General features: G+C 44.9%; 3 protein-coding genes and 1 long non-coding RNA gene across 11 annotated transcripts; 2 read left to right on the forward strand and 2 right to left on the reverse strand.

The window, feature by feature from the left end:
* Nucleotides 1–1,852: 1,852 nt before the first annotated feature.
* GPC3 (glypican 3) lies at nucleotides 1,853–143,132 on the reverse strand. Its single transcript, XM_062006714.1, has 8 exons — nucleotides 142,970–143,132; nucleotides 133,956–134,117; nucleotides 77,428–78,122; nucleotides 59,687–59,820; nucleotides 57,374–57,499; nucleotides 45,994–46,114; nucleotides 27,741–27,894; nucleotides 1,853–2,786 (listed from the first exon to the last, which is right to left on the reverse strand). The coding sequence occupies exons 1-8, from the start codon at nucleotides 143,130–143,132 to the stop codon at nucleotides 2,611–2,613; spliced, it is 1,731 nt and encodes a 576-aa protein (XP_061862698.1). The 3' UTR covers nucleotides 1,853–2,610.
* Nucleotides 143,133–200,528: 57,396 nt separating this feature from the next.
* Nucleotides 200,529–227,064, forward strand: PHF6 (PHD finger protein 6). Of its 7 annotated transcripts, none has more exons than XR_009819681.1 (12): nucleotides 200,529–200,697; nucleotides 205,641–205,820; nucleotides 206,021–206,122; nucleotides 209,526–209,659; nucleotides 209,969–210,012; nucleotides 219,298–219,464; nucleotides 219,643–219,786; nucleotides 220,990–221,094; nucleotides 221,889–222,022; nucleotides 222,666–222,795; nucleotides 225,671–225,770; nucleotides 226,317–227,064. XR_009819681.1 is itself a non-coding variant. In XM_062006885.1 (12 exons), exons 3-11 carry the CDS (start codon nucleotides 205,683–205,685, stop codon nucleotides 222,793–222,795), a joined length of 1,098 nt encoding a protein of 365 aa, XP_061862869.1. In that variant the 5' UTR covers nucleotides 200,529–200,697; nucleotides 202,975–203,113; nucleotides 205,641–205,682; the 3' UTR covers nucleotides 223,089–225,647. The 7 variants fall into 7 exon arrangements, 6 of the variants coding, with proteins under 6 accessions (XP_061862869.1, XP_061862868.1, XP_061862870.1 ...); XM_062006885.1 differs by lacking the exons at nucleotides 225,671–225,770; nucleotides 226,317–227,064 and adding exons at nucleotides 202,975–203,113; nucleotides 223,089–225,647; XM_062006884.1 differs by lacking the exon at nucleotides 225,671–225,770.
* A 10,819-nt stretch (nucleotides 227,065–237,883) lies between these two features.
* On the forward strand, nucleotides 237,884–256,561 carry HPRT1 (hypoxanthine phosphoribosyltransferase 1). Its single transcript, XM_062006863.1, has 9 exons — nucleotides 237,884–237,973; nucleotides 239,851–239,957; nucleotides 241,394–241,577; nucleotides 246,802–246,867; nucleotides 247,643–247,660; nucleotides 249,801–249,883; nucleotides 252,758–252,804; nucleotides 254,651–254,727; nucleotides 255,371–256,561. The coding sequence occupies exons 1-9, from the start codon at nucleotides 237,947–237,949 to the stop codon at nucleotides 255,416–255,418; spliced, it is 657 nt and encodes a 218-aa protein (XP_061862847.1). The 5' UTR covers nucleotides 237,884–237,946; the 3' UTR covers nucleotides 255,419–256,561.
* A 7,524-nt stretch (nucleotides 256,562–264,085) lies between these two features.
* LOC133626598 (uncharacterized) lies at nucleotides 264,086–270,724 on the reverse strand. 2 transcript variants are annotated; one of them, XR_009819659.1, is made up of 4 exons: nucleotides 270,639–270,724; nucleotides 268,861–269,036; nucleotides 266,534–266,602; nucleotides 264,086–264,927 (listed from the first exon to the last, which is right to left on the reverse strand). It is a non-coding gene; the product is annotated as an uncharacterized LOC133626598 (long non-coding RNA). The 2 variants fall into 2 exon arrangements; XR_009819658.1 differs by having other exon boundaries at nucleotides 264,086–266,602.
* Between the last annotated feature and the right edge of the window lie 17,634 nt (nucleotides 270,725–288,358).

The raw sequence follows: 288,358 nt of genomic DNA on the forward strand, positions 1-288,358 counted from the left end.
ACACGCAGTGGACGATCATCCCTTATTTCTCTCTATGACATGGGAATGAAACACTGCCTGGAACTGGTGGCCAGCTTTACTCCACTGTGGTGGCCAGGGCATCCCTTGCAAAACCCCCATTAACACACGTGCACAAACCTGCCACAGGGTAAAATTCAACAGCTCTCTTTTAAGTTATAATGCCTTATTTTACAAACGTGGCACGTAGCAGGCTCAAAGGCTGGTTTCTGTGATCTCTTATCACAACATAGTCTCCAACAAGCATAGATTTGCTAAGCAGCATGTCTGAGCAATGGGAAATCAGGCTCAGTGGGCTACAGAGGGGTCTTCTGCAGAGAAGCATCAGCAGGTGATGCAGAGTGGGAAGACCTCTCAGGCTTTGTGTGATACACAGCAAGAGACAGCCCACACCACCTCCCCGAGAGGAAGGAAACACGCTGGGCTTGCATTGCAGCACAGCCAGTGCCACCATCTCATCCTACTGCTTAGCTAAGGGAGGAGCAGCACACAAAATATTGCTGCCACAATATTAGAGGCAAGAACATCCCTGTGCTGGTCCCTGTGACCCCAGTGAGGCAGAGGCAGCGCAGCACCTCTGAAAAACCCAGCAGCCCATTCCCACTCCCAGTGCTCAGGGGGGATGAAAGGAAAAGGATCAGAAGGGAAGAAGCGATGTGAATTCAAGTGGTGGTAGTAAAACATTCCCTTGGGTGGAGCAGAGGCTCACGGGCACAGCTGGCTGCAGAGAGCAGGGGTGGTGGGGAGCGCTGGGCCAACACAGGAGCAGAGCAGCAGCAGCAGGAAGAAAAGCCTCTGTCAGTAATGCTGATGATGCATCCCCTCATCCACCTGTGCACCAGGACCCCTTTGACCCAAGTGGCAATCCTGAGAGAGAAATTGCAATTGGGTTTAGGAACATTTAAAATACAAATATGCATCTACAAACAAATGTCACATTATCACAGATATGAAACAACAGCACTTGCAGGAATACCATATGGCACCAGCACTGCCCCAATCCCCAGCACTCACCTCAACCAAGATGGGACATGAGGGGTCTGAAACTCAGAGGACAGCTCTCCTGTTGTTAACCAGTGGGTCATGCCAGGGTTCAGCCCAGATCCACTCCCTGGGGAGCAGTGAAGTGGGAGTTAATGTCCCCACGCAGAGGATCGGTGTGAGCAGCAGCTCTCCCTCCGCCACCAACCGCTTGGCCCAAGGCGTCACATCAGGGTCTGCCTCATCAGCCCCACCACTTCAGTGTGAGAACAGACAAGGTTTCTGCTCTCCAAACCACCTGACTGCATGGTTCAGATTTATCTAGTTTCTCCCCAAAAGAAAGTTGTTTATAAAAAGGGTCTGAGGCATACAAATATTTGAAGCACGCAAGTGCGTGTGACCATACACACACCATGGCTGAAGATACTGTGGGTATTATCACTCTAGTAAAGGCAGCATCTTAAACAGAAACACATAACCATTCTGGCCCACAACCAAACTAAACCAAACACTCCCTGGCTTCAGTCCACCTGTTTAATTGGCCCAGCCCAAGCCTTTCTGTGGTGCCTCGAAGCTGGGCACTGTTGGCCTTTCCAGGCTGCCCACTCCAGGAACAAGGCGGAGCATTGCCTCACACATATGGGAGGCCACTTCCAGCACACTGCTTATAGAGCAACCAACCTTTATTTTAGACATAGCTTAAGTAAAGTAACATGCAAAGAAACATGTGAGTAAGAGTCTCATCTGCCTCGGGCTCCTGCAAATCCCTTTCTTTTCCTCCCTCATAGCACAGTGTGTTGGACGCTGGCTTTTCATCCTCGTAAAGCGCAGCGTGCACATCCACGCTGTCTGTCCTTGGGCTGGAGCTGTGTTTGCAGATTTCCCGTGGGAAAGGAGGTGCTTTGCTTCTGAAGAATAAAACCAGGGCGTTGCATTGGGCCATGGGGATGATGGTCGGGACTGGCCACAGGCATGGGCTTCACAGGACCTGCTGGGAGGCGAACAGCAAAATCACCTGCAACTTGCCACAAAGCAAGCACATCTCCACAGCAATCTCGGTGCATAACGATTCCCCTTCAGCAGCAATGCCTGTCTGACCTCTCTCCCCGGTCTTCACACACCCTTCTGTATTATGTACCTGCTCAGATTCCTAGGGGAGAATTTAGAGCAACAAAACTTGATTGAGCTACAGACAAAATCTGTATCAAGTCGACTAGGATCAGGGGGCTGATATTTGCTGAGAGCATGTCATAAATTGTAGATGTTCTGCACTCCATGGTCATTTGAACAACCCAAGATGAAATATGGCCTTCAACTTAACAGCAAGGGAGACCTCAGTCTTCAAAAACTGCAAGGAACGCAATTTAACATGAACCTTCTTATATTAAACAGGACCACCTGTAAAAGTCACTGATAGATATTTACTAGTTTACCATGAACAAATGCTTTTTAGGGGGCGTTTTGGGGGCTGAAGATACCATATTCTTTTATAAAACCGACTCATTTGCCCTGTCTTTGGAAATGTGCATATATTTCAGAAGAGGCTTTGAATGTCTTCCTCAGTAAAAAAAAACAGGTCTGGAGAGCGCCAGAGTGATGCTGCAGCAGCATTCACGGCCCATGGCCCAGCAGCAGTGGCAGAACCAGGATGATGGCTGCAGCAGGGCCGAGACGAGGGGCTGCGCTCCCGGGGTCGCTGCTGGGGACCGCGGCTCCGTCTTTGCTTTGCTGGTTCAGAAGCTGTTTGTTTGCAGAGGTGTCATCCATGTCCAGGTCGTAGGCCAGCTCTAAAAGCAGAAGGAGAGAGGTTTGTACCAGGGAGTGTTGGCATCCTGCCACGTGGCACATGCACTCCCACCAGCACTGTGGGCACAGGGCAGCTCCTGCTGGTGGCTGGGGACACCTGGGTCCGAGTGCGGTCAAAGGCGGGGGTGGATGGGCCAGAAGAGCTTAGCAAACATCTCCTCAGTCCTGCACCCAGCCTCAGAGTACCTCTCAGGACCATACACCAAACCTTGTGCTTGGAAACACCAAAACATCACAACTATATGGCGCTCCAGTAAGAAAATAAAAGAGATACGAGCATCTGGCTTACTGGAGAGCTACTCCCAGAGAAAATCAGCTGAGCTTCAGAGTGGGTGTTTAGCAATGCAAATGGTGTCTGCTCCCCAGACACAGGGGATGCGTGCAGCAGTGAGGAAATCCAGGCGAGCACAAATAGTTCCCCGAACCCAGAGCCAGCACAAGGCCTGCTCACCAAATATCTCCTGGCCTGAGGACCTGAGGAGTTCTGCATTTCTGCTTATGTAAGTGTGTGCAAAATATGCTTCTTACAGCGCTTACAACACATCCATGCCATCTCCTGTCCACCTCATCAAAGCGCTGGGCAGCGAGGAATGTGAATGGATCACCCGCCCCGGGCATGCTGGTGTTGCAACATGGGGACTGTGAGATGAAGCACATGGGAGCTTCAACCCAAGAAAATGCCCAAGATTAAAGTTTTGATAGTCCTGGCAGAACAATAACAGGGAAAAAAACTTGTGTCAACCCACTGCAAAGGACCTGCTGAGCAGTAAGCCACAGTCGTCCCTGTTTCCCTGGGACAGGGAAGAATAAAAAAGTCCAAATAGACAATGTGGAAAGGCAAGAAACCAGCAAAACAAAAACTCAAAAAGCAGAAGGTGTTTTAGGATGCCATTAGTCAGATCCACCTGGGGCATTTGTACCTGCTAAGCAGAAGCACCCATGCTTGACTCAAGGCAATGGGTCCCTCGCTCTCCATCTCATGCTGCTGCTCTTTCTGGGCTCCAGGCTTGGACGGGAATCAGTGAAGCCTGTTCATCTCATCCACAGAGCCTGGCCTTTGGAAGTGGAGGAAGCTGGTGGTTTCCATCAGAGGAGCTCCTGGCTCAAGCCTAGCTCAAGCTCTTGTGGATCACCAGCATACTGACGGGTTTGGATCATCCCACCCCACCCCCGAGAAAGAATCCAAGAGCCTGAATAAACACTCTAGCTAAAAAACACCACATCAATCCAATGAACACCACTGCCAAGGCAAACAGGCAGTATTTCTTAATCAAAAATACCCAACATTGCAAAACAAAAGCATGAGGATGTTAACGTGACACGTGAGTCAGCCCAGGCCATCAAAGAGGGTCAGAAATGGTTGAAAGGGAGCAGGTCTCCCTGCACACAAAGGGCCTGGTGCAAGAAAACCCTCCTGGTAAGCTCTAACATCTCCAGGAGATTCCCACAGATAGTGCGATACCTCTCCTCCACAGCTTTCCTGCTTTTCCTCCTAACAGCACAGATGAGATGCTGTCCTCTGGAGCTGCACACCCATAGGCAGAGGAGGAAAAGGTGCTGCCCTGACTAGGGTGCACCAGGAGGCATCTCTGCCCATTCTGTGCTGCTTTCCAAGCACAGAAGACCTTCTGGCAGAAGGGATTCCTGGGATTCAGGATAGTTTGGGAGCAGCCTGGCTGCACTATCCTACTTTTTTAAGTTCCTTTCTGCAGAACAAGTGAAGAGATTTGGGGTTAATAAAATATTTTACAGTTGGCTGTTTCATGCAGGACTCCTCAGCTAGTCTGATCAGAGCAGTGACAACTTGCCCTGGTGTGTTTGGGAAGCTGTTTCCACACACTCCATTTGAGGCAGAATATTCCCTTATTGCACATCCTAGCAAAACTACAAAAATATCCACAGGAATAGAGTAAGTACTCTTGCCTTCAGTTCAGAAGAGAAATTTGAAACAAAAGAGTGTTTCAGCACGGTCTTTCAGAGCACAAAGAGGTTTGATGTTCTCACTTCAAGTCTCACTCTGCGATGCTGTAATTTATGAGAAGTGAGTTCCCACACGGTTCAAATGCAGCAGATGAATGCAGTTGGAAATGTTCAGCCAAAGCACACCAAAATCATCATCATCACCATCTCAAACATACTCTTTTACACAGGAAACTTTCAAATTCTGGGATTTCACCTGAAGCTGAGTAGGGGTAACTTTAAAATCATGGCATTTCACCCAAATGGGAACGGCAGTTCTCTCATTCGTTCTCCTTGACCAAATTAGAGAGAAGGGAACAGAACAGAAACCTTGTCATCAGATATTTGAGAGCTATTTTCTGAGCCTTGTTTAACTGCTTCAGAAGTTTAGTGCTTGAGTGTGCTGTTTGTTTTCACTGTTCCTTCCATTGTTTCCTTCTCTGGGCTTACCTGTGACCAGTTGTATTTCTAGGTTTGATAGGTTTAGTCATACATCTATTATTTTGCATTAATAAAGGATCTGTAACTCTTGCAAATCCCTTTCACTTAACTTCTAATGACCTTTAGTGCACCAGAGGAAAGGAAAATAAAATGTATTAGCTTCTAACAGACCTGAGGCAGCTGACAACCAGATCCAGGCAACAACAATATAAAAAACCATGGTAATAACAACAATCATATTTCAAATCCAGGAATGCAAATTAGCAAATGTTCCTAACTGGGTACATCTTGCAAGGGCTCCATTATGATTTCCAGCCTCCATGAGGATCCCTGGTTAGTCCAAACCACTGCCACATTCCCTCCACCTTCTGCCCCCGCAGGCTGCAGAAGGAGCCCTGACACCAAGGACGGAGGTGCAGGATGGCTGCTGGGGTAACAAACGTCCCACATAATGTCATTTTGGTCACTTCCACCCCAAATCCTGCCTTTACAGAGCAAAATAACCCAAGAGAAGCTGCTCTTCTGCCTCCTTACTCTCCAATCATCTTCGGCATTAAACACCTTCACTGCACCAGCTCCAATCACCCCCTTAATTTCCAGTAGTTTCTCCTACAAAGTGGCCCTTTGGCCTGCAAAGGTGCTTGTTGGGTTTTTTTTTGGTGAGGGAGGGGAAGAGACTAGAAAAATCTGGTTTTGTTTATAATCAATTGGAGTCCAGAGGGTATTACCAACAATCTGCACTAATTAGGCATTCAATCTTCACTCATTTTGGCCCCTCTTGTCCTCTGGGCTGCGGATTAGATAATCCTCTTAAAATAATAGTCAATCATTAGCTCTGCTGGGTTTTTTTCCCCCCGCGTGCGAGCCGAGTGTGCCGCGCTGTTTGTCCCGGAGCCCTTACGCAGCTGCTGAAAGGTCTCCAGCCGAACACAAGCCGGTCCCTCCGGAAGCATCTTTTGTAACAAAAGCCCCTCTAACACAAAGCTGCTGCGCTTTGCTCCCAGGACGGCCAAAGCTTCAATGGTCTCGCAGCGTGGGTGACAAAACCTGCCGCCGGCTCCGCGACACGCACTTCCCACATTTTCCCGTGGATTAGGGCTGCAATGAGGTGTACTGACTCTGCACAAGCTTATTGGGCGGGAATCATTCAAAAGCTCTCCTTGCTGAACCACACTAGCTTTGGAGACGGCTACGAAAGACGGCTGAAGTGGGAGGAGATTGGGTTTCAGTTGGTGTCTGGCGCAGAGGTGCCAGAGGATGAGTCCTGGCACGCAGGCAGTGTTACGGCAGGCACTCTGAGCCAGATCCATCCCTGCCCACAGAAACATCCCTGTTCACCCCTAAAAGGACAACAGGGTCTTAAGCAAAGAACTGCTAGCAAACGCCATGCTGGCAGTGCCTGGCTCTCCAGGGTGGCTCTGCTGGCTGCTGCCCAGGGACAGGGAATGTCATCCCTCAGGCAGGCCTCTGGGCTTCTCACCTGCCCAGCCTGCCCTGGCAGATGGCTCCAGCGATGGACCTCATACAGAAACGGAGCGGGAATGGCTGGTCACGCTTGAAGACTGCTTTGCTGCGTCACTCAATAGCTCTGCCAGCATATCATGCAGCAGCAGTGGGTGCAAAGGGGATCTTCCCTGGAGAAACCTTCGTGCCCAACACCATGTGGTTCACTAAATGAAGCTGCTCTTTGCAGGGATGGGGTGATGTCCCTTGTTTGCAGATAATGGAACTCTGTACTGTGAAGGGATTAGGGAATGGATTGCAACCATGTTTTTCCAGTAAGCACAAAACACACTGAGCAGAATAGGAGAGACAAGCAGGGCAGCCTGGCAAGCTCCTGCAGCTCCCGTGGTCAGCTGTGAACAATCTGCCTGTGTACGTCCTTCAGAACTGGTCTAGGAAAGCATATGCTACCATTGCCAATGAGAATTACAGTCTCCTGGGTGCACTGCTCTATTGATGTTTTAAGCAGCAGGCCTCATCAGCGTGGGGAACAAGTTGCCAATAGATGCAGTAGACTCTGTCTGTCGCCAAAGCAAGATTAGATTCCTTTAAGAGAGTCAAGCCCAAGCTGTGGACTCATTACAAGGCAAAGTGTAAGGGCCTGTGATTCCACAGACCAGACTGCCTGGCTCTGGCTCCCAGCTCTGTCTCTACAGCACCTTACCACTTCACTCTCACAGGTGTTTGCACCTGAAATCTAGATGAACAATCCAATCTCATCCCAAACTCTTCCTGTTGGAACGTCAAAAGCTCTGCTCACCTCAGCCTCCAGTCACCTTCTCATGCAAACACCTCATACTACAAACACATCTGTGACTCCACAAAGACAACACCAGAACTCATCCGTGGAGTTACACGACATACACAGTCGTGACTGCACTGATACAGCTGAGACGGCCCAATCCTCTGCTTCTCCAAAACACCTTAAACTCTTCCAAACACTTAGCCAAGCAAGGTTTCATTTCACCAGGGAGGTTTTGCCCTCTGGCTTATTACCGCTACAATCCTGGAGCACCAACTGGTTTGCCAGTTGTCTTCTTGCACAACATGCTCCAACAGCCCAGCTGCAGGTGTGGCTGCGCCAGCGTGTAATTAAGGCGCTGAGCCGGCGCTGGCCACGATGCTTGTGTTGGCACAGCTACACATCACCAAGATGGGTGCACAGCATCTGCATGGTCTTGTGCCTCTACTTTTCCACCTCCTCCACAGTAATTTAGGAGGTGTGGCTCTTGGCAATACAGATTTGGGGGAAAAAAAAGAAGAAAAAACCCATCTCAACACCATCCCGCTGCCGTTGGCGACATGGCCGAAGGAGCCTGGTGCAGCTCAGCAGCGAGCGGTAAAACCAACCTCTGGGCAGAAACCCAAGGGAATCAGGTTTGGGATTGCTGATTTGCAAACCAAGAACTTCCCCCCTGCTCACTTCTCCAACATGTCCTGGCTGCCAGCATGCCACTGCCAGCCTGCGGCCTGCAGCTTGTCCCGGCGAGCTGCCCCAAGACCACGGGCCACACCACCAACATAGCATCTACTTGAAGGAAGTTCCCCCAGGACTGAAACAACCTGGAAGGCAACAACCAGGTGGTTGTAGGAGGATCTAGTCATCCAGTACACAGGGGGGAGGAAGCCCCAGCTCAGCCCCATGCTAGGGTTGCAAAGCAGGTGCTGCTCGGGGTGTATGAGGCAATGAGACATGAGCATTGTGTGAGGCAGCCAGTACACACTCACTGGCTTCCCAGTCTCCACCACTATCACAAAATCCTCATCTATGGATATACTCCCAGCTTTCACTGGGGCAAAGAGACTGAACACCTCCAAAACCCCAACACATCACATGCTTCAGGCAGAGGGGCTGCACCATGACCCCAATTCAAGCAACTCCTCCTCCACCCCACCTTGGCCAGAGGCTCGAAGCAAGGAAGGGCTATCATTTATGACCTAGGCCTATGTTTACTTTGCAAATGTACTCATTAAATTCCTCTTTGCTTCTTGATGTGCTCTAGATTTACCCTGAAGAGAACCTGGCATCTGCAATTGCATTAATCATTCTCCCTTTGGTAGCAAGTGAAGGATTTTCTGAACTGTACTTGCAGAGAGGAGTCACAAAACTGTATTCAGCAAAACATGCTCATGTAATCTATTAAAAATTAACAAATCTCATTAGCATTATTAATTAGAAGTGACAGAATTTGTGTACTTTGATGATGACACATCATGCCCCAGTCTGATGTCCATCTGTACTGCCCAGAAAAAGATCTGCTACCTAAAGGAACTTTCAAAATCTAAACCCATAAAATGATCCCTTCTGATCACTTTGCTGTCACCTCAGACATCTCAAAACAGTTTTGATTTCAGGAGGTAATGCTGCCAGTGATAGCAGAGCAGCCCTGGCATAGGCTGGCTGGGGAGGTTGTGGAGTCTCCTTCCTTGGAGGTCTTCAAGACCCACCAGGACAAGTTCCTGTGTGACCGGATCTAGATGAAACCTGCTTCTGCAAGGGGGTTGGACTAGATGATCTCTAAAGGTCCCTTCCAACCCCTACCATTCTGTGATTCTATGATAATGACATGCCTGATGTTTCCTCTAATGACTGAAAACAAGATCATCATATCAAGCAGAAATTTTCTCCTCCACCTTTGCTCCCTGAAAACCTCTTTGGATACAAACAGGACAGGCAGTTCTTGCCTGCTACCTACTGGCCTTCAATTCTCCAAGCTCAGGACATTTAGTGACATTCATGTGGCAGCAAGACTCATCAAGATCCAGTCCAAAGATGAACAGCAACAGCCTCTGCCTTCCAGATGCCAGCTGTTAAAAGTAGCCCTCAGCGCAGAAGGATATTTCTCAATGCTTGTTCAGAAAACTCATGGTGGTGTTACAGCACCCAGGAATATCCTCCTTTGTGACTCATTGTGTGTGGAAAGTAGACTTGAAAAGGGCCCAGGCCACGGAGACCATGGTTCATGGCATCCATACTCCAAGTAGGCAACCAGGAAGAATGGAGCAGGACTTTGTGCAATGCCTGTGATCAGTCAAAAATCCCTGGACAGCCATCATTGCATTATGCTTGTAAGGGAAAAAAATCAAAGGCAGCTAGTGTTTTGCTCCTTGAGTACACATGTACAGGAAATGCCTGAGCAGTGCTCACAGCCTAGAGATCACACTGACAGAGGTTCCACCAGGCTACGACTCATGACACCAAGGAAAACGTCTGGAGAGAGATTTCAGGTCACAACACAAGAATTCATGTTGGATGTGGACAGCCCTGCTCAGCCCCCAGGCAGAGTAAGCAGTAGGCTCAGGCATGGTAGTACACAGGTACCTGCTCAGCAGGCTGAGCCTCTGCTCCTGGAGAAACTCCCTGAGGTTCTGTGCTCCCATGCTACCCTAGCTCACCAGTGTGGATGGAGAGCTCCCGCTGCCTGTGCTGGGGGAATGGTTGCACAGTGTGGTTTGAGGTGAGAGGGCTGCTAAGGGAAAGAGGCCGAGAGGCTGCAGCACCACTCAGCTTTTTCAATCGCCTTAAGCTGTGAACGTAAATGAATAAATAATCAAACCCCTGGCCCTGCATTAAAACAACATTAAAGTGACTTCAGCCTATAAAATGGGGTAATGCAGGAGGCCCTGGGAAACATCACCATATCCAACTTTCCTATGTTATACAGAAAAAGAAGGATTGAGTTCATAGGCTGGAACTTTTTAACAGCTTCAGGTCATGTTCCCTGTGCTGACAGCCACTGCAGCCTGAAACCAGGACCTGGCTTTGCAGTGCCTTCTGTGGGGCTGCAGAGAAACACCCTAATTAAATCCAGCTGCTTACTGGGTGTGGGTAACATCTTGACACAAAACTAGGGCTGATTCCTGCTCCCTGCCTCTCTCCTGGACTGAGAGCAAACCCTGGTCCCAAAGCACTAGTGGAAGCACTGTGCTGAAAGCCAGAGCTGGATGGTAGCGGCAGCTCTGATTGGAAACCCAGCGTCATCCCAGCTGAGCACCAGGACACCACAGCTGCAGAGCGGGGACTGTGCTGGATCCATCTCATCACACTTCTCTTTCTTGGGGCCCAAGGGGCTCCCTGACATGCTTCAGGACCTCACCAAACCCTTACTGGCAGCTGGGACCATGATGGAGCTCAAGGAGACCACCTTGGCTATCCCTACCCCAGGAGGAGGGAGAGAAAGAGAGAGCTCACATGGGACTATCCAAATTGCTCTGGGGACACATCCATTGACATAGTGAGGGAGTGACAACACAAGAGACCTCAGAGTTTGAAGTCCACAAATGCCTCCCCCTCTATCCTATCAGTAGCACTCATGGCTCACTCTCAGGAATGTCACAATCACAGTGGAAAATCAAAATAAAAAGGCTACGTAATCCAGTTTGTAAATCCCTTGGAAAATACAAAATCCTCTCTAAAACGGATTACAGAGATTAGAGAGAAGAGTTTCCTGGAAATCAAGAATTGCATTTCAGCCCCTCTCCTCTCCCATCTCCCAGAAAAAAAGAGATGGCTTCCTTCTCCCCCACCCCAGCCCACCATACTCCTCCCCAGCCACCATCCTGGCCTCAGCAGACGCTCCCCTCAGCCCCTGAAAACACAACTTTTTTCAGTCAGTTCAGTCAGTTTTCACCTGACTTTGTCCTAAGCACTATTTTGGGGCATCACCTGCTGCACATGAGCCTATGGACAACAGGCACCAGTGGCAGGAAACTGCTTGGGTCAGGGAGAGGAGGAGATGCCTGCCAGCCTCCTGCAAGCTTTTTGGGACTTCTCTTTTCTGAACAGGCTCCATGTGAACATGCAACGTGCTGCTGTGGTTTTGTGAGCTGCAGGAGCTGCTCCCAACCCTGTGGATGCCCAGCAGAAAACTGTCCTCTTACATCAGGGTGTTCTTCCAGAAATCAAGATGTTTTACTTGGCTGTGCCAACGGTGACCACGTTACTGAGGGGAGAGAGGCCAAATATGTGCCAATGACACCAGAATATTTTGCAGCCATGCCATTCTTACTCCGATAGATTAAAATCAGCATTCTGATTAATATTTTGACTCAAGTAGCCACAGCCAATGGTGGCAGGACAATTTTCAGTTGGGAATTTTTGTTTCATGAGAGTTTTTGAGCTTTCATTCTTATTTGCAACAAAAAAAGGATTGCAATATTAGCATGCCCAGCAGAGCACACAGTCCTGACCTGCTCAAGGACTTCTGCAGCTGCAGATGCCTGTTTGGAGCCACAGTTAGGTCACTTTGAATGATGCTCACAGAATAAGGATCAAAACACAGCCTGATCAAAAGGACATTTTATGAATGTTGCAGCCCGAGTTAAGTGTCAATGAGAATACTCACATTCACCCTTGTATTAGCTCAGCTCAGTCCTAATAAAATTAACACCTTTTAAAATAATGCACTCAATTTTTATTTGTTTCATGGTTTTGTGCCTTATGGCTTTGAAAACATATCCTAAAAACCTTTCCATCACTCTGGGAACATTGAGTTGTGTTGAGATCTGTAAATTAGCTTCTTCTCGAGAGGAATAGGGGATGGTTGCTGCTTTGAATCGTTGCTTCATCTGCTCTAACCTGAATTTATCCATCAAAGGCCGGGGGTTCTCCCCTCCCCAAAAGAAGGTAACACAGTCAGACTCTTTCTTTTCCCAGTAGGAATCACTACCTGTAAATAAACAGCTAAATATCAAACTACAAACACCAGCAGCATCAATGCTCCTTTGAAAAGAGACAACAGTAAAAACAAAGCAGGGAAAAATCCAGTCTCTTTTCTGCATTTAGAGGTGAAATGAACTTACCAGCCCAGGACAGGGGACGTCTGGTGCAATACAGCCGGTTAACTGTTCTTTAGAGATATTCATCTCAAAAGCCAGAACAGAAAGTGCATTTTCCCTCCCTTTATTTATTTATCTTTTTTTTTGTGCCAACTCACCTTAGCTGAAAAGCACATTGAGATTGTAATTATGGGAAGGCCTCATCTAGTCGATTTGTAAACTCAGCTATTGGCTTGAATTACTGGAATTAGCAAGGCTAATTTAATGTCACTGTTCAAAATAGCTCAGATTTGGAATTTCTTAATGGCCTTAGGAGAAGGAGTCTTTATGCATACTGCAATCTAGGCTTCATTCTTAGACTAAATTCCTTCTCATAGATTTTGTGAATGCCCTGTTTTGTAGCCAACACAAACTCTGTCCAGTAAAATAATGTAAGGACTCAGAATGAAAAGAGATTAGCTGTTCCCTGCTCCTGTTATTTTAAAGCAGAAATAACTTTGGCTTCTACCGATTCATAGACAAAGCTTGAAATGCAAAGCATGCTCAACTCCAGATTCAGCATGAAAAGGACCTTAAAATATTCCCGAGTGCAAGTAATGGACTTATTAGAGGGATGAAAAGAGGCACTTTTCACAGAATCCCAAGCTCTTTAGTCCTGTCATACCAATAATCTTGCTTAAGAATTTCATTCTATTTACATTTCTCTCCCTTCCAAATATCCTGCCTGACTCCTACGAAATACAACCTTTTTGCTTTTAAAGCGTTGATTTCTGCCTGTTAACGCTCAGCGGCAAGTGGTGTAAAAGGCTGCGGATCACCCAGAGCGCGAGCGGCTGCGACGGCGTGTGACAGGGAACAATCCTGGACAACGGGCAGTTTTACACCCCACACTGCACAAGTGAGGAGGGAATTTTAAAGACTTGCTTAAGAGCATCTGCTTTAAAAGGCAACTGATTGTGCTTGGAACAAAACGTACCTGCAATCTGTTCTCCTCTCCTTCATGTTTAACAGCCAAAACCCCAATGCTGACAGGAACCCATTTGGCCTGGCTGTTCTTAAGCTACCAAAATATATCCATTTTTTTTTAATCTGGTTTGCTCAGCAGGATGGTTTAATCTAAAACTAGCACTAAGCAACTTGTGGTCATTTTTCCTCTTTGTTTGAAGAAATGGCTGAAAACCAAAGTCATTCACAGAATCTTAAGGGTTGGAAGGGAACTCAAAAGATCATCTAGTCCAATCCCCCTGCCAGAGCAGCATCACCTACAGTAGGTCACACCCCAACATGCAGGGGTGCTTCAAGATGCTCCAGAAACCACCCTCACTACAGCATCTGCAGAGCCAGTGTCCTTCCACGAGTCATGGCACAGGACTCAAGCAGCCTTGCTCACTCTGGAAGCCTCTCCTGTGGTGCTTTGCAAGGCATCAAAACCCTCTCTGCCTCCCAAACCCCCTTTCTGTTAAGTTCAGGCTTGCTGGATGCCTCCCTGTCTTTCCATCCATCTGGATGACTTCATGTCTTCCCAGAAGCTGACTGAGCCATTTGCCCAGGCCACAGCAATGACAGACTTAAGACAGGTAGCCCACTGATGCACAAACATCCACTGACACTGTTTCTTTAGCAACAAACACCTGGATGAAATAGGTGACAAGTGCATTAAAATAACCATGAAACCTGTGCAGCAGAGAACTGGGAGTCCAATGAGGACTGCCAGCCCCTGCAGCTAACAAAAAGTGGTGACTGAGCTGCAGCTGAAGCCTGGGAAACCCATTAAGCACACATGGGGTGTCAAATTGTATGTAACATGAGTGCTGGGCGTGCAGGCAGTGCATGACACGGACCCGTGGTGCAGTGGGCGGAAAGCAGTGCCCAGGAGACCACAGATAACAAAGGTTTCTCAGCACATGCTTGCCTTTGCCGCTCAGAACTGGGAGAAGCAGGTCAAGGGGCACAGCCCCTGGAGGAAATACAGAGATACTGTATAAGCCTAAAATGCAGGTCAAGGCAGAGGCAGAGAAAGCATCCTCTGTGCATCCCATCCTGCTTTGGGATGCAGAGGGGAAGATGCCCAGGGAGGGATCCCTTGGAGCAGAGCTTCTTACAGAGGCTGCATCTGTTTGCCTTGCTTTAGGGTCAGTGCAATCCTGCAGCCATCCAGTCCCGCAGTGTAGGTTTCAATAGGATGCAAGTGATTTAGGAACCTCCAAGCAATCCCACACAGTGTTCCCAGTTACACCATATCTGATGTAACAGGAGTTGGTTAAGTATTTTTACAGATAGGTTTCTTCTCCTTACTGCATGCAAATGATCAGGACTAGTCTTACTGCCATTAGCAAATGAAATCACTCTCAAACCTCTTGCTTTCCAACCCAAGCACAGCAGAGCTTTTTGTTCAACATGTAGAAAGAATTCCTCGCTACATTTTGGGGTTTGTAGTTTATCCTTTTGTTGGTACACAGAACCATTTTTCTTTTTTCCACATTTTCTAACGAGTTCTGGCAGTAGGAAGTTGTTTGTAAATCACACAAGTATTTGTTTTACTGGAAACATCTGCTTTAACACATTTGTCTTGAAAAAACATATTTTTTTTAAACAAAGGTATTAAGCTGCAATGTAAATTGGGCACATCTGTTTATGAGTCACTGCAATAGCACTGCCTCAATGCACCAGATCTCACATATCTCCAGGGGCCTGATCCAGCAGAAATTGGAAACTTACAGCTCGCTCTGCTCCCTTTTCCAGCACTGCTCTTCCAAGAGTATTGCTGCCTGATTTAATAAATGAAAGACACTAAATAAGAAAGACCTATTTAGCGTCTGCTAATGGCACTGAGAGTCTGGCCCAGCAGACAATTTAAGTATCAGCAGAATACTTAAGCTGGTGCCCAAGTCCACGGGCACCCAAGGACTGAGTTCAGTGGAATGAATACACGGAGAACACTTGTAGCTGTAGACACCAGGCTGCACCAGACCTAAGTCTGCCCATGGTACCTCTGCTGCCTTCAGCCACTCAGTGCTGCCATTTAGAGAAGCAAACTAGAGGGAAAGACATCAGTTGAATCTCCAAGGCCAAAATCTGACCTACCAGCTGCGATGCATTCACTGGCTCAGCGGACCTAGGGCACCACCACTGTGTCCCCCCCATATCAGATACCTGCCACTGGCCCCACATTTGGATAAATCAGCCTGTTGGTGAAAGTAGCCACAGCCCAGCCCCTGCAGCAGCCAGGAAAGGTGGCCCTGCATAGCACATGTTGGTACCAGGCTCGCCTTGGGAATCTCAGAACGATTTGGGTTGAAAGGGACCTGAAAGATAATCTAGTTCCAACCCCACGCCATGGGCAGGGACATCTTCCACCAGACCAGGTTGCTCAAAGCCCCATCAAACATGTCCTTCAGTGCTGCCAGAGATGGGGCATTATAGTGGGTTAACCCCAGTCAGAGACTCAGCCCCTGACAGCTGCTCAGTCACTGCCCACGTGGGAAAGGTAAAAGGCAAAAAATTCTTGGGCTGAGACAAAGGCAGTTTAATAGGTAAAGCAAAGCCATGCACACAAGCAGAGCAAACCAAGGAATTCATTCACCACTTCCTATGAGCATGATGCCCTCTAGTCTGAGATATCCCTGGGGTCAGCTGGGGTCAGCAGTCCCAGCTGTGTCCTCTCCCAGCTCCTTGTGCCCCTCCGGCTACTCGCTGTGGGGTGGGGTGAGTAGCAGGAAAGGCCTTGAGTCTGTGTGAGCCCCGCTCAGCAGTAACTAAAACATCCTTGTTGTTATCAACAACTGTTTCCAGCATAAATACAAAACACAGCCCAATACTATCTACTATGAAGAAAATCAGCTCTACGGCAGTCAAAATCAGCACAGGCATCCACCCCTTCTCAGGGCAACCTGCTTCGGTCTCTCACCACCATCACAGTAAAGAACGTCTTCCTAATATCAAAGTTAAATCTACTTTCTTTCAGTTTAAAACCACTTCCCCTCGTTCTATCACTACACCCAACCATCGTTCCTGTAGACCCCTTTAGGCACTGGGAGGCTGCTATAAGGTCTCCCCCAGAGCCTTCTCTTCTCCAGGCTGAACCACCCAAGTCTCTCAGCCTGTCCTCATACAGGAGGTGGTCCAGCCCCTGATCATTTTCATGGCCCTTCTCTGGACCTCAACCCTCTTTCAGTCTTTGCAATGGCAGAAATGAAGCTGCCAAATGCCAGGAAAGGAAACAGAGGTGACAGTGCATTGGATGTTCCCTGACAGTAGACACTGGAGCATAAGTGGAAAGTTTGCCCTTAGAAATAAGGGGAGAGAAGAGTGTTTTGGGTATAAATGCATTCTCTCACATTCCCTGCACTTGCCTTAGCAGATGATTTATGTGGACAAGGGAAAGGGAAGAGCTATTTCAGGCTGCGTTCTGCAATGACTTTGGGGAGCACACAACTTATTTTTTTTTATTTACTTTTCACTGGAACGATTTACACAGAACCACAAAAAGATGAGCAAACGTACCGAAGCTGCAGAGCAGCTGGCAGAGAGTTATCAGGGAGGCAAAGGATATTACTCAGACTCTGATAATAACCACCAGCTCCCACCTGCCAACTGCAGCCTGCCCAACGCAAAAAAAGTCTGAAAACAGGCTGCAGCAGATGTCTGCCTGCCTGTGCAGGAAGTGTCTCCTGTATCCACGGGACACAAGCAACTCTAAAATAGCTTTGAGTCCAACAATTTTGCAGAGACTCAAGATAGCGAATTAAAACAGGAAGGGGGTGGGGAGAGAAAAAGGATGTGTATCACATTGCAGTTTTAATTTACATTTTAGAAATCCTGCTGGGACTCCTGTGCTGGCCTGAGACAGTGGCAGATGCCCTGGCAGTCAGTTCAGCTGCTGGACACAGTGCAGCTAGTGAGATGCCACAGCAGCCAGCGGTACCTGCCACCACCACACCTCTGTCTCCACACACCATGGCATATAACCACCAAGGGATGGTGTACCAAGGGATTGGGGTTGTGGAATCTCCTTCCTTGGAGGTCTTCAAGACCCATCTGGACATGTTCCTCTGCAACCTGATCTAGGTGAACCTGCTTCTGCATGGGGTTGGACTGGATGATCTCTAAAGGTCCCTTCCAATCCATACCGTTCTATGATTCTAAGGGAGCAGCCAACCAAGGGGCACAGCACCAGTGCACAGGGTCCTTCAGCAAAGAGGGCACCAGCTCCTGGCTGCTTGGAGATGGGATATAGAGAAAGGGCCCCCAGAGGAAGGAAGGTGTGGGAAAGGAAAGGCTCTGCTGGGTTTGCATTCCAGATCTGTGCTGGGCACAGGCTCAGCCTCCCATGAGAGGGAAGGGCACTGCAGCGTAGCGGGCCCTGTGGGAAGCAAAGAGCAAATGAAAAGCAGCAACAGACAGGAAGATGTTGCTGAGAGCCCCAAATACCATTCGAAGACATTTTCTGAAACAACAGAAGCTGGTCAAAACGCCAGATTTCCATTCCCATAGAAAAGGGGGAATGTGCTACTGCTCCAAAGCAGAACAAAGGCACAATGCATCCAAATCTTCTGTTGTTTAAAAAATAAAAAGGCAAGCTGACATACCACTCCAGCAAAGCCCAATCCATTCACTTGGGTTTCATGTTTTTCCTGTGCTATAATGAAAAACGTAATCTCAAGCAGACTTTTAGGCAAGAAGCTGCTGGAGTGAAAGGTGACAGCATTGCTTTGCCCAATGGGCAAGCAGCCTGTTGCTGCGTTTCCCCACTGCAAGAGCACAGAAAGATGTTTCCAAAACAAAACAAAAAAACCCCATCCAGAACCCCAGTAGGCTTCATTGCATCCCAGTTCCAGCAAAGAGGCATTTTCCAACACAAATCTTCCCATCAGAAAGTTCCCCATCAAAGGCAATATGGGGGGAGGTTAAATTTTGAGATCAAGCTGCTTTTGCCCCAGGTGAGATGCCCAGAAAAGCTGGTGAAGTCAGGAAATCTCAGAAGCTCTCATCTGTCTGAAATTTTGTTGACATGGAAGAAAGTCATCTGAGCTCTCCTTAGAGCCATGAAGGCCCCAGGGCCAGGGGTGGATAGTGAAGGCAGAGCACAGCCTGGGAAGGAGCACATCTCCTTTCCAGTTTACAGCTCATCCATCCCTGCTGGGAGGAGGCCAGGGGTCTGCTGAGACCCACCTGGGAACCGGGGCAGCCAGCCTTCAGACACACACCTGGGCCAGTTCCTGTTACTGCTGGTGTGGGCCCCACAGTTGTATGTGGTCAGGGCTGATGTACAGCAGGGAGGGTGGGAGAGCTTCCTCCTGAGGGACAGTGACCCCCTGCTGCTGGAACCCACTGAGCAGCACTGACTCAGTAGCCCACTGTGTCCTGCTAACTCACTGGGCTGATGAGCCCAGACTGCAGCATGGACTCAAACACACACTCCTTTCACTTGCAAAGCAAGGGGTGGGGAGAAGAGGGAAAGATATATAGATTAAAAATAATGAGCCCTAAGAAGTTTCTCTGGAAGAGCATCCCTTTCCCTCTTCCCAGTATCTTTTTGGCAAGGACTAAAAACACAGGCTGCCTTCTGGGCAGGTTTATGTTTGTATCTGATGGAGACCATCAGCCACCAGCACGTGGCTCCAGGATCGGGCCCATGCAGGAGTCCAGCAAAGTCTTTCCATTGATTTCACTTTGAGAGCCTCCTCTTGGGCAACGCTTCTTCCTCCACCCTGGCTACAACCTATGACTTTCCAGGGAGCACTGCAGGTTGGAAAGATCCAGATATCTTCCAGATATTTAACACAGTTTCATTTTGTCAGGCTTAATTAGTCCATCGATATATACACTTGCATTTATGAAAAGATGTGAAAAACAGCTTTCCAGAATGTGATGCTGCCGTCTGCAGCAAGTAGGAACCTGCTGGATCCCAGGAAAGATGGCTGCTGTGTAGGCTCTCACTCAACCACATCTAAGTACACACAAGCTCCCCAGAGCCTTTGGTTGCCGTCATAATGCGACACTGCAACTTTCATGGCTAGGTCATTGCCACAATATCCTACATGAAACCAAACACATTTGTGCAAATTTGAAGAGGGGAATCGAGAGGTCAGGACTTTTAGGGCACTCTGGAGAATTTCAGCATTTTTCAACTTCTTCCCTTTAGGGCTCAAGAGTGCTCTGAAAGTTGTATCCAAATGTTTTCCCATAAGTGGTGGCTCCCATGGTCCACCTAAAACATCATCTGGTCTCTTGGACATCTGAGCCAAACTGTGTTTAACAGTTCTTGATGACCTTAGTTCCGTGAATTTGTCTTATTATATTTTTGCCTCCATGTGTGTGTCCCTGGTGTGTGACATTCCTCCTGTTCAGTCCTTGCTGTTGCCTGTAGCTGGGTCTCCAGCCCCACGGAGACCAAAGGATCCCCAGTCTTGCCCATCCCAGTCTTACATTCAGCTGGTGGCTATGATTTCTGAGTACCACTGAGCAGTAGCTCAGCTACAGTGTTGTCCCATGTCTGTTTCCCTTCAGTGGTGCTCAGGTGGTCAAAAGACACTTGAAATATAAGCAGATATGACTAAACTGCAGCACAATTCCAAAGACCACGGGCTAAAAGGGGCACTCAACACCCACTTGTCTTTGCTCTTCATCAGAGCTCAAGACAATGTCATAAGGCACACTGACCCAGCAGCCCATGGGGAAGGGATCTCATCTGGAGTAGTCTGTCCTGGACTGCAGAGGGGTGGAAATGCTGCCAGGAGAGAAGGCAGCCCTTCTTTACGTAGGGTGACCAGAAGCCACAGCAGTCAATGAGGCAAGAGAGGAATGGGCCAGCCCGGTACCCACGGGACATCCCTGTGATGTTTTACAGCTGAGTGCTGGCACAGCAACATGAGTGTTGGGTCCACACATAGGCCAGCATGGCTGGGACATGGTCAGGGGCCAGAGCCCTCTCCCACAACACCGAGCAGGGCTGCATCCTACAGCCTCATTTATTACGTCCCATAATCTCCCTTATCAGCTTACCTGCACTAAGGCATTAGTAAAAGCCAAGCCACTCATGAAAGGGACACCCTCTCCTACATGAAAAGTCAATCAACACATTATATTGTTATCAGGCTCACAGACAAACCTCTCTTTGTACGACAAGCTGCGCAGACACAGGCCCTGGCTATCGATGGAAGGTTATCGTGTCTGCCTATTAGCAAGTAGCACCTGGTCTGCTTCTGTCTGAAATATTCCTTTATTGTTGTCCCTTAAAAAGAAATCCAGTTAAACTATTTTATCTTTCTGCAGCAAAAAAGGGCACACACACACACACACACACACACACACATAAAAAAAGGCAAGTTTGTATCCCAGCCAGGAATTGTGTTTCCCAGCTTTGGAAGATTTTACGTGTTTTCACCCACAGAAAAACAGATTCATCATCCTTTAAAGATAAATATGACTATCACTATTGCAACTGGGCAGATTTTTGCATAGCTGAAATTGTTTTGATGTGTTCAGTCATGCAAAATGCTGCACACGGTAACAATTTAAAGATACATTAGCTCCCAAATTACACTGTTGAAAAGTGTCTCCTTAGACACTCTGGCATAATACAAGCTGTTATTTAAACTTGCAACCTGAATGGAGGGTAAACCTTTTGCCAGCAGCCTGGTATTGTAGACATCTGGGACTGGTAAGTCATCACAGACTTTCAGATACTTCTGTGCATTTGTACACGTAAGAGCAGAAGCATCATCTTATCTGACCTTCAGCACGTCTCTAACCCCTCAACCTGACCCAATCACCTTATATCGAGCCCAAGAACCTGTCCCATCTGTGCTGATCCTTCCAAAAGAAGGATTTAGGCCAACGTCTGCTCACATTGAGAGTGTGATGCATTTGATGTATGGATATGAAGATATCAGGGATCTACATGCCCTCCACTGATCCTGCTTTAAAGTAACTGGTACATCATTCCTTGCTTTGGGTCAGAACAGACTGAGGCAGTGGCAGTCAGCTCCTCAAAACACCAGACACAGATTGCTGGGGTGGATCTGGATCTGCAACCCAGAAGCAAAACACTGAAAAAGTTTTATTAAAAAATTAAAAGAAGAAAAATTGAAACCAGAAAAACAGGAGCAAGGGATTACTCAATCCCATGGATCTGGCTGCTGCTTTCACAGATCTATGTGCACAGATGCATATATGTAGCTTTTCTCAAAGTGCAAATCAGTTCTGATGGATTAATTTCTAGTTCTTCCATACTGGACTTACTCTTTGAAGAAACTCACAGCACAGGACTTAGGAGAACCCTTCAAAATGCATACAGCATGTACAACGTGAGGCCTGGAAGAGCTACAGCAGCACAAACAGACAGCTGAAAGATGCTATAAACAAGCCCATCTCTGAAAGACACCAATAATTTTCTGTCAATAAAAAAGTCGTTTTTGCTGACGTCAAAGGTGAATTAATGACCTTGCCACTCAATTAGAGCTTCAGCCAACTGCTACATGTGACTCAACATCTTCTAGCTTGTATTTGGACAGTGACAAAGAATTCTTGACTTCCAATCAAATCTTCATTAAAAGAATAAATTTCAACAAACACTTGAAATACAAAAGCAATAATCAAGCTCTTGCATTGCTTTAGTTGGTATGATTCCAACTCTTCCATAAGGATAATCTAGCTGATATTTGGCCCTGTCATGTTTTCACCCTGAGACAGGATGAATGTCTTGTAAAACAGTATGTTTCTGCTATCCTTGCTTCAGTCAAGCATTCAACAGTGTCTTCTTGGGGGGGAAAAAAAAGTAAAACAAAAAACTGCTCCTGCAAAAACTACAGTTAACAGTGCTAAAACAGAATAGAAACAGCTAGCAGAAGGATGCTGTGCCAAACCAACACGGCTCACCGCTGCTGAAGGCTGAGCAGAGCCATGGACAATAAATATTGATATTGTATGCCTGATATTGTTCTGCAGCACAACCTGAGCCTGCAGGCTGTACAACACAACAGCCCCATGGCCCCGTGCTGTCAGCAAAATCCACACAAAGGTGGATGTTTTCCACCTGCACAAGGAGCATTTTAGAAGTCAATTGGGTATTTGAAAAATGTCTCTCTCAGCAGAGAGATGAACATCCCAACAGCCAGCAGTGAACAGCACAGAGCAGTATCAGTGGATACCAGTCACTCAGATATGGGTACCCTGGAGGCATTTGCAGAGAAGTGTTACCATGATAAAGGATGGAAAGCCATGATCTTGTAAATATTTGAACTGCTATAGGTCTGCCTCCCAGCACCTGCCCAGAGTGAGCCCCAGCAGGCTCCCATCGCTCCTCCCAGGTCAGCAGCAGCTCCTTTTCCAACACCAATACTCACTTCTAAGCAAACTTTCCTGCAGGATGGGGCTGCAGAAACCAGGAGGGCTTCACCCAAAGCAATCTGCATGACCTTCCATGTTGCCATGCACAGCCACAGCCTCAGCAGGGAAACCCACCAGGACTCCTTTGCTCCCCAAAATGAGCATCCCATGACAAAACAATTCAAGTGTCATCACAGCAGCAGCATCTCCTATTCCCTGCCACAGCAGAGTGGAAGGAGCTCAGATTGTTGTCACCTCCAGAAATAAACTTGGATGAAAAGGGGGTGACAAGAGAAAGGTCACCAAAGGCTGTGCTGTAGGAACGTCTCAGCACTGAGACCTCAAAAATGTGGAATGCTTTACTGGGACACTTGGAGATGTTTAAAAGCAGAACAGAATGAAAGTTGGCAACTCACAGGAGTTTAGAGCAGTCTCTAAAAACAGTGTGAGGGAGAAAACAAGGAGGTTCCACTCCATGCCCATACAGGGCACAGCCACACGACCACAGCAGCCCCTGTTCTCTGGGAAGTTGGCTGCTGAAGACATCACCCACTCTGCAAAGTACCTATATGCTTGTTTGGAAGCAACACCACCTTTGTAACATCTATAAAGGGGTCACCAACAAATGACTTTTCCACCTAGAGACCACTCTCAACCATCCCAGAGGTGATGTTCAAGCCTGCAATTTGATGAGAGCACTCAAAAAAAACCCTGAGGAGAGTACAAATCAGTGGCAAAGCAAGCCAGATGCTTCTAAAGAGTTAGAGATTTGGGTAAATCAAGGGACACTGGGCTGATTGTTACTTTCTTCTGGTGCCTGGGTATGGTGTGGATTGCTGGAAACCTGCACAGAGGTCCAGCCCACCTGGCTGCTCCAGCAGCAAACGGGCAGGGAGCTGGAAAACTCAGAGCTCCCTCAGTAGCTTGAACTACAAACTCCTTCTGCCTCTTAAAAACAAGCAAGGGAGAGCAGAAAGGCAAAACTAACTGCAAGTTCTGCAGCAGGAACAGCCAGGCAGGGGAGCTGTTTTACATACACAAACTTGCAGAGCCATCTTTATATATCTTTATTGCACACATCTATCCTTACATATCTCATGGGATGAGGCCAACTTCCCTTCCCAGGACAAACTATTTCTACTTAATTCTGCCAAATCCATCTGTTCCCAAGACAACTTTTGTTACTGCCTAACACAGATATTTTGGAATGGTAAATCTTCCCCTCGTCTTCCCACCCCCATTCCCAGTTGCTGGATTGTTGAAAATGTTCCCCAGGTGATATTTCAGCCACTAAAAGACTTTTTTTTTCCTCTTAGCAAACCTTGTGAGATGCCATGGTGCACAACATCCCTGCACAGGTGAGCTAGACCATACCACACTTTGCAACCCCCCCCAAAAAACCTGCACCTCTCATCCCCCAACACTTGCTAAAGCTCCCCACCAGCAGAAGCCTCACCAGCTCCATGTTTTATTTTCAGGCTTCCTAGCAACAAGCTCAGAGGTTGTAAGTGGTGTTTTGAGTGAAAATGCTGAAGGGGGGAGCTAATCAGTGAGTGGCTGTGTGGGGCAGCAGCAAAGCTGCTTTGAGTGCCGGAGCCCAGTGGTGTGCAAGAGCATGTTTGTGTTGTACAGCCTGGAAGAGAGTTGCACCGATTTTTTGGGGGGAAAATCCTATAATTTATTTGCAGGCATGCTTTGCCACTGGTGTGGCATAAATATATGTGTGTGTGTGTACACACAGCTCTATTTTTAGAGCTGCAGGGCCAGGGTGCAGGCTCCACGGTTACTCCATTGACAAACAGGATGTGCTCTTCTCTGAGCTGAGAGGTTTTTAGTCCTTCTTCTTACTGTAAATATTATCTGCCTTCAAAATCCTTAATGTGTTGCAGATGTGACAAACAATAAAAGACCTATCATAAAAAAAAAGCCTGCCATCTCCGTGTTTCCCACTGGGGCAACATAATAATGAATTTATTAGCATATAGGGCTCACCAACATATGTTTATAGTCACTCACAAACTTTTGACTTGACAGTTTACAAGTGTGTTTAAATCATTAAAGTTTAAGTTGACTGTCCAGTTATTACAGGCTCATTATAAATAGGAAACAAAGGTTACATTTTATACAACAGGTGATAAATCAAAACTAGTCTGTGTTCGAGACTGACTTCCCCCAGCCCCCCCCCATCCCTCTTTTCCTGACTTTTCTCCACACACACACATTTTCAAGATCTTCTGAGGGGACATCTTGGTGAGGCCAGTACTGAGCAGCTGTTTGCAGTTAGGCAGTAGGACCAGCAGCACCCACATCGACGGCAGGAGCAACTCCCACTGCATCCAAGAGATGCAAAGACCTCAGAGGTGGCAAATTCTGCCAACCTCCTCACACAACTGACAGCCAAACTCCCCCACCTCTTCCCCCTAAGGCATCACCAAGTCCATTTGCAAGGCTTGGGAAACCCTCCACAAAGGAGGAGATCTCCACTGCCATTGTGGGGCCAAGGGAATTTCCTTCTAAGCTCAACAAAGCCTCTTAGGAAAAGAAAGCAAAGCACCTAAACTACATTCCCCAAATACAGACCTCTGAGGGTAGCAGAGGCACTCAAAACACACTCAAAGGTGTTTGACCACTGCACTATAACACAGCCTCCCTTTCCCAGTCCTCCAGCTGAGTTTCTGCCTTAACACTGCAGAACATCCAGCAGAGTCAGTAACTCAACCCCAACCATTCCCAGTCCTTTTTGCCTCTATTACAGGGTAACCACCTTGGGAAGGAGAGAGATAAAGCCACACTAAAGGTAAAAGTTCATTTTGTAAACTCGTTCCAGATTTCAAAGCCTGGCATCATTTCAAATCGGCACACTAACCTAAAATTTAGGATTTGTGGAAAGGGGAGGGGGAATGTGGAATGGTTTCTGGTCCCTTTTATTTTGTGCTATGTACATGTGATATGATATGATGGGAAAAAAATTAATTGAAAAATATCCTTTCAAAGTAAAAAGAAATGTAATTCTCAAAAAAGTTGAAAGTGAGTATTTCCACACCATCAGCAACTTTCCCTGGGCTCGTTTCCAACATCAAACTTGAACAGAGTCAGTTTATAACCAATACCAATGAAATAGGACTCTGTCACTATCAGGTCAGCTATGCCTTTCTGCTCTAAAGCAAAACACAGAAGACAAGCATTAGGGCATAGGCAAGCGAGGAAGCACTGGAAAGCTTCCCTGGCCACCCTGATGGCACAGCTCACATCCAATCAGTGCCTAAAAGCTCTGTTGGACAAACCTCACGCTCTAAGCAACCTGGAAGACTTAAACTGCCAGGAACACAACGCCCCAAAGCCACTGCTGCTTTAAAGTTAATATTTACCCATCCTGTAGCAAAGGCAGCAGCAAATCCTCTCCAGCAGAGTAGCACAGGGAGGACAAGTCCTTTTCCTATCACGCGCTCACAAGCCGCAGTGACAAGAGAGATCTAAATTGCTAGACAGGCAAGTTGTTGAGGAGATCAATACAGTGATTAAACTAGCCTAGAGAGACAGAAAAAGGCAGAGAGGATTATGTACCCAGCTTCAGAGATCACTGATGGTATTGTGGGAAAAGCTAAAAGAGGAAATTAGAAACACATTAAAAATAGCACGAAGGTGTGACACAAAGATCACAGAAAATGAAACACGTATCTCTGCTCTCGACTCAGGACGATGTGGATCACCTGTATTTCTTTAACACACACTTTGATATTTAGTTCTTGGATGAAATAAAGTATGTTTTAGCCTTCTCTGAATTCTGTATTTCTCTTTCAGACTTGGAGGATTTAAAAAGTCTTTCTTTCCCTTTCCCAATATTTTAATATATGTATTTTATATCTTTTACATAATGTGTCAATAATCTTTGATACAAAACTGGCATTTAATATTTCAGCTCTCACTTCATTAAGGATATTTTAATTATGCCAGACCAATGGAAGGGAATTTATAAACATCTGTGCTTCGTTTAAGAGCCCAAATTTGCCTCTTAAACTTCAAAGCTGTAAAGCTGACTTTATCCAGGTTCAGTTGTCTGGTCTCTCGAAGAGCATCACGGAGCACTGAAACCACCATTAATTGGACCAATCCTCCATCCTGCAGAGCCATGTACGGCAGACACCCCTCATTCAGGGCAGACACAGCCTCCACCAGCCTGGTCTTGCTCATGTGAGTGAAACAGATGCTGCTGCTGAGCTCTGCGGAGCCAGGAGCAGGATGACAGTGGTTAGTGGGTTGGAGAGAAGGCGCATACCAACAGCATGTGTGACTGCCCAAGTCATAACCACTCCTGTGCTTTTTCCTCTAGAGGGGTGACCAGGGACTGCTTTATTAATAACAGAGCCTCAAAGCACTAAGAGTGCCTCAAGGCCATTTTCAAAGCAATCAAAGGCATGGTTAGTACTGGCAAACAATGCAATTTTAGACACACACACCTAAAATCACTTCCTCAAAATGAGTCCGAGTTATTTGTAAAGAATTACCACAGGTTTCTAAACCCTGCATCAGAAATGACCACCATTTGCTGCAAACAATCCTTACTGACTTTCTGATGCCTTCCAGAAAGCTGAAAAGCTCATCTCTAAGCTCATGAGTGGGAGCAGCAGCAAGAAAGAGAGAAGAGGGTGACTCCGTGATCTACGGCAGGTCTTCAACTTGTCTCAAGCCCTCATGCCCTCAACACACCCTTGCAAAGCCAACTCAGAGAAGCAGCAGCACTTCATCAGCTGCTGCCTTAGTTGGCACTGAGGCCAGGAAGCATGATGCTGAGCATCACAGCCTCTGGGCCGTGGCAAGCATAGGCTGTGCCTGCAGTGAGCAGACCTGAGCAAGCCTCAGAGAGCAGATCCCCACAATATCACCAAGACCTACAACAGCTGCTGCAGGGCCACTGCTTCCATCACCTGCTAAGAACCGGAGCTGGTTCCTCACTCGCAGCTCTCCATCCCCAGAGCCTCCTCCACAGTCATCTTCATCGTCGCAGTCTCCGCTTTCCTCCTCCTCCTCTGGGGTTTTGCCTGAAGCTTTTCGGCGGGGCAAAGCCATCCCTTTGAGCAGCTGAAAGACACGAGGTGCCACAGTCATTCAACAGCTTCCCTCCACCCTTTCTATCTCTTCATCCCCTGCTTGCAGGGGGTATGGGTGAAAAGAGGGGAACAGGGCTCAGCAGAGCCAGGATGGTAGGACAGGACCCCATCGCATTCCTCGTGCCATCAAAGCACTGATGAGCTCAGGTTCATTGGTGGAGAAAGCTGCACACAAAACTGTTTCCTCAACACAGGAAACAAAAAGAGGAGGAATTTAAAAAAAAAAATCACACTGAGTATCTCTCCCCTTCAGCTTCTCCCTGGTGAGCATCACACGAGCTGGAGCACATCTACCAGACCTGTGAGACCCCAGGGCCACCCAGGCTCCCGAGACAGCTACAAAACACATGCCCAGAGTAAAGTCAGCCAGGGCAAAAACCAGCAGCAAGAGGAAACTGTTCAGAGATTCTCACTGCTTCCAGGGACTATCTCTCATCAGAGAAGTAAAACGTGTGAAATAAAATGGCAGATCTCTTGGGCCCTTATGGGGCCCCACAAAAATAACCTCAAAATCTCCTTCCTTACTCTTGAACTGCAGAGGATGCCAGCTGAAGTTCTTGGGAGAGCAAAACAACACAATGAAAGGATCTTTTAAAGGATGTTTTAAAGCTGAGTCCTAATGGTGACAGGTTTGCTCATCCCTGAGATGGGGACTCAAATGTCCCCCCTGAGCACATGGTCAGGACGGCTTTCCAAACACGGGTAGGACCTTCCCACGTTGCCCCTTCACAGAACACAGGAGGCTTAGACACAGTTTAAGCTATAAGCTTCCTCTTCCCACTGACACTTCTGATTTTGCTGTTGCTGAAAGCAGGCAGCTACTGCATCTTAAACCCAGATCTGGTTTGAAAAAGTGAGAGTCAGGCAGTTAATATATGCTGAAAATTTTCTATCACTGCCACTCTGCTGTTAAAAGCCTTCTTGAATTTAATCTCAGCACTAAAAAAAAACCCCAATATTGAAAAGAATAAGTAACAGAGAAGATATTGCAAAATGGGAGCTTTCTGCATACTTCAGGGGTTTAGTTAGTTCCATCTATTGCAGCAATATGCATGCCTCTCAAGGCATTTTTTAATATCTGGAATCTAGGTTATATTTTTAAACTATTAAGCTAGGCTTAGAAAACAGTTTCTAAAATATTTAGCTGCTGAAGTTTATACTGCCTGGGAGGAATGCTCTCGGCATCTGGCTCACTGTGTCCACAGCAATGTCCACATACCTCAGTGTTTATATTAGAGGAGCATAACGTAATGAAAAACAAATGGCTGGACGCGAGAGTCCTTTGGGTTCCCCGGCTGCATCAAACACCACAGCAACCTCTCCTTCGCATGTGCAAAAGCCCACTCAGTGTGACAACCCTGCTGAGTCCCGCAGCCAAGGGAGGAAGCGAAATGCTCACCTCCCCAAAACTCAGGGGATGTGTCTCCATGGCCTTCAACACCCTTCAGCTCAGGCTCTTTTAAGTTTGCTCTTTGGGAATTTTGGTTTATTTAGTCACTTACAGACCCTTCTCAGAACTTGGTGTAACCACAAAATAACCCAACAAACAAAAAGGCAAATGCAGTGCTGAGGGTAGCACGGGGAAGACTTCACGCAGGAACCAAACATGCCAACCACTCAAGCCTTTACACCACCCATCACTTGTATTTCTCTCCTGCAAATGAAGCCCAGAGCTAACAACAGTCCTCAGCACAGACTGTAACAGCTCAAGGTGAAATGAGCATCTCCCACACATAGCAGCTGATTACACCACCAGTACAAACCCGTTGCCTCAATGCACCGTGGATGAAGCACCAAGCCCACCGTGGTGGAAAGGGACCACAACCATGCAGAGGTGGGATGTTCACTCCTCTCCAGGATGCTCTCTGCAGGGTGCTCACTCCTCTGCATCCAAGGCACAGAGCAAGGCAGCCAGGATCCCATCACACAGCTCAATGGCAGTTCTCACTACTGACCCAAAACAGCAGAGGAATTTTCTGGCAGAGAGAATTAAGTTTGGGATATTTTCAGACTTAAGCTCAACGTGGGGTGGGGTAAATCAGGATTTTTCACTTGTGTGTTTTCAACCATTAAAATTACTGAGTATTTCCTGTATTACTACTTTTTTTTTCTTGGCATGCCATAAATTAGCAGCTTAATTTCTCTGCCTTTGCAGCCACAATAAAATAGGAACCTTCTGAGAAACGCCAGGTTGGCCCTGATTTTGGATGCGGTGAACGTGACATCCCTGCGCCACACTGCTCCTTCCTTTTCCAGGACAAAAGCTCCATCCTCATCCACACGCTCCCCAGCTGGTGAGAACCACGAGGAGGTTCAATGAGCCAAATTTCACAGCTTTCTCTAGGAGAAATGAAGCACACGACACAAAGCCTACTCACCCCATTAACAGGAGACCTGGTGTGGGGTGGAAATCCAGACCCAGGAACGCTGTTGGATGCCTCAGCTTTGGTCGGAGCAGCAGCCACAGTTCTGCTCATCAACCATTACACAACCTCCCTGATGGTCTGCACACTTTATGAAATTATATTTGGTGGGCTGAACATACATTTCCCATCCTTAAATAGCAAGAGGAGCTGACTGTACCCTAACATTACAGTTTATTCATGTCCTGTGGTTTAAAGCCTATGGTAAGAGGCAGGAAAATACATAGTCCAGCAATTGCTAAAGTACTATGTAACAGTGAGGTAGCTTTAACTTAATCACGACTCATCCAGCTGTACGAGTTTACAGTTGTATCTACTCTTCTTTCCTAAACCATAATGGCAAAAATACACTATAATGTACCCAAGGGAAAGTAGAACACTAATTGTGGGAGTCCACATGCACACACACATCTCTGAGGTGTCTGCAGGCCACTCATCTCCCATCTGCACGACCACCACGGCAAGAAACTTCCTTTGCTCCTGCCTACAAGCTCCATTGGCTCAGTCATGCAGGAGATTTACTTCCAATCTCATCCCTTTTGAGCCGTGGCCCTCTGAACAGGCAGATTGGGCTGCACCACGGCATGAGGGACGTGGGGCAGCCCCGGCTGCTCTCCGTGTACCTCTTTGTTCCTTGTCTTGTCCTGTGGTCTCCCTGCAGCTTAAAAAACAGGGCAGATGGGAACAGTGCACCATGTCTTTCTGCAAGGAAAGCTCCCCAGGGCATCCCAGAGTAATTTACACAATTATTCATAACCGTACAGTGACCAGACAAAAACAGATGCAGTAACTCGGGGTAATGACTCAGCTGGATTTGGACAGGCCACCGTATGTTGAAATCTTTATAACTCCTCATTCTTTAAAACCACTTTACTCAGAACTCACCATCCCACCAAGCCACCTGGTCTTGTTTTTCCAATTTTAACATAAACAGTGAGAGCTGCAACATACTTTTTATCATTAATCTCCTGTCTCTGAAAAGAAATCAGCATTGTGTTTCTTGGACTGTAGTTTAATATTTGTTTTCTCCTTTTGGAAACTATGCCCACGGTATTGTGAGTATCAATGTGAGCAGTACCCAAAAACTGTGCCCACAAAATCCAGATAAATTACCAACAGTGAGCTACAAGCACTGTGCTCCTATAGGGCAGAAATCATCCCTTTCAACACACTTCAAAAATATGTAAAGTACAGAGAACAGCCAAACAGATTATTAAGGGGAATAGAAGACTTATAAAAAACATTTAATTCCTTCTTGAGTTTAGGGGAGAAGCCTGAATGGTATTTGTAATCTTTTGGTGGACAGAGCTGTCATTTAATTTAGCTTGCATGACTGAAAGAATTTAATAAAAGTGTCCCATAGAGTTTTGCTGAAATTCTTTGCATGTTTTTAGTAAGCCTCTGGAATATGATCAAACCTAAAAAGCTGGAGAGGATGGAGACTGAACTTGCAGCTAAAATAATAGTCAGAATTGTAACATACACTTAATAATCAAGTATTCACATTCAGCAGAAAAAGTGCCTTAGTGCAGAAACTCCTCTGGATCCCCAGCTGGGTGTCCATCACGTAGGAGACCCTGGGAACTCAACCCAGCAGTGAAAAACAGCCCCTAACTCTGCTAAAAACCTCATGAAACTCAACCCAACTCCCCAACTCATGACTGTCTGTGAAACTTGGGATGCCTTTCTTCAGGAGCTTCAGTAAGAAAGAGTTTTGGAGGAGCAAAGGTGTTAACTCCCCTTGCACTGCACAAGCCGCTCGCTCCAGCCACACACTGTCAGGTACCCAACACAGAGGCCACTGTACTTCCCACACAATTCCTGAGGTTCCCAACAGGTCAGGTTTTTCTATTTTAAATTCCAGACTGCTGAAAACATTGGTTTTGGAGGAGAAGAAACAGATCTTATGCCCAATTCTGACCCTGAAACCTGTGATACCGAATAATTTATGGATGGGGTTTAAATCAGCACAACATCATGGGAAATGTGCAGATTTTCACACGATACTGTTCCCTGTTAACAGCTCATTACAATGTACAGAAGTATATTCCCATTATGAAATGCAGCTGGGATTGTTTTGCTTACGAAGGTCATTATCTGATCACAAGCAAGAACCAGAGAAAGGAACCCATTTTAAAAGGTTGAAGTTGTGGACTTTTCGAAAACTCATGTGTTTTGAATTTTGTGGCCTGATCATACCCATGCATGCAACAGGAGAATCGATTCTCTCCACTTCCTCTGCTTATTAGGCATGGAAATAGTATTGGGGAAAAAAATACCTTATTAGCAAATACTTTCTGTATTATTTAACCAACCCCCATCACGAGATTCGCTGGTGCCCACCACTCCACTTTCCTCTTTCCCAGCTCGGTTTATCCTTTCTGTGGACAGAGGCCTTGATGGCACACAAGTATGCACCAGCAGAAACTTAACACAATATCAACAGAATCATTTTCTCTAAAGGTCCCTTCCAATCCCTACCATTCTATGATCTTCACTTGCTTCTTTCCAAGCTCTACAGAACTTTTCCTCTCTTGGGCTGCAACAAAATGCAACACTTTACAGAAAGACTCAATGTTCCCTGGCACCCAGCACCAAACACCAATTAAAAATAAGGATATCTACAACTTTAAAAAGATTTGTAAATACCAGGATCTGTACTTCTGTCTTGCAAGAGGGATGATGTGTGCACACAGATAGGCATCACTGCCCTTCTGACCACTACATTACCCCATGGACAGAAGAGCCCATTTTGGCAGGAGGACACAAGAATTTTGGGTTCCTTGTGCGCTTTCTGGTTGTATGCACCTTGGCACCACAGACAGAGCATAGAGGAGAAACCTGCTCCTAATTATACTCCTATTTCAAGTTCAGCACAACAAGTAGTGATCGCTAATCAAATGTTAATAAAGTGGAAGCAGGCTTTGGAACTGGAAAAGTAATTTTCAGTGCTTGGAAAAACAACGAGTAGGGCATGTCAGCTGTTTTATCAGCTGCTCTAAAAGCAAATTCTGCACTTCCCCGGGGCTGCCTGTTTTGAGACGTTGCAGGTTTTGTATTGCTGAAGCCATATTTGTCAGACCAAGCCCCAGGTAGCACCTCCTGCCTGCTCTGGGCAGGGTGGGTGAGGGCCAGCCCTGGGATGTCCTCCCCATGCACTGCTCTTGGGGTTCCACACCAGTCTGTAGCAAGAAGTGCCAAAAATGGTGAAGCACAGCTCTGGCTTTATATCCTGTCTCTTTAGTCACAAAAATGTTTTGGTCTTTAGCTCTAGCTCTCAAAATACGACGTCCTAAAACAGGAAAAATCCCTCCTGTGCATCACCCAGGCACAGCAGGACCCTTTTACTGCCTTCATAGGCTCCAGAGGAGATGCTCTCAGCTGCCAGTAAATCAGTTTCCCTGGTCACTCTCCTGATAGCACAAAGAAGCTGGTGACAGCAGTGAATTATTGGCCAAAGGGTGGCCCTACTTTATGGATCATCAGCTTAATTCCAGATTAGCTATCAAAACTGACAACATCCCTATGGGTAAAAGAAGACAGATAAAGACCCCTAAGTGCTGGCAGTAATTAAAATGAGTCTGCACTGGACAGTAAATCTCTTTCAGCAGCAGAGGGGCTGCCAAGCTGTGAGAAATTGCTCTGGTTTGGTGACAGCAGGCTGATGCCCAGGAAAAGATGCTCCTGCGGGCACAGAGGTTAAGTCCTCCCTGGCACCAGGGCAGGCTGAGGGACTTGCTCCTGTCTGCTCTCCTCATGATAAGGGAGGTGTCACTTCCCTGACCCCAACAAAAGTTCATTCCTCACAGGGTATGGCTTTATGATCAGCTTATTCACCTTATATCCGGTTCCTTCCCTTTCCACACCACAGCTATTTACGGCTTGGTTTTGTGTGTTGGTAGGAAGGAACGGGACAGTGTGGGTGCCAAGCAGGGTTGTGAGGTCCAGCCCAGCCTGCTGGGGCCCTGGGCAGTCTCTGTCTGCTGCTGCCTCATCCCCTGAGCCCCACATTGATAGAAACACTGGAGAAATGCTGCTTGTCCCTTCGTGGGCTGCTACAATCTTCTTCTTTTGCATTTCTGAGCCCAAACTATCATCAGTCCATCAGCATCCCTTCCTACACACCACCATCCATCATAGACATCCCTCAGACTCCAAACCCCAACCACTAAACCAATCATTGCACACATGGTTGGACCAGTAGATGATGCCTTCAGCACCTTGCTGGGATCTGCCTGGGCCTTTTCCTGCTCAGACTGGACAGATTCCTACGAGCTACCACTTGCCTAGAAGTGACATAGCAATGCAGCTATTTAATGCAAGCACCTCTTCTTCCAGCTCTTCTTTGCTTTGCCTGGGCTCACCTCAATAATTTCCTCAGTCCAAGTCTCTGCCACAGGGCCCATTATTGCTCCAGATCTGGTGCTACTGATGCCAGAACACCTCCTGACTACACCTGATGCACAACCTAGGAAACTGCTACCTTGGTAAAGGGAAGCAAAATGCCATGTTAATCCCATAGGTGCGTTTTTAAACCTGCATCAGGGAAACAGCCGGTATTTGAAGACCTTGGGCTTTCAGACTGCCTGGAAAAATAAAAAATGGAAAGAAAGTCACTGGGAGAGCTGTCCCCACCAGGCACATAACCACTCACACCTGTCAAGGGTAGAAAAAGCATTGCAAAGACCCTCCCTTCCTTACTGCCTGCAAGGGCTGTCTGTCTTGACCTCTTTCCACATTGTTTCTTCACTGGCATTTTATCCTTGCCCCTCCTCCCCGCAAAGTTTCTCAGTCTCTCACCGGCAGCCCCAGCTGCCTTCCTCTCTTTTCCACCCTCTGCTTCACTAGACAGGAGAACCTGGACCAATCTCTCCACCTACCAGCCACCCCTCGCCTCGGGGGTGTTGGCAACTGAGTGAAGGAGGGGTGTGGGAGCCTACTTGGGCCAGGACCCATCACTGCTATTATCTATATTTTCCATGTTTTGTTTAGTTATATTGGAGCAGAACCCCACTCTACCATCCAAACACTGCTCAGAAGGCCCAAAGCACACATCACCAGAAGACAGAACATGAGGCAACAAGCAAAGTAGGAGCACAAGGAACAAGAAGACAACATGGGTAGAGATGGAGCAATCAACCACATCACAACCATGTCCTTCAGGCATCTTAGCAGGGATGGCCTGGAAGGAAGGTGCCCTAGATGCAAAAGCATCTAGGAGGACACATGGGTATCACATCACCTGGAGCCATCTGCTCAAAAAGTTTCTGCAGAGGGGGACCAGCATGTCTGAGGCAGGGCAGGCAGCAGCACACGGGTCCCCACAGCCTGCTTGCTGCCCAGCTCAGCCCAGCCCATGCTGGGGAATCTTCCTCTTGGCTCAGGTCTGGCATACGTGGCTGCTCTCTGGCTGTCAGCGGCATCTGCCGGGGCTGCCTGCGAGACAAACAGCTCGTCCTGAGCACCAGGTAGGAAATGGTGAGCTGACAACAGCACCGGAAGGGTTTTTCCCCCCTTCTCCTTCTGCCACACAGAGGATCAAATCTCTGTCCCAGACGCTTCCCTTTTTTGCTAAAAGCTCCCAGTGGAGAGAGGCTACTCAAATAGTGTAATTCTGTACACAATGTTGTTTTGTGCAGAGGTTTCTGCCAGAACAGCAGCCTCTGTCACCCTGGCCACACCCGGCCCTGCCCCAGGCTACTCTTTTTAGCTTTACTTTTGCATTCATTTCACCCCAAGGCACTGGAAGACCAAAAAGCAACTGCAAGCAGTTCTGCTGAATGTCCCCAGCTCCACAGAGCTGTCACAGGGTGACTGAACAAGACAACCTCAGTGTAGGACTAATTACCGAGTCGGTGATTTCAGCAGAGACTTAAATGAAGTAGGAGAAGAAGGACTCGGTGGCAAACATCCTCCAAATCTGTTAGCTGGGAGGAGTGAGCAGCCAGTCTTCCTTCCCTGGGGACTCACTGGCCATCATACCAGGGCAGGTTGTGGCTGGCTCCCTGGACATGTCCTTTGGGAGCTGGGGCATTCAGTGGCCTCCAGCATCCCATGGCCACCTCTGCCAACTGACAGCCACCGCTCTGTCCCATGTGGAGAGCAGAGCATGAAGGGGCTGGTGCTGCTGGGCAAGGTGCCCAGCTGGAGCAGGGATTTGAGCCCCAGGCCCTGCTGCCACACGTCTTTATGCATTTCACATTAAACAGGCATTCAACCGAGACAAACCAGACCAGAAGTAATCCCAGGAACGGGGTCTCTCCAGCCTCTGTGGTCCCTAATTAGTGGCTAATGGCTGGGCTGGCTCCTGGGCAAGGTCACAGCTCTTCTCTGCATTCAGAGCATGGCTGCTGCTCGCTAAAACCCAAAGAGGAGAAAGTTTACCTTCACTGACACAGCTTTTCCAGTGTCAATATTGGCATCTGCCTCCTAGGACAGGTCTACAAATAGGATAAGGAAACACCCAGGTCCCAGTATGGGTATTGCTGATACACTGGAGAACAACTCATCACTGTTACTGACTGTATCCAACAGAAAGAGACTCTGCAAGGCTAAGGCCTCCAGAGCTGAAGGCAAGAGGCAGGAGCAGTCCTGCCCAGGGTGGTTCTCCCACACAGATGCAGTCACCAGCTAAGCAGCTGAAGCAACTCAACGTTTAAATTTGGTTCAAAGCTGGTGACTTTATACCCTCCCCCAGTGAGACTCAACACTCACAGAGGAAGAAATACACCTACACATCTCACCCTCAGCACTTAGGATCTTATGTGCTGCATGCAAGGTCAGTAAACTTCTTCCCCAATTGCAGGTAGGAGACATTTGAGGGGTCCTGCCAAAAATAAAAGGTAACTTCCTGCCTATCATGATATTTCGTGATGGCTCCAACACCCATCTTCTGCCAGCTGCCTCCCACCTCTCCTGCTGACCATGGTTCACAAGACAGCATCTTCTCACGTGTCTTCAGAAAGGCCAGCCAAGCTTTTTTTCTTCTTTTAAATATCATTTCCTTGCTATACAGTCAAGTGAGGCCATAAGCAATAAATAAATACTTCTGTGACTTGAACTTACCTGTTTGCGTTCAGAGTTTTATGGGCTGCAAGGGCCATCTCTCATAGCACGTGCTCTAACAGCAAGAGCACTAAATTACACCCAGCCTTTGCAGTTAGTTATGTGTCAAAACCACGCTAAGAAGTGTAACAAGCAACAGCATTAACTGAGTTCTCCTGAGCCATGAGGGTTATTTACACCTGCCCCAACACAGACAGGTCAAAGCAATCTCACTGACTGAGGACAGGGTTTGCTAGCACAGAGACCTGCCTAATTACAGGCATCTGCTTTGTCAGCAGGTACAACAAAAGCAGCTCGATTACAAATTATTCATTACTTAAAATGTACAAAGCCTCTTGCACTCCCTGACAGCAGCACAGCTGCAGTGGTCTGTGCTGGCCACTGCCTCCATAGAAGAGGGACAGGTCATCAGGAGAGGTGCCAGGAGCAGCCTCAGCTTTTTGCCAGGCCAAGACAGTGCTTTAAAAAAAGGGACCACCTTTATCAGAACAGGATTGCTGGGGGGAGAGTGGGTCTTCCAGCTCTTCTACTTCAGGCCAGGAAAACTCTGGTGATATTTGTTGCAAGAATGAAGCTGTCAAGACCAGAAGATGAACCACTTCAGCTGGCTAATGTTTTTGTGCACACGGCAGTAATATACCTTACACTCTCCTTTCCAAAGGGATGCCAAACCAGTGAGTGCTTTCAGTTCCTTCAATATAAGATACAAACAAATGTACAGCAGGCTGAGAAGGCAAGATCTGGAAGCACTCTTCTGCTACCCATCCCTGGCTGGTGTCACAGACCAGATACACATTACTGCAGGCAGAGTCAAGTGGATGACTTGAAATGAGAAATCCCCAGCCCTGACCTTCTCAGCACATGGAATAGTTAGGGGTGGAAGGGGAATCTCACAGCAAAGCAGCCTGCACACCGGGCATGAGGCTCCCAAACAGAGCCCTGGAGCGCAGAGCGCTGCTGCCGGAGCTGCCCTCCTGCCCACAGCAGGTCTGACAGCACTGCCTTCTCCGCCCTTCCCCTGAGAACAAGTGGTTACAGCCACCAAGTTGGAATCAAAAGTAACATTTAATGAGGCTTTTTCTCGGGAACAAAAGCAGTCAGATTTGTTCTGTGGCCAAGACTACCACAGGTTACCTTCCAGGCCTGCTCTGGATGAGGAAGCTCAGCTCCCCGAATCCCAGGCCCCTGTCAGTCTGGACCACATTTTAACTTGACATTAAGTTAATTTTTGGAGAAAACCACATAAATGAGAAACCTATCAATCACCCCAGTAACTGTGGGAAGCTGTGTGCTTTGCTGGTGGGATCATCAGAGAGGACACCCACCTCTCAGAGACATCTACTGATTAAATTACCAACCTCAGTCACAGCACAAGGCGGCTGGCATTCAGTTTCAATTACAAGAGGCCCAGAATAACTGTAAATAACTGTTAATTTGGTATCAATGGCTTCACTTACACCATGTTTTGCTGCATAAGGATTCCTTCAGGTTTGTTTCCTTCACAACAGGATAAACTCCAGCCCTGGTACAGGATATCTGGTGTTTGTTTTAAAGCACTGCTGTGTATCAGCTGGACATTTTGGACACAAAAGTGAATTAATCTCTTTTAAAGACATTTTTTTTAGAGCTGATTTCCCCAGCATTGTTTGCAAGCTGGTTCCTGCAGGACACACCTGAGGCACCTGCCTCCCTACCAGAGCTGGAAACCACAGGGGCAAAATTGAATCCCTTCTCGTGCAAAAGAAAACAGCAATCAGGGAATTCCAGGAAAGGACAGTGATCAAATGCTATCTATATTACCCAAAAGCTATGAGCACCAGACAATAAACTGGTGTGGAAACCAGACAAAACTGCCATCCATCCAAGTTCAGCCCCAGCAGCTTCCCTGTCCTGCTGAGAAAAGCAAGGAGCTTCATTCACCACCTGGGAAAGCTTTGCTGATCCTACCATTTCAACCTAGCTAAACATCTATTCCAAAACTAGGTTTTGGATAAAGCAACCCCTGGAAAGGCAAGTGGGATTAGCAAAAAGAGAGCACAGGTGAGATGTTCCCTTTTCATAACTCTAAAGGAGATATGTAGCTCCACACGGAACATGCCTTTCCCAGTCTCTCCCATGTGCTTCTGAAATTCATTGCCGGGGAAGGACAAATGAAAGTAGGAAGGACAAGGAAACAGTGAATCTTGTCTCAAAAACTGACAGGTCTACTAGCTACTAAAAAAAAAAAAATGAACATATGGGAATGGATCAAAGGACTTGGGTGCTTCAAGGAAAATCCTACCATTATTTTCTCCAAAAACTGCCTGATATAAGACCTTTGGATATTGGTGAGAGTTTTGACAACTCCAAGTTTCACTGTCACTGAGCAGTACCAGAAATATGCCTATTTGCTGCCCTCTCCTTAAGGAAAATGGGAAATACCTCAAATTCCACAGCAGATGTAACTGCAGGAGCAGTAAAAGCGTGGAGCTCAATAGTGCACCCTTTACACTCCTCTGTGTCATGCAAGACCACAGCTAAAACAGGCGAGAAACTTCAGCAACCACAGCCCAGACTCCATCTCTGTTTAAAAACACACACACTCAAACACACCGGGTCCAATTAATCTCTGACTGTTAAAGAAAACCCATTTCAGGTGACCTGCAGATAGAGTGTTCCCACAACAAACCCGATAAAGCCGGGAAGTTTGCAGATAGGGTCGCAACGGGCGATAGCTTGTGTGGGTGAATGCCAGCTCTTACTGAAGACAGGAAGGAGGGGTTTGTGTTTAAAAAGCAACTCAACAGTGGGATATGTTCAAATGTAATTGTGTTCTTGTTACAGAGGGTCACACTTCCCCTGTTTTAACTGGCCTGGCAGATTCCTGTAATTGCAACTTGCATCCAGAGTCTGAGAGCATTTACCCGGCGTGTTAACAAGAGCTGAGGCATGGCTCAGAAGGAGGATGCAGTTAGTCTTTTAAATACCAGGCCTAGACTTCATGGAGCTATAGATTATTTTGTATAGTAAAAGAAGAATTAGCTGATCCATTCCAAAATGCATATATCATTAAAATAAAAATCTTCTGTCATTTCATTTAATAGCCTTACTAAGAAATAATTGCAATGTCTGGTTGCTTTCAACAACATGTGGTTTTAATATTTTAATTGTTACAAACTGTTTAATAATGCTGAATAAAAGGTGTGTCCAAGTAATTATTGTGTTTATTAACATTTCTTTTGAGGCCTTGATAAATTATATTACACATATACAGCACTTCAGACATCGTAGTGTTAATAAACTTACAAGTGGAAAATTAAGCAAAAGTGAATTGTTCTGGTGCAATTTAAATGTTGTATTTTGAAGTGATAACCATTGTGTATCATATTATTTAACAATCTGGCAGTTTGTGCATTTTTCTAATTATTATGCTGCTTCATCTGGCTGGGGAATTAAAATACAGTGGGAATAATAAACCTCACAAAGCCCACCAGGCCACAGATAAACATTATTCTAACAAATCCATCAAAGTCACAGATTTTTCTGAAGGGGAAATATATTCCTGAAAACTCCCCAGTTCCCCAGGGTCTTGCATAATAAAGTTAATAGTTTCCCCTGCTTTGAGCTGCTGGGAACAAGGTCTGGTGAGGCAGTTCCTCAGGACCCACGTTTCTCCCAGGAGCAGCCACTGCCACCTCAAGCTTCCCTGTGCCCAGAGAGCACTTATGGCTCCATTTGGGCAGCACAGTCACAGGTTCTCTGAGCAGGGTCCAGATCTGACCCTTTGCCACCCTGAGTATTGTCCCCCCACAGTGGGGTTAAACCCCCTTCACCAGTCCCCAGTGCTCCATCAGACTCTGTAGGTTGAGCAAAGGGGTTGCCAGAGACTGAGGCACAAGGGCATCACGCTGTTCCCAGGCTTATTTTGTTTACGTTTGTTTCAACCAAGTTGTGGCCTTTTGGCCTCTTTCCAAATTAACTTCTGGGTGACCTCCACCATGCCTTCTCCCAGCAGCCAGGCCAGAGGGAAACAGCCCATTAAACCTAAAAACAAATATAGGACATATTGGTTGATCAAACCAGCTTCAAGCGTGGCTATTGAAATGCTGGGGCATGCTTTTTTGCAAACTTCAAGTCTATTTTGTCTTGGGTCATTTGCACCTCTGGGCCTCCTTTTTTTATTTCCTTCCAGCTAGAGCTCTGTGTTTTACTGCCTCATAAAACTTCCAAATTTTGTTCTCATCCTCCTGTAAAGCCCACGAAGAGCGACGCGACACTCCTTCACACAGGGCTCGCCACGGGACCCGGGTCTTTACACCGAGCACGTGAAGAAAGGCGATGAGATCCTGCCTGGGGAAACAGCTGTAATACTCCAAGAAATGGTGTGTTCCCCTTATTTCCAAGGAAATAAATCAAAGCTGGTTTCTCAGGGTCTGTGAAAGCATATTGCCTGGATTCCAATCCCCAAAGGGTTTATTTTTTCAAGAGCTTATATGGTAGTTAGATTTCTGGCTAGAGAATATGCAATATGATAAAAACACAGTCCCTATGAGGGGTAATAAATTACAGATTGTTTGATGTGGAAACCAAAGAACTGTCAAACTCCAGTATATCTGAAATATTCTAAATGAGCCCTTAACTTGAGTGTCTGGAAATGTACAATATGTTTCCAGACCCTTCAGTCCTGTAAAGACACATCTCCCCCAGTGAAGTTTCCTTTTATGGATTTTATTGTTCATTTTTTGTGAGGTTTTCCCCCTTTCTCTTCCAAAATTGTGCTCTTCTTCCTAGACATGGCCTTATCATAAGACCATGATTTATCTAAGCATAAAAAGGGATCAGAACTGGGTACAAGCTTAAACAGCGAAGTGCAGTAAGGATGGGGTAAAGCAGCGGCAACAGCGTCAGAGCCCTGTAAGCACTGCAGAGAGCACACAAGTCAGCTCAGGACACAGAGGGACAGAAAGGAAGACCAACAATGTCACAATGGCCAGTTCAGTACCCACAGTCTCAATCCCTGCTGCATCTCTTAGATCTGCTCTCCAGAGGCTTTCTGGAAGGAGGATCAATAGGAGGTCACACATGTAGCAGAGAGCCCAGGACATGGGGCATCACAGCTCCCACCTCCATTCCTATCTGTTAAAACTCAAAGCTCATCCCCATCTGTCTGCCATCCAAACATCTCTGTGGTAGGAAGAAAATCAAGTGACCAGAGGAAATAGCTCACTTTGAAAATGTTGTTTGCCTAGATTCACTACCAAGTCACAGAAAACCTGAGCAAGACTTTGTGCTGACACTGAGTAACCTTGCAGGTTCACTATAGTTTCATGTGAGGGATGAGTGAAAACTCTTCTATCTAGAAACAGACCTCATCGACTCTGGAAAATGGAAGTTAGGATCCAATCCCGACTCATTCTCCTGAAGGTGACCCTCGGCCTCCCAGCTGAAATAACAATGCTAATATTTATGGATGGGCTGTTCATGCCTCTGGGTACACAGCAAAAATAACTCAACCCAAAAGATGGTAGACATCTAACCAAACTGAAAAAATAAAACATCCCTCCAATATGGCAATAATCAACCATCTCTCCCACTAACACACAAAAATAGCACCACCCACAAACTCACTTCCAGGTGAAATAAAAATGGTCTGGAGTTGTGATGGGCCACAGCAATGGGGACTCATGCAGAAAGGGCTGATTTGAGACAGCACACTAACCCAGGCAGCCATGCTTTATTCATGCATTTATTTTAGCTTGAGAAAAGGTGCTTTAATCAAACTAATACAATCTGGCAAATTTTTACTTTCCCTATCTCTGGGTTAGGTTTCCTATATCCCTTTCAGTCCTCATGGATTTAGTTCTAATGTACAAACACCATTCTCATTTCAGATTGCAGAAGTTTGATGAGAATCTCTCACATAATGTGCACATTTACCCAGCCTGAGTTTGAGAAGACATGAACTAATGAGCGAGCACAGTTTCCACACACAACACATTCACCAAACTCAAGCGAGCTTGAAAACGTGGTGTGCTGCTGAAAGAACACACAATTTTTCAGCAGCATGAACAGCCTGGATTAAATCAAAGCCTAGTCATTGGCAAATTACAGACATTAGCAAAAGATCTACAAGTAGAAGTAAAAGCTGTGGAACTCTACAAAACTTGTAGTGGCTAGCATGGTTCTTGAATCTACTCACAGCCACAAAATCCAAGCTGCATCTCTAACACAACACACTGAGAGGAAGTCATTGGATGGTACTAGATTCACCATTTACTGGTAGTCACTTAGGGAATCCAGTTTACAGCTCTGAGCACTATAAACACTCGAAAAGATGCCTTTTTAGAGAAAAGATTATGGATGTTGGAAAGCCCTTAAAAGCCACTGTTGGCTTGAGCTTGGTGGATAAGGAGATTTTCACCCCTCTCCAGCCTGGGAGTCCCCACTGCTTCCCAGATCTGAAGCCAACACCTGAAAAACACACAACTGTAATTCATCCAGAGCTGCTGCTCCTTCCACATTTCCTACTCTTCAGTGTTCAAGATGCGTTCCAGATGTGAAGGAGAGCATGAAACTTCAGTAGGCCAAGAGTATAAGTGTGATGGTGAGCTCTTGACACCTCAAATCCCAAATTTAGGTAACCTTCACAGTTACTTTCCCAGTATATAAGCCTCTTACCGTAGACTACAGACCCTAAACAGGAATAGCAAGGTTCATAACTAATTTTCAGAAATCACTTCCCATTTTCCCCTGATTTGATTTGCAACTTGCCCTCTTTCCCAACCACAACTTTACAAGAGGGTTTGACGTTTTTCAGACTTCCCCATTTACACCATTTGAAAGAAAAGAACTCACCTGCCCCCCATAAGACGTGCCAATCCATTACTGCAAGCCAAGGAAGGGAAGCAGTGTAGGACAGTGACTGGGCTGACCATGTTCACCCCCTTACTACTATTTTTCTCTCAGCAGCAGCTGACAAAAGCACTCTGCTGCTGCAAGCAGCTGAGTTCAGCCTGGCAATGTTTACCCAGGGTCTCTCATTCCACAGATCTCTGCTCCCCAGCAGCCTAAACTATTGAGAAAAAGACCTAACTTGACCCAATCTGGCAGCCAGCATTTCACAACCACTTTATGTCAGCAGTTTCAAGTACACTAATAAGCGTGTTTTGTTCGGTGCGACTTTCTCACCATGAACGGCAAAATATCATTATCACCTGCAGGTTGAAGCCTGCCCTCTACCCCATTTAATAGGGAACTGATTACACTGCTTCCCCCCCTCCCACTTTTGATAATTATGGGCTGTTGGCAGATGGCACAGCTCGGTGCAGGGAGGCACACGGGAAGGCAGAGCTGCCTGCGCTGCTGCTGCTGCCCACGTCAGCTCCCGAGCCCTCCGCTGCGTCCCGCTCGCAGACAGCACCTAATGAGGCGTGCCTGTGTCGGAGGGCGCAGGGTTAACCCGGGAGCTGCTGTGAAAACAGGCCCTGGCAGTCGTGGGAGCAGGAAAGCAGAGGTTAGCAGAAAAGTCGCTAAGGCAGCAACTCCAGACAGAGCAGCCTTCACAGCCCACCCGGATGGGAAGCAAAGCTGGGCTTAACCCCAGGGATCTGCCACTGCCCGAAGCCTCATGCCAGAGCGACTCTGAACAAGGTCCCCACCAGTAAGGGCTCTCTTGAGAGACACTAGGAAGCTCAGTTGTATTGACAGCATTACCACCTGAGTATTTGCCCTGGAATGTCCCAATGCTGTGTCCTTGGAAAGTGGAGAGGTCCTAAGTCTACTGAAAAGCATCCTCTGAGTTATTCAGTGACACAGAGAAGGGAGTAGAGTCCAGAGTCAGACCTCATCCCGGCTGGCCCAAAGCAGCACTCAAGAAGAGCTCTGGGAGATTAACAATCACAAGCCAAACACTGCACAGAGGTGCCACCTAATCCTTTGGCAGCAGTGAGGCTTGTTCACAAAGCTAACCTGGCCTGGCATGATGGATAGAGACAAGATACTGCTTGTCCCTGCAAAGATGCCAGGCCTGAGACCGTGGGAAGGAAGCTTTTTCTCCAGCCGAAAGGGCCTCATCCAGCTCTGCCATTTCCTCATTAAGCTGTACCTTGCCTCAGTAGTGACTGGGAGTGGATGACCAAGGAGATTCAGCAAAGAAGCAGATGACTCTCCCTGCCAGCCATAGGCAACGCCAAAAGGGACTGCCCTGACCAGAGGGGACATCAGGCATGTGCCATATAAACCCCTGCCAGCACCCAGTGCTCAGGGGCAGCACAGCAGTTCCTGGTCCTGCACCATGCAGGGGACTGATGCAGATAACCTGCACCACAGGGATGCAGCCATGCAACCTGGGCACAGGCTGAGCCCTGGAGGGATGCAGTGCATCTAGCACCTTGCCAGCGTGCATGGCACATGTGGACCTGCCACATGTGTCCTATGAGCCCTGTACTGTGCAGGGATGAGATGGCACTGGCTCAGCACACAGCTGCTGAAGACAGAGATGCCCTGGGTTGTCTGGCTGAGCCCAAAGAAAGTGTGGGGGAGGTCAAACTGATTTGGAAACCGCCCACTCTGGAGCCAACCCTGCTGGCACAGCTGCAACAAACCTGGTTGATGTGTTTCAGCTTGTCAATAATCTGGCTGACGACTGGCTCGGGACCTTTCATCTTCACCTCATGGTTGCCAGGCTGAGCTTTTGCTCCGTTCCGTGTGATTTGGGGACTGTACCTGTGGAAGTCAGAACAGAGGAGACCACAATGTGATGGGCTAATATAGAGAATATCTCTAAAGTTCAGTACAAACAAAAGAAAACCCAAGATAAGGACTGTCCCCTTCCAACACAGAGAGTGCAAGACAGTTAATAATGACAAAGGCAGAAGATTCCCATAAACATTTCTGCTCTGCTTTTGCAAAGCAGCAAGATGATGTACTTGTATCACTTGAGGACAATGAAGTCCTTTACAGTCCATTAGTAACCAAGGAAGATGTTAAACAGTATACAACGGGGATAAATATTTTCACATAACTTGCACCCAAGAGTCCTAAAAAAGCTGGCTCAGAAATTCTGGCTTGCTCATGTTTGTTTAAAATAAATCTTGGCAGACCACAGAGACTCCAGTACAAGAGCAGTAGTGTTGTGCCCATAGCCAAAAAAAATGAGTGGGATGACCCAGTTAACTGCAAGTTGATTAGCATAACATCAACCCCCTTGCAAAATAATGACTATCACTGATGTGCGATTTCAATAATAAAGAATTAAAGCATCAGAATATAATTAATGCTGTCAACATTGCTAATGGAAAATAGGTGTTGTCAAACAATCCTGATTTCAGCCTTTGATGAGACCCAGCCTTGGGGATTAAAGTAACTGCCTAGGCAGAACATACCTTGAATTTGGTGCGGTGCTGCGCTCTGCACCACGCGACACCTCGATTTACACGGGTATTGAGCGAGCCAGTAAAGCTCATAAAACAGATTAAGAGCTGGTGGAGAGATCTCCAGATGCAGCTCTCCTGAGGGACCCTGCTGAGGTGCCAGGGCAGCTCTGAGGAGGAAGGTGGCCAAGCCTGCGCTCAGCTTTTTCATTGGCGATTAAAAAGAGAAATATAAATTCACTGCTGTAAAATTCATAGAACAGTGAAGTTTGTCAGAGGGATAAAAGTGAGGAGAAGAGAGAGAGATCACCACGTGCTTGTCTTTTGGAGGAGCACGTTTCTACACTCAGTACCTGGGTAAGAGCTCACATCGCGAGACAGGCACGTCCGCACCAACCTCAAACGGCTTCAGCCAGAGCGAGCGGCTGCCACCACAGACTGCTGGCAGCCACAGCAGTGCCACAGAGCACACTGGTGCTGTCTCGAGCCGTGGGCTGGTGGTGTTCATCACAGCCCCCATGCTGGGCCGCAGTACTGCGAGCACAAAACAAGTCCTTGTCTCCAAGAGCTGACAGTCTGAGCACATGCTGCCAAACCCCAGCACAGCCCACGAAAGCGAGATCGCCGAGATCACGCCAAGTATCAGCCTGCTTTACTGTACGTCTGGTTTTCCGGTGCCATGGGTAAACACAACAAAGATTCCTTTCTGAGATTCTCCTACACATCATGTCCTCACCCAACTTCCATCACTAGCCCCACTGACAGCTGTCAGTTCCCCCCTTCCCTGCCCACTAATCCCTCATCCCCACACTGCTGGGTGAGCTTGAGTGATGACAGTCAGCCCATTTCACACAGGCTTTGGGGAGGAAGTGGGACTTCAGCAGGGATTTAGAGGAGGAGAGGGAGATGGGAGAGATGGTTGGGGTCAGCTCAGGGAGGATGCTTTGCTGGGAGAGAAAGCCAGAGGCATGGGAGCATTCAGCTACAACAGCTGTCAGGGGACACCGAGGGTTTCAGGGATACACAGCAGGTTGGCCCCAGTTAAACTCCAAATTAGGAATAAGACCAACTCAAGACATGGGGGGAGAGATGCACAAGTAAGCCCAGATTTATGCTGGTGCAGCAGGAATCTGTCTCTGACCTGACATATTCACATCACTTAAAATAGAGGACTGAGACTAATTTCCACTCCGAGGCTTTTTTGGAGCTGGAGTTATATGTAGAGGAGAGCTCTGCATCCCCAGGCCAGTACCCAACATGGGACATTTCCCATACACAGCTCAGCTGAGAGCTGACAGCCCCATACGGTGCTTCGCTGAAACAGATGAGAGACAAAGGATAGGAGAAAGGAGGTGTTCATGCCTCTAAGAGAGGAGTACACATCTGTGTATATTCCTGTTTCCAGATATAAACAGCTTGTCCAGCTAGAGGAAAAGTGTCACTGCAAAGCAGAGACATCAACTTTGGCCTCCCAGGCCACATCAGCTCCTCAACACTAAGGCAGCTGCCTGCAAAGTCAGCCCACCACACAGTGGGTAGCTGCAGCAGGGGCTGCTCAGGTGCCAGACCAACTCCAACAGCTCTGTTCTCCACCCAGACACCTTTCCCCGAGCTGGAGTCTCCCCGTAGGACTCAACATTTTTCAAAACACACTTTTTTAAACAGTTGCATTATCCTGAGAAGTACAAAACACAGCTATACCTGAGACACAACAGCTCCCAGTTCAGGAAAGCATCTCCACATGCAATCAGAGGGGTTGTTGTATGCTGAAAGCTAAGGGAGCCGGACCCCAGTCTGCAGCAGCCCATGCCCAGGAGAAGATCTGATTTCCTGGCACAGAGCATATGCTCTGAGCACCATCTCGTGGGAGGAGGCTGCTGCCGCAAGCACAAACCTTTTTGCAGGGGAACAAAGGCACTGGAAGCAGAGAACCATTACACTTGCTGCTTTTTTGTCACACAGACACTTAATGCCAGCTTGCCAACCTGATGAACACATCTGGCAATCGAACAGAAACATCCACAAGACACACGACTTTTTAGATGCCAGAGAAATTACCATTTTTAGTGTCACTGTAAATCTACTGTAAAACACTGATGGAGCTTTAAAGTACATTGCTGAAGAGTCTCCTGTAGTTTAAGAGATTTAACTAGCAGGATATAGCTCCCACAGGTCTTAGCAAATGCAGAACCAAAAGCATGACATTGACATGCACCAAAATTAATACAAGCCATCTCCTAAACAGTTTTATACAAAGAAACTCAGCAGCTTAGGTTCAAGTGGCCAACACCCCTTCTGAAATCCATGCAACAACTGCCAGAGAAGATTTCTGTAGCCTATGCAGTGTCATCTAGGAGGCAGAAATGTGGTGCTATGGCAGCAGTACACCATAGCTACATATCCAAAGACTGAAACTGTTCTCCAGAAGGCTCTGCCAGGGCAGTGAGGATATCAGATCATCAGGGAGGCAATTCTACCAGAGAAGGAAGCAAATATGAAAGCATTTGCACAGAGATCTCTCCCTGAAACAGTGATGCTGGAGAAGCAGAGTGCAACTGTCTGGTGCTTCCCTCCTGGCCAGGTACAAGGGCATATACTAGGTCCAAAATTAAGCATTTACATCATTACAAAAGCCATCTGAAATAGCAAGGCAGTGGGCACTGCAAGCTGCACACCTTTGAGCATGAATCACAGAGATCAGATGCATGGGGACACACTGTGTCCCAACAGCCAGAGACTGCTCTTGCATGGTTTGGGTGCTCCAGGACAAATCAAGACCTCCTGGTGCACTCAGGTACATGAGGGACAGCAGTCCCCCTCAGCTGTGTCCCTCTGTGTCAGCACCAGGCCCAGGGTGGCACACATCCAGGCACAAATCAAAGGGTTAAAGCCTTTGAAATGTAGCTGTAGTGCGGGATGGGCATTCCTGAAATGCCAGAAAAGCTGGAAAAAGGCAGCTGGCACCACTCCCTGCAGCCTAGGCCAAGCAGCCAGGCCTTAATATGGCAGAGAGAAGCCTTTGCAGCCCCCATGGAGCTGGAGGACAAGAGATCCCAGGGCAGTCCCCATGCAGGCTCTCCTAAGCTACTGCAGGGCTGGTGGGCTCATAAGTCACATTCCAAAGCAAAGCCAAAGTATCACCTTCCTCCTGTGTTCTCCAGCCACACTGCAGAAAAGGTGAAATCTCAGAGCCACCTCAAGCTGCTTTCAACATATGCCAATAAAACAACCCCTTCCACAGGACATTTGTGCTGCTCCACAAAACCCATCACATACCTCTGCCATGGTGAACAGCACTGGAAAGCAAACATATTCACTGGTTAAAGGCCACTCCGTGGTGCCAGGGGATCCCTGTGCTGAAGGGGTATCATTGTTGCAACATGAGCATGGTCTGGCTTCCACTTCACAAGCAAAGCCCAAAATACTTTCCTCTTTGACGTGTCTTGACGTCAGTGGGCAGCATCTTCTTGCCTGGGCTCCCCAAGTATGGGCTCTTGCTGAGGACGTGGTATTTCCCAAAGACAAATGTCACATTGTAAAATGTGCTGATACGCAGCCCTCACTAAAAATGACTTCAAAGACAACCATCTGATGAAAACACTAATGATCTGAGGCCTTCTGTGGGGAGAGCACAACTACAGACCCTTGCTCCTTATCACCCACCAGCCATAAATGTCAAAGCATGTAGTCGAATCAAGGGATTTCCCCCTCCTTTCCTCCCCACCATCCACAAATGTCTCCTGGGAACATTTGTCCATTCCAGTTTGAATGCAGCTCTCCAGGCTTTCATTTCAGAGCAAGGAAGACAAGATGACAAATGCAATTTAAATATCTGGCGATGAATGTAAGATGTGTGTTCATCCTACTTGGCCACACTAGGCTCAGAGATGAGTTACTGCAATGCCTGACAGGGGACTTAGAGAAAGTTATCCTGTAAGTCAAACAAAGAAGTACACCTTTTAGAAAAAGGAAAGTAAGTTTCTCATTCAAATAATAATTAACTTATGCCTGCCTTCCAGTTGCAAAGTATTCCAATGCAGCTCCACAATTTGAACAACACAGTACTCCTTGCAGGCTCCTCCTCTACTGTCTCTGCTGAATCTGTAAAGGTGGGTGCATCAGCACTTCCATCTCTCTGGCCCTGATGCCTTTTGGCTTAGTGGGACAACCTTAGTGCCACATCAGCAGTGCAAGCTGCAGGAGACAAAAGGCTGCAAGAGCTGCTTCCAACCTACTCATCCCACCCTGCAGACAGGAAGTAACTGGGAAGAGTCCACAAGCCTCCAAGAAGAGGTGACAACTTCTTTCCCTGATAGTTTCCTCTCTGAAGACTCTCCAGAGATACCTGGTCAATCACACCAATTACCCCAGCCCAGACATGAGCTAGGTGTGGGTTGCAGCCCAGACAAGTGTACGTCCACTCCAGCTGGCCTCTTCCTCTTCCACCATCCCTTGACCACATGCAGGCATCTGTTACATGGGGTGCAAGTGAGAGGTGGGCACTCAGGTGCCTTCCTGGCTCGTGACTTGCACTCAGTTGCTTGCTTGTGGTCATTGCAGAGCTTGAAATGCTGCAGTCACACCACCAGCAGCTCTGAGAGACCTTCTTCAGAAGCAACCAGGAGGACCCAACACTCTCAGTGGGGAGCATTCTCATAAAAATAAAAAGGAGCAATTTTCTGCTGGATTTCCAAATACCAATCAACAGCTTGCAGCCTGGTGTCACTACCCTGAGAGCCCTCTGAGATCCTGCTGTTATCAGTTCTCTGCCAAAGGGAAGTGCTGCCTCTTCCCAGCCACCCCTCTGCAATGTGCTACAGTCTGTAAGCATGCTGCAGACATTAGTTTGACTATAAACATGAAGTCTCCGGTAATCACCTAGTTCTGGGAGATGAGACTTTAAGAAGGAACAGTAACAACTGTAATAGTCATAGCAAAACAATAGGAGCTTGTAGCATAAAAGCACAGTCTGAAGTCTCCCTCCATTCTTACTTCAGTTCAGTCAAGTTCAAGACAAATGAGTTACAGAAAAAATGGCTAAACCTGAGACCAAGCAGTAGGTTTAATAGAGGAAGATTCATGATCTTCATTTCTGAAATACTCTGGAAACAATTATGGCCACTCAATAACCCACTGAATTTGCCTACTATCCTTTCATTATAGCTTACATTTGCTACAAAGCTGTTCTATGTGCTTGAAAAGTTATACAGCAACTCTTCTTTGGGGACTCTATTGTATCAGATATTTTGCAGCACTGCCAGAAATAACCAAACCCTTCATGAACTAAAGGGTTATTGCTGGCATGGAATTTCCTTTGTTCCAATTACAGAATCTCATTTTTCTCTCTTGCTTCCAATTGTGCTTTCATTGTTTATGATTTGTATGATTAAAACAAACCACAGTACACTGGCAACAGCAGGGAAATCTGAGACTTCCAGCTTGAAGAAGGGAATCTGGCAAGGTGCTAAAAATACATTAATTTGGAATTGGTACAAAGAGAACATGAGTTATGTGGATGATTTAGATTAATGTACAAGTCTGTCTTTAGAAATTTGGGAAAAGTAGTGTCTGACAGTAATACTTAATGTGCTTACAAGTTTTGCAGTGGGCAAATGTTGCTGTCATTCTGTTCACAACAGCTTGAAAGGAATATACTCATGTAAGCAGATTATTAAACTCTAAGAATCTAGATTTTAATAGGCTTTTAGTATTAAATGCTGCAAAACCCTGATACTATATATAAGGCTCAAACCACCTTTGAGATCCAGATGCCTAACTCCCATAGAAACTGAGATGAGTTTGAGATTTCAACACCCACTTGACTTAAGCTGAAGTCTTTACATGAGCCAATTATTCAGTCAGGACTTCAGTGATAAGAATCACCCTCTGGGTTTTCTCTACATTGAATGGAGATATGAATAAGAGAGTCTGGACAACATCTTCTAACCACCCAGAACCACCAGCATGAAGGCAGAGGCAAGGAAGCGAATGATGGCAGCCCTTACTTAGGCAGGTTTAAGCTGTTGCACACCCACCCTGCCTACATGTCCAGTCCTCTGCCATCTCAGTGAAATGCTTGTCAATTAATGCAGCCCAGGAAAGCTGCAAAGAGTGGCACAGGGGTGTGCAGAGACAGAGGGGGATCCAGCATGTCTGGCCTGAGCTGCCACAAACACCCAAGCACCATGACCCCTCAACGAGCTCTTCACAAATGGTGGAGTGTGCCATGTGGGGATTTGCTGCTAACCTTTGTAGTGTCCCACAAACATACAATATATTTCTGCACACTCTGAAAAGTGTGAAAAGCAGTAATTTCTCACTTTTATTTTTTCTTGTCACATTGGCTTATGTTCTTAAAGCATGTAGCAACAGTACAGCAAAAGAGACAGGTACTGCTAGCTGCATGAGGATTAAAATCAGCCCTCCTTGTATGGTTGCCACTGTTGGGAAGCCATTATTTCAAGGCACTGTGTCCTAAAACCACATGAGCAATAGCAACTGAACTATTAATCCACAGATCAAATAGCAGGAAGATCAGTTCTTGCCATTAGATGGTCCAATCTGGAGAAGTAAATGAGATGGACAAAGGAATGCAAAGTAAATCTCAGTAAAAGAAAACGAGGGATGAATCTTATTAAAAATGCTAGAATACACAAAGCAGGATGAGCAATACTGACCCATCAGCTTAGCACACTGCCTGTCAATCCCTCCACAAGCCACAGTACAGACAGCCCTCAGTGAAGCAGGTTCTCAGAGCTCCTAATTTCAGGGGGACTGCACCAGGCAAGAGTGGGAAACCTCAGAGTCAGAGATGAAATAAGAACACAGCTCAAATAGAGCTCAGCCACAACGACAAGCAAAGAGACTGCAAAGGACTGCACTGAAAAGGTTCGTTGCGTCAGGAGAAGAGCACAATCAAGTACTCCAGCCAGCTGCACTGCATGGGAGTCCCAGGTGAACATGCCACACTCAGGGTAGAGAGAGTTAAGGGCAAGGAAGAAACACAGGATGGTTCAAGGCTCAACCTGGGAAATGCAACCCAGTGGAAAAGCATTGAGCACGTCCGGTCTGTAGGGAGGAGGGATATGCTCACTCTCTGCTGATAACAAAGCCCTGGGATAAACAAGACAGAGCAAACACTGATTCAGAAAACCCCCAGGAGGAGGAGCACGAGGTGCAGAAGGGACTGTTTGCGTCAAATAGCAGGATGCGCGTTGTTGTTATTATCTGGTGCTTGAGTACATTGGCAAGAAGCTGTAAGTTGCTATTCCAGGCTTGATTTAATGTCTTACAGGAAAAGGGCTTGGAATAAGTAGCAAATTAGGTTGTGACAGAGAGGTCAGGAAACAGATAAACCAGAATGGCTCCTCTCCAACTTAATTAAGACTTGGTTACCACATTAAAGATGTGAGGGGCAAACAGCTGTAGCCCTACAGGACCAAAGCCCAGACATGCTCATACAGATGCTCATGCCGGGCTCACTGACACAACTCCCGAGTAGTTTTAGCCATCATCTGTACAGCACCAGACACGGAAACACATGGAAACGTGGCATCCACCCAACTATCACTCTCCCCTGGTCTTCACCTGATGCTGGAAAGCTTTCAGCAGCCCCAGTAGGTACTTTCGAATCTGTCCCTAGCGTGGGTACCTCATATTGCTATAGGAACCACAACGTTGTCTCCCTCGAGTCCAGCTGCCACACCAGATGGACACAGGTGGTCTTAGATTTTAATGTGTATATCCCATAAACTCAATGAGGTCTCAGGCTGCACAGAGTGCCCATGGTCAAACATCTCAATCCTGCCCTGAGGTGAAAGGTATCCAGCTACAGCAACCACACATGTCGGGTTAAGTGCAAGGTATGAGCATCTCCTCCTGTCCTGAACTCTCAGTTAGGAAGATCAGATTTTCAAAGTCAAAATCCAAAAGGGAAACATTAAGATATAAAGTATATTTTACATGCACAAACCATAGAAAATTAACTCCTTCTTTGTGGCAGTCATAACATGTCAGACAACCACCAGGTCAGCACCCTGAAATTAATACTGAACTATTCAAAATACAGCAAGGGTCTTGCAAAAAGTGGCAAGACTGAGTCTGATGACCAACAAGAGCAGATCAGTCCAGCAGAACTGCTGCAGCCACATCAGAAACACTCTGGTACATAATGCACATTCTCAGAACAGCTCACAAAACTGTTCCTGAACATTTGCTTGTCTCCCTCTTGGGGAAAAACACTGAAATAAAGAAACTGGTGGTTTAGGGTACTCAGGCACCACCACCTTAAATGCTCCTGATCTTCAGGAATCCTCCCAGACTCTCTGAAAGAGATGCCATGCTGCCAAGCACGTAAAGCAGACAGTTCTGGCTCCAGGTGAATCAATGCAACTGGCTTCAGAGCCCATTTTAACTGTATGTTTGCTCCTATTTCAAACATTCTGCAAACAGGTTCTCAAAGAGGAGAATCCTCGACCACTGTCTCCGTTCAGCTTTGTTTAGCTGAGTTCCCCCTGCAGTTTTATCAACAGAACCACTAGGTATGAGATGCTTTCTTGGCCTAAGGAAAGGAAAAGGTCACTCTGGGAAGCATGATGGCCACAGATGCTAAAAATACAAGGTGGGAAGGCAGCTGATGCGTTTAAGGGGCAACAGCTATTTCCATTCTGTGTATCCATTTGCCCTCCCTCATGAACACTGCCTTCAGAGGAGCATTCAGATCTCCCCCATGTCAGCCACCACCCACACTACTTTCCTTGCCCAGCCAGCAAGAGTTTCCCCTTCCAGAACACCACTGATGTCCTTACAAAGAGAGAGGAGTTTTAATTCTCAGCACCATTCTCTGTTCACAGCAAAACTCTCCACCGACTGCTTGCAAGGAAGCTGTTACTAATATTTCATAGGAGTTGGCAGAGATGGTGACATCTGTGCAATAGATCAGAAGGGGCAAAGAGGAGAGGAGTGGAAAAGCACAGCAAAGGATTTAATCCTCAACTTTCCAGCCAGGGGCTGAAATCTTGGTGCCCTGTCGACACACACACACTTTATCCTCTCCCTGCCTCACCCTGTCCCACATGCCATGGCACTAAAATGACCTGTTGTGTTGTGTCACCAACACGCAGCACTGCAGCAGGGGACCTCTGGTAACATCCCTGCCTGTGACTGCCCACTGGTAGCATCCTCAGCAGAAAGCTGAAAAAGGCCATCATCTAAAGTCACACTGAATCTGCAAACAACTCTGAGCTGAGACTTGCAGGAGGATGTGGACTCAGCACCTTTCCACTGCTGCCACTTCACCCAGACATGGCACGAGCAGGACCCAGCCCAGGGCCACAGCCAATGGTCCTGGCGAGATGTCATAAGCACAGACCTCAGCTCAAGTCCTCCCCTGCAAAGCTGCAGTGTTTATAGCACTGTTTAAGAGGTCTTAATTAACAAGCAGTGAGACAATACTGAAACAATCGTTTTTCTTTCCAACTGAACTTCTCACTGAGGCCTTTTCCAGAAATAAGCACAGACAGAAGACACATTTTTCCTTAGGCAAAGAAAGTACATTTTATTCAGTGTGTGATCTTAGATGCTTGAGCAATTTTTTTCTTCCAAAATATGGTTTGATGCTATTTTGGTCCCTTCAGAGCTTCAGGTCAGTATTGCAAGTGCAGGCTAATTACCACCTGAGGTTACTGATCAAGAAGTCATAATTAATATCTCAACATTTCACCACTTCCTGATTTTATTTCTATTTCTTCCCTTATGCAAACTACTTAACAGCAAAGGATGCTTTGCAAAGCAGGGTGATTAGAGGATATTTATGTATAATTATAAAAAACATTTTGAAGTTCTATTTCCACATTCTTTAACATTCCTGATGGGCATTTTTTGCAAGAAAAATCTATCAACACTTTCTTCCCCTTTTCTGCTATGAATCCTGTATTTGCCTTGTCTCCATTAACCTCACAGTTACCACCAGGACATACTCAGAACTGGCAAGTGGGGAAGTGAAAAGCAGCCAGGGCACAAGCTGGGTGTGAATGGCTTCATCCAGAGAGCATAGCTGGGACTCAGCTGTGGGATCAGATGGCAGCAGTGGCACCATCATAGCTGGGTGGCCTTGACATCCCCTAGCACAGAGCCATGGCCACAGGCACACACAGTAAGGCAGCCTTCCTTGTCACTCCCTGGATGGGGCAGGGGATCCCAGCCCTGCTGTCCTCCTACCACCAGACAGAGCCAGGCTAGAGACATTCCCACCCCAATACAGTGCATGGTGGCAATGTCCCATTGCTGCCTTGAGGAGCTACTTCTGGCGCCTGGGGGTTCCTTGCCACTGCTGCTGCTCTCCTCTCTCTGGCTCACTACTGCCAATCCATCCCTACCAAAACCAGGCATGGTTGCAGAGTTTTCACAGCAGAGTGCAGAAAAACTCAGTGGAGGGCAGCACACAACCACTTCTCCTCTCTGTGCAGACTTTGCACACCCATCTGAGCTGCAGTGCAGCTGGACATCGGCTCTGCAGGAACAAGAAATGTCCTGGTCACGCACCACTCCTGCACCTGGTTAACCAAAGATAAGCAGTGCTGGGGAGAAGGAGGGGAAAAGAAATGTCATTCACCTCTCCATGACTTCTTGTCCGTTCCAGCAACGAGTGTCGTTCTGAACAGCAGAGCTGTGGTTGCAGATATACCCCGGCAAGCTGCTGTAAAAACTGCTGTGGAACTTCAGCTTCGTAATGAGTTCCCTGGAAGAAAGGAGGGAGAAAATGGTGCTCAGTTAAAAGAGTTAAAGAAGATGGGGTTGCTGCATTTTAACCAGTCAGGCTAGTCACAAAACGCAACAAGAAAGCAGTTGGGTACAAACAAACCATGAAGCGTCAGTCTTGTTTCTGACCTCATGAAGTGCTTTGCATCATCTCCTGGTGTTATTCAAGGGTTGAATCTTTGTTTCTTAGGGTGAAAGTGCCTGTGACAGAGGGATGTTGGGGCAGCAGAACCTCAGCCCAACCATGCAGCACACCAAAGCCAGACATACTCTCTGTGCTCTCACAGCACCTAAGCAAAGGTGTTGCTGGCTCAGGCTGTGCATAAAGGGGTTGAATCTGAGCTCCAAGTGCTCAAACTGCCAGCAGTACCCTCTACTTTGCAGAAGACAGGGGGCCCTTCAGGGAAAGAACAGTCTTGTCACTTTATCTGCCTGGTATTGGTCATCCAAAATCCCTGCAAGGGCAAGTGGCATTTTTGGTGACAGACCAGAGCAGACACTCTCAGCACAGACCTGGACAGGTGGGTTACACTGGGTTTCATACTGCACTGTTGAAAACGCATGATTCCAAAGTATATGCTGGGCCAAAGCCCCGGCTGCCAGCTGGGGGCAGGCGACACACGGAGAAGACACCCCAGCACCGGCCAAGGCAGCCCAGCTGCTCTGCTCTGCCTTTTCGCTAGCTAAGGAACCTGTTTCTGCTCCGATCTGACTGACACAGCCCGTGCAGGCAGAGTCGGCAGCAGATGGGGGCAGAGGGCCATCCAAGCCCTCCCTCGTGTCCCCACTACACAGCCTGAGAGGGTATCGAAAGCACCAACCCATCCATCACTGTCCCTGACAATAAACAAGGGTTTGCCTGAGGACTCAAAGCCCCTCTCCAAAGCGTGGGAGTTCAGGCCACAACTCTTCCACACAAATTGCTTCAGACATTCACCTCCTGCATGGACGACCTCCTAAGGTCATCTCCTGCACTGGGCTTACAGTGGGGCAGGAAGCTCCAACCAACACCGAAAGCCAAAATGAGGCAAGTCCTGGGTCTTCAATTACACCAAACCCTGAGCAGGACAAGCCTTACGCTGCCCATTGCACCCAGCTCCTTACATCCTAGGCACTGCCTTCCTGGCCCTCAGACCCTGGCAACGCTGGCGAGAATGGGTGGAAGAACACTTTCCTGAGGAAAAGAGCTCCCTGACAGACACAGAAGAGAGGGGAGAAAGTCCTCCATATCTGCAGGTATGGGCTCACACAATTCATCATAGCACATTTCATTAGACTTCACAGTCCTCAAAGGACATCTCCAGCAGAGCCTGGGCTATGTAACCCTCCGACGTGCTGAGACAACGCAGGAATGCAAGCCCTGGTGCTGTATCTCGTGGGAACTGTATCAAGAATGTGGCCCTATTACTCTTCAAAGAGAAATCCATCCAACTTAGTCTATCCTCAGTTCCAAAAATTGCCAAGCTTGCCTGTTTCACTTCCACAGGAATCTTTCTTGCATTCAAGACAGCAGCAAAGGCAGTGCACATCCCTGGCTGTGCTTTCAGATGCAGAGGGGAGATACTTCTCCCTGAAACACCAGCCCAAGCCCACTGAATTACATCTTCTATTTGCAGAGAGAAAGAAGCACGGGGTGCAATGCCAGCAGTGTAAGCACCTGCTTCACTTTGAAAATACTCAATAAAAAGCTGTTAACATTCCTGAAGTACTGTAAAAGACTGCATCAAAAAAGTGAAACAAGTTCCCCTTACCTACACACCCATGGGGTTATGTGCAACGTTTCTGGCTAGAATGACCCTTTCCACCTAAAACTACACCTGTGGGTACCTCTGGCGCTACAGCAGTGCTCATGAAACTCAGAGAAGGCATTCAGTGCAGGAACCTATGCCTGGGGTATTGCAAAAAAACAAAACAAAGATGAAAAGCAGGAGGTAGTTTTACAGGATAAAAACAAATAAAATATGCACTAGGTGAGAAAACACATGTAGACATCTCACGAGGCTTCACAGACAGCTACAGAGCAGTTCTGCTGTTCAGAGTCAAACCCAGACAAAGGTTTACCCTGTGTGTAAGGGAAATGAGGAGCTCTTCTGTCCACTTCCATGGGGCCATCCCAAACTCCTGCAGTCCATCCTACCAGCACTTCACTCAGCCCAAGCATTCTCACCTCCTCCTGCTTGACAAAGTTTCTTCTTGCTCGATGGGAGTCACCTTCAGGGCTTTCTTGTCAATGAAAAGGTCTTCGGGGTAATTAGCTGATCGATACTGCCTCTGCTGAGCATGGCCACACAACCGGCTGATCTGGAAAACACAAACAGCAGCATGAGCGAGTGCTGAGACAAGAAACGCTGCAGGTAAATAACTAGGATGCCCCCTGGCACCTGCACCTGAGCTGCTCTGTTGTCCTGTCACCCCCCTCTCTCACACAAGCACCTGAAGGCAAACTGGTCCCCTAAGGATGCAGCTTTACTCCTGTACAAATATCTGTCCTGTGGGAGGGATGGCAGGAAACTTCAAGCAAGATTTCTGGGCATGAAAGTGTCCCTGTGGCTATCAAAACCCCTGAGCTACATGTGTGATCAGCAAATCTCCCTGTGCCAGGTTAAACTCATGCTGGCAGGACAGGGCTTGAGACGTCCCTGCTCCCTCCTTGCTCAAAGCCATGGCAGCTCATGACTCTGCACTCCATCCCTCTAGCCAGACTTCTGGGAAATCCCTCCCCTCTGCAGGTAAATCCTAAGACCCTGGTTCTGCATCCTGAGGCAGGCTCAGCATCCACATGGGCTACACTACTTGGTGCCCAAGAGAAGCATCATACACATCACTAATTAAAAAACTCAGGGTCTAAAATACAGCAAGCATTGTGGCTATAGGCCAGTCATTCCATGGGAGGTCTTGATTAACAGGGCTCTGTTAATGACACAAATTAGCTCATTAGCATACAGACGATTCGGTAACCAGCTGCAGCAGCAAGGGAAGGAATCCAAAAAGCCTTGTTAAAGCTCTCCCATGCGGCCACTGTCCCAAGCCTCAGCCAGCAGCACATGGCTGCCACTGCCCTCCCTCCTGCAGATGGATTTGAAGCCATTTCCTTCTCTGGGAGACCACTGAGGAACAACTGATCCCCCAAGGCACCACCATAACCGGGAAATCCACTTTTTGAACCACTCTGTACTGTTCTGCAGGACTCATCCATGCTGGGTTGTGACTGGGGCTTAGTTGACTACCAGGAGCACAAAGGCACCGCAGCTAACATCAACTTCTCTTTCCTTGAGCCTCATCCCACTGCTCACATCCAGGCTTAGGACCAGCCATATACCCATAAAATGCCCGCTCTTTGCAGTACCTTATTGATCTTCACACCACACTGAACCAAGACAGCCAGCTAAACTCCCAGTTAGCCACACACCAGAGGCTGAAAGCACATCCATCACCCAAAGCTATAAGCATCGGATGTGTAAAGACAAGAGATTAATTCTATTCTATTACATCCTGCATTTGGGTGGGCAAATCAATTAGTAATGTCACCTCTTTCATTATCAAGAGCAGCACAGTTTGTTTGCTCAGGCTGCCATATAGCAGTGAAAGAGAAACCTCCCATGAGCTGGGCACTGTTTTTAGTTCAGTGTGGTGGAAAGAGATGCAGCCACCGGTCCCTTTACATCTGTGGTTCCCTCTGCCAAAGCAGCTTCTCTTGCAGCTCCCGCTGGAGCAGTTTCTGCAGCATCTTACCTGTTTTTCCCCACTGCCCTCCCTTGGCTGCATTTCCTCTACACCTTGACAAACCTAAGTTTTGCAGAAGAACATATCAGCTATATTATCCTCCCTAAATCATGCATCAGGCTTAAAAAAACAGAAGGGGGAAGAGAGTAAGAAAAACAAACATCACATTTTGAGCTGTTTGCTTTGCCTTTTGCATTTTCCTATAGGAGTCATCCTTCTCTCATAAGATTCAGAGGTGAAGGCAGCCAGGACTAGGAGGAAATCATGGGGCAGAAGGAGACCTGGACAAGGGCATTTGAGACACCTGAGACCTCACCACTGCAGAATGGGTCTGCACATCCCATGATCTCCATGCTGTCTGGTGCCACCATCTCTGCTGTGGGCAGATCAGCAGGAGAGCATGACAATCTATGGAGGTCTGTGGACCTCCCCTTACAAAATTGCTCTCCAAGCCCATGGAGAGCTCAGAGATGAGACCATGAAACCACTCCAGAGAAGCACAAGGTACGCAAAAGCTACAGGACAGCAGGCACAGAACAAGTGACGCCACAGAAGTAGCATCGCTGCACCCACACTCCGCACGGGCACATAAAGCGGAGGAAAAGTGGGAAAAGGTCGGATATTTTAAGCTGACATTTGTGATGACTCCCTTTGATTCTCTCCAGCTCAGTGAAAAAACACCCCCTTCACTTTCCAAAGCCTGCCTTTCAGCTGGCAAAGCCTATTGAAGTCTGAGAGAAGAGCAAGTCCAGGATCAAGGCTTTTTTCCCAAGGATGCTGAGACACACTGAATGGGAGGGGAGGGCCGGAGCAGCGGCACGAACAATGGCACCACCCCAGAGCATGCTTCAAAGGGAAGAGTGGGCAGAGGGGTTGCCTCATCCCCCACCCACCACCAAAGGCATCATAGCCCCTCTGCTCTCAGCTTCTGCACTGGAGCAGAGGCCCAGCCACATCCTCACAGCCCCACACAGCATCTGGTGCAAGGAGCATCACAAACAGGATGGCGTCAGTCCTGACGTGGGAGAGCAGATGAAGTCTTCATGGACAGAAGGTGGAAACTTTGCAGAGTGTATCCAAGTTTTTACTTACTGATTTATTCAAAGACCAATTAACCTCTTCAGGAACAAAAAAAATACAAACCCTGCCTCCCATCTTGTGAAGTCAGAGTAAAATGATAGCCACATTTTAGTCAAATAAAGAAATTTGAACTTTAAATAAAGTGGGAGAATATAGAAGTAACAGATTGCCTGCTCATTTGCAGGGGTGGCATTGTGTGCATTTCACAAACCATCTGCCAAAATCTTCTGGGCCACAAGTGGTCCTAGGACAACAGCTCAAGAAATCTTCGTTCAAGCTTTCTCCCTCTACAAGTTCCCACTGCAAGCTCAGGAACATGTGAGCCCAGCTTCCCAGTCACAACTATTTTAAAGCAAGCTCCAAATTTTAACAAGTCCAGAAAAAAATGCTACTGTAGGGCAGTCAGAGAAGACACAACTCAAATCTCAGACCTTGGGTGGAAGAAAGTGTGGTGCTTCAGCTCTCCAAGCATCGTTTGCTTTGGCAGGAGCAGTGGAGGAAGGACAGCCAGATGCCCAGCAAGGTGGCTCATCTGTGAGAGTGAGAGGAAGGCGGCACATCTAATCACATGTGCTAAACTGGTACTGCTAAACTGCTAAACAAAGGTAACAGGTGGTTGTCTTCCACCACACAAATATGGATGTGAAATTCAAAGCAAACCTACAGAATGGAACCACTGGGTTTTCTCCCTGGGCTCTGCACGCTATCAGCAGGGCTGTAAATACACATCAGTCCTCATCTAAAGTATATTCAGTGCAAGAGCTGTGCAGTCTCTTATTTCATGTCACACACAGAGTCCCAGAACAGGCTGAAGTTTGAAACATCAGGCCACAAAAAAAAAATGAGTAAATCAAATGGTAGTGTGGATTTTAGGCAACAGGAGGAAGTCTTGTTTGTTTTTAAGAGAATCTACCAGTTTACCAAAAAACTGCCGTGAGAGGACCCAAAGCAAGCAAAACCCTCCCAAAGTCCTGAATTTCCACAAGCCACTAAAGCCACTGATGGTGTAACAGCCAAAAAAATTTCCCTGCCCCAGCTCAGTAACAAACTCACTAAGTACCCAATTTCATTAGACTTCTCCATGCATGTGAGGCTACAAGGGGAACAACCTGCCTGCTGTGACTGCTACCCACCACTCCATTTCTTCATTCCAGTCACAGGCAGAGACTGTACCCATGGGTCAGGCAGAGCTCCTTGAGACCTCCCGGGGCCCAGCCAGATGCTGACAGCCCCTGCCCAAGGGGAAGCAGCTGGCTCCCAACACCCAGGAGCTGAACACTACCTAATGGCTTCACTTCAGAGGAAACACTGATTTGAGAGAAGCACAGGGGCAAAGCTAACAGAGCAGCACTATCAGCCTGCTTTAATGCTTCCACATTCATGTAATGTATTAGGTGCCAGAGAATGCAGGGAATCTGTGTGTGGCTGCGTGGCATGCACTGTGAGCAGCCAGGGACCAGACCTGCTGCCACAGCAGCATCGAGCTGGGGCAACTGCAAGGGTATAAAGAACAACACTGGCCCATGTGGGTGCCCACAAGCCAAGAGAAATTGGGACCACTGAGCTAGGGTTGAATTACATTATAAAAAAACTCCAACAAAGTAGTGAGCACGGTACCAGGCTCTGTGCAACACATCACATCACACCCTTAGTGCAGCTGGTGGAGGGCAAAACTCACACAAGCACCCCCAGCCCAAGCACCGGAGGATGGCATCACTAGCAGCACTGGGGCTGCTGGTGGAACCCAGGCAGCAGGCAGGGCAGCCACCCAGGGCAAAGCCCTGCGCATCAGCAAGCAAATCCAGAGAGCAGGGGGAAAGACTGGAGAGTAGCACATGTGTGATCCTCAGTGCCAACCTGAGCATCGCTTTTAACAGGAAGAGTGTTTTAAGGGTAATTTTCTAGATTTTTTAAAAAGCTAATCAGCTTCCCCTTGGAGGAGAAGAGAGTGCATTAGATGCTACTGAATACCTGCTGCTGCCGCTTCTTATTCAGCCCGTGAGCTCCATTCTGCTCTAAAGGAGACCTTGCTATATTTGACCTTTGCTTAAACTTTACATGGAGTTTCCATTTGTCTTCTCTGTGAACTCTTCTGCTTACAGATTCATTCTCCAGGAAGACACGGTAATTCTTTTTTTCCACCCAAGGGGATGGCCTCATTTTTGAAGATTTCCTCCTGCAATCATCTCTGCTCTCTGGAGTTCATGTACGTCATTTTATACCCATTCTCCAGTTTCCTTTGGGAGAAGCTGCACATTAAACTGAAAAGCGATTAACTATTATAATTGATTCAAACACAGCCTCTGAAAGGGTGACTTGCTACCGTGTGCACAGAAGAGACAGCTGCAGATCTCAAGAAAACGTGCTGTCTTCAGAGGAACCAACTAGGTGCCCACTAAACCCTGAGTGTTGTTCAGCACTGGAACTCAGTTTGACCAATAAGGCTGAAAGCCTCTGTAACTCAGCTGCCTGCATTGGTGTTTCTTCTCCAATCCTTTTCAACAACGCACTCTGCTACACATCATATGTATTATTAGCATTATAAAGAACACATTTGTGCCCCGTTTATCTTCCAAGTCACCATAAAAGTGAACCCAAAGTCTATTACTCAAGTGCTGCTATAGAAATCCGCTTAATTAAATTCTAAAGGGCTTAAACCAAAAATATACATTGGGATGATGTGGGATAGAACATAAACTTTTTAATAGTAGTAACCAAACACATTTACTATTTCTACAGGTGTAATAAAAATGCTAATATATGTTAATGTTTAGTCTGTGGTTAATGTTTTCTCTTGTTAATTTCCCCAGGGCTTTTATTACTGATTTAAATCTGCCACACTACCCCACTGATTGCATCGCCTGCCACCGACTGCACCCACACTCTCCAAGCAACGCTGATTAACAGAAGCGAGGAAACATTTAGCTGGGACAAACACTCTTGTTATGTGCCTGTAATAATTATACACGTTGTGTCAGGAAGATGGGAAAGAGACAATTCCCAGCTCCCTCACCCTTCTCACAGCAGAAAATATGATTATGGGCATGAAAATGAATTTACAAGCCTTTATTTTAGGAAGCACATCATTATTAACTAAGTAATGATTGTTCTTCTGGTTCCAGGCATTCAAGCAAAAGGAACGAACTGAGTATGACAACACAGATGTCTTCCACACACATTTCACCAAAATTCCTCATTAATGGAGCACTAAGTGCTATTAATCAGCCCTGTAGTATTACAATTTCCATCCCTCAGACATCACCTTGCAAGGATTACATAAGAGGCAACATCCCAACTCACCCGTGCATAGCAGCAGGAATCGTGGGAAGTGACCTACTCTCCATCCTGAGGAGAAGAGCATTCAATAATGCATTCCCTTTCAATAATGCAACACTATAATGTGTAAAATGCACACAAACACTAATGCTTAAAATAACAGAGCGCCTGTCACATCAGCCCCTGTGGTGACACCCAACACATGCTGCAAGCACACGCTACAAATGCTCAGGGACCCCTGCAGCCCCCAGACCAGCTTATGCTGAAGGCCATCATCACTTGGTTTAAAGAACAAGTCTTCAAACTCCTGCAGGCCACAGAGGCATTAATGAAGCATTTTTAGAAAGAAATCTAATTTCACTTTTATATCCCATCCTTCACGTAGAGCATAACACGACACTTTGTAAAGATCCTCCATCACAGCAGGAACACGTGGCCCAGCGAGGACCAGTGGGTGCCCTGTCCCTGGCCTCATTTCTTTTCTGCAAAGACAGCTCTGAGCACTGACCAAGAGAAAAACAAGAAAAGGCTCAAGACTTGATGGAAGAGGAGGTAACAGCACAACTGTCCTTGCAGACCCCAGCTGCTGCCCAAGGCACTTGCCATGCCCCAGTGCCACCAAGGGCTAACTGATGCTGGTTCCTCAGGGCAGGGAGCAGCATGTTTTCCCCACATATACACGTGTATTGATGTGACAGAGGTGATGTGAGAGGTGGCAGGTCTGATGGATCACACGGTTATGCAGTTGCTGTACCCCAGAGCCTGCATAAGGCCATAGGTGCAGCAGCTCATGAGAGTCGTGAGGAGCATCAGGGGCTTCTTAAGGGTTTCAACCCTTGGTGCTAATTGCTGAAGCTGGATGATAGCTGTCTGCACATCCCCCTGCCACCTCAGGGTTCAAAGAGCTTGTTACTCTGTCCCCAGGAGGACTTGATGCCTGGTTCCCCTGTACACGTGCTGCAGTATCCAAAGCACCTCCACACTGTGTCCCGCCACATCCCGACCCCTGCACTGACCCAGCTTCTCTCAGAGCAGGATGCCCTTTCCCTCAAAGGAACTGTGACCTCAGCTTGAGTTGAGCCCTTTCAAACCTACATAAAATAATGCAAACAAGATGTTTCTTCTTTCTGGCATCCCCAGTATTCCTTCATCCACTGAAGAAAGCTGCTTTGTGTTTAAGCAAAAGGCTGTTTATTGTTATTTATAGGTAGAGAGGAAGTTGGACTAAATGATCACAGTTGTTCCTTCTGCCTTTATAACCCGTGACACATAATTAAAGAACCACTTTTCAAAGTCAGCGTTTCCCTCCAGTGTTTTGTTAATTCCATATTTAACACAAGATTGGGCATTTCAGTTCTGGTGATGGTATCTCAGCAGCAAACAACAGGGCAGGTAGTTGGTGCCCCAGACAGAGCTCAGACCCAACCCAGCCAACTGACTGGGACAGTCAAGGAAAAAGCATTTGCTTAATTTTCAGCACATACTTATCCAGTTTTCACAAATTGAGACATTTCCTGGAACAGGGCCCCATAGCACACTAATGCATCCATTATGCTTTAAAGTTAGATCTATGCAAAATGATGTTCCTTAGACAATCAAACTAAGGCTTTATTCTTGGAGAGAGAAGTCAGCTTTGCCTGAAAGGTATGAGACAGAGACAACAGAGCAAAAGAGAAGATGTGGGAGCAAAATCCAGAGAAAAGGAGAAGCATGTGCTAGACTGACCAAAGTTCCTGGGGCTCCACCATTAGTTGTGTGGCTAATGTGGGGCCATGGCTGCTCCAGATCCCAGGCTGCCACTGTGCCTTTGAGACTTTGTTTCCCTGAGGAGGCTGGAGATGCTCCAAACTCAATCATCTGACTTCAACATTAGCACTGAATCATCTAACTTGCCAGAAGATTTGTACTTAAGGTAGTGAAGCCCATTTCTGCTAAGGATAAGTACATTGCAATTATACAGCTGTGCTTTGTGCATACTATAACACTTGCACAATTGCTACTGCAAGTTCCTAGAAGACCCTACTGTTGCAGGCAATTAAACCTACTCCATCCCAACAGACTGAGAAGCAAAGCAAGGTATTAGCTTGAGAGATTACCAGTGTCTACTCAGAACTTTAAAAGAAAAAACCAAACAACTTTCTGCACCTCTACCTGTTGCAGAGCACCAGTAACTGAATGACAACCCCTTTGAGAGCACCAGTAACTGAATGACAACCCCTTTGAGAGCACCAGCAGTTGACAATCCCTTTGAGAGCACCAGTAACTGAATGACAACCCCTTTGAGAGCACCAGATTGGGCGCAAGATGCAAGCTCTGGCTGTCTTGGAGGAGCTGGAGAAGGCTGGCACTGTCCTTATCTTGCCAGCAGTCTGGGGAGAGGGAAGCCCATGGTAGCCTTGTGGCCCTCAGAGATGCCACTCCACCAAGGTTGGGGCGATGGGAAACGGCACGTGGCAAAGCTAGGCAGTGCCATGGCCCCAGGCCAGCAACATGTGCTTGTTCTTTTCTTTCCCTGGGTTAATTGGTTTCCTTCGCAGATTTCTGTGGGGTTTCATATCACACCGTGTTTGTGCCTACGGCACTACAGAAAGGAACAATCCAAGAGAAATAAATTTCTAGCAGCTTAATTTAGAGAGAAAAAACAGATACCTGCCATCAGTCTGGAACATAAGCCAGCAAGCCTCAGACAGGGCCTATAATAAGTTATTTAACAGCAACTGTGTCAGCTGGGTTGCAAATGTGGTCAATACCTACCGGCCCGGCTTCCCCCCTGCAGCCATGAGCAGAGATTCAATTATTCTTTGAGAAATACATCGTTAAATAATTAAAAAGTTACTGCATGACTTTTTTCCTTTTTTCCTTTTCTCCTTTTCCTTTTTTTTTAAAGCCAGACCGATTCAATTTTGGAAGTATGAAGCCATTATAATGTGTCAGCGAGTAATTAGCTACTGTACACTGTTTATTCTTGAATATAATCTTTGAGTAGAAGGGCAATATTCTTAGAAACGCAGCATTAACTTGTTCCTCAATGACTTTAATATGGCTCTTTTCAAATTACTGCTCATAAAACCTCAGGGAAGAAAAATTACTGATGATACCCCATCTCCTTAATTAGTTCTCTCTCTCTATCAGCAGTCCAATAGCAAGTGTAATATTTATATAAAATAGAGCACATAAGGCTTACCTCTAACTCTGCTTTAACTGGTGGTATCAAAATAAACAGGTAAGAAGCAATGCCTGTTTTGCTACCTGCATAGACTGTGCTCACAAGTATATGCAGCTTTTCAGATTTATATTTCAATAAATACTTGTACTGAAACTATCCCAAAGGTTTTATGCCACTAATAGCATTTTTCGCCATAAAATGCCTTCCTCCCTCCTGTGCTGAATGGAAAACCCTTTCAACCCCAAAGGGTCCTTTCCACCTCTTACAAAGGACCATAACCCCACTTATTTTAACTTCCCCTTAGGAATAATTCCCCCAGCAGCCACCTTTTGCTCCCTCCATCCACTTTTCTCTTTCCAAAGAACAGTTTCTGCTAAAACAACAAGTCTGGAGGCACCAAAGCTCACCAAATAATTCGAAGGCTTTTAAAGCTGCTGACTATCTTCAGCAGGATAATTACAACCATTTGTTTTCCAGCCAAGCCCTGAGCAACCCCACAGCATGTTACCCAGCCTCTAGCAAGGGGTGCATGAGGCTCTCCCCATGGCAATGCTGTGCACTTCCCCAGGCAAAGCCTCAAATACAAGCATAATGTTATTAACAGGACGTGGTAAAAATCTCTCCACACAGCAGATTAATTAATCAGGCTTGGGAAGGCCCTGTACTCTTTTCTCATTGTTTGGGGTTTTTTCCTTCATCTGTTGATTCTTTTTAGTTTTGAAGCTATAGTTCCATAGCATTTTTTTCCCTGACAGCCAGTCCTAGCCTAATCCAATTAAAGGTCAGCACCAAGATAACATACCCAAAACACAGCAGACAAGGTAGAGAGGGCTCCAGTTAAGATTTTTGCTCATGATAAAGGAATTACATTTTTCCAAAAGACAAATCAGGCTTATTGAAAATGTAAATCATTCTTCTCTGTAAAGATATAAATATCTACAGGGCTTTTTTGAGGCTTTGTTGTAACACATCTTGTTTTAACATGTACTGCGGTTAATACAATTGAATTACAGAATGACTTGCAGCATTAGATTAGCTTCTGCTTGATTGAGAATATCTTTATAATGGAAATCGGTGTGCACTTTTAACCTCGTTACAATGCTATACATGTCTGATTAATATATTAAAGTGACTCATTCAACAATAGGCTGTTTGCAGGCAGAAATGAAATTAATTCGACTTTATCGCAACACCTTTATTAACGTCGTCAAACTGAGGACTAGGATTTGATTATGAGAGGCTGAGTCCAATAAATTCATATGCAACAATTTCAAAATGAGGAGGGGAGTATTAGGCTGGGAGGAAAAAGAAAAGACTAAATACTTTTAAGGCATTTTTGGGCACCTTCTTTGCTTTCCACTCACCTTGTGATTTGTATGATGGACATGTCCACAACTTGCTGAGAAGATAAAAATCTTGCACCAGCATCTTCAGTGCTGCTGAATTGCTTTCTGGCTCCTAACCAGCAATGGGAATTGCATGAAGCAAGTCTCAGAGACATCCTGGACATTCTTCACTTTGGTTGGACAAACCCTTTTGGGCTCATCTGCTGTGAGCTGTTGGTGCCATTTTGCTGCTCAGAGCCATCTCAGCATCACCTCACATGGTTCCCACTGTCCTCAAGCGCTCTCTGCTCCCTGTTTTTTGGGCTGTGCTCAAGGAGGAGACCAAGGACAGATGACTTACATACCAGCACAGGCAGCTGATGTATCCACAGAAATATCTGCTCTCCGGTGCTCTGGAGAGTGGCAGCATGAAGTTTATTTGTACAGTGATACAGATCAATACATGCAACCCAAGAGTTAACAAGGTTTAGAAAGACATAACTCAGAGCACATCAGTCACCTCCAGATTATCCTCACTAACCACCATGCTCACTTACCCTCTCCAGGTCAGTGGCTAAGAGCATCATCTTTACCATCACTGACAGTGCAGAAGGGAATTAGCTATGAAAATTTATTAGGTCAGAAAGACCCACCTGCACAAAGAATTGCTAAATTCCCAACTGCTGGCTTAATTTTTTGTCTCCTTTTTTGTCTTTTTTCTTTTTCAACAGAAATAATTTTGCCAGAGTAGCTGTAGGCTATCAGCACAGCTTTCTGCAGCCAGCCTGCTCTCCCTCAAATGAGTCTTTGGAAGAATAATGCAGTTAGCAGCAAACTTCACCCTCCAAGAGCAGGCTCTGTGCCCTCAGGGGTTTATCAGTGGGGGAACAAAACAGGTAGGGATGCAAAAGTCCACTAGTTCATTTTGCAGTAACCTGAAGAGGCTGAGAGAACTGCTCGAGAGCTCTGCTGGCTATGAGAGCTGTATTTCTCTGTCAGACAGATGAAAAATCTGACTCAATTGTTTGTTGTAATTTTTTTTTTCCCCAGCTAAATGTATTTGTAGATGGCATCTTTCATGCCTGGTACCTCAAAGCCACTTTACAATAAGATGTAAAAATGATATAATTCACAACACCACCACAGGCAGAGAATTCAAAATGAAGCAAAATACTCATTGCAACCCAGCCCCTCACCCTCTCCAGCGCAAAACAAAATGCTGCTGCTTCACCTGGGCGGCTCTGGGCACTATTTCTGCTTTGCAGAGGGTTGCTTTTAAGTTTCTGGTTTGTTCTTGGCTCATTCATCAGCATTGCTAATGGGACAGTTAGTTCTAGTTTTAAGGCAGCAACACTCATGGGGGTTACTGTCACTGGAAGTAAACTCAGCACGGTTAAGATGAAGGATGCCCGGCAAATGACCCCAGACAGAGGTCTTAGTGGAAACTGCAGTCATGGATAATGAGGCCAAAAGAGGGTTTAGTGTAATGAGCATAAAGAGACGGATATTGGTGAGTACGAGTCCAGTGTTGCAAAGCCGTGAGTCTTAGCAATGATAAAAATCTTCATGAAAGGAAATGGGCCAGAATATATTTTGCTAATAAGGCATCTATGTTAATAGAGGTTGCAGGAGGCTGCAGTAATCTGGACAGCAAGCGGAGACACGTCCGAGGGGCTGATACTTGGAGTTTTTATCTCATACAACAAAAACGAGCAGCCAGTTTTGAAAGAGAATCCCAGAGGCAGCTCTTCAATTTCCCAGAAAGTGTAGAGAACAACAGCTTGTCAGGAGAGACAGCGTGGACTGAACTAAATAAGAAGGAAGGTAGCTGTTCTCTGCAGGCTCCTCAGAAGCCAGGCAGGTCACAGAATCACAGAATGGTTTGAGTTGGAAGGGATCTTAAAAATCATCTAGTTTCAACTCACCTGTCATGAGCACCTTCCACTAGAATAGGCTGCTCAAAGTCCCATCCAACCTACCCTTGAGTCAGCTCAGACCTAAATGCCTCCTGGTTTCTGCCATGTACCTTCAGGTCGACTAAATCTGGGTCTCAGTATGGACCCTGAGCATCGGGCTGGTTTCATTCTGAAGGAGGTTCAGCTGTACAGCTCATCTGCAAATAACAGTCCCAGTGAACGGGCTGTGCCCCAGCCCTTCCCATTCAGAGGGGCAGCTCCTCCTGAATCAACACCTCTCTCACAGCACCCGACGCAGCAGAAGTCCCAAGACAGCCAGAGTGAACTTTCTGACACTGTGATCTTTGGTTCAGCTTGAAACTCAATTTTTTTCCACTTAAATCCAATCTACTTCAAGACCTCACATTATGTCCTTGACCACTCCAATTTATTACAAAATTAAACGGTTTGAAGTATCAAAGCCTAAAGCCCAGTGCCCAGGAAACAGATAACCCCTGAACATCCCTTTCTGCAATACACACAGGCTGCTTTGGATTACATGATCACCAGCTTTCTTCTCATTTCCATCCCAAAGCATCCCATGCCCAGCTGCCAAATACAGCTGTGGTGGGAGCCAGGAAAAAGGAGAGATGAAGGAAAAAAAGATGCTCTATGCAGTGAAGAAAGCTGCATAATATTGCAAAGCTGTGTACCTTCATTTCCAACTGTTAAGAACATATCCTGCACCCCTGCCTCTGATAGCTCTTTGTACTAATGTCAGAGCATCTCAGAACCCAGAATCTTTTTGAACACTGGGGAGCCAGTTGCACAACAACAAATCAGTGCCTCCACTAAAACAAGGAACAGGCCAAGTGCAAACAGGTACACAGAATCAGTAATTAGTCTGCACAAGATCTTTAGGTTTGTTTCTGACTTCAGCTCGGAAAAGATGCAAGACATCCCACCACGTGCAACCTGCATGTGCCTCACTCACACTGTAGCTAACACATGATTTGAAGTAAGATCAAGCCAGGCTCAGTGGGCAATATTCCCACCCAAAAAATGCAGCAGCCTTAAAAAGCTCTTTTTAAGCTACAGAGTGGTGGGGATGAAGCTGCCACCAGCTGAGAGATTTGCCTCTGACTGAAGTCAATGAAAAGACTTGTGTGAGCTTCAGTGCAAAGTTGAGTTGGGCATCAAAAGTGCTGTCAAAAGAAGCTTCCCGTGCTGCCATGTGTGTGTGAGGGGAGGAGGGAGCACCCTTAGCACCTACCTTCTACTTGTAATCTTTCAAACAAAAGCATCACTGCAAATTTCATTGAAATGGAACAACGTGCCAGAGGCTGGAACATGCTCAGTTAAAGGGACATAGAGAGCAAAAAGAAAAGTTTACAAACAGAAGCAAAATCAAAGGCTATTTTAAATAAAACCCATGATGACATTCAATACCGTCTCCCTCTGCTCTGTGCTGGCAGCTTTGAACATCACTGGCCACATCCACTGCTTGCACTTGCAGCTCTGCACAGCCTCATGCTCGCCCTTCTTCATCTGCATCCAGTTTGGTGACAAACTGATCCAAGGCCTGACCATCAGGGCAAGCAGGAGGGGAGACCAACGTGCCACTTAGGCCAGCCTTGCCCTTCTTCTGCTGTGGTATAGCACGGGCAAAGACCATGAAAGCATGCTAACCATGCCCTCTAGAGACAAAGCTTTTGTTAGCAGTGAATTAACTGTGACATCAATGGTCTCCCTTCCCAGGTCAGACAAGAGATAAAACTTTCACTAGGCTGAGAATAACCTCTGAGCCTCACTCCCTCAGAGAGGCAAGTAATGGCTAAGAGCATCCATGCCAAAGTCCCTTCTGAAAACAGATGGAGACCTTTAATTTCTACTGTGTATTTGAACATTAAAACAAAGAATTAAGACCAGCAGCAGTGGGCCCAAGTCAGAGGATCAAAATTGTTGATATTATGCTTCAAAACTGCAGGCATAAATAATTTTGCCCTTATTCTTTCAGCACCAGCCAACTTGCCAAGAATGCAGGGATTTGTAGATGAAAATCAACGCCTTCCAGTTCAGCACCTTGCCATATGCTTCTCCAACTATCAGAAAATCTTTAATATCCAAAACTTCCTCGGGACAACTATCATCATACTCCCGAGGTATTTGCACAGGAACACTGCTGATCCTGTCCTCGGTGATCAGGTTTGTTTTCATCCTGCAGCAAGAACAGATGCTCACTTTAACATGCCTTATCTGGCACATTACACCACCTTTCACAAAGTGGTTAACAAAAATACACGATAAACACACCTTGGGATAGCAATGAGTGGCTCTGAGCTTATTGAAAACCAAAACCTAGCCTGTATTTCCAGCTTTAAGTGAAAAATGGAGCTAGCTACCAGCAAGCATCAGAGAACAGCCTGAGGATTAAACTTTGCCGATAAAGAAACTAAAAGCACGGCGGCTGTGCAATCCAGCTGACTATCCCATGAGCAACGCCAACAGAAAGCAACCCGCATTAAAAGTACAAAGAAACTGATCTTGGTGTCTCAAAGGGAATGACTTCTCGAACAGAGCTGTAATTTCAAAGCTTTCCTCACAAGTCTCTTGCCAGCTCTCGCACAGAAAAAAACCCATTAACAGATAGGAAAACTTAGCAGAGCTCCCTGCTGCTGCAAACCCACCAAGCAAAGCAGATTCCAGCAAGTCACCAGGTGAGCCAGCTCCAAAGCTCCTGGACAGCATCCAGGGAAAAACCACACCAGCATTTACCATGCTGACAAATGCACTGCATCACTGTGGATGGTAACAGGTAATATATTCATCTCTGGGTTCCAAAAGTCTCTTTTCTTACACATTCTTGATTCTCATCCTTGTGCATCTGCTGATACTGCAAATATCCACCCCAATTTGCAACAGAGCAATGCTTCTCTCTGTGGTGCTATAACCAAAGTAGCTGGTTATCTTCTCAGCACACTCATGGTGTCGCTACCAATTTGGATTCCCCAGAAAATCAAGGGTAAATGATGATCCAGTTTGCCTGATTCTGTTCCTCCCTGAGGTTTCCTTGGCAGCTTCCCATGGCCAGTGTCAGAGTACTCTGCCTGCAGTGAGCACTCTAAAGTTTGGGATAAAACCAAACCCAGCTGTACTTGTGGCTTCAGTTCCTCAGCAGTTCTGCAGCACAGCTGTATAACCCAGTTAACTCACACCTGAGCCATCTGTTACAGGCGTTTGCAGGGAAGTAAACCAGCAGGGATCCACTCACAGTGTGAGCACATTGAGAACTGCACCCTGTTCCCACATGGCATCGGTGCCCTGCTCTAACCCGCTCCTCACCTCAGCACAGATGGGTGTGATTGGCTGAGCAAAGGTCTGGCTACCTTCATTTTGCAATTTAATAGCATTTGAGTGAAGAAAAATGCTTTGCTGAGCTCCCTGCTCTTTCCTTTCTAGATACTACTCTGCAGACAGCACTGCACACTCTACCAACTGCAAAGGGAGTAGCCAGGGCTGGGCAGCTCTGTCAGCCCACGTCTTTGAAATTCTCCCTTGGGATGCAGATGCACAGGCTGAGGCACAGAATCACAGAATCTCAAGGGTTGGAAGGGACCTTGAAAGATCATCCAATCCAATCCAACCCCCCTGCAAGAGCAGGATCACCTAGAGGAACTCGTTCAGGTGGGTTTGGAAGGTCTCCAGAGAAGGAGACTCCACAGCCCATCTGGGCAGCCTCTTCCAGTGCACCCTCACCTCAACAGGGAAGAAGTTTTCCCTTGTGTTTCATTAGAACCTCTTCTGTTCCAGCTTGCATCCATTGCCCCTTGTCCTATCATTGGCCATCACTGAGAACAGCCTGGCTCCATCCTCCTGACACCTGCCCTTTACATATTTGTAAACATGTGTGAACTGAGGTCACCCTCAGTCTCCACTCCTCCAAGCTGAAGAGCCCCAGCTCCCTCAGCCTTTCATCACCTCTTATCCTATCAGCTACAAGGTATTTGCTGTCCCTGGATCCTCTGGAACACAAGAACTGCTTAGCAAGCTGCTGTAAAACAGTGATTTTCTGCAGAAAGGGGCTAAGGCATACAGGTTAAAAGTCATCATCCTGCACTGTGTTCTGAAGCCCACCATGCTGCCCACGAGTCCCATCTGCATGCCTATGCCCAGGTGACCAATACCCAAACCCAGCCCTCAGCCACAGCCTCCCCCTGGTTACCACAACAAGAGTAACGCAGCTGACTGGAGATTTGGTCCCTAAATCCCTCTGAGCAACAAAGAGAGCTGGCACCATGTGTGCCAAACAACCTAGGGGGTGTGAAACCACCCGAGTGCCACCACGTTATTTCACAGCCTGCGAATGTGCGGCGGCATGTCTCGAGCAGTCACTGAGCAAAGCTGGCACGCGAAACGGCACAGAAGAGTGCTGCTGGCTCAGTGCCACATAGCTCAAAATCCATAAGCCGATACATTTCCTCGGTTCCCCCAAAAAGATAAGAGTTACTTATGGTGCAAGTACTACAGTGACCTACATAAACACAGTTCTTTTGTAAACAGGAGTCAAGAATGACAGGAACAAGCAGCCAACAGGGAAACCGTGGCAGATTTTAATCATCGTTGGCTTTAAGCAAATGATAACATTCCTGCACCTTTGCCCCTATGCCTGGCTCTACCCTACCTGCAGAGAGCAGCTCAATTGCATCTCAAGCAAAATCTGCTCTGCAAAACAAGCATCATATTACCAAAGTCTGTTTGTCCTTGGTGTGCAAACAGAGCAGCAGGATTTTCTGAACAAGAAAGCCTCAGTTTCTCAGAAGGCTCAGAAATTCACATTGTGTTTTTGAAGAGTCAGGTCACTCCTAATAAATAAGAAATAACCTCATCCTGGGGATTAAATGTGGCCCAAAACTGGAAGGAGTTACCAAAACCACATCTCCTTTGGTAAATCATGAAGCAGGAAACGCCTCAGTACATGCCTCTGCTATTTGGAGGTACATTTTAGTGATAGTTAAGGGGGCAGAGGATACCTGAAGAGCAGGACCAGCCTTTCAGAGCTACCCAAGGCAAGTACAATGCCCGGGGAGTACTGAAGATGCCGGGACTTCTCAGCTCTCAACCTCACACCTCAGCTACAAGGCTAACGCCAGACCTCTTCTACTCGGACCAACCTTGAAAAGAAACAAAGCCCTTAATTGAAGCCTAGACCCAAACACACACCAGTTCCAAATGCTACCAAAAGTTTGTTTTAAAAAACAGAGAATCAGGAAGGCAACAGACTGGAGGTGAGGTGGAGGGGAAGGAGAGAGTTGCTGGTAATTAGAGCACATGGGGTTTGTTGCCTGGAGGAAAGGGGTAGGTTGCTTTCAATACTGAGAGCTCGTGGTACACAGCTGAGCCCTGCCATGGCAGTGAGCCAGGGGAACTGCAGAAAACTACTCACAGTTGTCGAGAGCTTTCCTTCATTCTTCTGCACGTAGACAATCGCATCCCGCACCAAGGAGAAGAGGCTCAAGAGGACGTGCTCCATGTCATAGATGCCATGCATACCTTTGGTCAGCCCCTCCAGAGACCTGATGTACTCTTGCCAGTGGCTATCGATCTCTGCGAGGCCCGCCAGGCATCCCTGCATCACCACACCACAGTAGCTGGCACAGGGCTTGGCCAGGAGGAGCCCCTGGCAGTGTGAGCAGTACCACATCTTCAGCAGCGCTCGTCCACAGTCCTTGCTGAATTTCAAGTGGTCAGTAGTGTTGATCACCTCAATGCCCAGGTTGAGTGCCTGCAGGAAGACTCGTGTGGCCTGCAGAGACTTGGACACCTGCGTCATCATCATCTTTGGGTAGTTACCGAAGACTCTGAGGTCACTCCTGGCTGCCCGCAGGCATTCAGTCATTTCCACAGAGGGATCGGGGAAGCCGGGATTAATCAGGTGAGAGTAAACCAAAGGGAATAAACTGTCAAAAAATTCATTGATCATGTCATTAACACTGATGTCAGAGCCCAATATATACAGCGAGACATCGGTAAAAAGTTCTCCAACAAACTTCAGAGCTTTGGGCCCCATGCTCTGGTAGTAGGTCCTAAACATGCTGTTGGTGAAGTTTCTTGCGTGCCGTACTACGAGTTCAAAGGCTTCTGCAACACAGAACAAAGAAAGAAGCTATTAAGAGATGTTGAGCTCAGAAACAGGGAGGATGTTATCCCACGTCGCTGCCGCAAAGGCTGGTCCCATCCTACCCGCTTTAGGTCAAATGCCTGCTGGCAGTCGTGCCTGCTGCAGCTCTCCAGCATCAGCTGTTTTAAGGGGAAATGCACACAATCTTTAAACACAAGCTACATTTCAAAATGGCCAAAAAAAAAAAGATCTAGTTAACATTTCAGCTTTTAAAGAAAATATTGATTCAAGAAAAGGGCTTGACTGCAATTTCTTTCTCTCTCCTTTTCATATTGATTTGAAATTAACAGGACTTCTATCTCAAGACTTAATTTACGACAGAGATAAATGTTTGACAAACTGTACTGTGTTTAAAGTCAGGAAACAGTAAATGCTGACATTCCATTATGAAAAGGAAAATATTTATAGGATCTTAATCACAGAGGATATTCAGACTCAACCCCCAGCACTCGCCCTGCAATGTGTCCTCAAAGCCATTTGATAAGCCCCTGCAGTGCTGTCGCTTTCTCTAACACACCAGGTTCACTTCAGCTGCAGATCCAACATTTCAGCTGCCCTGGTCATCAACTGCTCCACGGTCCAAAGAGATGCTGTGCCCATCTCTGGATGCCCAGGCCAGGGCCACTCTCACACACATTAGGTCATGACAAAGTGCTGAAGGAAGCTCAAGTTTGACATAGAGACCATCAGGAGGATTGCAAAGAAAAGCCAGGGTGCAGTTTCCTCTCCACCTTCAAAGCCTTCAGGACTTTCTGTCCACATCTCCACAGAGCAGGCAGGAGAGCCTCCAGCAGCAGTCACTGTGTGGTCATTCCCTTAACTACAGCCCTCCTCACCAAGAGGCTTCCGGACATCCATACCTGGGTATGCAAATCCAACATACCTACACACATCCCAGTTTGCAAGTTAAACCATTAGAAGGGGAGCCTAAAAAACACTATAGTCTTTTTCTACAGCCAACTTTCTCTCACCCTCCAGGGTACTATTCATAAAATGCTAAAAAATAACGTACAGCCTCTCAGCTCACAGGTCACTGGCACCCCGCGATGTAATCGCTCTCAACTGTGTCACTCTGGAAATGCTCATCCAGTCTCAATTTGCATGAAAATTATTCACATTCAATAATTAAAGGGAATGTTTAATTTTTAAAACCCTAAGTGTTATTTTCCCCATTTGTTAAGGCTGGGATGCAGCTGAGCATGGCGTGACACGTCTCCACGGGGGTTCGGTATCAACACTATCACAAGCAATGTAAGGCTCTGCTGCTCGCCCTGTGTAACCTCTCATGTTACTCAAGAGCATGTGGTCTCCAGAACTTCCAACCTTCTTCCCAGGTGCTCCCTGGCACAACAGGCACACTGTGCTGCTTGCTGTCCCTCATACCACCATGCAGAGAGCTACAGTGGAAGCAGAAATTACCAATGTACGTTTGCTAACAGTGTCTCCATCCCGCCTGGTGCCAGTACACCTCCAGGGCGTACCACAGAAGCATTTGATCCACAGCTCCCCACACCCATAGCAGGACTGCCCCAGCAAGCCCAGAGCAACCATCTGCATTCCCAGACAACAGCAATCCTTCCAAACAGCACAGACTGAAGGATACAGCAGTGCAAGGAGACAGAGCTCCTGTCTCTAAGCCTCCTCTTCACCATGACAGCAGGCATCGCACCCCTCACACCCATCCAGAGCACTGCAAAGCTCTCCAGGCACCACAGGCACGTCTGTCAGAGCAGGGTAAACGTGCAGGCTATACCAGCAGAGCAAATTCTGCTTGCTCTGTTATTAAAAGTTTAGAAACAAAAAAAAAAGTCCTTTTAAATAGGGCACATGGATTATGATTTTTTTTCCCTTCTTTATCCTCAAGAGCACCAGAATAGCTTTTGCCTCAAAGAGCACAAAGAACTTTTTGGACCAGTGTTTTTCTGACAGCACTGCAGACGGTGCCAGGATTTTCATGCTGTGCCTCAGCATTCGCCTTTAACCTCTTCTCTGTTAGTTCCCTAAGAAAAAGTCATCCCTCTTCCCTTCTCTCGCTCCTCTGTGCTTTGCAAGTTACCATCAGAGCCAAGAGACTCTTCGCTGATTAGAAAAATATTCCAAGCTCCTATGCAAACCTCCTGCGGCGAGAAACGCTTCAGAAAGGAGCCCAGAACAGTGGCGTATCAGAAGAGTATCCACACACAGTCCCACTGCTTTAAAGGTCATGACATGCACATAATTTTTATCATAATAACTGGCTAAAAGTGTCTATTTTATGCGCTTTGGAGCTTTTGCATATATCCATTAGGGAGCGCACCAGGGACTATAAAAGCATACGGAGCCTCCTGCTGCCCTAGTAATAGATGCAAGAAAGAATAAAACCTTGCAAAAAACAACAGCAAAAAAGGGTTACATATCCAAAATGTCTCACACCCAACTCCCCTCATGGTTACTTATTCCGAAACATTCCTTGCTAAGGACTGGCTGCAAGAATATCACAGTCCCAGCTGCCAGCAGCAGCAGTGACCCACAGCCAGACTCCGAGAACTTCAAAGAGGAGGAAACTTTGCGGGTCAGTCCTCTGTGCTCCCATGAGTAAGCCTTGTAGGGGAATGGAAGGGACACTGCATTACAGAAGCAGTATGTGCTTCTGATCTCTCATGAAACCCCACAGCCCGCATTTGCTGCTGGTAAAATCTGCCCTGCTCATAACACAGCATTATTGAAACTCCTGTTGCTGGAGGACAATTGAATCTTCTTTTTCTTCTTTTTTTTTTTTTCCATTTCAGGGATATTTTCAAAAGTCACAATTTAAGGCAGTTTGCAAGTCTAGCTGAAGCAGAGTAAATACCTTAACAGCACTGATAAAGCATAGCATCAGTCTTGCACCCAGTTTCCAGCAGGCAAAGGTACCACACAGCAGAGCAGAGATCACGTTCTACTGTCTCCACTAGCGTAGCTACAGACACAGGACACACAGCACAACTCAGCTGTGCCATGTGGTTATTTATCTGCTTTTGAAATGTTTTCTTATGTGATTAGTAGGGGGAAAATAAAAGAAAATATTAAAAAAACCCCAAACAAACGAACACTTTTGCATGCACTAAAATGTAAAGAGTCCTGATTCACAAGCCCTGCCCAGGGAGTTGACAGCCTGAGCTGCTGCGGGCCACCACGCCAGAAAGTCACAGTCCTGCCTGGGTACCTCTCAAGTACATTTTATCCACAGGTACCTAAAGGAGCTGAATGTGTACACTAACTGTACTCCATTTCAGTCATCATAGAGACAAAACTTAGGAGCAATTTAACACCCTACAGCACCACAGTGCTGTATCCCAGGATGGAAAGGAAGAACCATACAGCGCTGGGTGAAACAAAGGGACCATATGTGGGAGGAGAGCCAGAACATCATGACCAGCAAAGTAGTGTACCTGGTGCACTAGTACTGTTCATCCATTCACTACCACTGGCAAAGGCAGTTTATCAAGGCTCCCAAAGGATGCATGAAACAGCTGAACCTCTATCTCTAGATCACAGTTGGCAGGCAGCACTTGAAAAGCATGGGTTGTTACTTATTTTTCTGTCAGGATTCTTGCTGAAGCACCTGTAGAGGGATTGCTGCCAAGTTCCAGTGGCCAGGAGAGAAGGACTAAGCTGCTATCAAAGTGCAAAAGCTGCCCAGAAGGCAGCCCAGGGAGAGCTGCATAGCCACTGCAAAATAGCAATTAGAGAAAAGAAAATAAATTGTAAAAGAGCATAACAGTGCCCTGAGTGGGGATTACTGGCAGGGGAAGGAAATCACTGCGTTCTCAGCTCAGATAATAAGTCTGCCACTCAGTGAATATGTCAACCTTCCTGAGAAGGCGTGTTTGTTCCCGAGTTGCAGCTACTTCAAAGGGGCCAATGCCGGGGCCAGAGGAGCTCCAGATTAACCTGCTGGCTCCTCCAGGCTGCAGGAGGCTCCAGCCAAGTCTGAGACTTGATGGGTTTATTTAAGAGATTATATGATGCAGTTGTCTGAACTGCAAGGAGCCAGTTCAAGCGTCCCGAGCGAACTGTTCCCACATAGCATCCCCTGGGAGAGGCAAGAGCCGAAATCCAGTGGCAGCTAGAGTCAGCACCCAGCCTCAATCCAGCTCCCCCAGGTCTGAGCTCAGTGAGTACAGTTTAACAAGGAACTGAAGGTGCTTGGAAACACCAGGAAGAGGGAGGTCTGTCCTCCCTCTGCCCCATCATGCCAGCTCACCAAAAAACCAGCACCACAGCAGCCATCATTGCAGTTGTGTGGAGCCACCTCTCTGCACCACCACAGCCATGGGGAGAAAGTGTGAGCTGGCATGCAGCAAGGCAGAGGAGAAATCAGTATCCACCACAGCTGTCAGACACCACAACAGGCAACAGACTTTGTGCTTGCCTCTCCAGTAGTACCATGCTGCTCATGTTTTGCTGCACACACAAGCTTCACACATGGTCATCACACAGCACACCACACAATCCCTCCTTGGCAAAGACAGACCAAAACCAAAAAAGCTGTACAGCAAAACCTGCTACCTCAGCAGCCCGTTTTCCACAGCACAACTTGCGAGGTAACCGAGTGGGGTGGAGGTGCAGGATTGCATGACCCATACACCCTTCAGCATGTGGACATCAAGGAGTTAAAATTGCATCTACATCTTTGATTTTATTGTTTCATGACATCCAGGCATACAAAACATGCAGCCATAAAACTCTGAGCAGGAAAGCTCCCACCATGGCTGCTCCCACTGCCCATCAGGAGCTGAGCTCCCAACTCCCATTTGCACACTTGTTTTCCTAAAAACTGAGCAATTATCTCCCCACATCTAAAACCTTATTTTGACCACATAAAGATATGCCCTCACACTTGAAGAACTACAATATGTTTGTTATTTCATTACCAAGAGCTAGTAAAGACAAGGTCCAGTTTTATTTTCTGGGAGACAGATAGGCAAGTAATCTTAGACAAGGTCATGGTGTCACCATCACGATGCTACCTCCCCGTAAAAGCTTTAGGGCTATCTCCTCCACAACTTTGCAGCAGACTGGTGAATCCTGACAAACTATTCCAAACTGTAAAACAAACAAGAAACTGATTTCTCTGCAGCAGAAACCTCCCATGAGATCAACACAGACCACTGGCATTCAGCTGAATTTCTGTCTCTGAAGATGATGCATTTTGTGATTCACTGCACCTTTCCCGGGATGCTGCTGCTCAGAAGCACCCCAGGCTGCAATGTTGTACACAGTCCTTCCCTGTCCTGCACTTGGGATCATTTAAAAATCCTACCATCTCTGCATACCAAAACACATTTTAAATGCCTTTTACTTATTCCCCAGTAAACCTCACCTATGGATGTGACTGCTCCAGGGCAGCAAGTGTACCAGCCTCTGAAGCTCAGTGGATTTCCTGGAGTCCCTCTTTCAGGCTCAGACAGCTTTCCTTGTGTCCCTAGGTTTACCCTCCAGACTCCTTTCCTGGAGGGTCCCTACTCACAGGACCTGGCACCAAACTCACTGTGCAAGGCACAGCATTAAGCAATAAGAAGTCGGAGGGCCCCTCACTGAGTTTCACCTGCTGAGCTGCCCCAGATCTTCCCGCTCTCTAGCACTTCCCTGCCCATGGTAAAATCTCACTGACTGCCTGTGAAATGACCTATTGATGCAAATCCCTCTTCTTTCACTCCTTGGGACATAAATCGTGTCAGGACAGAACCAGGGACTGGATCCCTCAGGCTGGGAGCATCATTTCCATCCTGAGGCAAACCCATGCATCTCCAGACAGGGTGGTAGAAAATTCATCAGATTGCTGCATCCCTTTCAGGCCTGGGGTTTCCAAACCTTTAAAACATTCCACACACCTAAAATTCCAAAATGCTCAGCCCCTCCAACAACCCACCAATGTTCACAGATGAGAATTCAAATGTTCATCAAGGAAACACTAAAAGTTTTGGTTCTTGTAAACTCGCCAAAGTACTTTCTGGCATAGCAATTGCTGCAGTACTGTGAGGGTGATGAAAGGAGTTACAGGCATCCACATGTGAGTGAGCTCTAAAGGAGGAAATACTTCTTTAATATCTCCAATGAACCAGACAACTCGAGAGTCATCGCAACAGCCTGTGCTCCTGAAAGACACACAAAAGAGCTCACCGAGAGAGAAACAACTGTTTGCAATAACGGCCTGGCTGCCACAGGCACTACTGGTGAGATGAACCACAAGTCATTTTTCAAACAGCAGGTAATATTTATTTACCAGCTTGGAAAAGGTTTGCAATATATTGAACAGAAAGGAAACAAAATCCAAGAGATTTTCCCCTGGCAGCAGTAAGAGCAGACTCCAGATTTGTTCAGTTATGATTTACACTGCACTGAAAGTTTTTAACAACATTATCTGGAGACAAAAGCTCTTCTAAGCAGCATAATTACTTTTGTCTATGGCATTACAAAACCCATCAGATGGTGCCACTGCTGCTCTTACAGGGTTTTTCTCTGAGCATATTTGAGTTTAGAACTTAGGAAATGTTTCCAACTATGACACAGCCTTTTATATTGCTTTTACAATACTGTCACCATAAAAATTACAGACTCGAGCTCCCAAACTTATGAGATGAGCTTCAAAGCAGTAGTAATAAAAATCAGAGTAATTCAGTTATTCCCTCTTCTAAATTTTAAGCCATGGAAGTTTGCATTTTCTACCTTTGCTCCATCACCAACAGAGCAGTGGTCTCATTCCAGTCTTTAAATCAGAGGGGGCTCCTTCCAGCTCCATACCCACCACTCTCACTCCCATGGGAGACAAGTCAAGTTCCAAAGCCAGTGCTGTCCACCAGCCAAACTCAAATCTTTACGCTCTTGGGAGAAAAGCATCTTCTAAATATTGTGCTATCACAACACCAAGCTCCAAAACCATTTATTTTTAATTGTTCCGCTTATTTAGTGCCCTGGCATTTTGAAATACGGTCCCTGAAGTTTCTAATAAAGATACTGTATGTTAGCATCTCATTATACCCACTAAAACACCCTCCTATTATATTCTAGGTAACAGTCTGACTGGTAGGTAATTAGTCACACTGTGGTTTGCCCATTTATTATTTATATCATCATACAAAAACTTTAATGCAGATAGCAGAGCCCACTAAGGCGAGCTGCTGCAAGCCCAGAAGCAAGGAGACAAGAAATGCTGGTGCCCACAGCTCCCTACCTCCAACCAGTCTCTCACCTGGACCAGCCCCTGCCCAGAGAAAGTTCAATGCAGAGTTCTGTATCCCATGTAGGCATCCACATCTCACCACAGCAAAAGTCTGGGTTAGGGATGGTAGAGAGGACCACAGGAAAGCAACTTATTTTTTTGAGGGGCACTAGGATCATAGAATCACAGAATGGTAGGGGTTAGAAGTGACCTTTAGAGATCATCTAGTCCAACCCCTCTGCAGAAGCAGGTCACACTCTAGACATCCTTGGGAGTACCCATTTCAATGTAGGGAATCTATACTCTAAGTGAACTTTGAAGAAAAAAAAAACCTCACAACAGTATTGTCCCACCAAACATCTCTCAAGAATGACTCTGCAATAAAATCTTTTCTGAGGCTTCACAGTTGAACATGTGGCTGTGACACTTTTGATTAAACACAGGTTGCACATCTTCTGGATAATTTGTTTTCCCGAACATCGAGAAATATTCCACTTTGTACCATGACAGATGTATGAATGCTTATGAGATCCCTGAAAATTTAATAAAGTTAAAAACGCAGTCAGGGCTGGCATGAGTGGTGGAGGAACACGATTCTTTATCAAAACCAAAGGGAACAGAGGAATAAGGGCCTCCAGAAGGCGGCACAAACGGAGCCTTTGGAGTGTAAGTAGGAAAAACAGAGGCAGAAGGATGTAAGAGGCTTCGGCAACAAAAAGGCAGCTCTGTTGTGCTGGTAACCTGTCAGAGCAAAGAAAGATAAACCTCTCCTCATGGTCAGTGTCTGCCAACAAGGAGTTCACTTCCAGCCATACACAGAGGTACCTACTCTCAAAATATTCCATATTTTCCTCTTTGCCTCTAAAAGGGAAAAAGTAATTACACCAATCCCATAGAAAATAAACCACTGAAAACAACATCACCAGCCTTCTGTTATAATTGTATTAATAACACACCCAGAACTAATGTCACATCACTGAGGAACTTGTGCTTTCACCACTTTCTTTGATCCCAAATATTTATACTCTTTGCTTCTAGTGTCTCTTGTCTCTCCAATTTGCTGTAGAGACAGTAGTGTCCATGTACAACTCTTACTTTAAGTTAGCTACTCAGTCAGAAAGCACAACCCAGAGCAGCAGGAATAGCTTCAAAAACCCAGAGAAAGAAGCATCTCTGCAGTGGTAAAATGCCTGGGTATGGGATATCTATCTCTGCTCAGTTACCCAGGGCAAAGTCACATCTGGGGTTGGTTTGTTCTATCTTTAAACACAAAGTGCATTTCCAAAATGAGAAAAGACACGAGCAAAACAGCACTTGGTCACCCCTCCCAGCCATATTTTACTAATTGGAGGCTCCAACATCCACTTAATGGGGTTATAAAGATATCAATAAAGCAGCATGCCTTTTAAAAGATGAACTGAGGAGCCACATTGCAAGCAGAGGGCGATTCCATACATTCCCTCCCAAATTTACAAGCCAAGCCATTCTAAAGGTTGGGACACCAGTTTGTGTAGTTGCTCCATTTATTTTAAACTGAGAGTTATAAGCAATTTCTGAAAAAAAAACACATGCCAAGCAAATTCCTTTATTCATCGGAATAAATGAAGATAAAGCAAGGCACTGGGTCGAGTTGAGCTTGTATTCAAAAGTCTTTGGAAGTGCATTGGTCTCAGTAACTTTAGAGCAAGGCAGATCTGAGAGGGCTTTCCAGGCTGCCTTTCATTCCAGAGGGGTTTTATCAGCCTGTTAAGTCTCCAACAATGGAGAGCAGACTATTTATTTAAGAGCAAATTCCTTCCTTTATAATCTCCCCTAGCCAAATTCTCTTTAAAGTTATCTCAACTGCCTGATGAAAAGCAAATGGCAGAAGATCAGTTCTTGATCCCTATAGCAACACGAAGGACTTGCACTAATTTAAGGGCACCTGTTGACCATTTTTAAGTCACTCCAGCCCTTTATTTCTGGTTTGGTTTTCCTACCTGTTCTGGCAGAATTCGGGAAAGGCAGTTGTTCAGTAACACACAGCAAGCAGCATCAGTGTGACTCTCTTCCCCTAAGGAGAGCCTGTTTCCAGGACACAGAACAGTGCCCAAGCTCTCAAAAGCAATTTAGTGATTTTCAAGCTGATTTTGCCTCAAGCCACCTCAGAGGACAGAGGTTTCCAACCCAGAAATAAGACTGTGGATCACCTCAGCAAGTGCAACCAGCCCCTCTGATGGTCCCTGGCAGCATCTGCCATGGTGAGCACATGCAGAATATTTTAGCAGCTTCTTGCTCAACACTGAACAGGGTACTCAAAGCCCTGTCCTCCCTGACACACCATATCCACACCAGCACCACTACAGCTGGGCTCACACATACTCCAGGTACTGTCTTGACCCATTAAAAAAGGGAGGATCTACCCTTGGCCCCAGTTCCCAGACCTGGCCCTTTCCAAAAACTGGACTTACTTCTTTCCTGCCTTCCTCTGGAATATGTTGAGCTCTCAAAAGGACTAGTGGAGTTGGGTATGGTTTGTTTGTGAGGAAGGGTGGTTTGGGGAGTGGGTTTGGTTTTAGTTGGGAGGGGTGTTCACAGGCTTCCTTGGGGGTGTGTGTCAGGCTTTGGGGCAGGGGTTGATGGGTTTTATTGGGGGAGGGGGCAGGATTTTTGTTTAGGTTGTGTGGGTTTTCTTTGGTTGGTTTTAGTTTTTAAATTGATGCATGGCCAGATCCCCACTCAGTGAAGCAGCAGCAGGTGAGACAGTACCTGCCCTGCTGACATCAGTTGAGCCCACAGCTTGGCCATCCACAGCATCCCAATGTGGTTCCTGCATCCCGCCTGCCCTGGCTCAAAGCCCCATTTTGAGTAACACTCATTTTAAAAGGAAGATATTTTATTGTCTCCTTATTCCCTCCTGTAAGTGTGTGTGAGTGAGGCAGCCCTTGTAACAGGAGTGCAAGATGATAATTTGGCTTTCAAGAGCAAGGCTCACAGTAACTGCTGCCAGAAATCGATCTGAGGCTCCACCGCCCACTCCAGACGGGCTTTCCTTCAAGAACATGAATAATCCTCTGCAAAGTAATGGAACTATTCATCTCTTGAAAGTTCCTCCCAGGCTTAAATCCCTTCCTGAACAGGGGAGTCACGTGCTCAGCCACGGTCCCAGTAAATTGAAATTCAGCTTGTTCTTTTTCCAAAAGAGAAACACAGAGAAGATCAATCGATAAATTTACCAAAAGTTTTATGGCAGGTGGTTTTCTCAGTAATAGAGCAACCACTGCTCAGACATGGTTTAACACAAGCCTCAGATCAATACAACTTTTGATTCATAAATAACGATAACAAAAGGAGCAAGGACAAATAAGCTTGGGAAAAAAAACCAAACAAAAATCAACACTTTCTTCAAAGAACATTTTCAGCACAAACCTCTCAAAATAAAGATCATGTATTTCAAAGGCTGTATGTGGGATATATTATCTACCAAAGCTGAAGATTCATCTTCATCATTACAATGTTTCAACTCATCTACTCCACAACTCTCAGCACACAAGTATGTGACCCTCTTGGTGGCATTTGCTTGGTATCAGCTTCTCGTAACTCCAGAAATCCTTTTTTCCCCCAAAGAAAAGTTACCACCCAGAGACACTTCCCATCTGAACACTTCCACACAAGGTAACTCCTTACTGCAAATCTTATGTTTATTATGGAGCCTTTCCTAGGTGTGAAAAACACAGGTGGGAGAGGATTACAAATCCTGTCACCTGACAATTTTTTCAATTACTGTGCATGTTAAAATGATGCTACCACAAATAGGTTGGAAGAGATGATGCTGGAAAATCTATTAACTTACCGTAAATCTATTTAAATTGGGAATTCATGCCTTGCAGAATTTTACCATTAGTCCTGAGAATTAGTTTATTGCTGGACAGGGAGGGCAGAGCCCACGAGGGTCATTTTAAAGATATACTGCAGCACGGCCTGTCTAAAAAGGCCCTGATCCAGGTATTTAATGTGTTAGTGAGTCTTTGAGTAAGTGCTTGCATGCTTCCCTCTACAGAGACACTCTGCTGAATAAGGAAAGGCATCATATTTTCATAAACCATCACATTGCTTCTCCCTTCCACAGTCTCTCCTTGCAATGGAAGCACTGACACATTCGAGAGGTTACAACAATATATGTACAATTATTCAGGTGTTTTGGGAATCAACATCCAAAAAGAAAAATCAGGGGGAAAGAGGTCAGGTTGGTTTGAACAGAGATTTCTGGTCCAAAGGCAATCATATTCCCTATCCTAGGCCCATCACTGTTCCTGCCAGGAAGAATATCTTCCCTTATAAAGAAGTTCTTTGTTGATTTCTTGTCAAGAATCAAAAAATTTGTTTCCTGTGACACGTGCACTTAACTGACTGTCTCAGGCACATCAGAGATGGCTCCTTCTTGATAACGAAGTAATGGGAGTTTTTACAGCCTCTAGAGACAGAGAGAAGAGCTGTCTCATTTTCCACTATCTGAATTGATCACTTGCTGTTTGTCCTTTGAAGGCATCAGCGAAGCTGCCACAGTTCAGGCGCTGCACAACCTCCCATGTAAGCAACACGAAAGGGATGGAGGGGAAAAGGAAAGGAATTAAATGATGGCAACTTGGAGTTATGTCCACGTCCCCACCATGTCTATGGAAGTCCACACAACTTTGTCATTTTTATCTGACCTACAGAGTAGTAGAAAGCTGAGATCTGGGTTCAGACTTGCCTCATCCAACTTGTAGTCGAGCTCGAGCAGCATGCAGCACTGTGGAGAAGAACCTTGGAATGCAAGAAGGGGACACCTGTATGTCTGTGTCTGGCAGCAGGAAAAAAAATGGCTCTTAACATGGATGAGGAGGACAGTATCATCTCATTTTTCTATTAAAACACATTCTTCTGTTTGAAGTAAACAGTACTCTTCTGCATATGTCCTCACGCTACGAAAGACCCAGAGTAGTTTTGCCCTAGATTATGGGCCTCTATCTACTGATGCCCCTGAGCCCCTTTGGTGAAACCAGCACTCTATATCCATCAGCTAATGGAAGGGCATTTACAGAGGCAGAGAAAGAGCTTGGCCAGCAGAGGAGTAAAGATGCTTTATGCCATTCCTGCATCCAAATAAAGTCTTTCTGGGAAAGATACTTAATCACAGCCACATTGTACCATCATGGCCATCCTCAACATGTGCTTTTCCATTACAAAACACTTCACGGATTCCCTTCCTCTTCAGGGCAGAGGAGGAAAGCAAGCAAGCAAAGCAGTCAGCATCCCAGTCACAGAGGGGCTGCTCAGCACAGCAGCTGCAGACGGCTCCCGGAGACTGAGGCGAAGGCAGAGTGAAAACGCTGCCAGCGAGCAGACGGGACGGACTTGCTTTGTTGCAAAGGCAGATCCTTCGCTCCAAATGGGGTCCATTTGTCATGACAGACTTTGGAAAAGCTCCTTCTGACCCCCAGAAGCAACAGCTCAGAGCAGGTCCAAGCAGATACGGACCCAGCCTCTCTCTCTGAAGCAAAGTCAGGCACAGAAGCACTCCTTTCATTTTTTTCCTTGTAGGCAGCAGCCTGCTCTGCTATTGCTAAGCCTGAGGTTGCACTGAAAACCTCTCTCCTTTTTCTGTTACCAATTTGGTGGCATTTTATGTGCCCAAGAAATCTGAAGTGCAATAAAACCACAGTGACAAAATCAAAACTAGCAATAGAAAAAGCAGTTCCAGCCAGTACAGGGAGTACGTTAGGAGCCGTTGGGAGCAAGAGCCATTAAAATTTGCAAACATGCAGAGCTCTGCTAAATGCCCCCAGACAGCAATCCCTCCTGTTAGCCCAGACAAAGAGCCCATGGACGCCAGGACTGCAGAATCTCCCCATAAACACTTTCATTTTAAGCCAGTTTAACTGGAAAAAGGTCAAGACCGGTAACAGCACAACATGTGTTACCAGTTAAACAAAGTTAACAGCTATCAGTTAAACAAAGACCACTTGGACACAAACCAAATCAAAGATCCTCTGTATTTCAGGCACCCAGATGAATCTCTAATACCCTGCTAAGCCCCTGTGGTTTACGTGCAGTCTCCATGAAGTCTGCATTGGGGTTTCTTTTAATTGCACAGGAATGAATCAACCATCCAGGTAACCAGAAAACAACTTAAAAAAACAGGTAACGATTTAAAAAGCTCAAAGTGCCATCTACATCTCTGCTGCCCTGAGCAACTGCTGTACTTCTGCCTTCCCATCATCAAGTGCTATCTAAATTATTGCCCAATTTGTACATACAGCCAAGAGACTCTTTTTGTCCCCTGAAAGCTCAGCTAGAGATACCTATTAAACAGATCTTTAAAGATCTGAGAAAGCTTACTCCTTGCGTGGTGAATGTCTTTATATCGTGGCATTAATGCTGTCTGGATTGAAACTGACATATTCCCCACTCCACTAAGTGATATTTGTAGCAAAGTTTCACCTCTGACAAAGGCTGAATCTATTCCCAGCTGTTGACATCTTGCACAATCTGTTGTTTTCCAGAAGCCCCAGTTTTGGACAGAGCAGATTACAATAAAGAACTCAGTTACAACTGAAAACCAAAACAATCTATCTCTTGCTGCTGTGGGAAAAAAGCTTGAAAGCGTGACCTGTAGTGTTACAAGACAAGAAAAGCAAATTAAGGGAAAAAACCTCACATCGTACCATTTTGCAAATGTACCAATTTTAATGCCAATCACATTGTTCTTAGGGCTTTAATCATGATTTTGTAATGCCCTGAGGTTATGGGAACTGAAAACCACATGCTTCCACTCAAATGAGACAGCGAAACATTTCGCAAAATCATCTTTCCTATGAAGACACTTGTGTTTCATCCTCACGTTTACCTTCCCTAGCACATCAAAATTTACCCAGATCACCCAAACACTAACTTGTGGGGAAGTGCCACAAAAACCTCAGCATTTTGTCCCCTCTTTTTCCAGAATAGCAGAGTAACTCTACTCTGATTTGGGGAACAACAAGTCTTTACCTTTATAAATTAACAACATCAAGCAGTTTAAAAAAAACAACAAGGTCTTACACTCTTCCCCATTTCCCAGGCTGACACACAGTTTATCCTCCGGACCTAACAAGCAGCATATAACCACAAGATGCAATTTCAAACTCTCCCAAACCACAAATGATTCCTCCCAGATGCAGCACTGGAAATTCAGACACATTTCCCCCGCAGGCTGAGCAGCATTCCCCTCCAGAGCTAGGGAATGAAAATTAAGGAGAAAAAGCTAATTTCCTTTGCTCCTGAATGCATTATTAGCTACAGTTCCTGCCCTAAACAAAGCGTTCCTGCTAGCCTAAGTAGCATGAAAGCAATGTAAACTAGACAGGAAAAAAGAGCAGAGTGGCAGGCTCGGGTTCAGCAGTGTCAGTATGTTAGCCTACACACAGCAGATAAAAGAGGTGGGGGGAAAATAACAGGAAATGTTAAGGGCTCATCTCTGAGTTTTGCTTCTTCACATTTCTGCTGTCGAATTTGAAGCTGAAAATCCCTCATGTGTGCATACAGTTATTCTGAAACCAAGCTGTTAACACTACTTTGTCATCTTCATGCAGGCACCCTGAGCAGGGAGGCATTGCTGCAGACATCAACAGAGCAAGCCCAGACCTCACACAGAATATATGTGTGATAGCAACGCACTTTTGTACATCAAAAATCAAAGTAATTGACTTCATAAAGAGAGGGCTTACTGACATTTAGAAGGTGGCCATTTCTAAAGGTACTTTAACATAGGTTTGACTGCACGTACTCTGACAGTGAAACAAGACAAAAAGGCTTCTGTAAGTATTTGCAAGATTGTTTCATTTTTGATGCTTTTTTAAAAGACATATAAACAAACAGCATTATTTCCATTCTCACTGTATTTTGTGGAATGGGACAGGGAAGTCCTCACAGCTGGTTTCTTAGCACATGCATCTGCTCTCAAAGGTTTTCTCTCTATGGAGAAAGTGGACTAAACAGCAACATCAGCTAGAAAAAAAAGCAAAGAAACAGATGCTAAACTGGTTCTCACTCCTTGAATTCCTGGGCAAATCCACTTCTGCAACACTCACCTCTTCCAGTTCAGCCCTGAAGTTTTAAAACCCCGTCTGCAGAGAGAATTAGGCTGGATTTATTGCAAACACCTCTTCTGGCCACTTGTAAAGCAATCTAAAGAGCACCTAATGGATTTAGGATTTAGCTAAATTGGTGCAACACAATAAAGAGATTAACAGTATGGTCAATCACAAACAATCAAGTTAGCATATCCTTAAAAGCTACCAGTCATCATCAAGGTCCAAGAAAATAGAGAAAAAGGGGAGCAGAAATGCAGGGCAAAGGCTGGAGTTTCCTGCAGCAGAACATGGGGCGAGTCTCTAAGGAGTTGCCTAGGGCAGTTGGTATTGCAGGGATGGCAAAGCTGCCCTCACCTTCCTGCTACAGCAGCCACCTTCCTGCCTGGCCTTCTCCCCATTCAATGTACCCCTTGTGAATGCTGTGGAGAGACTGTGTTTCCCACACAGATACCACCAGCACCACTCTGCAACAGCTAAGGAGTGCTCTCTCCATTTTCAGCATGGGAAGCCTTTGACACCATGAAGCATTTGGTCCAAGCTCATCTGTATAGGAAAGAACACTCACCATGTTCTTCTACTACTACTAACTTAACTTTGGAAAATGTATTAAAAAATAATAAACACATTTCAAACAGCATATTGCTGGACACAGACCCATTCCCTCAGGTGACTATCTACATATATACCATCAGGATCTAGCCAAGACCTGGTAAGATCATCTCAAAGCCTCACCTGCCCTCACTACGTTTTATCAAATGATGTCAACAAAACATTAGGTGATGTTGAGTCTGAGAGTTTTGTATGCTCTGAATGTTCTGATTTTCTGGAGCTTCACATGTTAGTTTTGGGGGTTTTTTTGCCTTTCATCATATATTTCCATATGCTTTCCAGAGCCCTCTTCCCCTCCAGCTCAGCTTCAGCACGCTGCTGAGGAACGCTGGGAAGCAGACTGCAAACCAGCCTCCCTGCCTGCCACCTGGACAGAGACATGGTCCAATGAGGTCTTTGGGCAGCAGAGAGTTATTCAACCCAGGAAAGTTCTGGCAGCAAATCCCATCGGCACTTAAGCAACTCAGCACCACCTTTTACCGGCTGCAGCACCTTCCAGTCTCATTTCCAAGAAACGGCTCATGAACAGGTTTGTCATAACCCAGTCTTTTCTGCAATCCAGGAAAAAAATGCACCATATTCTGGTTTCATGTTCACAGAAACTCTACATAACATCAGAGCCAGCCTCTTCTTAGCAAATTATCAATCACACTGCTTCCTGCACCATTTGTTTTTGAGCAAACAGAAATGCTAACAACCTTCCTCCTAATGCACTGAAACTGCACATCTTTAGTTCAGGATAAGCCCTATATTATTTCTATTAGTCATAGCAATATATGTTATCTTCATTTCAGAAGCCACCCATATTCCTCAGTCTCACAATAATTGTTTTTTCAGACAAGTTGCAAGGAAAGGTTTCTCCCACACAGCTCCAGTTCCACACCAGAACACAAGCATCCCAAATATTTTGGTTGTTGGTGCTATATAATAATAGGCTAGCTTATTGCTTCACTTTGTACCAAACTTAGTGAGGCTTCCAAGCATTTACACCGCCAGCAGTCCTTCCTTTACTGTAAAATCTTTTTTATTGACAATTCAATCATGTCAGGTTTGGAACAGTAGACGCACTGATTTGATCAGCTATCATTGGATTTACAATATATTAAATGACAGCACCATATCTGGGCCGCGTCACAAGCAGCTGCCTTCTATCGATTTATATTCTACTAGCAAGGAAGAAAAATTGCAGCACAATGTAGTGGTACAGTCTCAGATCAATACCAATTTTTTTCTTAATGACACGAAGGCCAAGATAAGGACAGCATAAGTCAAAGCCAGACAGATCAAATTTGCCCGATATCCCTTTCAATTACTGAGCTACATACGCAGGGATATGTAACATTAAAGCTGTGGGGCACATTATCAAAACGCTTTAAAATTACAACAGGCTTACAAGGTTGCCTAACGTCCCCATCAGCCCTGGGCACATGATGGAGAACCTGGGGCTGCCCGGCCCGGCAGCCGCCACGTTGCCTTGCCAGCCCTCGGTGCCTGTGGGCTGAGGCTCCCTGGAGAGCATGCCAGGCCAACTCCACTGCCACAAGATGACAGGCTCTGATCTGGTACTAACACAAGTCAGCAACAGTTATGCTTACTGACACTTACTCCATGGCCACAGCTTTGGTGGTGCCCAGCCCACCAAGATCCTGGCGCAGCGTCCAAGGCATGCTGGGTACCACCAAAGCATCACTGCTGCTTTTTTGGCCTCATCCATTTACTTGCATCAAAGAGCATTTGAGTAGTCCCCCCCTCTTCTCCCCAGGTTTAATCCTTCCCCTCCAATGGCCTGGTGGCAGTGATGATGGTGTGAAGTGCCACCTCCTCACCTGTCCGTAAATGATGCCCCTACTCCCAGGCATCATCCCAAGGTGACCAAGGAGGACGGAAAGTAGGTACAAACTTACTCAGATCCCGCTTCCCACTTTGTACCAACCAGTCTGACCCCACAGCACCTTTGGGACCATATGTTTAACCTGGATGGCAGCAAGAGAAGCCCCTCTGATGACGCTCTCCTCTTCCCAATACACCACACAGCCCAGACAGGCACATGGAGCTCAGACACGCTTCCAGCTGCTGCTTGAAGTGCCAGCATGGGCTTCAGAGTTTGGGCTTGTTGAGATAATGTGTCTCTCTTTTAAGGTCCAGCCCATTAATAATAGAAAACTTCTAATTATTCCAGTAGTTCCAGCATTCCATAAATTCAGTCATTGCTTAATGAGAAGTTATGAGTGAGCTCTTTCTTCATTAACTCTTCTGTGAGACAGGAACAGAAACTTCCCAGCTTAAACCCTCCACACTTAGGCAGCTTAAATTCTCATTCTTAATTGGCAGCTAGAAAGCCAGGCTCTCATGATTTACACCTCTTCTGTACTCTGAGTTTTGATAATTACAAGTTCTGCATGGCTTGTGATTAATCTGTTTGCCTGTGTGAATTACAAATCCAAACACATTCAGAGATGAAAATTCACACGCTGGCTCAAGTACAGGCAACGTGACGGTGAAATGAGTGACCAAGTACAATCGACCCAAGGCTGGAGTCGAAACAACAGTGCCTGAGATCACCCCTGAAATCTAGTTTGGGTGATTAAAAAAGAGAAAGCAGATTAAAGTTTTCTCCCTCTTCACTTCTTTTCTGGAAGCAGAAAAGGACAAAAGCACTTTGGTAATTATTAATTTATATGACCTTGATATGTATTCAATACTCATCTCTTTAAAATGCATTTAGAGCAGCTGGTGTAAAAGTACCCTTTAACCAAGGTGTGTGCATGTGGGCACACTTAGACAAGATGATACATTTTTTAAAAAGATAAATGGGTAGGAAGTCAAACTACTCTTGCTGATTACTCCTGTAAAATGAAATGCCCCTCTCCTGACTGGTGCAGTCTTTTGGGCCTGGTGAGCTTGTACACAGTGCTGACCAGCTTCTGGACACAGAGTCTGGAGGTGAGCAGCCTTATGGCACCTGGGTGGCACGGACAGCATCCACAGAGAGAGACGGGGACAGTCAACGCTGCAGGGCCCCCTCAGGCACAAAGGACCCACTGGTCTTACTACATGATGCCCCCACCCAAGCGCATGCAGGACAGGGCAACCCCAGCATGTCACAGCTCAAAGCTGCCACCACCATTCTGCTCCTTGTCCCGTTTCACATGCCACCATGTCCAACACAAAGACTTTCAAAGATAAATGGGAAACGGAGACTGGCTTCAGCAGATACCAACAGCCTTCCCCAAAACCTCCAGGAAACACTGGGATCAGCCATATTCCCACGTTCTGTACCTTGGGCAGCTGCAATTCAGCCTCAGTGCTCACCATCAGCACACCTGGAAATTATAGGCAATGGTTTCCAACTTCTTTTCCACAGAACAATTTCAATATAACATACATGGCATTTAGACTAAGGCTGGGGGTTTTTCCTCCCCTTCATTTCAAGATCATTACAATCCATCCTATAAATCAACGTGTCCTTTTAGTGTAATTACACCGAAAAAAATGCCACGCAGCAGTGAAACTTCTCATTTAATGGTGGCCACGTTCCAAAAGCGACTGGAAAATGCTACTTCCACTCCCAAGAACAAACACCAAGTTTTAATTGCCTAAAAGGACGAGACAATTTCCAATTCTGTTTGAGAGGTTACTTTTTTGGAATAAATATTTATCAATACCTACATCCCACCCACTTAATCATTTACTTTTTAAAAAATATGCACATTTTAAACAGGGTTTACATTCTCCTCCATCATAAAAAATGCAGGCTACATTTCTCATTCATGAGAGTTTCATTTTTAATCCGCCATCTCAGGCAGGTTTGCTCTGCGTTTGTGGTGAGGACGGGCATGACAAAAATAAAACTTTGCTTTTAGGAGAAAGACTGAAAAACAAAAAAAAAAAAGAAATAAACTCCAAGTCTCCCCACTGTGTTTGCCTCAGAGAATCCCACAAGTCCTTGTGGCAGCAGATGCAATTTGATGTTCATACCGGGTCCTTGAATCGCATTGTTCCCACAGCACGTTAACTTGACATTTAGAAATATTGTTTTTGAAAGCCATTTGAACATTAAGAAGTTCCTGGCTATTTCTGATCTGCAGGGCAGCAACAGAAATGAGAGTGGTAATTAATTTCTCCCCCCCTGGAAAAAAAAATAATAAAAAGTCAATCTCAAATAAAAGGTTTCCCTGGAAAATGGCAAAATATATCCCATGAACACAGCAGCAGAGAGACACGGCAAGTGCTGCAGCCGCATCCACTCTCTATTCATCAAATGGTGTGGTGCCATGTGTGTGCTGGGGAGGATGGCTCTTTCCCAGGTTTTGGGGTACACCTTGCACACACAGCATGCTGGCTTGGGCTCCCCCTTGCTTGCAAACTCGCTGCAGCTGGTTGTTAAAGCTCTGCTGAGAGGCACAAAAACTGTGTGTGCAACACAGCAACACAAGGCATCTCAGTCCAGCGTGCTTCAGGAGTTCCAGCCCAGGGCCATGCAAGGGTTTAGTGACATGCTTGACCCCATTATTTTTAAAGGATTTGTCTCAGATGTGTCCAACTTCTAGAACTGCTGCCTTGAACAGAGAAAAGGAGTTAAGTCACATTAACTGCATGAAAGACAGCAGTCAAGCCTCTGTTCTGCCAGCTAAGGGCAAAGCAATGCCCTCACAGAAGGCTGCACCCATGTACAGAGCAGTTAATTCCCAGGGGGCTGCCTTGCAGGCTGGGTTGATGGAGTATTAAAAGCTTTCACATGATTTCTGGATTCTTTCTTTCCTCCACAGGCACCCCCATGCCAAAGCATTACAGAGAAAAATAACAGCTAAAACAATTTATTAACTAATAAAACAGCACTTAAGCAACTACCAGCATCTTGCAAGCATGCTGCCTGCCTGATAACAGTCACAAAGAAAAACTCCCCCAGCGCAGAAGGCTGCAAAACACCACCACAAAGTAAAGTCCGGACAGCTGCCTGGGGCAGGGCCAGGTCTCAGATACATCCTCCATCCCTTCTCCAGGAGGATATCAGCTCATTAAACCCAGAGCCCAATTCCTTAGGCAGCCACCACATTGATCGTAGGGCATCTGCAGCTGCCAACTTTGGTGCAACAGAGACCAGAAATTATCCCTCCTGTTTCATGCAGGAAAACTTGCTTGATGCTTCCCAGTTGTATCCTTCTCCCTATCACACCTTGTTTCTCTCTCCTTGATAGAGGAAATGTCCACTTGATCCATACTCAAGATCACCTAACCTTTGAGTCCATCCCTGTCCCTTGCTGTTCCTGACACCTCTCCCAAAGGCTCAATCTAAAAGCAACGGCAGAAGAAACCATCATAGAGAATAAAAAGGCAGTATGTCCTTTATGTTCTCACATAAAAAGAGGAAAAAATTCTGGCTGTGTTTTGCCACAGGTCTGAGGCATCATTCACCCAGTTTACTTCAACTACATCATTGTCAGGACTTTGTGAACAGGGTGGTGAACATGGCACTGCAGGATGGCCATTACAGATCTACTGCATTTAGAAAGACATGTTTGCAGTCTTGCAGGAGAGATGCCAAGGTGACTTTATCACCCACACACCAAAGAATGACCAGAGGTAATAAGCTGCTAAGAGAAATGCTGGAAGCTTGCCTCGACAAGAACCTCTTCCTCATGTCTCCATGAAGAGCTCATGGATCAAATGGCAGTCCAGTAGTGTTGCACAAAGAGGTTTTTAATATCCTTCTGGCAGATAAGCTAATACCTCCCTATCAAACTGCCATAGCGATGTGACAGGCAGGGACCATCCCCAAAGCCCTCCATGCTGCAGCTGGTAAAGGACAACAGAAACGGGGCACAACATCAGAGCAGCCCTCAGGCTGCTCAGGAGCACACAAGGGGCTGAGCAGAGTGGGATAAAAGCGGCAAGCCAGCCATCATTAGCCAGTTATAGTTCTCATGGGCCAGTATTTTTTTCTTTTAAACAATTTCTGAACTCTGTTGCTTGGAAGATGCTCAAGGAGATACTGAACAAACTGAATTAATGATCCTGAATTAATGCTTCTGTAGTTCTTCCTGCCTGAGGTCAAGAGACATGAATACACCTTTTCTCCTACGACACTCACACTCCATCCCCAGCCCTCAGACACCATCAGGTTAGGAAAGGACCAAGAGTAAGAACACCCAAGGTGGGCTGGGAAACCTTGAATGAAGAGGTGAAGCCAAAAAGAGAGGAAGAGACCAGTGTACATCATAGAGTGGTAGGGGTGGGAAGGGACCTTCAGAGATCATCTAGTCCAACCCCCCTGCAGAAGCAGGTTCACAGGAGAGGAGAGAAAGGAAAAAGTCCAGCAGCAAGATCTCTGTACTTTTTGCCCAGCCTCTTTCTCTTCAAGGAAATGACATAATCTCACAGCTCCCTTCATCTGTGCTCCTGCACTGTGCTACTACTTACAGCACTGTTAACCGTGACCTGTAATTGCAACTGATAACCATTTCCTCTGCTTTGAGCAGGAGGGGTACACCAGGGACTTTTAGGTGAGGATTATTAATTTCTGTCTTGTAGTCCCAACTACCAACTAAATCCAAAAACCCACCAAAGCAACAAGCTCTGCTGAGCCCACCCAGCTGTGCCAGGGGAGAGGGGTCTTCCCTCCCTTTGCATCCTTTGCAGAGTGAGGCATATACAGCCTTTACTCCTGTCTGTACACACCACTGGGCTCACAGTTTAATAACATAACTCTTGATCCAGATACAAGCATGAAGAGTGAAACGGATACTTGCTGCAGAAAAGTGGTATTTACTTACGGAGATAATTTTTGCAGCTAATCAACTAGAACTGTTCCCACTGTGTGCTCTAATGCTCTACTATTGATAGAGCAGGCTTTTCCCTGCTCTTCCCTTATTTCCTCTAAACCCCAAACAGACAGGTTTGCTGGACAGTTAGTCACCTGAATCTGCCACATTAGAAGCTATGGGTATTGTAATCCAGACTAAAAAAATCCTTGTCCTTTACAAGGCTTTATTCGACAGACTCCCAGGATCCACCTCTGACACAGACAGGCAAGCAATGCCTGACAGACTATCTGCCCCAGACATCCACAGGGAAGAGTTATTCAGAATGAAAACATATGTTATCTTCCCTGCTAAAAAATACACGAGTACAACTCTGCCCAAGAAAATCCCATGTGCTAAATTACATCAGTACCTGCAAGTTCCCACCGACTGATCCTCTCCAAGGTTATTTTCACACTTCAGATTTGTTTTCCTATTAGGAACCAAAGGATTTAGGACTAAAGCAGAAGTCTAGCTCCCAGCACTGCCTCTGTGTTCTCCACTATCAGATTCAGACACATTTTTTCTGACTGAGCTTAATGACGAACAGACTAGCTGTGATTGCCAATACCCCATCAACTGCTCTTCGCCATGTACAAACACCCAAAGCCCCCTCTAAAGGAATATGCTAATATCTGTCATTCAGCCAAGAAGAAAGCAGATCTGAAATGTTATTAAGGACAATCAACCCTGGCTCTTTGGAGGGGGGCTGAAGTTGATGACTGACAAACAGCCGGCTACATGAATGCGTCGAACTTATCAAGATGAAATGTGTAATTGCGCACACACGACGCCACATATGTGGCATCCCAGCACAGCCAGCCATCTGCAGGAGGAGAATATTTTAATTTCACTCAGAAAAGAAAAAAAGGGGGGGGAAGGGAGGTATTTTATCATTTTCCCTTCTCTCATTTTGTTTTCTTGCATCAGATTTTTACTACTTTTACCTCAAGAGAGATAACACATGTTTAGGTTTGAAAAGCTTCCTTTCTCTTATGGTACTGAAATGAAGCTTTTTGGTTTTTTAAAGAGGAGCTGTGATTTTGGACTAGCACAGCTCCATAACCACCAAGCAGTACAGGGCACGGCACAGAAACCATGAAACAAAGAATGAGCAAAAAGACTTTTAGACAAATATTCTATTTTAAGCTCACAATTATTGGGGCAGGTTCTTCATTCTCAACAGTTATTATTGAAGCAAGCCCAATACAGACAATTCTGTGAAGCAAAAAAAGGGGAGGAAGATGAAGATGCTGTCTGATTTAGCTGACATTTGGCTAGAGGTCCAGTGTCCAACAGCTGCCTTGATCTGTGAATAGCTGCAGCCCAAATTACAGGCTACACTCTGCTCTTACAGCACTCATGAATGTCAGTATAAGTAGTATTTTGAGTATAAATCCAGGCAAAGTTTGATGCAAGTTTCCCAAGAATCATTTCCCTTTAAAGTAACTCTCACTCTTTCTACCCTGACCAACCTCAATGCTCCAGAGAGATCCAATTCCATTTCATACCCGCTAGTCAAAAAATTTCAAACGGACTTGAGCAAAACTGCTGTAATTAAGCAGCCTGCTCAGAAAGCATGACTTTGCTAGCAGAAGCAGCAAAGCGAATGCCTGCAGTCCCTGTTAAAATTAGTAATGCCTATTCAAAGAGAAAATGCTGTCCAGGACTGCTGGTTCCTTCCCCCACCTCCACCAGCCCCATGGTCTCTGGCAGGCTGTGCTATTGGGATTTTCTTACTATTTTAATTCATTTTATGCAATACCTCAGTTAAAATGTAACCGTGGCAAGTTCCTTCTGCAGGTGAAGTGCGAGCATCTGTCAAAGTGTCAGCAGAAGCAGTGTAATCCCCTTTGGTCTGTATAAACCAAGTTATAAAGCACGTGTCTCCTGGCTGCTGCTGGCTGCAGCATGCAAGCACCCGGCCCGAGCTCCCTGCACAGCGAGGCTGCACCCAAGGGTGGGACAGGAGGGCTGCACAGCTCCTGGGAGATAAGGAGAATTCCCGAAGAGGCACATGCTGGTACACATCTGGCCCTCCTTTCACTCTCCAAGTGCCAGCATGTCCCACAGTGCAGGGGAACATGGCAACAGGCTCAACAGGCTATGATGGAGAAGCATGAGAGTGAGAGATCCTCCTCAGAGCAGAGCCCCTCACCAACTTGCCCTGAGCCCCTTTGATGGCAGCACAAATAGCAGATACTCCACAAGGCAGCAAAATACAGGAAAGGCAGGTTGAAACCTCGCTCAGTGGTGATAAGATCAAGGCAAAGGAAGAGGGGGGGAAGAGCAGCTGAGAAGAAGCTGAGTTTGGGATAGACAGGCATATTGCTGTGCAGCAGAGAGTTTATGGTCACCAAAACCTGTGCCCATTGCATGTCCATCCAAAGCAATAAAAAATAGGACAGTCACTAAGCTAAAAAGTAAAACTATTTCATAAAAACTCATTCTTTTTTTTTCTCCTGACATCTTAGACTGTAAGGCAAGACTGGGTTGAGTTTTCAAGCCTCTCCCTGCAGTTACCCAGGCTAAGCTTTTGTTAGGGGGGAAAAAAACCCCATAAACCTCTTCATTAATTGTATCAAAATGAGAGCAAAGACTTTCTCTTAACAGCATACCAAGTGTTGTAAGGAAGCTACCACTGCTGTTAACCAATAATGTCTCAAGTGTCCAAACAGTATTAAATGATCTTTTTAACAGCTAAATTCACAACAGCATCTGACTTCATGAATGGTTCCCTAATTTCAGGAGAAACACTCAAACTTCTGTGCCACTGCAAGCTGGAAAAAGCTTCAGTGCTGTTAGAAGGCCATCCGGGATTTGGTATGCAATCTGCATTTTAAGCCATGGGAATGACAAGCTTTGCTAAACCCTGACCTTGACAGCGGTTGTGCATTCAGAAGGGATTTTATATCAATGTCATTTAATGCTCTGCAATTATCACAGCATTCAACAGCACCCAACTAGTTGGCATGTTTATTTGCAGCATACAGTAGGTAGAGAACATTTTCTTTTAATCCTTCAAAATGGATAGAACCACCACCACACTAGCAAACTAGGATAGAACAGGGGATGGAAATACCAGCAACCGAAGCCTGAGACCACCAAAAAGAGGTGTTACATTATTAATAGAACTTCTTTCATATACTTGTCTACATCCCTTAACTTAAAAGCCTTTGTTTTTGTCATGGAAAGTTGTAACAAACACTCACAATCTTGTGTAGGCAACTCAGTGTTGTACCAAACTGCCACTGAAAACACAGTACCCAGGTCTCTATGTAATGACAATCAACGTTATCTCCTTGTGCCTCTCTGCAATTCTCTGCAGTTACCTCCTTCTCTTTTACAAAAATACAGGGAAACCCCAAAGTGCTGACTGCAGCCACAACAGCAGGGCAAAGAGACACGCTCACCAACAGCTAGCACGACAGATTTTTGGGAGCTCAGAGACACGCCTCCGGGCAGCTACCACTCACTCCATCCAGCACAAAGAAACTGTTTCACATAATTAGGTTTAATTGATAATTTTAAGTGGAATATCTGAGGAATCACCTCCTCAAGCCCACTTGAGGCTGGTGGGAGAGCTGCTTGGGCATGATCCTCTAGGATCGTGCACAGGGCTATGTGCCAGCTCGCTCGTCCTTGCTAAGGGTGACCCAGAGTCTTACCGAGGACAGATAAGGGACATCTTCCAGAACAAGGAGATGGATTGGACATGCTTTACTTTCACCATATCACTTCTCTTCCTCACAAGATACGTACGTATTTTTAACATACTCCCTGCAATACAACTAAATGAGACAAAACAAGTTGCTGTTGGCTTCTTTGATGTTTTTCCCCAGCAAAACACAACTATGCATAAAATAAAATTCATTGCATGGATGTTGTGCTGTGCCAGGAGGCAACCACAAATCCAGGTTTCTGTCATGTCTGTGATCACAGCCTCTCCAGTGATGAGCCAAGATAGATCCACAGTAGTTCCGCAACAGCCAATGTGGGGCTGTGAGCAGTAATGTTTGAGTCCAAGATAAAGAAATACTGGGAAATGGTGTAGTTAAAGTTACTGTTATGTGTAGTGCACTAAAAAGTGAAACAAACATGAACACTAATACATTTTGATCATGAATTAAACAGAAGAGAAGTCTGCTCGTCAGAAGGGAGTGTTACAGTAAATAATGAGTCATGCAGCCAGAAACAGGCTTAGATCAAAGACAGGTTTAGAGACAAACTAGACAGTTCAATGAAGGTAAGTGTAGAGTAATGATGACTTTGATGAGCCTTTACCACACTATCAATGACTGCAAGAAATAACAAACAGGAGAGGAAGGCTCCACTGACACTTGTGTACATCATTAATGAAGAATGAGAAATTGAAAACACAAACATCCCAGTGCTGGGAACTAGGAGGCTGTATTTGAGGAGACTTTGGGCAGTCCTGAGGTAGGAAACACACTCTGCAAAACAGACATTTGAAATGTTCATACACCACTCCAAATATCAAACACTTTTGCATTAGTCTTGAACACTCAAGGCATCACTCACAGGACAGTGTCAGAGGCAGAGATTCATCACATTTAATGATGTCAGGGTGAAGCTTAGTATTTCACAGTTATGTGCAGTTGGACATTTCTACACTCTATGAGCCCTAAATAGTTTTTGTTAACTCACGCATTTTGCATGTAGTAACTGGTAATCTTTTCAAGCTGGTTCTATTGGTTTAACTGGTGCCCCCTGTAAACTTACTGACCCAAGTTAATTCAATAAGTTGAACAGAAAAATTCATGCACATGAACAGCACCAGTTAAATCAATAGCAAATCACCTCTTCATATAAACCCTGCAACTCTGTGCATGTACCAGTGTTCAGGGACATCTTTGAGAAGAGCAATGCACCAAGGTAGAAAAACAGCAACACCAACAAAAAGACAGGCAATGACAGGGAAGAGGGAGTTAAATGCAGGAGGCACATGCTACGTGAAGCGAAGTTCAGTCCAACAGAAGACAGTCCTGGTGCTCAGATATGTGCTGGGGTAGCACACCAGGCAGCACCAGTAGCTTGGAAACGGTAACCCCTGCCCCAAGAAGGCAGTTGGACCAGACAAGCTTCAGACATCCTTTCCAGATTAAATTATTTAGTGAACAGACTGCAGAGGTCATACCTAGACAGGAGGCTCCTAAGGGGCAGAGTTTTTTTCTCCTCTTACACCTCTGTTTAATGCCCGGTCAGGACCAGGGCACTCAGTAACTTTGTACTCATTCAGCACACGGAATTTTTTGCACCATCTCTCACATCTCACGCTGTATATTCACCATATGAATATTTTATGGTGTCTCCCACCAGTGAAATAAAAAGCCTAGTCCAGGTTGTGCCAGTTTGAACCACTGTTTTTATTTGATTGTGTAAACATGGAAGAAAGGTCTGCTGAGGCACTGCCACTCCTGAGACCAAGAACAACTCTTCTCAGTATCCCACTGCTTTCCCACATAATTCAGTTTTCTGCACTCTAAAAATCTCCAAAAGACGCCACACACAAGCTTCTGGATGGCAAAATTCATGCCAAGTGACAATCGGGTCCTTCAAAAGCAGACCCAGGACCCAGCAAGGCATCTGCAGATTAAAAACCACAGCTCTAGACAGAACGAGCCCAGGCACATTTCTGCAGACTTCCTGCGTCTTTCCATCTGGAAATCAATGTCAGACTTGGAAAAAAAGCATCAAGGTTCACATGTTCCCATGGGAAGGGACCCCAAAGCAGGGTGCAAGCACACTGGGGATGCTGCTACTGACAGGCAGCACAACGCACACAGCAACCCAGAGTCCCAGCGGGCAAACAGGGCTGGGTCCAAGGACAGCACAAAACCTGCAGGCCATTATCCTCTACAATAAAACCACCATGCTTGGTTAACAGCATTTAAAGGAGGAAAGAAAGCAGCCTTGGCATAAAACAGGATTAACTGATTTTTGCAAATCATCTTCTGCCTGGTCTTACTGCTTAATGAACAGCAGACACCAAACCCCCAGAGAGGCTGGTTGAAAGAGACATTGCTACTTCCAGGAGCCTACCACTCCCCGCACCAAGGAGCCAGGCTGAGGGACATTTCTCCCCACACTGAATACTGCCTCACTGGAGAAGTTAAAAAAACCTTTCACATTTCTTGCAGACAAGATTAGAATTCAAGATCATCTCAAAAATTGGAGAGATGATTCAAATTAGCTCAGCAGAGAGCCCAGGGATGTTCTCCACCAGAACAGCAGGAGCCACACTGACCAAACATACACCAGGATGGGCAGGAGCACAATAGTAAAAGCACTGGCGGTTTGTGGGGCAAGAACACACAGGCACAAGTGGTGATGATGAGTGTTACATATCAGACAGGAGAAAATCATTATGCTCTGCATCAAAGGGCAAAACACCATCAAATCTGTTGATGGAGATCAACATCTCCATCTCATTAGGGGAGATGCAAGAGAACTACATTAAATTCAGAAGAAAGCCAGAAGAATTGAGGCTGGTTTACAAAACAAACTGTAGCATTCAGCCTAGACTCCAGTTTGGCTAAAGTAAAGCTGGTTCCAAGTTTACTGATAGTGTTGACTCTATCCTTTCTACAGCTTTCCATCAAGATGCAGTTTTAAACAAGGTTAAACAAATGCCTCTTTGCCCCAGATCAGCAACACATGTTTTTTTCCTTCTCTGAACAACCCATGCCTAGCAGCTTAATAGCTATTGGGCATGGGAGGGAAGATATTAACACTTCTCAAGTTTCGATCCTTGAACCAAAAACTACACGGTGGGTGTCATGGTGTAAGGGATAAGGAATCCAGAGGTTAGCAACTCCAAAGTACCACCTCTGAGACCGGGCTACCTCACCAGCCAAAAGCAAAAAAAACCATCAGTGTCTATTCACAGACCAGGCTGTGAGCAAGTCATCCATGAGTAGTGACCTACAAGGAATAGTTCTGGTATTGAAGTTAACATCAGATACATCATGTGAAAGAGAAAGACAGCTTAAGTGAAAAAGTTGATTCCTGCTGCATCTCTTTCTTCTTCTCCTCTCTGGCAAAGCACAGCAAGGAGCAGGCTGGAGCACACAGTTCCACCTCCTGGGACTTGCCAGCACAAGGTTAACAGTTGTATTTGCTGACCAATCTGTTGTAGCATGTGACTCCTGGGACTAAGATGCTCATCTATCAGCCCAGCTGTTGCCAGGCAGCCCCCAGGGACCACGTCATTCAGTGCAAGGAAGTCACTGGAGCATCCTGGCTGTGTTCCTGGATATCACTCCTCTTGCAAAACAAGGCAGAAAAGTCAAGATGTAAAAATCCACCTCAATACAGCAGCACTTTGGGAGACTCAGACATACAAGCTTGTTATTGGGAAGCTGTCATGTGAGCCATGACAGCGTAGTGTTTGCACTGCCTTTATACACTGAAGGTTGCTTTCTGGGATTTTTTTTTTTCCTTCATGGGACAGAAAATAAACCACTTTATAGCTAAATTTTACATGGCTTCTCCAAGCACAAAATGGCTTAACCACACTGCTTGGTAATCTGAGCCAAAGAGCCAGTCCTGGTCCCTGTGCTAAACAGTGCCGGCTGGCTTGCACACAGACCCAAATCAAGTACCCTCAGGAACTCCGTGATCCACTACAGTCCAGGGACTGGGAACAAACAATTATATGAGGTGTCAACTGGGGTACCACTAGCCTTGTGCAAAAGCAGCACAATGGGAGGAGTTCAAAACAAAAGTTGTCAAACCAACAGTATAGAAGCGCCCATAGCCACATTGCACAGGATGGGAACCCACGGAAATTCATTAGCAAGCAAGATGAAGAGCAAAGGGAACACCCAAAAGCTCAAAGTCAGCTACAGTGTTAAGTCTCACATGTAGAAATATTATGCAATTAATTATATTGCAACAATCCCCCTCCCAGTAGTCACAATGAACAGCCCAGGCATGCTCTGCCTCATCAGGTTTACTGTGTTGTTACATGGAAGTCTGGGGTGGCTTTGAATGCTACGCCGGTTGTTGTCTAAAGTAATTGTTACTAGTCACAAAAATTTTATCTAAACAGCATTTGCCAGACACATACACCTCTGGAGATACACAAATGCACAAGTACACACCACAGTAAAGTGGTACCTGTTATCTGAGCTACCATGTGCTCTCACTTACAAACATCTTAGTTACAACTCATTTGTCTTCCTCATTGTCCAGCTACACTGGACAAACAAAAAAATGATCTCATGTTATGCTAATTTAATCAATATTTCATGCAAGGCAGATACAAGTTTAGATGGTGTGTCCATATGCAAATTTGAAACATAAAGCAAAGTTCCTTTTAGCACAAGGCCTGGCATTAGCAAACCATCTCACAGGAAAGGGATTTTCAGTAAATTGCACACTTAATTTCCATGTTATGGGAAGTGGTTTCCCTTACTACTTCCAACAGTCACCTTCTGCTATTAATGATCACAAGCAATGCAGTGACCCTTATAATGTCTGATTTCACAGCAAATATTTTAATTTCTGAAGGTGAAATGTGAAACGTACTCTCCTATAACACTTATCTTTATGGCTCTCTTAATTCTTTAGAATTTATAGTCTCCACTAAAAGCACACAGAACATAATTGAAATAGATTTTCCAAGATATATCTGGATTATTTTAACCTACCTTCCCTTGTTAGCCATTTATATTATCTTATCCTAACATAGGGAAAAGGTATTTTTACACTAAGAGCTTCACTGGTAGCTTTTTAAACTTGCAAAAAAAAAAACCCCAAGTTAATAGCTTTTGAAAAAAACACATTTGTTCTGGCAGCAAAGATTTTTAGAAATCAGGACTTGAGGGAGAGCTTTACACGCTCAAGATTTTCCCATTTCATCCAAATGGATCAGTCTCTTAAAAGGCATTAACGCCCCTGAAATTATATCTCAAAACAAGATGTGCAATTTCAGAGATCCTAGAAAGGTGTGACATGACACTGTAATGAGTCTCTAGCACACAGAGAACAACCATGGCCCAAATCAGCCCTGAGGATAGAAAAAAAAAGCGTTTTCTGGAAATCTTTCTTGATTCTAGGTCCTCCACTGTGCTCTGGGAAAAGCTGATGCACCTCTGAGTTTGAGAGCCCAAGTGGACAAGCACCCAACAGAAATGGAGGCAAATTTCAGCTTGCTGTTAGGAGGACCAGGAAGCCCCTCCAGATATCTCCAACGCTTCTACACTGCATGTTAGCCAGGGAGATACAGCACTCTCAAGACTGGCTTTGCAACCCACGAGACCTTTTTCATTGTTGTTTTGTGGAGTTTTTCCTCCATTAAAAAAAATATCTTGAGACAAAAAGAACAGTTTGAAGAATTAATGTTTTTTCCAGTGTTATCACTGCAGCAGTAGGCACATATGGGAACTCAATGAAAGCTCAGTCCTGATTTATGTTTGATATTTCACTTAATTGAATTTTGCAAGAAAACTGTTTTCATTATTGAGAAATGGACCTCCCATCATGCAAAGGGGGGGGGAATCAAATGCTTAAACTCTGCCTCATTTAGCAGTGACAGTTTTGAAGTGAACAATAGCTTCATACATAAATGTGCTTGTTTGGCTGCCACAGATACAAATTGTCAGGGCATTTTAAAACAAAAGAAATGATGCATCAAAGCAAATCTATAGTTTAGGTAATCAAAATGCCATGCTTTAAATATCCAGGTTTTTTTACACCAAAAGAAGGCATTTATCAGACAGCATATAAATTGACAGGAAATCTAAGATGTAAGTGGAATGCAGATAAAATAAGCATTTTCAAGTACCTACAAGAAATTTATTTCCCTATGCACTCGATCAACCACCACCAACCTCCCTCACCTACAAAAATCCAAGCAACCAAAAAAACCACCACAACACATCAAAAAGCATATCCTTTGCCTCTTTTAAGCAATGAAAGCATCAAAGCCACTAAGGCATTTTAGCTAACAAACCTGGCTTAGCATTTTGCATTGCTCAAAAATGACAGAGCTGGTCACAACATTTTGTAAACAGTCCTTGATAGATTGGTCAAGCTCCTTCCCAGTCTTTCCACCAATTTTTATCCAGGTTCTGGTTTTCAGCCTTCAGAGTTAGGAGTGGTATCACTGACAGACAATGGGTACATCTGCAGAGCTGTGACTTACTTTCTGCAGGCAGTCTGGGAAGGAGGAGTGCAAGGGAATGCATTTGGTGTCTCTAATATATATACATACATATATCTATATATATATGCACCTGCTACCTGTAAGCAGGTAAAGGCATATAGATACTTCAAGGATATTGCAGCAGAAGCTTACTTCACTGTGGAAAAAAAATAAAGGCATGGGGCACAAAAGGGCCATTTTGTGAACGCCCTGTAGGATTTCTGCTGCTTGCAGGCAGCCTCCTTGCATTTCCTTAGCAGAGATTTCATCTGCTCCCCATAGCACCTCTCTGCTCCCATCAGCCAGCACTAAAGTTACAGTAAAACTTATCAGAGTGGAAACCATATTATGGAGGCACGACAGCTCACTGTGCTTAGCTGCTCACAACACAATGCCTGCTTGTGGAAGCTTAACATTATCTCTTAAAAGTTAAGCCCCATTTGTTTATCATCTGTTTTCAGCATAGTTACTAGGTTGCACTAGAAAACACTCCAAAGGGAGGCTTTTATAGCCTGCTTCTCCATGCTTGAGGGGTTATGTCCATTGACAAAGTTTTATCTTTCCAATACAAACACGTTTCAGAGCACGTAAAATCTCACTAAGCTCACTGAAGATGTTGGTCCAGTTTTGCATCTCATCAGCCTGCAGATAAGCTTTCTGAAAAACATTGCTTCTCTTCTAGTCTGCAACAGCATGGAAAGCTGCTACATCCTAGAGGCACAAAGAAAAAGCCACAGAAGGTCATACTCATATTTTTGAAGAATTTGAGGAACTGGGCTTCACAGTCCATTAACGAGCTGGGAACCTAAGAGATTAACCAGAGTTCAAGAAAGCACAGCTGGGGCCCATCTCCACAGAGAAAGGAGCAGCATTAACTAGCTGCAGTATTGTTTGCCATAAGGAGAGCATACCAAGCCATCAGAAAGTACCATTATCACAGTCATCTTCTGCATCTGCCACTTTTAGTCTCTCTTTCAGCAGGTCCCAAAGACATCCCCCTACCAGGCTGCCAACTGACTCTTTATCCCACATGAAAAAAAGGATGAAAATAAGTCAGTTTACAGAAGTCTCTGCATAAGACAGGTTTTTGCATACCCAACCCAGGATTTCGCTTCACAGCAGATGGAGCATCAATTCTGGTAGGAGGGCATTTGCACAGACAACAGTGCCCAGGGCCTGGTGGACATGCAAGAAAAGCTACAGAATGAAGCTTCAGAGGAGACAGCAGCTAACTACAGAAGAGATGTTTTTTGTTGGGCTAAAAGATCAGGGTGTTTTCTATGAGGCTTGTGCTCTAAGGTCACTGAATTCTTGATTTGGCAACAATAATTTATGGTACTCTCGACTCACAGGCAGCAAAGTGACTTCATCACCAGGAATGTCTTGCTGAATCTGCAAAAGAGCACACTTCAGAATCAACATGCCCATTGCTACATGAATGCCAAGCTCTAACAGCAGCACCACAAGTTGCTGCTGACTTTCTGAGAGACTGAACTCCTGTTGCATTTTTATTAAGGGGCTGGACTGTTAAACATTTAAGCTCCAAACTTAAACACCATCACCTAAAATAAACATAGTTATTGCTGCATTTAGGGTTGGTAGGTTGTGATGTCAATGGGATTTGAAAATAAATGGTACTAGCAGCTACATGTACAAGTGTCTTATTTCTCTGATTCCCCAAGAAGTTATCCTTTAGCAATCTGACAATCTCTGCAATTCCAAATGACTAAACACTTTTTGATCTCTTCAAGCGACAGCTAAAACGCAGCATCTCACACTTTCAGGCTTTACTTTGGATATAGCTGTAAGAAAAATAATTCGTAAGATCTTTAACTGCAGAGATTAAGCAAAAAACCCTTTTAAATGTTTCTTCCCACTAATCTGAATAACCAACATTTTTAGGAGAAAACCATCTCTCCAGCAAGCGCTCAGGCAGATGGCATGCCTGATCAAGGATCAGCTTTTGTTTTCTGCACTTTGAAGACACAGGACTGAAAAAAACCCCAATTCTCTGCATGACCAGAGCTCTCCTGCCCCAAGCCCACACTACTCAGTTTTCCGACATCCAGACTGGGCTCTCCTGCCTGCAGCACCATCCATGCAAACAGAGCAGTAAGTATCAATCTGGTGGGGATGCAAAACAGCACTTTAGTCATAATGTAAAGTGAAACACAGGTTTCAAACACATGCTGTGTATATACTGCAGCATTTTGTTATTTGCACTGGAGGTATGGCAAGAAGGGCACCATCACCACATACGTTTCACTGGGATTCTTGATCTCCCACTTTAAATGACTAGAAGTTCACTATTACTGGGAACACCACCATCTGTACAATTTTGAACCCAGCTCCCATGGAAGTAGTTGAGTAACAAAGACATTGTTGTAAGTCACTGCAGAGCTATGACACAGTCACACTTCCTAGATTGGACTGGGGTTTGGATGAAAGATTGCAATCTCTTAAAACAGTGAAGCAATGCTACCTTTGGAAACATTATAAGACTATTTAGTTCTTTATTAGTAAAGCCATTGAGATTTACAGCCTACAGAAAAGACTTGTTCACTCAACCAGGAGCAACTGAAGTGAAAAAGCATTACCGTTACCACTGAGGCAATTATTGTAACATGATCACAACTCCCATGCATCTTTAATTTTTGCCAACACAACAGATTCTTTAGTACATGGATCCCTGTTTCATTAAGATAATATGATTTGTAATAATAATATGAGGTGGGTGAAATGGAATCCAGTCTCTCCACACTTCAGCATTGCTTTCCCTTGGGGGATATCAGTATACAAAATGAGGTTTCCAGCAAAGTGCTTGTAATCTCAGAAGGCAATGCACCTATTAAACACTTAGTGGGGCTCCAGCAGAAAGACAACACCAGAAACAACAGTCTCAAGCAAGATAAAAACCTCAGTCCCCTCTCTCAGGAACAGAATGCTGGTTTACTTCCATTTAACATCTCAGCTACCTGGAAATCCAAACAGGCAAAAAAATGTCACCATCCTCCAAGGAATAAGGCAGCGATTCACTGACCCTACACAGCTGCAGCAGTGCAATCTTGGGCAGGTGACCAGTTTGCCACGGGGAAACCAATTCCCTGGGGTCAGTTCACCTGCCATGTGTCTCTGGTCCAAGACTGATGTTTTCCTTTGGCAGTCCTGAAATGCTGACTCAAAGGAATGGTAATGCTTCAATCTGCAAAACCAATCAGAACTACTTCTCAAAGACTTCGTGAGGGGTTTGGGTCTGGGGTTTTTTTCCTCCTTATTTAGGAGTAAGCACCAAGACAACAAGCTGTTCTAACTAGAACAAAGAGCAGTAAAGTGAACTCTATTAATGGAAAAAGAGTCTACTGCAGTGTAATCATTACTTTCCTGAAAGACCTGATCCTATCAGGACTATGGTTATGTCTCCATCTCCTAATGAAAGCTTATCTGAAGACTATGGAAAAAGCTGATCACAGACCCTAGTCCTACCATAACACAAGAGTTTTGACAAACTTTAAAACTACTAAGATTGTAGAAGGGACTCAGTCTTGTCAGGAAGAGAGGGACACGAGTTGCTGCAGAGAGAGCAATGTGTGTGCTGTGTAAAGGCAGAACGATAGTGCAAGGGTGCAAGCCACACAGTAAGTCTGAGGACTGGGCCCTTCCCATAGAAACTCTCCACTGGATGCCCTGTGGAAAACCCCAGCTCTGTTTGTGAACCAGGTAACCAGACAAGGACAGCTCTACAGACCTCCTCAGTCATGTCAACTGGAAGAGAACAGCTTGGGTTTATGAAAACTGGAGGCTGTGACATTTGTTTTTCTGCTGAAGCAGATGTTTTCAGCTAACAGGCATCTTTCTGTCCAGTTCTCAAATTGATTTTTTCCTAGATTCTCTACACAGTGACACTGTTGCTGTGTCATACACTGAAAATATTTACAAAGGCATCAAAATTAACTCTGGGTAGGACTTTGGCAAGCCAGAGTGGGAGGCCAAAAGAAAGCAATTCTACACATGGAGAAGCAGCTGTCTCCTTTCACTGTAATCAAAGAAACAGAGCAACTGGAGGATCAGCTCTAAAGTTGAATAAGATGAATGGTAACTACAGCAAGGGCCATAAAAACACCAATAAAAAGTAAGTTGCCATAAGGGAAACACCCAGCTCAACACCTCTCCAGCAAGGTAAGCATAATAAACTCACTCTTAACATGGACACCAGTTTATTTTTTCAGGTGCAACCCCAATACAAAACCTGAGAGATGCAGGAGAAGCAGCACCCAAATTAAATTCCATCTGCTATGTAAACAATCTTGATTGTTGATGGAATTAATTGCACAATTTAGATCAACATGATCTGACCTTAAAGAATGACATTAACGGCCAAAAGCCAGCGCTCCCCCTTCCCCGGGGGCTGGCTGCAGCAGTTTCTCTGCAAACCCCTTTCTCAGACCCTCAAGAGAAGTGATTCCTCCCATGCTTGTCTTGGCACCTGTCAGAGATCATGTTTTATTTTACTTTGCACCAATGCAAAGAGGTTCTAAATGTTCTGGAATTAAAACATGAAAGTGCTTATAAGGCTTTTCCACGTTTCCCTCATCTGGCAATCGAGTGGCTGATTTACAAGCCAGCTGTCAATACAGAACAATTGCTTACCTCATTTTACAGGAAAGCAAAAAAAGTACTACAAAAAAAGACTTGCAGTGCAGAACACTATGCAAAATTGCTTTCTTCAACGTGACAATCAGAAGTGTCAGTTCATCACTGACCTGTCAAGAAGAGATGCCTGTTTAGCTTACAGATAAGCAACCAAGAGCTGGGCACTGCTATAGTAAATAGCCAGAGACCACCCTAAAGTTTCCACTGCTGCAAAGCAGCAACCAGTAGGTCCCTACAGCTGGTGATTGGCCTTTCCTCTGAGCATCTACAACTATGTACTTACTTGTGTCAACACAAAGCAGGATCCCACAGGCTCTACACCCTAAAGGAAAGATAATCCTTGCAGTTAATGTTTATCTAGGCCAGCACATAGTTAGAACTCTCAAAGGAAGACTCTGGCTTGGAAGTGTGAAATGTTAATGCCTGCAGAGGATAGATGGGAAATGCTTCACTCCGTTTGGATGTAACCCTTTCTAAAACAGAAAGAGAATACCAAAAAGCCATCCCATGCAACCAGGGACACCTCTGCAGTTTTCCTGAAAGAAGGAATCAAAATGAATGCAGTAGAAAGTATCAATGTCTGACCTTACAGATACCAATTATATCTGCCCAAGACTCTGCTTATGATGCAGCAGCAGATGGTAGTTTACTTAAAGAAAACATCAGTGCTTTAGGGAACTGCATGAAAAACCGCTGTATCCAGAAAGGAGGTTCTCTGTCTCTCAAAAGGCTAGATGTGCCCTTCAAATCAGCATTTTCAAGTCTGAAGAAGGTGGCACTTCTCTATATAAGGAAACCTCAAAATTGTCTCCTTACTATTCACTACTCATGAATTACAACAAGACTTCTTCCTGCTCCCCAGGTATCACATCAAAGATAAGTTAAACTGGTTTCTAAAATGTTAATTATTTAGCTATTGCAATCTTATTACACAACTCTTATCATAATTGTTCATTAATCTTTGGTTTTAAATGATTAGCAGGCCTCTGCAACAATAATTTGTGTTTCAGTTTGTGAAGTTTGATAAACAGCCCAAAGGAAGATGCAGCACTCTCCCACAGCTGCATACAATGCCAGAAGGGCCAGGTTGGTACAAGATGCCTTGCTACTGAGGTTATGCAGCAGGACCACACAGTTGGCAGAAGATCAGTCACTGCAGCTGAAGAAAGATACTTCCAGCCTCCTGCCAAAGGGCAATCAGATAGTACTTCTGGCAGAGGACAGAAGCCAAGTCATGTCTCCCTCCTGTTTGCAGGGTTGTGCGAGTCCCTGGCTGTGTGCTGCAGAAAGCTATGGACCACATCCTCAGCTGGAGAAGTCAGGGCACGTCCTACACCACCAGTGACACAACAGCACTGTATCCCTGTGTCTGCCAGACAGCAGACACTTCAGCTCTGTGGCTGCAGCAACAGACCTTTTGCTATGAGACCACTCAAGCAGGAACAAAGCACATTCCTCAACACAATGAAAGCTGCCCACAAAAGCAACCTGGTTAGAAGAAATAACTCAATATCTCAATCGAGCTAGTCTAAGCTTCCTTCATGCAGGGGACCTTTAAGCAGAACTGCTGTCATCAGCAAAGCTGCCACAAGTGTTCAGTTGCACCAGTACGTGCCATTAACGTGCATGGTGTTGGCCAGCATCTACTACAGCCTCTATTGCTATACCTACTACAGTCAATGAACAGCTGTTCTTCTCCTCTAAGCAAGTTAAGAAAGATCACGACAATATTACAGGAGGCAGAGAAAACAAAATCTACAGAGTGACTCAGGGAGAAGCAAGACCGAAAAAAAAGAAGTCAGATGGCTGAAAACTGATGTAGTCCCCAACTACAGTATTCCCCTTCACCTCTTATAGCTGAACTACAGAGACAAATGCACATGCTGTAAGGTCCTGGGCAGAAAACCATTCCTGCACGGCATCCTCTGCATCATTTTAGACTACAGAATAACACAAGAAGATAAAGAGATGAATAGACACTTCTATGCAGTGTTGCATTACAGCAAAGGAGAATTAGGCCCAATGGAACAGCCACCCCTATGCTACAGGAGTTTAAAAGCTCATTAAAACCTAACAGCAATCTGCAAGACAGTACCATAATGCATAAACACATGATTATGTAGTAAGGACAAGGCAACCCCATTTTGAAGGGGCAACTATGACTTAGCCTGAAGTGTCATTACCAGTAGGAAAATAAACAAACAAACCAAGGACACTTCATTTTATGCCATTAAGCATTTCAAAGTATCTGGGTGACACCACTGTGCTAAGTAACAGACAACTCACTTTACCATGTTTAACAGGCAACTAAAAAGACTGGAAAGACAAAAGAGGTTTTTCTATTCTGATCATTTACATTTTATCTATATTAACAATAAAAAGCATCATAAGCAGTGAAGGAACTGTTGTTAGATATTTTAATGACATGCATCCTTCTAAGTGTATCCAGTGTTCCTCATATCATTAGAAGCAGGGGAAAAATTAATAGACTACTAATGGCCAAGCAAACTCTGAATACAATAACTATTCCTTTTTTCATGTTCTCAACTCATATTCTAGCTCCATTTCTTCTTGAAGATTGTTTGAAGAAATAAAATAGAAATTTTAATATACTACTTCCCTTCCATTCTCCACTACACCTGAAAGATGACCAGAAACATGGACAAAGCTACTTATTTCTATGCCTTTGGGTTCCTTCTTCACACCTTTTTTGCTGTGATGCTGAGACCACAGCTTCCCACATGTTCATCATTACATCCATTTCCTTGTATCCTCTTTTTGTCTGTACTCAACTGCTGTCACCTGTTTTATGCTTGGATTGCAAACCCCAAAGAGAAGCAAGATCAGACACAGCAGCACCACTGCCTTTCTCAGGAGCTAGGTACCAACAGCTGTGTGTGTGTTTACATGTCAATGACACATCATGGTGGCTAAGATGAATAAGCTGCCCCTATTCCCAGATTTCACCAAGAACCTACATCATCATTCCCTTATACCTAAACTAAGGCACGATCCCTTCCTATCAAAGGACAAAAAGAAAACCAGCACTGAAAAGGTCACGAGTCAACAGAGCAGCCATTTGGTATTCTCCCACCTCTTGGACCTTCTACTTGATGCACAAAACCTGGATGTTTTCCCCCACCTGTACTTCCTCAGAGGACACTCCCAGAGCAGCACACAGAGTAGTACATGCTTTGCTGTGTGAAGTGTGTCTGCACTGAGAGGGCTGGAGGAACAGAGAATGCTACTGAGGAGCAGAGAAAGTCATAGTCTGTTAACTGTAATTAGAGGGAAGACTAATTTATGAAGCAGATAAACTTGGATGTATAAATTAGCTCTATACAATAAATGCTCAGAAGGTAGTATCTTCTAAAGAGTCTACATCATTCCCTGATAATCAACACTTAATTAGATCTTTTTACCTTAATGCAATTTTCCCCCTCTAATGTCACTGCTGCCCTTTTGCCATCTCATCCTTTCCCCCTAACGTCAGTGCCTTTGTCCTCTGACAAAAGCCCACTTGCAAAAGGGAAAGTGCCAACATGATTAATTTTTCAGTAAAAGCCAAGTTGTTGTTTTCTATGAAACATTTTACACTTCAGAAAACGTCAGAAATGTCAGAGTCCATAAGCAGAAACAAAATCAGAGATCTGCTTCCCTATTAATACTGCATGACCTCCTCAACCATCTCACTCCGGGAGAGGGAGACAGGGCACTCTGCGGGGAGTAGAGGAGCCAGCAGCCACTGCCACGAAGTGGAGAGTGAACAGGGAGCTAACAAAGCATTAGCCACTGGCAGGTTACCAAAGCAAACAAGTTGAAACTATGGGGAGCATGGAACCAAGTGCCTCTGCCTTGGGAGTGGGCTGAAAAGCTGAATGCCATCCTAGATAAGGGGCACGCAAAGCCTAGAAGGGAGCAAGGAGGCAAGACTTGATCCTCAGTCCCCACTCAGTCTTAAATTGCTTCTCCAACACCTTTACATGCAGAGGTGGCAAAGAAAAGTTATCATTATCTATAGACAGGATGGAAAAGTGCTATGTTGACTCTATTTGCTTCTCAAAGGGATTCCTTAAGCCTCTCTTCAGTGCATCAGCCAAGACAAGGCAGGGGATCATCTTCAGAAATAACATGCAAGAGTCTTGTTTTCCGTCCCTTTTCACCCTTGAGCTTAGCTGCTGCTGTTTTACTGCGACCTCAGCTCCAATACATGCACAAACACTCCTCCTGGAGCCTTCAAATATATCAGTGAGCTATCTGCACTTTCAGACCTCTACAAAAACACAAGAGGAGACCTATCTCTGCTTCCCTAAGCCAGCTTGGGCAGAAAGGCCCACATGACAGGCACTGGCCATGGAATACACCAACCTCACTTCCACAAGAGTTTTACAGCCCTAAAGATCTAAGGGCTGAGGTCACTACCCGTCTTCATCATTTTGTGTTGCTAATAGCTGGGTTTAGTACCAAACCCCAGTATTAGCAGGGCAGATAAGCTTCAATCCAGATTAACTCAAAAGTATAATTTTGGTTCAACTTTAAAATGAAGTGTTGCTCCAGCCTGCTGATGGCATTTCCACTTTTTATTGCCTCACAAACCACGATCAACAATGTCACTTGCAGAACTGAGCAGCACTTTGTCCACAGAAGGATGCCATCAGGTTCAACTTGGCTACTGCAGCATCTTCTCTGCAGCTTCTGCCATCCAAAACAGGCTCAGCTCTTGTTACAGGTAAAATTTCATCTTCTTTTTCTTTCCTTTTTCCATTTCTCCTCCTCTCCTCTGAGCACATTATGGAACTCTGAATGTTTTCTGCCACATTCACAGTGTTTAGAGTGAAGTCTTTACACAGGTGATGATTTCTCAGCCCATAAACTAAGTTCTCTTGCTGGATTAGTCCCCAAAGAGTTTAAAAAATGGTACTGAAATGCCTTCCATGCAATAATATCCACACACACTTTAATTTGTTCACACTGACTCCTGCAGCATTGCAAACATGAATAAAAAGGGCACAGCCATTTACAAGATGAGAACAAAAATGTTCCTTATGAATGTATCAGCAGATCAGTAATAAACCTATGAAAGATTTGTTTATGAGCAGGATTTGTTATGTTCATCTATAACACAGCCTGATTACAGGAAGAGTAAAATAGCAGTGTCGACACCTGAGAAGGTCTGCACAACCACAGCAGGAATTACTCACACACATCTAACTGTCAGGAGGTGACACGTTCCTAACATATATACAGAGGATAAAAAGCCCTCTCACATTCTGCAAGCAAACTCCCTTTAACTACAGCTTTTGAGTCCCTTCCAAATCTCTGAATGAACGATCACACTTCAGAACAGCACAATAGCTTTCTGCAACAGACATTTAGATTAAATATTGTAAGTGATTACAGGCAGAGCTGGTAGTCCTGCCTATTATAAGTGCCTAATGCTTCTGATCTTTAGACCCTATTCTTGCTTACCTATAATTTTGTAAAGCTCTAACCTGGACTGCAACTTCACATGCCTTTTGTCTGCCTCAGGCAAATTTTAATTTCAGCCAAAATGGTTTGACTGCTTCTGAGAACAAGGCAGAGGAGAAAGATTTATCTTTTTCTCTTTTTTTGCCTACAGTAAAAAATCATGCTGACCTTTTCTTTAATTAGATGAGGCATTTCCCAGGCTTTAAAAGAAAACTCAACTTCTGACAGGATTTTGTGAAAGTGTGTATAAACACAAACTTTTTTTTTGGTCACGGATTGGGGGTGTGATTAAGTTTGGGTGCTTTTTTCTTTGCTGTATCTGCAAGAATGTACCCAAATCCAACTCCCATATGCTTTGAGGGGAGGGAAAGTAAGTAAAGAGTTGAAATTGTTCTGGGTTTCAACCTTGAAACCTCCTGCTTTTAAAAAGAGAGTCCAGATTTTGGTCCATTATTGCTCTTTTTTACTAATTTGAAGGCAAAGTTGAAGTACTTGGAAGCTGGACACTGTTCCTCCAGCTCCTTGCTTTGCCAGCTCCAGAATTCAAACTGTTTAGTCTATGAAGCCAACAGTAACCAATGAGGCTGTACCCAAACCCAAGACATACATCTTGAACATATATTGTGACACTGCAGTGAACACAAGCAAAAAAAGGTCTCAATTAGGCTCCTTCTGAATTTCAGCTTTTCTATCCCTGAAGAAACACTCAGCATTGAATGTCATGTGAAACAACATGGAAATAAAGTATTCACATGGAACTGAAAGAACTTAAAGAGTTCTGTCTTTAAATGTAACTTCAAATGTGAATTAAGAACCAGGCAAACAACGAGGAGAAAGAAAATGGCTCATTAAGGATCATTCATTCATTGCCCTTACACAAGGGAAGAAGCTTGTGGAAAAATACACTGCTGTAACTAAAGGCTGTATGCTAATGGACAGGACACAAGAAACCAAACTGAGGTTGCAAAGATTGCCTGGTTTGTTTGCAACCTTCATAAACTTTTCACCCTCAATGATGTTCTTCTCCTGTAGCTTTTCTGATGGACTTCTCTGAACTCAATTTTGCAATCCAGTTGTTGATGTGAGACAAATCCAGGAGAATCAATGTGCATGGGAAGAGGTTACTTTCTCGCAGCTCTGTATCTTCAAGATACATTTCAGGATCAAATATTTACTTACTAGTGAGTCTAATTATTTTTCATGTTTATGTCACAGCGAAGCATCACAAGCTGGAGAGAAACAAATGCTTTTTAACCTCTCACCAGTTCAAAGACTGCCTTCTCATTTGATGTGAAACATTTCCTTTTATTTAACACCAGTAATCCAGTGCACTTTACAGAGTACCTTGAAGGTAAAAATCTATGGAACCTAGTAATAAAAAAAATAGCATTTTACTGTCCATTAGCTCAAGAAGCAGATTCTGAGAAAAGGAACGATTTCTCCAAATGTCAAACACACTGCTTATTCTTTCCTGGTAGCAAAATGTGGTGGAAAGGGTTACTAATATAATTTCCAGGCTGTTATCTAAATAAACAGCCTATGAACAAAGGAAGAGAGGGGGGAAAAGCAGCTTACTACCTCCAGTTTTAAAGCTGCTGGAAATTCCACCATGCAAGTGCCATCTCTCAGCAAACACAGATGAGAAGAGCGACTCTAGATGGAAACATACCTTTAATCTTTCTTCAGAAATTACAAAGCTCATTCCCAAGGACAATGAAGGCTACATCAGCACAAGTGCTCATCAAGGCACACCTTTCCACCTTTCCAAGGCTATCCATTTAAATGCAGGCACTTTCTTCTGACCCCTTGGTCACTGCAATGTGCTTTCCCTTGTTACAGATGACAGATGCATCTCAGCCCATCGTAGGTCCTACCCCCATTGGGGAGCTGCCATAGGAACCCAGCACAGCTGGGCAGATGCAGATCTACAGAAAACCAGGAGTGGTGCTGGGCTGTTCATATATTCAAACACCTGTAGAGCCTCCAGGTATTCAATCCTGGCCCTGAGGCCAGTCATCCTCCTTCCTGCAGTCCTCCTGGTTACTACAGAGAGCAAAGCCCAATACACAGATCACCAAGCAGCCACGCCATCCTCCTGCAGGACAAAAGGCAAAAGGAACCGTGCTTTTCCCTAATGTCACCTAAAATCAGCTTGCTGCCTAATCCTGGGACAGCCACAGGTCAGTCTCACACAAATTGCTCACGTGCATCCATGGCAGTGCTTTTGCAGAGCTGTCTGCAGTGCCCCACACACAAGGGCTGCACACAGCCTGACAGTCAAACATTATCCTCCTCCAACCAACGCACAAAGCTCTTCTGAAAAGAGAAGGAGGACCACCACTTATCACCCTCTCCTCCACAAGAGGCTGAGCAGATCTTCACCCAGCACTGGGCTCTTGCTCTTCTCTTAAAGAAAAAAAGATAGTACATGTTTCAACATTTCTCACTGATGCACAAACAGCAGGAGCCAACTCCTCCTTACGGCAAACATTTCAGTCGTAAGAAATGCTGTGCAGTGTTCTCCTGCTCATTTTTCTCTTTAGACAAGACTTTATATTTAATTTTTTTAATGTCTTTTCTACACAAGAGGAGGCTTAGCTGCAGAATCCTCACCACTTGTGCATCCTGGCCCCGCTTCCACCCAGCCAAGGGGGGCAACGCATTACAACATACTTAAAAATCCTGCTTGGGCCATCTCAAGACCTCCATCCAGCTCTCACTAAGTACATAATAATTCCCAAAGGTTTCATAAGAAGGTCGATCATGGCTGTGCAGCCGGACATCAGAGACCAAGCACTCCCCTGACAAATGATGGCATAAATAACCATCTTAAAAGCCTTGTCCAGAGGGAAGCTGTGCACCTAAATTGGCCAGTGAAGGTTTCTCCAATACAAATAGTAGCTCTGACCCTGCTGCGATCTGGGCTGGCACACTCAAGTGAAGGACCAGTGATACTATTTTCTTCCATTTACAGAACTATTTGGAATTTATGAGCCAATATTTAAGAGCAGTTGATAGTCCATTTACATGGCAGACACAAGCAGACTGAAGTAGTTTTTACATTAAAAGATAGCAAAAGCATGTGTGTCATTTCATTATAATTCCTCAAATTCAGTAGCAACTTGATTTTATTTTTTTCATGAGATAGATTCAAGAGAGCACATTGATCTGATTAGCCTTTCCATTCTTTCCTTCACTTTTAGGGTAAACCAATCTCCTTACATGGATTACTAGGCCTATTTAATTTCCCTTCCCTAAAAAAAAAAAAATGAACATCATTTTTCACTGCAGTCACAACAGGAATTTGACTGATACAGAAACGCTGCATTACTGCAACCTGCTACTCACCAGGCTGCTTCAGAAAGGGGGAACTCCAACACTGTGAGATGTAATGCTAAAGGTAGCCTTACTGTTCTCTACTGCTTTTAAAATTGCTTCTTCGTGACACTCAGTCATAGATTTTCTGACTTGAAGATGACAAAATTTGGGAAGAGCTAATTAGCAACAGAATTCATTTACAGTTGTTGTACACTGCTGTTAGTTTTGCCTTGTCTCAGAGTTTTGGTTAGAAAGTGGACATTAAAAAACCCAACGGGTTTATGTAATTTTTTTTCCCCAAGCACCCATTCAGATGATTTTTCCTATTATCATTAAGATTTTTTTTAAAAACCCAAATTATTAGCAGATTAAATCTGCAGTACTTCCTACCTTCATCTGTCACAGAAGATGCACTGATTCCTAGATGCATTGCTTCATGGAGAAGCATTTACCTTCACACACGAGAGCTTGCCCTTGTCTTCCATGCAGCAGTGACTGCCACATGCAAACTCATTGTCTGACTCCAGCTTATTGCATAAATACACAGAATCTTAAGGGCTGGAAGGGACCTCGAAATCTCATCCAGTCCAACTCCCCTGCCAGAGCAGAACCAACTAGAGCAGGTCACACAGGAACTCATCCAGGTGGGTTTTGAATGTCTCCAGAGAAGGAGATACACCCTGAAGTATTTTCCTGTGCTTTTTTAGTGTAAGGTCTGAGCATGCCAAAGTATCACCATCCTTCCCATGTCACTTCTGGGCACTACAGCAGAAGGAAAAGTGGAAAAAAGAAATCATTTCATCATGTTGACCACCAGTATCTATTTTCCAGCAGTTTTGAACTGATCTACAATGCAAAGCAGAGCTAAAAACAGTCAGGCATGCCGCAACCAACTCCTTAATTCATCAAGGGCCAACAGGAATCAATTCTGACTCCAGCCCTCCACCTGCACACCATCAGCACAGACAGCAGGGATCAGATGTAGTGCCACTGAGACTTTTGGATCAAGATATGGAGCAAAAATATTTTCCCTTTGTGAGAAGAAAAGCCTGTCAGGCCCATGTTTAATCAGTAAGTCAGAAATCTCTAATGTTCTTACTGGCTGGATTGTCAGTTCCTCCAGTGCATCCAGAAGTTACACAGGGTTCTATGTGCCAGATAATCCAAGAGGCACTGGCAGCTATACAGGCTTGCATAGAAAGCTCCCATCTGCCCTCACCATTTGAGTGGTGGTGTTTTTCACAGATTAATACACTTTCACAGTAAAATGAAAGATTATAAATTGCTAAAATTGATTTCACATCAGTGGTGAAGTCAGAGTGAGTAACACACCTGAGGCGACCCAGTCTGCTCAAGGGAACGTGAAACCACAGTGTATTGACAGTTTAATTGGCTCAGCAAGAGTTCATTTCCCTCAGATGAAATGCGCCATTGGCCATTTTATCGCTATATCTTATTGCTGCTTTAAAAGTAAAGTAGACGACAATCTAGCAAAATGTTTTCTTTACAGAGACACTCCCTGCCTTTATTGCTGGGTGCTGGCTTTTTCTTCCCCTTTTCCTCCCCAGAAAATTCAATCCAGCTCTTATTTGTATTTTAAACACTTTGCATGATGAGAATGCCTCTATTTATCCTTTCAGGCCAAGGGATGGGAGATGCCACCGTGCCCATTTCTGTACTGGAATTACAAAGGGAAAAAAACCCACAAAAACATTTCAAGGGCACCAAGCAGTCCTATCAATACCACATTCAAGGATAACATGACATTTATGTCACCCTACTGCAAGCTAGAAAGATGTGATTTGACTGTTTTATGGTATTAGGAGGCATTTTAAGAATGTTAGTACTTGAACTATCTAAAGATGACAACTTGCTGCTCAAAAGGCAATTATAGAAAACAGCCCACTAGTAAGAAGACTCAAAGGACCACAGGACCCCTCAGTCCTTGGTTGCCTCACAAGTCACACTGCAATGGGGAACACAGGCAGAGGACCATGTTTTGCCAGCACAGGTTCAGAGCAGATGGGACAGAGGCAGCTCCACTGCATTGCACAATGCAGAGATGCCGACAATGAGGAGCTGCAGGGGACACAGCAGCATCTCAGCAAGGCCATGAAGCTCCTGAAGAGACCCAACATAGACACGTCCTCACCCAAAAGGTCCCCATTCCCCGTGGAGGAAGAGCACCACAGACACAAAAGGAGATGGGTGCAGTATCTGACCCTGGCCATGGAGCAGCCCCAGGCTGCCCATGGTTGGTACCTCCCTACATCTCTCAGAAGCTGAGGGCATCCTCTTTCACAGCAGAAAAGCAGCAGCAGAGCTGGCAGGGGACAAGATCCTGTCGGCAGGGGACAAGATCCTGTCAGCAGAAGGCAAGTCAACATGTGTCCATGAATTCCTCCACGTACTTTGGAGACCCCTAAGCCCAGACACTAAGCACAGTGTTTAAAAACTGCTGAAGCAGCATCTAAGCAGTTAAAAAAAGCCCCCTATTAACCTCCAAGCCTCATTTCACTGACGAGGGGAAGGGCATCAGCAGTATTTAATTGCAGAGGAAAAAACAAAGAGAGGCATGACACGGGGAAGGGATATCAGCCACTCTCAAATCCCCATGGCTGTACCCTTCAAGCCATGATGGCACCAAAAGCAGGAGCCATCTCCTACCACACACGTTTCACTTTTCCACCGATGTGCCAGGGAGCGGTTGCCAGCTCTCCACAAAGGGCACAATGCAGATTCTTCCTACAACAGCCAACCCATGCAAATCCACCACGAGGACCCCACAGGAACCCACCCCATGGAAATGCAGATGTGAGCATGAGAGACAGTTGGTGTGGGTGTGTGCATCACAGAGCTCAAACGGAGATGCAGGAAATCAGCAGCAAAAACCAACCAGGAGCACTCCAGAGATGCACATCAAGCTCTCCATCCGCTGTGGGCGAGGGCTGTGCAAAGCTCCCTGAGATACAACAGGATTTTGGAAGATCAAGAGAAATGTGAGCACTTTGGTATTGACTGAGAAAGGGAGAGGGAGCCCAGGGAAGAGCAGAGCCCTTTACTTCAGGTGCAGCGTCATGAGGGGCACCAAGAGGCTCCTCTGGGGAACAGCCCCATCCAGCACACACAGAGCCTGGCAAGCTGCATGCTAATGCCATGCTGGCATTGAAACTCCAGGCAGTGAAAGGAAGAAACAAAACCAATCCCAAACATCTTTCAAAATCTCCCTTCCTGGTAGTGTGCACTGTCATGCAATACTTCTAAACCCATGGTTTATGCGGCTCAGGAGGGTAGTTTCATGCCCTAACTCCTGCATGATGGATTTTACAATTTGTTAAAGAAACTCATCAATCCTCAGCAGTCATTTTTAATGCCCAAAGCTTCCACAAACTCCTGCATTTTGCTGATCCCCCAATTTCAAATCATTTGAAACTGCTGCTACTATTACAGCTCTGCTCCTAAAGCTAAGCATTATAGCACACTCCAGACTTCAAGCTTCGTATGCTAGTGTAATAAACAGATTAACTGTGATTTATGAATAATAAGTTCTAGTTACTTGAAAGGAAACATTACCTCTCTAGACCAATTCTGACAACTGGAGATCCCTTATTATGCAGACAGCTCCTTCCACCTACCTGCAATCATCAGTTTAGAACATCGTTATCAACCTGGGAAACAAATCACGAAAGCTTTCCCCTACAAACTCTGTGTATCCAAAGCATCTGGCAGGAACTGCTGCCAAAGGCAGAAAACTAGCCTGAATTGATCCAGAGACAATTCCTATTTTAAATACACATTAATAAAAAGAAAATAAATAAACAATCAAGAAGCTTTCCAATAGAAGAATTGCCACTGTGGAGATAGGTGCAGCAGAGAAGGGTGCAACAAGATTGTAGCCAGCAGAGGACTTCATCATGAACAGGAATTGTAAGATGACACTGAGATATTTGTGGTCCTTATTTACTTGTAAAGCCTAAGTCGAGTTTTAATATTCTCTTCCAAAAGAAATTAATTCTTTGAGTCCTCTCTAAAATGTCAACTTGCTGTCTTACAAGCCCTCAAGCAGGAGTTCACATTTTCACAGACTTCACAACACACCTGCAGCTATTCTGCTGACCACCCCACTCAGATCACAGTTGACTGCTGCTAAGAATCTTTTTTTTTTCCCCCCCACCACTTTTATTCAGTTAACCATGATCATTTTTCTCCTGCAGAGAAAAGGCAGTGCAAGAAGCCTGGCTGATGATCCAAATCTGCAGACAGGTTAGTCATCCTAACACACGCACGCCCCCCACACCTGGGGCTCACTGGTCCCCAGGGTACATCTCCCCTCTGCATGGCAGCTTCAACTCCAACACTTCCCAGCTTTCACCAGCTCTCATCTCCACTGCTTTATACATTCAGAAAGTTAATTTTTCAAACCACAGACTTCTCCCACTTGCTCCATATCATCTCCTTCCTTCCTCTCCACACGTGGAACAATGCAGTGCTGAAGCCCATCTGAGGCTCTTCCTACTGCCAACACCTGAAACATCTGCAATGTTCTGCCTTGTCAGGCTTTATTGGCTTAGAGGCACTGGAGCATTAAACAATAAGACACAATCTCTGCTGGGCAGCACTGGTATCAGTGGACCCTTCTTGGCGATTAACTTGCATTAGCTCCCACACATCTTGGATTTACTCATGCAAAGCATAATTAGTAAAGATAAAAGTTTTTATACACTTAAACCTCTTTAATAGAATAAAGGAAATCTCAGCTCCCTCACCTTGACTCTAAAGTAGTAGCAGCAGCTCGTGAAAAATGAAAAGCCTTGAAGGATTTGGAATAAGAAAGTTGGAGAGACAATCGCTGATCTTTTATCTTCCAGACTTCAAGCAGAATCAAGTTCTTCAAAGAAAACCCAATAAAGCCCAGACATTTTCATCATAACAAAATAAATAATTCAGTCATACTTTAGAGGACTCCAACATTATGATCGGCTATTTGATATATTTGTGGCTTAGGTGCCTCTAAACTGATTAAAGATAACCCGATAGAAGCTTGCAATGTCAAAACCGCCTTCACTCCTGACAGATATGAATGGATAGTGTAAAAACCTATAAATAACCAAAATGTCTGCATTTATGTCTAATGGAGGATTTACAGCCTTCAGAGCTGCCTGGTAGGACTAAGAGTTACAGCTCTGCCTTTATCCTACTGCAGCATGCAAGGGTAGATGAATCAACATCCTCCCCATGCTGCCTGCTCTGCCAGAGCCACGAAGGGCTCTGCTCCACAGGGGAGAAGAAACAGGACTCTCCCACTAATAAGAAAATACCAAACACATACAGGCAGGTTTATCTGTACCAATTTATCAGAGTCTTCCCAAAAACTACTCTGAAACACACATCCCAGAAGCCCCTCACATTTCTGTGTCCTCTGCAAGCTCCCCTTAGGTACCCGACAGACTCCTTTTGTCTTCCAGCTGCACAAGGTTAAATGCCATTGCTATTGAGAGGGAACAGATCGGGCCTTAATTTAAGCCTACAGGCTTTCACCAAGGGGGAATTCAACTGCAGCATCCTGGCCAATTTTCCAGTTCAGGTAATTGCTCTCCTGCCTTCCCACTATTCCCCACATCCCAAACACAGTCCCAGCAGTTCTGCACACTACATTACTCCTGCAGAAATAGCCCTCAGTAGTCAGGTCTCCTATTCTTGTGCTTCACACTTACTGGAGGGAAAAGATTAACAGCAAGTCCTCACAAAAGCAATGGGTGCAGATGCTGCTCTTCCTCTGGAAGGGTCCTTTTGTGCTTAATTTCGTTGCAGTCTTTCCACCTTTTAACAAGTACTTTTTCCCTTGGACAAAGAACTAGGAGGAAGGTACCATGAAAGCTGCATCCCAGTAGCTGCTAAAGCTTTACTTTTCTGTTCTCTACAGAGCACCACAGTCAATATGCAGGACAAGAAATTAAGTGATCATTCAAAAGCAAATTTGCAAACTTGGGAAGAAGGAGGCATCAGACGGATGAACACACACACACACACACCATGCAACCCCAGGGAACAGAATTCTTTAATGGGGGGAAGGAGGAAAAAACAACAACCCTGGTATTTTCCTGTTCAAGTTTAATTTTCACAAAGCTGAGCTATTCAGATTTAGTATTTAGGAAATCAGTGGGATTTGTTGAGGGGGTTTTTCTATTGTTTTAATGAAGAAAGATGAGGTGGTGGCAGGACCAGAAGTCCCTCATCTAAGGTCAGCAGAAAGAGGGAAGGAAGCAAACTGCAGGCAAGGCTCTGGCTGTTTGCCACAGCAGGTTAGTTACACTAACTCACCAATTAGTTTGGATGAGAATCCCAGAGCAATACAAAAATGTTACTTGTCAAAAGAACCGTAAACAAGTTTTGAAGCAACATGGTTCAGCCAAGCTTCATGGTACACAATGGAGCTGCTGTCAGCTGAGAACCCAAACCAGAAGTTGCACACATGGGTAGATATCAGCACAGATACACCACATGAAAGCCAAGAAACTGACCTTAAAAAATCCTAGAGTAAGATTTAGCTGCAGTCAAGGCAGCCACAATCCATTTTAACACTGTCAAACACAGCAAGTTTCCAAAAGATTAAATCACTACTTAAATCATCTTCATAATTTAAAAAAAATGCCTGTGAGATAAAGCCAGGAGTTAATTGTTCCATTTAAATTTAGTGAAGGGATGATTTTTTTGCTTGGGATTTTTTCTTCTTAACAGCAATAAAGAAAAAGCCCAAGGGTCTAAAACTAATAATCTAATAAACTTTGCTAAGTGAATATTGTAACAGATAGGCCTGGATGAGATTTTCTGTAAATGCCAGACAATTTCCCTTGATCTTTATCAGCAGAGATGCCTCTCCAGCTTCAGCAGGAAGAAATTAAATTTGGAGCAAAATAATAACATCTGGGTGAGATTTTGTTTGTCAGACTAGCAGTCCCCTTAGATGCCAGACTAAAAATATTAACATTAACTCTGAAGGATTTCACATTTGTGTTTTTAATGTGAGTGGTTAGGAAATGTTTCCATACCAACATATTACCCCTGCTCTAGAGAGCAGTGCAATTACACCTCCTCTGTGCAGGGCCTCAGCAGATGCCAAGAGTCCAACCCCATGCAAGACTTGTGGAGAACTTTCTCCCCTGACAGAGCATTCCTGTGAGAGCCAGCACTGCTGTGAGTTGTCCTGCTGGCCCCATTCCTGAAGCCACAGGGCAGCTGCCTACAGCTTTGAGCAGAGATGCCATGAGGGGGCAGGACCCACAGGAGATGCCTGGGGAGCACAGAGGCTCCAACAGCGGTCACAAGTGCATCTTCCCTGACCAACTCAGCACTCTCCTTATAGCTGAACGCAGCCTGCACACCCTCACCATGGGCATGCCACACTCTCCAGCTGTGCTGAGGCAGTAGCAAGTTTTCTGACCTGCAACCAGCCATCACAGAACACACTTTGGCAATGTAGGAAGGAAGCAAACAGCACATCGATAGGTTTTCATTTGAGACACTACACCTCAGCACCAGCTCCCCTTGTGACATCTTCAGGTAGAAGCTTGTCCTCTACCATGAGCAGTGCCAAGAAACAAGAAGTCAGACCACCACTGGTTGAGTCCAAGGACAATTTCCATAGCTGGAACAGCCTCTGGCACTGCAGCCATCAAAATACTCTCAAATAAGCAGCAATCAAGAGATCTGCATAATAGAAAAAGTGTTCTTCTACAGACTTTGAGAGTAAATTTAAAGATAACAGAAATACATTATTTTCCAAGTCTAATGAATTGCTCTTCCAAGTCCATAACACTTTATACAGGGTAACTGAAGTGAGCTCTTCCAAGGTCCCAGCTAGGAATTCTTCTACAATGGGATTGCAAGAGCTTTCCTTATAAGCACAAGTGGTCAGGATTTCTTCAATTAAATGCTTTTCTTCCCCAGCACCAAGAGTGGCAATTCTGCATTACCTATCTTGAAAAGATATTACCTATCTTTTCAGAGAACATCAGCTCCAAAACTTGCACAGGGAAAGGGCTCTCATGGCCAGGAAAAAAACAAACCACAGCAAGGGATTCAACTCGGTCCAGAAGAGGCAGAAAGGCCAGAGCTCGACCACCTGCCTCTGCTATGCACAACCTGTAGTAATGTAGAGTGTCATTCCTACACACAATAAAAACTCCATTGTGGCAACGCTTTGCCAGATGGTAGGGGAGGAAGCAGGCACTTGATACTCCAGTCAGGTTATTCACCATTTCTGAAGCTAGGCCACATTTCCAATCCCTATGAAACCAAACTCATTACTTTTCCTCTATTCTGTTTCACAGAATGAGAACTTAATGGTCACTGCATTAAGTAGTATTGGGGAAAAATGCTGTTACATCCTCAGCAATTTATTTGATCTTGCATTAAGATTATTTTAGACCTCATCAGTCAATTGTGGACCAGAACAGAGCTTTGCCATGATCTCACAGGCTTCAGCAGGCTTAGGGTCTTGCTGTTAGTGAGGCATGAACAAAAATGAATCAATTATTCTGCAAAAACATCAGCATGAAGGAAAACTCGTGATTGCTCATGTTACCTTTTTAAAATATAGGCAAAAATACCATTAATACAGAAAGATGGAACCTCAACAGGAGGGCACTCAAGCAATCGTTTCACTGGGCATTAAACGACACGTGGAGTAAGTCTTGCTTCTGTAAAGGCCCTAAAAGGACTGAAGATTTAAGTGATGCACACTAGTGGGTATTCACAGCAGAAAATACTTGTCAAAGATCAGTTTTGCTAAGAAGACATCACAGTATCACGATGACACCGAACTGGGAGGATTGGCTAATTTACCAGAAGGCTGTGCTGCCATTCAGTGGTATTTTGAGAGCTGGGCAGAGAGGAACCTCATGAGGTTCAATGAGGGCAAGGGCAGAGTTTTGCACCTGGAAAGGAACAACCTCATGCACCAGTACAGGCTGGGGATGATCTGCTGGAGAGCAGCTCTGCAGAGAGAGACCTGGAAGTGCTGGTGGGCAGCAAAGTAAAGATGAGCCAGCAACGTGCCCTCGTGGGCAAGAAGTTTCAACAAGAAAATCTAAAGAAAATGCAACACATACGTTTTAGTCAGATGCTTAACAAACATTACACTGGGGTAACAACCACGTCATATTACTGCAACTTGGATTTTGGGACTGGCAGAATCAGATAAGACTCTGCTTCCACAGATATTTTAATTCATGGTGAAGTGAGTTTTTCGTTTATTTTTAAATTTTCACTTGAAGCCTTTAAATTTAATTTGCTGTTTCAGTTACAAGAATATTTAGGACAAGCAGCCATATACCAAACCAGGTGTATTGTTTATCATAAATAAACATATAAAATATTTACAAAACACAAAAACAAGTGAACAGAAAGCTTCCAGCCACCTGCACTTCTGATTGCCAGATGCTGAGGAAGACAAGTGCCTCTTCCTCCTGCTGCATGCCTAGATTACCCCCAGCGCTCACCTTGGAAGACTGCAGCGTTCTGGATGACCAGGAACTTCAGCTCCATGCTGGCAGACTGCAGGAGCTGCTCCATGTTCAGGCGGGCTGTTGCCTGGTACTTCTCCTCCATCTTCCTCGAGCAGCACGTGGAGCCCTTGGGAATACATACTTGCAGATCAGAGCCTGGAGAGACAGACAAGAAGCACAGGAAAATTGCATTAGGAGATGGAATCACTGGGAGTAGGGAGGAAACCAACTCCATACCTTGAGATTATTGCAATTAATGTTTGGGCAAATTGATGACATTTCTGGAATTTGTCCTGAGTAACCAACTCTGCCAACAGACTGACAAGTCAGGGCCAGCACTGCTGAGCAACAGGCCCAAGAGCTTGCTATTTACTCCTGCCAGCATGCTGTCTGTTTTAGCTCCCACAGACTCCAGCCCCTGATGTGCTGGTGCCACGCAGAGCTTTGGAGAGTACAGCCCTGCTGTCCCCTGCATGCCTACCAGCACACTGGTAAGGGGCTGCAAGCAGCTAGAAGAGAAGGAGTAGGAGATGGAGAAAGTAGCCAGGATTTTAAGCTGTGGATTTACAATGAGTGTTGCAATGCACATAGTTGAGCACGCAGGACATATTTGTAATTTGCATAAAGACTTAAAACTAGCTTAAAGCAAATAAGAACTGTGTTATCTGCCTGCAATCTCCATCCTTTTGCATCCACAGCAATAACAGTAACAACAGGAGGGCACAGCAATAATAATTTACTTTTTTGGGGTTTTATTGCAGACTTCTAAATTGGACATATCTCCTGAGTCCTCCCACCAATTTCACCATCCCGTTCTCCCTCCATTGCCACAGGCAAAAAATCCAAGCTCCATTGCTTCACTTGTGCAAGTCCCACTGCAGAAGGGCAGGACCTGAGGCATGCACTAAGCAATGCAAAAGGCAGGTGCCTTTTCAGCAGCAGACAGGACACTGCATGGGCAGCACCTCCACCCATTCACTAGAGCAGTACAGAAGCCAGGGGACAAAAGCAATTAGATCATCACTTGCTCTGGCATCTCAAGCTGGAACTCAAAGCACTGGGCAGTGATGCTAAACTTCTCATTTTCAACATTCCCAAAGAGTTCCTAAAGCTCTTACTCCTCGAGGTAGTAGACAAATGTAGGAAAAGTGTTGTTAGCTAGAAAGTAATAAATAAAACCTAGGGGGGGAAAAAAACCTCACTATTCATGTTTTGAGCCCAGATACCAGGAGAAGATGGGGCAGAGGAGCTGGAAGTAGCAGTGACAGTCTCATTCTCAATCAACTTTCAATAGCAAACTGTGGCCTCAAACACAAGCAGAGCAGCAAGCTCCTGTCAAGGCAAATAGCCCTCATCATGCAAAACACACGTGAAGCTGCTGTTAGAAACTCAAACAGTAAGCAACAACTCTATCTAAAACAACTATCCAGGGACAGACAGCAGCCAGAACCTTCTATTTCAATCTCTGACACCCAAACTGCATTGTGAGCAGAGCAGCAGCAGCCCCCTGTTAGGCTCAGCATCAAGATTAGGAAGCAGCTCCAAACCAGCAACTGACAGCCCAGGCAGAATGAAAGTTCCACACACCCCTCAGCCATTGCTCTGCTTTTCTGTTTGCTGTAGAGGCTTTTTCCCCTCAATAAAGGCAAGACTGGCAATTTACATCTTTGCTCGAAGAATTACGCATCCTTCCAGGCTCTCCTCTCCTTCCAAGCCTTTTACCACATCCACTGTCTCTCTAATTACTAGGAAGTGTCAAAAGTCACTTTTCTAAGTGTGCTCTAGAAGAACAGGATTAATATTAATGTCAGTTTAATCGTGTACCTCCTCAAGAAGCGTCATGCACACCGCCAAGGGAAAACCATCTGTCAGGGCTCGGCAGCAGCGACAGCAGAAGCCCTCCTCCCTCCAGCCCAACCTTCCCTGGCACAGCCTGGGAAAAACAACACGGAAAGCTTCATCTGCAACCTGCTTTTCAGGTGCAGAATAGAGCTTTAACCAATGCAAGCTGCAAAACAATGCATGGCAAAGGGGAAGAAAGGGGCTCAGCCCAAAGCTGTCCCCACACCATCGTCCCAGCTCCGGCTCTACCTGCTGCTTCAGTTGTTTCTTCTGTAAAAGGGATGTACCACACAACTTCTTCATCCAGCCCTCGACAAAGAGCCAGCACCACTGACATCCAAAGAACGAGTCTCAGTGGTTCATGAACTACCTCACTCTAGAGGAGCACAGTGACAGGTATTTCATACATCACAAAAAAAAATAACTCACAGGGATGGTAAAACCACATAAGAGCAAGACAGTGTTAATGAGGGAAGTGGTTATAGAATAGCAAGCTAAAGAGCGTTTTTTAAAGTCAAATCCAAGTTAATTTATATGGCAAAAAGGCTTATCATGGTTCCCTTAACACTACAATACAGCCACAAATTTCTTGTTAATACAAAGCTTATTTCTTCCTACATTTATTATGCTGGGACACTTCAATTTTTTAAAGGAAAAAAAAGCTTTCTACGATTAATGGAAATACCAATATAGAAAATCTGAGAGTTGGCAATTAAGAGCCAGGGATAGGAAGCAGCAAGGTCATCCACTCACATCCCATCCTTCTTTTTAGTAATTAAGCCATTTTCTCGCCTTAAGTGGATTTTTATTTTTGTGAAGTAAAGAGACAGACACATGGTGTAGCAAAGCAATCATGGAGGAGGAGGAAAATGCCTGGGAATTAACTCTGACAGCTTAAAACGTTTTACAGAGATAGCCAACTAACACCAGTGACCAGAAACGTCATGGTAAATGCAACAGGTCAATACAGGCAGGACAGGCTCTTATCAGCTACCGGAGATGAGGTCCTCCTGGTGCAGAGTGTTGCTGCAGAGGGCCAGGGAACAGGGGCTTGACTCTCATCTGTCAGCTATTTTCTGTATATGGCTTTCTCAGATGGCAAGCAGACCCCAACCAGTCCCATCTGTAAGTCCCAATAGCAAGGAAAGGAGAGGTTTTGATGCCCAAGACCCCAGTCCCCAGGAACCACTAACTCACTCTCCACTGACCTCAGCCCCAGCAGACACTCACGAAAGAGATACAGTGCTTTTGGACCTGCAAATCTGTTTGGGGTTTATTCAAACTCCCATCAAAGGATCCTTTTCTGTACACCTGCTGCAGCACCACCCAAGAGACCCAGATGTTGCACCTCCACTACTAAGAGCTGTGCAAACCCTGTGTGCTCCAGAAGCATGGTGGATGCAGACACAAATGCCTGGAAGCACACCACGAGCCTACGGATCAGCCACTAGCATGAATTCAACTGCCACGTGTTTTCTGGCTCCATAAATGCAATGGAAAAGGTCCCGTGAGTCATCAAAACCCAGCCCCTGCCTCCCAATCCACCTCCCTGAGGCATTTTATCTAACACAAACACCTCCAGTGACTTGTGAGACAGCAAAGCCCGTTCTGCTGCCTAACAGCCCTTACTGTTACGACTGTTTTTATCTCCCAGCCTACACACCGCCCTTTTCCTGAAAGTTTCAAGCCATTACACCCCGAAATGCCAGTCTTGGCCCTTGCAAACAACCTCCTCCTTTTGCTATAAATTATTCCAAATTCATTCTAGGAAAGAAAGTATCCCACGAATTACTCCAACAGTTTTATGAGACTGCATCCAAGTGCTCACAGAACCAATCTTTGCAAGATTAGTCTTGCCAATGCGATGCAGAGCACGAGAACCTGACCCTCTGACACCCACCTCCCATGGGTGAGGGGAGCTGGATGCAGCCCTTTCCATGGGAGCTGACGCCAGGCATCATCAGAGCACTGTGCCATTTATGCCATCTTGGGGAACAGCAGTGTAAATGCTCCAGTAATTTTGCATACATTCCCAGCTGACAGAACTAATCTCAGTAGCTGCAGTAATTTCAGGAGCACCCTGCCTCTTCCTCCTTCTTCTGACATAAGGAATTTTTACCAAAGACCTGGTAGCAGTGAATTTAAAGCATTAAATTTGACTTTGATGTACAATTATTCCTACAGATAAGGTGGTAACTACAGCAGAAGTGAAAATAATTTCAGTGGATTAAATGTCAAAGAAACCCATTGAGATCATTTGCAGGCAGTTGTGAACTCTTTCACAAAGCTGAAGAACTGTATTTTGATTTTAAGCATCCCAGGATAGCTTCCACCCTGTCACCTGATACAGGCAGCAAAGCTGTGCTTTCCAGAAGCTGTGCTTTCCACTGGGGCACCAACACCTGCCCACCCAGATCCAATGGCAGCTTAAACCCGATTAATATTTCCTTCAAATGCACCCCAAGGCATTGCCAAAATAAGAACCTGTCCCTGGCTCAATGTTACTTTACTGCAACCTCCTCACCATGCCACAGCCACAGGAGCGCTCTGCTACTCTCTGCAGCAGCACCCTTCGCCTTCTGTGGTCTTGAAATGTCAGAGGGCTTTGTCCTACCCTCTTAGCTCACTGATTTGTTAACATTATCTATAACAAAGCTGCTGCTTCGTGTTAATTTTCTCTCTCTAACGGTTTTGCAGTCAGCATCATGCTTTCAACAGATAGAAGCAGTGATTCACCCTTTAAATATAGTGGATTGTCCCCCAGCTATTTCAATACTTCTTTTTTCTTTATTAAAACCCTTTTAAATTACGTGGCTGGGGGTCGTGCATCTGTCACCAGCTTTTAATGCTCAGCATTTGGGGGGAAAAGGAAATGCAAGTGTTCAGAACCCAGGTTGAGTGCTAATCTTTTTAAAACCTAATTAAAGAGATATACATTAGAATCCAACCTCGTTCAATAGGCGATTAAAGTTGGAACAGTATAGGTACTACATGGGATATTTATTACTGTTTAATTATCCATTATTTCCAATTCTATCTTATGTTTCACAAGGCCATCTGACTCTGGATTCCTCCCTGAGTCTTACAATGTTGGCCAGATGATTGTCATACAAATAAAACACCCCTTATCAACCCATATAGAAATAGAGAGGTTTTTCAGGGTATGACTTTGCTCCTACACAAATGTATCAATGATACTGGCATCAAAAATATGGAGTTAATTTGTGAGCACACCCACTCACTAGACACATTTGCTACAGTCACACCCTACAACTGTTCCAAAGGTTGGGAAGAACACTTTTCAGGATGTTGTTAAAATTAATCCCTGGGAAAAAAAACCAAAACCCAAAACTAATGATCTCACTATAAAACCATTGCCTGGAGAGGTTACTAAATTTTAAGGTTTTGCTCCTACTCTCAACTATCAAGAGAGCAACTTGCAGGCCTGAAATAATTAAGAACAGAAAACTCAATTATCAAGTAAACTAAAGATCTTAAACCACCATGCTAAGCTAAATGGAAAGGCTGCACGGGGAGGAGTATCTTTACTCCCACTGAGGTAAAGCAGAATAAAAAAGCAGAAGTACAAAGGCAGCAAGCTCCTGTGCAAAGGTGCAGAAAGTCCTGTGGAAGAGTTGAGATTTTTAGTTTTTAAATTGTATGTTGGCACACAGCAGCTGCCAAAAAGAAGAAAATAAAAGAGAGAAGAAAGCTTGACACATTCAGCCAGTCACTTGTAAGGCTTTACAGTTCTACTCCAAAAGCAAAAGGTTAATCTCCTCTATTTTCTTAGGGTGAATCTATATTTGCTTTCATCAAAGAGAATGAACAAAAAGCTGGAAACAGCACTCTGCCATGGGAGGAGGAAAACAGACCTGACAGCAGATATTTCTGCTGAGAAAAGTATTCCTCAGCTTCACTACAACTGGAGGAAGAGACATCTATCCCCTCTCCCCATCTTGGCAAGGCAACAACTGACTCCCTCCCCTCTACGCACATGCACCAGCCCAATTATCCAGATCACCACCACAAACAAAGATATCCCAATGGCAAAGAGGAGAGAAAAACTGGCAGGGAAAAATGGAAATTCATGTTACTGCTTATAGGTGAGAAATTATGCAGGGAAAAGACAAAGGGAAAATGAAAATCAAGACAAGCAACATAAGAAAAAGACAATTTAGTTACTAATGACCATGAAGTTACCCCAGCAGGCTGGCTCGTAGCTGGCATTAAGCCTCACCTTCAGAAAAAAACCTATGAAAAGCACTCTCCCATCACCCTGCCTTCATTTCTCTCCAGCACAAGCCCTCTCCTCTAGCTCAAGTTATTGCCACAAATTACATCCTCCTACTGCTCCAAACAGTCAGCTGCAGCTGACAGTGGTTAGGTCATGCTGCTCCCCACCTCTGAGCCCACCAAAGCATGCTCTAGAGCTACAAAACCTCATGCCCAGGCTGCAGAGTGGAGTTTCTGCTCACTGCCTGACACACACCTTCAGTGAGAATTACCTCCAGGAACATTAATACCACTCATGAAACAGCATGACACTTCCCTCACATTTATCAGAATTGGAGTTTTGGGTTTTGTTTTAATTAAAAGCATCAGCCTGGTGTGCCCAGGCCCCTCTACAGGGAGAGCTGTGCTGATGCTCCCTCAGCCCACGCACCACCGACCCAGTGAAACGGAGCCGTGAGACATTTCTCCTGTGTGTGCTGCAACTCAGCAGTGTTTCCTCTACTTAATGCCTTCAGCCACAACTGCTCAGAATGCAAAATGTGCCTTTCAGAAGTCACTGTTCTCTGTTTGTGTCAAAAAACACACCCATGTTTTAAGTAAGCTGCTGAAACCCTCAGTTTCTCCAGGGTGATATGATCTATAGGCAAAGGTTCTCTGAATTGATTCTGTGGTGATTTGTGGCTGGGAACTCCAAAACTTTTTTTAATTGACAGATGTATGAAAGGAAAAAAAGCAATAAACAGAAGGCTGGAAAATAGTCCTTGAGTGATGTTCCCCTATTACAGAGATTTATGCAGCTGCTAGTAGGAGAAGTGAGAGCTCTGAAGTGTAATTACCACACAGAGCCATACAAGATAGACCAGATCCAAGGTATAAGCAAGCAGTCATTGCTTTAATTATGATCAAGTTTATGTACTTAGGCAAATGTAAAATCCACTTTCGATTTGATATGTGGGAACTTTATCATCATAACAAGCTGGAAGCATTTACTTGAAACACCAGCCCTGTTACGAGATATTGATCCAGCAACCCACAGGCTCTGCAGAGAGTAGAGGGCTCCTTATTCCTCTCCTGAATATCAGGGATGCAGCTGGGGCTCCCAGGGAGCAGGAGCACAACTAAGCAACTCCAGCAACCTGAACCCAGCTGAAAAAGGAAGATGCCCAGGCACCTGCTGCAGTCAGAGTCCAGATCAGGATGGAGTATGCCACTGGGTTCTGGGGAAGGTTCCACCACCCTGCAGCAACAGAGGCCCCAGGAGCCCCTCACACTCACAGCCCAGCCTGCAGGGGCCCATCAGGAGCACCCTGGCTGCCCACCCCTCCATCGCTGCTCCCTGTAAAAATACACTCCAAGAAAGTTACCTAAGGATAAAAGAAAACATTTCACTGACTTCTACAGAAGGGAAGACACAGCTTTGATTATGAACAATAGATTCTTTCATTTTAGTGGTGACAAGACCAGGTCTTTTTCATTCCCTGCAACTCTCCATGCAAACATTTCATCGCCAAGTATTTCTCTCACTATGTCCTTACTGACCAGGAGACTCAGACACTGATGGGTGGAGAGAGATGCTACTCCTATGGCTAATCTGAAGGGAGCATTAAGAAAAGAGTCAAAAATTGTATGGGAGGGGGATGTAAGGATAGTAAAGGATAGAGGAAGTACTCTCTCACCAGGACTTACATCTAAACTCTCCCTCTAAATCTCACAGCTGTTGTTAAGCTGAGGTATTGCTGCAGTCCTACAAAGAACTTGGGATTTGCACCAGCGGACAACACCTTGCAGACCCAGCCCCGGGCTTCCCACTCCTTCCCTTCCCCTCCTGCGCTGCAGAGACTGTTGCTGAAGCAACTCCTGTATTTCTGGCCTGTGCGACACTGAATGCAAGAAACGTAACTCAACACATCATTATTAAAAACAGCTACCGCTGGCGATGATCTCATCGCACCTCCCCTGCCTGTCACGTTTCCCTCTTATCTCTTCCTTTTCATACTTTGATCATAAGCTTTTCAGGGCAGGCGTTCTCTGCTGCGTGTGTAAGCTAACGCAGCAGCACCAGAGTTCTCTGTAGCACAGCTATCACAACCCATCCATCTGTGTGCACATGCTCCCAGCGCACAGCCACCCACCTGCAGGCGCCGGCGCTCCCCATCACCAAAAAGCGGTGCTTTAAAAAGGCTGGGAATCCAGGTGTTTCGCTTACATTGTAAAGGAGGAAAGAGGCACATACACTAAGAGCAGCCTCCCAGGGCGCAGGCGGTGAGGTGTGTGGGGACATTACTGAGGGAGCCACCTGTAATGCTCGTTGCCCGGCAGAGGAACCGCCGCCCGCCCGGGACGCGGGGAACGCCGCGCTGCCTCTTCCCAGACCTACTTTCCGAAGCTGCGGCAGCCCTCGAGCTCAAGCTGGGCACAGAGCTCCGGATGATACCCTCGGAGAGGCTCTGCGGAGCGGGCTTTCCTTCCGACGGCGGCTCCGCGGTGCGGGAAGCGGCTCCGGCGGGGCCCTGAGGGGTGCGGGCAGGGCCCCGCCGGACCCCCGCCAGCGGCACGCGCGGCCGGCCCTGCGGGCAGCCTCTGGGCGACGGACCCCCTTAGCGAAGCGAGGGCAGGAGGATGCCCCCTTCGTCCAGACGTCCCTCACAGGCTCCCTTTTACCTCCGCCGGGTGCAACCGGGCGCACCCGCAGCACGGAGCTTGGTGGCAGCGCTGCACTCCCGCTGCCGGGGAGGAGCGGCTCCCCGCGGGCGGTGGCAGAGTGGGCAGCCCGCCCCCGGCTCCGCAGCGGCACTGCCACCCTTCCCCGCACTCCACGCCCTTCCCCGACGGTGCACAGCAGCCGCTTCGACCCGCACCCGAGCCACCCTCGGGCACAGCGGCCCGAGGCACCAAGGCAGGCCAGACGCTACGGGGTCGAGCCGTCTCACCTGGCACAGGGCTCTCGGGCACCCACTTGGCTCCGGGCTGCAGCGCCTGGAAGGAGGCGCGGACCGGTCGGCAGGCGGCTTCCCCCGTCGGCTGCGCTCCTCCCGGGACACCAAGCAGCGCGGCTGCCAGCAACAGCAGCACCGCTCCGCCGCTCCCCGACATCCTCCCGGGGCGCTGCTCTACACTCCGCCGCCGGACATCCCCGCCGGGCCGGTGCCGCAGCGGAGCGGAGCGAACAGCTCCCAGTCCCGCGCCTCGCGCGCCGCTCACCGAGCAGCGGCACCGGCTCCGCGCGCCCCGCCCCGTCCCGCCCCCATTGGCCGCCGCCCCGCCGGCCCCCACGAGCCGATTGGCTCCCGCCTCGCCGCCGGCAGCCCCGCCCCGCAGCGCGCCGCCGCCCCGCCGCTGATTGGCTCCGCCGCGGCCCCGCCGGGCGCGTGCCGCACGCCGCCCCTGCCCCGCGCCGCCGTGCGGTGCTGCTGCGTGCGCGGGGCTGAGCCCGGCGCGGGGCTTGCGCCGCGGAGCGGCTGCGTTACCGGGGTCCGCCCGTGGGCACAGCGCCCCGTGCGCGCCCGGCGGGGCAGCGCGCAGCCTCTCGTTCTCACGCGCGCGCGTAGCGTGGGGTCGGGGATGCTGCGCCGGGAGCCAGCAGAGCGGCTGGGAAAGCCCTCGCCGACCCCGGGTTGAGCCTGGTGTCACACACGGTGTCCAGCGCCGTCCCCCCGAACCGACGGCACGGGGCAGCCCCGTGTGGCTGCAGCGGGGGCAGAGCGGTGCCCGGCACTGAGCCCCTGGGTCATCCGCTCTCAGAGGGGATCGTGGGGTGCCCGCGGGTCTGGGGTGCCGTTGGATGAGCACTGGAAAGGACCAGAGGAGTTGACTCTGGAAACGGGCAGCCATGGGCAGGCAGGCTGTATGGCTCCACCGAGACCATTTCCACAGCACTTTCCATTTGGAGCTGTTGGGAACTCTCCGCAGCCACCACGGGCTTGGCAGGACGCTGTGCCCCCCGTCTTGGGGACACAGGGACCCTTGCTGTGGTGCCAGCTGCAGCCAGGACAGCCGGCTCCATCCCACCAGCAAAAAAACCCAATACCAGCAACACTACTCAGGTGGAGGAGCCCCACACTGCTCACCGCTCAGCAAACAGCTGTTTGAAACCAGGGGGGGGAGTAGGGCAGGGTGAGGAAAGGCTTTGCTTTTAAAAAAGTGAAGGGAAAATGTATGAAATATGAAAATCTGCTAAAACTGCATTTGCCAGGCTATCTCCTCGCTGCTCATCCCAGAGCCTGCAGAGAAAAGCAATGAGGGAGCAAGCAGAAGCAGGAGAAAAAGGGGGCAGGATGGGGGGGGAATCTGAAATTCCCAGTGCAAATCCAGGACCAAATTGTCACTAATGTCTCACTACCAGCCCTTTCTCACTATGAAAATTTGAAGAGGGATGAAAAATGAAAGTCCATCCTGTGTGTTTGTTCTAAGAAAATGCCTGCCAGGGAGAGGTCGTTAAAATATATTATGGATATGAGACTAATAAGCTGGAATGTGCAACATGTCTCGTTGGTTAATGGATGGTCGGAGCCTGTTGCTGTCCGCAGACTGTGCCATTTATTATCCCTTTATTGTGTCTAGTAAGCACAGCTGACAAAAAAAAAACCCATCAACCCGGCAGCAAAAAGTCCCACTTGGCAGGAATTTGGAGGAATCCTGAAATCTCATTTTGCTCAGAGGTGCAGGTGCTCCACGGTGCAAACTGCACCTGATTTTGGCAGAGCAGAGAGCAAGCGGGCACTCGGTGTTACAGACGAGGATTCATCCTTTACATGCTTTCATATCTCCCTGTTCCTTACACGAAATGCTGTCATGTGGGCTTTGGCTGATGTGAGCCCCATCATGCTGGATCTCCTTCATCGATACAGTGATGGATTTGTCATGTTTATGCAACAGTTTGGGTCCTGTGTGCAGTCTTGCTTTAGGTGAGGAATCAATTGGACTGAATTGCAGAATACAAAGGTTGGTATTTGAAGCGCTCCTTTATATATGCTATTGCAATCTATATTATGTTTATGGTCTGAATTACAGTTGTCTAAAAGGCATTCAAGCATCTCCTGTGTTCATTTTCAAACCTGCTGTGTGTATTTCATTAAGTATAGGAGGCTTTTACTGTTCCAGGTAAATACACAGATACTGTCAAGCATGCCATTAGAGCAAGGAATTTCACATGGTGCCAAATAGGCAGCATTTAGGTGTCTCTGCTAAGGTGAGGGAGTGCTTTAAGATTTCAAATCAAATTAGAAAGGAACATTACTGCACTTTTCTGGATCTGGCTTCACAGTGGGATCTGTCATTATCTTGACAATGACTTGCTGCAAAAATAAAGCTTAATTCTCAACAAGGAGTCATGTCAGAAGGGAGTTCCTGAGCCCAAGGATGCTCTCCATGCTGTGCCTGCAGAAGCATTCCCCAGGTGACAATTACGAACAGGTGACACCTCCAACAGGTCTGCAAAAAAAGCCCAAACAGAGTCTGAAGCCATTTTCCTGTTTGACTTGTCTTTCTAATGTATGCACAGGTTTGTCATGGAGGAGAAGGCAGATTACTTGCTCCAAGATCAGAGGCAAAGTCACTGGGTTAGTTGTCTGCCAGCAGTTGTAGTAAGAGCCAAGTCATTGTCTCGTATCCAGGATGATAATTTCCCTTGTTACAACTGCTCGTACCATAAAAATTTCACTTAATCATCTACCTGCCTCAAGTCTGTAAGTAATGAGAGGCAGGATCATGTGTAGCTGATTTTATCAAATGCTCTTATGAAGCTCTCCACTGGGAAAACCCTGAATCAATTAAAATGCCTAGGAGAGATGGAGGAGAGGGATTCATGCTCCCCAGCAGACACTCACTGGGTTATCAACACGTTTCACTTTCTCTTCCACTACCAAATGGATGGATGAGCTCCACAGGGATAAGGTCAGCTGAGCCATGCCAGCAGCAGAGGAAATCACCACGGGGTAGGGAAGAAAAAAGCTCGAGCATCTGTTTCTGCATCTGCATGTTTCCAGAACACACTTCGATGATGGGCATGTTTGGCTTGGCTTTCTCATCCCTGCCGTGATCCCATTGTGCTGACCATGTCCCAGCTGCAGCGCTTGAGATCCTGCATGTCCTACTGAAACCAAGATCCACAGGCACCAGCAGCTTCTCCCTGTCAGAATGACCCTTTCCATCTTATTCTTCACCCTGCAGAAGCTGCATTCTCAGGGTTTCATAACTATTTGTGGAGGAGTAGAAGGGAGCAGCTCTTCAGTGTGTAACAGTATTCTCATGTAGTCTGATGGAAAAAAAGAAACATGCATTTGCCATGGGGCACTGGGAGAAATGATGGATTGCCAGGCAGCAGACATCCCTCCCTACTTTGGCAGGGTATCATATTCCATGTGCCATACAGGGATGCTGATAGATCCATAAAGCATTAGCCTTCTCCTCACCCCCAAAAGCAGTGGCTGATAAATCACTAGCTCTCTGAAGTTTGTTGGGAGCAGCTCACACAGTAGAAGCAGCCAAGCCTTCAGAGAGATGTATCACTTAAAGACACTGCACACTGCAGATGCCAATAGAGCTGCATGTCAAGAATACCTGGACAAATCACTTTACCTATCAAAAACATGAGATACTGCAGAACTGGAGCTTTTTTTATTTTTCAAGTATGTCCCAATTTCAGTCACATTCAGACCAGAAAAACCTCACAGAGCCACGGGAAGTCACTTCAGTCCTGCAGGGGGTCCTCCTTTTTTGACAAAGAGTTTTGGAAAGTCTTGTTTCCCACTATAGACCAGAAAACTTTCTGAAATTGGAAAATATTTCATGGGACAAAATCCCAACCAGACATAAACCTTTCCAAAGCAGCTCTTAACTGTGATAAGGCACAGGTTTTGCAGGAGGCAGCTAGATTTACAGGTGGCTGGCTGGCTGAAGAGTTTTACATCCTTTGTAAAATTAAAAATGCACAAATGCTGCAAATGTGTCTCAAAAGCTTTTCCACACCCCCCACATCTCTGGAGCACTCAAAGCACAGCATGACAAGATGAGACACACAGTGTGCCAGAGTTTGGGACATACTGGTCATGGGACATGCTGTCAGGGAGGAAGGATACTTGTAGCTCTCCTCACCAGTGTTTAAGCTGCAATACTCATCCCTTCACCAGCTCACAGTGAGTGGAGCTGAACAGAGCTCCTGAGTGCAAAAGAATCACCTGAATCAAAGCAGAAGAGAAGGGAGAAAACTATTCATCGTGCACTGCTGCCTCTGCTGGGAACACAAGGCAGGCATTTCTCAAGCTGATATTTTCATTTATCATCTCCTGGTGATTAATCAACTGAAGAGACACTGCAGGGAGACAGCCCAGAAGGGATCAACCCAGAGCATTCACCTATGAAAATAAAGCACCGCTTACAATTACCAACCCAGGGCTGTCACGCCATGGGCATCTGCTCACAGGGAGAGCTGGGACGTAAAATTACAGGGCACTGCTGTGAACTAGCCCTGTATAGAGCCAGCAGAATGATAGCTTCAGTGCAGGCATGGGAGGCATTCTGGATTTCATTCCAGAGAGATGCTGCACTCCTGATCCCCTGCTCGGGCACAGGCTCAACAGCACAGAGCGAGCTCTGCAAGCAGCTGAAGCAACAGGCAATGTGGTGCAGTGGGCATGCTTAAAGTCCAAAGCAAGACTGGATCTTTGCAGACCAGGATGCCTGAGTAAGAGTCATGTAGCCTTTGTAGAATGTGGAGAGCACACAGGCTTTGAGATGAGATTTACAGCAGAACCAACAGAAGTCATTGTGAGTATAGAAACTGCCTCTACTCCAAAGGAAGCCACGATGTATTCAGGTGCCTTTCCAGGAATGATTTCTTCCTGCGCACTGGCACCACAGTAAAACTTGATTTATGCCTTATTAAATTATTTTAATGCTTACTATACATGCAAAATCACTGTGGGGAGATATAATAGAGGAGTATTTCTGCTAGGCTCATGCAGAAGCTGTCTCCAATGGCATGGTAATGAGGAGCTTCCAAAGGTACCAGAAGTGTCAGACTGCTCCTCAAACACAGCTTTGCAGGTAGAAGAGTGGATGGGTGACTTATTGACAACTTTTATACCCAATAATTCAAGAATTTGTGGGGACATGGCATTCCCCTCCCTCACCAACACAGATCAGGAGTCATTGACAGAGCCAGTGGATTTGGAGCAGCCCAGCAAGTGCTGAGCTTTGGCAACGGAGGAAACCTTGAAACAAAGCAGTGTGAAGCAGCATGAAGAGCCTCCATCAACAGCAGGGTGGCTTTGGGGCCAGCAATGGGCTATTACAGTGTTAAGCCACTGTGTAAAAGGATGTGTAAAGCCACTATGTGGAAGGATGGACAACATTTCTGTTACTTGGTGTGTCCCTACCAAGTGTCTTCTTGCTCCCTCTCCCTCCTTTTCAGGCTTCTCACTCTCTTCTTTCTTATTAAGGAAAGGTTACTGCACACAATGGGAAAGAGAAAAAAATACAAACTGAAGGAGCTTCTGTTTTCACAGCCACTTTCTCCAAGTTCCCACCAGATCCATGGGGTTGTTGAGAACCCCGTCCCACAGGCGGGGCAGTGGCACGACACACCAGCTGCACATTCAGCTCACAATGGGGCACAGCACCCATCTGCCTCTCTGCTGCAAATGCCTGCTGCTGTTCCCCAGACAGATGTTCTGTTCTTGGGCTGTTTGGACATTCATGGTTTCAGGTCTTGCAGCACAGTCATCAGCTCTGTGCTGAGTATGGGCAGCAGTGTCTCACAGCCCTTCTCTGCCTGGGTGGCAAGGGTCCCACAAGCTGTGCAGAGTTGTCCCTTGCCGTCAGCAGCTCCCTCATCCTTTGTCCCCGCTCCAGCTCATCACATTGGGAGATCATGACCTTGCACTGGTTAGTTCTTTTCAGCTGCATTCATGCCATGACCCTTCCAGAGACAATGCCAGCAGCAGCTATGCAAGAAGGGATCCAAGTGCTCCTCCTGGCTGACTGGACTCAGAGCTCAGACTGCAGCTAACTGGGCTTCTCATTATTAGCATCCTTTCTTGCATCTGCAAGGACATTAATAGACCTCAGAAGGCTTGGCTATTAAGATTGCATCCTTCTTGCACAACCCAAACAATCTAATAAAAAACCCCAGTAAGATTTAACACTTGTGCATTTGAAGGCATTTCCCAAACAAGAGCTAATTATCCTGCTGGATGCTCAGCCTGGGTTCACCCCTTCATGGAGGAGGACAGCATATCAACAGAAGGGAAGTCTTTTAAAAGAAGCCTCACTAGGCATCCATGTGTGTGTCATTTCCAATCAGTTGTAATAATGAACCACCTTACACAGAGAGATTTATTTTGTTTTTAAATGTTAAATCATTCCTGCACACAATGCATAAATGTCAGGCCTCTCAAACAGCTCTTTGGGGGTTTGTTTATATTATTACTATTAAACATTAAGCAGAAATTGAGAAGCACATCAGTGTGAAGCAGAGCTAACTTCTCCCAACTCCCTGTCCTTTAAATGAGACTGCAAAACCCACGCCTGAGCTAGGTGTGTCTCAAGTACAAGTCCTCCTCAAATGCAGAAATCTGGGTGTGCATGTTTTGGGGACAGGAGGGGAAAAAAAGAGGAGAAGTTGCTGTACTCCATCACCACTCTGTTTTGTGTCTGGTGTAGGGCACTTCCAAGTTTTGCATAAATGCAGGAATAAGTGTAATCAGGTCAAACCTCCATTTAATGAAGACAGAATAAAGCTGATGACAAATGACTCCAAAGATCCTGGCCAGCAATGGAGAAAGCACATAGAAACAAGACTAAGCTTGTTGGTTTTAGTGCATTGGGGTTGTAAAAATCAACAACAGGTACAGGAGGTGTGGAGGACCTGACTGGACAGAGCTTGAAGCTGGCACTGCCCAAAGACAGGACCCAGCGCCTTAAAACATGGGGGAGAAGAGCTGCTGGGGCCAAGGCACTGCGTTGTGGGCATCTCCAGAGGAACCCAAGCACAAGTACATTTTAGGGCTTCATTTTCACCTCAGTCTAAGTGCAAGCATTTAGAAATAAAAGTGACCCCAATGTATTATTCAATGGGCTGTTTTAGGAGAGTCTGAATAATTTAAACAACACATGCTTAAAGCCAAGTGGCTTTTCCTCCCTGTGCCCCCCTTTCTCTCATTGCCCCTTCTCTGAGGCCAGCAATAAATGTCTTGCTGATTTTGGCAGACTGGAGCAAGCCACATTCAGGTCTTACCTATGGCCTTTCAGGGATTTGTCTCTATTTGTGACCTGGGCAAGAGTAAGAGGGAAGAATTTAGGGAAGGAGAAAGATGTGTGGCTCTACTAGAAATAACTCTCACAAATGAGAATTGCTGAGCATTACACTAAACTATCCCAAAGCCATCAGTGAATAGCATTTAGTACTCACAGAGTGCATGTGGGGGACTTTGGTTCATCTTCCCTTGGAAAGCAAGATCCTGATTCAACAAGAAAGCCCATTTAGTTTGAGAGCAAAATACCTCATCATTACATTGCACAAAGCATTGAACCAATACAAATGCACTCTGCCAGTGCAAGCACCTTGCAAATGCATAAAAGCTTCACTTTGTTCTGCAGACATGGTGCTGAACAGAAATCCTGCCACAGAGAGGTCCTGGGCCCCACCATAGGCACAGCACTGAGGCACTGCAAATTGGCCAGCAGCATCTGACCTTCTGAGACCCATTCAGCAAAATGACTGAACTCCAAACTCCACAGCAATCCCATTAAAAGCAGACCTGCTTCCAAACCCCTGGCTGAATCCAGGCAGGAGGCTTAGAAGTGAAAAATTCAGTACAAAAGGAGCCACTGATAGTCCTGCATAAGTATGTTAAGCATTGGCCATGCAGCCTTAAAGGAGGGAGGACATGTAAGCAGAGGCGAGTATTTAAGTGTTGGGGTTTAGAGTGAGGTAGCTCCATCTCAAATGCCTTCAGACCAGCTGACCTCGAGAGCTCCTTCATTGCCTTGCTCCCACATCTCTCCATTTGCAACATGGGGATAATGTTTTTTCTCTGCTTTCCTGGGGTAGCAAGGAGATACATTCATAAGGACACTGAAGAGGATCAGCAATTAAAGTGACAAGGTCACCCTCACACCTACCGCGACGACAGCCCAAATGGACTGTGTGAGAGATGTTCCTGCATCTTCCCAGGATTAGCATCAATTAAATACCACAAAGAAACTGCTGCATTTTTAGCAAGTTCTGACAATTATGAAGATGATCAGGTTCATACCTTGGAAAAAGGCTTTGACAGAGCTGCCAACAGGAAAGCAGATAATTCCTGCTGGCTGCACTCAGGCTGCAGCTGCAACACCAGAAATCTCTGAGGTCCTGAGAACATGAAGATGTCATCTTCATTTCCAAATGGATTCCCACATTTATTAGATATTCCTGATAGAAATGTATGACTAAGATCCAATTAGTTCACCTAATAGTCTTGTGTGATGAGACTGGCCTAACCACCTGAGTGCAGGATTTTGCACAAATGAAAGAGCATTCCCATAAAACTGAAAATGTCATTTAGCAATTTGGAAAGAAAATTGACAGTCTTTTGAGAAAACTAATAGCTTTTTACTGTGTTTTACAAGATCACCTATCTAGTGTGGAAAAAACATATAAAGCATTAAAAAAGACAAACCTGCCACTAAATGTAATAATAATGAAACCTCCTCAAATTATTTATTTCTCAACTTTGTTCATTTTCAAGCTCTCCAGAAACAGGGATTGTCTATGCTTCCTCACACCTCTGAAAGCAGCACACTCTCCACAAGCTGTCTACCCCCAAAAAAGAGACATTTTCTGCTTTGTCGTTGAAAAGGCAGCCCCAGGACCCAGATCACAGCGGGTGTGAACTGGCTGGCATGGCACTGCTGGGCTGAGACCAGCTGAGGAAGTTTGTTTCTTTTCTGGAAGAATTTGTAATTATCTGAGGCAGTTTTGGGGGGAAGACATTGATTCATAATCTCCAAAATCAGAAGGTTTGAGTGGATTATCTGCTCTCCTGTACAGCACAGCTTCAAATCTGCCCCCCACTCACCCATATTGATGTGGAGGCATCTGGGTTCAACCTGAAGGTGTTGCAAGATGGAGAATCAAGGGTTTGCCTGCCTGCCTGCTTGCTTCCTTCCTTGGTTTCCCATGCTGGAAAACACAACCTTCCTTCCTCTGCTGCACATGACCAGCAAACCCATGGGTCCAGCCATGCTTCTCCTGCCCCTCTACAACCACAGTTCCTCTATAGAGAGATGCAAGATGCAAAGAGCAATTACCCTGGCAGAAAACGTTACCTTTGCCTTTTAGGCTGCCAAACCACAGGCAGCAGCTGAAGCCATCAAGCACAGTGCTAACATTACCTGGATCTTTGGTCTCCCTAAATCTTGAAGCATGGCAGCTTTGCCATCACTGGGGCCACGTGAGGCCACCCAGCGTAGCTTCTCTGTCATCAGCTCAGTAATGCCAAGGCCTGAGCCATCAGAGCAGGTCAATGGCTGCACGTGAGAAGAAACCCCCTCCCATCCCACCTCCCTGCTGTTTGTCCCTGAAATCCCTCACTAGCATTGACTCAGTAAAGCAGCAGCAAGATACTCTGAAAAACTCTTCCACAGCCAAGCAGAGAAGAGCTGGGCATCTCATGAGATGGTTTGCAGCACCCGCTATGGGAGGGTGAATGCTGAGCACGCGGCACACGTATCGGCTCACTGATGCATGGAGGTATTTACCTGACCCCTCAACTGAAAGTAAAGTGCTTCAATAGCTGCTGAGAGCATGGAAAGTGGTTTCAGAGACACAGCTAGAGATTAAAACAATGCGAGCGGTGAGAGGAAGTGCAAAATTAGAAGCTGTGCCAGTGTGCCTGCACTCGAGTTCGGGTTATGATTTGCTGCAGATGAATCATGTTCCTGTTTGGATTGTTTGCATCCCCTTTCCTGAATGCTGCTTCTCTTTTCCAGGTTGCAACAGCAGCAGAAATCACAAAGTTGGTCCCACAGTGTGCATAATTACTGATTTCAGAGAAAACCTACCCCTCCACCTGCCCTGCTTGTATAGGTTACAATGTCTGGGAAGGGAATTCATTAATCTAGGCAGCTTTCTACTACAGATATGAACTCACTGCAGCCCACTTACAAACCTGCTTAGAAGTGCTGGCTTAGCAGTCAGTCTATACACACAGCTGCAGGTGGAATCCTGAATGTTTCAATGGCAGTTTTGAATGGGAATAACTTGACATTTCTTTCTAGGACAATGGTGAAATGTCAACATCTGTTGTGGAAACACAGCACAGCGATTAAATTAATGCCACTTGCAGCTTTTAAGCACATGGCAGCGTAACACCACACCCAGATGCACTTGGACAAAGCCCCACTGAACTTCATGGTTTGAGTTAGAGAGCAAGTATCTGGGCTGGAGTGCAGTGGGATCAGTTCCTGCTCTGGGTAGCTCTGTTTCAAGGATGGAGAGCCCATAGCTGCATTTTGCCAGCCCAGGGATTGCCATATATCTGTATCAACTGGATTGCTACAGTCTATAGATACATCACTCAAGGCCTTTAGAGAAGTGTCTCTAACTACCAGGGAGTCCTCAAACATCCCTCATGGCTTGCAAGAGCATCCCTGGGATACAGCAAAACAAACCAAGGCTAGGTCAGTATTTAATTATAGGTCTGAAGTCTTTTACAAAGGTTTATTCAAGGATTTCACCTTTTTCTTCCTCTGACGACAAAGAAGGCTGGATATCCTGGCCTAAAACCTGTTGTGATCTTTATCTGGTGTCTTCTAAGTGCAACACCTCCCCAGGTCACAAGGGTATGATGGAGGAGTCAAGGTGAGACTCACACAGAAACTGACAGAGCAGCTTCTGCTGTCTCCTGAGGTGTCTCCTGAAGTGTCTCCTTGAGGCTCAGCATACAGAGGACGATCCCAGCAGAAGCATTGCCTTTCACAGCTTCTCTGCACCACCAACAAGCAGCCAACAGCCACAGGCAGACAGCAAATGAAGCAGCCAAAAACAGCCTGGGAAAGAAAGCAAATAACTGTGCATTTTGGGCAAGGCACCCAAATGCCTCTGCACCACTGAGTCCCAGACAGCAGCAGGGCTGGGCAGCTCACCTTGTTTGCAGGACTGTGTCTGAGAGGTGCCCAGGGCTCCCCCATGACCCCACAGCCCTGAGTGGCACTGATCCGGGCAGCAGCTCACCTGAGCAGCACAACGTGGGCAGAATTTGTGAAATCACTTTTACCCACCTTGGCTACAACAAGCTGAAGCACCACAGTACTTGGCACTGACTTTTATGAATTGATCTGAATAGGCCAAATCCCAAAGTACTCAAGGACATCAGTGCCGTAGATTTTTTGATCTGAAGGGAAGTTACTGTGTTTAACCACTCTGGGACAACATTAACAAGTGGTCACTAAAGCCAGCCATCAAAGGGGCAGCATATTAGCAATACTGGCCTGTTTGGAAAGCAGTTTTCCCCTCCCTGTAGCCATGCATCTACAGATTTTATGCTTTAAAAAACCCAAGTCAGCTGGTCTGTCTCCTTGGACGTTTTACACCATTCTGGAGGAGACTTTAGTGTTCAGAGGGTCAGATCCAGCAAAGTGCCGGGTCTTAAAATTTAACTGTGGGTATTTTAAAGGTGAATTGAATTGCAGCAGAGCATTGCATGCAGCACAGCAGATCCTGAAGCCTGGCATCAGGCTGAGCATCCTAAGCTCAGCACACAGTCAGGTTGGAGCCACATGCAAGGAGCCACAGAGGCACCCAGAGAGGTCACTAGGAAACAAAAAGAAACACAGGTTTGTTTCCATACCCAAGTTCTTCTGCTGGGAGCTGAGGGGGAAAAGGCATGTTACCTGTTAGCCTACAGCACAGGGGAAGGTGCTGTGAGCAGTAACAGCCTGTGCCAGAGAGCAGTTCAAACCCTCCACACAGCATCCGATGGCACTTCAGTTCCTGCAGCTGCCATGGCAGCAGACCTGACACGCAACAAAATAGTTCAATTCTAAGTGACTAAAGCCTATTAGAATAGAGATTAGTCCTCAGGGCTCCAGTGATGGAAAGGGGGTGGTGGAGCTGGGCTCTGCTTCAGCACTTTGAGCCTTTAACCCTGCTCCCCCTGACCTGAATCCCGGCCCAGCTGAAGGCGGTGGGAATTTTCTCATTGAGGTTCAGCCATGACATTTTGCCAGAGGGCTGGATTTCCCTGCAGAGAGCATGGAAAGCTTCCCTCCACTTCTACCAGCCTCACACCACTCTGCAAAGAGATTTACTTCAGATATCCTTGGATTTGAGCTTGGCATCAGGTCAGAGACCCTGGCTCTGTGGCATCAAAGAACTGCAGGAAGGCAGCCCAGAGGACCAGTACTAAGAAAGAGTGGAAATGTTGCTGTTACACCATAAACTCTGGGACCAGCACAATATCAACTGCAAGCCAGGTGCTAATAACCACCAATTCTGGGGCTTTTTAATCCAACTAGCTCATTTCTGTGCCTGCTGGTACATGATTACACCTTTAGCAGAGGAATTTATTCACTGCAATAACAGTTTTTCAGATTAGTGCTCCATCTTTTCTAGGTGCTGAGATGGCCAGGATTTGAGGACAGAGAGAGCTTTCCTTTGAGAAGCTATTTTGACCCTTTACTATAATTACATTAGCAGCCAAAAAAGGTGAGGAATTTCCTTGGCCAGCTCGCCTTGCCAGCAGTCACTGGTGACAAACCTGCTGCTGGATAACACACTGCTCATCAAGTCCTGGTCTGGGTGCCAGCACCACCGAAGGACACAGCAACCCAAAATGGATTCAAGTCTTTACCTCACCAGGTGACAACACCCCACAGAGCATCCCTTTTTCTTTCCCCCTCATTATTAGCACTCATGGGGGGGTTGTTGTTCCCAATTTCACTCCTTATCTCCATCATGACTTGTCAACTGTTTACTCCTGTAAATCCACAGGACAGCGGTAGCAGAGAACAATCAAAGGTAAATAACTTTTCTGTCCCCACTGAGGCTGAGTGGCCACATCCAGGGCTGGCAGGAGGCATGAAACCCCTTGCATGGCCATCTCCCTCCCCAGCTGCCATTCTGCCCTTCAACTCATCACTCACAACAGTGTGAACAAATGGACCAAATAAATCACCTCTTTCCATCCTGGTAGAAGCCCAACAGCTCAGCAGCAGTCATCTGTGTCACTCTGGATGAGGAAAAAATCCTCTGGTTTGAAAAATGCAGAAGGTGTGGAGAAAGTTGTCCTGGCACAGCACCAGCACCACTCTCCCCAAAGGCACCAGCAGCCCCTCCAGCAGCTCCATCCCAGAGTTCACTCAGCTCATGTCAGCAGTCACACCGGCACAACCACAGAGGAACCAGGCTCAAGGAGCTCAGGTGAGGGTGAGGAAGAACAGAGTGATGCTGGGAGTGCAGGTTGTGTCTGCTTGTCCCATCCTCTGCCCACGACACAACTGTGGCTGGAGACACGTTTCTCCCACAGAGCCGCAATAGCCCGACCAGATTGAAGACGCTAATAAAGCCTTTAAATGGAGCCAAGGTGTCCTCCCAAATGCTTCACATGGGAGGACATGAAAAATGGTGTGAGAGCACAAGCGAATAAGCAGCAGTATCTGGGAGGAGTGGACTGGGACAATGTGGATTGATGCAAAACCCCCAGCGCATGCAGCTCTGTGGGCACAGCCCCGAGGGCAGGCAGGCATGGGGCAGAAACTGGGTTTGGAGCAGCAGGAACAGGATGGCCCCAAGTCACCCATAGCAAAGGACAGCCAGGGCTGCAAACACCATCATCTTGAACAACTCCCCAGCAGCCACCTCTGCTTTTTTTTTTTAAGAAACATTTCTTTTTCAAGTGAGGTTTTGAAAAACCTGCAAAAGGCAACAGATTTATGAGAGCCTTTGGCGAGCAGGACAGAGCAACACTGAGGGGCTTTCCCAGCACATCTCCTGACTGAATCCTTCTCAAGGTAACTGATAGAGCCTTGCATTTTATTGCAGTCATTGTGATGTTTCTGACATTTTAAGATTTATAATATCTAGTAGGCTTCTCCCCACCAGCAATCACATCGCTCTACCACAAGGCTTGGGCTTTATCCTCATTTCTTCTTGTTCTGTCACTTTTAATAACATGTTAACAGACATTTGCTACTCTAACAGTGGATTGCAAGCCCAAGGATTTCCTCAGACCCATAAATTACAGCCTGCCTGCTCATGCTGTCTGCGAGAGCAAAGGGTTTTATTAGTGCAACTGAAGAGCGTCCAGGAGAAAAACATCTTGGAGCAACTCATGGGGCTGCCCCTACCCAGGGCACCGACCACACAGCCTTCAGCATCCTCCTTTGACACCCCAAGGATCCTTGCTTTGCTTTAAAATCCATGAGTAATAAACTGTTGAGCTTTATTTGCTACGCTGATAAATCCACATTGTTTTTTTCTTTAAACCATATATTCCCACTGGGCATTTGCTGTTACACATCCATCCGAAAGGAAAAAAAAGAGATAAGGAGAGGAATAAACTCGAGTCAGAGGCAGTATTAACAACTATCAGACAAACTCCATTTCATTCTGTCCTCTTTTAAATCCCTGGAAGCCGTGTTAATTTCCACAGCAGCCAGCGGGCAGAAGCCATGAAGTGGGGTAAGCCAGTGCTGGTGAATCCCTGCTCAGTGTGGGCTTGAGCAACAGCCCTGGGACAGCAGCCCTGTGCTCGGGGGGATGCAGGTGCCAGGGTCAGCGTGGCAGCAGCAGGATGAGAAACAACACTTATTCTGCAGAGATCATGCCATCAGAGTAAATGGAGTTTGCCCAGAGGAATAACGAAGCAATGAGATAGTTATAGCAGAGGCCGGAGTAATTATCTTGGGCAAAGGGTGATAATAATGTTGGGGTGGACTTTGCACACACAGGTTATGGGCACATTTGTCCATGTTCATCATTTCCTACAGCCCCCTCGGACTGCAAAGGGCTGAATCCTGGATGGGGCTGCAGCCCCCAGCCCTCCCCAGGCAGGAGGGAGGCTTGGGCTGGAGATTGTATCAGTTGTGTGAACTGGAAACGTCTCCCTCTATTTTATTTAGAAAGAGTCTGCCCTCAAGTGGTGAATAGAAAAGCAGGAGGCTGAACATCTTGGACTAAAATTGTCCAGTAAATGTGTCAGGGCCAGGAGCCCTTTGGACTGAGCTGGGCCCCCCAGCATTGGCCTGGGGGAAGGCTGCAGAAGGCCAAGCACAAGCCCTTGGCAGAGGCAGAGCGCTGTGGCTCCAGCACCCTAAGCGAGGAAAAGCCCCGTTTGTGTTCAGTTTATGGGCAAAAAAGCAAGCAGCTTTTCTCTCAATGGCACTGATAACAGTTTGAGTGAGGCTACAGCTTGGCTCAGGGAGGCAATGGCACTCACATCATGTACAGGGCTTCTGGGCAGCCTCTTGGAGCAGCCTCAGCTTGTTGTGGTGAGATAAAAGCCTTACCCAGCATCAACGTGATCCAGAAGTACAACCAGTCTGAGGGACAGATGTGAGAGCTGTATCTCCCCCTCCCATCCAACTCATTTCACAAATCACTGCTGTGCACCAACATTCCAAATTAGTGCTGAAAAGCCATCCATGGGGCAGGACCAGGCTGCTCTGAGGAGCAGAGCACGATGGCTGCATCCTGACAACTGGGATGGGAACTCAACAGGCAGCAAGTGATGCTGCGGGGCCCAGAGCAAGATGGCCTGTAGCAGCCCCACATGAACAGCGGCACATGGCTGCAGCTCACAGCTCAAACACCATCCCTTGTCATGCAAACAGGACACGTTGTGGTGGCTGCTGCCTGGGGCTTGCAGGAATCCAAAACCCGGCGAGATGGGTTGCAGATACACCTGCACATCACACCAACAGCCTGCACAGCCCAGCTGCTGAGGGGACACGAGCAAAGTGGAACTGGTTTTGATCGCCAATAGCTTCATACCAGCATGGAAAAAGCAGAACAGGATCCCACAGCAGGACGCTGAAACGAGGCAAATCCTGCCCAACACAGGTGCAAAGTTCCTAACGCTGGGACCAGCTCCTGCGATGACAGGAGAGTCCCTGAGCTGCCATCCCTCTGAGCCATGCTGATGGGGGACAGGCTGCTGTGGAGCCACAGGCACCTTCCCCCTTTGTCCAGACCTCTTCATTTAACGACCCCGTCCTTGGCTGCAGTCAGCACAACCCAGCACCGACAACTCGGGCAGCTTCAAAGCCTGCACCGGGACTTGTGACAGCCCGTTAGGAAATGAGGGGAGAAATGCAATCAATGGCACTAGTCTAGATGGCGCTGGTGTATCTTTTACAGCCCGAAGCGGCAGCAGACTTTCACCCAAACAGCCGCCTTCCACCCCGGGTTCTGGCAGCAGCAGGTCCGACGGGCAACGCACTGCCCGAGTGAGAAACTGTTAAAGGCAGCACTGCAGCCCTGCCCACACCCGAGCAAAGGCTCTCATTTCATTTCATCTACTTGTCATCACCTCCTAAAACAAGCCAGGCCCATGTTTTAGTGCGAGAGTGAGATTTAACTGGGCAAAAGAGATTTTTGGTATATAAACCCAATTCTGAGGGGTGTTTACCACACTGCTGCCCTGGGAATGGCCCAGCAGCACAGCTGTGGCCATGCAACCATCAGTTAGTGCAATTATCTTTTGCTACCTTTACTGTACTGACAAAATTGCACTGGTGGGTGGCAGTGACAAGCAACACTCCATCCCGTCCCTGCTGCTCACATAGGGGTTTGGTGGGGGCAGAACCACACTCTGCTCATGCAGTCCTAACTATCTGCTTTAAATTGATATCCTTCAAAACCAACCATGGCTTTAACTGCAGATAAAGCACTTCACACGAAGTCTCCCTAAAACAAGAGGATGAGTAGCCATCTCACACTCCCTTCTGTCCTGTCTGAAACAGTTCTAATCAATCAATTAAGCTCTGTTACGTGCTGCTCTTGGATTGAAAGATAAGGCTCTGATCAGCATTCTTCAGGCTGATTTTCATCATCATAAACATTGTTTTAGTAGAAATTGCTCCTTCTTTGAGCAAAACAATGACTTAGGGTTTTGCATAAGTCAAAAGAGAGCGGACTAAAACCTTTCCCCATCTTTCTGTATTGTTTTTACTCCATATAAATGCAAATCCAGATTTTTTAATCAATCAAACCAGAAAGCTTCTGTCAATATAAAAGACCCTTGAGACAAGCCACATCAGCCAGTCCTGCAGCCTCCCTAAGGGAGCAGTGATGTCTGGGGAGCAGCAGTGGGACAAACCTCCCATCTCCCGGGACCGTGTTTCCCCATCAGTCCCCAGTTCCTCCCACATCTCAGACAGAAAGCTGAAAACTCAGCACCAAGCAACATCAGTTTGCAGCTGGAAGCCCATCGCCACCCACCCACAGCCCAGCTCAGCACGGGCATCTGGGTGGGCATTTTCAAGCCACTTTCAGGGGTTCAAGCATCCATCCCAGACCACTAAAGATTAACATGAGTGGACTCTCTGGAACCTGGTGGTGCTTCAAAAAATGTTGTGTGTTAAAGCACAAATAAGCATCTGCACTGCTGCTGGGTACGGGAAGGAACGAGCGCTTTGGGCTTTGCTGTTAATGGGCAGAGTGGTCCAGCTTTGGAAGAGGGGAAGTGGCTGTGTTTTTAGGGCAGGAAGATCTTAATTTTCTTTTCATTGCTGCAGCGAAACTGTGAGCAGGCAGGCAAGCTGGCTGACAAAGTGTGGCCTTTGAAGTCCCAAGAGATTTGTTACTACTTTCATGTTCTCAATCTGTCCTACCAGCCATTTGCTATTGCTGCAGGGTACCTACTGGGGAACCCGGTCTGGTGCCTCCGCCAGCAGAAAATAGCACAAGAATGGAACTTTACTACAAAGAGCTCATTTCCATTTAAAAATCCCAACTAAAACCCAAAACTCTACTCCAGCTCCATATCACCACAGTAACAAAATGGTAAGTTCCTCTTCTTTATGGTATTTATATGGTATTTATTTCTATGTAAAACAGCATTGGTGATCTCCCCTTTGGTTCAGTGCTGCAATTACCTATGTTTTATAAAATCCTTTGGCAAATGAAACATAACCTTTATGAGCAGCACTGCCAATGGGAAAAGTAATTAGCCAAATGATTGGTGTCTTCTGACCTGGCTGCAGCAGCCAGCACAGTGACTGCACAAGTACAGCACCTGAAATCTATAGATAAATGTATAAAGTCGAAGGGGATGAAGTGTGTTATTCTGGTGCATCATCACAGGTGACCTGATAACGGGAGAGAAAGGCAGCTGGGCAGGTGACTGAGGGTGGATGTGAGAGATCACCACTTCCTCAGCCAGTGGGTCCAGGTTGAGAGCTTGTTTGGATCTGGACAACACTTGATTCAGTGACCAATATAAGCAAATCAGAGATACTTAAACCCTTCAGCTGTGATTTAAACATAACAACATACAGAAACAAAGCCCAGATTTTGTGGACACAGGCTGTAATTATGTTGGATAAGGTGACTCGGGAACAACTGGCAAGAGACAAAGGACAGGGAGCAGACGGGCTGTGCGCTGGGAAAGACACATACACCAGTTTAAAACACTTACCTGAGCTTAGTGCAGTGACCCTGACATCAAGGTGCTATAACAATAAACCACCCTGAAGTCCATCAACAGAGGAAGATACTTGAAAAAGAAATGATAGTTCATGAGCATTAAGAATGATTTAACAAGCTTCCTTTAAGACAAAAGGAAAGTACCCACTGGATGCTCCACAAGACAAACACAGATTACACCTGGGAATAACCACATGCATATTAAATAACAGAAATCATCGTGTGGCAGGAAAGAGGCTGAAATAGTAGGAAGTATTCCTACTCTATAAAAACAGCCTAGGCACTCTGATGCTAGAAACCCTCTGAGATTTCCAGAACAAGAGTTGTCTCTTTCCACAGGAAGCCCTCAGGTCTGCATGTGCCTGAACCTATTTAAACTATTTACTATTCCAGTAGAAAATTGCTGGTGCTGACTGCTTTCTGACATCCCACTCCTAGAAACAGCCAGCGTTGACAGCTCCTGGAACAGCCTCAGCCTCTCTACAATGTCCAATGGCTGCAGCACTTCTCATGCCCTCCTTGTTTAAAAGCAGCCCAGCAGCCCCTGCCCCAGCACGGTGACAGCAGCAACAGTACGTGTGTGTCCACACAGATCTCATCCCTTTCCTTCTTTGTAAAGCATCAAAGCAGCACCCATCCCTGCACTCCCACAGGAGAAGAGGCTGCAGAGAGCATTCTGAGACAGATGGGGGAATCCCCAGCTTCAGCTCCGCTGAAGGCAGGGTGAGGGTGAGTCAAAAGGTCATCAGAAAAGCCCAAGATCCTGTGGGTTTCCCCTATACAGGGAGTTGGCACAAACTCCACAGCCCCATAGGCAGACACCCCACCACACAGCCCTGCACACCACCTCTGCACCCACCTCCAGAGAGCTCACATACCCCAAATACCCCAAACCACTGCTCTTGGGCTGGTTCACTTCAGGGTTGGGTTTGTTTGCGGGCTTTTTCTGAGCTGATTATACAGGGCACCCGTGACCCCAGAAAGCAAAGGCATCTCCTGGAAACAAAAACCTCTCAACGTGGTGTTCTGGGCTTAGGACAAGGCAATTCTCTGCAGCACTGCAAGCATAAAGGTGAGTCATTTGTTACTTCAAAAGTTAGGTTCAGTACTTTTAAATCTTTGAAAACATAAGTTGTGACCCAGGGATCGGGCAGTGTGAAACAGGCTGTAGGTATGACACAGCTGCAAGGCTCAGAAAGGAGTTTCTGCCCTCTGGGCAACCAGTGGTATATCGTCAGGTGCAAGAGAGGAAAGGACAGTAGAGCTCACAGACGAGACAGACACCTCAGTGGGAGATGCGCGGTGAATGGAAGCTCAGAGGCTGTCGCACGAAGCCTTTACAGCCTCTAATCACACCATACTCCTCATCAGTCTTAGAGACACGCTAAGGCAGTAACAGGAGCACATTTGACTTCAAAGTCCTGCAATTCTAACACTCTGTGAGTTTGCCCCTCCTCACCATTTCACCAGCACCCTGGAGAAAACCACCACACAGGTCCTGGAGATGCAGCACCCACCTCACTGTGCTCAAATAAAGCCTGACAATAAAGCCAACTTGCTACAGGTGTAGGAAGCACACACAGGGCACTGGTTTGCAGAAGCTGCTCCCAAGAGAGCAGAGGAACCTGATTTCTCCTGGTGCCTGAGCTGGTTTACAACTGCAGGAAGATTCATCTTGCTTCCAAATTTCAGCACTTTGAGTAAAGTCAGTAAACTCCACACAAACCACTCAAACTGCAAAGCACAGGCTCGTCACTCGGCACAGATTGTGTAGATACTCACGAGAACAGCAAACACCTACGCTGGTAATAGATAGCTTTCACTCACAGGATCAGACAACAACAATCCCCCTCATCCAGGGAACTCGAGCATGCACCTCATTTACCACTAAATCTATCAGTCACCTGCTCACCCACCTCAGCCTGGGTGGGATGGTTTGAGGTGCCTGTTTCAAGCTCTGGCCCCTCCCATAGTGCTCAGAAGCCCTCCCTGGTGACACGTCCTGGGATGACCACGCCAGCACCTCACACCAAACACTAGCCAGGCTGAGCACATCCACCCAAGGCACCGGATCCCCTCCAGCACCCACCCTGTCAACACAAAAACTCAAACCACACCAGTAAGACCCTGAGGTGGGGCTGGGAACAGCTCCAGCAATATAAAGGCAGACTTGGAGCATCCCCTAAGAGCATGTTTACACAGTAGCAAACTCGAGTTTTGCTCCCAGCATGAACACAGCCTGATGCCTTCCCCAGGCTGGGGCATAACGCACTACTGTCAATCTTAAATCACACTTATTCCACCCATTTTCCTCACTGTCAACACGTGGTACAGCCCAGAGCGCTCTACACTCCAGGTACAGCTTTCATTTGCACAGGGATTTGAAATCCAGATTACAGCTCTCCAAAACATATAACTCAGCCTCAGATTAGATTCTGGGGTAGTAAAACCATCCAGAGCTACCAGCTGCAGAGAAGCCCTCACAGGAACTCCATTACCCCTGAACTGAGCAAGGGCTGCTCTGCCTGGCAGGTTTATCTTCCCCACTGTGCATAACCACCCCTTGGTCCAGGTCTGGGCACAGGACCCTGGGGACAGGATTGCCTCAGGGACCCACTACGAGAGCAGCTGCACCAGCCATTATAAGCCAGACCAGCAAAACCATCCTTTTAGATCTGTGTTTTTAGCCAGGGCGAGGGTGTTGTGTTGTAAACTCACTGGTGCTGCTGACTTAACACATCCATCTGCACTGAGGCAACTGCAGCCACTCCAACTGTAGCTCTGAAGCCCCAAACCAGCTCCATCCTGTGCATGCAACTGTACTTTTAAGACAGTAGACTAGAAAACAAACCAACCCAGCTGAAAGCCAGGCATTCAAGCAACCCTCAGCCCAAAACAGAGGTTCCCCTGAGCAGGTAAGCCACCCAAAACCAAACCCAAGCCCTTTTGAATAGCAAAGGAGCAGTCTCAGAAGTACAGCTCTCCCCAAGCACCTCCTCACTTGCACACCCATATCATGCTTCCTGCTTTGCCCCACAGCATGCTCACCCCATCACTCCCTCGATCAGCAACCTCCCCAGCAGCAACACCCAACGACAGAGCACAAGGTCTCAAGACTACTACACTCAGCTTGTGCAGTGGGGCCTCAACTCCAGTCCCTGCTCCCACAGCACAGGTCACACCATCGTGCCAGGCCCTGAAGCTGGGACAAACCAAGGTCTCCCCACTGTCAGGGCAGCAGTTCAAGACAAGCTGCAGCTCCACTCCCAACTTCAAGGCCTCAGCGAGTCAGAGAAACAAAGAACAAAAAGGAAACGTGAGTGTTGCTTAATGGTAAGTGTGGGGCACTATCACTTGAGGACATCCTTCTCCCCATCGGGGAGAAACATCCCCTTTCCCAGCAAAAACCCTCCTTGAAGTAGCAGCAGCAGCAGCAAGAGGAGGTTTGTAGCAGAGCCAACTTGTTAAAGATTTAGGGGAATGATGTTGCAGGAAAAGGTAGGATGAAGCTGTGACCCACAATCCAGCAAAAAGGTCTCCTGTATTTTTCTTGTCTACCACAACCACACCCTAGTGAGATACATCATTAAGCACAAGTTTTATTTTAAAATCTTTTTATTGGTAAGTCCACCACCATCATTTACACGGAATTAGAGAAACAAACTCTCCAAATGTCATTCCCTGGACTACTGCAACTGTTCCAGCGCTCTGAGTTGTGGGGGTTTTGTGCCTTTTTAAATGGTAGACAAACCTTAGCAGCTGAAGTTTTCTTTCTTCCCAACCCTTCAAGCTGTGGAGCCCCCAGCAAGCCACACCACAACTTAGAGCCTGCTGCAAGCTGGTTCCTGACAGAAGCTGTGTTGTCAGCGATGAAGGTCTTGCGGTTTACAGATGGATACCGTGCAATTTTTCTCCTACTAAACTAATCAAAATTGCATCGTGATCCACCCGACAACAGCAAAACAAAGCCTCCCATGCTGGCAAATTTGAGGCAGTGAAGCCTGAAGACAAGTCCTCCTTTCCTCCACAGGCCGGGACAAGTGCAATACTCTACATACAGCTACAAGTAATGCAACAAATCCCCACCCATGGAGAAACCAGCGCAAGGCACCTTCAGATCCTCCATGCGAAAGGAGAGGAAAAAAAACAAGCAGCTTGAAAGCCCCATTATTTACCACAGATTCATCACCAACACAGTCAGTTTTGCATGGATTTGCACAGCAATCTTAGTAAGCTGGGATGCAAACCTGCAAAACTGATTGTGATCAGCACAGTCTTCTCCAGAACCTGCCCCCAGCTCGGATGCACGTTATCTAGCAGTACTGTAAGTGCCCATATTACAGTAGGTCTAAGTCAAAGCTACCTGCACTATGAGCACTTTGATACTGCTAGGACAAAGCCACTTCCCGAGCAATCGCCTTCAATGGAAACACACTTTGACTAAACCTGCAGTTGCTGGGTTCAAGGCGGATGGACGCGGGTTGTTTGTGGACGCAGAGGCAGCAGCTTGTGCCAGAAGGAGCATTTAGGGCAGTAGATTCTACGCTACTTCACTAACTGCACTAGATGCACCTTAACACAAGAACTCTTTGTAATAGAGTTCTACTGCAACAAAACAGCCCTCCTGGGTACGTCGGTGCCCTGCTACTGTCACCAAATTGCCGCAGTCATGCCAGAAGTGCTTATACTGCAGTAGATCCTAAACTCTACCTGCACTGTAAGCACTTTTGCACAACTTGAGGCCCATCACCAGACAGAAACTCTTCTACTTAAAAGGTCTTCTTGTTTCGGTGCATCACAGAAGCATCTTGACTGAAGCACAGGAGCCAATGGAACCTGCCAAGAGAGAAGACCAATATTAATGTTGCACAGCACAGATATGGATTTGCTACTCGATCTAGCAGAGATTCTCTTACTCAATTACTGAGGCAGAAGTGGGTTCAGAGTTGAGAAGGCAGTTTAGCAGAGAGCATACCAAACAAGGATGAGTTTGCAGCTAACTTTCACTTAAATTAAGGGGAAAATGGCTTCCTCCAGTTTTTAGTCGCAGCTAAAAGCACCCCAGTTTTTAGTGGCAGCTCAAAGCTCCGTAAGGGGTATCAAAACATCCCGGTATCCTGCTTTCACGGGCTTGGTGTGTTACTACAGCACAAGAGACGTTTTACTTGACCTTTCTCCCTGAGCTTTACTGAGTATCTTGCATCACCCAACCACTAAACATTCCCCCCCCACCTCAGGAGCATAAAGAAAAGTTCTGACACATGATCCTGCACCCTCCGCACCAGATAATGGAGTATCTGTACTCCAGATGATGCTGTGAACTGCAGCGCAGCACAAAAGCCACGGGCTCTCCCCGTAGGAGGGGAAAACCAGAAAAATTAACAAATTCAAATTTCCCTCCGGAGCCACGCTGTCAAGACCCGGTGTTAAAAACCGCGGAGATGGGAAGGCTGATGCCGGGGATGCCTGAGGGCACCGGAGCTGCCCCGTGCCCCGCTTCCCGCCCCCCAAGCGGCTCTTACAGAAGTTGTGTTTGGGGTTGGGAGGGGGCCTCAGCCCTGCCGGGGCATTATCTCCCACCGGGGCGACGCAGAGCGCCGTTATCTCCGCCGCACTGACCATCTGCTCGGAGGGCGGGCAGGGGGATTACTCGGCCTCGCTCGCCACGTGCACGGCGCGGTCCATCCCCCCCGCGCAACCGGCGCATCCCCGCGGGCGCGGCCGCCACCGGAGCTCTCGCTGCGGGCTCGCGCCGGCCGGGCTCGGCCCCCCGCGCCCCGACGGGGGTGTGCGGGCGCCCCGCCACGTGCTGGCCGCCCCGTCCGGGGGGCGCGCGCTGCCGCCGCGGCGGCGATTAAAGCGCCGGAACAAAGCACGGTGGGAAATGCAGTCCTCCATTCAAAGACCCAAAAACGCGCCAAGCCGCCGGGCCGCCCCCCCGCCCGCCACCGGCAGCGGCCTGGCCCCTCAGTACCCGCCACGAGAAGAGGGGAGCGGCGAGTCCAGCACGAAGTTACGCTGCGGACGGCTCCGCAACGGCCGCGACCGGCCCCTTTGTCCCGGCCCGACGGGGCAGCCCGCCCGCTCCCCCGCCGCCCCCTCCCGCCGCCGTCCCTCTCCCCGTGCCCAGCGCCCCCTCCCGCCGCCGCGGTCCCGCTCCTGCCTGCGCCCGGCGGGGGCGGCCCGGCACGCGGCGCCCCGACGGCGGCTCCGCGAGCGCGTGGTCCTGGTCCGGCTCCCGCTCGCCCCCTCCGCGCGCCAGAGTGAGCCGGCGCGCGCGCACACACCGCCTCCCGCCGCGCGCCGCCTCGCGGCCGGCCCCGCACTACAAGCCCCAGCGCGCCCCGCGCGCCGCGCATGCGCCCCGCCGCCCCCGCCGCCATGTGCTCGCCGCGCGCGCGGCCCCCCCCCCCTCCCCCCACGCACCGGCCACGCGGGGGCGGCGCGCGACCACCCCACACACTGGTTCCCCCCCCCACACACACACACAGAGCCCCCCCGGCGCAGAAGCGGTGTAATGGGGCGGGAGAGGGGGAACAGCACGAGATGTTTCCCCCTCTTCCTTCCCCGCTCCCGCCCCCGACAGCGGCCGTCCGGGGAGCCCCGAATTTCGGCCTCCCGCCACGGCCCCGTCCATTGTTGGAGCCGCGGGAGCCGCCGGCCATGGGCGCGAGGAAGGGGGCACGGCCGCTCCGGGCGGCTCCGGGGTGCGAGGAGGGCCCGTAGCGTGGGGGCCGCGGGCCCACGCGGGAGGCTGGCCGAGCCCCGCGCACTCCTACAGGTGGGTGGCGGCCGCCCGCGCCCCAGCAGGGCGCTACCGCCCGCCGCCCCCCGCTATGGGAGTCGGGGCTGCTCCTCCGGCCGCGTGTCCCCCCACCATCCCCGCCCCTGGCAATCCGTGCCGCCCGGCAGAGATTGCGGCGGGTCCCGCGGGTCGCGGGAGCCGCTTAAGAAAGAGAAGGGGGTGAGGAAAGCGGGAAAAAAAAAGAAAAGAAAATGTTTAAATTAATATAGTAAAAAGCGCGTAAACGCAGGGAGCAGCCTCGGGCTCGCGCCGGCTTTTGGGAAGGGAAACAAAAAAGAAGCGCGAAGGAACGGGCAAGAAAATGGAAAGATAAACACGTTACCTTTGAGCCCGAGCAAAGCCCTGGAATAAAAAGGGTTTTACGAAAGTGGCGCGAAGACAATATCATGTGATCCCAGCCCAGGGCGTCTCCTTCCCGCACCGACCAGCCAAAAAAAGAGAGAGGAATAAAGGGGGGAAAAAAGTACATCCGCTCCCCACGCCATTAGCATAATTAATTGTGTCCTGCAGCTGCAGCCGCAGCTCCCCGGCCAATGGCAGCCACCGCCGCCCCGGCCTCCTCTTCCTCCCGCCTGGGGAGGACGGCGATGGCCGGAGACCTAGGGGAGAGGCTCGGGCGGGCAGCGCCCCGCGGCGCGGCCGGGGGGCGGGAGGGTGGGACACGCCGGGCACCTGGCCGGCCGGCCGCCAGGCGAGGTTTTGGGGAGGAGGAAAGCGGGGACTCCTGGGGGGCGTCGCGGCTGCCCCACGCTCGGCTTGAGGGGGTGCGGCCAGAGGCTGCCCGCCATGCACCCTGAAGGGGCCCGGCCGCCCTTCCCCTCGTGGAAGCGCAAACCGCCGCAGCAAGGGTGCAGCCCTCCACAGCCGCAGCCCTCCACAGCCATGCGTGGCCGCAGTCACTCAGGACCCCCAGTGCAGCGCTGGATGGGTACTTGTGGGCGTTTCGGGGTGAAAAGCCCCAAAACGCTGTGGCAGCGGGCCTGGCCTGGCTGGGCCTGTGCAGCTGCAGGCCCGAGCCGTGGTGCTGGCCGCTCCCAGCTCTCACCTTCAGTGGTCGCCCCACACCTGAACTTCCCCCAGGTGCAACCTGAGGAGTCTCAGTACACCTGAACTTCCCCAGAGGTGCACCCTGAGGGGCCCACTGGAGACTGCCCTGTGTTGGGGACCCCCAGCCCCGACACGTGCCCGGCGGGGCTGGGGGAGCGCAGCCGGCCTGCCTTGGCGGGCGGCCCTCGCAGGAATGCTAAAAATGTGCTAATTGTGCCCTGCCAGCAGCCTCCTTTCCTCAAGGATTAGAAGTAATCATCTTTTTTTAAAAAAATAAATGGATCGATAATGACCAGTTTTGCCCCACTTCCTCCCCGGCCACTCTGTTTGGTTCAGCGAAAAAATATGAGGTGCCTCATTTAACACCAATCATCGGTATCTGAAGTTAGAACAAAAAGGTCCCCATGGAAACCAGGGAGTAATCTATCAGTATTGCATTCGTTACACAATGAGAAAAGGGCTTTTGTCCCGCCTGTATTTACTACTGTTTAATTTCTTTTTTAAAATTCTGCAGCCAAGTTCTTTCAGGTTTGAAGGGTGAGTTTTGCCGAGCTTCCCTACTTTCCTCCCCGCATGCGTGCGTGTGCGTGCGTGTGTGAGGCCTAAAACAAAGCCACCGTATCAAAGCGCTCCCGGAGCAAGACGGGAGGGCTCTCCACAGGCAGATCTATTTTGGAGGCTGCTTTATTATTTGTTCCAGAAACTGCAATTTGTTTCTTCATTATCAGTGGAAGTGCTTGGCTGGGTTGTTCTTTGCAAACTTTATGTTGTAGTGTCTGGGATAGACACTGAATTTACTGACTCTTGGTTTGGAGCTGCAGGGAGATTTTGTGTAATGGAGGATGCGGGAAAATTCAAAATTTACATTCCTCCTAATTAGGCAAAGTAACTTTCTGAGGTCCCAAGCCGAAAATGCTAAAAGAGAGCAAAATGTGAGTCAACAATTTAGCATCAGATATGTAAGTGTAAATTTGTTATCAATGCTGCTGCAGAAATGAAATAATGAATTGACACAGCAGTGAAAAACACAAGAGTCTCCCAGTAACTCTCATATATGCAATAGGATAGAAAACATTCCCAAATAAATTACACCTCAGCTCTGTAAAACAAAACTTTTAAAAACTTGTAGCAAACAAGCACTAAACGTGACACAGTACTAGAAAGCTTTCTCCTTTCTGTGAGAGACAATCATATGCTTTGCGTTGTTTTTTTAATGTAATATGAAAAATTGTATCATAAATGTCATGCAAATCTGATCTATGAATAAGGGTAACAGCTTTTACTCAATGCATATTGCAAATTGATTATCTCTTTTCTGTCTGTTAGTCTTTCAACAAAGAGAGCCTGAAGATGGTGAAATAAATCTATGTGAAGTGTTGCGCAGATAAGATTAAATGGTATTTTTACATCCTCCTGCTGACCTTTGACTTGTGTTTTTGTGTATCTTGGAAGGGAGTCTGGGGATCTGCAAATACATTGGTTGCTAGAAAGAAGTAATGGTCGAAGAAAAAGGTGCAGGAGCATTTCTTACTATTTTAAAGGGTATTGTCTAACTGAAGCATTCCTCTGCTATGTTCGCCAGGCTGAGAGTCCTGCGCTGCCTTGACAGCCTTTTCAAACGCACGTGATTAATAGATTATAAGGTGGTGCTGGTAAAACACATTATATACTGCAGTAGGGTTTTGTTCCAGGTTGGGAGGACAATTATTAAGACTAAACGAGGTGCAGTCCTTGTACAGAGATATAAAAAAAACCCCAACCATATTTTCCTGAAAATCATATTCTGCATTTACCTGTGAAATGATGCAGCTTGTGCTTTTCTTATAGCAGGTACAGGGAAATGTGGACGTTTTTGTTCTGCAATGGAATCACGTGCATACATACAGGCTGAGAAGGTATTTCTGTTTCCTTCATTGCACTTTTCTTCTCAGTGCTGTGGATAATTCAGTTCTATCTCTTCTTGGTTACTAATTAATTCATACTCGAACAACTATTTTCGAGGATTGCCTTGGACTGTCTCCTCCACTTCTGTTTCCTTCAGCAATAACAACTATTCTCTGACCTTTTTCATGCTGAAGAAAGCAGAGTGAATTGTGCTGAACTATCTGGATGCATGAAAGAAACAAAATGAAAATCAGAAACAATTAAGAGGGATGTGTCTTTGTGAAACAAAATTGGTTTTCTAACCAAACTATCCAACATGCTCATCGGTTTCCATATGGAGAGATTTCTGTCACATTAATAAAATCTAACTTATTTCTCAAAACTCTGGGAACAGTTGAGTTAAGAAGGTCCTCTACTAAACTTGCAGAACAGCAGCATGAAATCAGTGTCCAAAGACCTCATTTATAGCTGGATCTGAAGTCTTTCCGACATCTCCTTGAGGAAGAAAATGTTCAGAGAGATCAAGTCATCTTAAAAAGAAACAAAAAAAGGGAAAGGAATACTGAAGAGAAAATATTCATTAGGTACAGAGTTATTCTTCTGCTACTAAAGAGGCTGCTAACTTTGTGAATGCTCACATGGTCCCAAACTTGGTAAATCTTTGCAGGAGCTCCTTAAAGATCTGTCTTCGTCTTCTGCACACTGTGGCTTTCCCATGTAACTGTGGATTACCTGTCATTTGCTGCTAAACTGTCTTTGTTTTAAAGCATTCAGGTGAGAGACATGTAGAAGGAAAACTGCTTTCCTCTCATAAGGACAGAATAAAAAGAAATACTTTGAGATTACAATTCAAAATTTTCATCAATGGAAAATTTAACTCAAGATTGGTTTTCTCAAGTCTCTATATAGTCTCTATACTTCTCTATGAAAAATAACTGATAGTAAAGGTTTTATTACAGAAGAGTTCACACTTTTTTCAATGTATTAATAAAACAGATGTAAAACTGGTATTCACCTTTTTGTTTCCATTTTTTTGTAACACTATTTTGTATAGAAAAAGAAGACGAAGATAATCCATTTCTCTGCATTTTTGTTGTGTTTATAAAAACACTAAATCCTCTCCAAAATAAGATCAATCCACATGTAAAATGAGAAACAAATGTATACTAATGGCATGGACTTTGTGTCTAATTTTAATTTCTTTTATAGTACACTATTGATTGCTGTGATAAATAATGTAACATTTGCTGTGTCTCTTATAGGCTTCAAAAGACTGCCACGTACTGATGTCTCAACCTGTTTTAAGAGCTCTTTGACCATTCATTAAAAACACGTTTATTAAAAAGAAGTGTGAATGCACAGAACAAAAGCTCTGTCTTGTAGCTGTTGTCATAGTTTGGTAGCGGTGTAAATATGTTGAGTTCTGCATTTAGCTTTCTAATCCTTCTCATTTATTTTGTATCCGTATTATTTTCTAGCAGGCTGAAATTAAACTTCTATACAGCTCTTTTATGCAATTTCTATAGGTTTTGATTCTATGAGTCACTTCCACTTTCACTAACATCCTGGGAAGTCAGATGAACTCATCCTTTCCCAGTGCTGAGTTCTTCATCTCTTTCTTTCCACTTCAGGTGGGTTAAACCCTGAAATCTGGATATAAATTGTCTAATTGAAAAGGCAGCTACTTGCAGGATGAAATGACCTGTGCTGTGTCCATAGGACAGGGCCCTGTGTGATGCTGAACTGCTGTGTTAGAAACATATCCCTTATTAACTTGCTCAGTAGCAGGGTTTGCATTTTTCTTGTGTCAAAATCAATTCTTCAAACACAGTTTTGAATGCGTAGCCAAGCTCCCCTATATTTTCTCTTTCAGATTCTCTAGGTTGGCTCAGTCTTGTTAAACACATTTTCAGACACAATACACATCCTTCTGCCTTTTTGATAAGATCAGGAGTTATACCTGTCCAAATTACTTCATTAAAGTCTCTGTGGTTTGAGATTTGCCTTTCTCATCAGGTTTTTGTTGTACTACGATTTCTTTGCTTCATTTCAGTCCAAATGTACATATCCTTCTCACAGACGGCTTTCCAATCCTGCCAAACATTACTAGTATTTCAATGAGTTTTTGGTGTGTATAACATGACATTTTAATTCATGCATGCATCCCTACACATTGAACATGAAGTACAGTTTTCTGGTTTGTAACCGTACACAACTTCCCCTTTTGTAAAATTGCTTAACGAATTTATTTCTCCACAGCTGGCAATCAGAATCTGTTGTGAGCTGTCTAGATTTTATGTCAATCTTAATTTTTGGATGAGCCACAAATTTAAATGTGTGCTTAGGCCCTTAAAAGCATGTAAAGAGCTTAAATAAGTTTGCAAATTGTGAAAGCTCTGTCTTGAGGAGCAGTAAACTTTCCACAGAAGCAAGTTACAAGGGCGGGCTGCACCATGAAACTGATCCTGCAAATGTTTTACACAGGTAATGGGTAACTGGAACATAAGCGGTCCTTCTGATGATTCAGCCCAGTCCCCACATGCAAGGGCAGGGAAGCCCTTGGTCCCCATCCTGCACAGACCTTTGTGTGCACCCTTAACTTCTCCTTCAAGTCGGTGGAATGGAATGGGACTTGTTCAAACTTCTTCACTGCGCATAAACTTAAGACTAAGCTCTAGTCATTTCTAGATAAGACCTCTCCTTCCAAAATATACTTCCCTTACAGCACATGACATTTTAGAAATGAGTCAATAAATTACTATTTGACTACAGGTTGCACATAAAGTTCACATTTTGTTGAGCTCTGTGACTCTGTGACTGTAGGTTTGCAGCACAGTATTGCAGCCTTTTTTCTCTGCAGTCTGCAGATATCAATGTTTGATGTAACAATCTGATGAGAAGACCCAGGGACCCAGAGCTTGTCCTCGTCTTTCCATTGCATCATGTGGTCATTTTTTATTTGCTCTCTGTCCAAATGTTCCTTTTTGGATAAAAAGGACACATTTACCTTTCCCTGGTTGATCAGCTTGTGTGCACTCCAGGAGGTTGAACTCAAATTAAATATAGAGAATTGTTTCTGGCACACAGCCTTTAAAAAGAGGCAGAGGTATATAAGAACATTGGCAGTGTACACGGGCACTGTATCATGCACAGAAAAAAAACCAGCTGGTACTTTTTTCCGATGCTGAATTCCTGCACTGGCATGCAATAGGAAATGCTGGGATTCTTCTCATTTGTTTTTTTTCTGAACAAATGTTGCAGCCAGAAGCTCTCAGGTTGCTCATTAAATGTGCAAAACTCATGTAGATGCAGGGCAGGCTTTATAAACTACCTGCAATGTACAGGATGCTCATACTTCATCAAGTCTCACCAGCACACTGAAATCCTCTTCTGTGTATCATCCGTGTGTCCGCCAAGAGCACTGGTGATCAGCACATCTTCAAGAGCATCGAATGTACGAAAGCAGATGTCCTAGACAGAAATCAGTGTCCTGTCAGTTAGGATGAGCTCCTCAGAGCGAGGCAGTGTGAAGTAGCTTTTGCATCCATTTGGGAGGCATTTCATTAAGCAGCTTGTCAAAGTTTCCCTTCAGTGATTTCCCCTCCAAACACCTGGGCAGGAGCTGGGAAGCATGAGAAGGTGTATCTCAGAGAAGCTGTTGCCTCTCACAATAGCACTTTGGAAATCTAGAGAGAGCTGAGTTCACTGTGTAGTTAAAACACACTGAGGCTCCAGGCTGAGTAAACACTACGATGTCTACTCCAGCCTGCACAGCAGCTCAGGATTAAACGGGAATAAAAACAGCTTAAACCTGCTACATGCTGCCTGAGCTATGGCTAGAATTATAGCACTGAATCTTACCTCTCATCCTGAGGCAGCGCTTTCTTCCAGCACATGTGTCGTCCATGGTCCAAGTCCCTGCTAAGAAGATAAAAGATATTAACAGTAGGCTAACAGATTTTTGGGTGTGCATACTTAAAGGATGATCCTGTTATCCCAAGCTCAAAATGTTCTGCTGGAAAAAAGAAACGTGACAGGAGGTAAACAAAACTTAGCATGAGGAAGAATGTGTAATTTATCTCAGCATTTTGGGAAAATGTGCCATTTTTCAGTAATGAAGTCCACACATCCAGCCCAGCCTGGAAATGACGCTGAAGATGGATACAGACTGGAGTTCACATACAAAGATACAAAGACGGGGAAATTTTAGTAAAAATACTTTCCTTTCTAAGAGGGGAGCTCCTTTCTCATCGGAGTACAGTAACTAAGTGCCTAATCGAGGAAAGGGGGTGGGATTCCCTCTCCAGAACCCGTCCCAGCTGCGAAAATCTCCAGAAAGCAGCTTTTCCCCTCTGCCAGGCAGGAACCAGTGTGGCTCTGCCCCCAAGCTGCAAACAGGTTGAAGTACAACACTACGAAAGAAAAGACAAACATTCCCAAACCCTGGATAATATCCACCCGGTTAATAAGGAGGTGAGGGAGAGGGGCAGTCGGGGTGAAACTGGAGGCTGAAAAGCTCCCCTAGCCTGGAGCCAGGGAAGCGTCTGGAGCTGTGGAGTGCTGGCAGCGAGGATGCACAGCAGTATCTCTGCAGTGGTGATGGCAGTCCAGGATCCGATGGCTGTCCAGGATCGAGTCTGGCACCGCAGCAAAAGCTCCTCTGCATGGCTAATAAGGTTGGCTTCCAGCCACAGCGAGATGCAAGCAGACGCAGTGCTCTCGGTCCTGCCAGTGCTACCTCCCCTTTGCCTTTGAGTGAGAGGGGTAGGAGAGCAGCTCCTGCCTCAGCAGATTTGCAAAAAATCATCCCTCCTGGCACAGTCCTTTTCTAGAGCTGTTAGCTTTGGAAAGAAACCTGCTTCTCCATGCTTGCATGAATTTACTCCTACTGTGTAAATTAATCTATTAAATCAATTTTAAAAGCAATGCTTCTGGGATGTAATTTCATTAATCCAAATAGAGAATGGTATTGATGTGGATGAAAGGTAGTTTTTCATGTAGATCATGTATCTCTGGACACTGAGTTCTATTAAGAACAGTTTGCTGTGCAGCTCATTACATCAGATTATTTTCTGGTTAAACATGAGCCATATGCAAACAGCTGAGGCAAATTTGCAGTTTACATCGCAGAGTTGTCAGCTTTGCAAAAACGAGTGAAAACATTCAGATTATTGTGATTCAGCCCTTGAAACAAACTCATAACATTGCAACTTTAATAACATTTCCTATCTGTTTTTCTTTTGGGTTTTTTTTTTTTTTTTTGGAACTATAAAAGTTAAAACTACAGCCAATGTGTAGAAATTCCTGGAGGCAGTAACTCTTAAGAATTTTTACTAAACTCAGTTAATAAATAAGTCACCTGATTTCCAAATCCATCTATTACATATACCCCTTCGTTAAAGTGTTTGAGAAAAATCATACATTATTTTATTAGATTTTATGAAAATTATAGGCCAGTTGTGCAAATGCCTAAGCAAAGAGCTTAATTTTTGTGAGTAGAGTTACTTCTGTGTATAACTATTTGCAATATAAGACTTTCTAACATATATATCAACTCCAAATATCGATATTTACAACATCCTCTGTTCAGTTCATTCTTGCCAGTACCGACTGGCAAAAGGATGACATTCGATAACAAAAACACCTTTGTGCCACGTAAAATGGTGAGAAATTTGTTGACTTCTGCCTCCTGCAGGACTGAGATAGGAAAAGGTGAATTTACTCCTGCAGGCAGGACTCAAATCTCTACAACGGACATTCTGAAAACGACCTCGGCATCACAGCCACGCTTATTTTCCCACAAAATACTACATTCCGATATTTGAATCTATCATTTTTTTTCTCCCATGAAATCATTAGAAAAAATTGAGGAGAATCAAGTCCAAAAAAAGAGTAACTGAGAAATTAAGAGTGTTCTTACAGAATGATAAAGCAAAATGCAAAATCTATACCAAAAGGCATTTACTATTGATTTTTTAAAGTTTAAAAATGGATTAATTGAAAAAGTTGAGGGAAAAAGCCAAAAATGAATAAAATTTAAGGGCAGGCTGCAAGAAAGCAACTAGCATGCTGAGTTTTCTTTCAGATTCGCGTGTGTTCACATGTAAACTGAAATGCTTAAAAGATAAGGGCAGCAATAATTATTAACACTGCAATCACATCTGTCAGCAAGAAGAGAGTTGTAGGAGTTTTATGAGCTCTGCACAGCAGTGAAACTCTAACTGAAAACTATATTATGCAAAGCAAACTCCATGCAATTTCAGCTCAGAAATGCTTTTGAGGTACCTTGTGACAAGGCACTGGGTCATGACCTGGAGCTTGAGAAGCTTGAGTTAGTAGATGTTGGTTTTCGTTGGGGTTTTGTTTACCATGGACTTAGACATTTTGTATTATTAAGAATCTGTGGCTTATGAGGACATTCTATTTATCTTACCGGTCTTTTTTGATGGAAATGCCTGAATTTTCTTGGAAACAGGGATTTTATTGTGGATTCTTGGTGCCCCTTGGAGAGGCTTATTTTTCTGGACAATAGTTTTCCTTAGTGTCACTACCCTTTTGATTTCCCAATGGTCACAGGCTCTCAAGGTCGTGCAAAGTGCATCCTTTTGTTATAATGGACCCAGAATTTTGTATAAAAAGGCAGCAAAATGATCCCTGTTTAGTGAGTTAAAGTATATTTTTTTGCCATGTACTTCTGCATTAGATTTTGTCTGTTCTGCTAAAAAAAAACCTGTGTGATTTGGAAGACAAAAGGTTTAAAGGCAAATTACAAGAGCATGCTCAGTATAGATATATATATATATATACAGTGTATATGTATATATTTCACTTTAACACAAGTTCCCATCTAAAACTGAAATGCAGATTCTAAGGCAGGATTTTCCACATGAACCTCTGTATAATTTAAACCTTCGATGTATCAGAGAGATTGTACCTTACACACATTGTAAGGAAAAGTATTTAAACAATCTGCTTTTCTATTTTATTTTTATTTAGCTTCCTTTATTTAGCTTTCCTTTATTTTCTAAATTACTCCCTTAGATAGACCCTATCTTCTTACATTCCTCCCAATGAGTGCTGCATTAAAAAATTCCAGTGATTGCTACATCGGCTGGCATCACTGCAATTTGTGACTGTGCTTTAAAATAAAGAGTTCTTCTCTGTACTAATCAGCACAAAACTTTATGAAGGCTGAAGACGCAGTGAGAATAATACAAATCTAACATGATTTTTTTCCCTTAAGATTTGTCTGTGTTTGCAATTTCCTTTCAACCTCTGTAACATCAAGTTTTGATTAAATGTGAAAAAAAATTACATCAACCCTTAAGAGTGTTTAAATTCTTTCACTTTTCTTTACTTTTTATGTTACACGATTACATATAATTCTATTTAAATCTATTCTCTGCCTTGTAGGAAATATATTAAATCGCTTTACAAGCTGTTTGGAAACATGACTAGGAATAAGTACAGTTTGTGTTCAAAATGTTGTAGGCTGCACAAGGTGCCTCAGGGCTCAAGAGGTCACTTGTAGGTTTGGGCTTTTTACCAAGTTTTTGGCATGCGGGTTGGGCTGCCGGCTTTTGTTGGGCTGCTTCTTCCAGCTTTTGCATAATCAGTTTTAGAAGTATCATGTGTTCTCACTATAAAATCTGCAATCAAAGGTAATCGTTACGAAGTTCACACGCATCAGTAATTTTAAAATCATGGCTTTTGGGACAGCTTAATTCTCTCTTGCAAAAGTGATTACTGTACACATTTCTGCAATGATGGCCAACAGTTGCAATATAAAATGTATCGTTACTCTTTGCACCCTTCCCCATAAGGAAATTCTCACAATCAGTTTAATTGTTAAATTAGACCATTTAAAATAATCTTATAAAAAAGCACTTCTCCACTTTCCTGGTATAAATGTAGACTGTTAAATCTACAGCCTTTTAAACTATTATTTCAACTCCTTTTTTTCCCCTCCAAATATGCTTTTCTTGAAAGTCTCTAAGAAAGGAGAAAAGTCAGTTGATTTCACTTTTGCTTACAAGCACTATTTGACTGTTTTCATTGTCCAAACTTGCTCCACTAACACAGCACTTTCACTTCACTCTGCAAATGTCTGAGTAACATTTCTACAAAGACAAAAGTGTACTAACTGCACATTTTACCTGTACACTTTTTTATGAACCAATTTTATTAGAAGAAAATTTAATTACAATGTTTTGCATAAATTACCAGACAATTCCCCGACACAAAGCTTATTAAAGTCAAAGGAATTTTTTCTCTTCACTGATTTCAATCTGAATTAGAAAACGTCTTTGAAAAAGACTTCAACGACAATAACTTTTTAAAATGTTTTATAACAATAACTGACACAAGAGATTATTTTCAGAGACTATATCATGAGGCTCACATATCATTTTGTTTATCTACTTTTTTATTTGCTGTGTTTCCATGTTTTGCAGTCTTCAGTGGAAAAAAAGGCTACTAGCTTCAGAGGCTGCTTTGCTTAATTAAGAATTTAGGACCAGTCTTTTTTTTTTTTTTTGTCTTTTTACTTGAAATGTTTTCAGGTCAAAGTAGAGCTGATTCTCTAATTAAGCTCTTACATGCTGCTACTTTCTAGTAATGATAGAGTTAGAAGGCAGCAAATTCACTAAATCCTTCAGTCCTGACAAATCAGGTTATTTTCCCATCTGCTCCTCTTTGCTAGAATCACTTTTTAAATCTACCTCTCTGATTCCCACAGAGCAGGCTGAAGGATTTTCAGTAACTCCGAGTTAGATATTTAATTGGTAAAAAGATGATGAATTCTTAAAAGATCCTGTTTCACATAGAGTTTGGGTTTTGTTTTGTTTTGTTTTTAAGAATATGGAATTGTCTTAGAAACCAGGATTCCTTTTTAGTTTAGATCTTTTCTTGAGCTCTGGATGATGCAAGCCATAGGCATAAACAGCTACACAAAGGAAACTGGGATTTTATTGTGCATTCCTGGTGCCCCTTGAAGAGCTTATTTTTGTGGACAATAGTTTTCCTTCGTGTCACCACCCTTTTGATTTCCCAGTGGTCACAGGGTTCCAGGGTCGTGAAAAGTGCATCCTTTTGTTCCTCCTAGCCCAAAATTCTGTATAAAAAGGCAGTTAGAGGACCCTAAAGTTGGTAAAGGCATGGAGAATATTCTGTGTAGTAGAACTTCAGTTGCAAGCTTTGTTAAATTATAGTAAAGACTGCAATTCAAGAGAGAAGATACTATTAATCATATTGCTGGAATATCCAAACATTAATAAATAGCTATTCATAAAGTCACAGAATTAATCCCAGAATAACTCTCGGCATTCAAACAATGATCACCAAAGAACAAAAATCCATCAGTATTTTAACATCCAGCTATAATTAGGATTGGTTAAATTAATTTTCTGGTGTATTTTTAGAAATCTTTACAGTATATTTGTAAGTTTATTGAGAAACATTAACAAATTATTATGTACTCTTTCAGTTAAATCATGGTTCTGAGGGACCCTCAACTCTTTCAAAGACACTAAGGAAAACTGAATTTCTGACAGCAAGTTTAATAGCCCATCTTTGGAATTTTTCAAGAAAGAAAGAAGCACATTTCTTAAATACTTATAGTAAATAAATGTAATTTGCAATAGAGATATTAGCAATACTTCTTTAACACCTCCACAGCCTGCTCCTATCAGGGTTTCAGTTTTTATAAATGTTTCTCATACAAGGTGGCTCATTAAGAGGAGATGCAGCCCAGCATCTAATTGTTGGGCTTGACGGTATCATGCCCTGGATAAAGTCAATATTGTGAAAGAAGAAAGCTGGCAGTCACTCTCCTCTCCTACATGCACAAGTAGTTTAAAGTAGTTTTCAAGGTCCTAGTGAGAGCAAGAGCAGGTAGTGGGTGGAGAACATTGGCAGAAGCTGGTGAAGTGCTGGAGTGAGGCTGTAAGGGATGGGGAAAGGACCAAACACAAGGCTACATCCTAAGGGAGAGGAGAGTCACTCACTAATACTGGAGGCTGAGATAAGACATCTGATTTATTTATTGATGCTAAGCACTAGAACTTGCGGTGCCGTGTCAGGCTCCTCTGTGCTTTAGGAGAAGTAAGGCTGATCACATCCTTTAAAGATAGAAAATCAGTTATTTCCCCAAAGTAAAATGTTCCATGAGAAGAGTATTATCTCTGAGCAAGAGTTGCTCTTTTTAATTTCCTAAAGAAGAAAAGAATTATGTGTGCAAAATCTGAAATAGTCTCATTTGGAAAAGTTTCATGGCACTTGTCAGGGAATTGCCACATGTTTTCATCTTCCCTCTTTAGCCAAATTCCCATGCAGCAGGCAGAGGCTTCTGTCATCCATTCTCTTTCTTATTCTTTTTCTTTTTTTCAGAAAAGTCCATCAAGATAAAGACATTTTGCTTATAGAAAGAGCAGAATGCATTTCCCAACATAAGCACTGTAGTTTGTAAATTAATGGGGTTTATACTGAAATGTATACCAAAGCCTTCTAAATCTTGACTGAAAAAAGAAGATAAGAGAGTATTCTTAAAAAGTATTTTATGGATCCCTTGTACTGCCTCCTTTTTCAAATAATTCAGTCCTCTATCCTCAAGGTGCAATGCTCATATTTCTAAGAGTAAAAGGAGTGCATCTGGAAGTAGAAAGAATAGAGTTTGTGAAGTATTCCATGCCTAGAAGACATTTTCATTCCTATTGTTCAGATATCTTTTTACCTGGGAGATGGAAAGTATTTCTAATTCACCAGAATTAAATTGATCCAATTTTTCTATCAGCTACTGGAATGCTCAAATATTGCTATATTTAATGCCAGACTGACAAGTCACTACTAGATTAGTAGACCAGATTCATTGGTTTTAATACTAGGTGTATTTTCTCTGGTTCAATGTACAGATCACATTCATTTATGCTATGACAAGATAATTTTCTTTTTAATTGTTGGCTACAACATTTAGTGAGTGAGGCTTTAACTTCTAATGAAGCAGCAGTTAACAGCTGCTACCAAACTTCCTTGTCTTGTTTGACCACTTGTCCTAAACCCACTTGTCATTTCCTTGTGCCCATCACAGGCCAAGATCTCCAGCAGCCTGAAGGGTAATTCAGAGGACCTCATAAAACAAACAGGGGGCAATGTCAGAACAAAAAGTAGATTTTGGGGCTAGGAACAGTTAATTTCTGTTTTGTTCAGAGCTTCCATTTAATACAAGGAAAAAGTTGAAAGAATTATTCCAATAAATGCTTGTAGGTTTGGCCCTCACTCAACATAGACCAATCACTCACTACTTAATACAAATTGAAGGTGCTTCATTCTATCAAGGTGTTAATTATATCCTTGGCTAAGTAAATGTCGAGGCTGAAACACATAATAATAGAGGTCACACATTTCCATATATGCAGAGGATAAACCAGCACCATGTACAAGAATAGCACATATAAAATACATTTCAAACCATATCATTAAATCTTAAATATTTTTCCTTTTATTTCCCATTTAAAGTTTCATATTACAAAAATTATCATCCTTCATTACCTTTCTCAGGAATGTATTTTGTTTGTTGGTCTGATAAAAAGAGAAACACACAGAGGCTGGTACGAAGAGCTATAATTGCTCTCCTCTGCCCTTTTGTCTGTGAAAGGGCAACAGTAGAGTCCTCCTCCTCCATTAACCCTGTCAGAATTCACACTGGGCTGTTCCCTGGGAGGATGGAGGACAGGATGGAGTACAGCTCTCTCCAACGCTCACTTGGATGCCTGTGTCAGACAACAAGTACAACCCATGGAAGTCGTTGTTGACAAGTATCTAAGCAAGGGCGACATCGCTCAAACCCTCTGTTGCTCTCAAGGAATACAGAGCTACCCATAGAAGGCTCAATCTTTATTAAAAGGAGTCAAATATTCTTCTTATTATTGTGCAGTGCTGAACCTGCCATTGTATTGGGAAATCTGTGAGCCTACACAAGCCATCTCTTTACAAGACAGATGAGAGATGCTTTCCAAACCAAAACTGCTTCTCCACCTCACTTCCAGTTAAAAGAATGCCTGATATAATGGACAAAAACATATCTGAATTTTAGTGTAGCTTGTGGTAAGACTCAAAAATCTTAGCACACCAAGTCCAGAAAAAAGAGAAAAACCTTATCACTAATGAAATATTGATTAGCAGTAGGAATTGTCAAGCGGGCAGCTGGTTTTCACAAAAGGGCCAGAGCCCCCCTAGTTCTGGAAAATGGGCTTGTCCTAGACCTGAAGATAGCATCCATCCGAGCTCCTAGACCTTCAGAGTGTTTTTTATCACACATCCAGCAATCAAACACTCTCCAGCAATCAGATTAAGAACAGCAACCGTATCCAGAAACAGTGTTTATTTTCTGTATCTTCTTTTCCTATCTGCCATTTTTCTTTCCTAAATACTTTTTCAGATGTAATTAAGATATCCTAGCTCAGGTAAGTGCAGCTTTGATTCTTAAAGATAGGCATGGTAAGGTGTCGTAAATATATAAATTAGAAGAAAAGATATTTGAGATGGCTTTGAATTGCCCTTTACAGATCTTTTGTATATTATCCAGAACATGTGGGGAGTTTTTCTGCCAGTGCCTAATACCTCCAGTGAAATTCACTATAATTTGTGTTCTTTAACATTCAAATATATGTGGTCTCAAATGAAATTTCAATGGAAGTAGTTATGTTATAATGTTTAAAAAAGTCCCTAACTATGTCTCAAAAGACTGACTTGATAATTCATAACCTCTTGCATTTTATCTGGGATGGACTCGTGCCATGTGCCTATCTGAAGCTACCGTGATTCAAGTAATTTTTTCTTAGTTATACTGAAGGCTTTCATTTTCCTTTCTTTTCCTGGCAGTAACTCTCAATGTTTCATTTTCCAAGCCCTACAGCTGAGAAGATTCTTGCTGAATGTTCAGAGGTGAAGCTAACAAGTCCCTCAGCAGAATAAGTGAGTGGGTCTAATGTCTAAGAAATTTTCTCAGAAAATTTAACAGGAGAGAATCTTCTGTTCTCTACAGGAGTCGGGCCAGATATACCATTTGTAATGTCTGAGCACCTTCCAGCAGTACATTAAGCAAAATGACTAGCATATCTCATATGTGGTTCATGGTGCAGAGAGAAACTGTGCATTAGGGAAGAGTTAATATGAGGAAAATGAAAACAATTGGAAATATTCTCTGTCTTCAGGCAGTGCTACCTCCTGTGATATGATTTCATTCTTCTGTGGGTTTGTTGGGTTTTTTTTGCAGGTGTAAGTGCCTAAGACAGTCTCACACTTCATGAAATCCAGAAACTGAAATTGTGAATATCTCTTTTTAAATGCTTTAAAGCTAACCTGCAGATATCTTGTAAACACTGTCTGCCTGGCAGGTTTCCTTCCTGCTCCTTGGAAAGCAGTACTGTCCCTGTGGCAGCTCAGACTGCAGAGAAGGTGGAGAGGTGAATTACAGAGCCTATTCTCAGTATTGTGAAAAGTAGTATGTTCAATGTGCACATTTCTCTGCAGAAGAACAAACTGCTGATCTGCTTTGCATTTTCAGGCTGTAACACCACCAGTCTGAGTACTGACTGATTCTTTCTGACTAGAGGAATGACAACCAAGCTCCTCCTGCAGCACCCAGTGCTTGAATTCTGATGTCACTTTTGCTTCCTGACCTCATTGCCATCTTTCACCCAGTCACTTGGAAACTGAGCTGCTACCCTCAATCTTGTGCTGTTCATAAATATTCTCTTACAGATCCAGCAAGAGCATTTGAAGATATCGCTGCTTCCACTACCAGTCCTCTGCCAAAGATTACTGACTGGAGATCTGAGGAGAGTAACTCATATCGCACACTTTATAGTCCTCATTAAGAAAAATCATTTAAGTAATGTACATAGATGTGTTTGGTTAATCTGGTTCAGGAGATGTAAAAGAGGTTATTCTAAACTATTCTGCCAGCAAGGATAGTGACAGTGTCTGGTGGAAGAGGCAGGCTGGGGAATAACATCAGCCAGCATATACATTTGTATCGGTATACTGGATTTATTTTTACTTCAGTGGTTATCATCTTAAATGGATTCTGTCTGACCCTTGTTACCAAAGGAAAGCAGTTCCAAGGGAAAAAGACGAATGTCTCCAAAAAGCAACACTAAAAGAAAGGTCTCTCTTGTCTTGTTACAGCTTGAAAACGGGGCTACCACTTAGGAAAATGGGTGATTAAACACAATGTAATAGGATGTTAACATTTATGGTTTGCCACTAAGTTCTGTCTGTGGTTTTATTGCTGCTTCGAAATCTTTGTGTTCCTCTTTGTACAGAGTTTTGCTCAGTTTGGTGCTGTCAAACCGGAGTGACAGCAATGATCCCTTACACCCACTGTAGCTAGCACAGGTTCAGCAGAAGTATTTTTGCTGCTCCATGGAGCAGCATTCAGTCCTCCTGGCAAGCTGGGACCTGGATGGCACTGCACACCCAGAGCACCTTTCTGCGAAGGCCTTCTGCAGTGTAGTGTGTGTTGTGGGCTGCTCCTCATCTGTTCATTGGGAACTGTGGCCTCATTTCCTTCAAATTATCGGTTATTACTCTGTCACAAACTTTTTATTGATGGAATTTTTAGTTTGTTACTGGAAAAGTTGTCTAACCCAAGAAAATATGCAGCTGGGAGGGATCTTATGTTGCCTGAAGTATTTCCCCCATTTTTTTTTCTTTTTCTCCCAGTGCATGCTCCTAAAATATGAGAGTCACTTCAAAAAGCAATCTCTCTCCACGCCTGGAGACATTTCACAAGCACTTTTAGGACAGGAAGAAATACAGAGGGGAAAGCACTGAGGTGGAAATGTAAGGGTGGGGCAGGATGAAGAAATGAAAATTAAGAAAAAGATTAATAACCCTACCCAAATGTTCCTCTCTGCTGTCATTAGGTTCTTTATCTTAGAAGGTGTCTAGGACAAATTAAGGTACACCACAAAAAGTTACTGATTGTTTGGAGGTCTAGATCCTCTCCATTGCCTTCTGCAAGATGCTTTTCATTAGACTGAGAGAGAAAACACTGCAAATTCAGGGCTTGACTGCAAAGGCATCGTGATCTTGTACGGTGATGATGGGATTGAGAGCACACATGTAAATACCACTACATAGCAGTAGTAGGTCTGGTAGGCTTCTAACTTTTTTGGCAGCACTGGTGGTGTTCTTTCCAATCTTGCTAGGCACTGCTCTTTGCTTACTACTACACAGCTTTTGACTTATCTAAATAGATCTTTCTTGAAGCAAATATCCAGCTCACTTCTAGGGCTCCCCTACGAAAGCTGCAGGAAACGATGACTTCCTCTGAGATCAGGCTGCAGCAGGAAACTTGATGATTTTCTCCTTCCCTTCTCTCCTGTGCCCCTTAGCTACTAGTTTAGCTCAGAGGTGTAATACATCTCATGTAAGAAAGTTCATTTTTAGGGCAAGTCCAAGAACACAGGCTGCCATTCCGACAGATTAAGATTGTGACCAAAACTGTTGCAATTTCAGAGCGTGTTGCTGGAGACCTGCCACTTTGAATGTGGGCAGTTCCACAGGTAGTCCTAACACATTGGTTGCTTTTAACTCACAGAATTTACCTCTGTAGTAGGAGAGGACTAAGCTGCACAGAGTACCTATACCTAGGAATAGCATTTCAATAACACTTTCTGTTACTATTTCATTTTGAATTGGTTTATCAGGTGTTTATATCGACAAAAAACACTTTTGCAGATCATGCTGTACACTCTGTCCTACACACACAAGAGTGATTTATGTGCCATGTATCCAACATGTTGACATCCACCATTGCTGCCCTGTCCAGGTGTCTGTGGCATACCAGCTTGGCAGAGCTGCTGAGGGCAGCTCCCTGTATGCCCAGGGCAGTGTGAAAGCAGGACAGCAGTGCAAAGTGTACTCTCCTTCAGCCTCTCTTGAAGCTGTTTATTCCTGCCCTTAATGCTCTCCCAGGGAGTTGGTTCATTCTGCTGAGCTGCTAAAAAACCAACACACCTCCAAAATGTAATTTTTCAGCAGATCGCTGAGCTGAACTGGCTGACTTTAGCATGAAGCCATGGCTGGAGCCTGAACAAGGGAGGATGCAGAAAATTTCATCTGAGGAGGAAATTAGAAGTGTTCATTTTGCTGACCTGATTCTGCATCCTCTGTGTGTTTAAAAATTCCACCTTTCAGTGGATAACTAAATGCCAATTTGTTGTTTGGTTTTACTTTGCTCATTTGCTGCATTGGAACTCAATATACTTTTATTATTAAATAAATGTGTCGTGGCTAATTTGTGTGTATTGGTAATGTGGTCAGAAATCTTATGTTTCCAAAGTTTGGAGCTGAATTTTGGGATACGTAGTAGTAACGAGTGAAAGCTTAGCATTATAATTGAAAAAGAATAGTATTTACATTTTCTTTGTCTTTCCTTCCTTCCTTCCTTGTGTCCTTGCTTCCTCTTCCTGTCTTTTTATCCTCTTTCATCCTGTCTTGCTTCTTCTCTTCCTTTTCCTTTTTTTCTTTATGCAATTACATTTTTGTTTCTAACCTGTTCCATGTACCACTCTTGCAAATTGCCTTACAATAGCCTTCACTACAGAACAGGCTGTAAGTGTCTGTTACACGCACCCATAGTGCATGTTGATCTTGTTCTAGGACAACTTTAGGTGAAGTTACTATTCTGATATGATTTATAAGATCCTTGCCTGTATGACTTCAGATTCCTTTCCAGATTAATTTAGTTGCTGACCCCAGCACAGTGCTGACCTCCAAGATGGAGCTACCTGCTTGTTAGAATCTGGACTGAAACAACTGCGCCACTGTCTAATAACTGCTAGATCAGGAAGATCAAAATCCCAAGAGGAGGAAGACAGATTCCATAGTTATTAATCCTCAGTCAACTGAGACAGGAATTCAGGACTTCAAATTGCCTTCAATTTACAATGATCCTCCTCTAATGTCAATGAGAAGTTTATATGGAAACGAAACTAGAAGACATCCTTTCTGCAGCATTTGCATTTCAATTTATTCATACTCTTACCATTTAAGAGTATCTCTACCTATAATAAAGCATCTCTGAACTCATTGCTGTCCAATTGTTTGGTTTTGGTTAAGTGAAATATTACTGCTGCTATTTAGTTATTACCTTTCTCATCCACAAATATAAACCCTGTGTCAAAAACCTTGTTCATGTCTAGTTTATGCCACTTACAATGCTTATAAAATTTTAAATTATACTTAGATTATCCAATTCTGAGAACAGACAAACATTTTCCATAGTCCTTTGTCAATATATTTCACCTCATGCAGTTGTTCTTATGGGATTTTAATGTAAATCCAGATAAAATGTGTTACTTTTCTATTTTTAACAGCAAACAAACTGGGTTTCATTTCCTCAGTTCAGCAATTACGGTGCAATGAAACATAACTGAACAAATTACTCTGAGTATATAGGATAATAATGCACTCCAAATTTTTCACTCCTGGAGGTTTTGATTCACGGCCTGATTTAGTTTTAAGTGATACGGCTTTGGAGAAACTCTTGAAGTTGCTACAGAATTTCAATCCCCAGCCAAACTTCCATGATTCTGTGTAATTGTGTGTCTGCTCAGTTTGTACGCAGAGAATAGACTATGGCTGGAATACCAGGAATCTTGTAGGTCAGGATTAAAGGGCAATTGTCAGGGTTACCAGAGGCTGCATATATTGCCTGTCTATACCATTTATAGCTTTCTAGTAATTCAGCATAATAAGTTCTGACACCTCCACAATTCTTAAATAACACTTAGTGCCTAAACCACAGCAGCATTTCATAGATTCAGGTCCCAATGCAAATGCTAGATCAAAGTACCTCTGAAGAGTTTGAGTGGTGATGTGATTAAATGAAGAAGCAAGTCTACAACAAATACAGTTTATACTCAGTCCAGAAATGGAAGCATTTCAAACATAGGTTCTACAAAACTTACTGTACTTAAAAAATAAGTTTTGCTCAATGCATGAACTACATACATTTATCTCGTTTTTTTTAAAGTATAGTTCTAAAAGGTTTCCCATAACAAACTAACATCAAATCAACAGTTTTAATGTCACACCAACAGCTGAAATAGAGCTGAGCTCCTGGAAGTTTTGGTGTATTGTAACATTGCTAAGACCCTTACACTGAGTAAAACCACCTTGGTGTGTGAATTTCCCACCACAGCCTTATGTGAGAACTGCTACAGAAAGGTATTAAAAGTTTTAAACCTTTCTACAATAAAAATAATTAGCATTCACATCCAAGTGAAACTATATTGTTCTCTTTTTTTTTTCCGTGTGGTAGGAAACAAGGCTTAGGAATGACAAGAAAACATAGGGAGGAGTTATTTTCTCCTAATTTCAGTGTGCAGGTCTTTTTTTAGTCAAGCCAATCAATGTGAATCACTGAGGTTTGAAAAATTGGCTTTAGAGAGAGCAAAGAGCGTGAAAAAACACTCTGCAATACAGCAGTTACAAAAATTCTAGGGGGGGAAGGGTTCAAAAGGAAAGAATGTGTTCCCAAATTCATTGTACAAGAGTATGAACCTAAGTTTCAAAGGAGGAAACAGAAGGGGCTGGCAATTTAGAAGTTGAAGCTGAAGGAAGTTTAAAGGGAACAGAAAGTCCATGTGCCTGGAACGCAAAGGCATCAGCAGCTTTGTGATGAGAAATGCAAGGGAGCCATGCATGGAAACCCAGAAAGGGACCTTTTGATGCTGAGTAGGAATGGATAAAGAGGAAGGAAAAAACCAAAAAAAGAGGTTTACTGTGAAACTTCCCAGTTTGAGCAGAGTCAAAGGGTAAGATTTTGGAAGGATCTCAAACTTGGTTTTGGTTTAAAACAAGGTTTAGGTGAAAAAGCAGCAAACTTAAGGGGATTAAATAAAGAGTTGCTTCAGGCAAGAGAAGCAGGTCTTAAATTTAAACACTGAAGATTTAGAACGAGAATCTGAGTAAAGCTAAAATAGCACCTGGGCTCAGAAATCGGGCTTGCACAGAAGAGGTGGAAACGCAGCAATGCTAAGGAAAATAAGGAGGGAACTGGAAGCTGTTAAAAGTGAACTGAATGTTTGAAAGGGTCTTGCGTGCCTGGGATAGTACAGCTTCAGAAACACTTTGAAAAAACATGTTTTGGCCCAAGTATGAAGTGATGTACTCGATGACTTGGGGGTAAATATTTTCTAAAGCACACAGATGCGAGCTATCCCCGATAGCTAGCGGGGGGGGGAAGGAGGGGGAAGGAAACGCGCAGCCGCGCCTGCCACTGACTTCGCTTTGTTCGCCCAGAAACCCGTCGCGTGTCCGGGGTCTCCACTGCTGCGGTGCCCGGGAGGGTCTCCCCGTCCCGCTGCCGGGGTCCGGCTGCCCCGGATCCGCCGGTCCCGGAGGGCGGTGGCGCGGCCGTCCGGAAGGGGGCGCTGCTCCGGATCCGCCGGGCTCCCGCTCACACCACCCCGTCCCGAGGCGGCCGCCGGGCTCCCGCTCACACCGCTCCCTGGCCGGAGACGGGCGCCGAGCTCCCGCTCACACCACCCCGGCCAACCTCAGCCTCCGGACACCCCGCGCGCTCCGCAGCGGCCGTGGGAAGGCTGTGAGGAAAGGCGGTAAAGGGCCGGAGGAGCACCTGTGCGGGTGGGATGTGCCCGGGCCGCGGACCCAGCCCACGGAGCAGCGGGATTTTCCTGTCGTAAAACGGCAGGAGAACCACCCAGGTCACAGCGCGGGGTTCTGGTCTGGGTAAAAGCTGAGTTTCTAACTGCAAATGCCTCAGGAAATGAAATGCCACGTCTGGTGGACAGTGTGTCTCCAGGTAATGCCCCAAAGCAAAACAGTGCGTGCAGAGGAGCCCCGAGTTGCCGGGGACCTTCTCTGCCCCAAGCAGTGGCTTTCTGCAGGTTTCTGCAACCTGTCTCCCCGCAGGTGTACGGGCAGATGGGTGCCCACGCTGCTAGAGCCCCTGTCCTTGGGAGGGCAGCTCTGTGGAGTCGGCCATAGCAGGACAGATGCAGCAGCAGATCACTCTTGGGCTAATTCATCTGTAACCACCGAAAGTTTAGTCATCAAGGAGTCGTGTGCTTGACTTTGGTTTTCCCCGCCCTTGCACTCTGCAAAGAGATAAGTGGTCTAAAGTCTACAACGGCGCGCTGAGCTTCAGCAATTCATATTTACATGGGGGGCAAAGAGGGGTGGGATGCATTTAGAAATGACTCAGTTCAAAGGTAGTGGCTGGTTTGTGCCTGTCTGTCAGATCTAAGGGGAGTGAGTGGATTTCCATGGAGGAATTTCATGGAAATTAAATCTCTACTGGAGTGATCCATTCAACTCCTAAAGCTTCAGCCCAGTTTTGTATCCTGGATGAATGCCCTGATGAATAGCTTGGCGGGGATGCAAAAAGCCACCTTAAACTAGGGATTTTTTTTCCTGCTAAATTGACTTCAAAGCAGTAATTAAACAATAGCCAGCTTTAAAAAAAAAAAAAAAATCAAGTTATAAGAAGCTATAGGACCAAACTACCCTATAAGTACAGGCTGTATTTTAGGGGAGGGAGGCAGGGGATGGAATGTTCGTACTGGCAAAGCAACTGGGAAGAGGCAAATTGAGAGAACTGAAAAAGGGTGTGAGAGTAAAACTGATTGCACCAATTCAAAGTTTGGGTTTTGTTGGATTTTTTTACAGCTGTACTACAGCTGGTCTGGAGCTGGGTAAGAGGAGGCAGGACAGGCTGGGGTATTTTAAGCAGAAGCATCCAGTTGAGAGGCTGAAGTGGCTTTCTTTAGCCTTTGTCCTGTCCTGTGTTTGAGGCTTGTCTTGTACAGGCTGCTCAGCCTAGAGCTGAGCTCTGCAAAGCTCAGTGTTCATCTCTTTTGTAAAGTAAAACTGCATTTGTGGCCAATCTTGCTTGCCAGTCTTCTACCCCTCCCTCTGCCTTCCAAACCCACAGCCACAACTGCATTCACACGTCTCTGTGGAGGATTTAGAAGCACATTTGACTTGAAGATAAGACAAATAAAAACTAATCTCCTGCCTGACTTCTGTGATGAACACTGCCTCATTTTCCCCTTCTGCAGTACAACTCTCTCACTTGCCATTTGCTGATGTTAGCCCCTGTGGTCCTTGCTACCACAAGCAGAATGTTTCCTAGTGTCATATACCTTCTGCCACCACGCCTGCTCTGGAAGGAGAAACCTGGAAGTTTATAGCCCAATTTAATTTAAAATCTCTTCAGAGAGATCAATTTAGAGGCTTTCCTGGGTTGTTTAAATGCCTTTGTGGCTTTATTCCCAGAGGATGTCACCAAATTAACGAAAGAAGGAGAGATAAACACAAATTTGGCACTATCACAGTTGCTAGATTTTTACACTGTTTAAGATAAGGCTTTCTATTTTAAAATGAAATGTCCAACACTGCACTTAATTTGATGAACACTTTTGGTTTGTTACATACTTCCAGGATATTTCTGAGAATTCATGGAAGCACAGCAGCACACACTGGCAGAGAACCTGATCCACGGGTCTTTAAAAATCTCATACTTGCGTCAGGTGGAACCAAGTTAAATGATACTCAAGATAATGACTTTATAGTCTTATTAAAGCTTACTGCAGTCCTCAGGCTAGGCTATCAAGCTTAAATATTCCCAGTGTCCCAAATGTCATAATGTTACTGTGATAGTTACTGCTAGAAGAAATCTCTTAAAATATAATTTTCAATTCTTACATTGCTTTTCAAATAGACTTCACAGTTTATTTGCACTGAGAACTGCTTTTCATTTTTAAAACTTCGTTGCTGGTAACTACAGCATAGCTTTCCTACAAAGTGATGAGCTAAAAACTGGCAAGAACTGTTTGATGTCAATTGTAAAATCCTGGTGAGTTCTAGCCCACACACAGATACACTTACTGTTACAAGCCTTTGCTACACCTCTGTCAGAGGGCTAGTCTCCTGCCAGGCAGCAGTTTCTGTGATAACTAAATTTTAGTCTCTCCAAGATGATACAAGAATATGAAGGCAACGCACATTGCTGTCTGACAACTCTTCCCAAGTGCTGAAAGTGGGAAAGCACTTTGGACAACACACAGAAGCTTCTGTCTTATTGGCCAGGTATGGAAAAACAGTCCCCAGAGACTGCAAAGTAGTGCTAATGTAATTCACTGGAAAGTCCAGTTTCTGTTCAGATAACCACAGGTGTTGCAACAAAACACAATGACAGAGCATGTGCTTTGTTTACAGCTTTTCTGCCTGGCTGTTACGCACCATTCAGACAATGTTGCTGAGTGTAAAGTAATTGAGAGCTACACAGAGTGATGTATGGCTCAGCTTGAAGCCAACAGCAATCTGGCAACAAGTCAGTCATGTCCCATTGTTAGTGACAAGAGAGAGGTGTGTGGATCATGGATATTTTCTCAACAATCAGGCACCTCACCTTTCTGACAGGGAGGAGCTTGGGGATCCCAAAAACTACCTCCTGTAGCCAGGTGGGTTTCCAAGCAACAGGCTGCCCTGGGTCATAAACCAAAATTGTCCTATTATACTTTAAAAAATAACCTGAAAAAAATGCCTCCCCAGAGTTAGGTCAGTCCCAGCTGGGACTGTGTTGCCAGTGAGAGAGCTCCCTTCCCAGTCACACATTTGTCTGTCCTAGGCTCAGGCAGCATTGCTGGCCTGAAATCAGTCAGAGCAGTTTGCTGATCTGGTTGAAAATGAAAAACTCTCCCCTCAACACTGCCCTCACAGTTAATAAAGAGATGGGTGATCCCACAACCGCACCTCCTCTAGGAGGCTGAAGGATCTCAATTATTTGTGGAAAAGGACATAAAGTACACATGCACAAAAGCCAAGTCCCAAATGACATACACAAAATATTTTTCTCTTTTGAGGGACCTGGACCAAAACTGTGCACTGTTCTCTGACTGTCCTAACTCTGAAAAACATTTGATTGACCATGTTTTAACTAAATTTCAATTTTACTTGCCTAGTTCAGATATTCTCAGACGACAGCCTTGAAAGCCATTGCTGGTACTCACAAGCTGTCATTTTCAGTTAGGTTTGACAGGGATTTGTAATGTATGAAGAAGTGAACAGTGTGTGTTAATCCAGAAAGTTCAGGAACTGCTGGTGTAAGAGATCTTTATTCTCTGGCTATAAAGAGCCTATTCTAGATAGTTCTAGCACTTCAAAGAACACAAAGGTGTATTAAATCCATAGCTGTGAAATCCTTTTCTAGATGAAAAACAAGTCTGCAATCTGAGACTTATTTGTTTATTTTTAAGGAAGTGATAATAATTTTAACAATATATTGAATACAGATGAGGAGATGTTTTCTGTAAGCCACAGATGGCTCAAACAATAGCTCTGACAATAAACCCAAGAACCATCCAGTGCTTTTAACTGATCTAATTCAGAAATTTAAAGATGGTTATTTACATGGTAGCAGCACGAGCTATTCCTCTGTTGGCATGTTTTTAGCAGAAAAAAAATCTTGTTAAAAGACTAGAACCCAAATGGTTCTAATGACCTTCACTGATCTTTAAATGTATCTTACCTCTAGCTTCAACGGCTTGTATGTTCCAGTTACTGGCTGTAACCACAAACATCTGTTGTGTATTTAACACAAAAGTGCAATCTGAATTAACTACATCATAAATCAAAACAAGTATGATTTGTATTAATCCTCTTCAGATTTGTTTCCAATCGTTCTATTACTTTTGGAAGTAAAATAATGCAGAATCCAATGCTCTTGATATTAGCAGTAAAGTTCACCTAGTTAAGCCAGATGCAGAGCATTCATGTTTAATGCACTTCTCCTTTTCAAAAAGAAAAATCTAAACATTTAATTATTGTTTCATACCTCATCAATGGTGTGGAACTCTTACTTCTCATTGGCATTTGGTCTTTGTAACAACTGATTTGTGATGCTCATCTCCTTTTAAGAACCAGTTTGTGAATTCTACAGGAGCAGGACTGAATCAGTTGTTTGTATAATTCTTAATCCCACAAGACACCATAAGACAGGGCAGAAATCTAGTAATCAACATGTAAATTTCTGTCCATACATCTGAAAATGATTTACCTTAAATAGTTGTAGAACACGGCAGCTAGACCCTAGAAAATACCAGGGTGCTATTATGCTAGCTGCTTTATAAGTCTCTAGAAAGAAACAGCTCCTTCTCATAAGCCTTTGCCATTTTTATGGACAAGACAGAAGGAAAAATGCAGTGAAATGAAGCAACATTCTTCTTGAAGTGACTTAAGAGTATGAGATCCTAATCACAACACACATCGTGTGAAACCTCAAGATATATCATAATTTTCAGTCATCACAGAAAGACAAACCTGGACTTACATTTATATATTTACAGAGCATTTGCCATATCCCAGAATGACAGCAGAGTAGTACAAAGATGGCACATAGAAAATATATATGTTGAGGTGACTGAAGGCTACAAGAGTGTCCTGCCACAGCTGGTAGAGCTGTACACTGCTGCACTGGAGCAGTGGCTAAAGCACTGGTCTAGGTGGACCTGCTTCTGCAGGGGGATTAGAATAGATGGTCTCTAAAGGTCTCTTCCAACCCCTACCATTCATATTATATGAATTAAGCAAGTAAAGAACCACTGTATTTTGTAATCTGGAAGATGAAAGAGCCAGTTCAGGATTGTGAACATTATACCTTAGACATATCTTTATGTTAAAATAATCAGTGGTAAAATAATTCAGGTTTTGGTCACCACTAGCAACATTTGTTCTTTTGAAGAGGATTTGTGAGTGATTGTTTTGTTTCACTTCAGGTTTAAAGCCTGAACCTTTTGTAGCTGCTTTGAGAAGGAAAGCATATAAGATGGACAAATTTTTAGACCACCAAGCAAACATAGTCAAGTATCTAATACATATTGGCTGAGAATTATTCCAGAGTTTAAAACCGAGCTGCTGTTGTAGAGTAAAAGCAGAGGAAAGACAAGACTTGTTTTGCTTGTGGCATTTTGGAGTAGAACTCCAAGCTTGTTGGACAGAAGATCCCCTGGCATAGGCCTTTGATGTCCAGATTTGACTAACAAGTAGGACATACGGTTAACATTACTCATTTTCATTTTTAAATTACATTTGAATGGCCAGTTTTAATTTTTTTTCCTCCTTATAAGCTAAAAACGGAGGCACCTGCAGGATGGGTAAACAATTCAGTGTTCTCTTTTCCCAGGATATTTTCCATTCATTATCAGTTTACTTGGTTTGATTTCTCTCCTGGACTCTTGCAACCAGTTTTTTGTGGATCTTGTTAAAGTTGTCAATGTTTGTAAACATATTGCCTTTGTTCAGAAGTTTTAAAACACTGTTGAGATAGAAAGAATATGAGAATCATTTGAGCAAGGAACTGGGGGTTTCGGTAAGCTGTTTGGCTATTCCCTTGGAAGCTGGCAGCACTAAAGAGATGGTATGGATCTCACCTTGGTTTACTTCAGTTACACCTTGCACCTAAAACCAGACTGCAGAAAGGGTAAGATCTGACTGCGTGCACTTGTTTGGATTGTACTTAAACTATGTAACAGAAATAAAGAAGCAAAACAGATTTTTTTTTTTTTTTAGAGGATTCAATGTGTTTCTAAAATTACCTTTTTTAAATAGCTCCCTTGATATATTCTTAAGAGACTGTATATAACATCTGGCTTTTGTTTTAATCAGGGACTGCTTTGTGGGAAATCCCATCACTTTGAGTAAAAAAAAATTAGCTGTACACACTGAAGTCAGTGTAAAATGTACTCCATTACAGCTGGACTATAGAAAATTGAAAAAACCGAACATGTCTTTGAAGAAAGATGAATGGTTTCTATATCAGTCTGAGGTCTCTAAAGCAACTGGATTAATGCTCTATCTGTGAACAAATGACAAGCTCTATTTTGTAATTTCAGTCTTTTTAGATTCTTGATTATGACATTTCTTGTTTTCTTGAAATGGAAGAAAGTAAATAATTGAGTTTGTGGGCGAAGAGCTTGCCAAACACAAGGCACTGAGAAGTTCTGTAAGCTCCTGTAGTAGTTAACGCCTGCCAGGCTCTTTGCCAACACAGTCAGAATATTTCAGCATCAAGTTAGAATCTCCTTGTGTTATCATTTGCCCACTGCAATCAATTGGCTAGCCATAACTTGGCATTAGAAATTAAAATTGTGACACTGCCACATGTGACCATTATTCATGGGATCTCTGGCTGTAAAACATCACGATGATAAAATGTGAAGTCATCTGGGTATGCTGTTTCTAAAACACTGATTCTCTTGCCTTAGTGAGCCTCTAAGTGAGCCTATGTAAGAATTCAGTATCCATGTGAGATACAGCATCCTCAGAGTGCTGTGCTATAAGAAAATAAAACAACTAGCTATGTTAAATATAAGGTCCTTTAGAAAGAAAGGAAAATACCCTCATGCTTGGAAAATCAGAAACACCGTAGGACTAAATATCACTGTCTGATGAGGCACACGAAATGATGGCTCCGCCCCATCACACACTCCACACTTTTGGTCCCCAGCCTTCTCCAAAAGCGTGAAATCAGTGGGGTCCTCCACAGAAAGCTTTTCTGCCTGCTCAGCAGGTGCTGAGCCGATATAGTAACACACTGCACAGCACAGACTGCAACAGAAGCCAAATCACACGACTATCACAATTATCTTTACAGTTGTGTATATATTAAAATGTCACCCTCTAAAGCTTCTTCTGCCAAAGGAAGACAAAAAATATTGCCAGAAGGAAATAAAACTAATTGTCTTGGGAAGGAAGCACAATCACTAGAAAACTTTAGTCAGGCTAAAACCAAAGCAATTGTGTTCATGGTGCTGTTTTTTCCCTTCAATAGCTGATATTCAATAAGCATTTACTGAAAAGTAAACGTCAAAGAACACCAAAGAGAAAGAAGTTTTCCTCAAGACATGTGGTGTTTCTCAAACTCAGTGAAGAGGCGACTTTTCATTAATAAAGTGCAAAATTAAAATAACGAAATAACAAGATGGCAGAATCATTTCTGTAGCGATAGGAGTATTGATCACCTATACATTACGATGCAGCATCTTGAATATTTAAATGTGTACTAGCAGCTGAGTTTCTCACTACAGTGCAATGCAGATTTGTTCAGCACATTCAATAGGACGACTTCATGGAAAAACAAAGTATCATTTTTTGTTATTTATAGTGTTTCAGAAAAATAAGCAAGCTCCTAGAATTTGTTTTTTCCCCTCACATCTTTCTCTTTAGTTACTATGGTAATTATAGCTAATAGTTTTTTTTCAAACTCAAACTAAATGTTTTTAAATGTTTTAGCCACAGGAAAAGTGCTTTATCAGTTTGATTTATTTTTACACCAGTAGAATACTCAGCTGCAACTTTTCTCCTGACACTGAGCATGATAACAAATGTTTTAAAATCATCACTACTCTGCACACACAACAAATCATACCAGAGAAAGCAGTTTTGCTGATACAGTTTACAATATAGTTTTTCTCAACACAGAACAGTTAGTTCTGCCATGAATGGCACTCCTCTCTGCTGAAGCACGTTGTATGTGTATAGTCTTATGGCTCAGATCACTTTTAATAACTGTTAACATTTTTTTCACCTTGTATATGCTCTAAGTGACAACCCATTTTCTACAGGCACTATTATTTTCCAGCAATGGCTATATATATATAAAAAAAAAATCTCAAGAGTCCCTCTGACTGCAAGGGGATAGATGTACCCACAAAACTTTTTCAATCCCTTCTTCCAAAAGATCCAACTGGAGAAATTGATACAAAAATGATACCCTTCTCTCTCTGCCATTTGGTATTAGGAAAAGGTAAGAAGAAAGGATAAGATTAGATCCACTGTGGAAACCACCAGTGACAATTTGCCAAGCAATGACAATTTTGCCCTTCAACTGAGGCCATTTTTAGTATATGGCATCCAGCAGGGATTTGTACAGATCACTGTTGGCTCCAGCAGTTTGTCCTTGTCATCTCTTTACTTTTGCTTCTTTCCACACCTGCATGTCTTACTACCTGTTGCCTTGCTCAGTTCATCTCTTCAGTCCTACCTCTAACAGCCAACATTCCCTCACTCCCAAAGGTGAATACCTGGGAAGCCTGGTTGGCTGTGGCTGTCTTCTGTGGCTTATACCCTTTCCCTTCTTGCTGGTCTGTAATCCTTCTGGCTGAGGCCTCGCTCTCTGCTGCCCTGGCACAACATTTGACAAGACTGAGCTTTATTTTGTTGGTCCAAAGTCCTGCTCTTAGAGCTGTGGCCAAAGAGTTGTGGCTAGAGCCCTGGTTTCTCTTCCCCTCAGAGCGTAAGCCTGAGGAAAGTGTGAGCTCCCAGATGGGCTGCCAAGGGAATCGTGACTCCTCTCGCGTCCTCCCCAGACAGCTTGACACATGGTCAGACGACACTTCTCTGGCCACGTCCACACTGCCTCAGCCCCTCAGCAACACAGGGCCTGGGGATACACCATGCTTTTGGTGCCTGGGAGAGGTGACCCCATCTCCCTCTACAACTGTTCTTCACTACCGAACGCCGCTGCACCAACACCAACTACAGATGTGCTCAGTGGGGAAGAAGGGTGCTCGGCTCCGCGCTGGGGTCACACCTCGGGGAGGACGTGTGCTGCCGAAGGCCCAACACGCGGCTGACGGGCGACTGCCTTGCGGGTACGTGCCCTCAGAGCCGCGCCCCCGGCCGGCGCGGGCGCGCGCATGCGCCAGCCCTCAGCGCGGTGCCGCAACGGCGGCTCCCGCCTCGCGGCTCTCTGCGTATGCGCGGCCTCCCTCACCACGCGCTCGCGGGAAACTGCGCCTGCGCGGCGCCGGCAGCCAGCCCTGCCAACGGCCGCCGGTGAGAGCTGCGCATGCGCGAAGCCCCGCCCCGCCCCTTTCCGTTTCCCGGCTCCCAGGCTCCGCGGCGGAGCGGGCGGAAGGGCTGGCGCGGGGTTGCGGGGGGGAGCGAACGGCGGCACGCGTGCGCAGGAGGCCGCGAGCGCCCGGCGTGCTCCCGCCGCGCCGCCTCGCGCGCCAATCGGGCGCCGCCCCGCAGCGTCGCGCCGTCGCGGCTCGAGCGCGCCGTGCGTGCTTGCGTGCGTGCGTCCGCTCGTGCGTGCGTGCGTGCCTGCGCTCGGCGGCGGCGGCGGCGGCGCAGCGTCCCCTGCCCCGAATGAAAGGGACGGTCCCGGCGAGCGAGCGGCCGTGAGCGACCGGCGGTGACGGGGGGGGTGGGGGTGTGCCCGAGCTGCTCCTCTCCCCGGCGCCCCGCCCGCCTCACGGGTGAGTGACTGAGTGACCTGACCGGCTGCCCAGCCGCCTCGTTGTGTGCCCGCCGTTTTGCCGCGCTCCCGGGGCAGGCTCGGTGTCCCCGGCCCGTCCGCCCGCAGCCCCCGCCCGCGGAGCCCGCCCTGCCTTCCCGCCGCCAGCCACCGCCGGCTTCTGGGCCTCAGCGAGCTGCCCGCCCCCGGGAGGGTCCCGGCACCCAGCGATGCCTCTTCAGGAGGCGCCCCCGGTGCCGTTACCCCCCCCCCCCCTTCCCCTCCCCGTGCCGACGGCAGGGCTCGCTCCGCCCGTTCCCTCCTTCCCTGGAGGATCCGCCCCCCCTTGTCTCCGAGTCCCGTTTCCCCCAAAATTTGGTGAGGAGCGAAGGGGCGGATCGCCCTCCCCGGGAGCCCCGCGTCCCACCGAGCCCCCCTCCGTAGGCTTTCGGCCGGAGAGGGGTCAGGCCTCGCCGGTGCTCGTGGACAGGCCTCTGCGGGGGAAACCGCGGCAGTGCCTCCCCCAAGGGGTGCCGTGCCCCATCGATCCCCCCGCGGGGAGGCGAGCGGCGGAGATGCCGATATCGGCTCATCTCCCGCTCCCCGTGGGAGTATGTAAACTTTCCTGAAGATCGGTCTGTGTTGTCTGCCAGATCTTCTTCACCGCAGGCTCTTTTTGTGTAATTTTTAGTTACCTACTGTATTCTTATTGTTTAGAGTTTCCAAGGTTGGGCCTCCCCCCCGCGCCTTTGCCCCTGCCTTTGATTTCTTTTTTCTTTTTTTTTGTAAGAAAGTTGCATGGATAAGTCCTCTCTTACTTTGTATAGTGGCTGTAGGATGCTGTGTGAACGTAACTCTTGGATAAAGGTTTCACTGAGACTTATGAGTTTGGATTCTCAACTATAGATGCCCAGAGGATAACACCTTTCTCCCCAGCTTCACCCCCTTGTCTCAAAAATAATGCTCCCAATAATGGGTGATTAACCCTAGAAACTTGAAAGCTTTTTGAACAGGGAATCTGGTATCTCTAGTGAGCATCTTGAAATCTAGTCGATGCAGATATTTTTGTGTAGCTTTTCCTGAGAGTCTAGCATGTTTAATAAAATATTATAATGCTTGTGTATTTCTAGGTGTCTGAAATTCAAACACTGGGGTGTCTGAAATTTTCTTCACAAGCATATATAAATCCTGATTTTGAAAAACAGAATTCTGTGATCATCCAGGCCACACAGCAGAAAAATGTTTACATGGGAGAGTGTAGCAGACAGGTCACTGGCCTTGTTGGGAGTACAAGTGGGGCTTTGCCTCATATAAACAGGCAGTAGCTCGTGAAATATATTTGGGAAATAGATAGAAATTAGAATCCAGGTTACTTTCCATTCTTTGGTGCTGAACAATGTCTCATGGACTGAGAATGCCCTTCTTTGCGTGAGAGTCATTGAATGTGCAGTAAGAGTTCTCTTACATTTCAAAGTCTGTCATCTAGAACTCAGTAAAACAGTCCCCAAGCTTTATGAGTTTGTAAAACATAGTGCTTTAAAGATAAAATAAAGGTATTGTTAGGGGAAGCACCGTGGTGAGTACTGTAGTGGACATTAAGAAACATGAATGCAAATGAAACAACATTTTTGAGAGAAGAATCTCTGGAAGTGTTTCTTCTTTTATAATTTCAAGGTAGATATAGTCTTTCATTTTTTTAGACCAAGCCTATGGAAGACATATCTGTATGTAATAATCTGCATTTTGTGATACATGTGTTCCATTTTGGTAGACATAGTGCATAATCTCCTGCTCAGCAATTCCATAGTACATCGCTTTCTGTGATCCAGTCTACAAGACTTTCTGTGACAAAGCTGCCAAGCAAGATTCTGTCAATGGTGTATTTAAATACTGTTTTGTAGGTCTTATGCATTTATTAGCTTTTTCACCAGGAAAACCAGAAATATTGAGCTGTTTTTAAGTTGCGTGATTTTTCTTTTTGTTCCAATGAAATGTAGTTTGATACTTGTCAATCTGGATTGAGTGGTTTTGAGGTGAATTAACTAAAGAGATGAAAATGGCATTTTGAGTGTTTGTGTTCAGAGTTCTGGGTCTGTGGTGTAGCTGTGGAACTGAGTTCATCTGTTTCAGAAAATTTTTGGTTTTAAGTGGATAGGATAAGAAGTACATTTTGGCACAAAGAAAAGTGATCCCAGGGTAGTGTTTTCTCAGATTTATGAGAAAGCAAACATAATTTAGGGAGAGGTCTGCAAATGAAATGCTTTTGAAGTATTTTTTGTGCTCTCTTTTTTTTCTGCAGTGTTGCGAAATGTATAAATAGTGTTAATGCCCAGTGATACAGAAAAAAGCGAATACAAAAAACGCAAGATTGGAAAGAAAACTTTTAGATATCCTTGGAAAATGCTTTCCAAGTAACTTAATCTGGTGATGAAAAGAATGTGAGTTTCCTTTCTGGCGTACCCTGATGCTTTTTGGCCTGTTTACCTTTCAAATAATTTTTCAAGTGTTAAATTATTTTGTAATTGAATAAGTATTCCAAAACTTGGTATTTGCCAATTTAGATTTATTTTGAGTCTTCTTGGTTTTTGATTTGGTTTTGATTATTTTTTTTGTACAACATCAGCATCATTAAGTAAATATAGGCATTATTTTTAACATTGCTGTGAGCCTTAAAAAAGTCTTAATTACGCAAAAATACTTCAAGAAGTTACTTCAGGCTCTAGTACTGGATACTGATGTGCTTTCTCCTGCCTCTTGGTGCACTGGAAGGCATGAAGCTGTGCACTGGAAGGCAAAGTTGACTGCAGCCAGCTGTGAGAAGGTTCTTTATAAACTTGTTTCTTAGAAAATTACTATTCTTATAAAATAAGGATGATGAGAGCCACTTACTAAATTTTTATGTGTTCTATAATTATTTTCATTTTCTAAAACATGGATTTATATGTAAGCAGAAGAACCTGTGCATGTGTTCAAGGGAATTCCTGATATTTCTTGTAAGAACTACTATCATTGCTGTAAATATATTGTTGATATAATCTGAATATAAAATGAAATGGGTAGTTAGAAATGAATGTGTGTGTGTGCATGTCAGATAATTTATATCAAAGCAGAACTTCTTGCATTTTAGATTATTTTCTTAATATATTGCTAACCCATTGCTGTATGATTTATGCTGAGTTATTGAACGTGACCTGAAAACAAGGAATCTTTGTGGTAATATTTCCTCCTTGTACTTTGTAGGTCTTTTTTCCTCTTCCCAATTTTTTTTTTCTTTTTTAGTTAAAAAATAAAATAATATGGGAAAATTTTACTACTCTTTCCTTCAGGAACTATTCCTTCTTTTCTACCGAGAAGGGATTACAGAATGGTCTTGTTTTTTCTTTAGAAGAATACAGTATATTAATTCTTTTGTGTTTGACACTTAAGGACTCCCTATTGCCACTGCAAAAGGGTGTGACTAGTTTATCCAGATTGGCACATTTTTTTGTGCAAATCAGCAAGATCTGAAATGTATGCATTCTTCCTATGAGTATGCATCACTGGCTAGTAAACTGGTTTCCAGTTATAAAAGAAAGCAAATGAAGCTGTTGATAAAGCAAAGGCAATAGATACCGGACAGAAGCCTTTTGATGCACGAGTTTTGTAGCAAACATTGCAAGACAGTTAAAATGCAGTCTGAAAAACTGTTGAAATGCAGCAGTGAGAATCTTAACAGGATGGCCTTTTAGAAACCTAAAAGGCTGACAGCACTGGGCAGAACACAGGTTTGCCTGTGTAAATTTCAAAAAAACATTGCTATTCTGATGGCCATTGTAGTGCAATCAGATGTGTTGCAACTCTGCTGGGTTTTTTGGCTGGACTTCATAATTTTTTTTTTCGAAACAGAAATATCAAACACTAAGGTGGCTTTTCTTATTTAGATTAGTCTAACATAGACAAAGGCTGAGGAGAGTGCTTTTATTGCAGTTGTGGCCAAGCTGACAGAAACACACAAATCTCCAAAGTAAAAAGCTGTAAGAAAGTCTATTTGAAGAAGAGGATATTTTATTTCTTGAGAGAGGTGGAAGCAAATGGACACAAACTGCATAATACTGGACCAAGAAGCACATATACTCATTAGGTATTTTCACTTTTGAACTTGCAGTGTCCTCTTGATTAGGGAATTAGGACCTGAGTGTTACGTTTTTTAAATGTGTTGCTGCTAACACAGGAAAAGTTTGTGATTTGTGTTGAGTTTAAGTTTCTTTTCTTAGAATAGCAGCTCTCACATGGTTACTGAAAACTAGCATGGTGCTGCTAAATTAAGTGTGGGTCTTGAAAAGGTTTCCTTTGCAGCACGTGAGTCATAGATCCTTCTAAAATGTTGTTCCTAATACTGTTTGACTAGCCACAAGGTATCTCGATAATACCTAAAATGGTCACATTTTAGCTTCTCAGCTCTACTGTCATCTAAAGGTGGTTACACATCTGCCATGATACTTTGTGAGCTTTTATACTCCAAACCTGTTCTGGGTCCTGTGCTGGACTTACGTTTTTTCATGTTAGCTTTTCACTAGCATGTCTTTTATTGTATGCACAAGTAGGGCATTTCCTACAGATTCCTTTGCTCTAATAAATAAGAATGGGATGAGAGTTGCAGTCATTTTTTTTCCTTAATGACTGCTTTACTTGTGTTTTCCACTTACTTCTTCACTTGCCCATAAGTTTTATATTAGTATCTAAAGTTTTGTATTAATGTTGAAACTTCTTTTTTGCCCAAAGTACTAATTCTGCTTGTTGACACAATTTCACAAAAACTTGTCATAATGCTGCCTCGGCTGGGTGTGTGATTATTTGGATGCATTGAAGTAGTATAAAGAAAAGGGTAAGGGGGGGGACAGTTTACTCTCAAGCAAACATTGTTGTATTTACAAAACTGTAAGTTAAATTGCCTTTAACATGCCAATTGCACCTTTTTTTCTGTAGCATTGAGAGAATTGAAGTGGTCTTCTAAGGTCATTTAGAATCATGACAAGTTCCGTTGGACAGAAAAAAGTCTCTTCAAGACAAAGGAAATGTGGGTTTTGTCGCTCTAATAAAGATAATGAATGTGGACAATTATTAATGTCAGAAAACCAGAAGGTGGCAGCACATCACAAATGTATGGTGAGTAACCCAGAAGAGAGCGAAAGGAACCTGGGGACTAGTAAAAGAGTACAAAACACTTTAAAAATTCAACCAGTTGTGACATTGGCACACGTGATTGATAGTGTAATTGGAAATTGTTGTGATTTCATTTATAGATATGTTCTATATCACTTATGTCCTTAAAACTTACGAAGTAAGTTTTGTTTTTATAATTGTAGCTATTCTCCTCTGCACTGGTATCTTCACACACTGATAATGAGAGTCTTGGTGGATTCTCCATTGAAGATATTCAGAAAGAAATTAAGAGAGGCACTAAATTGGTAAGTGTCTATTTATTGTCTTTCGCTTTCATGAGACAAATTTTCTTAACTTCCTTAAAGTTTACCGTGAAGTTCTTCAGTGGTTTTGGTTTTTTGGTTTTGTTGTTTTAAAGTGTTACCTTTGTGAGAGCTCTAAGGTAATAAACAACTTGCAGAAGATGATGTTGAAGTAAAATTGATCTCAGATTTATGTGAAGAAAACCTCAGTAAATATGATTATGCTTATATTGGAATGAAATTCAAATGTCAGTTTACCAACCCTTGAAATATCTTTGGGAAAGGATGAAAAGTAGAGGTTTTGTTTCAGTCAAGGCCTGCTCTCATCTGAACAAGTGGTTTTAAGAATTGTAGCTTAATAATGGAATTATTAAAAAATAAATCCAGAGTTATTATTTTTACTATAACTTTTTTTCTCATTGGCAAATTTATATGGTTGTAGCAGATAAATGGGGCTTTTTCCAAGCAAATTCGAAAACTCACAGAATAAACCTGTTTTTCTTTTGGATGGGCTGCAAGTAAACAGTAACATTTTTCTAAATTTATTATTCTAATCCAATAATTTCTATTTAATACTTTCTGTTAGATTTCAGAAGGAAACCCACATTCTAGGGACCTGGTTGAGGGTATTATTGTGCTTTTACCAGTATTTGGCTTTGCTGCTAAAATCTGGTTTTGACTACCAAAGGTACTTCAACATAAAAGGTGCTTCCTTTTATATTGATTTAATAGATGATTCTGTGAATACAATAATCTAATCAGGTATGTGGGTGCAGAAGTGATGAGACATCAACCAGATTGATGAGAATTGAGTAGTGATGACTCTTTTTCCAGCTCCTTGTTTTCCATTTGGGGAAATGAATGAGTCTTCTAAAAATATGCTTTACAAATTATCAATTCACTCCTCAGTAAAAATTTTCAGCTTAGTTAATTAAAGCACTCTTACGTATTTACCAGTTGTGGGACTAGTAAGAGTAGTATGAAGTATTATTGTAGAACTGCAGTTATATAATAATAGTCTAATATTTCATCCAGTGTTCCATTCAAATCCTTTCCAACTCAGGGATCTATATTTGCACTAATTAGCTGAAGCATAAAGAAATAACTGTTCACAAGTCAGTCATGTTGTGATGTTAGGAGTTTCCAAAGAACAAGGTAGTAAATGGAACTACAGATTATAAACTTTTTGACTCTTTGGTATCTTAAATGTGGGGTTTTTTTAAGATCATTTAGGTTTTTTACGTTGGTGATTTCTGTCTTTCTGATTTTGAGTATCTAACTCCTTCACTGATAAAACAGCTGGATATATTCTCAGAGCTTGCTAGGTGTATGTATAGTACACTCCATTCAGCTTTTCTCGGAAAGCCTTGATCTGGTTATCCTAGTAGATTCATACTCCTGAGAGTATCCTATTTGGATAGAATTTACAAAGTAATTTTAGATCTTAACTTAGATGCCTTATCTCTGTCTGTAGCTGTTGGAAGACCACGGCTCTGAATCACTCTCTGGAGGAATCTTTCTCCATTGGCTTATATAGGAAGCTTAAAGCTAAATGTTTATAGTGAGCCCAAATACCCTCCTGAGGTGCTGTTCTAGCCTGTTATTCTATGTGGGAACATATTGAGCAAAAATACCTCAGCATGGTATGCTGGGTTAAGTAATTAGATTGATAGATTGGAGTGAATCTATCTGATGAGAGATTTTCTGTAGTTGCTCTCCTTCAGGAGGTGCTAGTGCTGACCAGGTATGCACTGAAGACTGAGGCCAGTTCATTACTGAAATGACAATGACTGACATGTAGAGCCTTTCTGATGGGAATATATTTCTGTCTGAGGAAAGTTTGTAGATTAAAACCTTAATAGGCCAGTCATAAAAAACTGAGAAAGTCTAAATATTTGGAAGTACAGGGCTCTGATATAGTAATTTCTATTGACTGTGCATAGGAGGATTTTTTTTTAGAGTAATTACCTATTTTGCAGCTTGTCAAACTTCACATATGCCTGCTATAACTTAGAAATCAGTTGACAGTGATATTTTGACAGCAGAACGTGTTCTGATGGAATAAATCTTTAATTCTGTCAGGAAACAGACCAATAAATCAATATAAAAATTCCTGTGGTCTATTTTGTACAGATAACTTTCTTTTCATGAACACAATGAGGTATCTTTTAGTCATTTCTGACTTTCAAAATACTGAAGTACTGACTAAAATTGATTGAATTGATGTAATTTCAACCTAGGCTTTTATAGAGAGATTTGATCAACCATTTTTGTATATTAAACCATAACATATAACAAATTTATGAGGAGAAAAAAACACTGAACAAATTAGGAAATAACTAATTTGGGAACAGTATATAACTATACCATTTCAGAGCTTGCAGAGGAGTAAATGGAGATGATCCAAGGCTTTGGCATTTTTACTGTTCAGTTAACTTTGTAAAAATTGAAAAATGATGATGCATAACTTTGGTGGAATATTTGAGACTAACACAAAGAACTTGACTAAAGTAGTGGTTTGGACAGAAAGTGTATTCTACAAGGATATATGTAGGGAGTATCCTGCATGGCACATTTATGCTGACGGATTTGGAATGAACTATAACCCGTTGGGAGTGTGGGCAATGTGCAGGATACAAACAGAAGGCTTCATCTGTCTTAGAAGGAACATTTAACAGGACATTCTGAGACTTTTGGGAAATATAATGTCAGTAAAAAAAATACAGAGAAAAACATTGTGATACTATAAATTACTTCCTAACACAGTAGAAGTATAGTAGTTTGTGTATCCTAAGCAATGTTGAGTCTAACATGAGTTAAGGTTAATTACTTGCAAAGAAAAGTAGAGCAACAGACTCCCATTTAACCTTTTCTGCAATATAAGTATAAAGAGCAAAATTTAGTCTAATTGAAATAAATTCATTGCGTTCAACACATACTTAATTTAATTCAATGTCTTGGAAGTGACTTAAGGAACTAACTAGAAAAAATAGGTCAGGTTAGCTGTTGAGGGAAGGGCAAATCTGCAGGTCATTGGTATTTCTATCTGCAAAGTTGGTTGCCATATAGGTGTCTTTTTTTTTTATTATTCCTACCTTCATAATGTAATTCTGAATAAAGCAGGTACAATTTACTCCCCTTGGGAGTGTCACTTCGATCAAACACATTGCGCAGAAATAAATTACTTCTTTTCTTCATTGAATTGCTAATCAATGTGTGATGGTTATTGTACTATTGCATGACTGCAACAGGTTTCTCCTTGATTTTAAAATAAATTGAGAAGGAAGAGCAATGCCAGGTGCATAACTCTTATTTACTTTGTCTCCAGGAGTGCTAACTCTTAATATTTTATTTCAGAAATGCTAAGCCAATAGTAAGAAGATCTGTGCTGTCTTTTTCTTTACAGATGTGCTCTTTATGCCATTGTCCTGGAGCAACCATTGGCTGTGATGTGAAAACATGTCACAAGACATATCACTACTACTGTGCTTTGCATGATAAAGCTCAGATAAGAGAGAAACCCTCACAAGGCATTTACATGTAACTATTATTTATTTGCTATGTTTATTTTTATGTTTATATTTCACATTCTTTGTTTTTTTTAAAAAATCAACAAAGCAAAACAAGAAAACCCCACTTTGGAATCTAAACAAAAGTGTTGCAAAAAAAAATTCTAATGATTGTGGCATTCAGAGTAATGTGCTAGAAAAGCGCATTTTCACTGCAAGATTTGTATATCAGTGAGTCTTACAAGTGGGAGAAAAATGTACTGGCATTTAAATTTAAAAGATGAGTAAATAATCTGTGAATCGTGACTGACTTGACAGTTTTCAACTACTTTGTTTATAGGATTTTATGTCGAAAACACAAGAAAACAACGCATAACTCTGAAGGTAAAATTATTCAATATAAATTTTTCCCATTGTAGAAAGATACTCGGTTAAATTGAATTTTTCTGGAGAATAGAAATGTTTTCAGAACTACATTTTTCTTGAGAAACAATAAGTTTGGAAGCCCATCTGATTTCTGTATTTTCTTAAAAATTGTTTGAGGTGGACAAAACCTCAAAACATAAACTATAGGATGCTTGGAAGATTTGATGTTTTCTCAAAACAAAGTTTGGGTAGAAGTAACACATTCCCTTCTGGGAAGAACCTGGTCTTGTATTTGTAGTTAAATAGTCACCATATTAACATCTGGAATATTTTGTCAGGTAATTTTACTCTTGCTAATGTTCCCATATATTCAATATTTTTTTAAAACTTTCAAATAGAGTTTATCTCTTCAAATAAGAAGGACCCAACAGTAAATTAAAAGGTTTGTGGTCAGATCACATATGCTTCTGAGTCATTTTGCTAAATAAAAAAAGCTGTTATGGATACATTCATAAAAGCTGTGTGTCTTTGCAGAGGAGAGTAGTGAAATGCCTGAGGCGTAATATGCCACAAACACAGATAAATTGTGTGATCTGTTAAAATTCCAAACTAGTTGTGCTATTTTCTATTATACAGGTATTTTTTTTTCTCTACTGTATCTGAATTTTGGTAAATGAATAGTTGTTAGTTTACTTTTTGGATTACTTTCAACTGAAATTTCATCAGCTTTGATTAGTGAGGAATATGTGACTTTATTTAGTGAAGAACAAGTTTCAGAAATTACTTCAGTTTCTTTCTGCCAAATGTCTTTTTGAAGGTTATAACTGCTTATTTTGCTATGGATAGTAGGCATATTAATGGTAAGGTTTGGATGTTACTTCAATGTTTAGAAATATATCAAAAGTAATAGAAAGTCGCAATTGAAAACTTTTTTTTTTTTTTAGTCTATTATTGTCATGTACTTTGTATAAAACACTGTCTGATTTTTACTTATTACTAGATTTAAACATGAAAAACAGTATACATGTTCTATTAATTCTCCAAAGAGGCAGGGTCATGTTATCTTGTAGTTTGGCACTTTGTTTGTTTGTTTTGCTTGTTAGCAAAAGCAGGATATGCAAGACATTTGAGTTCAGAGAGAGATTAATCTTCTTAACCAATATTTAAACATAATCTTTTATACTTACTTGCAAGTGGCTCAATGTTTGACATCTCTTGAAAAATGCCTCCAATTCCCCCTGGAGCCCAGTGCCAATGGACAACCTTTTCTGCTTGGAATTACTTGCAGGATCTGAATTTGGGCTTTTCTTTAAGATGTTTCAGAAACCATTATTCCTGATTTTACCATGTTGTTCTCTATCAGGAGAGGCTTTTATATTTCAGGTAGATATATTTGTCTGAAGACATGGGAAAAATTACAAGAAGCATTGTGGGTTTTTTCTTAAGTGTTGATATTGGCAGTGTATTAAAACATTCAACTGGACTAATCCAAAGAGACTGTTAGATCAAGGGTAGCAGAAGGAGGAATAAACAGCATTATTTAGAAAAACTGAGGCCACAGAACCCAGTGTCTTGCATAACATTTAGCTTTACACACATTTTTTAAAGATTGAAATATTTAGTTCCATTATGCTCTGTATTTCTAGAAATATATTTCACACTTTACTTTCTGTGTTTATTTAAAATATTTTACTGAAATTTTTCTCAGTATTCTTTGCCATACAGTTTAGGGAACTATACCCATAAAATATTTTACTTACAGTTACAGATTTGTTAATGCCAAAAGCTTTGGCTCTCTTGTGATAGACCTCCTTTAAATCAAAGAAAGTAAAAATACACCTTGCATCTGTTTTATGGAAATTACTTATAGCATTGTATAGTAATGGTGTTTTGCTACATTGAAAACTAATTACCTTTACAAGACAGAAATACACAGGGTGGTTTTCAGAGTTTAAGAAGCGACTTTGGAGGGTTTGTTTCTTAATAGTCAAATGCTGGTTTGCTCAGTAAAATGGCAACTGGAGGATGTTGAGTGCTGAGATTAAGCTCTATATATGTATTTTGTTGGTTTATTTTTTGAGGAAAATGTGAGTAACAAAGAGTAATTCAAATGTGAAAGAATGGTGTTGTGTGAAACCAGAAAGGACTTGCAGGAAAGAGTAAATAGTCTAGCTAGGGAGAGTGGATGCTAATGTAGTGGCTTTTTGTTTCTCTTGGTTTTGTTTCATTTACGTGAATTCTTACTCTCAGCAGTGTTTTCATAACAGAATAGTTAAAGCTCATCTCTGGTTATGTCACTCAATGCAAGTGCACGGAGGCACTGGAATTAATCAGTGCTTTTAAATGGAAACTTATTGCTCCTGCCCTGGGATTCTGGTTTGGTGTTTTTTTCTTGGTCAGTTTAGAGCATTTGGGGTTTTATCTTCCCTGTATCCAGGTTCAGTTGTTGTAGTCCATGTATTTTTATGGAAGAGTTTTTAGGAGTGTTTGGTTTGGTACAGTCCAGAACAGTTTATTTTCTGTAGGCAGTACTGCAGCATAATAGTGAGGTGTTTTTTTTTTTTTTCCCTAGAAAATAAATGCTTTTGGGAGCACACTTGTTCAAGTGTGAGATGTGGCTAAGGTAACTTTTGGTAGAAATTCTAGTTTTAAGTGGGTAAGGGAAATTCTTCTAATTAAAAAAATTTCTTCAGATTGCATGGAAATATGGCTGAAAGATCTATGTTGAAATGAAAGTTACCCAGTTAACGTTTCAGAGGTCCTTTTTATTAAGTTTTATTTATTACTGTTAAGAAGTTCAAGTGGCACGAGAATTCATCACTTAAGTGTCTCTCATCAAGACAAAATTAATGAGCAATAGGAGTTCATTTTCCTGTAGTTGACAGCAGTTGCTGAACTACCTTCTGTTTTCTTTGAATATAAAAATATGAAACATAGCACCAAAGTATTGTGCTCTTAAATTCATTATTTTTTTCAGATTGCTGGGTTTGTCTGATTTATATGTTTGACTGACACTTCAGGTGACAGAATACAAAAAAAATTCTCCTATATATCCTTTGTGTATACACCTGTTGCAATGTGATTCTTCTATGCTGTGTTCCCACTAACTGAAAGGACAGTAAAGCACTTTGTACTAGGCTGTGGCTGTGAGGTCAAGAGATTTGAAGACTTCTGCTCAGAGGAGCAGAGAAAGTTACTGAAAATATCACATCTAGAGGTTTGTCTTGTTGGTTACAAATCTGAAATAATTTGACCTGAACTTCAAGTTATAGTTTAATTCATAGTTCAGGCAAGGTGTCAAAGTTTTCAGTACCTAGTAGTTTACAGGAATTTGTACCAGTGCTTTTGAACTATAGCAGGTAACTATTAGTTGAATTATTGTTCAGTTTGATAAAATTACATTTGTTCATTTTGAAGAATAGAGTTTTGTTGAAGTAAGGTTTTAGAACTGCATGTTGGAATTTATTCCAATGTACTGGAAATAATTGTTACAAATTTAAAACCTGGTCTCTTTCAGTTCCCTGCAGGTGGGGCTGCCCCAGGCCCTGTGTTGAAACCAATTTCAGCTGATCAAGAATAGTTCAATATAAAATAAGAATGTAATTTCATTCTTCTGTTACATATAAGTAAAACAAAGAATAATGAAGAAAGACATGTGATTATCTATTGTTAATATTTAAAACAGGTGCTTGGGAACTGTGAGATCAGAAAGTAAAGTGTCCGTAATTCCTACTGTTGCTGTACCCAAAGCATCAGGGAATTGTGTTTCCACAATGGAAATGAGGACATTCTCTATCTCACCACCCTTTTCATACTATTTTAAAGATCAAACATGAAATCTATGCTTCTCATGCTGCTCAGTAACTTGAGTCAGAGTAATATTTCTCTGTGAGACCTATTTAGAAATGCTGCAATCTAAGTCAAGCTGAGTACCTTTTCAAAGCAGCGTGTAAGCCAGAGGCTGGAAGGAAAAAATATCCAAAGCTTTTTTGCTTTACATTTAAATAACATCCTGATTCATCTTTGGATTCTTCAATCGGTGTTTGTTCATAGTTGCATTTTTTGTAACAATGTCTGCAGCATAAGCTGCCTAACGCTGTGTGCATTAATGTAGTTGGGTATAAAAGTGTCCATAATATTGCAGGTGGGTCTCACTTCAGGTCTGGTGGATGGTAACAGATTCTTCTGAGGCTCTGCTAACTCAGCCTTCTTGCTAGTGTTACTGGATAGAATACTGCTCTGAACATGACATCAGATGTATGTGTAGTGTTACAACAGAAACAGTTGCTCCAGGCAGTGAGTTGGCAATCTCCTGTGCAGTCCATTATAGACTAACAGATATTCTGTCAAAGCATCACAATGGTGTTTCCTTATGGAAGAATGCACAGCTAATGGAAAAGAAAAAAATACAAGTAGTAATATGGGGAAAAGGCTTGTCCTATCTGAGGAGCTGTCCCGTGGTGTTTACATTGTAATTCTCCTTGTGATCTAGACAAGACCTTATACAAATAGAAAGTTGGTCAGCTAACTCATACTTAACAGGTTTATCATGCCAGTTGTCATTAGATTTCAGATTGTGCAGATAAGCTAAGTATGTTGTCCAGTCTTTGCCAACAATTGTTTACTTGAAGAATCATTTAGATTGTGTGGTTATGGAGAACTATTTTATTCATTTTCTGTGTTAAATGTACTCAATTAAAGGAAAAAAAAATCTCAAGTACTTCATAGCGTAGATCCTGTTCAGTCAAAAATAGCTGTTGGACAAGAGTCATCAGTTTCTTGAGGTATCTGGTGCTTTTGGAAGACATATTAGTGATGGGATCTAAGGGATATTTTAATTTTTTCCTCTCCACTCTTGCTTTCTCCAGTTTAGATGTGTTTTGTGTAACTTAGTCTCTTATTTGTAAAAAATAAACAAAAAATTGTATTCATCATTTTGATTGTTAATTTCACGCAATTTGCTGGTAAAAGCTACTATCATCTCTATATCTGCTTATCTGATTCCATATTTGCTTGCAGGGTTTTTTGTGCAAGTCTCTGGTTCTTGCTAACACTTATGGATGTATTCACATTCTTGACTTTTGGGAGAGTAAGGTTTTTGGGTGTTTTTGATATTTCTTTTCAATTTAAAATAATGGTGTTCAAACATGGGGTTCCTTGCGTTTCAGCTGTATTTTAAGGACATCTTACTTTAACATCTTAAAGAGCTTTTTCCTTTTTCTGTTACGTTCCTTTTATCTGCTAAAAATCTAGTAAGGTTGATTTTGTTCTATGTAAGTTTGAGTTTCTCTTATCCAAAATGCACCTTAAAACTTAAAATACGTGTGTGTGTGTGATTTCAGTTTTACGTAACATCCTGTCTGAGCCACTTGCACATTTTACCTTTTAGCTTCTTTTTATGTACAGTCTTACTTGCAAATATATTTTGCCCAGTCGGTTTTGTTGATTATCTTCCTCATCCAGACTTAGGCCCCTTTATGTCTCCTTTGCACCTGGCTCAGAGTCTGTTGTTTTAGGTGACACAGGAGGTGGATACAGAAAGCATTATTAGCCTTTATGATATACATCCTATTTTTATTTGTTCTCTCACAACCTTTAAATCACTGAATTCTTTTATTACTTTGCTTTAACCTAGCTTTTAGAAAAGGATGATTCCATGTATAGTTGAAGATGATGCAATATAGAGTAGGTCATTGATATCTCAACCTCTGCTGAGCCTTATTTTAAACAGCAAAACATCTCAATCCCTTTTTCCTTCTAGACAAGATCAAAGGAGAATTTTTACATTTCTTTCTGAAGCTGAGTCTCCCTGTTAGCAGTTTAGGTAATACAGCATTTTGCTAGTCTTCTTTTTATGGTACTTTGTACTGCTCATGGATTTCAAAAATGCAAATTTGAGGCTTGTTGCTACTCATCTTTTCACTCATGTGAATTTACAACATCATATTCTTAGGTGCTTTTTAAAATGTAGAATGTTCTCTCTTGATTTCTATCCCCACCCCCCGTTCTTAGACCACGCTGCCTATTAGGCTTGTTTTTTTCAGATGTAGCACTTTAGGGATCTCTGAAGAAAGCTTGTGAGATACTTCCTTTGAAGGCTTTAGACAAAGTTGTGTTGAGAATATTATGGTGATTTTAAAAATCAATATAGTAATGGGATATGGGACGGGGGGACAGTTGAAGTATATTTAGAGAATCTCAGGGGATCCAGAGTATGGGTGATATCCATGATAAAAAGTCATCTGGTCAGGGAGGAGTTGAACAACTTTTTGTGTTTTCCTTAGTTCAAGCTGACACGAGAAGTTGGAAACAACCAACCATCAGATGCCAGGGAAACAGGGTAAGCGGGCAGTGGGCTTGAGGGGAGGGATAGGGCACAAACCACATTGTGTATTAAATGGGAAAGACTACCCAAGGCAGGTGTATTTTAAATCTGGTTACAGTCTCGTTCTTCCTGTACCTGTTACACTAGTTCATAGTGCTGTTAAAAATGTGAGAAACTTGAATGTTTTGAGATATCAGTCTTGCAGGTAGACATGGTAGATGCAAACAGATGTAGTAGAGCAGATCTTCATGTTTTGATGGTGTTAAACTGTTGGTCCACGTCACTTGTAGGAGACCTAAATCTGCAAGGAATGTTATTTTAATGAAGGGTTCATGTAGTGTCTAGATTTCAGTAAGCCCAGAACTTTAAGGGAAGAACCACTTTTGAGCACAGAAAAGGGGTTCTCCTTTGAAGAAAGCTGTGCAATCTTGATTTTATTTTTTCTCTTACACTGAAACCATATTTAAAATGCAGCATTTTTACTTTTAAAATCATAAATATTCAAATTGTAGGCTAAAAAAAAAAAGCACTTAAGGACTTATTCTACAAGGAGACCGTGACATTTCTTATAAAGTTGCTTTTCATAATGTGTGCTTGGTTTTTAGCAGCTATAGTTCACTTCTAGTATGGCAAGTGTGACTGTAGAGAGTTCAGGATTTGCTTGAATGTTATTTAAAAAATAAGGCTGCACTAAGACGTAGAAAGCATTATGATTGACAGAACTGACAGAAGGAGCTTTGGATAAGAAAAGGAATGTTAGTGAATGGACTACATTTTACTTCATCAAATGCAGTAGGGAAATTTATGGAAAGATTTTTTGAAGGAATATTTTTAATTTCTTACTGATGTTATTTAAAGGGTCACTAATCCAATAGCAACAGTTTCATAAGGCTTGTTTTTCTAGAATAACTATCAGTTCTGTAAAAGTAAAACTAGAGACAAGGATTCACAAATTCCTTTTAATACATTGGTGGAGAGCTCATATGCTGAGGGACAAAATGGGAGTTCTTTTCTTTGAAAGAAGTTTTCAGGTTGTAATAAAATTTGATATATGCAGTCTGAAAGGAACAATATATCTAAATTGCATAGTCTTGCTTGGGGAATTTAACAAGTAATGATAAATGAAAAAAATACTAGATAGTGAATTCTAGGAAGAAAATGTCAAATGTTTCATTTCATTAGATAATCCATGTCATCACATTTTTTTCCAGAGTAAAATAAATGGTGCTTTAGAATATAGAATAGTGTATACATATTTGAAGCATGAGAATGTTGTGATAGTAGACTGAGGTATTTTAGTAGCAATTTCGGAATATCTGTATTTAGCTGAATAATCTGTCAGTTTAACCCAAAAGAACTTGCAGATTTGTATTTATTCTCTTTTTTTTTTTTTTGCCTCTTTCTAACCATACAACAGAGTAGAGCTGTAGGGGAATTACATTCAGTATAGCCTGTTGTGATGCATTTGCATTCATTTTCTCTCTTTCCTCGATGAATGTGAAAGAAGCTGTGGCTTTCTCGGGGATTAACAACAGATACAGACTAAACCTAATAGGATCCACTTTTATGCAAAGCATCGGGCTAGTAGTTCACTTATCTTCTACTCCAAGTTGATGACTGTGGAGCATGTTCAAGTCTCTGACTTCAAACTTTTGTGCAGTTGACTCATTGTTAATCACGAGATGGAAATGTGATTCGATTTTTTTTTTTTTATGTGACAGTGCTTATGAAAGACAAATTCTAGCAAAGCAGCGTTTAGTCTCAAAATAAGACGTCCTGTCTGGGTACTGAGGCCACAATATGATGGCAATAAGTGCCATAGTAATGCCATAACGATAATACCATAACACTTAAGAATGGATCTTTAATAAATAAAGTAGATATTCCAAATCTGATTAGGATTTCCTTTCATCTAGGATCATGTACTGACGTTTGTGGCTTGGATTTTGAGAAGCAGGTTTTCTAGCGGTGTGTGTGCTTGTTTCTTTAAACAAGGCTGCTGAAATATCTTTGCAGTTTGAGTATGGGTGGGTGTTGCATATTAAAAGGGGGAAAAAAGATGCATCTGTGAGCAGCTGATGATCGGGAAAGTTGTTAGCGACTGAATAGAGCTGGTTATTCAACATCAGATGTAACTTAACTTAGATCATCTTGGAAGCAAGTGTGCGGACTTTATCTGTATTAAACATAGAGCTTTGAGTAATTAAAAGGACAGGCTGCTAGAATATTGGACCACCATTCTACATAGCATTCAGCAGTTGAGTTGATACTTTCAAAGGAACTGGTCAGACTTCTTGGGTATGTCTGTATTAAAAATATATGTTCTTATATTCTTAATGGTCTATAAATACTTTATCTGGGATATTGTCAATGTGGATGATTCCCTATAAACTGGCGGCTACTTTTGGTTGTAGATATAAAAATATAGTGTAACGATAATGAAGTTTGAATTTTCTTCTATGGAGGCAAAATACATTTTTATTTTTAAAACTTGATGTTAAAGCAACAGCCCAAATGGGTGAAGTTTTTTCTTGAGTCAAGAGACATTGATTAATAAAGCAAGGAGAGAGAGGCTAGAAACATTGGCGTGGTATCAAGGGCAATTTACATTGGAGTTATGCATCTTAAATTAAAAGCTTATTTCACGGTTGAAGACATTTTCTGGTTTCAGTGTAGTTTAAATGAGTTCTTTTCAGTGAAGGTGAATGTGTATCTGAGGACACGTTTTGGGTCTGAAGTAGAAGCTGTAAGATGCTAAATCTTCATGTGTTATACAGATGCAAAGCTGTGTGATGTATGAAGTAGCAAATAATGTTTCAGGATCTGCAGTTGCATGTTTGTAACAAATGGGAAAAAAAGTTGCTATTTTTATTTCTACCCAAAATTCAGAAAATACAAGTCATGTTTTTTCTTGTCTTTTTTTGGTTGGTTGGTTGGTCCTGAGAATGTTATTTGATGATGTTTTCTAACTTCTAAAGCAGATTTAGAAGAAAGTATCAATGAACACGAGTTGGAGCCTTCACCTCCCAAAGGAAAAAGGAGGGGTCGTAAGGGAAAGCCAAGGAAAACAAATTTTAAAGGGCAATCAGAAGACACTAGATCTACGTCCTCACATGGCACAGATGAAATAGAAAGCAGTTCCTATGTAAGCAGTAAATATGCTAAACTTCTTAGAAGGCAGAATTGCATATTTCTTCTCTGCAAATACAATTTTTATTTAAATTTGCATTTGTCTGTGCCTCCAGCTGGTGGCCACAGGCTTTTAAAATTACTACCTTATTTGTAACCCAGCAGTATATTTTAGTAAAATGTTTTTCTTTCAGAGAGACAGGTCTCCCCACAGAAGCAGCCCCAGTGATACAAAACCTAAATGTGGATTCTGTCATGCAGGTGAAGAAGAAAATGAAGCTAGAGGAAAGCTTCATATATTTAATGCCAAAAAGGCTGCAGCACACTATAAGTGCATGGTGAGTAATGGTATTGTTGTTAACCAGCCTGTTATGGGAATTTTGTCTGATTTTAATGTGGTACCCTCACATGTAATGATGCGTGAGCATTGTCTGTGTGCTGATGATCTCTTTAGGCGCTGAAGTGTTGTGAAGTGAGCAATTCATTTACTTCCACTGCAGGCAATATGGATAGAAGTTGACTACGTGCTAGGAGATGGAATTAGCTCAGGGAGACTCTTTAGCTTATTAAAAATGCTCCCTTGGGGTCTAAATGCATATACAATATTTAAAAAGGAAAACAGTTTCAACTAAAAGAATCCACTCCAAAAATAAAATACCTTTGCTCCACAGGCCTTCAGACAAAATCTGGAAAGAATCTATGATCTTCATTCATTTTCTGACTGGTGGATTTAGGCTGTGCAACTCAAGTAGAGTGGGACATGGAAGTTCTAAAAAGCCCTTGCCTTCAGATGATCACATTTATAGAACTGTCAGCCTGAAAAGAGTCTGCTAATTTTAATGCATCTGAACAGATAGGATTATCTTTCAGTAACTCATTCAGTGAAGGAGACAGGGCTTTGAGTAACAAACCTCACCTCAGTGGTTCATGTTGTATCTCAAAGTAGTCCAGGCAATCTGTGGGATGTTAATTGTCTTTCTGTACCCAGCCTTACTGAACAGAGCACTGGCATGTGCCTGCAGCCTTGAATGTTAGAGTATTCTTTGCTATGTTGTTTACCCAAGCTTCAGTTTTAAGGCAGTTTAAACTGAATATCCCAGAATGATGAAAGTAGAGGTGGTACTTACATGCTTCCTTGTCATCCCTCAGGGCTTTTCAAATATGTTGACATCAGCTGCCTCATGAAGCTGAATTACATTTATGTCACAGGGAAGGAAGTGGAACATTCCTAAAAAGTTCAGTGGTGTAATTGATGATATTGACCGTATGTTACTTTGTGGTTTTAACTTGTCATTGTTTCTTGTCTGCTCCTTTGTCTTTTAAATACATTTCTCCAATGTAGTTAAAGCAGCCAGGTGGGTATCAGAAGGGATACTCATCATAGTGATTATTCAGCATGGATTTTTTTCCTAGTTTGTTAGTAAAGCATGTGCTGTCTGAGATCACATCAGGGGATGTTCAATGCTCAATTTTTCCTGCACATAAAAAAACTTGTCATCACATGGGTGACCTGAAATTATTTTGACTTGCTTGTCTTACAGTTGTTCTCTTCTGGCACTGTCCAACTAACAACAACTTCAAGGGCAGAGTTTGGTGATTTTGATATCAAAACTGTACTTCAAGAAATAAAGAGAGGAAAAAGAATGGTATGTGTCTGCAGAGTGTGATGAACATGTTACTGGTTCTACTAGGCTTTGCCTCCTTCCTTTTGTGAAACAACGTTTTTCAAAATTAAAATGTATTTTTACTTTTGGGACAGGTAGCCAGATAGGAGGCACCTTCAAAATCAGAGGTGCTTGGCCATGTGGTTTTAAGGGTTCTTTATAAAAGCGTACATAATAAATTATTAATAGCCTTCCTGTAACTATAAGAGTGACAGCTTTGGATCTTGTGTTACTAAAATCACACTGTAAAACTACAAATAAACTTAGAGAATATGTTCTTGTAGTGACACATTTCCAACTGGTTGGATAATATGAAAACGTATTAGGAGCTCAGAGATGGGATTTGGTAAAATGTCACATCATATTTTATTAAAGGTCCACTTGTTTTTAAAGTGGTAAGGAGCTTGGGGTGGGGGAGATTGGGGGTAAAAACAAACAACTCAATATTGTTCTTGGGAAAAAAAAATCACTTAAGATTCTTCGTTTATGAACATAGTAACTTCAGTGGCAATAAAATAATCTTGGATATGCAATAATACATGCAGTTATGTAGCAGTTGTCAAGGCAATGGACAGGTAAATACTACTGTTCATATTTTAATATCCATTATTACATAGTTGCTGTTTTACAATATCTTGACCTTTTAGTTGGAAGGATGGTCTACCAGAGGAGTTACTGTGTTCCAAAGTGGTAGCCATAAATATGCCCAACACTAAACTGAAGAGGCAAGAGACTGGAAGGCTAAAATGTGTAATTCTCTTCTTTTCCCTGCACAGAAATGCACACTTTGTAGCCAGCCTGGTGCTACTATCGGGTGTGAAATTAAAGCCTGCATAAAAACATACCATTACCACTGTGGAGTAGAAGACAAAGCTAAATACATTGAGAATATGTCACGAGGAATTTATAAGTAAGGACCTATATGATTCTCGAATCTATAATGAAAATGAAGACATTCCGTGTCACTTTTTCTGCCTAACTTGTGTAGTCAGGTCTGTTATTAAAAAAGAGAATAGTATTTCATTTAAAGTAGTATTTTAAAGTACTTGTTGACTTTGCAAAATCTTTGTTAATCTACTAATTTAAAATTTCTGTAGTTAGTGCTGTAATGTTAGAAATGAGAAGATTAACTGTCTTCTATTTTCCTCCTCGATTAATCTGTAATTTAGATCGAGGAAACCCTTGGTCATTTGTGTCATGATTCCTCCCTGTTGATATGTTTTGTAGCTTATTTTTGGATTTTCAGAGGCCTGTAACTTTTCATACTTCCTTGCTGACCTGGCAGCAGTGACTTGGCTGCAGTTGTGCTGCCACTGTGGCTGTGCCCACAAGAGGGCATTCTCTGAGCAGTCCTTGAAAACTAGCATTGAACAAAGTTTTGTTGGCTGGTCTTTGGCCTTGTTTTCTTTCTCAGTTTAACTGATGCTTGACCGAAAACCATGAGTCAGAGTTAGTAGTTGACTTGTGGCACATCTCAAAACTAATTGAGAGGAAAGTCTGGTTTTGATAGGTATTTGCAGTAAAAGTCCTCACTGTTTCTTTTATTGTGCTAGACTCTATTGTAAAAACCATAGTGGAAATGATGAAAGAGATGAAGAGGATGAAGAAAGAGAAAGCAAAAGCCGTGGCAAATCAGGCACTGACCATAATGACATTCCTCAGCAGCAGCTCAATGGAAACTAGGTATGGAAGTTACTCCTGACAGATCTGTTACCAAGACTGAAGCGCAATATACATTTCATGTAGTTTATTGCATTGAAGTATTTAAATTTAGTGTATGCAGAGAAGTACTTTTTATTGGCATACTGTAGAAAAAATGGGAAGGATTTGTTGTTTTTTAAATCCAGCTGACTTTGTAACAGTGTAAGAAGGGAGGCCCTCATTTCTGTCGCTAGATATAGATGTAATGTCAGAGCTGCTAAATGCTTTTCTGTATGATTTTAAATTTACTATTGTTTTCATCATTTTTTAAACAGGTTCAAGGGACAGAGTATAGAACTGGGAATGGCTAAGACATCATAACTACTAATTCTTTTAAAATGTTTTCTAAAATCAGAAAAGGGTTAGTAATTTTTTACTACCCAACTCTGTTAGAGATTTCATTGAACTGCCTGAAACGTTCATGTGTGTGAGACTTCAGTAAGTGGCAGAGTTTTACATGTCAATATTATGTAGTTTGTAGTCTGCAGTGTCTGGAAAAAAATGAAACACTATATCAATGATATGTAATGTGTACAGTGTCAAAAGTTAAGGCAGACATGGAAATGAAGTAAGATCTATATTTCTGGACTGAATAAAAACCTTAAGATTTGCAATGTGTAAGTTGTTTAGTGGATTCATACGATGAGGGAAGGTCTTAGCTAGTTTAATGAACAACATGGACAAGTTTGTGGTGGCAACCAGCTGGTACTTTGTGAATTTTGCATTTTCTTCATACACAAGTTATGGAGGTGATACATGGGAAAGCTGCTCTCTGGTTTTTGCTTGCAAAGCACACAGTAGAAAAGGACTCAGTGTACACCGAAGCACGCTTGAACATTTCAGGTTGTTCCTGTTGTGGTTGCTCTTTCCGCCCAGCATTGTTTGCGGGAGATTTACTTGAGCAGCTGTTGGTTCTGAGCTGTGAGCTTTAGAACTCATGCCAAAGGGCTGTAGTTCATTCTTTCCCCAAGGAGCCACCTCTTTTCTGTGTCCCCTATTTACAAACACTTCACCAAGTGTGATTAAAACCTTGCTATACAAATGTTTGGATTCTGCAGCCCAATGTCTTTTACTTCAGAGAGTTACAGCTCTTAATGATGGAATTTAGCCACCATATCTGACATCCATACCTCAAGTGTTCTGTGTCTTGTGGAACACTTCATGTTTTGTCCAGAACATGCATAAAGGTCCCATATTCTGTAAGAAGAATGAGGAAACAACTTTTTTTGCTAAATTGGATATTTATTTTTTAATCTTATGACGACTATATGAGAAACTTTACTTAGCATCCTGATTGTTTTAGTAATTTTTTTCCCCTCTTTCTGTCAAGCCAACAATCATGTCAAGGAATTCTGCTTGCTAGAGTTTAATGTTCCTTTAGGGAATTAGCAGGTTTAGGCTATCTATACCAAACCTAACAGATCAGTCCTCCGACTCCTTTCAAAAAACCTTGTCATTTCTGATGGCTACTGGCTTCTTCAGTTAATCTGTTAAAGCACATTCTCAGACTTACTTAAGTAAAACCAAAAAGCTGAATCTAGTCCCCATGTTTGTCTGTTGCTACCGTATCACCTTATTGTTTATTTAGGGTTTTGACTTGTTTCACTCTGAACTCCCAACAAAACTTCTGGATTTGAAGGAAGGAAACAAGCAAAATACACTGATTTGACTATAAACTGCTACAGTTCTTCTGTGATTGGTATTGCAAAACCAGTTAATTTGTAACATGAATTCCTGTAGCATTTTTTTACTTGTATTTTTAAAAGGTTTAACGTGTGTCATTTGTCTTCTTATGCATTCCCTTAATATCTTGAGGGACTCAATTACTGTGTATTGAAGTTTCTAACATTTTACCTGTTAGAATTCAATTGATTCTTTTTGCTTTCCTGGAGAATAATGCCATTTTGAAAAGAAATATTGCTGTGTACAGAAAATATTCAGTTACTGCTCTAAACATGATGCCATGGATCATTTTTATTTTGTATTTGTAACTTTCAAAATTAAAAGCGTGACTTGAATTGCAATGACAGATTGATTATTGACAGTGTCTATCCATCAAGGTGTTTTGCTTTCTCTAGAATATGAACATTTTTCAGCCACTCAGAACAGTTTTAAAGTGCAAAATAACATCCTTCAATGTTTAAGTTACTTCTAGATTTGTGCTTCAGACGTGGCTCTCCCATGGAATAAAAGGCACTTTGTTTGCAGCTACTGTATTTTAACTAAGGTTGCATGGGGTAGATTTACCAGCATACTGATTGCATTTGAGACTGAGCTCTAATTCATCGTGTGTCAGTTGCTTAGTACAATATTCTGTCTGATAATTCATCTGTTGTGAAATAAATGACCCCACTCCATGCCTTGAAGAACCATAACAGCACTTTACCTTTGGGTAGCAGAAAAGTGACTGGTTTACCTGTTACCTCTTTGTGCTGAGATGGCCTGACTAAACTGTCACTAGTTCAAAATTCATGGAAAGTCAAAAGCAAAAATCTTTTCTTATGAGCCTCAAATTTGTCATAACTGACTTCAACTCATGTATGCTGGGTAAAAGTGCCTTACAATGTAAAAATTGTATTTATATGTTCCCAAGTAGCATCACCTGCTGGGGAGTAATTCTGTCGTGGTGTTAATATTTAGAAGAAATGTACCTCAGCAGTGTATTTACTGTACATCTCCTACATCCTTAATTGTAGTTTTAAAAAGCATGACAATGTATGATAGTATACAACATTTACATCATTTTTTAAAGATTAAATACTGCCATTCCTGTCTTTTTATGTGTATTTTAGCTTGGAATTTCAGACAGTCTGAATTCTTCTGTTTTTTTCTTTTCTCTGGTTTTTTTTTGGTAAAGCAATGTAATCTTTGCAAGCATATATTGAAGATTATTCTGGAGCATCTACTGCCTTCCCAGAAAAGTTAGAAGTAATGAAAGTGCTCTATAGATGAAATAGGTATGTTTAAATTAGCTAGTTAAATTAATGCAGTCTATTTGTTACTGAGAATTTTTTTTTGTAATAGGCATCTTCTACTTTCATCTCACAATCAGAGAACTCATGAATTTAACAAAACTTGTGTTATGAAACTGGTTTCATTTTATTTGATTTTTTTTTTTTCCCAAACTTTTGGACTTTGGGCATTTCTCTTGCTCACTAGTGTGTGCTGTTTAAGGTGCCTGGGGCCCTCTGAGCAGGGATGTTTCTCCCCAAGTCACTGTATCTCTATATAAAGAGATCTCCCCAGCTCACTGTATCTCAATATGAACAGGTCTGTGATTGTGCTATACCAAGAAAGGACAGGCGTCAGAAGAATATTGTTGTAATAACTCGAGGATACAGCTGGTGTAATGCCAGTTTCTCAAGGTGTGATCAGTCACTGCAGCAGTAAGCTGTGCTGTCACTCCATGGCGAGAAAGGGTGAAAGGCTGGATCAGTGTCAGCCTCAGTGCAGCTGGCTAGGGTGAAATAGATTAGTGATCAAAAGATCTACTCTTTCTGCAGGTGCTGATCCACAGCAGGTTGTGTGATAAAGCTCTAGGAAAGAGTTACACCTACACTCTGCAAAGTCTGACCTTCAGGTACGAAGAGCTGTGCTGATCTAGAATGGGATGATTATACTGAATCTGGCCTTAAAGTGTAATCCAAAGGAAGAGGGCTTGCTTCTTACTGGTGCCTGTGTGAAAAATAACTTCATGCTAAACCAGATGGAAAGATGAAGAGGTGATCATCTGTTTGAAATATCAGACTTATCTGACAGGTGATAATCAGTGCATTCCAAAAATATTAATATGCTGAATCAGATTGACAAGAAAATTAATCTTCATTAGATGAAATTAATCTTGAGAGAACTGAAAGTACATTACAGCAAATAGTAACTCTTCTTCCATGTCACCAAAACCAGGTTCCACTGTGTTAACGACGGGGGTTAAAAAACAGAACACAGCTCTTGATTTATCTACTTGCTGAAGCAGTCTCTCTGTATGCATATGTATGCACATTCATTAGTCAGCAGTGACATCTCAACCCTTAAAGAATCCTGGAGAACTGTTGCTTGTCAAAAAGCACTCAGGTTCAGCTAACATTTGCAGCTTTTAATCTAGCATACATTTACATTAGGTGTAAAGACAGGGAATGTATGACAGAGGGTAAATGCATTCCTATCTACAATGTTATGTATATTTTGTTCCTGTTATATTGGCTTTACTTCCAAAGTTGTAGTTTGCAGTATTAGTTTCTTTTTATTGGTATCCTTGCATATATATATTCAATAAATGAGTTATGAATTTCATACTTGCATATCTGTCCTTTTTCTGAAAGTATAACTTTAAAAACTGTCGTTTTAATGCATAAATGCAGTATTTCCTATTGAGGTTACAGGCCCATGAGAATTCTGCCAGGAGAGAAGTGAGAATGTATGCTGACAGTATGCCACTTGCTCAGTGGGAACTCTCCGTATTTGTATATTCTTCTTAACTTTGTACAACGGGTAAGCTGCTTTGCGTTTACCACTAGTTAGTAAGATGAAGTGACTGATTCGCTGAAGGTTCCTATTCCTGCTTTTCAAGGACCTTTTCATTTTTTTATTCTTCTTTTTTCAGGAGCAAAATAATTTAGATACCAAGGGAATGCAGAGTGTAAGATACTTACACTGACGAAGAGCAGCTATGTTCAGGGTGCACTTTAGAACCATATTAATGTGGTGAAACAGATTAGCAAAACAAAAAAACACTTGGAAAATGGTGATTTGTCCAAATAGGTAAGAGCCTACAGTGAGGCAGCAGTACCTTTGAGTAGTTTTAAAGTATCAAGAACTGTGATGAGAAAACTCTATAGGACTAAGGGTACTCTTGGCATATTGATGAAGATTTTATCTTCTAAAAACAACTACATGTTTTTATGTGATCACCTTAAACAAGGAGGTGATTTAATGAGCATAGTGAGTATTTACTGTGGCCTGAGAAAAATCCTGCACAGCCTCAGGAAAACATGTCTCATCTTCAAATGGGAGTTGCCAAATGATCAGCTTGTGGTGATGAAGTGTTAATTATTGATGCTGTGACTCCACATCCATTTTTTGAAAGGTTTCATGAAGAGGATAATTTAAGACTTCGTTACTATCAAAGTGACGTCAATAGTTTCACCCATGGCTTGTGATGCCATGGCAGTAATTACTGCATGCATGTTGCCATTATTTGCTGTATGGTTTCTGTGTTTTGATTCAGTCTGCTGGGATGTTTGAAGGAAGTGCAGGATATTGCTAAAGAGCCTTCTCTGTTTCATGGATGAGACTTCTCATTGGTCACTGAAATCCTGGAACAACAGAGGAAGAACCCATAAACACAGGAGCAAAAGGCTTTCATTGCCCTTGTGCTGTGTGACATTAGGGCAGAGTAGTGAATACTTGAAGGACTCTCATGTTTATTTGGAAAACTCTACTGAGAGTAATTATTAATCATTCCCAGTCAGATTGCAGGGATGTATTGAGTGGGATTCTCTATAGTTCTGCTCTGATTTGATACCATTTGGTATTTTCATTAATGATTTAGGAATTGTAGGGTGCAGCAGACTTGAGCTCACTACTGACTGAGCAGAAGACAATTCCAATTCGAAATAAACCTGGTAAATTCAAGAGAGTTAGAACATGAGTCCATAAATCTCACAATGGATTTGGCAAATGTATACTTGTACACTGCAACGGGAGTGACAATCGGCTGACCAAGATGGGACAGGACAGGCTGCTAGGGGAGCAACTGTACAGCTGTACTTGGGGTTATAGCCAGTCACCACCTGAACGTGATTCAACAGAATCCTGTTCCTGAAAAAAAAGTTGTGGAAGCTATGAGGGGGAATGTAGTCTGTAAAGTCTGTGAGAACATGACATGGTTCTGTTCCTCATGCCAGGCTAGAAAGGCTTTCCTGGAACATGGTATCCAGCTGCAAGGCACTGCACATCATGGAAAATGTGGAGCAGCTGGAGATAAGGAAGGAGAGGGATGACAGGAAGGAAGACAACTTGTTTCAAGATGATGGGAGAGACGTGGTTTCAGATGGATAAGAAGTAGCTGCAAAGAAGGAAATAAACACTTTCCCTCAGTGCTGCAGGTAGGACAAGAGAAGTAGATTAAATTGCAGCAGGAGACATTTAGCTTAGACATCAGAATGGACAGTTGGCCTTGAGCGCAAGAAGAGTTAGGCTCTGGGATAGCTTTCCTGGACAGATGCCTTGTGGAATCTCTGAAATTTGAGGCTTTAAAAGGAAAAGTTATTGGGCATCTTCTGGGGCTGGTGCAAACGTGAGTTGGCGGTGCTGGGGAAAAGGCTAACTGCAGTGCCTCCCAGCTTTGACTTCTTAGGCTGCCCCCTTACCTTGTCACACTGAGACCCTCAGCAAGTAGCTACTGTTCTGGAGCAAAGCACTGCCCTGGCAGAGCTGAGCTGGAACTCCAGCCTCCCAGCCATGCATTTCCTTTTTAATCTTTTCTTTTACAATAGCACTTGTGGTAATAACCTCTGTGGGGAGACTGGCATGCTCTTGTGGAGCGGCCCACAGCTGCAGAGTTGGTACAAACTTCCCAACACCACCCAGCATAATGCACTCTGCTCTTTCATTTCACATTTTTGGGAGTACTTCAGGACTTCAGCTGTTTGCATCTGTCCCACGCCTTGAATGTACATTTCTGTTGTGTAAGACTGAGGGAAGTGACAGCAGTATTTTATACAAGTGTATATGTGGGATTAGTGTGCACAACTCCTTGATGTTTCCTAATTGTGTGTGAACGTGCACTGGGCTGATACAGGGTTTGGGGGTTGGACTAGATGATCTCTAAAGGTCCCTTCCAACCCCTACCATTCTGTGATTCTGTATCTCACACAATTAGTGTGGCAGGAATCTTAAACCTTTCTATGAGGTTGAACGAGATGATCTTTTGAGATCCCTTCCAACCCTTAAGATTCTGTCGTTCTGTTATAGGAATTTTTGCCAAAGATAGTATTTTACTTAGTTTAAACCAAATCCTCTGCTTTTATATTTCCCAAAACAACATTCCAGCAGGGAAGACAGCAACCAGGGCTGCTTTTTATTCGCTGGGTAGATGTGCAGGTTGCTTGGCACATGTGCAATACCTTATTTCACACTCCTGGCAGAAAAAAAAAAAAAAATCCATATTCTTGTGCAGAGTCCCATCAAGCTGATGCCTGCTTGTGGAGGGCATTACAGAGGCTCGGGTCAGGGGGAGGAAGAAACTCGCTCCCTAACCGTGTACTAAAAATAGGCTGATGCTGTGCAAACAGCTTTGCTGTGAACTTCCTTCTGGCCTGCAGCCATGCAGCTGCCTCACAGTTTGAAGAGTAGATACCTCTCCAAAACAAGGAGTTACTGAAGTTAAATGTAGTGCAAGAAACAACGCTTCTAATCTTATTGCTCTCTTCTGTGTTGTATCAATTTTAGCTTCTTTCAGAGTGCAGGCAGCATGCTCAGGATCTAAGTCCAAATTTTTTTACTTAAACCCTGGTTAAGACTGGTGCTGGCAATCCCTGAAGTCTGCCAAGTTCAAAACAGGAAGGAAGCCTTTAATCTAAAGCCGAAATACTCAGGTGACACATCCAAAAAGTGCTTTCTAGCAGAATAAGAACTGCAGTAGCTGGGCTGCATAAGGTCTATAAAGTCTCCAAATTGCTGTGAAGTAAACATCCTTAAATCCTGATGTGACAATACGAAATCAGAAAGTCAGTTACTTAGATGAGACTACCTTAAAAAGAATCAACACAAGACTCTGGGCAGTTGGACTGAATGACAGAAGTTATTCATTCATACCCTGAAGCCTGTGAGTTACTTGGTTTTACTGTATTTTCCAGTGATTTTTACCTACTTATTAGTGGCAACGTTTTGCCCTAAAAGAAATCACATCACGTTTCTCTGTACGTTTTGACTATGAAGACTGATGCTTCAATTTAGGTATCAAGCTTCATTGTTCTTTGTTTCAATAGCTGATTGTTTAAACATAACAAGATTCACATTTTCCTTTATTACAATTTCTTATTTGTAGCAAGAATATTTTCCGTGACAGTAATTAAATCTCTGAATCATTTTCAGCTATTTCACGGGAATCACTGAAAACACAGTAAATCTGCATAGCTGTTTTCTCCCCCTTCTCAATTTTGTATTGTCAAATACTCAACTTTTATTTGAATCCTCTGTAGCCAGTTATCTGATTTGTGCAGCAGTTAAACAGGAGGTTGGTGTCATTGTACTTTGCATTCTTTTTAAACCCCCATCAAGAGTAGGACCACACTAGTCTGTAAGTCTGTAATTTAAGAAGCTCTTGGCAGGGGTTCAAAGAGGCAGGAGCTCTTGTCTGTCTTGCTTCCCTCTTGGAAAGCCTTTCTGATGCTGCCAACCACTATTTACACCAGAAGGGAACTGAGTTTTGGAAAACCTTTCCAGACTCTGAAGAAACCAAGCAACCTGAGACTTAGATAAGCTTTGGGGAATGAAAAATCTCTTGATGCTATCACTGTGTAAAACTTGTATTAGCCCACCAGATATCACAGATTTACAGTCTAAGGGCTGGATTTCAGTTCATAGATAAGAGCAGGGGGTTTCAGGGAAAAAATGTTATTTTAAGCAAAATTCTCCTATTGTCATCTCTGTTGAGCATTTTATATCTTACATTTCTGCAATTACAGGTACAGGTGCTCTGTTCCACAATTAACTGAACATGCTAAATAGGGTCAGTGTTTGAAGCCAGATGGGTTCAGAAAGCATCAAGCTTCTTTCTTTTTCTGGGACCTTCAGCTTTCTGGCTGTCTGAAGAGAGGGCTCAGATGAGGCCCTGTTTCTTCTGTCTCAGAAGAAAGGTTGTGTTTTCCCTTGCTATAGGCCCTGGTAATCATTCTGAGAACAATTCTTCCCCCTTTCCATCCATGTCTCATGGAGTTTTATGAGGACTGATTTCTGAAGGGGCTTTCCACTGCGTCAAGCAGGATTCTGGGTGAGTGACAGACAGTATGCAAGAATTCAAGCTTCTTGCTGCCTAGTCATTTATTCTCAGACCCTATACATTATTTCCCCTTTTTAATATAAACTGAGTTTTAAAAGCTGTCTTGAACTGAACTATCTGAATCTGTCCTTATCCAGTCATGCACCCTTAACCCAAATCCAGATTCAGGGCCTGATGTTACTCCTAGAACAGCATTTACTATTTGAGGATCTGAATGACAATTTTGCCAGCTCGTACCATACAACTCAAAATAAGAAGAGGGGAGCCCTGAAGTGCAGTTCTCTCCCAGCCTGATGTGTGCTTCTCCTCTCTGCTTCCCTTTTTAATCTGCCTGGAGAAGATTTCTGAGATACTTGGATGGCTGCCATGATCTGCAGGAGAGGCAAGGACCTTGGCATGTGAGCTCAGCCACCTGATGCCTAGTCTGCATTCAAACAGTGCCAGCTGGATCTACAGCCATCTATCAGCGAGATACCTGATCAGGCTGCTGTTGCCTTGTGGTCTCTTGCTGGTCTTCCTCATTCTCCTCCCACTGCTGAAACACCTTTGCCGCCTTCTCTCGAGTTTTGCTCTTCACACAGCAGCCTGTTGGTTTCTTTGTCCATGCCAGTATCAACAGGTTCCAGATTTTATTTTCTTTTTTTAAGTAATCCTTGCATCTGGCTCTTCCATGTGTGGCTGTACAGACATGTCTCATGAGACATGTGACACAACAAGTCCTCTACAGCATTGTAGAAATGCTTCCTGGGGTTTGCAGGCAGGTCGTGCACTCAGGTGCCTGCTGAAAGCAGATTAACCTATTCATTCCTCAGAAAGCAACTGAGGAAGAACACCACATCTCTCTCTCACTCCCCTTTCTCTGGTGAGAAGACCTCCTGTCAATACCAACCATCTGCACTGGGAGTCATCCAACCTTCACTCAGACTTCAGTTGAAGGTACAGTACAAACAAGTTTCCAGTGCACATGCCCTGGGTTGAAGTTCTGATGCAAAAGTTCCCTTGGTTTCTTGCTATCATACTTTCATCTAAAAATTGAAAAAAAATGGAGGCTGTGTTAACAAAGTTATTGGCTACAATAAACTGTTCAGCTTTAGTAAGAGCATTTCCCATCTCTCAGAAGTCCTTTTAGGTTCATATAGTCCTAGGAGTCTGCTGCATGTGCATGTTGCAATGTGGACATCTGTGGTCCTGGAAATGATTTAATTTTGAGTAAGCCAGCAGTCATGTAAATTTTGGTGGGATTTGCACTGAAACATGTCACAGGTTCTGGGTCAGCCAGGCATCTTGTTGATGCAAGTGCTGCTGAATGAGTGGAGCGGAAGAGTTTTCCTTGTTATTGGCACAGAGCAAATGTACCTCTCACAGTGAAGGGGTGAATCTGATTCTCATAACTGGTCTTGACCCTGCTTTGCTTTTGCAAGGGTTTGCTGGGGACCTCAAATGACTTCTTAAATGTGAGAAGAGCAACATGTGCAGTCAAAGGACACAGCTGGGAGGAGTGAAAGGCGGTGTCCTTGTGCAAGGGGGGTCTTCTGTGTCACATGACAACATCTCTAATAAACACCAGTGGTTCCCCTGGTGTGGCAGCAGCACACACTTGCAGCAAATGGTTAGTGTAACAGCTCGGAGGCTGCTTGAAACAGAAAAAAACCCAAACCAAACAAAAGAACAAAGTAAAAACCCTCCTTCCTGTTAGTTACATTGCTCAGGCTCCAACCTCTGTATCAGGACAGGTTGAAGCAAAAACAATGTTCTTTGGCCATGTCTCCAGATTTCAGGTGTGTCTTCATCCGCATCCAAACCACTGCTCACAGCTCTGCTGGGCCTAGGGAGCAAGTTCCCTGAAATGTGGGAAGTGAAGCAAAGCCCAGACCTCAGAGCCGTGGTGGAGAAGGTGGGTGCCCCATATGCGCAGTCACGGCGGTGGAGCTTGGGCTCCTCACAGGCCCCATGGCACAGGGTTGTGCTTTGGGTCTGGCAGCACTGAGCCCTTGTCAGCTGCTCTGCTGCTGTGATGGGATCTGCCTTTGCTTATTTTCTGCTACTTTAACATAATCCTTGCTTAAATTTCTGCCCTTAGGCTGGCTGGACCCTGGCAGCAGGCTGGCACTCAGTAAATCCCATCGGGTAGGGGCTTTGGTGTGTCTTTAGGTGTGCATAGTGCCAAGCACCAGCTTCTCTGCCGTGTTGTGACAGACGCTGCCGCATGGCTGAGCCTGCTGGACTGGAGCCTCTGGGATGATTCTGAAAGGATGTTTGCAGACAAAAGCTGGTAAATGGTATGAATACCATCCCAAACTGTCTGCAGCAATCCAGGTTGGTGTTCCTGAGGCTGGTGACATTTTATGATAAGCCAACACTGAGTGTTCGGTAGTAATGATGTAATTGTGTCAGTGACTATTCCTTACACTACTGAATAGAGAGCAATATGTCCATAATTCTTCCAACCCCCCTGCCTAGAGCATGAAAACGTTTTTCCTCCAAAGGTTGACAGACACAAAGATGTACATGAAAAAAGAAGTTACCTACAGCTCCAGGGGAGTGCATCAGGTCAGAGGCTTTGCTTATTTTCATTTTGATAAGTAAACTGACATTTATTAACTGAGCAGAGAGAGAAATCTTAATAGCCAGAAGTCCCAGTCCTAGAAACAAGCAGAGAGACACCACTTTCCAAAACCCATGGAGACTCACCACTGAGAATCTCTTTGATGACAAATTTCTGCCAAAGTAAACAAGACAGAGAACAGAAATAACATAATATTTACAGGTATTTTGCAACAAACATCTATTCCCTGTTTCTTAGGAAGGGTGTGTCTCTCTGAATGTTGTTTTGGTACATCTGTCTTCCTCAGTCATTTGAAACATTAGGCTAGAAAAATCATTTTAGGCTTTTTAAATTACTAGTTAAGAGTGGAGGGATTTCTCTGTAGCCATGAGGAAGGAGGGATGCTTACAGGCTAAATTTGTATTTTGGTAAATTCTGAGAGATTCCTTTTCATTCCTTATCATCTATTGACATATTCCTTTTTGATTTTCCTCTTGGTTTAAAATGGTGGTTCTCATCTCAGGACCAGGTTTTTTCCCCCCATTCTGTCTGTACCGGCTAATTTCTGATCACAAGGAAGGTCTCAGTTGCTAATCTGCTGAAAATTTGTTGTGCTCTTTGGGTTTTTTTTAGGAGGCTTGTCTTGTGTAAAAAAAAAAAAAAAAGAAATCCAACAAAACAAACAGTAGATAAATGTACTAATTCCCTGTGAGTCACCCAGCAGCAAGGGCAAAGCTGGGAGGAAAAAATCTGGGGAAGAGCTGGGATTGGTGAACGGGTGGTCACCTGAAGGTCTGACTCAGAGCACACTATTTCAAGTGTTTTCAAAGGATGAATAGTTATTATCTCCAGTTATCCTGCCAGTGGGGACATGTGTTTAGCAAGCAAGGTTTTTACAAGTCTGTTAATAAAGTTAGATAGAGCTGGTGCCATGGTTCACTGGGGCTGAGCACTGAGATATGCCTGACTGGCCATAGAGGGCAAAATAATTATGAAATCAGGAATCTGCTCAAAGACAAAACATATTTATTAAATTATTTTGCCTCCTAAAAAGCTGTGCATACCATAGAAATCAGAACACTGTCTCTACTGTCTCTTCCACCTTATGCATCATCTAGCCAGAAAACATTGCTCCCAGGTACCACTGAACCCCCTCCCTTCACCCTGCCCTGCAAGTCTCAGTGGTCTCTTTACCAGCAAGAACAAAACTGGTCATCTACTAAATGTGTTGCTGATCTCAGCTAGCTGACTTCCTATAATATCAGCAAATATTTCTGCTTTTATAAATCTGTTTTCCCCTCCATAACGGGGTTGCCAGTGGGGCCAGGAATGCTTTGCATCCAGGAATGCGCTGGTTGGCAGCAAGGACAAAGAAATTGCTCACCCAAAAGAGCAAAACAGGACTGATGCTTTTGTCTACTGGAGAGAAATCTCATGAAGTCAGGCAAACAACTTTGCTGTTGGATGCTACTTTTTGTGGTCATTAATGAGAAATGTCTCCAGTAGCAAGAGATCCTGAAACACTTTTGTGGTTGCATAGTCCCTCAACAGATACTACATACTGCCCAATAATGTCAGGCTCTCCATGAACTTGACAGAGCAGCTGCTGTTCTTCCCAGCCCTCTGGAAATAGGCCAGCTATGACATGGTCCTGATATTAGTTAGCTGCAGGGCGTATTTCATTCTGCTGCTCTAGGCAATTTGATAAAGGCTCCTTCCTCCCACTCCAGAGCTAACCCGCCCAAACTCTAGCTGAACACCTAGCTGCAATAATGCTGCATTCGCTGGGGATCATTCCTGTTTGCTTGGTGAAAATTTGCTTAAATTGGCTGTTTTATACAAAGGAATGCTTAAATTGATTTCACTACGTTTTCTGAGCCCACAGTAATAATGCCAGCTGTATATCAGGAGCTGATTGCTACGGCTCTTTATGAATAAAGTTATTTTTAAGAATTGTTATCCTTTCCTTGGCACCAAATATTTTATGCAGCATGAAATAAATCTTGGTCTCTCCTTAGAGAAAGAAGGGGAAAGTCTTCAGCTGATACATAATTGTTGAATACAAGAGACTATACATTTCCATTTGCCCGGTTGTATTGTCCTCAACTCCAGACCCACGGGAAAAGTTGACGTTGTTTGTTGTTTCTTTTTTCCCCACTTGGGACCACTGGAGCTCTCCAGGCATTTCCATGCTTTCTTCTTATTTAACCTCAAGATCGAGTTTTGTTTTTTCTCAGACAATTAAAGGTCTGGACAGCATCTGAGGCACAGTTCAGCCTCATCTTACACCAAATGGAAAGTGCATCTTTCCATGGAAGGTGCAGGGGATGCCTTTTCATTTGTGCATGGGAAAGTGGCCACCATCACTTTCTTTCCCTGGTGAAAATGCACAGCCATTACCAGCTAAGGACTACTTTGAAATCAGTTCCCTGCTCTGTCAGATGTGGAGTGGCATCTGCAAAAGGTTCCCTGCACTATGTCAGTTGCTGACTGTGACTGCACTAATGCTGCAAGGCAGAGGAGAAGAATCCCACACTATCATCAGAAAGTTATGCACCCAGGGACTCGACCTCTGCAAGCAATCAACTGGAGCCCTGACTCGTGAGATTTGGTTATCAAAATTCTCCTGACAAAAAGCTGTCAGCCTGTTTAGGCTGTCAAGGTCAAGGCAGACAACTCTGCCCTGCCCGAGGCCTTGGGGGCTGGCAGTGCCCCAACACCCCAGCACCCATGTGTTCTGGTCTGATGGGTATTTGTTTTCTCCATGCACTCAGAGGTCAGTGCTGGTGGGCTGGATTTCATATGCTTAGGGAGAGTAAGGCCCAACCAAACCCTGTGATTTACAGGAAGACCCAAACTGATGCAGACAGTTCCTTCTCTTTCCTCCTTCGAGGTACCCAAAGCCACGGTGGAGGACAGGCCTTCTTTGGGGATGGAATGGGAGCCTGGGCAGCACCCGGCAGGAGAGGAGTGTTCCTCAATGTGTAGGGGGGGACCGTCTTTGGAGCCCCTCCAAGGATGTGAGCACCTGAAGGAAGATCATACCCTGTGCTTGGTTTCAGAATGACAGCCATTGCACGCCCTGTGCCTGCCCCCCCTGGGGAAAGGAGTGATCACGCCAGGGAGCAGTGAGAGGACAGAGGACATCGCCACACCGTGCTGGGGTGGGGAAGCTCAACTCTAGAGAGCCAGGGATGGGGCTGGAGGACACCGCGGGGACACTTGCACCCCCGTTGGCATGGGGACAGCCCTGAGCGAGGCTCACCCGTGATGGCCAGGAGAGGAGACGAGCGCCGGGCAGGTACCGCACCATCCCGTGCCTATGGGGCTGCAGGCAGCTCCCCTCGCCTCAGAGAAGGCGGCTACCAGGAGTACCGCCCCATCCCCGTCCCTCTTGCCCTCCGCAGCCCCCGCGGCGGGCCGTGGCCGCCTCCCCTGAGCCGGCGGCGGCGCGGCCATGTTGAGGGCGGGGAGCGCGGAGGGCGCGGAGGCGGCGCCGGGGCCGCTGCGGGGCGCGGCGCCTCCCCGCTCCTCGCCGCCCGCCACCGCTCCTCGCCGCCCGCAGCCGCCGGCGGCCGCCGCGCTCCATGGCGACCCCCAGCCCCTGCATCGTGGTGAGTGCGGCCACCGGCGCCGCCGCGGCCTCTCTCCGCCGGGCCGCCCGCTCGCTGCCGCCGCGCCGGGCCGGCGGCTTGCCGGGCGCTTGCGGGAGTGTCTCTCGCCTCGCCGCCTCCGGCGGAGGTTTTCTGGGGGGAGGGTTCCCGCCTGCCGCCCCCAAAATCTAGCGATGTCCGAGGGAGCGGGGTGGGCGGGGAGGGCTCCTCAGCGGTGGGAGCCGCCGCGCAGAGTCACCTTGAGGGGAGCTCCGGCCTCCCGGCGCCGGGCCCGGGGCTCCCTCCGGCCGCGGCCCCGGCCGAGGCGCTGCCGCTGCCCCGCGCGGGGCCCGGGCCGCCGCAGGCGCTGCCGCCGGCGGGCAGCGCGGGGAGGGCTGGCGGGCACGGCGGGCGGCTCGGGAGGACTGAAACGCGGAGGGCGGCGGGGAGGGACGGCGTTGCCGCCTCAGAAATGCGGGTGAAACAACTTCCCACCAGATGGGAGCCCGGCGCGGCACAACTTCCTATTCCTGTTGCTTTCGGTAGCGTGCTGGAGAGGCACCGGCTTGTTGGCGAGAGCCGGAGCGCGATGCGAGGCGCATCAGTGTCTAAGTTGGGGTGTATTTTTGGAGGCAGAGAGTTCGGGGGATATTTTTTTTGCGTCTTTGCCGTGTCTGCACATCCATTTTTATTATTGTTTTGAAGCCTGTACCGGGTGCTCATGAAATACATGTGGCGGCTCATGGCTGAGAGCTGTACCAGCCACGAGGTTGCGGCTGTAAATCTTTGCAGTCAGTAAAAATCCTGATAAAATCTGTAGGAAGATCCCATTCCTTACGAAATGCAGAAGGGAAGGTTTAGTAGAGATGCTAGATACAACCACGGGTCTGAACCACAGGAAAATACCGAGTGGTTTGGGAGGGACCTGACTTATTACTTAAAATAACAGCCCGCTCTGGATTGCAGGGAACCACGATCAGGGAGGAAATATGCCTGAGCCGGCTGCGTGGGTAGCTCATACAGGCTCTGTTTGGGATGAGAGGGTGAAATACTCATTACGGGTTATACAACAAAAAAATCCCCATGTAAACAGTCGGCCAGGTGAGTGCTTCCTTGGGCACTGAAATAAGATTGTGCCCCACGAGGGCAGCGGTAGCCAAAACAGATACTTAAAGCACCTGCCCTGGTGAACTGTCAGTATTAAGCTTCTATTTTCCCTCTGAAATAATATATTAACTTCCTTTGACACAGCGTTCGGCTGCGCAACCAGAGAGCGAAGTAATTAAAAAGCACGTTGTCATTTTAAGATTGCAGCAGGGTTAAGGTTTAGGGAGGGCTATTCTTGATGCTGTTTTAACAATATGCCCTAAACATAATTATATACATGCTAATCCCTTGTCCAAATTAATATACACTTGCTAATATTGCAGTCTGTTTCATACAGAGAATTTGCCTGTGTGGAACAGGTTGCTGAAGTAGGGCTTTCATTTCAGATTCTGAAAGTTCTTGAACCTTCAGGGTTTGCACAGGGTGGTCTGAGAAAGCTTGCTTCCCAGGAGCATAGCTTGTCCTGCTCACGCAGCTGTCTTGTCCTATCCTGTCCCCAAAACTGACTGCTGTGTTTTGTTGTGAGCTACTGTGGTGGAGATTTGGAAGATGTCCACGTCAAAACCTCTGCTTGCTTAATTGCAGATGGAGTTTTTGCATTAAACTAGGAAAATCAAAGGTGATAAAGAGCTCCTTGATTGTGGTTATATTTTAATGAAGGAAAAAGATTCACTGAGGTGTAGTAGCTTCTTTTTTCGCCGCTCAGATTACTGAATAAAGCAAAAGACTTGCAGTTTCTCACCACAGACTTTGTAAGGCTTTGTAGAAATCTCACCTTATTTCCTTTTCAGATTGGCGATGACGAACAAGGTTACGACCTGGACTTGTTCTGCATACCTAAACATTATGCAGATGATTTGGAAAAAGTCTATATTCCTCATGGGCTCATCATGGACAGGTTTGTTTGATCCAGCGGATTCCATGATGCTGGAGTAAACACTTTTCCAGTGATAGTTTTGCTGCCCAGTGACTGTGTAAATACATTTAATTAGAGACTAAGAAGTGCTAATTAACTCTTTCTTGTTTGACTTCTAAGACTTTGCACACTTGCAGTTATGCTACTGTTAGGAAATTTGTGGTACATAGCAATCTGTGGCTTTCTTTACAGCTTTCTTTGATGTTTTACCTTCTTAAAAACTCCAATTAGAAGGTGTTACTTGTTGTGCCAGATCAGTCTGGAAACAACTATAGTATCTTGACTTTCCTTAGGATGTTAATAAAAGTAAATTATTAATCACATCATCTTAGACTTTCTCATGTTTGTACAGCAGATAACTAATATCCAACTTTCTCCTACCTCCTGGGAAAGACATTAGCCTCTGCAAATACCAATCTGTCAGTTCTGTGGTTGCTGAAATCTGCGATGTGCTGTGGAAGTTTTATCTGCTGCAGTCGGAGATGGGTGCAGAAGCCTACAAGGCATTTTTCTTTACTTTGTGTTTGATAGCTGCTAATTCACTCTAAAAGAACAAACAGCAAATTCAGTGAAGCAGTTATTAGAGACACGCAGCCATGGTGCTGGGTGGATCTTTCTGGAGATGTGGTGAATAGGAATGCATTTAGATTTTCCTTGATCCTGTTTGATTAGAGATAATAAATGTTCCTAAAAATGGGAGGGGTTTACTATTGTAAAAACTTTGCACTGGAAGTCCATATAGAGGAAAGAATTGGACAAAGTACACGCCATGAAGTAGCTGGCGTAAAATTTATGATGATAGGCTTTCTCTGTGAAACCTGCTGTCAGCTGGCACACAATAAATACATACCATGCTCTCTAAAGTAAATTACAAGATAAATTTAGAAGCAGTGATTGCAGAAAAGCAGTGCAGTGTTCTCTTGCTCTGCATTGTTGGTATTGTATTTTGCAGTTAGGACAAATTTCTGGCATTCTAGCTTGGCAAATAAACGTTAGCTCTTTATGATCTGAAAATTGTCTTGCTCTTTAGCTAGTCAGGGCTGCTGCCTTTTTGATTGTGTTAGCTTATGTTGTTCTTTGCATGGAAGCTGAACCTATCTCTGGAAGGAGAAAAGACACTGTCGGATGTCACACATCCGACAGTGAAACAGCTTTGGGGTGTTAAGATTGCTTTGGCAGAGCGAGACATTTGAAAATGAAGGCGTTTGGCAGTGCTGTTGTTAGGTTAACCTTGAAAAGCAAAACTTTGTCGGCCAGTAATGTGTAAAGGTGAGTGAAGTGGTAGGCAAATATTTCTGAGGAAAAAAGTGTTTTCCAAGTTTGATGCGTGTGTTTGCCAATGTTAGTGGTATAAAGTGCTGCTACCGTAGTAAACAAGTGAAATGTTTTGTGACAGCTAACCTCTTGGTTTTGTATAGGACAGAGAGACTGGCACGAGAAATCATGAAGGGCATGGGAGGACACCACATTGTGGCACTCTGTGTACTCAAGGGTGGCTATAAGTTTTTTGCTGATTTGTTAGACTACATCAAAGCACTGAACAGAAACAGTGACAAATCCATCCCCATGACCGTCGACTTCATCAGGTTGAAGAGTTATTGTGTAAGTATCTCTGCACTACTGTGCAATTTTTATGTAAATGTGACTAACTTCACATTATTAACAGAAGTGGTTTAATAATGTTACTACGAGTGTGCTGATATTAAACAACTAATTAAAGGAATTAAGATTCACAAGCTAATTTACTCTTTCTCTACCTTACTGTATAATCTCTTTTCTTGTAGACCTTGATACCTCCACAGCCCAGCAAAGTGCTTGTGTGGGGTAGAGAGACTTTTTCCACATCCTTTACTTGTTAAACAGTTTCCTCTTTGCTCGCTACCCCATCTCTGAAGCTGTGGTTCTGGAATAATACAAAGGATTCTACTGCAAGTACAGTTACAAAAGTTTAATTAAAGGAATTTTCCTGTGGCTTAGACATCATTGGACAGGAAGTCTTGAAAGCTGCAAAAACGGTTATACCTGAGTTCCCTATCTCATCTTTTGTTTGGCTCAACCAAGCAATGAACAAAATGAGTTATGTTTTGGCTTTGAGGAAGTACTAGATTCCTAAACCTAGATTTGCAGTTAATGGTGTCTGAGTATGGCACTGCCTTTCCCAGACTGGGCACAGGATGTGTTGGGTTTGCATTTTTGGGGAAAAAAAAATTGCTTTCATTCCGAACATGACAATTTATAGGGAAATTGAACATTCTGTAACATGAGGCAACACTGAGTTTTATGGAAGGAAACATGAGGTTTTGTTTAGCAGGTCAAACGAAAATGCAGGTGGATGCTAGTACTGCATGCTTCCTGACCTACCAGCAGCCTGGTTTTGTCTTTTCAGGATGGTGTATATGATTTGTTCTGTAAGACCATCTGTAGCATGGAAATAATTACACTTTTTGGTTTCAGTTTAGAGTGTTTGAATAAATTGTTTCTTAAGATGATGCTCTTAGTTCTATCTTGGCAACATTGCATTCAGGTCAGCAGTACAGGCTGTTTGTCACGGTTGTAGATGAGTGCCTGTTCCAGTAGCACAAAAAAAAAGTAGACATGACTGAATTGGAAACTCAGCCTCATCCTTCATTGCATTCAACTGTGAAACCAGTGATGGAGTTATTTGCAGACTTAGTGTGCACTGTGGAAGAACTTTATAAACTTATGACTGCTGCTGAGCGATCCGTTAGCAGCGAAGCCGGGAACCGCGTGTGGCTTTGGGCAGGGCCTGGGGCAGGATGAGCAGCCTGGCTGCCTGAGGCACACAGCTGCCCAGGGGTTACCAGGAAACCACCTTCACGTGGCTGAACACGAGGCAGGACTTTAGCTATGCTCTTTAATGAGGAAGCCAGACTGGGCAGAAAGGTTCATGCTGGCTTTTGGTTGTATCTCACAAGGCTTTCTCTGTACCTATGCATCGTACTTAAATCAGTGGGCGAGAGCTGTTTGATACCCTTCTGCTCCCCAACAAAGATTCAGGCTCCCGCTGCCAGTCAGCCTAACCACCAAGCCACCACATACCCATAGGTTCTGCCTGTAAAAGCCACAATAGAAAGCTGAATGTCTTGATTACAGGGTAATTTGTTAAAGAATAGGAAGTGATGACTCTCACTTTTTTTTTTTGGTGAGAAAATTGTGTATGTTCTGGTCTCTCCAAGCAAAGCTTCCAACAACTTACTTGGCTTGTTTAAAAGGGTATAAGGACTACACCCTTTCACACTTTCTGACTAACCTGGAAAAAGCCACTGAAGATAAAGCTGCTTTTGTTTTATCACTCCTCAGAACTACAGTCCGTTGACATTTGTAGGAGAGCAAGAAGCAAAATAAGTTTTATGGAAGTTAAAAGCCTGATTTTGAAGTAGAACCAGGAGCAAACAGAAAGCTAAGCAGCTGAGATGTTGGCTTCAGGATTTTTTATTTTGTCAGCCAATTCTATAAAAGAATATTTTGTTGTTCTAGATAAGTGAGAAGCTCCTGTTACCCGATGCCTCCACTACAGTATTTACAAGCGTTTGTTTTCTGTAGTGGTTATTAATATCCAGATTTATGTCCTTTAGCTTGCATAACTTGATAGCCTGGGCAAGACTGTCCTATCATGAACATGTATGTAACAGATTTAGGTTTTCCATCCTTAATAGTCTCAGAATGCTAAATCTGCTCTGTGGTTTTTATCTGTGCTTTACGAGATGGAGAGATCTGCGTTTAGTGATGTGAAAACCATCAGAGGCTGTAATGGACTGTTGAGAGAGGAGTTAGCTCTCTTGTCACTGCCTTTGGATACCATTACTAGATCATGCTGCCTGCCTTTACAGAGTCAATAAAAGATGTTAAAAATACCCTGGCCGCATAAACAAAGCAGCTGAACTGGTGTAATGGCTCTGAAATTGATGTAATTGGGGTTCTATTCTTGTTTCAAACCTATCATTTAATATTTACAAGCATATGGGGGTTTTTGTGTGTGTGTTGCAATGCAAAGTTCATACTGTTCTGCACCCAAAAATAATTCTCTAAGAATACTGACATGATCAAGCTGTGATTAAACTTTGCTTGTAACTCCAGCTTTCTGAGTCTTTACAGATGGATTTTAATGATCTGGCAAGCTGTTAAGAAATGGAAAGATAGTGTTTGTGAACAGACCCAGATCTCAATATTCTTGACAATCAGTTTATTTTGTTTGTGCTACAGGAAGAATGGCTTTTCACTAGTCTCCTGCATTTAAACATGGAAATGAGCAAATGTTGCTTATGCAGTCATGAAGGGCAGCCAAAAGACAATGTATGGGTATTTTCAGGAAAATAGGTAAAAATAGGTATTTTCAGGATTACATGGTAAACTCTGGTTAGGCTGGTCACAGCAGCATTCTGAAAGATCTCTGTTAACCCAGCTTTATAGCAAATGCTGTAAGGAGTTTAAAACGCCCTTTTAAAAGGTGATCTTGGAGCCACTTGAGTTAGGAGTTAACGATCTTCTAAAGCATTATTGTTTTCCAGCAGTGACAACAGGGAGGCAGTGAAAACAGATCTAAATAGTAAAACTCTTATGTGTTAAACCACAAAGCATTAAAGTCTTACCAGTACTGAAAGCAGAAATAATGCTTCTGAAGATAATTAAAACATTGCTTAATTATTAAACAAAGTTCTTTCCAATGGAAATCTGTTTGCAGCCAGTCTTGGAAATTCTTTAACTGTTTTTTGTCCTTTAATTGGGCAGTACCTGCATAGGAATACGAGCTTCTGTGCTAACAAAGACTTATGGTTTTGCATTAAAAAGTGTAGCAATTTGTATGGTTTTTGGTAGGAAGGATCAGGAAAGTTTCTGTAGGTAGATTGTCATACTTTAATATGCAGAATCCAAAGGTTTACAGTAACCTATACTTTTGTGGTGTTCTTGTTTGACTATAATGTGTTGCTTTGTAGCCAAACAGATCATCAGGAACCTGATCTTATGCATATAGCAAGGGGTATGAGTCTGTCATTACTGTCTGTAATTTTGATGGAGCAAATACCTGTAACACTTTTCTCCATCGTTGTTTTGTAAGGAATGATTTTTTTTTTTACATCTTTCCATGGAAGCAGAGTGAAATCCCTGTTAAGTGTAGGAATAGATAAGAGAGAATTCTGTAGCATAAACAAGGAAAAGCTTCAAGAAGCTGTCATTTAAGATAATTTCAAGACAGGGTGAGCACAGGAAATGTCCTTTAGCTTTACAAATACAGTACTTAACTGAATCACATTTTTGTGGTTGGTCTAGCCAGTATCTCAGGCGTTCAGTAGCAGTGTGCATTCACTGGGTCCAGCAGCAATCATTCTGGACATCTCTGGTTTTGGGCTTTCTCAACACAGTGACATTGATGCTGCTCAGTTTAGTTATTGTTTGCACTGTCATGGAAGCACTGAAGCAGTTGACTATTTATCAAAAGTGAATATTGCTTACAGTAATGAGACATGGCTCTTCAGTGGCATTTCAGAGTGAGTAGCTCAAACTAATGGGGTTGTTTTTAAACAGATAGAAAAAGTGTCTTTTGAGTTTTGCCCTAATAATATATTTGAGATTTTTAGTGTTGTGTTATAGGAGTCTTAGAAGGAAAGCATCTGATAGCTTTATCATCTGCTTTTACATGCCTAGAGCTGTCAGCATCTCTTCATCCTAGATCATTGACAGCATTGTCCAAAGGATTTTAATAGTTTTCTCTTTACTGTCATCCCAGTGTTACTTATTGTGTACCTCTCCAAAGAATTTTTCCACTTTTTTGGGATTATAGTGTTTTTAGCTTTTCTCTACAATTCATATAGCACAAATATTTATCTTCATGATGCTGTAAAAACAGGAAGCCATGTGTGGCTCGTTCTGGTCCCTCCTGTCCCCTCTCTGTTGCATCTGTCATTGCAGGGGTTTGGGAAGGAGCTGCTGTTTGGCTGAGTAGTCATGCAGCACACTTGGGCTTCGAGGTGCAGCAGCAAAGTCATACCATTTTTCTAAAAGGAAGAGAGGTGGTAAAGAGCTACAAGAATACAGTTTGATAAGCAGTGTTAACCTTTGAAATGATTAAACTGTGGGATAATATCATCTGTAAGCAGTACGATAATAAGCAGATCCCATCTAGTATGAAATGTGAGATGCTGTCAAGGTTTAAAGTCAGTTGAATAACTTCAAAAAGACCTGCAAAGAGCTGTGAAGCACTCAAGTTTGATTTTACTAAAGCAAAATGCTGTACTATAGTGATGACGCGTTATGTTGCTGCTCAATTAATATAATAAGTAATTTGCTTTGTTGCCACTGTTAGCTGTAAACTAGGCAAACATAAGTTTGTCTGGCTATTTTTGCAGCCATTTCTAAATGTTAGTCTGTGCCTCCTTTACTAGCTATTCTTGTCATTCTTATAGTTGCTTATTCATATTCAGAGTAAGGCTTTCTAAAGCATTTAACATGTACATAAGTGGCTATATAACAGCATGCAACTTGGAAACTGAAGTGCTTTTTGTCTTATTTCTGTATCTGCAGGGAATTTGTAGCAAATCCTGTCTTTTCAAGTATACCTGTAGATGTCATGATCACTGAAGAGAGATGATGCCTGCGTTTATATGGATCTCTTGTCAAACGATCTTTACTCTGAAATACCATCTTTGAGTTGGATCACTTGTAATTTCGTAGTTAATAGACACCTTTGGAGCTGTGTTTCTGAAAGCACTGCCATTCACTAGTTATGTACTTTGCAGTTGTGATGTTTAATGGAAGAAACCCATATTTTAATTCTGGTAATGCTAATGCTCACCCTCCTCTTTCTTAGAATGACCAGTCAACTGGAGATATAAAAGTGATTGGTGGAGATGACCTCTCGACCTTGACTGGAAAGGTATGGCTCTTTGTATGTTTAAAAACAAACCAACCAACCCTCTGAAGAACCCACATACCTGTATGGTTTTAAGGGTGATTATAGAGCTGAAAAAAATGGAAATAAAGAGTTTATTTTAAATATTCAACAGTGTTTACTTGGACAGTGGAGGAACTCCACCAAAGCCATCAAATTAGTCTGATCTTAACAGAACGTGTAACATGCAGCCCAGGTTAGGATCCTGTTACAGGCAGTGATGAGAGAAGGAGATGGGAGAATGTAAACTGGGAATCTGCAGTTCTCCAGTGGCTCCGTGGAGATCATTAAACCAGATGTCTGAGATTGAAGCATCCTGCTCTGTCAGAACACGTTGCTTTCCCCTTCTTTTACACACATGTGATCTCTAAGGCACGTGTTACACTTCAGTATAAAGGATGTAGGTATGACAGAATTATATGGATCTCTGTAGTATGACTCTGTGCTTTAGAACACTAATTGTGTAGACTCTGTTTTGATCTCTTTTGCACATATCTAGAATTCTGAAAGCCTAAATAATTTAGAGACCACTTTGTAGTTGGCATGAGACACTGAGAATCTCATTGCCTGCTAATTGCTATTAGAGCATCAGAAGTGTTAGCTGCATGGAATTCACTGTTAATGTGTGCAAACGTACATAAATATTGGTGCACATATTTAACATGAATGAGAAGTAGTGAGTTGCAGAAATAAAGATATATAAGAAATGGCATGTTATCAAGATGTTAATAGGTTTGTTTTTTCTTTTTCTTCTCTCCAGAATGTTTTGATCGTAGAAGTAAGTATTATGTTTCACTTTGAAGTTCTAATATGTGACTGGCAAAAGAGCCTACAATTTCTGGTTTCAAGGCTTCCAGCTTCTGGTTCTACATCTGAATTTTGCAAGTGGGCTCTGAATTTTAAATAATCTGTGTTTTGAATTCTCAAATTGCATTCAACAGCAAAATCTATCAAGGAAAATATCCATGTAAAAGTGATTGCATTTGCTTTGAGTTTTCTGGGATTTTGTCAGTTCTAGAATGTCTTTTGCCTGGACAAAGTGATATTAGGTGTGTTATTTTTCTGGGTTTATAACAGCAAGCTGGGAAATTAAACTAGGGGTAGAAAGATGTTCCTAGTAACAATATCTTACTAGAAGATCTGAGCCCTGTGTATGATTTGTTCAGACAAGAGTGACATAGAGAATACTGATTTTAATGAGCACTGTGCAATTGCTAAATTCTCATTCCTCTGTCTTGTCGTGGTTTTTTGGATGATACCAAGTACAGTACCCTTGGATTTGATTTCCTAGTATGTACTGTTGCTTAACTCTTGCTTTCATACCTCCTTCTTGGTGGGCAGTGTTGCCTGTGTTTAGTAAGTATTGCTTTGACAAAGGGTGTTCTTGAGCTAAGATTGCCAGTTTCAGGATAGGGAAGCAGCAGCAGGAGACAGGGAAAATGGATGTGCAATCTAATAACATCTTCAGGCTCCAAATAATGGAAATGGCTTGTTTGTAAGAGAAGAAACAGCTACAGCAACCGATTGAGCAGCAAAGAGAAGGATGTTTCCTTTCATAAAATGTGGGGTTTATGTAATTTTAAACTTTTTTTTATTGGAGAAGGTTATTTTATTCCACAAGAAGCACATTGAGTTCCAAAACTCCTACCAAAATAGTATCTGTACAGCAGTCATCTGTGTGACCAGTGGTGTCCTTTGAAATATATTTTGCTTCAGATAGGCAGATGCATTTAATTCTGTATCTGCTCTGTTTCAGATGAATGTATGTCTTTAAAGTCCCAGGCAGCTAAATAGGTTAGTTTTTCATTTGTTCAGTGACTCATCTATCCAGTGACTTGCCTTATACACTGTCAAATATGAACCCTTTTATCAGTCACTGTTTTAACTGTCCAACAATAAAAACGCACATTTGTTGTAGGTTAACCAGAGCACCAGGCTTTTCTGTACAGCATCCCTTTAATGGGCAAAAAAAACCCCTAAACAAATGAATATTCACCTTCAGTAAGCAGATAATCACCCAATATAAGATCAGTGATAGGCTCTATTTTATTCACCAGCATTTTTTAATCTCTGTATCTTCATGTCTTTAACTTTTCTTGAGTTTGTAGCCATGATTAAAAGTGTTAATTGTTGAAGACAGTGTTGCTGATGGGTGCTCTGCTGGATTTTTTGTTTGATTTTTATTGTAATTGAGAGTCATGGGAAAATAAGCTGAAACGAGGACATTGCTGCTTCTGTGTTATCTACCTCCATCACTTCAAATAGACTAGATTTCAGGCCAGGGTAAGGACTGTCCGTCTAAAGATCCTGTTATTTCAGTGCAAATGAGGAGTCTGTTTCTGATGCTTCAGTTGTAAGTCAGATACTCTTTTCCTCCTGCTTATGTGTGCAGTGGATGGGGTTAAAATGGTGTGTCAAAACTAATTTTAGTGTGTCAGCTTTAGAAGTGCACCCAAATATTCCCAGTGCAACTCCTTCAGCTGTTTCTTGGATCTATAATGTAAATTGCCTTCCTTTAAGTGCAATAATGGGTTGTTCTACCTATTTTCCTATCTTACTTTTCCTTCTGTTGTACACATCTGTAACTGGGCTCAACAGCAAGACTAATGTTACTCTTAGTATACTCAAATTAAACATTGTTTGGCTAATAGCTGCAAGTAGCACAAGCCATAAAATCTCCAGATGGAGCCAAGAAGGCCATAGTTCAGTAACTGCTTTCAAAGTCATAGTTATCCACAATAATTAAGAACTATTGTTACTGTGTGTGATGGTTTTAGCAAGCGCAGTTGCGTAAGCACAACGTAGTGTGATGTGTCACCTAAATTTGATTAGAATCGGTAGTTTGGCATATTTTCATGCCATGTTTAATATTCTTTCTTAAATGAGGGTTGATTTTTGTTTTTTCTTTTACTTTTCAGGATATAATTGATACTGGTAAAACAATGAAAACGCTGCTGTCTCTACTTAAGCAATACAATCCAAAGATGGTGAAAGTAGCCAGGTAAAGGTTTAATCTGTGCTCTACTTTGCCTTAAGAATGACACTCAGCATTAAAAAAAAGATGTAGAATGCACTTGCATGGAAGTAAAACCAGAGGGAATATTTCTGTAGGAGTCACATATGATGTGATCTGTTGGAGTTTAGTAATCGTTTAAACTCCAAAAGCACTTCTGCGTGTTATGAGAAGATACATTCGTTAAGGCTGACGGAAACACTGTTCTTTCCAATCTTTTTGCTGGAAGAATTTGAGTTCTACAGAATCACAGAATCTCAAGGGCTGGAAGGGACCTCAAAAGATCATCCAGTCCAACTCCCCTGACAGAGGAGGACCACCTAGAGTAGGGTATACAGGAACTCATCCAGCTGGGTTTGAATGTCTCCAGAGGAGACTCCACAGCCCATCTGGGCAGCCCCTGCCAGTGCTCCCTCACCCCAACAGGGAAGAAATTTTTCCTTGTGTTTCTTTGGAAGCTCTTCTATTCCAGCTTGTGCCTGTTGCCCCTTGTCCTATCATTGGCCATCACTGAGAACAGCTTAGCTCCATCCTCCTGACACCCACCCTTTATGTCTTTGTAAACATATTAATAAGATTACCCCTCAGTCTCCTCCAAGCTCAAGAGCTCCAGCTTCCTCAGCCTTTCATAAGAAGGGAGATGCTCCACTCCATCATCTCTGTGGCCTTGCACAGAACTCTCTCCAGCAGCTCCCCGTCCTTCTTGAACTGAGGGGCCCAGAACTGGACACAATATTCCAGATGCAGTCTCAGAAAGGCAGAGTGGAAAGGGAGAAGAACTTCTCTCAACCTACTAAAGACACCCCTCCTAATACACCCCAGGATGCCATTGGCCTTCTTGGCCACGAAGGGGACAGCTTGTGGGTACCTGATGCATGTCTCTCCATGTCGTATTATGCTAAGGTTTGTGGAGTTTTACCAGTGTAGGACAAGTTAGGTTTAGAAGTATGTGAAAGAATTTAAATCTCTTGGACTTAAAAAAAATGCTCTCTCAAGTTGGCAGAGGTGTTTTCAACACAAATTTAGTTCATAAAGTTCATAAATGTAGACTTTTACTAGAGAAGGAGATTAAAAAAAAGAAAGAAAACAGTAGTATCTATCCAAACTGTTTGATTCTACTTGCACTATCAACAACTTCAGTGTACTGCAGTGGAGACCTTTTGTTTTTAGTATTTTTTGGTTTAGTTTTCCTTCTTTAATTGTAGAATTAAATTAGTTTGCACATTAACATCGTTTGTGTAGAGTGCATAGTGCAGCTGATCTTTAGAGGTCATCCTCTGAGTCACCCAGCCATATGCTCTCCAGGCTTTTCTACTTAGTCATATCTTTAATCAATTAGTTTCAAAACATTTTATAATTAAATAACTTAGAGCTAACAAGAAATGCTGAGGATAATATTCTGTCATTAACCAATATCAACATTCTTCCTACTTCTTTTTGAATTGCATCTTTTGGGCTGCTATGCTGGGGTTGTGTATTTTACCATAAAAGCATAATGATTGCTGAGGATTAGAGATAAAGCAGAGCTGTGCGTAATATCTAATCAGTGTGTTGCCATAACAATGTCAAAGCGGTTGTTAGATGTATGAGAACTGTTCTTCTTGCTGATAATCTGGAAGTGACCTGTTGAAGGTGAGGTTGCTGAGGATTTGTCCCTGGCCAGATTAAGTGTGCCAGATTTCAAGTATTTGTCACTGAATAGTGCCCTAACCTGAATCTAATATAGTGTGAGCAAAGTCCAGTTCCTGTTGTTTAAACCTGTTGCAGTGATTTGGGTCTGCCAAAGACCTGAGCAGGTAAACATGACCACTCTAGATACCCTTAAGTGTAGTGTTCTTAGTCATTTCACTTGCCTCTCATCTCTTTCTTATTGTCTTTTTAAAATTAAGCAGTTGTAGCAGGGAGGTGGTGAATTAATGCTGAAATGATTTGGGGGTTTCTTTGATCAAATCCTACACCAATTCTCAAAAATAGTTTCACAGCTAGAAGTTTCAGACACTTGTCTGAAATGGGAACTGTGACTGACAAGTGAAGCGCTGCCTTCAGGGCTGGAGAGAAGGAGGTCTGTACTTAATACACAGAGTTATGCTGACCTCTGTCTTTACATGCAGCCATTGACCACTTTTTCTCTTCCTCCCAAAGCCTGTGTATCAAAATGACAGATAAATGTCAGGCCTGTTGGTTTTGTCTTCTAAGAGCCAGAAGTGCTCAGATGAATGAAGGAATCAAATTATACTAGCAGGGCATTTCTCTCTACTACAATACCCCCAGCTCTCCATCTCTCTGCTTTTTCTGCCTCTGACTATTAATTCTGGAAAGGTTGAGCTGGTTTGTATCACCTGATCATCAGAACCAATTACATCTTGTTTATGGGAGTAATTAGTACTGCCAGTGAAAAGCAATTGAGGATATATTGTGCAAGTGCAACTGAGGTTACATTTAAGCAGCTGAACTTTTGCTTCATAATACTAATGCTTTTGAAAAGAGCTCCATTGGTCTGGCCAGATCCCAAGTTACCCCTTTACCTATAAGCTAAATTGCACCTGAAGTTCCTCACAGACACAAAACCCCAGTAAGTCTCTTTTCACAATGAAAGTCCATCCAGATCACCATCTCCTAGCCTTTTTCTTACAGACCTGTTAGTTATCCTTTAGGATGTGAACTATTCATGGACCTAGAAAAGTTTTTTGTCATTATGGTCAGCTACACCTCCAAATAAAGTAATCATTTAAAATATATCTAATCATGCTTTCTGTTATGCACATTTGGGCCAAATTCAACTTGTCTGTCATCAAAACAGCCTCATACATTTGTACCTGGTGCTTTCCCATGTTTCAGTTTTACATTGGTTTTATTTGACAGTTTGTTGGTAAAAAGAACTCCTCGAAGTGTGGGATATCGGCCAGACTGTAAGTGATCTTTTGACAAAGATTATTAATGTTATTAATGTTCAAAAGTATGTCAATGTGTTGTGTGCCCTTTGCTCAAAGTCTGAGTGTTGCAAAGAATTTTTTTGCTAATGCTTCTTGATACATTTTGCTCTTATTTAGGGAATTTTCACTATTTGGAATGTATTTTGACAGAGTTAATCTGGATTTGGTCCGATCCTTTTGTTCTTAACTTTTTGTAACATTTTACTATATGAAAAGCAAACTTTGGTATTTTGGTCCAGGTTTTACACCCTTTTCATGTACAAATTCTCCCAGCCTGCATGTAGTCAGATACTTTAGTCAGCGAGTCTGCTGGATTCACCTTTGATGTTTTCGGGACCGATTTGTGCGCCTGAATTGAGCCACTTCGCGCCATTTGGATGTCCCTGAGAATGTAGGAGGACCACACAGGGTGGCAGGTGTGATGAAAGGTTACAGTGACAAGATGCTTAAGTTGGCACAAACCCATTAAGTCACCAACATTATTCTCATCCTAAATCTAAATTGCAGCACTGTCTCAGCTAGTAGGGAGAAAATTAACTGTATTCCAGATGAAAACAGGACAGAAAGGAATAGCAGCCACAGCAGACAGTGGTGCCAGACTGGTACCAGCTTCTCCTGCCTTGAGAAGGGCTACATGTTTTATGCCTGTACTGGAGCCTAAATTCTTGTTAGTCTGGACTATGTACTTTTCACTGTGGCAGTGGAGTGAATTTAGCAGCAGAATCCCATCCAACAACATTCTGGAATATATTTCAGTGCCTTAAAGCTTAGTTGAGGTGTTCCCCTCAGTCAAGGCTGCCCCTTGTTCCTGAGATCTTATTATAGGCTTAGCTGGGCTAATGGTCTGCTTTTCAAGCATCTTGCAGCAGATGACTTGTTTTGCCATCTGTCCACAGAGACAACCTGTTCAGTGCAGGACACGTGAGCTCTGAAAGCAGAGACAACAAGGCAATAATGACTGGGCCTCCCTTTTCCCCCTGTATTGTGAGGCCAAGCTGACACTAAACATTGCCTTCATTTTTCCAAAAGTGCATGCAGCCTCTTTGAATGATTCAATTTATCTCTCCATTTTATGTACAGACCATCACTGTAGCCAGGGACAGCAAAACCCTGCAGCTTCCCTGTGCTCAGGAGTCTCCTCATTTTAGCACGAGGGGAGGAAATCCATTTGGAAAATGGATATTTTATGTCATTTAATATTTTTTTATTGTTTTCCAGTGTGTGTGGACAGGTTGGACTGGTACTGCCTGGCCACCCACCAACTGTCCTTCTAGAGCTGTTTAGACAATCTGTGGAGTAGCTGATGGACTCTTTTGAGGCAGCTTCTCTGGGAAGCAAAAAACACAACCAAACAAAAAAAAGCGCCCAACCTATTTGTTTGTGAAACCTGTGACCTGTGCTGTGTTCAGCAGTTCCACTGCTGCTGCTCTGGCGTGCCAAGAGTGCTGGGAATCATTGGCTCTTTTTGTTTGTGTTTACAAAGTTGCAGGAAGCCTCCAAGGAATTTTACATTTGGGTAGTACAATATCTGTAGATGTAAGTGCTTCCATTCATTTCTTGCAGGCTGCATACTAGCACCACACTGCTGTGTGGGAACCAATAAATACATCTATTTAGTTTTGCTTGAGTTGATAAAGTTTATCAACAAAGCAAGTTAAAATTTTAAAATAGCTCGAATATGAATCTGAAGGAACTTGAGTGGAAGCAATACAATGAGTTGGGATGGTTACATATCTCTGATTCCAGATTGCATCTGTAAAAAGGTCTCGTGAACTCTAGGAAGTTTGTTTGTAACATGCTGGTGACTTATGGTCTTTTTCAGTTGTTGGATTTGAAGTGCCAGACAAGTTTGTTGTGGGATACGCCCTAGATTACAATGAATACTTCAGAGATTTGAACGTAAGTAATTTTTCCCGTCTGTTTTTGTCCATTTAAAACCAGGGAGGAGGAAGGAAGGGAAGTCTCCTCACGTCACCCTCCCTCCTCTGTAAGTCAACACCTCCTGTGAAGATCTGTTCTGTTGCTGATGCAAGGAGAGCAAACCCTAGAGCAGCAGGACAATGCTTGGGAACTCTTAGGAGACTAGGATTTCTTTTCCTGCGTGCAGAATGGAGGCCACACACCTCCTGTCGACTCTGAAATAACGTGATGCCTGGGTGAAATTTCTTCTCTTACCAGATATCTACAACAAATCAGTGCACTTGATAAGTTATCTAAGAGTTAGAGAAGAAGCAACTTGGAAGTCAAGAGGGATTCACTTTTTGTTCTGAGTCATTAATCCTTCATCTGGGTCTCTCCAGACCCAGCAGGCATTAGGTGGGACAAATAGGGGGAGGAGATTGAAGGCAATGTTGTGGGTTTTAGGCAATAAAAAGGCTGAAGTTGTTCTGCATAAACAGTCTCAAGAGATTCTTTCATACTGAAACGTATCTACCACACATGGGGGGTTGTTTTTTAGAAGCACATTACTGAATATGGACATAAAACACCAGTCTCCAATGTTACTTTTCTAACAGGAACTTTTTCTCTTACTGTGTTTCAGCATATCTGTGTGATCAGTGAGACGGGGAAGCAGAAGTACAAAGCATGAGAGTGGAGTTCAGGCGCTGTGACAACAGAGCTTTGACATGTTTTGTTTACCGAGTCCCATCTTTCACAGGCTTCAACTCTGGTACACCAGCTAAACTTGTAGAATGCCCCAGCCCCATTGTCATATGCTTACTGTAATTTATTGCATGTACAATTTCTTGTTCATTTATATTATAGAAACATAAACAACCAGTGCGATTCTGCACTCCTTATTTTGATTTGCACTATGACTCCACCGACTATCGCTGCCCCTGGTTGGGTTGTGCTGTTTGTGAGCTCCAGAGTCTAACTCTTGCAGTGGTAAATTGCTTAAACCTCATCGACCCAGAACTGAAATAGTTCAAGTACTGTAAATGTAAAACATTTTATGATAGGGAGGTCTATTAGTAATATTTTTAAAATCTGTAATTTAAGTTTTATATTTTAATGCACAAATATGATTGTGATTAATGGATAGTTGCACCTTTGGGTGTTATAAAGCATGAGGAGCAGCCAGTTACAGTATCTGTAATCTCCAGGGAGCTCACTCCAATCTCCTGGAGTTGCCTTATTGCTGTAAAGGAAGTCTGGGTGAAAAATGTGGTGTTGTTTTTTTTTGCTTTTGTTAAAGGAGATGGAATGAGCAAACAGAATGTTTCAAATCTAGTTTCAGTTGAGCTGCCTGTTTCTGTTAGATTTTTTTTTCTCAAAAAATATCCATCAGTCAGTGGAATTGCTTTTTAAATTTAAACAACTTAAATATATTTGTGAAAAAAAGTATTGTAATGTTTACTTTAAGATCTACAAAACAAAATACTTTAAATAAAGGCTGTCTCTTTAAAATAAGCCCCCAACATCTATGCTGCTCATTCTGTGTATTCAAGTGCTCTTGAAAGTTTCTTCTCTGTAATATTTTTCAGAAGTGTTTCTGACAGCAAAGGCAGACTCTGCATTTGTTATCTTTGCAGAGCTTTTGGTTAACATTATCCTGTCTATGAGAGGTGATAAAGTGCTGAGGGAAAATGTTGAGACACTAGTGTATTCTCTAACCAAAGTGTATTCCAGAGAAAGTGGTTTAAGCACTGTTCTTTGTTCTGTTTTGGCAAAAATGAAGAATGGAGATTATATGTTCATTAAACATATACATGTGGAAAAAAAAACCTAATCATTTGGGTTTGTTTCATTAATACCTCTGCTCATGGTGAGTTTGGTTCTGAAGCTGGCAGCCCATCTGGCTCCTCAGGCCATGCTTTTGGGCCCGTGGCTCACACAGTTCTTCTGCCTGTGGGTTTTTCCACTGGATGCTCAGGTTTAACCCTGCTCAGTGCTTAAGATGTGTAACCAAGTTTTTGCCAGCTTGTTTTGAAAGATTTTTTTACCCTGTGGTTTGGAGGTTTGAGTCATGGTTCTGTACTTCTGCAAGTACTGAGCATTGTTGCCTGTCCATGGGGTGCCCAGTTACAGCTGCAGTTGTTAGAAGCAGACTTAAAATATTCATATAATGCAATTTAGATGGGTTGGCCACAATGTGTAGAAGACCTATTTGCAAATCTAACAGTTATTAGGACACAGGCCGTGATTGTACTGTACTTCTGCAATGTTGTGGATCCTGTTGAAAGAGCTTTTTTCCTAAACTTAAGGCTTTATCTTAAAAAGCAGCATTTTCTTCAACCTCGTAATAGTTGATAGAATCTGCAAAGGTTTGGGTTGGAAGGAACCTTAAAGATCGTCTTATTCCAATCCCCTGCCATGGGCAGGGACACATTCCACCAGACCAGGTTGCTCAAAGCTCCATCCAATCTGGCTTTCCACGCTTCCAGGAATGGGGCAGCCACAGCCTCTCTGGGTAACCTCTGCCAGGGCCTCACCACCCTCACAGGGAAGAACTTTCTCCTTACATGTAATCTAAATTTCTCCTCTTTCAATCTGAAGCCGTCACCCCTTGTCCTATCACTACATACCCTTGTAAAAAGTCCCTCTCCAGGTTTCTTGTTGGCCTCTTTAGGTACTGGAAGACTGCTATAAGGTCTGCCCCAGAGCCTTCTCTTCTGCAGAGTGGACAACCCCAACTCTTCAGCCTGAAGTACCTCCTACTTCACTACGTGTTTTAAAGTAAGTTCGTGGCAGCTATAGGTGACACTGGAGAAGTGACTCAAAAGTACCTACTGACAGATGAGAAGAGTAAGAAGTGATGATGTTCAATATCTTTTAGGGCTAAACCCTTAAATTAGTCTATCCCAGAATGTTTTCCTGGCTTGTTTAAGATGATTATTCAAATGTTGCTATTTAGGAAAGGGAACTTGAGTGAGTCACAACATAGGGTTTATCTTCCAAACTGTAGCTGGAGTGAGGAAATAACTGGTCTGTTGGGGGTGGGAGTTGGAAAGGTGTGGGAAGATAATCTGGAGCCACGCTGACCCCAGGAGTGTTACTGGAGCCCAGATCAGCTTCCTTCCCCCCTCACCTGTGTCTACTGGAAAAGCTCAATGTTTGAAAAAGCACCTTACTGAAGTTCCCACGTTTCCTATTTCCCAGTATTTTTATCGCATTTCCTTCACAAAGCTGTGTGGAGTGAAGTTGATTGCCCCAGTGATGCCTCATTCAAAAGCTTTTGTTGCTCTGACAACTGCTGAGAGAAGCAGCTGTCTGCTCCCTCACCCCTGCCAGGGCAGTTCTGACAGCCTCTGGGCAAGTGCTACAGGAAGAGAAATTCTTGCTTGAAAAAAATCTGAAAATGTATCTTACCTTTTATTCAGTAATTTTGATTGAAAGAGCAAGGTTTTAGTCACATCTTTGCAAGTTAAATGCCAGTGTCACACACCACAGACAGACGTAAAAGCGTTACCAAAACAGAAAATCTGGTGTTGGAACATTTCTGTGGCATTTGAAAATCATCCTGGGGCCACGTTTTATGCTGGAAAAATTATCTTGCCTGTTTCTAGGCTTTACTGCCTCACTGTGTGACATCTGGCATTTCTGTTCGTGTTGGTGACTCTCTCCTGCCACAGGCCACTGACACTGCCCAGCTCCTGGCTGCAAACGTGTAGCTCTGCTTCAGGCTATTTATTCTTCTTGCTTTAAAGTCACCCTGATCAGAATCTCAAGTGTTCTACACAGAGAGAGGAGGTGTGCTGGAAAGTCTTTATGTGAACTGAGCTGGCGGTTTGCTTTGGGGAGTGACTCCAGGTTTTGCAAACTGAGGCGAATCACAGAATGGTGGAGGTTGGAAGGGACCTTTAGAGATCATCTAGTCCAACCCCCCACTGCTAAAGCAGGTTCACCTAGATCAGGTCGCACAGGAACATGTGCAGGCACCCACTAACCCAACAGCAAGGACCAGACACTGCTTGCAGGGGGCTGGTTACTCACGATTCATTTAAGGGCTGTTTCTCCCATGTCTGATTCCTTTAATTCCCCTTCGGGTTGCACCTTGCAGGATCTGATCTCAGCTGTGTGCAGGTACCTTTATAAGCAAATGAGCCATCACAGTTGTCTTTGTTCTTTTCTTTTTTTGTAGTGTTTAGGACTTTAAATGTACTTAATTTCATGAGCAGATGTAGTTTGATGACAATTCTGATGAAGAAATTGCTTCCTAGTTCAGTAAAAATGGCAGGAGTCAGTAAAGTCGTGGGCATTGCAGACAACGAGGTGAGGAGAGTAGAGCTAGAAAAGCACAAAGATTCAGTGTGGTGCAAGAGCTGGCAGTGCTGATTTCCATCCTGAGAAAAGCTGAGATCATGCTATCAACTCAGGCCAGGTGATAAAGAGCTGGTGCCAGGTGTGCATCAAGGATACATTTGCATGGCTGCACACACAGTCCTGTGCACAGGCTTCTCTCCAGGCTCCTCTTTTCCCATGAAATGTTGACATCTCAGAAGATGCAAATCCTTACAGATCCAGGCAGGAGAGGCAGACCTGTGGTGGCGAGTAAATCAAGCTGCAGGCAAACTAACCTGTGCCAGTAAGAGGCTGGTATTTATCTAACAAGTAATTATTGGTGGCATCTTTAGTTTTTTTCACCCACTATAACCAGAAAGGGAACTGTCACTGGGCACTACAGAAAACAGACTGGCCCCGTCCTCTTGACACCCTTTAGGTGTGGCCTTGGCCACGAGGGCACATTGCTGGCTCATGTTTAGTTTTCTGTCCACCAAAACATCCAGGTCCCTCTCCTGGAGCTGCTCTCCAGCAGGTCACTCCCAGCCTGTCCTGGTGCATGGGGTTGTTCGACCCTAGATGCAGGACCATGCACTTGCCCTTGTTGAAGCTCATGGGGTTCCTCTCTGCCCAGCTCTCAGGTAGTTGAGATCTCACTGAATGGCAGCACAGTCTCTGGTGAATCAGACAGTCCTCCCAGTTTAGTCATCAGCAAACATGCTGAGGGTACCCTCTGTGTCCTCATCCAGGTCATTGATAAGTTGAATAAGACTGGCCCCAGGACCAACTCTTGTGGAACTCCACTAGCCACAGGCCTTTGCAAGTGCAGTCAGGAAAAGACACCAGCAGATAGTGTCTGTGCATATCAATAAGGAATCTGTTATTTCCAACTCCAGTCCCAGGTCTGTCAGGCTTTTTACAGCTGCGTAGCTCATCTGTGCCCAATTTGCAACCCTGGAATCTCAGGCTTGCTGATGGCAATGCTATGGGGCTGCTTTTGGAGGAGACCTGGGACTGTTTAGCCTGGAGAAGGAAAGGCTGAGGGGGGAACCTCATGAACGTGTACAAGTACCTAAAGGGTGAATGTCAGGAGGATGGGGTGACACTTCCATCTGCAGTGCCCAGTGCCAAAACTAAGGGAGTGAGGCCTGGTGAGCTCATCTAGCCCAGTGCTGGCTGGGAAGTCCTCGCTCTGCTGGGCCATGCCAGGCCTTGTTCTGCTGTGCTGTGCCATGCTGTGCCAGGCCTCCCTCTGCTGTGCCATGCAAGGCTGGCCTGCAGTGAGCAGCCAGGGCAGGGTTTGTCATGAGCACTACCTGTTGGCATTACCTGTCATAAGCACTCTCTGAGGAAAACATCCTTCTCCCTGGGAACAGCCTTTCTGGATACTGAGGACATGCTGCCTCTCCTGCTGGGTAACCTATGGGACCCAGGAAGCAGAACAGCGATGCTGACACTGCTGCTGCTGCTTCACTTGCCTGTTTCCCATCTGGGACCAGATAAAGCCAGCCCTAAGGCAGGAAGGAGGAGGATGTTTGTGGGGGGGATGTGTGTGCGCTTTTACATGCTCACTGCAGTGCCTTTATCGGGCCTTTCTTCCTCAGTTTCCTTTCTTGCCAGTTTTTTCTCTTCCCTTCACAAATCGGAGAATACAAAATATGAGGAAGAAATATTCCTTGTAATCCTTGCAAAAACCATCTTGTACTTTCTAGTAAAGATTAACTACAAAACCTCTCTGTCTAGCTGCATGTTCCACACCACCATCCTCTCTCTCCCTGCCATCACACCTTACCTAGCAGTCCTGCACACTCAAATCATTTATTTTCATTATGAGGGTGAAGCTATTTTTTCTCACAGAGCATATGTCATGAGAACTCACTCTGGACAGTTTCTAAATTAATATATGCTCTACTTGACTGGTATTTTGAGTAACCTTCAATATTCTGCTGCTTGACCAGCACACAGGAATGGGTTTTTACATCTGAAATTGCTGAGAGCAACATCTTACACTTTGCTTCAGAAATGAAAAGATTTTTAACATGTCTTTTCTCCCATTTGGTGAGCTTGTTGCCAAGATCCACTGAGTCATCAGGGCACTCGTGCCATTGTTTGCTCTGGTCATTGCACTCTCACCTTAGCAAACCCTTGCTGGGGTGAGCTGGCTGCTGCTTTACCATGTGGCTGCTACCTGCCACGTTTAATTTAACCCGGGATTTTGTCCTTTGTGCAGCTTTGAATTGAGGATACTGGCTGCTTCCCACTGAAGCCAGTTGCATAACTGGGTACACAGTTAGTTACCTTAGCCAGAATTTCCCTAGCTAAGGGTGACTGTGACATATTGGGTTGCTTTCTCCTCTGTAGTGCAAAGAGCAAGACCTGAACTTGTTAAGATCTAGCACTGGGAGTTGCTGTTGTGCAAGGCACTGCATGAACACCTACAAGAGCCAGTCCTGGCTCAGAGCTGAGGCAAAGCAGATGAGGTGGGTGGGCAAGAAGTGCAAGGAAAGCAAGATAATGCTGGATACCACAATGAGCTGCCAGCCTTTGCCAAAAATGCCTTTTGCATCAAAGGATGTAGGAAGCAAAACGCTGAAGGTAGATAAGGTGGCTTTTTGGGTTGCTTTCTTAGTATTTACAGGAATCTGCACCACCTCATTTGGCTCTCACACCACTGCCGCCTCTCTCATGGAGGTACCTGGTACTGTGAGCAGAGAAACAGCCTCAGCCTTTCTACGTGGGAGGGTTTCAGTCTGGGTGAAATTAAAAGATTAGTGTAGGTGTGCAATTAATAGCTTGTCTAGTGCCTGTCTACAGAACCCGGCAGCCGCCTAACAATGTGCTCCCGTATTTACCTGCCGGGGTAAGTAAACGCTGCCTGCCGCTTCGTTTATAAAACCACCCCAAAAACTACCGAGGAAACGCAAAGACTTTCCTCTACAGTGGTCACAAACGCTTGTGATGGAGGAGATTCTACACTAAAACAACAAAACAGCCCCAGACAACATGTGGCTTTATCCTCTAGGAGCAGAACGCCGAGCTGCTTCGCATGTGCTGCCGCCCCGTCGCACGGACGCGCTGGCAACGCGGGTCCGGGTGAGCGCAGCCACCCCAGGGATGCTCTGCAGGGGCACTTGCTTGGGTTTGGGTTGGGATTTTTGGTGGTTTTGTTTTCCAAAGTGATTTGCGCTCGACTGCGGTAGCGAAAGCGCTCACTTGAAGCCGACCTGAAAACACTTTGAAGGCAAAACTTTTAAGGGGAAAATAAACCCCTCAGGAGCTTTCCCAGCTTCTCAGAAAAGCACAGCGGGGTGCTTACCCCCTGGGCTTCTGCGTTAATAATTGGCAACGTCCTGAAACCCTTGGAGCCGGGCAGAGAGGCTGGGAAGGCGGCGGGAGCAGCGGCGGGCGGAGCAAAGCCCCGCGCTGAGCGCTCAGCGCCCGCCGCAGCATCCCCGCGCCTCAGCCGCGGCCCCTCCATCGCCCCGCGGGCTCCCACGGAGCGGGGCCGCTCGCCCACAGCACAGCCGGCTCCAGCCTCTGTCTCCCCAGGGATCGTTTTTCCTATTGGCTTGATTTAGATACTAAATTTGATTCTTGCCCGCTGCTCTGAAAAACTCCGCCGTGCTTTTACTGTCCAGTCGTCGCGGTCCCGGCAGGAGACTGTAGCTCCAAAGCACGGTTTTAGCTGGAGTCTCCCGTTTGTCAATAAGGTGGAAATTTTTTCTAGCTAAGATCAAACTGATTACAACAGAAAGGCCTAAAATGAAGGAAGAAACCTGCTTTTTAACTCCTACACTCCACCTGTAACTGCCAATGACAGAAAACTTCTCTGAAAAAAGATGTAAAATTAATAAAAGTATAGAAGTACAGAATTAATCACTTTACTGACCAATTTCCCTGTATATCAAGTTATTAATTGTTTTCCTCAGGGGAAGCAGTATTTTATAGAGATTAAGGGCTTGACTTGTAGAAAGTGGGAACAAACCACTGACAGACGTGAGTGAAAGCATAGCATTTGAAATGGCTCAGTTGTGTGTACAAATATTGTGACTTGGACTCGTTTGCAGGTAGAGGCTTTGAAAAGCTGCTCCCACCCACCCATCCACCTTTTGCACACCTCTCCCCCCGTGCAAGAAATATTTGAGTGCGGGGAGGGGAGGTGGGGGGTGTCCTACATGCTGATCTCAGGGTGATACTGCTGCTCCTTGCTGAGATCTGGAGCTGTGATTAAGCTGTAAATCAGCAAGAGGACATGCTCTGCCCCACAACTATTGACTATGGTTTATTAATTCCTAAACAGTTGGAAAAAAAACATGTCCTGGGATTTAGAGGCACCAGTGCTCCAGAGGAGACGGCAGGATAGGGGCTGTTCACGATGCACCATCACCAGCAGCACAAGCGACCGCGCTCCCACCGCTGAGAATGATGCCCAAAAGCGAAGGCACCATCCCAGCCCTCCCCAGGAGCAGCCCTGACCCCATGGTGGTCCCTGTGCTTAGCCCTTGCTCCCACCATGGCTGGTAAGCTGCAAGAGGGATGATGCAAAGGACAGAGGCTCCATGGGTGCTGGCACTGGGAGCCCCTACCCTGGCTGCACCCAACATGGGTAACCTGATAGTGCACAGGGATGGGGAGAGATGTTCCATCCCAGGACAGGGCTTCCCTGGGAGCACCCAAGCACAACTACAGGGCTTCTTGTTTCCCTGCAGTTGAAGCTCTGGTCCCCATGTAGCCATCAGCCCTCCCCTTGGCCCTGTCTTCCCTCCCTTTCCCCACCTGTTGGGGCAGGGCACAGCTAGGGGCAAGTACCCAGGGACCACCCTTAGCTTCACAGCCACTCTGCACCCCTTAGGCTCTTCCTCCTCACAGATACCACGGAAGGGCTTGGCCCCATCTCTCAGCCCTGGTAAGGCCCGGAGCCTGCTCCATCCCCAGGCTGGGGCCAAGACCACCCCCCACCCCAGGGGATAAGTCAGAGTGCAGCCCTCCCCCCTCCCCATTAACAACACCAAGCCCTCGTTGTTGCTGCCTCCGCAGTGGTTTATTGGTGTGTGAGGAGAGCCCCGAAGCACCACAGCAGTGCCCAGGAGGTACCCTGGGAGTCTGAGCCCCAGCTCCCACGGCAGGGACCGATTTCCAGCCTCACTAAAGCAGCAATGCAATACTGGAGAGCAACAGGCAATCCCAAACTCCAGTATTTACGTGCTGCTAGAGCACTGCTGACAGCTCTCCATCCTAGAGCCCCTCCACAGCCTCCAGCCCCTCCTTTCCCCCACCCCAAACACAGGCAACAGAGTACCTTGGCCGGTCCTTTGCTGGGGAAAGGACTGAAGAGCAATAGGTGAAGGGTCAGCTGAAGGCACAGTGCTCAAGCCAACATCACCCATGCCCATGTTGGAGAACAAAAAGGAGCTCCCAGTCCTCCCTGCCTGCAGGGGCAGCCCCGCTGAGACACACACACACACAGACTCAGAGGGGATGTATTTGTAGCTGCAAAGGATGGGCACAGATACAAGCATGAGGAGAACTTATCTACACGTACCTGTTCAACTGAACTAAAGAGAGACATGGGAATGTGTTAGCTTCCACATCTATGATAACCAGAAGCTCACTTTCTTGTCTTATCCTTGAGGTAATGAGGCAGCCCAGAATGGTCTGTATCTCCTTGTCCCTACAAACCATGATGTGCTGCTACATCTCCTCAAAGCCCACTGAATGTTGATATTCCAAATGGTATTTTGAATATTATTATTTTTTTAAAAGCCATGATACAAAGTACTTAAGAACACTACAGTGAAGACATTTAACATGCAAGCATTACCACCATGGGACATTTGGGTTTTCTCTTCACAGGTGCTATCAGAAAGTCTGTAACTATAAGAAAACAAGCAGTTACACAGTGCAAACAAACTAGTTCCAGAAACAAAATCAGAAATTAAGTGTTCCCCCCACCCCCAAAGTATACTCCATATGTGGGTCCTGGCAAACCTACACTTTCAGATCTAGCAGATCTGCTGCTTTGGCTGCTGCAAAGAGCCTCCAGACCTTCCTGGCTTTTCCCCATGGTTTGTAGGCAGATGTTACCTTGTACTTTCCTTTTGGGGACTAATATCAAGGATTTTCCAGGAGTCACAATGTTAATGTTGCAGATAAATCCAGTTTCCAGTAGTTCCAACCTCTTCAAGTTTTCCTTAAAATATTTTCATTTGGCTCATTTTGAGAAACCTAAAAACCACTCTTTTATTAGAGATTTGGATACACTCATTTACTATTTGAATGGACAAAATTTCTGTGATTAGAAATTAAAGATTCCCTGGAACTTCACCTCCTCCTCTGCTTGTACCAGGGAGGAAAACACCAGCACAGGGCAGAGGGGAGGCCGTGGCTCTGAAGCTCACAGCTCCCAAGGCACTGGCCCACCAGGGCTGTGCAGAAGCCCTGCAGGTAGCCTGACATTTCACGTGTTTCATTTCGGCTTATTGGGGTGGGGTTTTTTCCCCCTCCACTTCCTTCAATTCACCTTCTTAAAAAGCACCAGCATCACCAAAGCCACTCAAACAAGACCAGAAGCGAGGCCGTGTGCTGCCGTGCCCTGGCTCCCCTGTAGCCCCTTTCCTGCCCCCTCTCTCTTCAGCAAAGCTTCAAAACAGGAATTTCAAAGGCTCTCACAACTCTTGCCAACATATTGCAAATTTTAAATCAAATATTTGCCAACAACAACAAAAAGTAGGGCTTTTCTTCACCACTTCAGTGTCCCCAATACCAAAAGCAGCGGTTCCAACTGCAAAGCCAACGAGTACCTGGAGAAAGTTAAACTCACACAAGCTAAAACAAAACCAGCCCCCAAGTAACTTCACCATTAATTGTTGCTGTAACAAAGTTTTACTTGACTGCTCCTGTGTAGTCTTCTTTCTTTCATCTCTTCAAGTGACTTCAAACCCCAACCAACAACAAACCACCTCAGCTCTAGAATCCATTTTGTTTGTGTTTGAGGTTCAGGCTTTAATTAATGGGGTTTTTTTAATATATATTTATACATACATAAGTCTTTAGCCTTGTTTGACAAGGGGGGCAAGAGCTCTCTTTGGCAAGGAGGAATTCCCAAGGTGTGGGTTCAATGCACCTCCACCAGCCTATTCTCTCACACAGAGGGAGAAAAATCAACATTCACACTGAATACTGGGCAAGTGGAAACTTGGGATAGGCAGTGAAACACGTATCTGAGAAAATGCATCCATTTATGACATGATGGCATCATTAAAGCTCTGGGTTCTGATCAGCCAATCTCACACTGGAGCTTCCTTCTAACTTTCTGCTTTGGGTTCTCAATATTCAATCAGAAAGATGCAGCTGAACAGGACACTGAGTTTCTCTCACCCTCTCTGGTGTGTTACCTGCAGCTGCTTGAGAGGAACCTCTATTTACCCCGAGGGATATGGGTATTTGGGAGCAGGGCACTGAGCTTACCTCCCTAACTCACCTCTGAGGGGCATGTTGGTTCCTCTGCGTCATCCTCCCTGGGCACGGACGATCCCTGCTTCAACAGGAACTATGAAACAACACAAGAAAGGGTTGAGGAGGGGGTCACAGAGGCATTGCTGTGTGTTGGGGGGGCAGGGCAGACCACAAAGGCTCAGAGGGGAGCAAACATATTTAAAATTAGGGGAACAAAAAAAAACCAATCAAGGTTTCACCTCCAGGTAGGGTAGAGAAGCAGCACCTAAAGGGCGATGGCAGCCCTCCTCTCCCCATTGCTGCAGTCAGGGCTAGGCAGCAGTACCCAAGGCACATTGGTAGCCCCAAATCATAACTTGGGCTCTATACAGCAAGGAGGGATCACATAGTTCCTGCAGCAAAACCAGACAGCTGCTCCAAGGACGAGTGGGGAAGCCACTAGGCAAACCACAGTGGGCAGCAAGCCCACCTCCCCTCCCTGAAGGGGTTAAAGCAGCAGCAGCAAGAACAATCTAATGGCCTTGGCAGGCCAGAAGCAAAAGAAACATTTTTGCTGACTTAGGTGAGAAATCCCCCCTCCTCTCCTCAGGACAAGCAGGTAAGATGCAGAGAGGCTATTTGGGGGTGGGTTTTTTTGCAAGGTGCTCAGTCCCTCGCTGCTGGGGGAGGGAAGGCAGCATCCCAGGAGCACCCCCAGCCTTCAATCAGCGCCCCACCAACAAGGAACAGTCCTGCTGTACTGGCTGCCCCAAGTGTCAAAGAATTGACCCAAAAGCTCCACCTCAATGCAAAAGCACCACAACAGCTCTTCTGCAGACACAAGCTCCAGGTCCATTGGTGCATACACCAGCTATTTCCAGAAATCAAGACTTCTACCTGTCATCTACATGAGCCAGACACCTAGAGAGGTTTAATTAAATCCCCCAAACAACCAGGGAATTGGAATACGCAGAAATCCATTAACACAGTTCACAAAACAATGCAACTTCTGCTTGCCAAAGTATATTGGGCAAGTAAGTAAAAAACACCCCCCTCCTGCCCCAAGCCCAAACACACACACAAAACCGAAATAAACTCACTCTGGAACACAGGGTTCCTTTAAATCACAACCTAGTACCTCCTCAATGACACTGTAACCAGAAAAAAGAGAGGGGGAAAAATAGTGAGAAAGAGAGTCATGGGAAAGGAAAGGAAATAAATACAGGAGCCCATCACAGGAGAGATTTGCATACAGAGCCTTCACAGACTTGCACACTTCAGGGCCAGGAAAGCTCAAAGACAAGTAAATATTAAGCACTTCAAAAAGCCTCAACTCTGCTATCAAACGGTTTTTCAAGAGACATGCACAAACAAATCCTGCAGTCATTGTTCTCATTTGAAAGAAAAAAAAAAAGGGGGTTTACTATTTTACAAAAAGACACAAATAAATCATCTGGTTACAGCCGAAGGTCCCAGACATCAACCAGCGAGACACAGTTACGGTGAGCAAACGAAAATAAGGGGGTGAGCAGCACCACTGAAACACTTCGTATCTGCCTGGGTCTGGAAGAATCACACCACTCTCATTCCTGCCTCCCTTTGAACAAGCAGTTTAAACAAAAGTCACGTATTCATATTTACAGATGTGGCCGCAGCTGGAAGCGGCCCCGCTGCGCGAGCGACAGGCACCGAACGGCTCCAGCTCCCGCGCTGCCGGCACGGCACGAGTCGCCTCGCCGGGCCACGCCAGCCGGGCTCGGGCTGCCTGGAGAGGAACAACTATTCAAGAGCACTAAAGAGCCCAATGTGGGAACTGCACGCAGCCAAGTTACTTTCAGTTGTAGGGGCACCTCCGGCACATCTCTCCGGCGCGCAGGCGTCCCGCCACCGCCGCCCTACGCGCCTCTTCGCCGGCCGAGGCTTCTTCCTGGCTGCCACAAAAGCCTATTTCTCCCTTTTCCCATGTCAAAGCTACATAGAAGTGGATAATTTCTCACATGCTTTATCGCAAGCCCTTTCTTTCCTCCCCCCTCGTTAATTCGCCCAGCAAAAGGTCAGCATGTTTCACAGCAGCACCAGCCTACTGCAGCGACTTTTTAATTGGAGCGCGGGGCACCTTTCGCCCGTTAAACCACGCGACGGCAACGTGCTCTGAGGTGGGGCAGAACACCCAAAACCAAACTGCAGCCACGAAGGGCAAGTTCTAATCATGCCAAAAATGAATTCGTTAACTTGACTCGATTTGAAACTCTCCCCCCTCCCCAGCTGCCGGCACTGTTACGAGCGGGATCGATCGTATTTACCAAGGAGCTCTGAATACAAGGAAGAGCTACTGGTGCTGGCAAAAGCCTGAGAGATAAGACTTCAACTTACAGTCCTCCAGAAAACCAGTGAAATCCACAGTTAAATTCCAGGATCCAGAGTTTTTTCTCAACACTGCTGAGGAGAAAAGTCTGATGGGTCTTGCTACTTCCTTTTTTTTGCTTTTTTGCATTGTCATCTCCTCCAGTTTTAAACAACAAGGGACAGAAGATCTGGGAGCCCGACTCCTATAAAGTTGATTTGTTGAAAACAGAAAGAAAAGGTTTTTTTGGGTCAGATGAACATTAATTCAAGCCATAAAAAGCACACAGTAATTATTTTTCTTTATTTAGGTCAGTTTGCATGAAGGGTTGCTGCAAGCTTCCCTCTTACGCTTCATAAACGTTTACGGCACCAGCAGCTCAGTTTTACTGTATTTCCCACCAAAAAGGATTAACTCAGCACGGACTTTCACAGCCGATGGTGAGCAACGAGGCCTTTGGATTTCTTCAGAGCAGAAGATGATGAAACCCAGCAGATGGTCCCTCACCTCCCCACGTCCGCAGCGCACACGCACAGCTTCACAGCTTCATGGGTTTTTTTGGGCGGGGGGGTGCAATTCATGTTTTAACTTTGGAAACCTCTCTCCAGATGCAAAAAAAAAATGTCTTTATCTACCTGATGCACGTGTGGGATAAAACAGTGCACGGAGGAGAAATTAAGAAGGGAGAGACGGCCGGCACAGCGCTCTCATCACCGCAGTGAGCTGCGCCTGGACGGCGGCCTGCACCAGGATATTCAAATTTCCTGTACAAAGCAAGTAATCGGCGAGGGGAAAAGAAAAAACCAGCAGAAGCTGCGAGCCAGAACCTGAAAAAATCGAATTAAACTATTTTGCTGAACTTTTTTTTTGCTTATACTATTTTTGAGGGATTTTTTTTTAAGGTATAAAAGTGTTTTCTCGAGTTTGGCAGCGGGAGGGGTGCAGGCCCGATGCCAGAATGAAGTGGGGGCCAGCAGCCAGTGGGCTCCCCGGCTTTCCTTTAAAGAAAGAAAGAAATGGGCAAAAAATACCCTCACACCCATCAGCCGCGAGCCGCACCTGGGCGAGGGGGGAGCGTGGTGTGTACGCGGCTCCCCGCCACGCCAAAAAGTACCAAAGATCAGTAATAACGGAAACCCCCACGCGAGGAAGAGGCGTCCCGGGGGATGAGGGATGGGGGTTCAGCCGGGCGCCCCGCACCCACGTGGGAACCGTGCCGGTGGCGCGGGGGGAAGGCGGGAGGTGGGGGGAAGGCGCCGCGAGCCGCTCCCGCCCTAACGGTCCGGCGGCAGCGGCGCGGGGGGAACCGCCCCGCCCGCCCCCCCGTCCCGTCCCGTCCCGCTGTCACTGCCCGCTGCGTCACGCGCCGCCGCCGACCCCTTCCCCCCCCGCCCCGGTGCCGCCTTTGTGCAGCGCGGGGCGGTGTCGCGCGGGCGGGGGGCGCTGTGGGTGCCGCCGCCGCTCCAACCCTCCTCCGCCAAAAAAGTTGGGTTTAGAGGTCTCGGAGGTTTTTTTCTCCCCCCTCCTCCCAAACTTTCTCCCGGCTCCGTCTGCCGTGTGCGCCCCCCGCCACGGTGCGACCCCGCCCACGGCGGCGCGGGGGGAGGTGGCGGCGGGGGGCCGCGCTGTGCCGCCCCCCCCGACGGGCAGCGCAGCCCGTCCCGTCCCGCCGTCCCCCAGCTCCCAGCCCCGCGGTGCCGAGCCGGGCCGGGCCGTCCCGCCCGCCGCGGGGAGAGGGAAGAGGGGGACGGCGGTCGGCCCCCCGCGGCGCCCCAGCCCCGCCGTCCTGCCCGCCCTCCCTCCTCACCTCCGAGTCCACTCGAAAATGGCGCCGAAACCGAAAAAACTTCGCAAATTTCATTGTAGGCGGCTGCAAGGGCTGCTGGGAGCGGGGGCGGCCGCAGCGCCGCCCGCCGGGGCGGGACCGGGGCGGGACCGGGGCGGGACCGGGGCGGCCGCGGACGGGCCGCGGGGCGGGGCGGGGCGGGGCGGGCGCACGGGCGGGCTGCGGCGCGGCGGGACGGGGCGCTGCCCGCGGTGCGTGCCTCTCGGTACCTGCCGCGCAGGGGATGGACGGCAGCTGAGCACCCCCGTGGGCGTGCTGCCGCGTGGGGTGGGCGCTGGCTGCGCTTGGAGCGGCGGAGGGCCGTGTGGCGGGGCCGGAGGGGCGGAGGCGGGGGAGGTGCGGCGCCCGGGGACGGGGATTCACCTGCCCCGGGCCCCCGTGCTGGCCCTGGCGGGGCGCAGCGGGGTGAGACGGGGCTCTTGTGCCTCTGCTGCCGCCCGGTGCTGCGTGCGGAGGAAAACCCTCAGCGTGGGGGCGGGAGGCTGGGGATCATACACGTAACTCACAAGAGCTGCACGGGAATGATGGAGAAGCTCAGCTCAGCCCTTCGTGCAAACTGGCTCGTTCCACTGCCTCCTCCCTCCGTAGTTTATGACCTCTTACAAACCAGCCAGGCCAGGGATGATGCTTTTTCAGCCCTGCTTGGGTAAAAGTTGATGTCTCGTTATCCACTGCACGGGATAGCAGAGGGACGTTTATGATTGCGGGATTTTCGCTCCCCACGCCCCCCATTCCTGCAATAGAGTTCTCCACAAACACCGATGCACAGCCCTCCAGTCCCCAGCCCGCAGGCTCAGGGTGTTCCCCACCGTGTGCCCCAGGGCGGCTGGCACAGCCCGGTGTCACACAGGAGTGGTGGCAGCAGGACTGTGGAGCCCGTGGCACACAGCCTGGGTGCAGGATGGCACCATGGCATGCTTGCTGGGAACACGGGCACTTCGGAGACATGGGTTTCTGAAGATTTTTTTAATCTTCAGAACATAGGAGGACAGTGATTTGTGCCAGTGGGAAACCTGGCAAGCTGAGGCCTGGGGAAGAGTGATGCTGGGGAGAATCAGTCCCTTCTGAAGGGAGAACCCAGACCTGGTTTGCCACATCCATCATTGGGAACGGGCAAAGCTGTAAAGTCCTGTGTTGACTTGATGCCTTTGTAAACCTCCAGTTTCAGTTTTTACTTCTGCCCCCACCCCAAACAAAAAAAACCCACCTCAAACCCTGTTGCTAAATAATTGTGCTGTTCTCACAGGTGAGCAGTGAAGCTCAATTAATTCTGCTTTGTGAAGCGCTTCAGATCCTCCGATGGAAACATGTAAGGGCAAAACACTATTATTTTTGCAACTTGCAGAGGCTGATAAGAGCAGTGAAAACGGAAAAAGCCTTACCACTGAAGGGTATTACAGCCCTGTGCTTTTTCCACTCGAGGTCTTAGAAACTAGCTGATTGCTGCTGCTTTTCATTTAGAAAGGTGTCCCCCCCCCTCCCCTTTTGAAAGAAATGCAATCACTAGCAAGTATTCTGGAGGGACTTTGTCTTTAAACAAATACTGTTTTTCTTGTTGGGTGTGCACTATTATTTTCTTAATTATTCCTGGATTTCTGCCTGTTCCACCAAGAGTTTTCTCAGATGGCAGAAACAATTGCTCCTTTTTTTATTACGCTAAAAGCAAAAAGTATCCCTAATAAAAAGGCTCCGTACATCCCATAAACTCAAACAGGACAGGTTTTGCCAACAATCACACCTCTTCATTGAGACATCTTATATGCTGCTTTTTGCTTTCTTTTTTTTTTGCTTCCCCCCCCTGCATTGCTGCTATTGTTTACTACTCATTTTGGTGTCAAAACGAAAGGAATCAAGTCATTTATTTAGCACCAGGGTCCTCCCACTCGCCCTGAGCGTGTGCGTCGAGATCTCAGCAGATTTGGCAGGGAATGAATGGGCAAAGAGATTCACCTACACCTCTCACATCTACTTGTGGGTGGCCTCTAATTAATTTGGCTTCCAGGCTTCGCTGCAAGGTAGATGGGTTAGGAAGTCTGGCCAGGAGTCGTCTGTTTGAATCATACCTATTCTATAGAGAACTTCATTGTGTAGTTGTGTTTGACCTGCACCCTTGCAGGATCTAATTAAAAATAATAATAATAATTTTAAAAAGCCCCTCACTTATTGGAATGTCAAATAGAAATGTCAGAGTTTCAAATGAAATGGTGTCTCGCGAGGCTCCCACACATTTAATCAGTTGGTTGCACCACCTATATATATTGTGAACTCAAAGGCTGCAGTGAGAACCACGAGAGGCACTGGCTTAGCATCAGCAAAAGTGTTTGCCAAGCTTGGATTATGTCACTGCTTTATGATCTTGCTTTGTAAAGGGAGAATACTCTTGGGGAGAAAGGACTCGGCGTGCCGGATCTACAGAGAGAGCAAGGAATGAATTCTGCTTGCAGAAACCCGTGGGGGAGGGCGAGAGATTGTGTTTGCTGGGGTATTTTTGCAGATGGATGCTTTATGGCTGCCTTCTTCAAGCAGAGATGTGCCCCACAGATCACTCGAGCTGAAAGCCAAAAGCTCAAAATACCCCAGCGAAGCTGTTTGCTGCTTCCCCCCAGCCGCCCTCCCACGGGCACACCTGCGGGCCCTGCCTGCCTGCTCCCCTCCCTCTCCCTGCAGAGCCCTTTGGCTCCAGAGAACGTGGCAAATGAGACCAAGACGCACTGGCCTTCCCTTGCCTGCAGGATACAGACACCCAGCTGGTCTGGGGCTTGTCAAAAAGTCAAAATGTGGTGCCCTTGTAGAGGTGGCAGATACCAAACCCATTATAAAAATAACTATCCCCACGCTGCACTTATTAAACGTGACCTGCTGGAATGCTGCTGCTCCTCGCAGCGGGGTCGAGCTGTGGCCACCACTTCTGTGCTGCAGGCTGCTGGCCAAGGTAGGAAATTGTCTTGCAAGACATAGATTCTGTTTGTCCAGCGTCAGCCCAAGTGCCAGGCTCACCTTTACTGTCTGCAAATGGAAGGACAACAAAGCACAAAGCCTGGAGCTTATGTGCCCCGTGGGGAGTGCAGTTGGTGGAACATGGGACGTTAGAGAGAACAAATGGCTGAAGAGGGACATATCTTCAAAAGCAGCTTGGGGTTTGTGAGCTGTGCTCCCCGCTGTCTTTACTGTTGCGATGGGAGCCTCATGTAGACCATGCTCCCACCCCAGCTCACTGCCAGAGCATCCTGCCCAGCCTGGAAACTTTCCACAGTTCCTGTGCTAATAAACTGCATCTGCGTCTGAGCAAGTGTCCGGCCAGCCCCAAACTGCAACCCAACACTGAGGTCTGGCATGGAAAGAGGCTCCCAGCACGTGCAGGGCCTGTACAGGGCACGGGAAGCGTGGGTGGGCAAGCGTGGGTGTGCATGGCCACAGCACCTCGTGGTTCCTGATGTGCAGAACAGGGAGCAATGCCTTTTGTTTATTGCACTACCCTCTGCAACACAGTGAACTGCCCAACTGGAGCTCTGGCTTCTGCACTAACCCTTCCCCTGGTATGTTGTTCCTTCATGCCCCGAGCAATGGGTTGGTTTTGTGCTGGGTTTCTTTGTGGGTCTCCTTCACCTGGTCTCGTGCACCAGCTTTCACGTGGCGTGGCAGTCCCAACCTCAGCTTTCTGGGCACTACCAGTGCTCACAGCAGCCTCGGCTGCTTGCCAAAGTGTGGAAGAAGGGTGTGGTGGTCGTGCCGATGGGTTTTTGGCAGCATCTCCTGCCTTCTCTTGATTCAAAGAGTGCCCGGAGCATAGCACTGTCTGGACAGGGATTTCATTACGCCGTCCCGCCTGCCAGCACAGCCCTGTCATTGCAATTTGTCACACATATTTGGTACGTGTTTAGGATCTTGCTGAGGGCCCGTTTGCCGGATGGTTCATCTAATTGCCGCTTGTCTGCCGCACAGAGCAGCTTGGCATTTGCTGAGCCCGCAGACGGCTGTGCCGTGGGGCTGTGCTGTGATCTCGGAGGGACCGCTGCCCTCCGAGGCAGAGACGTGAACCATCAGCCTCCTTTTTCCACCAAAAGGGAGTTATTGTGTAGAAAACAACTGTTTTTTCGGTCAAAAGTAGTTTTAAAGGATCTGTTTGTTGTTTGGGGATGGAAGCCTTCTGCAGGGGCACCAGCTTCCCCACTCCTCCCCTCCTTGTCTTTGCAGTTATTCACTCTGTTTATTTACTGCAAACTTTGCTGTATTGCCTGACATTTTTCGGTTATCAAAATATTTTGATTATGTGCAGGGGAGGGGGTGAGTTGATAGTGCATCTGACATCTCAATAGAAAATTGCCTGTAAAATATCCTCACTAAATTCAGGGCCGGGAACAGTGAGATGCTCCAGCCTGTCCTAGGCAAGCCCTTAGCATTGCTGCTGTGACCTGGGCCTGTGCACAACCTCAGGTCAGCTCAGACCCGTTTCCCTGGACATATACAGCCCTTTTGGGTCCAAGAGCTTGGCTGGAGCATAAGCTCTCCTCATGGATGTATCAAATCCAGCAAATACAGAAAGGAGGGCAAGGGAGGAGGTGCTGCTGTGCAACACAACACGACCCAAAACTGCTGTGGAGGTTTTTGGATACAGTGTGAATGGTGATGGAGGCAGGACATAAAAAGCAGAGCTTGGAGTGGGGAGAAGCGAACTGCACATCAAGGTCACTCTGAAAAGGGCTGGAACACTTTCCACTTTGTTTTCCCTTGCTGCAAGAGGCAGAAGCGTAGGATAACCACCAGCAGATTGGCTGTGGAGATGTCCCCTGGCTTCGTCCTTAAGCATGTGCCACTGGCAGAAGATGGGCTGATCCATGAGTGAAGAGCCACTTGCATCTTGAAAGTAACGCTACTCTCCTGCGTTTGAAATAGCATTGAGAAACGATCTATTACAGCAGCTCTCCAGCTTCTGAGTGCAAAGCTGTTGACAGTTTTGAAGATCAGTATTTATTCAATCCGCCTAGGATGACTTTGTCTGCTGTTGCAATTTTTCCTGAGTCTAAACAAGCTCATCTTACTTCCTTCCACAAGCCAGAAGGTTTTAAACTTTTCCTGACTTGTGTTATCCAACTTGCAATTTGTCATTAACGTGGAGTTCTGTCAGAAATGCAGCTCAGAGGGCACACACATACAAATATTGTGCTCTCCTGGCAAAGCAAAATGTCGTGATAGGATAATGTGTTAATACAGAGCTGTAGATTAGACAGGAACATTTGCAATACAAACCAGTCCCAACACCAGACATTTGCAAAAGTCCTCATTATGCTGATACAGTAGGAAAACTGATCTTTCTCAGCTGAGTACTTTTGTGCTGTGCTCCTTGGCCATACCATGGACCTCTGCCATATGACACATAGCATTAAATGATACCTTTCCAAAGTCATTTTGTACAGTTCAAGGCAATATCCCCAGGAGGCATCCCTCAGACTTGTGGAGAGTCAGTGGAATGGTGAGCTGGTGGTAGCCTTTAGGTGCTTTGGCCCTCTTCTTAGGAAAGACAGTCTGGCTCCTGGCTTTTTTACCTGGAAGATGTATTAATTCCTAAAGGCTAACTCTGAGGACTGGCAAGAAGAAAGCCCAAGTAGTGAAGCTGGGCATCTCTGCGAGCTGTTATTCAACAAGCCAGCAGGAAAACACATTTCTCTGAGCCACCAGTTGCCCCCTGTACTACTTCTGGGCAGGAGATCCATCAACAGTTCCAAAGCAAGCAGGTCCATGGCCAACCCAGGAGCACAGGAGGGAGCCAGGGAGGCTTCTGAGCAGCCCCTGACCTCATACTGGCAACTGTGCTCTCGTGGCTGAGTTTTAAGCTTCTCAATGTGATTTTCCTTGGGAGCACCTTGCTCTTTGCTCTCTGTAGGCAGCTTGTTCCCATGCTGGGTGTTGGACTGACCTTCCAGCAGGTTTGGAGGCCTATGGCAGAGGTTTGCTTTACACAATTAAGGCTGAACTTGCTGATGACAGGAGCAAGGGTTTGAATGCTGGAGAGAACTGGTCAGGTTGGTCCCAAGCACTGACAGCTGGTGTGGTTTCTCACCCTGGGAAGGAGTGGAAGGGCTTTGGTAAAGGTCACACAACAGATCCTTGGCCTTCCAGCTCATGACCACTTACTTTGGTGGCTCTTGGACCCCCACCTGGGGCAGTTTTAACTCAAGGGCCTTTCAGAAGACACAACTGTTGTGGTGGTCTTCATTGCTTTTGAAAACCCCCATCCTGGTTTTCGTTGGTTTTAACAGGAGGACAAGTATTGCACCTGGGGATAAATATTAATTAGATTTCTAGATGGCCAGGACACAGTATACCCTTAAATGTGCTTTTTACCCTGAATTACTCAATACACTGAGTTTCACCTACTGTACAACAGAGTGTTTTCCATTCTGAAGATGAGGATTAAGAAGCATTGCTCATAGCCTAACATCAAGGCTGGCAGAGCCCATGGGGATGCACTTTGTTCACATCTTCCCTTCTTCCAGACCTTCCTGTCTCATGGTGCCTCCAACTTGCAGGGAGGCTTCAGGAGTGAATATAGAGTTTAAAGCCATGCAGGATCCAGTTTTCTGTGCAAAGCTGCAGGCTTGCACCAGGAGTTACTTCAGCAATACAGAGTGCAGAAACAACAAAAAAGCAGGCTTTAAGTGGCATTTCTCATGTTGTCCCAGGTGCAAAGAGGAGAAGAGCAGGAGGCCAAAACCTGCATGCAGCAGTGAGAGTGATCACACTCCACACTACTTTGCAAATGCACTTAAAATACAGTGCCATTTGGGACAGGAGACCAGACACTTACCTGTCACATCTGGCCCAATTCCAGTGAAATCCTATAACAGACTTATGATTTCCACTGAAACCACAAACTATAGCATTATTTGTAGGGAAAGAAATAGTGTGTGTATACATGGACATGCTTAACACCATCACTGCACAACTGCAATTGTTCCATGTCTCTGTGACCTGCCCTGGCCCTGGAGCTCTGTGTGCAGGGAAAGGATACAATGCAGCCTGGCGAAAGGAAGGTAAATTCCTGCCCTGTGCCTGAGCAAGGGGGCCCGTGGGGCTTTTCTAACCCATGGTAATCCCCTGCAGGGACAGCCATAGGTGAAAACACTCTGGGAAAGGAGAGAGAGGAGAAAACGTGGGAGAGAGGGAAGCAGCAGCACAACTAGTCTAACCCAAAAGGCAGAACGCCAAAAAGAGACCACCCAGAATAGGTTTAATTAGTACTTTTCCTAAATTAGTGCTTCTCTCTGCTCCCAGGGCTCATCTTTCATTTATTTTCGCCTTCATGAAATGTCAAGTCAAACAGATAACACGTTTCTGTTCACGGGGAATGGGAGAAGGGCGTGCAGGCAGCGGGGAGAGGGTGCAGGCAGGACTCAGGGCTGCCCTCAGGTCAGGGCCTCCTGCCAGCCCCACAGCCAGTCCTGCTGGGAATGGGTCTTGTTTTGAATGATGCTGTTGGTGGGCATCATTCCTGTGACAGGACAGAGCAGAGCTGTCCACAGACATGCACACATACCTCTAAGCACTGCATATGGCAGAGTCCCCATCCACCTCGTGAGCTGTACGACTTTTTAAAGCACAGACAATGTCTGAGTTCACTCAACATTAGTGATTTCAGTGGATGATAAATGGTGAGAAATAATTAGTGTCTTTTAATGGGGGGAGGAGGGGGCAGGGAGTTGTCTGCTTGGACAACAAGAAGGAAAATCAAGCTCTTCAAAACTGAGGCTGCACATCTCTCGGCTATGGGATTGTGGCTGTGGTGGTTTGCAGAAGGGAGATCTCAGTGCTCAGAGGACAGGTTGGTGGCCAGCTGGATGATGAGCAGGGCATGAGGGTGGATGTCTCGTGGCTTGGCTCCAGAGCTGCAGCTTGGGAGGGCAGTGGGAGACTCGTGGCCACACAGAAGGCATCGGCTTTGAGGGAGGCAGCTGCTGACGCACCTTCCCTGCCTGCATGGTTGGAAGGGTGCAGCTTGGCACCCTGCCTTGGCCAGACCCTGCCCATGGGGGCTGCTCTGTGCAGTCTACTGCTCCTCATACCCTCCTGCAGCCCAAACACCCAGCCCTAGGTAGAAGCAAATGTGTTGGGGCTGCTCCTCCTGCCAGCGTGACTCCCTCTCACCCACACCAAATTTCACCTACTGTCATATCAGCCAGCCTGTGACTGCTTTTGCACGGACAGCCCTTCCCTGCAAGCCCATCACCTGGGCAGGCACATGCATCACACAGTCCTGAGCATCCCAGAGCATTCTGAGGAGGTGGGGGATATGGAAACCCATGGGGAAGCAGGGCTGTGTAACTCACAGCACCAAGCCCAGGAGGGAAGCAAGACAAGCAGACTGTTTTCCAGTCTGGGAGAGATGGTGATGAGATGGTCTATTGGAGCTGCTGCTTTTTAGTTTAGTCTTTTGCACTGACCATATCTAATAAAATAATTAAAAATATAATCATTTCTGAATCTTGCTTCTGGGAACAGGATCTACATTGCTGTACTCCTTACTGGAAAGAAATCCAATTTCGTTTGTAAGGAAGAGAAATCTCAGCCTCTTGGGAAAAATATCCAACTGTAAAGAGACAGGAGAAAAAGCCCAAATTAGTTTCATGATGTCAGTAAACGATACCACGAATTGGGAAATCCATGAGTTTCGCTGAAACCAGTCACGGTTTCCACCTCCCCCTGCCTCTCATCTGCTTTGAAATACAGTGTTCAGTCTCGGGCTGGAGGAGTGCAGAGGTAGCTAAATATTTCCACATCTGGTTTGGGAAAGATTTGGAAAAATAATTTTGCTGCAGAATTAACAACAGCAATGGGGTTTATTTGTGTCTCTCAGTGTATGGCAGTACATTGTAGCATTTCTTCTCAAGCACATGTGTGCTGGGGGCTACTTGCCCTGGCACTGCCATCTCACCTACTCCTCAGAGAGGAAAGTTTGCTGACTCCCTGAGAGATAATTGGGAAAAACCTGTGAGAGTTTGCAGGGAAAAACTCTCAATCATGGAAAAACTTTTGCTGTTTCATTTTAGCAGCCTCTGGTTGGGAGAGTTTCACCACCCAGTCCCTGGTTCTACACTTTCACTCCCTTCAGCTTTGTGGTTTCATGTGCTGAAGGGATATCAGCTGTCAATGATACCAAGGGAAGCTAACATGGTATATGTGTTTAACCATTTATTTGCATCTACAAAACTGCTTCCAGAAAGCAGGGGGATCTGTTTTGAAAGAGAGAGGATTCCTCTTAGACAAGATGTCACCTCACGAGCTGCGCAAAGCCAAAGGATTGAGGATGAGGCTTCACCCAGAGAATGCCCCATGGTGTGGGTCACAGTGTGCACCCATCCAGCCTGCTATGGAGTTGCACCTCCTGTCAGGCAAGGACCAATCTGCACAATGCAGAAGCAGCCAGATACTTTCAGCAGCAGAGCTTGGAGGTCATGGGTGGGTGCCCACTGTGATGACTGGCTGGCCCCTGCCCCTGCTGCCAAGGCAGAGCAGAGCACTGAAGAGGGTCTGTGGGCTGGTGGTTAGATGGGAATAGCCTCGTGATGCACAGAAACCAATTGTGAGTTCTGCACAAGGAGAAATGCCTGTGGGGCATCACCCAGCACTTTCAGCTTGTGCTGGCAGAAGCACCAGCAGTTCCCCTGGAGGGGGGCTTCAAGGGGATGCCCTGTAGTGTTGTGGGACTGGGGACAAGCTGTGTCAGTGGAAAGCATCCACTCCCACTGAAACTTCCAGACAGGTTTTGTTTTCTCCAGCAGTTGCAGTTTGCAGACTTGAGCCAGAGATTACCTCCCCTCTACTGCCTCCACCATGTCCCCCCAGGAAGGGCAGTGGGCAGGGAGCCACCACGCTCAGGAAGAGCCTTTGTTGCAGCCCTTGAATTCAGTGACTTTTAGAGAACCCCACACTTGTTTTAAAGGCTTATTGTTCACTCTGGAAAGCAGCTCTGAATGCCAGTGTGCACTGTCAGGAGCTCCTGGGGTGTTTGTTGTTCCCAGCAAAGGCTGGACTTGGACCTTGCTTGGAGCTGCCCAGATTTTGGGGTGGTGGTGGCAGAGGCTGGGGTGCAGTGTGTGCCCAGCACAGCCTCCATGGTCAGCAATGCACAGCGGGTCACTGTGGCTTCCCAGGGTGCAGTGGCAGTGCTAGGGGGAGGAGGATGCTCTCTGGAAGAGATAACAGCATTCTTCTTGTTGTTGTTGTTGTTGTTATTCAATTTACATTCTCTTCCTTCTTCCCTGCCTTGAAGCTACCCATCATGCTGGGCTGTTCCTGGGGCACGTCAAGGGTTTCAGCTCTCTTGAGGCAGGTATTTCACCTCATTAACTAAGCAGTGGCTTGTCTCTGGGTCCCAGGAATATCATGAGCATGACTGGACCATGGCAGGGAGCAGGGCAGCCAGACATCACTGCAGGGATGGGGATGGGGACACAGGGCTTTGAGCCCTCCAAGAAGTCTGGCCAAGAGGAGGCAGCCTGAGCTATAACCAGGTTTTTACAGGGCCTTGGAGAAGGTGTCTTGGCAGCTGTCACTTACACCATGCAGAGTGCAGCTCCCCCACCTCCATCCCTAGTTGACAATAACTGCTAGAAAGCAGGCTTGAAACAACAACCAGCTTTCTAATAAAGCTGGCAAGTGTTGCCAGGACAGAAAATGCATGAGAACCACATGCAATTGTGGAGCACAGCCTGCCAAGCAGACCTTGCAGTGCAAAGTCCTTCCCTAATTCAGTGAGTCCCTGTCCCCTTTGTCAGGCCAGTGACCACTGAGCCAAGCTGCAACCTTTGCTCTCTGTTCTTGTCCTTCCCTGCTGGTGGCACAGTGGTGGCCGGCTGTACCTGTGCAAGAGCAAGGCAGGTCACTTCTGATGGTGGTGGTGTGTTGCACAGGTTAAACAGTGCAAACTGTGGAGATGGTGGTGCAAAAAGCTGCACGGTGTGTCTGTGGAAAAATGCATTGGCAAATGCAGTGTCCTGTCTGTGCCCATGTGTGACAACTCAGTAAAATGATCCTGCAGTTCCAGTCCAGTTTGTCTAGTCTGCATCACTCCTGTATGTGTCACAGTTGTAGTATCACTCCTAATAGTGTTTTAAAGCTTCTATTTTGGGGAAGGTTTTTGTGCTGTTCCTGAGGATTCTGCCTGGATCCTGAGACGTCCTGCTCGGTGCAATTCCAGCAGCACTCCTCTCCTTAGGCACCACTGATCTCTCCTTCATGCAGACTGGCTCAAAGACATGCTTTGGGGTGTTACTGGCCCTGGAGAGCAGGTGTGGCCCAAGGGCCTGGTGTTGCAGGAGTGGTGCCAGAGCAGTTCTGGAGCTGTGCTGGAGTGGTTCTGGAGAGTTTTTGGAGTGGTGCTGGACTGAGGACCAGCAGAGGGAGCACAAGAGTGCAAAAATCCCACCTGGGAGAAGAGGGCTCCAGCTGCACTGGTGTGCACTGGTGTGAGTCTCACAAGGGCTCTGCCCTGTGGGCAAGGCACCCACTGCCCCATCCCAGAGCCATGGGGCTGCCCAGGGTCAGTGAGCGCCGGTGGACAGTGTGGAGTGGAGCCAGCAGCTCCACTTGCCTCTCCATAAGCAGCCACCTCGAGCCACATAATCCAGTGTGAGATGGTGGGGATTAGAGGCTCCGGACTCAGGACACAGCCTTTGCAGGTACTCTGCAGCTCTCTGTAAGGCACAGCATGGCTGTTGCAGGCTACAGAGGTTGCATTTCAGTTTAGATTTTCTGTCCCCCAAAACTGAGTCCTTCTCCTCCTTGTGCTGCTGGAGTGAGCAAATCCTTCCTGCCCCAATCCACACTCACTGCTGAGGTCAAGGCAGAGGGTATGAGCTGCACCCCAAAGTGCCAGACTGCTCTCTGGGCCATGCAAAGCAGTTTCAGCACCTCCCAGTCTGAATTGCTTTTGGAGTGAAAAAGACATGGTGGCAAAGTTGGGGGGGGTTATCTTTTGATGGAAAACTAGATTTGATGGCAAACAGAGCAGCCATCCAATCGCAGCCAAAGCACCCGCTGCTCTCCCTGCTGCGGCTTGGCACTGCCTCTCTTGCTACAATACTTTTTCTCCCAAGCCAAAGATACCATGAGGCTTTGGTTTAGTTTACACCAGGTTATTCACACAGGGGATATCTGCTCTCACATTTTAACAGCTCTCTAGCAGCATTTGCAATGTGATGCCCATACTGGAAACTCCTTCACCACCCTGTGCCCAGCAGTGGCATCAGGGCAGGTCCTTGCACCAAGCAGGCTCTACCTCAAAACAAGCTATCACAAGGGCCCACAAAACAGAAAGACAAATAATTTCCAGAGTGTCACTGCTGGTGGTACAGTTCTGAGGGCTGGGTTTGCTTACTGGCTCAAGAAGAGGTGAATTCCACCCAGGAGGATTTCACTCCTTGTCTGTGCTAATATGAAAAACGTGCTAGATGGTTTAATTTTAGGCCCAGTTATCTTTCTTGTAACAGAGTTTAACACAATTGTGTGGCAGGATGTCTGCAGAGGTCAGATGGGAGTAATGGAGGTGTTAGTCACCACAGAAAAGGAATTAAAGTGTGCTGGGGAGTTTGCACAGTCACTTCTGGTGCTGCCATGGGAAGAACTGCTAGGTCTCCTCTAGCCAAGCTTCAGCATTTACTTGGGAAAGCATAGCCAGGATTTTTTTATAGTTTCATCTGGATTTCATGGTTAGGCAGTGAATCTGGGTGGCAGTTGTTGTGGGGAACATCCCACTGGCGTTGGGGCACAGAGGGAAGGAGACTGTTCTGTTGTGCAGGTGGGAAATGTGAGCACAGAGATGCAGAGCCCTGCTTGGAGCCTTGTGGTGGCTGAGCTCAAGTCTCTGGGGGCCTCAGCCTGACCCTTAAATACAAAACCATCTCTTGCAGTCCTCCACGTGCCAAGTGATGGCTTTCAGAGCATCCCTCTTCCTGCTCATGACCCTTCACCAGCAGCTTTCCTGTGCTTGCTGTGGGATGTCCCTCTGGAAACTCTGCCACTCTCTCCAGCTTAGGCAACAGCATGGATAAACCTCTGTAGCAAAAGCTTAAGCCCCAGCCAAATTCCCCAACAACGACACATAGCACCAGAACCTAGGTAACACCATGAATAAGGTCCATGAAGTAAAAGTGACCTGAGGACCCATGGACCTCCTCAGCTTGAAAGAGAAGCTGCAGAGACAAGCACACATCCGTCTGCAGCTGCCGTGGAGAAAAGGGCCTGAGCTAACGCTGGAGAGACGGAATGGTAGTTTTGAAAATGTGTGAGTCATGCTTGGTTCTGACATCCCAGATAAAAAGGTTGAGATGTGCAGGCTGTGATGGTTTCCTTGGTGGCTTCTCAGCGGGTGAGAGGGCTCTGGTGGGTGCATCCTCATGGGACTGGCCCTGCCACCCTGAGGCATCCAGACACACAAGAGAGCATTGTGGCTTTCTCATTGCTGTTGGGCAACGAACAGGGCCTGAATATTGTTGTGGATTTCAATAGAAAAATGCTTTGAGATTGAAATGACCTTGATTACAGCTGGTTGTATAATGTGTTGTGAATAAGATTCTGTGCAAAGTTGGGCATTTTTGTTTGCATTGCGCAATAATTAGTGATTACATTTTTTTCCAGTATTTATCCTGTGTTAATCTTGCTATGAGGCTGAAACTCCAGGAGTGTGATGACAGGAGCCAGCATCCCTGCCAACCAGGGCATTACTTGCTTTCTATAGGCCAGGAACATCAAGCAATCCAGAAGTGCTTCTCTCTCAGAGATACACGACTCACTGACGGCCATTTGGCTATTTTTAATTTTATTAAGGATGCTGCAAGTCCCCCTTGGGGGACAGATGCAAATGGGGAGATGTGTTTGTCAGGACTGTGCATGCTGTGAACAAAAACTTTCTACAAACATATATTCTCTTCCTTTCCATCGTTACAGGATTATGGTTTGTGCAATGAAAACAAAGACAAATAGCCCCTAGTGTTTACACTGACCACTTACAGACCTCCTTGCTTTCTGGGCAATTTCTGGCAAAAATGTGTCAACAGAATTATTTAACAAAACAATAATAAAAATCAGTGACTATTTGCAGAGTCACAGGATGGTGGGGGTTGGAAGAGACCTCTAGAGATCATAGAATCATAGAATGGTAGGGGTTAGAAGGGACCTTTAGAGATCATCCAGTCCAACCCCCTGCTAAAGCAGGTTCTTCTTGATCAGGGGACACATGGACAGGAACATGTCCAGGTGGGTTTGGAAGGAGACTCCACATCCTTCCTGGGCAGCCTGTGCCAGGGCTTCCTTACCTGCACAGCAAAGAAGTTTCTCCTCGTGTTCAAGCTGTGTTCCAGCTTGTGCCTGTTACCCCTTGTCTTGTCACTGGGAATCACAGAAAACTATCCCCATTCTCTTAATACCCAGTCTTTAGGTATTTATTAGCATTGATAAGGTCCCCCTTCAGTCTTCTCCAGTCTAAAAAGACTCAGGCCTTGCAACTTTTCCTCGTAAGAAAGATACTCCAGTCCCATGATTATCTTGCTAACCCTGCACTGGACTATCTCCAGAAGTTCTCTATCACTCTTGAGCTCGGGAGCCCAGAACCAGATACAGGACTCCAGATGAGGCCTCACCAGGGCGGAGTAGAGGAGGAGGAGAGCTTCCCTTGACCTGCTGCACACACTCTTCTGGATGCCCCCCAGGATGCCATTGGCTTCTTGCCCACGAGGGCATATTGCTGGCTCATGTTTAATTTGCTGCCCACCAGAGCTCTCAGGTTCCTCTCCTGGAGCTGCTCTCCACGAGGTCAGCCCCAGCCTGTCCTGGTGCATGGGGCTGTTCCTCCCTGGGGTCAGTAATCTTTTTGCACATGATATGGATCTAGGCACACACATGGAGTTGCACTGAACAAACTGCAGATGCAATATTGAAGGTTGGAAAAAACCCATGTATGAGCACCAGTATGTCTTATTCTAAGCTACAATATGCCCAATTTAAATTGTTTGGGAGTGAGTTCTAAGTAAGCCACAGAAAAAAGTCAGCTCTAAACCACCACAATCGTGTCTGTACAGGAAGTTGCATCAGTGTCTTCAAGCCAATGCAAATTTGCGTGCAGTCGAACCCTGCCTGGTGTATCCTTGTGGGGGGTCACATTTCAAGCTCACAGTTTGCTTGTATCTTTTATGCAGATTGCAAGTTGGGTCAGCACCAAGAGCTAGGGCAGAAGCTTGAAAATGGGAGATCCTTAAGATCTGTTTGCGGTGACCAATGAATCCAGAACAAAAAGGTTGCACCAAGTCATCAGCCGCAGTGAATTAATCACCCAGTATTTGCTGTTCTGCTTCCTCCATTGGGTCTCACTGAATAGTATAACTCACAGGAACTTTATAGCATCTGTAGGAACCTTCCATATGTATATAACATTTACAGGAACTTTATTTTTTAGGTGAAATGTCATTTCTTTGAAGGATAACTATGAATTGCAGTCAATGACACCAATGACCTCAAATCTCTGCCTGGACTGTCGTTGTGGAAGGTTGGCTGACACAAAGATGAGCCTGCTGGGCTCTATATGTGCTCAGGCTGCTGTAAGGCAGCTACAGGGCTCTGGGACTTATTGCTGGTCTGAACCCAGCAATGCAAAGGGACAGCTCCAAGTAGCCACATCAGTTGGGTGGGGAAGACCTTGCCAAAGCTTCTCCCATGGGGCATCTCCAGTGGGATATCTCCAATGGGGCATCTCCAAGGGGCTGCAATGTGAGGTGGGCTCACGCCTTCCTAGAACAGGCAGATGCAAATGCAAAGCTGGAAGGTGGATTTAGAGCAGTAGAGCCCTAGAAGCCTACTTGTCCCACACAAGAGTGGTAGAAGAGACCCCTCCAAATTGTCCAGCCCAGACCAGGGGAGTCCAGCCAGCTCAGCTGTAAATGTTAGTGTGTATTTATAAACAAGAGCAGGCTGGAGGGATGACATGGCTCTGTTTAACCCAGTGGCATGTAAAAGTAAACCCCCTGGACAAGCTGATGATTAACTTGCCTCCTCTGCTTTGCTTTCGTGCCTTCTTATATGAATAGGAACATTCCCTCACAACTCCTTTGCTCTGTTTTTGTTTGCTCTATCTCCACAAGGCTGATTAAATAGCCCTCCTTGAACTTGGAGAAGGCTATCGTTTACTTGCAGATCAAAACAATCCTGCCTGCCTTACGTTTGCAAAAGCCTAAGTTCTGCTTTACTATTGAGATAAAAATCCTCCCCCCAGCTTCAGCAAACAAGCAGTGAAACTTTGCCTGGTTCGGGACAGTCCCATGAAAACCGAGACTTCACTGAGAGCTTGGGAGTAAGCCAGCTTGATGCATTAATCTCAAGAAATAAATCACATAAATAAGAGATAAGCACATGTTTTCCCCCAAGCAAATAGAGGCCACTTGGCTGTGAAAGGCACGTCCTTCTCAAATAATGAGTGGGAGACTAATTCCATGCTTGAAGTCAGTGTTTCTTTAGGGGCGTGCAGACTGCGAGGAGAGGAGTAGCTGAACGCTATCAGCCATCTCTTGAGAGGCTGTGTGTCTCACACAGCTCCCATAGCTAGCAGAAAAGGCAGCATAGACTCCCCACCCACACATTTTCACAAGGAGGCCACGGCGCCACTACTGCACAGGTCTTGTAAAGGGTCAAGGATGTCTTTTTCTTGAGCTAGCTACAAACCTCTTTTTCCACCAGCAATAATACTTAGTGACAGTGAGGCACCATCTCGAGTAAGCAGTAGCCTCCAATCCAACAGATGCTGAAGCTGCAGGCATGTCGCTGGATGGGTGTCTGACGCCACAGGAACTCCTTCACCCTGGGTAGGGTTTCCAAGACAGATGCTGGAAAGGTAGGAAACAGCTGGATTGGTGCTTGTGAAATCCTAATCCACCTCCTTTGTGTGGTGTTGCAGGAATGGCAGTCGTGAGGGCTTTGCAGGCAGCTCCAGGGATGCTGCTTGGAGGTGTCAGGAGAGATGGAGCAATGGGGCCAGGCCAAGAGTGGGCACCAGTGGGGCAGGAGGGGTCCCAGCTGGAGGCTGACAGGTACTGACAGAAACAAGGCTGACTGGATGGGAAATTAGACAGCCTCTATTACTTTACATCCACCTTGAACTTTATTTTCCCTTTGCACAGTGAAAAGCCAGGAGGTTCTGTATGGAGAAGCCATGTGAGTGAGGTGTGGTGCAGACTTCAGATGTGAGCTCAAATGCTGTAACTTGACATAAGCCACTGCAGCAAAACTCTGGTTAATCTGGAGTTTGGCTTTTGTGGCTTGGGAAGGTGTTTCCTGAAAACCCAAATCAGCTAAGCCAAATCAGGGTAAGTGGCAGATGTCCCTGAAGAAGCACCTAACAAACTTGATAGCCCGATTCTTAGGTTCCTTGCAATGAGCTCCTCTCAACAGCACTTTCCTAAACATGTCTTCTCTTGATTTTCTTCCCTCTGCAGCATCCACAGAGCTGAGCAACACTGTAGCTCCCCAGGGCTGCTGACCTCCAGCTCCTTCCAGGGCAGCCCTGGCTCCACAGTGCCCCTTGGCCCCAGCATTTCACCTCTCCATCCCTGCAGCCCCAGCGCAGCCTCGCACTTACTCTGGGCCATATTGGCAGCTGATTCTTGCAGAACTACTAGACCACATTTCATGAAGACTTATCA

Source organism: Colius striatus, chromosome 13, assembly GCF_028858725.1.
Source record: "Colius striatus isolate bColStr4 chromosome 13, bColStr4.1.hap1, whole genome shotgun sequence".
In the NCBI taxonomy this organism is placed as follows: domain Eukaryota; kingdom Metazoa; phylum Chordata; class Aves; order Coliiformes; family Coliidae; genus Colius; species Colius striatus.

Bases quoted from the DNA above. Each gene is read 5' to 3' on its own strand.
- GPC3 (XM_062006714.1), bottom strand. From the start codon at position 143,132: ATGTCGGGGAGCGGCGGAGCGGTGCTGCTGTTGCTGGCAGCCGCGCTG. The intron at 134,118-142,969 runs GTGAGACGGCTC...CTGTCTCTCCAG, and splicing joins GCCCGAGAGCCCTGTGCCAG to GCTCTGATCTGCAAGTATGT. The intron at 46,115-57,373 runs GTGAATGACATT...TGACTTCCACAG, and splicing joins GGACAAGAAGTCATGGAGAG to GTACAGTCCCCAAATCACAC.
- PHF6 (XM_062006884.1), top strand. From the start codon at position 205,683: ATGACAAGTTCCGTTGGACAGAAAAAAGTCTCTTCAAGACAAAGGAAA. The intron at 205,821-206,020 runs GTGAGTAACCCA...TTATAATTGTAG, and splicing joins CAGCACATCACAAATGTATG to CTATTCTCCTCTGCACTGGT. The intron at 210,013-219,297 runs GTAAAATTATTC...TAACTTCTAAAG, and splicing joins AACAACGCATAACTCTGAAG to CAGATTTAGAAGAAAGTATC.
- HPRT1 (XM_062006863.1), top strand. From the start codon at position 237,947: ATGGCGACCCCCAGCCCCTGCATCGTG. The intron at 237,974-239,850 runs GTGAGTGCGGCC...TTTCCTTTTCAG, and splicing joins CCCCCAGCCCCTGCATCGTG to ATTGGCGATGACGAACAAGG. The intron at 252,805-254,650 runs GTAAGTGATCTT...GGTCTTTTTCAG, and splicing joins TGTGGGATATCGGCCAGACT to TTGTTGGATTTGAAGTGCCA.